Below are 244,304 nucleotides of genomic sequence, written 5' to 3'. Positions count from 1 at the left end.
GAATAAATGTCCAGTTTGAATGCTCTGCAACCATGACTGACATTTACGGCTCACCTTGCTACCCCCATAATTATCTGCAATAGCTTCTCATGAAATGCTGTTCTTAAAAGAATATGAGATGAAGGGTATTTATTCTTCGATGACACCAAAGCTCAAACTTTGTTCATATATGGATCAAGTACATTTAGCTGGATCTTATCATATTATGTATCAGTTCCACAATAACCCCTCCCCCCCATATATAACTTACATAATAATTGAGGTATACAAGTATAATCTAAGAAGTACGAGCATTTGGAAAATGTTTTTGTATACATATACATATGCAGTTATGAATGAACCCTAATTCAAAAAGTCTTAGGTCATAAGAGTCAACCCTGGAGCTGGCGTCGTAAAATGGGGTAATTCGGGTGTATGGCGTCGGTCCGACAGGCCATCCTGTAGCGATGATGTGTGTTTGTGTATCCGATCGCGTTTACACGATGATGACACACGTGCCGCCATAAACGCCGCGATCATTCTGTCAATAGGTACCGTGTGCGGCCCCAGTCTATTCCTGACGCGGACCCGTCCGCTGCCCACTTGGCATTCCTCACTGTGCATACGTCAATATACCCAACGACAAATATGTCGGTAGGTACGTGTCGATTATTTCAATAATTGACGATGATGATTTAAGAAAAAAAAGCGACGAAAATGTGAAGGATTTGCTCGAAAAATTTCATTGGATGTATAACTGTTGACTTGCTTTTCAATTCATTTGTAAGAAGTCATCAAGGATTTACTAGTACTATTTGGAATCCTTTCTATCAAGTTTAATTACCTATTCATATATATATATTTATAATCTAGAACGAATAAATGAAAAAATCCATACCTATTGCAATTAATTCAAAATTTCTTCACAATGATCGTTTTGTTTCCTTATCGAGGAGGAAAATTTATGATTTATGTGCTTTTAAATTGATATTTCTTTTTTACTAAGCAAGGTTCCAATTCCAATATTTGAATTAGATTCCTCAGTAATTCTTAATTATTTCACATTAATCCCTATTCTACCAATTATTCCCATAATTTCTTTTTATATAGATCTTGCTATTCGCTTTTAAATATTCCCATTTATATTGATCCATTTTATTATTCCTTTTCTGGTTTTAAATTCTATTATTTGGTATTTATTCTTAGTATCTATCACATAGAAGTTTATTTCAAAAATTTTTAGTATGAAACCTAAATAGGAATAAGTACTAATACTAGAAGTACTGGGTTTGATTTGGATCAACATTTTGTGGATATTCTAGAAATTGACTAGCGTTTGTCATAACCTTTTATGACTTTTGTAGAGATTCTTAAGATTATTTTAAATTATAAAATTGAGAGTCCTTATCCTTATTAATTAAGCAAGATCCAATTTCAATGTTGGAATCAGATTCCTCAGAAATACTTTATTATTTTACATTAATCCCTGTTCTGCCAGTTATTCCCGTAATTTATTTTTATATAGATCTTGCTATTCTCTCAAAAATATTCCCACTTATCGATCCATATTGTTGTAACTTGTCACATATGTATGTATTTACATATTGTATGTATATCCCGTATCTACCACTATCCAATGCTTTTCTTCTTTGTTTTTATTTTATTTCATTGTTGTAATTTCTTTTTAGTTATGTATGTTGTAATGCTGTTTGTTTTTGTTTTTTAATTATAACAGGTAAGAAATATCTGCGAAAAATAATACATACATACATATATTACTGAAATTAATATTAGTATAAGCACTGATAGTCAATTATCTACAGCTCCAACCAAAATGGATGAAGATTTAAGAAGACTGGTAATTAAGAAAGAAAAGACTATATAAGCTAATGTTTAATATAAAGGTTAGGGTGATGGTACATGGTAATGACTATGTGTAAAGGTGAGGGTTTAGTGATGGTTTTAATCACAAAATGTAAGACACTATAGTCGAAAAAACGACAGTAAAAATTTAATTTCAGTAATAAAGTCGATATAAAAGAAATAGAGAGCACAATTCATACAAGTAAATAAAATAAAACATCCAACTAAAACAATATAAGTTGAATATTTAATATATTAATTTTTGCAAAGTTTAATGCATTTTACGCATACTTTTGTATAATTGAATATATTTTTAAATTAAAATCACTTGGAGATTTAAATGTCCGTAATATTTTCAGGTTTAACACCTCATCACACTTAATTGTGTTCGTTTGATCGAATTAATAGTGGAATGATATTATACGATTGCATAAGTTCATGCCCGTTTACTGTTCAAAAATGTAAACCGCTATGTATGAAAAATGGGCACGAACTTATACATCATCCAATATAATATATGTAAATAAGATACATACATAAGTTGGGTCGAATATGAAAAATAGTCAATGAAGGGAAAATGGATATATAATTTCGACAATATATGAAGCAACATGATAAGTATTTATTTTGTATGATTATTGTAAAGTATCACATGCAAAGTAGTACAATATAGTATACACGATAGAAAATCATTATGAAAAACGTATGTATTGTGCACCCAATTACAGTTCGTTTCTATTGGAGATGTAAAAATTTTAATAGCGGGTAAATAAAATGCACATATGACGATTGCCAATTTGTTTGAACTTCTTTAATTTGAGAATAATGGCATATAAAGAAACGCTGTCTGAGACGAACTAATCAACGTATTGAAGAACAACTTATAACAGATTAAAATTCACCCGAATTTTTCCAAGAAATCATTATCGTTGCTTACTCGAAACAATTTTTCACCATACACTGTGGGTCACGACCGGAAAAAATATAATCCGCAGTAAACGATCCTTCAGATTTCATACCGCAACTGCCCCGTCGAGTTAATCCAATTTGGACAAAGTATAATAATCGTCGAGTGATTGCGATCGATCGGCCGGCCATTACAGAATTATTAATACCTAATGGCAGGAATGGCGCTCATGCACGGTGACTGAACAGTTTTTACTATGGCAACAATGCTGAAGTCATGCGGATATTTTCAGCACACATCTAATCTATTGTCGACGGTTACGGTTGCCGGTTTTTACCTTTGACAAACGGCCGTATCGCCGTCTGAAACTCTGCATAATTTCGCGGTCGTATTTCATTAGCGACTTGAATATTTTGCCGTGCATTTTATACATGCATAATATCAGGCCATGCATTATGACAGAGTGGTCTGTAATAGAGTGCTTTGCGCCATTTTTAGCAAAAAGACCGGCAATTTAAAGTCGATATTTCATGGCGAGGAAGCAGGCAGTACTACGGACACCCGTATTTCCCAGTGCGCCATCTATTTGCATATAATTGTTTTCCTCGACGTCTCTTCCGTTCTGAAATATACCTTAAAATACCCTCCAGTGTACTCTCATCGTTCAGCTGAAGTGTCGGTAAAATTGAATATCGATAACGTGACCTATTTTGTGTGTATGTAATACATACATACATAGGTATGTGTGTATTCGTTAGGTCGATTGGCATTGATTATTAAATGTATCAAATAGCAAATCACGCAGACATTGAATTATATACATATGTATTTACGTATGGGCAGTGGTGTCACCCTAATTATGAAACAACGGGTTTCCAATTTTTTTTCCATAAAATTATTTTGAAAAAATATATATATGTATATGTATGCACATTTTTTTTCGTCCAAGGCACTATTACATAAAAATTCATTAAATTTTCAAGACTTGCAATTTTTGACAAAAATCATATGAATTTTTAAATTAAAAACGGGTTCCCGGAAACTTTTGATTTTTAACAACGGGTTTCCGGAAACCCATGGAAACCTTTAGGGTGACAACACTGATGGGTGCGAAACTTTCAACGTCAGAATGACATCGAAAAAGGCATCCTTCATAATGTCCAGTGCACTAAAAAAAGTATGTAACGCCATGGTTGGCATCACGAGAAGAGATGAAAAATGGAATACATGATGTGATGGGCGGGTCACGTAGATAGAATAACGGACGATAAATGGATGAAATAAGTGCTCAAATGGTACCCGAGAGAATGTAAAAGGGTGCAAGGAAGATGAGTGGATGAAATCAAAAAAAATGTGTGGGATGAGACGTATGAGTGTGGCACAAAACAGAGACGAATGGAATTGGAGAGGCCTTCATCCAGATAAACTAAGTCACAATATTAGAACACATTTACGATCTCTAATTAAACAATCCCTCTACCAGATCGGTATATTTTCGATTTAACAAATCCAAGATAACAGAAGTCTGCTTGAAGAGCTTGATGCCCCTTGATGGACAGGTGAAGAAGCCATCAAATTGGTACATTGCGGAGTTCAATGTAACTGAGCTGGCTGGTAACATTGAAGATCTAATATGCCAACCTTTTGCGGTCTATACTCTTTTGATTTCATCTTCAGGGAGAAAGGTATCCTAATAAGCATCCGAATATAAACGGGTATTTCATTTGTGTATAACAATATCCAGTTGTCATAAAAAGCTAGGATTCAGATTGATCAAAAAACATATTTATGATAAACATTGAAATTCACAAGTAGATTTCGAATGACAATCAATCGATATCATACCGCCTAAATATTTACATACATACATACCTATATAATACTGTGATTCTTCAAAATATTCCATTTTTGTTTACACGATATGGATACTGTAATATGTGAAGGGGAGGGTCTGTTTAGTGTGAGGAGTGAGGGTGGGAGTGCCTGAGGGGCACTGGGAGGAGGCCAATCTGATCACGTGACATGACAAATGGTTCCGACATGTCATGACGACACCGCAATCTCGGCTTCGTGATTGAAACTGCTGCGCGGCCTTTGTGAGCGCACCGATTCATCATTACTCTCTTATATGCGTTATTTAATTATTAATATTCTGCACAGTTTCTCGTGACTTTGGCCGTTCACAAAAATCAATCACACGATGGGATTGTGTCGTAATCTTCAAAAACAAGATGTCGATATTTTGTCAATGTCAGATGCGTTTTGTACAAATATTACATTGGTAAAGAATTAATTATAATTACGTATAAAAAATGAGGTAACGGCGAGGTACCGATCAATCTGGTATTTAAGCTTATATAAATATAGCCGGTAAAAAAGAAGTATGGAGCGCTGTATATGATAAGAAATGGAATACGTGGGTGAGAAGTATGCCAAGGGTAGTGGATATAGTGGAGAAAGAAGAGATTGAAATGACAATGTGCGGGTCACGTAGATAGAAGAATGGACGAAAGGTGAAGAAAGGAAGGGATCAAATATTGCTTACCTCAGAGAATATTAAATTGCGACATGAAAATGGGTGGACGAAATTTGGAATACGTGGGGGGGAGATGGATGAGATTTGCGCAAAACAGAGACGAATGAAAGTGTGTGATGTAAATAATGACGAAGAAGATGATAGCCGGTAAACTTTGTCCAAAAGGTTTATTAGAAGAAAGACACTAATTTTTATTTAGATAAAAAAAATGCATGTACATACGTATTTATCTGGTTAGTAAATATAAATGGGAAGTTATACGCACTGATTGGTTACTATTTTATATTTAAAGGTTAGTATTAAATGTATTTAAATAATAAATGATTATTTAATTATGGTAGTTGGTTTGTAATTTAATATATGAAATACTATTGCGCAATTGCTCAAATGGAAATGTTTTTTGAAGCCGAAAAACTCGAGTGACTTCCTAATTTTGTGGAAAAAATACGTATTTATGAATCCAATGATAGTATTTATTGATCAAATTAGAATATATAATAGATACTAAACCAAAGCCATTGATTTACTTTTAAATTAAATGTAATTAATACTGACTAAATATGTTGCATAAATATAAATAAAACATTCGTCAATTACTACACATTCCCAAATATAGTATTTACTATATTGTAATATTATATATGCACATATTTATAATTTGATTTTATAAATATTTAACAAGATGTATTTGTTTTACTTCGTTTAGAAAATGTAATATATGATCGGGTTGATTAATTTATTTAAGTTTATTGTATGAAATCCGTATGCAGTACACTAATAAAGTTTCTCGAGCGAAATTGTAGGGACAAGTGACAAATAACAACAATAAATAATCCAAAATATCTGTCAGTCAGTCTGACTCTCTTGTTAAGACCAAGAAAGGAATAGAACGATACAATCGCAACACAACAAAAGAGAGACAGCAAATCCGCAGAGGACACCGACACTGCTTGTAGTGACAGAAGAACCAAAAGATGATTTGTGTCCAATACTTGCGAAAGAGATTTCAACTTTATCATTCGTATCGAATTTAATTCTTACAATAAAAAAAATATACACATGGATGAATCAAAACTGCAAAAAATGTAGTTGCATAAAAAAACGGTAAATTTATCAGCGACGTTTCTTTTATGCGACACTAAAACGCTTTGCAGAAAATCACTTATAGTGGACGCTGTTAAGCTTTCTTCTTATTTAGATAAAATTATTCTTATCGCATATTTGCACTCGCCAAGTCACCAAAGGTCTGAGTATTTTTATTGTCTGTAATAAAATTAAAATCAAAAATTCATCCTCTAGGTATTCTAACAAAATATAGCACACCAGAAACGTTTATTGAATTTGATATGTAATTGAAAAACACGATGTTTGTATAAAATGTAAGTCCTGATATATTTTGACGTAGAATCCAAGCATATATCTAATCGAAAAATTGGTTCTGATTATTAAAATCTCTGTTACTAATTGTAATGTAATCTAATAAATAAACATTTGAAATATTTCTTTCAAACGTTTCGATGAAAAGAGAGCTTTCAAAACAAAGCAAAGCTCTGTTTTTGAACTTCGCACCTGCGTACAAACAATTTGGAACCATCACAATTTTTTAGAAAAACATTTTTCCGAGAAGAGAAGATATCTCGTCAGATTGAGATATCTCTTTCCCGGTCGATCCTTCGATCACGGTTTTCTCACTCATGGTGAACGACTGGGGTCACCAAAGTTCGCGTCACACCGAATGACGAGTCGGACACGAAAACGACGAGCACGAATGTCACACGTCAACCGAATTGTGACATTGCAGACGTGAAGACGCCCGCTGGGCCGTCCCTGGCACTTTTGTAACATGCTTTGACTCTAGTTGATTTTTGAGATTTTTGTTGTGTTTGATTGGCCTGAAACATACGAGTTATGTTGTTCGCATCATCTTTCATTTCGTATGTCCGACACACACACAGATTGCAGTTGACGTGTGCACATCTATGATTTAATCGCACGTCCTGATTAACATGTTACATTCAGCTAAGGTCGAATTTCGGAAGGTGAAGTGTACGTCAATTTGTGCTGTTCCTATGTTAGGTACTGTTTATATAGATATGTATGTATTTTACAGGGAGTCTACGTACTAAATCGTGTAATATGAGTATATATGTATATATATATATATATATATATATATATATATATATATATATATATATATATATATATATATATATATATATATATATATATTAGTATGTACATAATTGGGTCAACTTCAATAATTGAAGCTTAAAATTTAAAATTTATATCTACTCCTTATAAATATAAACTTGACATTTCTGTAAATTAAGCGAATGACGTATGTATATATTAAAATTATTTTGAAGTCCATTTTCGATCGCGAATTTAATTCGTTGACAGTTAGAGACGAGACAATTTGATACAAAAAAAAGAGACACAATTTCATACATTGTGAATTATCATCATCATCTACAGCCTTCACCATCCACTGCTGGATGAAAGCCTCTCCAACATGTTTTCACTCGTCTCTGTTTTGCGCCACTCTCACCCATAAATTATGAATATAAACTATATAAGTATTTAATGCAAATTAAGAGATTTTATTTTATTTTTTTGTTAATACCCAGATGGGTGGATAAAATTAGAAATAAATTAGTTCTTACAGCTTTCCTTTCACCCTTTTACATTTTCTTGGGTACCATTCTAACACTTATTTTATCCACATTTCGTCCATTCTTGTAGATACATGACCTGCCCATTGCCATTCCAATCTCTACACTCTTTTCACTATATCTACTACCCCTGTCATACTTCTTACTCCTGTATTTCCGTCTCTTATCTATTCTCGTGATGCCGAGCATACAACGTTATTTCCTTATTTGATACAAGGGAACTCAGAATGACATCACCTAGTCTTCTTGTGCATATGCTGCACTTGAAAGTAAGGTTGTCCCATAAAAACAGAGAGATTTCCACAGAACGTCATTGGTATTATCTCATATATAATTTCGAAAGAGACTTTGAATGTATGTCAGATTTGTTGGGAGCTTCGAAAACTAATCAAAGTTTCTATGACGACGATTCGATATAGTTAAATACTTATTTTTCGATTCAAATAAATTTAATAAAACAAAAAATGAATATTTACTATAAGATTCACCTAGCTGTTAATTTAAGCTGTTTTTATTACAAATATTGAGCGAAGTTGGGTAAAACAACTAGTATTATATAATATACATAGATATTTAAAAAAATGAATATACATAAATATGTACATACATATATGGAGATGGGAAAAAATGGATGGAAAAAGTTATATACGAGTGTATATTTTAATGAAATTGCAATCTGATGATGCGTAAATTTCGTAATTTCGTGATCATTTTCTTTACATTTTAAACACGCTTGAATTTTTCATTGAGACGTGTCCATTTAGAAATGTATTCCAATTGTTTATGAGTGTACAAATGTGCCAAGAAAAAAATATAAAAAACAAAAACGCAAAAGTCATAAACTCAATCAAAGAACTGACAATGAGTGAGGAGGCCTCGACTTGACAGTTGGCGATTTTTCTGCCAAATTGACATACACATCCTGATTTCCAAATAATTTATAAGCATTCCGCTTTTTGTTAGACCATATCGATTTGTAAAATTGATTGAAAAACGCCACATAATAAGTATGTAAATTTTACAAACGACCTTCGCGATGTAGGTACCGGGCCGTTTTTCCATTTTGTATTTAACATTGGTCATTGATTCAAATCAATCACTATCAACCGTTGCACATTGAGCAACCGGAGAGCGATGCTGATACTAAATCATACTACCATGTCAAATAAATGACCTGTCACTTTTTTACTCGGCGGTATTTCCTCTTGCATCGATCTCCCAATAATAATACCCACGCTGTCCTCTACATTTCGAGCAAATTAATAGACGGACATTTACAAGCTTTCGGTCGCCTCTATACATACACCACACCAGCCGTTGTACGTATCATCGACGGAATAAATTCAATTTTAATGGCACATTCACGGATCCAATTTGCCGCGTGTGTTTTGATGGGATATTTGATCCGGTGATTGCGGACATTGTACCATCTGCCATTATCTCTCGGGTCTGACGGTCGGTGGTGTATTATTTTAGGGTCGGTCCTGGTCTTGACTCTCTCGTACTACCGTACGTGACATAAAAAACAGAATCTTGTGTATCCAACGCAACGGTGTGAATGTGTGTGTGTGTCTGTGTGTGGAATATAAGAGGATAATAAAACAAAAGTGTGGACTGATTGGACTCGCACACCGCAACTGACGGCGACATCGGATCGGTTGCGGTCAAATTCTCAATTTAGACATTTCCGATGACAAATTATAGTTTTTATATACATACATATACATATTTACATATATACATATAATATGTATAGGTATATACAAATATTAAAAGGAATCAACAGGGTACATATACATATGTTGAACAGATTGACAAAAAAATGTATTTCATATTTTTGATTAGGTTCTAAAACGAAAACAAGCATTATTAATTGAATGTGTTTGTTTCAGATTGTATCCAACATAGATAATTTAAACTTCAACATTAAATTATTAATACAATGAATTCTTCATGCTTCCTGAACGATTTAAATATATGTACATTACATATGTATGCATATTGGAAATATTTTGATTTTTTTAAATAAATTATTGTTGATAACTTCACTATCTATAAAAACTTGTTTATTATTTGGTCTTGTGAATTTTGAATTGCCAATGGGCATTTCACCCACAAGCTAAATAATAGGGAAGAACGCATAATGTCCCGAGGAGGATAGATAGCCGCACATAAAAAAAAAAAAAATTATATATATATATATATATATATATATATATATATATATATATATATATATATATATATATATATTTGGTCTTAAGTAACTATCATCTTAAAGTAAAAAATATTTAGCTATGCATTGTAATTATTTGAATTTGAAATCATACAAATAGCCCTGTGTTTACATATGTATGTAGTTAGAATTTTTATTTTTTTATTTTTTTATTCAATCAATCAATCTATGTACACTCGTCATTACAGATCCTTCTAATGCGACGAGTGTACTAAATTATATACATAATTATTGCATAATTCGAAATTATACATGACATCTATGGTCAGACATAGCAAAGTGCATTGCAAACATCGTATACAATACGATCAACAAACATTTATACAACAATACGAATTATTACACAACAATCATCCACAGAGATATATATGGAGAGAAACCCGGCAAACCTTGAGATATAACATAATAACTCAAGATTTGCGAATCCGGAATTTTGCATTTTGAATGAATTGCCGGAATCGTTTCAATGAAAATCATAAAAATTGGCAAACTCTGATAGAAAACGACCGAACTGGTCACAAATCAAGGTCTGGCCAGCAGCAACCGGTGTGACTCGAACTCATAATCACACTGACCATAGTATTATATGCTAACCACTAGTCCACGCTGCTGGTTATATATGCTTAAATTGCAATATAAGGGTCACATAACCAGAAGTACGGATGAAAAAAGTGCTCAAACGATACCCGAGAGAACGTAAAAGGCTGCAAGGAAGGTCACAAGGAAGATGGGTAGATACAATAAAAAAAAAATGTGGGATGAGAAGGATGAGAGTTGCCCAAAACAGAAACGAATGTAAGCATGTTGGAAAGGTCTTCATCTAGCAGTGGATGGTGAATGGCTGTAAATGATGATGATATAATGTAAATCTACAAAATTCGATATACATAGATAAATTCGCGGCATAAATTGTATCGAGCATTGCCTGTAACACTTTCCAGATTTATCAATAGGAACATAGTAATACTGGAGGTTTAAAGGTTGTCTCTATATAGTACTTTGACGCCTTGGAAGATCGATTTCCATGGAAAAATTACATGCAATCATATTGCACATTATGTACCCGCGTGCACTGCGTTGTTTACACTGCACGCATACGTTATGATATTTTAATATAAAATCCACGTAAAATGAATTATGACAACGGCCAAGTAAGGTCGTTTGCTGCGATTAGAGATCCATACGATAAATATTAATTTGTACTTGAAGAATTGTTCGTATGTGAAGGTCGTCCGATAGGTTCTTTCGATTCTGAGCCGAAGGCCCGCAGCCGCTTAGCGGGGGTACGTGTACCACAATGGCGGACCAAATTGAGTCTCATTGTCGGATCTGGGACCACAATTAATGTTTTGTTGGTGCCACGGAGACGGTTCGCCGTATCTATTTGTACAACCATTCATGGCGACGGTGGATTGATGGCCGGCCATTTGTACCGAGAGGCTTCGACTTCCAAACAAAACCGTTCGCTCCTTTATGATGTTTTGTGTGCGGGGGCATTAATCACGAAATCACACGAAAGTGCTCCCAATGGGATGGATCATCGGTTATTATTGGATTTATAAATCAAGGACGCTTGCGTCGTCGATTGGAAAAGTTCGATTGGTTTCGTTTATATTTAATGGACGTGTCGTATTCTGTGGACGCGTCACAAACGACACTTAATTTCGTACTGGTCAATAAAACAATTAAGCCGTGAATATCTTATAAGGGTTATAATTTTGACCTCTTATTTATACTTGTGGATTTTTTTTTATTTATAGCTATGCTAAAAATTGATTTCTATCTAGTGTTTAACTAAAATAAAAATGTTCAAAACAAGTTTTAATAAGGGTGAAATTAACATATTAGTGATCAAGTTATATTAGTGAATACAAAATCTTTCAAGACGTTGTTATATGTAATGCTGTTTTCAAAAATTTAGTACCCACTATACATGAGGGATGAGGCAATTGCCTCATCCCTCATGTATGGGAATGAAATATTAACGAGCGGATAGTTTTAAGATGATCCCAGTTTACCTATACCTTTTCGTGATATTTCAGCTTCCGATTTGTTCCTATGAGGATATTTGAAAGATCAGGTATTTATGTAAGCTCTCATTGAAAAGCTCAAAGAGAAAATTTGCCTCGATAATTAACTAATGTTATGATTTTTAATTTATTTAAAAGATAACATCTTTTATATCTAATGAAATAAATCTCCATACATTCGATAATATAATAGTTTCAATTAGAAGAGTTAAAAACTCGTCAACATTTTGTAGATGTATAAAGTTTGTATTGTATTTATCGATTTATTTTTCCGAAAATTCACCTCTCCCTTGAAAATTTTCTGGATCCTTCGCTATCTACATATGTACGTGGGTTAATGTCCTTGAACTTCATTCGACAATATTCTTATCAATTGAAAATTCTATGTTAAAGACAGATAGAACATTTATAGGAGTTGCCAATAAATGACGTCTTAAGAAAGGTGGTTCGATACAATGTGATGATTTAGAGGGATAGAGAGGTTGTAGAAAATGTGAAGTTTCAGATCCAACTGTTGTTTTTTAGAATAAAATATTTCGTAAGAATACTATAAAATCGAGTTATCATTTTCATCACGACGACGAAGAAAAACTGTTACGATAGAGGGAGGGGAAATAGTTGAGAAATATCCATGTGACGTCATTTATGTACCTAATAATTTATCGTTTTCAATCTGAATTGCCTCTGATATGAAATGCAAGTTGATTTTTTCAATGAAAAGTTTGAGAAGAGCACATCAAGATGCGTTTTTATATGTTGTCGCCGCAAAAGACAATATGCCATTAGCGCGCTTTAGGCGATCAAATCAGCCCAGAGGCGGCAGCTGCGACCAAATTGCGCTGCGATGAGTCGGCAATTCACCCCCACACCGTGATAAGAGCTTTTTCGCCTTGTGCCGGCCCTGACGGGACATTTGCCTGCGACGAGTCTGTCCCAAAGTGCAGCGGCGGCACTAAACTCACACTTGACCAATAAAATCCCTCAAATCGGTCGATAATTTTTGCACCAGTAAAATTGTATAAATTTTTCTACCTATGAAGTTTAGTACGCAACAAATAAATCATATTGATTTAGTAGTATCGTGCGAGTATTTAATTGAATTTATCACCGCGGATGTTGCGCCACTGGAGCCATTTAGTGTTCGCCGCGGCAGCTCTAGTCCTCTTCTTTGTCAAATCATTGTTTTGTCTGTTGCGTTGTTTCGGTCGGCCGGTGTGCCTTGTCGGTTAATCTTTTAACTAAACGGCCTTTTAATTTAATGTGTGGCCATTGTCCGTCGTCAGTATTCGTAGATCTACGGCTCGTGTACGTGTTTAAAAAAATAATGCGATTTAACTCCTAAACCAATCAATTGCATCATGCATACATACATACAAATGTGCATCGTACATTGTCCGTAGGCATGATAGTACATAAGTACATATAAGGATTCAAACAATTGATTACATGTGCGGTGAGAAATGACGTTGCATTTTTTTAATGTAAATTTTTGTGTTTTCAAAACTATTCCCCTAAAATTGGGAATTTGTGATTTGGAAACGGAAATAGTAATAGTTTGAATATCAGTGGCGTTCAATTTTGATTTTCATAATAATAATAATAAATTATAACACCAATACTAAAACGATCATAGATTTAATGATGCTTCATTTTATTAACCAAAATAAATTACTATTATAGACAACTGAATATGAAAAGCGTCTTAACATTTACAGATTGAACAGTCTTGTAACTGAAATGTGATAATTAATTAATATATTATTTTAAATCACGTTTTATGGTATAAAATATTTCAATTTTATTTTTCCAAAGATCTTTAAATATTACAAGAATATCATTTTATTTTCTCTAGAATAGAAAATACTGCAATATATATTTCAAATTAAATAAAGTGTCAATAGGTTAGTTATTTGAGGTAAAAAATATTCATTTGAGCAATTCTACTAAATAAAATTACTATCAATATTAATATTTAATGGCTCTTATTTTAAAACTAGTGTGATATGTATTACGGTAATATTTTGAGTTTGTTTTAAATTAAAAATAAATAAATTATTACGTTTGCACAAACACTGATGCCATTTACAGCACGTTTCAATTTGGCTAATTTGTATGCATTCTCATTGAGTTACTGAAAAAATACGCAACATGAAAGAAATCATTTCCATTATTTTACATGTGCAGCACATCATCGTCGGAACAACTTTGAATGCACTTTGAATATTCTTTATTTATTTGTTTTCGTTGTAAATTCTCAGTAATTGAATGGCTCTATAATTTTGTTTTAAAATGCGTAAAAATAAAACGGCAGTGAATCAAAGAATAAATTCGGTTGACACGTGGTGTTAAGTAAACGTGTCAACGTCGATCCGTGGACCAAACCGGTGACAGCCTGACGGCCAGACAAAATGCTCCGATTCCATTAACTTGTCGCAGTGTCACTCTAACACACCCTCAGAACCAAAACGTCGTATCTAGACGACATTCATCGTCTAACAGGACCGGAAGAAATAGGTCACAAGTCGCACTGAGTCAATGAAAGAAACTTTCCGTGACGAAATGTCGCAAACGCCCGGCTAATGGAAACGTCGTGCTTTTATACTTTATTATTTCATTTTTATTTTTTTATGCATATATATTGTCTGACTAATTGCATCCGTGTCGCATGCGGCGATTGAAAAATAATATTTTATTTCCGGATGCATCTTTCATGACTTGCATGTTGCCTGATCTTAAAATGCACGTACAAATTTTATATGAAAACAAAAATACTGTGCTAATGAAAATGTCAATAAAAATGTATTCACCCCGCTGTGTTTAAATATGGAAAAAATGATTTATTAAAGTTGCTTTTGACAAATAATCATTTCATTGTTGTCATTATTAACATTAGTTTCATTCATTACGATCATTTTTGATACTTCATAAAAAAGGCTTGTATTTAAATGACCTGTTATTAATTCTCCTTTATATTCAGTAAATTAAATAAGTTGTCATTAATATATCAAAATGGACAGTCAGTACCTACATAATATAAATGCTCTATATCAATTGGTCAACATGTTTGTGGTCAGTTAATAAATTAAATGAGGTATTAATTATCTAATTTATAATAAATAATTAGTATTTAAATAAAATAGTCAGTAATTAAAAAGAGAACACACACATGAACAGTTTGATGATGTGTCTTTAAGATAATTGCAAAACATGAAAACAGGATTCAAATCACTGTACGATTCCTGTAAAAACAAAACACGAAATATTGTTAGAAAAGGGCTTCAAGCTATAAAATACGATGCAAATTTTTAATTATTTGACAGTATTAAAAAAAAGGTTCCAAAATACTAAAATTAGTTTTGGTCAAGCACAACAGCGGTGTTTAAGACATACCGAGCTACTAGAATCAGCAAATTTAGCATATGTGGTGTCTCATGAAGTAAAACATTGTTTTTTACTGACCGTTTGATTATTGTTTTTACAGAACGTTAAATGTGTTTTACTGATCACCTTTATCAATACTTACTAGCCATATTTTGATTTAGTTACTGACCGTTTTTGATTAGTAATAGATCAAAAAATTATATTTTTATCGCATAATTTTGAATCTCTGGATAAACTGTGAGTCGCCAAGGCAAATAACTAATTATTATTGCGACAAAACGTAATTTTTAATTTTGATATTCATAGTGATTTTAGCACTTGCCACACTGTGATAGATAGTGAGTGACAGGACTAATATTTTATTTATTAGTCCTGTCAACTAATATTTTATTTTATTTAACCAAATATAATGAATGTTATGTACATATTATTTATTTATTTAAGTTTAAGTTTGGACCATTGTGGCATTACAGGAGTCTCTAATGCGCCACAGTGGTCGAAAAAATACAGAGAGATGATAAAAATAAAAATATATATGTACATATAGATATGTATGTATACACAGCAATAAATACATTTATATACAATCATAAAAAACAATGGCATTATCATAATAGCAGATATATAATATTAAAAATATCAAATATAAAATACATAGAAGGGAATGTCTTGCACCTATAGCCTGCACGAATATACGTATATACACAAGAACTGTATTCAGAACATTATGTATTCCTCATCAAAATCTCTATATTTTGAATGATGTCATTGCAAAATGAAAACATCGATCAAAATCAAAATAAATAATTATTTTCGCAGGAAGCCTCACAGAGGCGAGAGCGAGGGGGAATTCAGCACGCGCCGCGCTCAACGGTCAATATAAGAATGATATCTACCTTGGAATGACGGCTCTGCTTCAGCCGCTATTTTTTTCATTTCTTGCACTTATTTTATATTATTCAACGTTTGATACACGTTAAAATGATTTTTATAGCTAATTACAATAATTAACCTCACATATTTCGAATTATTTTAACTTAAATCTTTGAATCCTGACCAACGCCGATCGGCGTTTGGCTGACAAGTTCATGGGCCTGCAAAACGCCGATAGGCGTTGTATATTGAGTATGTACAAAGTAAACAAGAATACTACCTGTTAAGCCTTTAAGGTAGCATTGAAAAAAAAATGCATTTAACAAGGATCGTGTAATACGTGTCATTCATTTTTCAACGTTTATAAAGACTCGTTTACACCAGAATTTCTGAATTTATAACAATAGCAGAATTACCCAATGGAAATCCTTAACTGCTGAGTATTTTACATTGTGGCTTGGAATTTAGATTGTGAGGATTACATTTTAACAACAATGAAGAAGTTAGAACTAGTTTTGGATAAACACATTCATTAATAGACTTCTTTTGTTATTTTATATTGTTGCACGATATATGGGAGAGTCTAAACACACCTTTAAAAAAACTCGAAATCCTCGGCGGTAGTTGTCTAGGGTAGTGATCTAGGGTTTGTTTAGATTGGCTATAATTTTTATACCTGCTTTCTATTGGATTTCTAAATAATTCGAGTTGGAAATGTTGGCAAAATTTTCAACGTGGCAGGCTTTCAATAGAAAATACGTCAACACTTAAAGGGTTAAAACAAACATTTTTAAGTGGAAGTTTGACGTCCAGCACAGTAGCTAGCGGATTTTTATGCACAGCAAGGCAAGCGGCATTCGTTCATGCTATGGCTACTGCAATTACGTATTGTAAACGTAATTTCTACGTCAATACGCGGGGCTTACGAATACACTGAATAAAATCAATAATAAGAGTGCATTTCGACTTTTGAATTTAAACATTACCTTGAATTTATGTTCGCATATATCATGTTTGCATGAATCCTTTCTGTATAGTTTCCAAAGGTTCGAAAGTGCGGCGTCTTTTGTCAACCGATGTGAGAGCGCGAATCGTTGTTAGTAGTATGTGAGAGAGGATCGCCGGTGTCTGAATGCCGCACAAAGGGCTGTAAATCCATCCTAACGACCTCTAAGTAGGAGGGCGGCACTCACAATGAGGGCTCGATGCCCTCCTTGCAAACGCCGACAACTTCGAAATTGCAAATATGCAAAATGCCAGCACGACTTGGCAATTTCTCGGTAGGCTCGACTTCCTATCGACGCGCTCTACGTTACGTTGCTATTTGTCGGCTTGAATAGTGACGATCTTATTAAATCAATACATCGACGAATTATGATGGTAATTCAAGTATGTGAATTCTGAACCAACGGGGCTAAATTTGGGTGTGGTGAATCTCAGGATTTACGCGAGTAAAATTAATGTATTTATTAATTCAAATTCTCAACGAAAGGAGCTATCTATTAGCATACATTCTCAATATATGTATATATAGATAAACAAGCAGCGTGAACTAGTGGTTAGCATATTATGCTTTCGAGCAGAGTGTCATGGGTTCGATTCCCACTAGAGTCCCGCTGCAGGCCAGACCTTGGTTTGTGACTCCAGATCGATCGTTTCTTATCAGAGTTTGCCAATTTTTCTGATTTTCATTGAAACGGTTCCTGTAAAATTAGTATCTCCTTTATTATCTCTCTTGCCAATCTTAAGTTATTCAGCGTCTTGAGGTTCGCCAATTTTATTATAAAATGCTGCAAACATTTCTCCATAATACCAGACTGGTACAAGTGACATTTAAAAAAAAATCTGGTTTTAAAATAATAGCATATATGAAATACTATTATTTTAGCACTTAAACCAGTTTTTTTTAAAACGTCACTTGTACCAGTCTGGTTTTCAGCCCGTCATTATGTAGGTAGATGTAGTTGCATTTATGTTTAGCACCGAGAGATCCCATGCTAATCTGTTGGTTAGACTTGGATGTTTGTGAATCAAGTCGATCGTTTCTTATCAGAGTTTGTCAATTTATGTGATTTTCATTGAAACGGTTCCTCAAATTGGCAAAAAAATCATCCTACCTGCTGTCACAAATATCTGAATTTTATATAGGTATGTACAATATGTACAAGTCTAAATCCATAGATGCCTCAATGGATTAATTAATTGTTAATTTTGTGTTCTTCAGCCTCTCGAAATACAGTGATTTATGTAATGAAAATGCTGAAATGATTGTAATTAATTGTCTTGGAAGGCTCATTGGGGTCTACCTGTCAGGCTTTCCTGGTATATGTCTACGCAAAAAATAAAATAAAATGTAATTTAAAATAAAAATATCACTGTGGATGTTTGTATGAATTCGCATCGTATAAAATACTTATATATTGTATAGATTGATTAACTGTATTTATCTGTTTAATTATTGATCTGTAAAGGCGAGTGTTCATGTTCTATAAAATAAAATATATATATATATATATATATATATATATATAATATATGTATACATATGTATGTATATCCATACATACATATATAATATTTCAACAATTTTTGGTCTCAGTATTTGTTTCCTATATATCAAACATTGTATGATTTATAAAAGATGCCCTTGTGAGCTTAAAACAGAACTTATAAATTACTAGTAAATTATAATGCAACAAACATTTCAAAGAAAGTTCAACTCTAAAATTTTTATAAATACTTAAAAATGATTGTAAAATATGAGTTGTGATGCTTTTCAGTGCGGTTTCGAGTTGCGAATATTTTTTATAGTTATTTGTTCTCGTCTCGCGAGACGAAAAACAATTGGCATTGTTCGCGGATCGCTCCTGGCGAATTCCAATCACAATCGCGGTGCAGTCTTAAGCTAGCGCGCCAACTTACAACTGTTACTGCACTTTTATGTTAAACGTTTAACACAACTATTCCACTGCCCTTTCAAACCCTATAATCCTTCTTGCATCCATTATAAATCACACGTCGCAAATTCAATGGACGCCAATTTCGAAGACGACATACGAACGTCAAGCGCGGAAAATCACCTGTAATTATTATTTCCTGACCTAATATTACAATATTGTACAGATCGAGGCGCATTCATCACAGTATTAATAAATTGTACGGTCATCGAAGGGTTAAAAGTCCCGCAGTACAATCAAAAGGTTAAGCCTGCGAAACAAATGCGATGCGTTCCCTTCGGCCTCAGGGCTTTTACCGGGTAGACAATCGGATGACCGTTCTCCGTTTTATATTATATGCATGTAAGTATATAAGAGCGACTCGTACACATAGCAAAAATGCACTTATCTGTAATCAGAAGATGCACATGTTCACGCGTGTTTAAAAATGTTTTCGTGCGAGAAAAAGTACTAAAGGCGTGGTCAAAAAATGTAATGATAAATGCACAAAGTTAAATGTACGAATGAGAAAATTGATCAGTGGATATTATTAGGTACTACAAAGGAATTAAATCAACTGTTTTGAATACTCGATATGTATGATAATCTTATTTTATAATAATAATATTTTTATTGATAAAATATGTAAATAAAATTCACGATTTTCAGCTAGACTTACGACAAAAATGTTATTTTAAGTTGTAAACAAATATTTTTCGGGTTTCATGACAAAAAGACACAATAAAGTTTCACACAAAACCGATAAGATAAAGAATAGTATGCATTTATTTTCTCAGCATACTTATCTGGTTACCCAATTTTTAATTCATAAAATATTTTTTGATAGCTACATAGTATGCATGTATGTATGTATGCTAATTGAGTTTGACTTAGTTTTCAATTTACAAATAAAGTCCCTGTATTTTCCCAACATATCTATGTACATACATTTTATATTGAACGGTTTGAAAATATTTCATGAATGCATACATTTATTATGTTGTAAATAGATAAATTTCGATGAAAATATTGATATTAAGCCATTTTAATAAATGATTCGGACGATTTCGTTGAAAGGTAACAATCAATTTACATCTGGGAAATTCATTACACAGCACACGTTCAGGACTTCTGGAGAATCTCTCGAGGTGTCTAAAAGAAAAGATGTCGGAATCCGTAAACAGTTGATCGCAGCAGCCGCTTCCAAAGAATATCGGAGAGTGGCCAGGAAGTTGAGCAATATCCGTGCGGCCGTTTGACAATAATAGAACAATCGCTAAACTTGTGATTATTTTACTTCGAATCGTACACGTATACATGAGGCAGCGGCGGCTCGTGAAAATATTATTACAGATGGATAAAATAAAATAGAAAGATCCCCGGTTTTAATACGCGGAAAATTGAGATTGTTCATCGGAACGGTTCAGGCCATAGGGAGAGGGCGTCCGTTTGATGTGGGCGTCCAAGTATATGTGTTTTTCGTCAACATCCTCGTTCGGACGATGCCGATGGCTACGTGGACGGAGATGGTAACAGCAATGCGTGACAGTTACTGTAAACTACAAGAGGAAAACAAGACCTCCGAGGTCTGGCCGGTAACTCACCTCAGACACTCATTGCCTGCCAATTTTATTTTAGGACACACCCGAAAAACTTCTTTGTTTACAAACGCTATGGACGGCGCCAACTTTAACAATATATCCGCTCGACAATAATAATCGCGATCCAAGATCTGATCTATTAGAATTTTTTTTTTGATTTCGGAATTAGCGTTTGCGGTCACTCGATAGTGTTGAATGGGTCGGTGTTGACAGTCGCGTGCGCGGGCACACTATTTTTGTGGTGTGACCACGCGTTGTACCGGGAATCGAAAAAATAAATATAACGCGAAACGATTTCACATTTGTTTACGTTGAAGGCTAGTGGCGTGTTTACACGACGGGACACATTTAGAGGAACGTACAGTCAAACCAATGGAAAACTGTTCCTCCTCTGTAGATGCTCTATGAAGGATCGAACATTTGAGAAATAATCGATAGGGATCAAAAATATTTTAAGCTATACAAAAATTTTATTTTATTATTACAATAAATATATTTAAAAAAAAATACTGGATATTCCTATGTATATTAAAACAACCTTAAATCAATGTATCAAAATTAATATTTTTTTATAATATTAATCTTTGAATAAATTCCATTTCAATGTCCCAATTTGAAAGAAATTTCAGGTCTTCGAATCTGACGTGGTTTCAAGATTAAAGTAGCACAAATACTTTTTGGTATTGTATTCATATGTTGGAGAGCTTTTATAATAAAAGTAAAACGTATAATATATGAGCCGTTATATATGGAAGTGATATAAGTACACTTTTCTTCATTTTGAGAAATATTTCGCAAAACATTAAATGTAATTTTTTGCGTTTAACAATATTTAAAAATACAAGTGGCCTGTAATACGTTTACTCTGCTTTTCTGAGATTATAGACATATCGAATTAACATAAGTTCTAACAATTTGTGGATTAAATCAACAGAAATAGTGTTTTTGGAACTGAAAATTGAACCCACTTTTTTGTTTGTAACACAATTGTATTTGTATTGTAAATATTTACATATGTATAAATGTATGTACATACATATTATACTATTTTATTTGAGGCATTTAAATATAATTACATTTTTGAAGATTCAGTTTTTGATAAAGTTAATTTAAATCTTCCAAATAAAATCTCGTTTATAAAAATATTGAAAAAGGAAAGAAAAATTTTAGTATAAGTAGTCTTCATGGAAACTATGATTTTATTTAATTTTCTTTTACTAGATTTATTCATCACTTTAGATTTACTAGTTTTATTCATCACTTATTTTGATCATTTTAACTTGAAATATTTAAATAAAATTTGGTCAATTATATTTAAATACATACATACGATTCTGTAATCCTCACATATCCGAAAATATGTGGAAAATAAATCATCGCACCGTTTCACAGATTTCAAACTTATATATTATATGTATTTTAATTTATACCTACTTATTTTACACCTTAAAGCTTCAGTAACGTAACGAGGGTACCTAAATGTTAACCTTGGCAAGTATTTTGTTTACCCCCTCACCCTCATTTCGTCTTATTTGTCAAATTTTGTCGATGAATTCGTCACCTGCTTACATTGTACTTTTCAAAGTGAGTCTAAGTTATACCAAAATATGACATTTTAAAATTTTGCAGTATACATAAATAAAAAAATACTTTGCCTTCGCGGCACCCCCAAAGCTCATCGCCTTCCTCTCCTCCATTTGCTATACCACTGAGAAGCTTGTATTATATTATATATGTATACATAAAAAATATAGGAAAATTAAAATGATTCAAAGTGGCTGCTGGCAAAATGAAAAACCACTCTACATAATTTGTGCTATAATAGTATACTATAATACATACATATGTACATATGCATGTATATATTGTATACATAGCTTTTCACTTGTAAACTGGTAATTTTTTACCCAACAACCCTAAAAAAATCTCTTACATCGAACGCTTTCATTTCGCCGAATTGCATCGCGTTTTTAAGTGTAAACTGTTGCTACGAACGGCACGTTTACGACAAGTATTGCCGGAGACGGGATTTGAACCAGAGATCTACCGGGTTATATCACTCCTCCCGAAGCTCTAAATCGCAACGATTGACGTTCCTAAATCCACCTATTTTTATCGCATATTTACATCAGGCTGCACCCCCACATACGGCACACACATACACACACACATGCCTGTAAACAATTGTTAAATAACTCATCATAACCGCGGACTAGTTAATTGTGATTGCTTTGGTCCGCGGACGCCGTTTTTAACCCGTAGCGCGCGCACGTAGTTATTACGCGGCGCTCGTAAATTTCTCGCTTTTAATTACTCACGACGCGAGGCCGCCATTATTATCATTGGCGACTTGTCCTGCGAGATCTAGGCAGGTAACTATAGTACTCAGGTACGCACAAAGCAAAACGACTCGAATTAGAACCGTGAGAACCGACCTACACTATCGAATCGCACCTACCTCCGAAGCTTGACGCTGAAGGATCCGATTTAATCCTAATTTGGCATTTCGCGTATCAACTATCAACTGAATAGGAAGGCATTGTGAAGAAGAAATGTTTTCGCGATATACGTGTGAGAACTCCTGGCGTATTGAGACAAACGAAGACCACGTCGAGACATAAAGATATCAACGTTGGTTTATAACTGCTAGGCCTTTAATAATATTCTTGTGGCACTCGAAGGGGGATAAACGTATTAAACGGGGCTCAAGCGAGACCTCCGTTTCAATGGCAAATATCTATGATTCACGTAATGGAGCTCGATTGACGTTTAACCCTCAAGAGGCTATAAAAGTGATTAATTTTCATCTAGGCTGAATAATCATAGAATGGTTATATACTTATATCGTCTATATTTTATGTACATATTACGGAAAATAAATTTTCATAAAACTAAAATGTAATTAATGACTCTCCAATTGTTAATTTTAATTTTTATAATCATACATATTTGTACATATGTATGTACATATACGTTCACGTTATAATCTATTTCACGTAATTTCAACAATAAAGCTACTTATAATTAAATACAATACATTATATATCTACATTATTTCTAATGTGTATGTAAAACTTCGATTAACAAGGATTAGAATTAAATTATACAAGAATTATAATTAAAAATGGTCCAAAAAAGATCTTCATGCTTTTAAACGTAAATCATTCGAACTATTACTATATGATATGAGATTGAAAAGAATGAATCTCTCCATTTTGGAAACGAATAGAATAAGAGGCGATTTATTCAAAGTTAATAAAATTATAAAAAAAACTACTATGTCTTATGATTAATCTTCTAACGTTTAACATAATACTCATCTTAGATTCCAAAAAGATATTTTATATGATACATACATATATACCAGGAAGGCCTGACAGAGTGACAGGCATTTATAAATTAGTGTCTAAGATTTGAAATAGTCTAACCCAATGAATTTGTAACTTCTAGTAACCTCAGCTAACCTAAAAAATAATGGGTATTTATAGTTCTTCTTTTTCGGTTACTGGTATTTTCTTTCTCTTTTAATATTATTATTTCTAATACATACATAGATATATATTTTTCTATTTTTAATATAAGTATTTTAAATAAATACATGTTTACGATCTCAGGAGAATAAATATCCGATAGCGGATAGAGGTACAACAATATACATATTTACATTAAAATTTAAAAAAAAAACGAATTGGCCTATTAAAAACTTATGTATTACGCAGTTATCCGTCATTATCATTATTATTTTCGTCATCTTTATATTATGTAAGAATTTATGTACTTATATGATTATATGAAAGCAAGCATTAGTTCAATTTAATCATCTTATTGAAGCAAAAAAATATGAATTGAATTAAAAAGATCTGTGAGATATCTTTTTTTACACAACATTTAAAAATAATGGGATCGACATGCAATTGCATATTTACGGGAATATGTAGGTACATATAATTGGTCTATAAAAATAAATTTAAAAAACTTATTTTCGTATTAGCTGCTTTTTATATTGTATCCGGTGAAATTGAAAGCTGGACATGGGATCACTGCATGCAAACTTAAATTCAAACCGATAGAACATATTGGAGTAGTTACTCGGGTAGGGAGTATTTTGAAGATTTTTCCACATATGCAAATTCGATCCGATTCAGTCGTATTACGGTTAATGTAAAGCATCCGAGTAGTGTCTTTATTTGTGGACAGGGCAACAGTGCGACGCGCGTTGTATATTGCCTCTAAATACATGTTCCCGGCGCTATCAGGACTCGGGATATTATTTATTGGCGTCGGTGTCGGATTTTCGCAAAACACACCATACAATCCCACTCTGCAAATGAATTATACGCGCATTTAAAATTTACAAAGTTCACAACGATTTTTTAATTTTTTTTATAAATTATTACACTTTTTGTATGGCTAAACTATATTTTATTACGACGCGTAGGTAATCGATGTTCGAGCGAAATTGGATTTTATCACACGTATACTAACTACTACCTGCATCGCGAGGTTTGTTTTTTATTATTTCGATGCAATAATTTGAGATTCTCCATTCGAGTGGACAGTAATTTTAATAATTACATCAGCGGGATACGGCCAGTTATTGCCGGTGAATATATTCACGGCGTGATTTTAATACAGTGGCTTTCGAACGGCACATCATAATGTATACATACAACGACAATGAAACATAATCTTCGTTGATCAAATATCTACATAAGTATATGCACGCCATAAATTATCGAAACTTATTATTATTATTTTAATAATTACACGACGGGTAGCCGCGGCGCGTGAAAAATGCAGATTCTCAAATCAGTTAAAAATACCGAAGCTATCTCGCAATAAATTAAACGATTACGCGGTGTTGTCTTTTCCGTACAATTACGCAGAGTTCAAATTAAAAATTTTCTGAAGAAAGATATATCATATATTTTCGTTTTTATTTTGAAAGTTTTAAAATCGGAGGTTGAACACGGGTTTGAGCCGCGTTCAAATGCGATATTTAAGAGGTTTTCTCACGCGATATGACAAACTGGAACCTCTTCATTATTATTTTGTGCAGTTTTGCCGCTGAGAACGTTGTGTTTAATGTGTACATATTATAATTGTCAGGAAAAATGGTGCGTCGTATATCCAATGACAGAACAATGAGACTCTTCGCGTTACTACGATAAATTGTCATAACACCGAGGCAAGTCGTTTTTCACATTAATCTAAAATAATTAACGTAATTTAACTACTTTAACGGCTGTAGTTTGCAAGTGCAATATGCGTGCTGCAACATAATGGAATAAATCGATTTATTCGGGATTATGTGAGGCGGGTGTGCTGCGGGAGATAATGATGCTGTCGTCTGGTCCAGTGCTCCCTAGGGATAATACTGGTACTTCCACTGTGAATCACACAAGATTACCTCATAATTCAAATCCCTTTGTAATTATAATGTCTGAGCAGGTACTTGAAAATACACTACGAGAAGTATCCCATAATATAATCGCATAATACTAAATTCAATGTGTGATATTTTCATAGGACATTAATTGAGCACAGTGACAGGGATATAAACACTCGAGCGGTCGCCCAAAAAAAGAGAATACAAGGACAAGGTGGGGATGGACATTTTCACAGTCGTAAAAAATAATTAACAGATCTGGAATCGAGTCTATTGTCATCGACTTCCGTTCGTTTTGTTGGGAAAAGTCGCCCGTAGCGTCGACACATGTTTCGACACAATTAAATACAACATAATATAAATTAAAAACACAAACACGTGCTCATATACGTATACGCATATGTGCGTCACCTTGCATACAGGAAATGCACTAATGAATTTCGAGTGTGCAGATGGGGCTCGTCTTGACCCGATCTGGCCCTGTGCGACACCTGCAACACTATTGTTGTGCAAGTTATTCGAATCGAAACGATTTTTTTGTTGACAAGTCATTTTGACAAACGTCATCCTGAATATAGTGGATTTTTAGATGATTCGACTTTTTTTATACAATAGACAACAGCTATTTTTTAAGGTTGATATCTTCAGGTTAGTTTCTCCAACAATTTTATACCTTCATAATATTATTTCGAGACCATAAATTCTTATATGAGATATTTAAGCAAATACTACATAATTTTCAAACTTTGAACAGATATTTAAAAATAGTTGAAAGAAAATTATGTGATTTTTTGTATGATCTCAACTTTCAAAAGAAGTTTTTTCTAGTTGTAAGAGCTTTCAGTGCATTTAGAAAATAATTTTTCAAAAAGAATATTTGAATATGACGCGTGTGGTCTCCACCGCGAACAGGGTGTGTTCAAAAGACTTCTAAATAGCACGGAAGAAAAAGCAATGAAAACGTTTATTGCTCTTCTTCTTCTTGACTTTTTCCTTTGAAACACTCCAAAACCTATGAATTTAAAATGCGTATTTTTTTACAAAAGCTCGAACAATGTGTCATAAAACGGTCGCCGAAAATATTATTCTAACTCATTATACGTATCGACTGACGCCGGTTAAAAATATTCCAAGTTATAAATAATAACACGAAAATATAATCAATAATCCGTACGAGAAGCTATTTATTAATGTTTTTTTACGACGATGATATAACGTGAAACGTACGATGCGTCATCAATCACCGATGCCGTTTTCCATTTATAACTCTATTCATCTTCGATGACAAAGGTGACAAAAGTTCATATTGAATTTAAGGTGAAGAAATATTTTCATTTAAATAAAAAAAAAACCTCGGGGTGGCGAATTGAATGAAATTCTTCATCGAATATTTATATTTGTATAGGGGGCCGCGAGAGTGATATTTTGACGATTTGAATGAGAAGTTATTTTAATTCGATTTACATACGCATTATTATATCATATTGTACCCATATAGTGCTGCGGTGGGTTATTATGTCGGTGTCATACCATCTCGCGACAGGGTACACACACTGAACTGGGAATTTTCTCCGGGCGTCCGTTGATGAGTTTCTGATGTTCATCGTCCCGCCCTTTCGTCGAAGGGCGGCGCCCTGGAGCAGCTGTCCAACGTCCAGTGTCGGCTTGGACAAAGGCATGACAAATAGACGAGCTTTTTATTATCGCGTGCATCAACGCCATTGCCCAATTGAAACTACAAATTCATCCTCCAATCTATTATATGTGCATTGTCTCTGATATGCACTAACTCAACTAAACGGACTTATGTACATATAAATATACGCACAGATAAATTTCAAAACAAAAATTAATTCATAATAATATCATATTTAATGGATATCAATATATAATTTTCGAATATGATCAATCATTTATTAATGATGTTTTATAATATAAGTAGAATTCATGACTTTTTTAACTAACCTGTGGACTACTAACGAATTGAATTTAAAATGCAGATGAGCAAAAAAGAGTTGTAATAATAAGCAATGCAGCAAGTCACAAGGGATGGCTCGGAGGCTTGCAAAATCCCACGTCACACAGCTCGGCCAAATAACAGGGCTGTCACAGGTCAAAACCGACATTTCTGCGGGCATTAATCAAAAAGGTATACGCGTCCTAACAGATAAGAAAACGCTGCGACAGAAACGAAAAAATAATAAAAACTCGGTCGTTTTGCAAACGGGCCCTCCAAACCCAAAATTATAATAATGAGTTTCTGCGGCGAGGTGACGCCCTTCGTCCGAAATGTGCGACCGAAACGGTTGAGGGCCATAATAGGTTTCTCCGAATATGAGAGCACGTATATAAATCAGCGATAAAATGTTATAAATTAATTTGATTATTAATATAAAACGTGCAACTGAGTAGAACAGAACGCGCGCTGCTTTTACAAGACAGCCATAAAGTTGCAGCATTAGCACGTTGATGGCACTGATTTAGATGAAAAATAAAATAAAAAAACTTGTACGCATTCGATATAACGCGGTAGTATTTGCGCTAAAGAAGCAATTAAAAAATATATTTTTTTAAATATATAACAATTTCACGTACACTTATGCGTTCCCACGTAACAAAACTGGTCAACTTTTAGAGGCGTGTTTACTCCATAAACTTGTACGAACAAAAAAAAGACAAAAGGCAATTTTTGAAGCAGGTCTAATCTATCATGAGAATATCATTAATTAAAACACACCTACACACCCGCACACGCATACACACCAAAGCAAATAACCATAAGATTTTTTTTCACAAAAGTATACGAATCCGTTCTAGGAAGCTGATGACCCAAAAGGATCCTTGACAATAAGCAAACAGTTCGGTAACAAAAATATTTTGTAAATTTAGATGTCGTCCATATTCAACGATCCAATGCCGAATAGTTTATAAGGGCAATAAAAAAGGGTTGCTGTGTTGACGCGGCTTTGCGTCAAAGCTACAGCGGCCAGTGGTGGAGTCGGTTTATTACCATGCCTCTAATAAAGCAAGTGAGATTTTTATTGCATATTATTATGGACGGCGTATATTGTGACAACAATATTTTTTTGGATCACTTACAATAATAAAACAAAAAATAAAGTTTATTACTTTATTTACGTTCGCATAAAAATGTGACCCAAACCTATTTTTTTCAGACACTGCACACTTTAGATTGAAAAAATGTTAAATTTAAATTTTTTGAGATGTTTGTTTGCTTATTTAAGATGTAAATTAACGTATACCCTGAAGTCTTTAAATCTTTATTACAGTGCTTAAATAAATGGCATAAGTAGCTGCACGTATGTACGCGTGTATTTTTTTGTAATAGAATATAAGCGTATGGTTTTTAGGTGGGTCGTTGTGACAGGGATTGTAAAATTTTACAACTGTTTCGGAATGATGATGGTGGCTGTACTGTCTACGAAGCCTTGCTCGTTCTCAGAACTCGGGGCATATCTTACGGCCAAGAAGACGGCTATGGTCGTAAAAGCATAAACAAAGGACTCTTTGAAAATTAAAAGCGACAAATACATAGATAGCCTCGTTCATAAAGTATACAAGCCCAACTGAACAATATGCAAGTTCAACGAAATGAACTGAACAACTGCAAGTATGTTATTAATTAGTTACAAGTAAGTCTAATAATAAATAGGGAAGCGTAGTTTGTACGTGCCTCGCTTGCAAAACATATTATTGTAAAGGTTTTCGCAACCACATAACGCATTATATGACTGTTGAGGGAAATCGCGATTTTCTTTTTATAATTGAGTGCACGTTGAAGTGAGCGTGCATATAACTTAAGCTTTATTCGTTTTTGAGATGGTGCGGTTTAAAGTTGTGGCAATCAAGAACCCGGCAGTTAAGCGGATATATGGCTTTATTAAGGGACACCGCTTTGATACCGGTACCCATTAATGGATGTGTCATACAAAAAGGGCGCTGTAAAACGCGCAACACACCATAATTAGACACCAAGTGTTAAATTCCTTATGTTATCCTCACCGACGTTTCCCCGTCACCAAAGGATACCACCATCCTTATACAATTTAATACCCACCTTTTCAACGTTGAAATAAAATACAATTTTGCATAGTGTATGAAACATTGACGGAAAAATTAACGTTGCATTTAAAATGAGTTTTCTGCGCTGAAAATAATTGAGACGCACAAGCTAAACTACGTCTGTACCTATGTATGCATAGATTGTAATCGTGAAATTAATTAACAATGCTATTTTTATGAATATATTCATAAGAAGGTGCCGTACATACGCACTAACACTATTTTTTTAAATTAATTGTGTGTAAAATTGAAATTTATAATGTAACGAATCATTTTCATATCGTTGCATTTGTAATCAAAATGAATACATTTTTAGAAAACAATTTTTCAATCTGTCGAGTATGAAACGGTGCTAGTGCACATCAGTCTAAATATATTTTTCTTTTTACATTTAAAATTAACATACCAATTTGATTAACGGCGATATTTTGTTCACATTTTGAAAAAAAAGTAATGTAGCTACGTACATACTTAATCATTCGTCCACAGTTCAATAAGTATTAATTTACTTGTCAATTGTTATCGTCGTTATGCTGTTATATTATATAAATAAAAATATATTTCTAATAATCAATTATGTTATAGGTATTGCCAAGCCTTTTAGTACTTATTCATAACGTACTACAATAAAACGTACAAAAGGATGTACATATGTATATGTATGGCTCGGTGGTTGGGCTGTTGCCTAGCACTAAGAGGCGCCAGGTACGATCCAGTGAGTTGATCTCAATTGAAATTTATTCTGAGTATATCTGTAATGCTTTTGGTCAGACTTGGATATTTGTGAATCCAGGTTGATCGTTTCCTACCAGAGTTTGCCAATTTTTCTGATTTCATTGTTGAAACGGTTCCTCGATTAAATTGGCTAAAAAACCATCCTACTTACTATTTCACCACTATTAGAGTATGATTAATATATATGTACAATGAAATTTATGTATAAGTTAAAATTCATAGATATCTCGTTGATTTCGAGTTTTCAGTGTCTTGTAATTCAGCGACTTATGTGATAAAAATTCTGCATTGTTTGTAATTGGCCAGGAAGGCGCATTGGGGTTTACCTGTTAGGCCTTCCTGATATATATGTATATAATAAAATAAAATACACACAATCCTACATTTGTACTAAAATGCTCATTCACATTCACATGGAATAAATAGAGTACCATTTACGGCCCGGCAAATAAAAAAAATGCCCTCTCTAAAATAGCTCGCACGACAGATTCGGTTTTAGCCTAGCAAATCAAACGTCAAATGGGCTGCCAGTAACAAAAATAAATACCAACCTCAACAAACTAATCTTAAATGAATAGGGCCAACCCTAACTTAACCTAACCTAACCTAACCCTTAAATAAATAAGTGTTAAAATATTACGATTACCCAGTGAAAATTTAGCTGGTTATGATTTTACTGAAACGTCGAATTTTATTTTTGTTACTGGCAACCCGTTTGACTTTTTATTTGCCGGGCGAACGCCGATTCTGTCGTGCAAGCTATTTTAGAGATTATAATTTGACATTAAATGTCGTTTTGAGATTTGTCGTGTAATTTATTTTACAGCCGTGTAATTTATTTTACAGCCGTGCCAAAAATATGATTCCATAATCAATTATGTTATAGGTATTGGCAAGCTTTTTGGTACTTATTCAAAACGATTTAACTACAATAAAACGTACAAAAGGATGTATGCTTATTTTTATTTTTTATTTATTGAAAAATCAACAGACAACAAGATGTGGAAATGCATAAAAACAAAGAGTAAATATATAATAAATATATAACATCCGAGTCCAATTACAGATTTTTACAAAGATAAACAAATGAAAAAGATAAATTACAAGATAAACAAATGAAAAGGAAAAGAATAAAAGCTATAACATAACTAAATAGCACATTGCATAACTAAACTAAAGTGTTAAATATTGGAAAAAGGTAATAAAATAGAATAGAAGAAGAAATGGATCAATCGGTCAAGATTCTCTTGATGCTAGTCCTAAATTGATGTAGGGAAATACGTATACGGTACCGGTCTCGGTGACCGGGCCCGAATGTGAAACGCCCGAAAACGCAAATATTGGAAGGCAAAGATCTAAAATCGAAAGATCAAAAAAAAGGGTGCATGGTAAACGGTAAATACTCACGTACATACTCACTTAATTTGCGCGAGCAGGATACAACAGGAACAAGAGGAACAGGCTTTTCCTCCCGTATTAATGTGCGCGCGCAGAATACGGGAGGAAAAGCCTGTTCGAAAGAAAAATTAAGCGAGTATGTACTGTTTACCACGCACCCTTTTTTTATCTTTCGATTTTCGATATTTGCGTTTTCGGGCGTTTCACATTCGGGCCCGTGAGGTAGACCCATACGGTATACGTATATATGTATTATACACATAAGCAGCATACATTTGTACTAACATGCTCATTCACATTCACATGGAATAAATATTCATAAACACACACTCGTATCATACAACTATTTAATAGGAAGAGACTAAATATTAATTGCAATATCTTCTATTTTAATAAAAAATATCTTGATAAAATCATAGATACACCACTGTGTGTACGCTCTGAATATAAACGTTGCGTAATAGATCTTTAGTGTGCGTGAAATGCTTGCGTGTGTGTGAAACGGGCGACAAATGACAAAAGCACACTAGAGCGGTGACATTCTTGACTTTGTCATTGGATAGCGAGACGCGCAAGCGTGCTCTCATTGGTCGGCTTTGTCGCACACCCGCACTGCGTTGACCAATCACAGCTGTCCCACTGTGTGTCACCAAAAACGTAGGCGGGGCTTGCGCAAGTTGACACTTGGCGCACCACGTGGTTTTACTATTCGATAAGTTTTCCTTATAAATTTCAGTTAAGATTACAGCGAGTGTATTATAGCCGTCCGTTACGATGCTATTATTATTATTTTATGAATAAATGTAAATGTGGCACGGTAAGTAAGGTTTTTTTATATATTTTTTTTGCCTCGGTTCCTTTTAACGGTGGCCGTTGTGAAGTTTCTTCGTCACAAAGGAGCCTTTTCTCTCTCGTCTGTTTCGTTTTCCCAACACGTAAAAGCTCTCTCCGTTCTTCGGGTCTACACTCTGTGCTGTAGAGATGTGCTACACAGCATCTCTACGAGGATGTTTATCTAGAGACAGCGTCTGGCGTCCTATCGATCGCCCCACACGCCTTTAGTCTCCTCTGCGCCATATACAAACTTTGTACTTATAACTTACTATCAAGCGAGGAAATACTTAATGTAAGTAGCTAATTTTTTGTCTAGCTCAATATATTTTTTGAGCGTAAACACACGGTGGATGCTTTTTTGAATTCAAAAAATGTTATTCAATAAACACTTCATAGTAAATTATTATCTGATATCTAACATTTTCAATACCCTTTCAAATACAAGATGCGAATATTATAAATTTGCAAATATGTACGTCAAGTAGATAATAATAATAGCGATAAATTGAAATACCATCAAGTAAAGACACATCTAAGAGAAAAGTGACAACTAACGCATATCTATTCAATTTTAATTCATTAAATTTCTTAGATTCGATGTGTAAATTTTTCAATGCAGGGATAGTAATTGAAAAAATACGTTAATCAAATCCTCAAATACACAATAGATATATTAAAAAAAAAACAACACAGTGAAGCTCTGAATGTATAACTAATGAGTAGGTATTTGTATACATATTTTAGAGACATTAAACATTGAAATTAATCTTTCAACAATTTATATGTACATACAAACATATGTATATGTACATATGTTTGTATGTACATATATATGTATATACATACACATACCTATATATTGAAAGATATTTATTTCTACAGAGTTTATTCCACAAGTTAGACAAGAGTATGTAAAATTTACTTGATGTAAAAAAATCTAATTCTCCCACAATTTTCAGAATTGTTTTAGGTTGCGTATTCGTTGTTTTCAAATATTAGATACGAATTTATCTATAGCTATATTTTGGTTCGTATACATGTAAGTATACTAACGCTACTACAAATTTCTCCATGTAGTGTGTTGGTTGTACTATCTACATACTCGTCAAACAATCACAAATTGTATTAATAGATTTCTATAGATATTACCGATGGATACTCAAATTACACTCCAAATGTATAAACAGATCCAATATTTGTATTTATTAAAAATCTTAATTTGATATTGTTTGAGTTACTTTTTTTTTTCAATTTTACAGTATTGAAGAATGAGGACGAAAAATCTTTTAAGCTGTGTCTGTGAATGCGGTCGTAGTCGTTGTTATCTCCGGGTCGTTTGGGTGTGGTGTACACGTGGCGAGATGAGCCGGCCGGGTTCTTTTGTTGTCGGTGTCGGTGAGGGTGGGTAGTGGGTGGTGGTCGGGTGGGTGGTGGGTGGGTTGGTCGGGGGCGCGAGTGACAAGGGCGGCTGTCACCGGCCGCTCGATGCCGCCCCGGGCAACGCGCACGCGCCGCTCACCTCCGCCCAACGCCCACCCACCTAACCACCCACCACCCACTGTCTCCCGAAAACCACCCTCCGTCGAGGCCGCACTTTAGCCCAACTCCTGACGCAGGTTGTACATCTCGGTGGCGTAAGCACTCTGCGGTTCGGCCACACGTCTCTTAGCACAGACGTGGACCCAAAAATCCGTAGCACAAATAAATATACATATGTACATATGTATGCATATATAAATAATTCAAAGAACGCGAAAATTAAATTGGCATGCCGATTAAAAACAACAACACTTTCGAGAAAATGAATGAATGAAATCTCATAGTTGTGAACTACTCAAAAATCACAATAAAACTAACCATATAAAAAACTTACATTCGAACTCGTAGTGGAAAGTATTGAATGCCATAAACTGAAATGGAAAAATTCACAATACAATGGCTGGATATAATACTTTTACAATCAGGGCCGCTCTTTAAGTTTATCAGCATGTGTATAAATCGTATTAATTAATTTCTTTTTTTTTTAAATGAAGTGCATGCGAGTAGTGCAAAAATCTTACCTTGTGAGAAATACAGTGTTAAAAATTAACCAGTAAAAAAGACAGAAAACCAAAACGTTTAGTTCTGAACAGGACCAGACGAAAAGAAAGCACTATATTTCATTCATAAAAATATAGTGCATTCACACCGAGGACATTGTTCTTTCGATGAACTACCAAATATTCAATATCCTTGAAGAAAAAATCTGGCAGTCCGAAAAATTATAGAACACATGTAAAAGTCCTAGTTCTATGTGGACCTAAGCTATACCTGCTATCACATTATTTCCTCGAATTATAATATAAGTTGTAACTTGCAACACCAATCCACAAGTATACAACAAGATAACAAAAATGCATTTTAAAAAGTACGATGTCTTGTTTCGTACTTTTTTAAGGAATATAATTTTTTCGACTCCCAATTCTTCCGGCCGCCTGTGTGCGTTGCACAAATTTGTACTTATACTAGACGCAGCCCTGTTTATAATATACAGAATACAATACTGTTGTATCTATAGAGAATACATAGAATTTTTATATTTTTTACATTTAAAAAGTCAATTTTATATTTACTGAAAATATTTAACGTGAAAAATAATTCAGTACTTAATTAACTATGAGTACTGAATTATTTCAGTACTCACACATTAAGTGATGAGAATGGATATAAATATTCATTGCATGACAGTAGTAAGGAGTTTAAAAAATCAAATTTATGAGTAGATAATTATAATTTTTAAAAACAAGAGTCATAATCTTATAAATTATTGATCAATTTATTTTTCATACCAGTCTAAGTTACAAGATGAAATCATTAGTTGCATTCATTGCCTGTGCATATTGAGCGTAACGCGATTTAAATGCGTTAATTATCCCATCAATAAAATTAACAGTTTTACATTCAATATATTAATTTAAAACAGTTCGACACGAATATAAAATTTATCACACTTTTCGAATTAAAAGTCAATCTCATCCCTCATGAATCCAAAAATTAAACGGGCTCCCATTAAATCTGTTTTAATTATAATAATATAAAACACATTGCGTAATTGCTGTTAACGAACCAGTACACTCAGTATAGCTTACACGTATAAAAAAATCACGTACCTATTCAAGAACTCGTACGACCAGTTTTTTCATATATAAATATATATTAACATATCTTTTAATACGGTCTTATTGAAACAATCTACAATCGTAATCTCGTTATACGCAGTAATTGTTGATAGCGTAATCTAATTAATTATCGAATTCAATATGGCATCGAACAATATCGATACTGATACATTTTTTCTATACGCGAGTTAGTTTTATTTATACGTAACACGCATCGGCATTCAGTGGGTTTATATTGTGATGATTAATTCCCCATAGGCTTGTCGCCCACTGAATACGGTTTGCATAATTAATACGTTAACACGTGAACGAACGGTGAATAATGTCGATTTATATAGACGCGATGGGATCGGGGATAATCGTCCGTAATATATAATACAATTTCGGCTTAATTGACGTGCCCGATGAATTTGACGTCATCGGTAAAATCTACATCGGATAATTGACACATTGTATGCTCTGTAGCGTAATGTGCATACACATAAATAGAATTTGCTACGATTCTGTGGTTATAAATAGCTTTACTTACGATTACGTATAACGCGGTACGTTTCATCGATTGGAAATTCGCAAGAGATTATTAGGCTTCAAGTGTCATAGTTAACTGTCGAATGAGACATATATTTTTTAGTGATTGAATTAACGTGTAAATATTTGTTGTCGGCGTGCTATACGGAACGATGCACGATTATTTGCGTTTCAAACTAAAGCTGATAATGCAAGTATCACGACTATAACACGAGCTGACATCTGCCGATTTTGCTCGGCCATCTGTTGGAGCAACAGTGCTTTACAACTTTATTTCATTTTTTTATTCATCTGCTCAAGTATATTTCATTTCGTTTTATACGGATATGAATAGGTGGATATGTATGTATGTACATATGTAGAAGAAAAAAAGGAGCCAACTCGTGAAACAGATCGCATTTTAGGAATACCAGTTTAAAAGGTGAATGCGATGCGATCAGTAAATATTACTCGCTCTATGGGTACTTCGTTTGTTTGTTCAAAAAATATTAAAACTGGCGTTTCCCCAACCGTGGATTACACTGTTATATATTTTTAGTAATGCTGTTTGATTCCATGCAAAACATACCGAATGAAAACTACTTATGTAAGTACGATAGCAATTTGTTTCATCAAAATAATTAAATGTGATGCAATATCCTGACAAAGAGTGACGCGCAAAAAACATTTAGCATGATATAAATAAAGTGAATACCTACTTACCAAAAAATAATAATTTCACATTTCTTAATACATTACTAACATAATGAATCAACAATTATATTTTTTTGAGTGTTTACATCGGGGTTACTCAAGCGCTGAATCGTGATGCACCATCTAATTTTTTCATAAATTTATCTACATACTAATATAAAATATTTATAATAAAAGTATACAAAGATTTGATATAAAATAGTTTTACTATTATATTTATTACATTATTGTAATAATGTTTGAAGACTAATTTAATTGAAAAAAATCATACATTTTTCCAATACTTGTAAATAATAAATTATATCAATAATTTGTGACCGAAAACTTCAAGTTATATTTTAAAAAGTTTTATAATTTAAGCATTTGTGTACCTACGTATTTTATTTTATATGTTATCAATATGCATTCGACGTTAAAATATATTTAAACATTACATTAATACTACAATACTAGTATTACATAATTTATTGTGCAATTGATAAAAAGTGAATTTTCTAAACCTTTAAAGTGAAAAGATTACTCACCCTGAGCTAATTAATGTCTCTTCTTGTTTCATCACCGAAGAAACGTAACCGCGAAATCGAACAACGGACAGTCCAATATGGTAGCGTTGAATATAATTACAAAAACAAAATAAATTATAATAAAATAATACGTCAGCGCATGCATGCGCATTGACTCGGCATTTGTGATGAAATATTTTTATATATCACACTTTTTTTTTAAATTTCATCCACTCATCTCCCCTGTGGACCTCCTTGAACCCATTCACACTCTATCTGGTACCATTCGAGCACTTCTTTCGCCCATCTATCGTCCGTTCCTCTAGCTACGTGACCCACACGTTGCCTTTTCAATATCTTTACTCTATCTATTATATCAACTACTTTTGTCATACGTCTCACTCACGTATTTCGTTTTCTATTTCTCCTCATTATGCCTAAATATACACCATTTTGTAATTTGTAAACAATTTGTAATCTAGCGATTGTAAATTTATTTCTTCCATGTCTCTAACTCACTGCATAATTTGGTTACGATTCGATAACGAATTTTAAATTATTAATCCACAAATTTCGAGATGCATTCAAAATGTAATTTTGGAGACGGATGCTGCGCATACCATGGACTTAAAACGCGCGAACATCTCCATCCTCAAAGAGCTGGGAGTCTCAGAGAGATTCTACACAATATGTAGGAAAATGATTCTTTTATATGAAGAATATGAAGAGTCTGGTGAGGCTGATAGTCACTGGGACGCTGGAGGGAAAGCGAGCGAGAGGACCAAGAGATGGTTTGAACAAATCAAATAACTTGCCTTTAACTTGGCACAGAATCAGGAAGAGTGAAAGTGGATCATCCACCAATGACCACGATGCTCAGCATTGAGCAAATGAGAAAGAAAAAAAGAGAATCCACAATTTGTTATATATGTACACGTAGGTACATATCGACATACATAGATATATTTTTTGTTCATATTCCTGCACTACCATTGTTTCTTTTTTTTTTCTTTTACACTTCGACTTTGTACATAATTTATCTACATGTGAACATAAAAACATACATATATGCGATTTTTTTTAAATAACTTTAGATATGTTCTTAATTACATATATTATTTATTTATAAAAAAAAAAAAACAAACCGCTGTACGTTTTCCATTAAAATAAAACAGTAGATATCTATAGGTTAATTTAATTTTATGAGACTTTTTATGGACACCAGAGCCGCAAGTAGAGATAGCTAAGGCAAATCAGATTTTCCTCAATGGGTACAAATATGTATGTACATATGTAGTAAGCCAAACAAACAGAAAGTTATCAATACAACTTGTGGTCTAAAATTTCATCAACAAGTGGCCAAATATCGCAATCATAATAAAAGTACACGAAGGCACATGCCGATGGGATGAATTGGCATGATCACAAAAACAAGATAAATGTTGAGAGGCACTGGTAGGCGCCGCGTTCGGAATCAATCAGCTGACGGCGGCAGTGCGAGCGGCCGCACAGTGGCGCTCGCCGCGGCGCTTCATCGCGCGTGCGCGCATTTCAACCTAACCTAACCTGAGAGCTCACGGGGCGGAGGCGCCGACGCCTGCGCCCCCCGGTCCCCACGACATCGCTCTCCAAGACCCATAGAAGGCGCTCCACGAGCGTGCCGCGCTTCCGCGAGGGGAAACCGCGCGCGAAATCGACATTCGCTTTGTATGTGAGTGTTTATTTATTTACCTATTTAAAGTTCTTGAACTCTCGACTGTTTCATATTTAAATATTCCACGCATTTCCTTATTTACATTCATACACTCAGCAGCGATACTTCAATGCAAATTGAAAACAAAATAACTTTTATATTAATACTTTTTTATTTAACTATTATATAATATTTTCATTGAATGTATTTACATGTGAGATTCAATCATAGGGCTTAGTCAAAATTGGTTTTGTTTGATGGAACTAGCCCACATGTAAATAAAAGTTGCTGATGTAACAATATAATGAATGTATGTATGTATGTTCATTTTATTAAAAAATCTACTACTTATTGTAATTGACTCACTAACTGAATATCTTAGTATAAAACAGGAGAATGAAAAATTTAAATATGTAATTAGTATTTTCAATCATACATATGTATATAATACGAATATGTGTATTTATAGTTGATAGGATTAACACAATAAAGAGCAAAATTTAATTATAAAATTGAGGATTTTTTTAATGAATGTATTTCAGTATATGTAGGTACTATAAGTGGAATTATTAAAAATAATGAAACGGGCATAATTTAATCATTCATTACCATATTACAAGAATTCGATAAACTATAATTGGACTGATTTTTTCAAGTTCCTACATATTTTTTTAATATGATATTATTATATTATAATATTTTAATTATTTGCCTAATAGGCACACGAAAATTCAAATGAACAATATTAGTCTTCTTATCTCACATGTAATTAAAGATTTTAAAAATTTAACCATATTTTAAATATCTATTTACGGCGGATTTTCGTCGAGGGATCATAAAATAGTTACGAAACTAATTACCATTAATTACATTGTCATAATTAAGTGCGCAAACGAGTCGCTCTTTGCGCCTACTGCATTTTTCGAGCTTCGAGACTGAACGGACGCAGAAAAAAAACATAATAATGAGTATTAACAACGTGAGAATTAAACTCGCGGACGATAAATTAATTTGAATATTTACGGGCTCTGATTGCCGCGCGCATTTCGGCGCGCAGACGAACCAACGCAACGGTCTCGGCGTTAAAGGGTTATTTATTGCCGCCGGTAGTTTTATTATAAAAATATATATAATGAGAGGAGAACGCGAGCCACGAGAGCGGATATAACTACTTACGGACGTCAAACGAAGAAAGCCCATTTGTTCGATGGGAAGAGGGGAGTTCGAACGGTCTCTTAATGTGGACTAAACGGACCCGTGGACTCGAAACTCGAAGATTAACCATCTGTCATGGATGGACACGAATAACCTTCAATTTAGTACATCACAATTAAAATAATAGGTTATAAGGACATACATTTAAAATACATAGGTATTTATAAACTTGATCCGACATCAGATATTAAATTGACTTTCAGTAGATAATCATACACAAATAATCAAATTTGACATTTATAAAATCACATAAACGAAATCAAATTTGTATATCTTTCATACTTACATACACGTTTATTCGTATATGATATATTTTATATCAGGATAGTATTATTTTTTTGTATATAGGTACATAATTTCGAGCGTATCGTTTAGCAGATGTTACTATTGTTGACGGGTTTTGTCTACCACCCCAGTCAGTCGTATCGTCATCATCACAATGAAAAATGGCGGATCGTCATAATGGGTCGTCGGAGGAATGTTTGGATAAGTTTAGTTACAGTTTTTAATACGGTTATTCTGCCGTATTAACTACGCTGTTCGAACATCATCATATCATAAAGGATTTTTTTCTAGCAAGACACGTTAACTAGTTTTTTTCATAAGAATTGTCAGGTGTTAAACGGTTAGATATATACCTATAGAATATATGCAAAGAAAAAACAACGATGGATATCATTTATTTATATTACGATATCATTTATAAATATAAACATCGTTAACGAACGGAGGAAAAAATTAAGATCAGTTATGGATTTTAAGTCGGCGACGACCCACGCTGTCTGTCGTATATTATAAAAAGACGTTTTTCGAATCCGGAAACGCGTATTATTACACTTTTGTTATATTGTTTTTATTCTCACAGATTAAAAACATGGATGACTGTCTCGTTGACGACTTATAATTGGAGCGTAACGGATTATTTTGAGAAACAGAAACTGTTCACTTTTTTTCACATGATTTGACAATCGAAAAAAGAAATCTCTCGCCTCGTAAGTGCCTACCTATCCGCCACAAACTTAATTTATTTATTAACACTGTTTTGCATATTGTTATTTTTTTACTACTATTTTTAAGTAAAAGTACATACATACATATCTACCTATAGATATTATAATGGGCAATTGTGCGGAAACGCGAATCGTATTGATATATGACTGAGCATTCGATTTTAGAACTGCAATTTGGAACATATGTCGTTTATATACCTATACATATACTTATATTATATTTTTGTGTGGTTAACGAATTGTCACATTTACCACAATGAGCTTTCTGCACCATATAACATATGTTGATGTTTTTTTATAAATAAAAATACGGAAATATTAATGAGAATGTACGTGAGAGAACAGCATATGAAAATTTGCATGTAATTGACCATTAATCGATTAATCGATCGTAATATTCGAGCGGTAATGTGCTTAACACTACACCAACCACACTTTTTATAAAATATATATTTAATCGAAAATTCATCTTAATAATTTTACTTTATTTATGTATGTGAAAACTATATAATAAATATGCATTTATGACTCAAATAGGTATCTACATACATGTATAGTATTTAGCTACATATCGAGTATGTACATAAGTATGAAGTTTATGATTTAAAATAAAATAATTTATTTTTTATATTATCAAGCGAAGTTGAATAATATGTTTAACGTTGTTGAAATATGTTGATTGTGGTTTATTTTGTCATCCGCTTAAAAATGTATGGTCTGCGAGGGGTTGAGCGGCTCGTCTCATTACGTTAAGTTAACCGAACATCGGTTACAAGATGTTGTTTACTCGAAGCCCGCGGGCGACTGATCTACAAACAAACATAAATTACCTCACAGGAATATCTTTAGACTCCAATTAGACCTCAAGATGCATGTTTAGCGGCGCTAATGACCGAAACATAATCATCAAGACGTCCGATGCAGATTTATCGTCAACGTACTGGAAGGAGAGGCGGTTCTTATTCTATTACGCGTTATTATAATTAATAACGAATATGTACGTGAAAGTACGTGTATGGATAAAAAAGGAAATAAAATACATGTTGCATTGTAGTATAAAAACGCACGGGTGTGCATTGACTGTTGCATGATGCGAAAAATTGTGACGAAAACCACAAAAGCGCACAATTTTTTCCGATGGCCATTGTCACTGATCATCGCTGATGACCGTCATTCTATTCATAAACGTTGGTGGTTTCTGCGTAATTGGGCTTGTGGTTAAAGTTATGCGTGTCTCTACACTTACTTTATTACTGTAAAAAAAGTGAAATTATATATTAAAAAGACTGTCAAATATTGTGTACAAATGTACACAATATTTGACAAAATTGCATTTATATATTGTAAATACAATATATAAATGCAAATTTTCAAATTATAATTATTCAATGACTATTTTTATAAAAAAATGCCATCGATTAATATTTGTCTTTAATATTATATATCTACGATAAATGAGGTTCATCAGTGAAGCTAGGAAAATTCCAGATATTCGGAAAGGCAGATAAGATGTGTAAAATAGCAATATCTATATGTATTTTTAAATCTGTGTTGGATGATTTTAAAATACATATGGATTTTGTCTATTTATTATTTTAAGCACCTAGTGATATTTTATTATTTTCACTTATTTTTCTTTGTTTTTTAAAAATTTAAATGTATTTTTCTACGATGCCATTACGAGTTACCCCTAAACGACATATATGCTATTAAACTTGTATATATGTACATATACATATATAAATGTATAGATTATAAATTTCAAATCATATTTTAATAGTGGTCACATTGTGGGTGAGATGGATTTTCCAATTTGATGAGGAACCGTTTCAACAACGAAATCAGATAAATCAAAATCAGAGTCACAAATAATTCTGACCAGCAGCAAATCTGACCACCACAGAAATACTCCCTAATAAATCATTTTCAATCAATGCAACCTTGGGCTTAAACCTGGGAACCTCTCAGTGGTTAGCATAAATGCAACCACCGAGCTATTTTATTTTATTTTAAAAGAATTTTTTGCAACAGTGTCTTTACAGTTGCTCAAAACGACACTGTGGTCAAACAGATGTGAAAAAGTATATAAATAAGAAAAAAAATCATGATAAAAAACGAGAAGGAGCATGATAAACATTTTAAAAATTGTAAACAAATTAAGAAAGAAAAAAAAATAACACATTTTAAAAATTGTAAACAAATTAAGAAAGAAAAAAAAATAACATATCTTAAAAATTGTAAACAAATTAAGAAAGAAAAAAAAATAACATATCTTAAAAATTTTCTATACTGCTGGCTAAGTGTTAATATATATGTATATGTATATATACATATATGTATAAGAGCCTATTTAAATATGTATATATTATATTGATATTCAGTTTCGAATGAGTACCCAATTGAAATCTATTACTAATTATATATTTAAAAAAAATCAGTTTCTTTGTAAGAAGTACGGTACGGTAATAAGAAATCAGTACGGTGTAAGAAGAGTTTTCATTAGAAAATTTATTCGCTTCCTTTTTGTTGAAAAGTGATTGACCTCTTTGATAACATTTGCACAGCGATAGATATTATCAAATTATAAACGATAAAATTTATTAAACTAAAATAGATAATATTCAGTTTTGTGGAAGTCTAATCTGTTGAACATACATACAAGCATATATATGTATAATAGATAGATTAACTATTTCGGTGGGGCCCGTAATTCGTGCCATTTATAGCACAACCATAAATAAAATGTTCCGTCAAGCGAAGTCATGTATGCATGTACAATTTTATTTTTATACAATCAAACAGGTCAATTTTAATAATTATATTTATACGAGCGCAATATTTCATACAGCAATTTAAATTCACATTTTAAATTGAGACATACATATCTAGGCGCTCGAAATACATATACGTAATTGTCGTGAACGTCTGTAGATACTGTTTAATTATGAAGAAAATAGATACATCTCGGTTAAAATCCGACTATGAAGACAAAACGTAATTAGAAACTGTGATACGCACGCTTTAACCACAACCAAATGGTATCAATTAAGTTGATTTTACGCCATACTACTTCGTTCGAACGGACCGAGCAAAGCCTCAATTGAACTGTTGAATAAATTTAAGACAACATATAAGACAATATGTAAGTAATATATGAAACACTTTAAAATTTAAAATAAGTTTTGTTTCTATATACCTTCTTTCATACACATGTACATATACATTTGTTCGTATGACTAATTGTCATATTTTTTGACGTGAGTAGATATCATAGAATAAATAATTTTGCACAACTCTAAAACGCTTCCTCGAATGGCAAGTGAATAATTTAACCGCTTAGTGGAGCTAGTTTATCAACTGGGAATATTATTTTATAAGCATGTATGAACTCGAACGTAGTGTAGTGCATTTAATTTGCATAGGGGTCGTGTGGAGACAACCCCTTTCCTTTAACAAAGTAAACAATCACCGAAGTCGCTCTAATTGCAAGGACAACATCTCTCCCTCAAACCCCACCCCCACCTTGTATATACAGCCATACTAAAAGTTGCACATTCAATTTCAAAAATAAAATACAATTTTATTTTCAATCGTAAACAAACCAACGTTAATAATTAAAATCCCGCCATATGAATTGATAATTTGCATTAATAGTGTGTGCTTAGATCAAGCGTGATTTTCTATAATCTGCTGTATACGTTCTCATCGATTCATAATTCACGAGTATTAAAGTAAAGGTATCAGCATCCGATGCTAGGGGTCTTTAGCTCACATTGCAATTTTCACCGTCTCATTATACAACCCCATTACCATAAGGGTGAACATCTTTATTATTATTATTCAACCCTTTTATCCCCCTGCCTACCCTCTCCATCCCTTCTACATCCTCCGCACTGTCATGCGTCACACTAATTATTCAACCATGTATGATACGATAATATACAAACATACATACATGCAAATATCACATCTGCACACATATTCAACTGTTATTTTTTTTAAGAAATATCAATTTTATTCTCATGGCTATATTTTCACGTTCTGTATGTATGACCAGGTGTGTTTCAGCGTGATAGTCTCACGATTACTTATTGATGGGACGAACTGGGCGGAGTTTGTGTGACACGCGACTAATGGACCCCACACCATGAAATGACACTGCTTCTACTCTATTGGTGGTGACATTTTAACTCACCGAAGTGGGGTGGTGGAGAAAGGGTCAGAGTGCACGTATGTTAGACTGGTATTAAAATTTAAACTGAAATTTAAATTGCCGCGATCTATTTTATATTTAAATGCGTGTGAACAAATTGTGAAATTAGCTTTGTCATGTTCAAAATACTATTTTTTAGCTACATACATAATGTGCGGAATTACATAAATCTATATACATATTTTTTTGCACTTCAAATTTTACTTAGTAAGTCTCTTTTGCTCTTTCGTTAAATATATGGTTCGGTGATTATTCCGCACAAAGCGATCTCACACACGTAACTAAAATCTCGACCACGGAACATCTGGCACCCGAAAAAATTCGATCCACCGAGAGTTACCCACGCGAACTATCATATTAACGAGAAATCGAAAGTCAGATATTCCGTATTCATGATTTTCGTGGCAACAATTGTCGTGTGCGCGATCGAAGTGTGTGAAATAATCCACTTACCGAATATATGTATGCATATTTTATATGTAGGTATAATAGTAAAATTTTAAATTTTAGATTATCATCGACCAAATCGTCTACACATAGATATTGATTCCAAAATATTTGGAGATAGTATTTATACGATATTATAAATCATATTTTTGGACATTCCCAAAATATGCACATATAAAAGGATCAATTTAAGCCAGCAGCATGGCTCGGTGGTTGCGTTTATGCTAAGCACTGAGAGAACGACGGGTTCAATCCCGTGAGCCGACCTTGATTGAAAAGAATTTATTCCGAGTATACTCTTTAGTAGTGCTGGTCAGATTTGGATACTTGTGACTTCCAGTCGATTGTTTCCTATCAGAGTTTGCTAATTTATCTGATTTCATTGTTGAAACGATTATTCCATCAGATTGGAAAAAAATATCCTTTCCACTATTTCACCACTATTTGAATATGATTTATGTAAACAAACTTTATATACAAGTTGAAATCCATAGATGTCTCGATAATTTCGAGTTTTTCAGCATGTCGAAATCCAGCGATTTATGTAATTAAAAAAAGTTGCGATGTTTATAAGTGGCTAGGAAGGCGCATTGGGGTATACCTGTTAGGCCTACCTGGTGTATGTATATTTTTAGATATACATATGTAATCGTTTTAATAATAGTAGATATGACAGATAAGATGATAAGGTTTTTGGAATTTTATAGGTTTGTCTATATATTAAAAGTCTGACATCATAAATGTATAATAAACTTAATATGATATAAATATGACATACTTAACGATAGATAGATCCTTGTGTATTATTGCCACGTAATGAAACCCATAAAATATAGTTAGAGTACTTGTTAATTTAATCGAAAAGCTATGACTATAATTAGATAGATATCGAAGTAACCGTGCATATATTTAGAATCAAAATCATTCCACGACTACTTTCGCTTTTTATAAAAATATAGATATATGTAAGTATAGGTACATAAATCTACATAGCATAAAAAACATCGAATCACTTGCGTTTTCCGGTATTGTTCGTCAAAAACAGCGAACGATTACGATTGCACAACATCTAAAGACAACTGGTGATGTAAAACAAAACAACAGAGTTAAAAAAATCTAAAATGAAAAACAAAACAAAACGATAATCATTGTCGGCATTAGTACGATTACATCAATCACCAATGAGCCATTGTGTATCTCACACGCACGCCAATCACAACGATAATAAAACAAGTCCCATAATCAAATTTGTGTTGCGCACATTGTCCGAATCACCGTCCTTGCCTCATTTTTTTTCCTATTCTATATTACGATTCGTTACAGTCGTCTCGTTTGTATTAGATTTACTACATATATTCCGATTTCTATCATCGCTTTTGTTTTGGATTGACGCGTTGTCGTCTGGCGATCGTTCTCACCCACGCGACGGAAGGACAGACGGAACTTATGAAACGACTTTTGAGACTCTGCAATAAAGACCTATAGGATAAGACCTATATGGCCAAACGCAATTAATTTTAACACGCTCGCGCCCAGCGCTCATCTCTCACCACCTCTAAAAAGGCGAGCGCGCTACAAAAGGTAAAGCCAAAACTCGTAACGTGCGAATAACGTTTTAACCCCGATTTCACGCACGAACCCACTAAGAAATAATTATAATAGTAAAATGCTATCTATGTTTATATGCATTAATGCACCTTTGATTGATAAGTTACCTGTAGATGATTTATCTAAATTAAGTATCAAGGCTCAACATGGGTGTCTAAATAACCTGATATACATTTTTCATAGATATTTAGTAGTTTATTCTAATTTTTTTAGATTGATTAATTTGGATACGTTTTATCAGAATTTGCGTACGAACATGTATGAATTAGGTGTAGTCGACATATTTCTATAATTAATCTGCTTAGGATAGCGTCTGTTTAACTTAAGATTAAAGGTTAGGTGAGCTGGTCACTTGAGATCAATCAATTGTATACGAATAGTTTTGGAATTTTAAAATTGAAGACGTCCTCGTACATCAAATCAAAATGACTCAAAAGATGGAATTAGTAATAGGAAGTCGTGTGGTTCTCACTTTAATGGGTATTTAATCGATGAAAATGATATCGAACATGAACACGTAGCCTTGCCGAAACTTATTACATAAATTGTGATTGCGACTTTACGTTTTAATGTTTGAATAATATAATAAACAATTTTGAACCAATTTGTACACAGAAACATTTATTTTCCTGTACAAAAGGCCGATATCTAAAATATTAGCTACGTGCAATTTCAGCCAACAATAATCGTTGCACGGGGGCCGTTCGGAACAATGTCCAAAAAATTTGGTCTAATTGACTGCCATTAGGTAGATACTGTTCGTTCGTTGTTGTGATGTAATTTATTCAAATTACACCTCGATCGTGAATTGTGCACCGGATCGAGACGTTTTCGTATACTATCTGCAACGATAAGTAGAGATAAGAATGTACATTCATATGTATGTACGTGTGTATAGAAAAAAGCCCGTAATTAAAAATCGTTAATAAATCCTGTGCGTAATGACACAGTTTGAATTGAACTCAACGAGCACAAAATCGAATTCATAAATCAACGTTTTTTCACCGACTCGCTGTCGGCTTTTGCACCGCGAAGAATGAAAACATTAACCGCATAAAATATTATCAGCGATAAAGAATAATTTAATAAAGATTATTAATGTAAATATTTCAACGGCATACATGAATAATATTTGCATTTATGAATTGTTAATAATTGCCGTTCCGACGCTCGAGATAGACAAATTAAGAAGTACGCGCCGAGATAAGACACACATTAGTTGATCATTGTCATCTATTATTATTTTTTGTAGAGCATGAAAAATCGACTTTATATCTGCGGGTGAGAAAATCTAGGCAGATTCATATAAATATGCAATATTTTTACGAGCAATTTGAGTTTTGTGATCCGACAGTTGAAACGCTCTGGGAAACGTGTTCAACAAATCTAACGCGCGGTATCTATGTATGTATCATCTACAAATCGACAGCGTATTTCGTTTTGTTCTCCAGCTTCTACGTAGTAATACGTCATACCCGTCGTTGCTGGAACAGTTGAAACTTCATATCCCTAATAATTATGTGCTTAGTAGACATTATCATTCGATGGTTGTACCTCCTGCCCGCACTATTCCAAGAGATATCCGACAATGAAATCGTTGCTGCTGAGCCTGAATGTGACATTTCGTAGATTATCGGAGATTATTTTAACCTATCTGTCTGGTAACCTGCCCTCATCCTTATTTTCATAATAAAATGTGATGTATGAGTGGAATTTTGATCTTCTCTCTTCCATTTGGACCTCGCAGGGATATTTTGTATTTGCAGCTGGTTCTTATTTATTGGTACTGGCTGTAGGTGCAAGAAATTCCCTACTTTGTATTTCATTACTTGATTTTTTTTTCTCTAATAGATACTGATTGTGTTTAAATGTATTTTTGTTTGTAGGTATATATTTTTATTTTTCTCACCTCTCTGTATTTACTATTGTGGTGCATTAGGGATTCCTGTAATGTCACAATGGTCCAAATTTAAATAAATATACTACATATATATAAAATTAAAATATACTATATATTTTTTGATTTACATTAAATTGTAATTCAATATTAAAATTCAATTCAAAATTAATATATTAAAACATATTATTAAAGGTTTTAAGGGTTCTATTTGGGTGTTATTAGTGTCTCAATTTCCAGAGAATGTATTTATTCTACAAGAGGTGACGTAGTATTGCGAAGGAAAACAGTTCGAAAATTAATCGATCCGATATGCAATGTGTACGGCAGGTCAAACGCACAGTCCCGCTTTAGTAATTCGTAAAAGAGATGACAACCGATGATTACAGCGACAAAATGTTCACGTTTGATATAGCCTAGAGGGGGTGTTGGACGCCCCCATACATAAAGAAGACGACGACGTGAAAATAATAATAAAAAAAAAATGGAAATTCAACGCAATTTGTTGCGGCAAACAAACGCGGGTCTGGGACTCGAGAAAAATGTACGCGTAATGACACGTTTCGGTCACTTATCTCGGTCGCATCTTGTCAAAAGATTCGGTTTGCATAGCCGTCGGTAGTGTTGTCGATGAATTATTCATGGCCGATGTGAATGCGTTAGGTAGGTCGGTTCACATGCATCGTAGGACACAGCGGTCGACAATCATTTCAGGGCCTAAATAATTAGAACTGAAAAAAAATATGATTCGGCATAGTTACGTGTTTGCTATTCTGAAATTAAATTAGTTGAACTCGCTTGAACTAATCTCAAGTTCAATTTTTGCACGAATATCATGCACACCTGGAGCACTGTTTTAATTTTTAAAAAGTACTCAAAGCGTAATGGATTTTTAAGCTAGCTCGTCATTATACGCTACCAGTGTAAGTTTTTGTTTAGATAAGAAAATTATTCAAGATACTGTCTTATATTTTAAGTAGGTATTCCAGTCTATTTTAATTAAATCGTTCTAAGAAAATAGCTTTAATAATTCACCATAATTTCATCGCGCAAATTGAATTCGATTTATAGGGGAAAAAAACACTGTAGAGGACACATCTGTTTCTACATATATCTAATATTTCTCGGAATTAATTCGTATGTCGTGTCTTTTGTGTGTCACGAAACCTGGTTTTAACATTCGTGGAATTAAATTGGAATTTATTATATTGTGTTTACACGACACGGACATACTACCTATATAAGTTATATATGTAGGTAGTATGTCCGTATATAATATAACTGCCCGACACAAAAAAAGGATATTATGTACACAAAGTGGCACTTAAAACTTAGATTTTTTCCATCATTAACAACTATTTTTTTGTTTTCAGGAAAAATATGATGTAAAATGATAACGAAAAACGTCAACGACGCAAAAGTTACGAATGATCCGTTCGATGACAAGTGTGAAAAATTCCGCAGTTCCTTTTCGATAGAATCGATGATATCGATGAAAAATGACAATTCGATTCAAACATCTGATCGACCTGTGAACGGTGACAGCATAAGTGGATCTAAAACCGATGACAAATTGAAAAAAATCGTATCTGAAAACGGAACAATCGGACGCAACGGGAATAAGGTAAGATTTTTTTTAATAAGTATTATTTTAGAAAGGATTCCGAATTTCGTTTTTTTTCTGTTATTAAGGCCGAAAAGTAATAAATCATTTAAACGAGTCCGCTCTACGATTTTAATTAATGACAAATATCGTCCGGCTGACTGATGATGTTGAATTGACAGTTTAATGATTTGAAAGAGAACTTTAAAAACGGAACAACCGAATAAAAAAAAAGTATAACCGAAGTTAAACACAAGCGACTGCGTTTAGCTATGAATAAATTATAGCCAACGATATATAAAAACCAATTTAATTCAATGCGAATACTAAAGCGGATGTCAATATTAGTCTGATATAAATATTGTTTACTTTCAATACAAAAAATCAATACTACAATATCGATGCGAGTGAATATTTTTATCAAAGATTTACTAATGATGATTTGACCCTTTAATTGCCAATATTTGAACGCTATTCTCAATGAACAGCAGCGGGGTGCCAAACAGGCAACCATTAGCGATCAATTCGGCGACATCAAAGCGCGTCGATCTTTTTAACCTTTCGAATGCGGCGTACTTTAATTGTGCGCCTTGTGCGTCAACTCATATCGACATTCGAGTAACAGAACATTTTTTTGAAAACAATTCATCAAAAAACTAGAATAGGATCGGACCTACTACTTGGACTAATCATAAAAATTATTCAAACTTGTAATACAATACTTATGCATTTATTACATTACATAAGATATATTGAAAATTGTTTGATATATGTTTTAACTATTTTTTGTAGCATGAGTTTACTCACACATTTGAGGTTTATTCACTGCTATTCTAAAACAGATCATTGATTATTCTCCATATTACCTACATACATTTACATATAAAGTTGACATTTTAATTACACGTTTAATTCAAAAGCTTAAATTAAGGTATGAAATGCAAAATTTGTTATTTTTTATTTTTATTTTTATTTTACATAGATACATATATACCAGGAAAGCCTGAACAGGTAAATCCCAATGCGCCTTCTTAGCCAATTACAAACGTTGCAGCATTATTTTATTATATAAATCGCTGAATTTCTAGATGTTGAAGAACATGAAATTAACTATTAATTTATTAATGAATTAATCCATAGAAACATCTATGGATTTAGATTATTTATTGACGTAAATTTTTAGATATTGTGCATAAATCAAATTCAGATATTGGTGACATAGTGGGTAGGAAGGTTTTTGCCAATTTGATGGAAGAACCGTTTCAACAATGAAATCAGATAAATTGGCAAATTCTGTGATCGTGATCGAACATTAGCAGCAACATTAAAGATTAGTACGTGATCGAACCCGGTAACCTCTCGGTGCTTAACATAAACGCAACCACCGCCATATTTCTGGATGCTTATAAAAGCATAGTTTTTGAAACCAAAGAAAAGTTACATTCATAGAATTGTATTCGATTAATTTTCCAGTTGAATGAAATTCGTTATAAACACACCGGATAACGAATACACAATTCCGTTAACAAAAACTAGCTCAACCATCTCAATATGATGAAATTCCATAGCGCAACAACGATTCATACAATTTAAATATTAAGTATGTACTACATACATATATACATATATACATAGATGAAGTGTGCGTACGCGCGCACCTTTGACCTTTTAGCGCAGCGGTCACTTTTGGCCGTATACGCCATTGTTATCGCCCCGATATCGCTTTGTTATTATTTATCGTTTGTCATTACCGTTTTTAATTTGACAATGCGAAGACAGCGAACACAAATAGCCGGCGATTGTAGACGTTACCGCGGACAGACGCTGTTGAACTTGCGCAAAAGCCACTCTCTGGAGTGAAATATGATGTATACGGCGAGAGGTCCAGCATACACTGCTATATCCATCTACTACGAAACGCCATATTGACGTTTTAGGGTCATCGACAGCCCGCAGTTCGCGTGGTATCCTTGTGTGTTATTTCTTTTCTAAAACAATCGGAGAATCGGTGTCTCGAGGTGCGCCGAATCGCGAACGAATCCGCGCATTGCGAAACTCGTGCGGGTCGTAGGTCGTTAATCAAATCTGACCGCGCCGATAGATCTGGTTCTAGACACTTCGCTTGTGCAATCAATGTGTCTGACAAGTAGTGAGCGGTGTGAAAGAGCATCGATTATAATAATTAAAATGATGAAAAAATAAACTGGATCCCGCGCGAGAAAGGGTCAATTTGCCAGTCAATCCGTGAATTATCTAATCGATATACTATTGCAATATCGCTAAGACTTCATTCATCAAATTTTATATATTGCAGATTAAAAAATTGCAATATACATACATATACATACATACATACATACATATATTAATCACAGTTAGTTGATTTCTAAAGCGCTATCAATATCTTTACTATATTGACATGCTTACTTAAGTTGATATTTAAATATTAAGTTTTTTATGAGTTACACATTTGATTGAGAGTAAAAGTAAATAAAACGAATCATTGCTAATGAGACACTCTTTATGAATGATTATTTTATAATTTTATTCAATCCATTTTTAAAGTATTGTAATTATCTCCGTCAGTAACCCACTCCATGTCACATTCAATTTTAAATGCGAATAATAGAAATATTTATTTCCATACTCGTTCATTTCAAATATTAATAGCCTTTCCTTTTGGGCTTCATTTCCAAAAACTAACTGAATTGCAATAAATAGTGGGTAATGGAAGTAGTTGGCTTTAGAAACGTCAAAATTTCTGAAAAATGATTAATTGAAAATGGTCCAGATTTCATTTATGTTTTCAATTAAATCAGATAATTTTCCAAATTCTGATAGGAAACGATCGACTTGCAGTCAAAAATATCCAAGTGTGACCAGCAGCACTGCAGAAATATTCGAAGAAATTCTCTTCAATCAAGGCTAACCTAAGGCTTGAACCCATGAATCTTTCGGTAGTTAGCATTAACGCAACTACTGGGTATGATAGAGTATTTATTTAAGTTTAAGTTTAGTCCATTGTGGCATTACAGGAATCCCTAATTCGCCACAATGGTCGAAAAAATACAGAGAGATGAGAAAAATAAAAATATTTATGCACATACATATGTACATATACATACATATATACACAGACAAAAAATAAATTTGCACATAATCATAAAAAAACATTAGTACTATAATAATAGCAGTTAAAGTAAAAATATTCAATAATAAAATAAAAAGTTGAGAATATCTTGGACCAGCACCAATATATCTATAAGAACCAGCTGCAAATATAAAACATCCCTGCGAGGCCCAAATGGAAAAGAGAATATCAAAATTCCACTCATACATCATATTCAATTATGAAAATATATATGAAGTTATTTTATTGACAGATTACAAATGACAAATACTGGTACCGTTACCTTATATATTTTTAATTGTATAATATTTAGATGCATATGCATTAAATGTTTAGATGCATATGCATTAAAAAATATATCATTTACTATATACAATCTACATGTATTTACTTATAGTTAGAGAAGGGTGTGGAATAATATTTGTATTCTTTTAATATCATATAATAATTTAATTAAACCTAATCATTTTGAGCTTTGAAAGCTTTTAAACAATATTTTTTTGATTGCCCATTATATGTATTAATTACATTTAGCATCAAAATACGTACAGAGAAAGCAACATTTTATAGTAAAATGAATATTTTTTTCTGAAAGTTCACTGTATTTTTAGTACAACAAAGCTGTTGGAAAATTTAAGTACCTCGTTACTTTGCACATACATACATACATATATACAAGTCCATATAAATTTTGAATAGACTGCGATATGTACAATCGCTGGTTCAAACAGTATACAAACTAAGTATAGTAGTCGCGTGCTACTTAAGTACATACATACATACATACTACTCGTTGTCCATGCTTTGATCTAAATGTCAACCTGACGACACGCGACCCCAACAAATAAAGCTGCGATCACATCCATCTAAATTTAATACAATTAAAATCAATTCCATAAAAACATTCGATTTGAACTCGTAAAATTTTCAGCGTGGAATATTTTCGTAGTGAAATGTACTAATTAACGCCGATGCTAACACGCGTAGTAAATTTCCGTTGATGAATCTTCTTAATTGAGAATCGAGTCAAACAAAAATCACAGTTAACATCACCGTTTTACGATAATTTATTTAAATATAATAAAAAAAGGTATAAAACGAACGCCATGCAAGGTACTTGCTTACCAGTCGATCGCATACAAAGATATGCATTTTTACGCGCGCGTTAGCTCGTTATCTCCGTTGCAAGATTTCTCATTAGTGATATTTAAGCGGACATAGAAAAATTGAAAATGATTACAAATTAGATTCTATCGTAAATAAAGGTATCGCTGTTGTATACATAAATTCACGAATTTAATCACTGTACCGTATTTAATCGCCATTATGTTGGGCAACTGACGCATTATTAGCATAATAATTCGATTGAGGCATGACGATTTCATTTTTTTAAGTACATGTTAAAATTACACGATGTTTTTGTTGTGATAAAAAATGCGACAAAATGCATGCGGAAAATATGCGATCCGCAGACGAAACATCAACACTTTATCAATACGCGTTTCTTATCGCACTGTTTGTAAATTGTCATGATATGTTGATGTTGAATGATTTTAAACTCAACGTGCCGAGTGTGCTCGAGTCTTTAGATTCGTAAGAAAGTATTGATAGGGACAGTACGGAAAATGTCGCATTCGTGACATTTTAAAAGGACAACGCCGTTCTGGTTGATTGAGAACTAATGTTACCCGTTTTTCCATAAATAATTACGGTCGTTATCAGTTATTTATGTTGCAGTAGTCGATCAGGCGCCGAACGTTGCAATCACAACAAATTCTTATGCTGTAAACTATGTGTCGCTTATTATTCATATAATATCTAGGCATAGATAATATCCAACTCGTATCTGGTAAATATATTATGCTTGTAAAATAATGAAAATAATTTTTCCACGAGAGTCATTGATAAACTGGATTAATATATTATATTATATATCATATTTTTAGTGCTAGAAATGCCTATCTCATTCAACGTAAGAATAATGAGATACATATGTACATATATATGACTATATCAATACAATAATGCAATATATTATAATCAAATGACAATATTACATAGGCAATTCTTACTTAGAGGTCCAAATATGTACCGATACCTATGCCTAAATTTGTACATATGTATTTCATATAAATTAAAAAAATATATAACATTAAATTTGAAACTATATTAAAATAATTGAGACAAATGAGCATAGGCTGCCAATTTTATTGGAACTATTTCAACAATGAAATCCTATGAATTGAAAAACTAAATACAAAAATTAATGGAAGTCACATACATATATCCCAGGTCTAGCCAGAAACTCACCCCTCAGTTGATAGCATTATACATTACCACTGAATTATGTTACCGGCTTAATATATGTAATATAAATTATATTAGTTTATATAGTTTTATAAATTATAGAAGATTTTTATTACTTGACAAAGAATTGATTGTTAAAAATAAAAACTTGGAAATATGTATGTAATTTACGTATGTATTTTATTTTACATATTTTATTTTTATTTTACATAGATATATACCAGTACTTCGCATATGTATAACTGAGGTATTTTTCAATTACAATTTATGAAACTGTCATGTCGTTGAAAGGTGCACCTACCCCGTATATAGACATATTGACTAGTGTGATCGCGTCTTGCGTTGCGGCACGCACTCGCCACCACCATCACCATCACCATCAGCAGTGGTCGTCCACTTAAAATAGTTTGGCCGGTCGTGTCCGGAGATCCATGGGGGCCCCATGGTCCATTTGGTGGGCGAGGCGCGTCACGACGCGTCAATCACAGCGTCGCGTCGCGTCGAGTGCGCGGTGTGTGTGCGTGGGTGTGTTGTGCGTGAGAGAACGACCGCCCGTACGTGTGACAACCCCATCATATGGATCGTCAACAATGCCGATCGTACGCCGATTATATTATCGCGATGATTGCGAAAATCTGGTGTCAATCCGGGATTGTGTTGTGCGGATGACGGAAGCAATGTGTAACGAAAATCGTATGTAATAAGCATTTAACACAATGGATTTCGAGTAACAGCTTTGAAGGTCAATGCAATTCGTTTAATACAATTCACGGGATTTAAGCTGAATTAAATAATGAATAAGTTGAAAATTTTCATTCAATTTTTACTTTATCTAGTATGTACTTAAGTAACAATAGATTAAGTTCTGTGATCATGCGAAAATTCAAACTCGAAATTTTGACTGATTCAAACTCAGATCGATTACTGATCACGTTTTCATGATCTAGAAAAAATGTGTGTGAGTCTGTGTATTTTGGGGATTTTTTGACTGAAATGATGACTAACGAACTGAAACTTAGTGAAATTCTTATCGATACGACGTACATTTTAAGTTGACGGGAAATGGTACCTCTCGTCTCCTTGTAGGTGTCCTTTTTTTAATTTTTTAATTCAATTATATCCTAAGCCGCTAACTGAATCAGACTGATTTTTTTTCACATGTAATAGGAATACTTATAAATTTAAATTTAAATTTTATAAATTATAAATTTTGCACCCTAATATTTTTACCTGAACCGGAAGTAGTACTTTTACTCTAGAGAATCAAGGTTTTTTATGTTTTTCTCAGAAACCTTTTGGTTTATCTATCAGAACTATCGGAAAAGTACCTATGTATACGTTAAATGTTTTTTTTTTTAAATAATTGAATAAGAAAGTATGATTTCACATGGACACAAAAAATGCGTGGATCGAAAAATAATAAACATTTAGCATTAAATAAATATATGTATTTTTATGTAGAACTTTACCCCAGCTTCCACTTCCCCACTGTCGTCAGCCCTGGGTATTACATTATCAATCCGGATCGTGATTGTAGTATCGCGATGATTATCACGATACTAATCTATTACACTATCAATACGGATTGATAATATTGATAGTGTAATATGGGCCTATCGCTTTGGAAAGATCTGGGTGGTTATTAAATTTAGATTGACCGTATATTCAAAAGTAATTTAAAAAAATGATAAGTTCTAATGTTAATTAATAATATATCTTTAAATTTACAACTTAATATTTTCGAGTATTAATTTGTTGATTAATTCGATTATCAATGTCTAATAAATGTATCTATAGAATTTATATTATTAATTGGAGCTATATAAGAATCAAATTCAATTGGTATACAGTCTGAATATTCATATGATTAATATCAGTGATGTCCGATATTTTTTAGTATCTTTAGTAAATTTGCCAATTTATCAAACTTAATGGTTGTGACGGATCCAATGAAATCAGCATCCCTTCCTTTTCTCGCGAGTTCATCTTGTTTATTGTTCCAAACTTACACTTGCTTGCAGTTTTAATTAATATATGTACATATGCATATTTATATTTCACAATGTGTTTGGATATGCACCTACACGTGTAACTCGGTCAGCATAGTGCTGATTTAGGGTAACCATAATATACCAATATTTTTTTTTCTTTTATGCGTTACATTTACGAGACCGTTGAAATAGTCGGCCCTTATTATCATTATTGACGTATAACATTTAAAGGCTCGATTGGCGAGGATAATTCATCAAATTACTTACACAAAAATAAGCTCATACAATTTTCTTTGTAAGAGTGATTGAGGAAAATGCGGGGGGGGTCCCACCATACAAAAGTTCAAAGCCGCGAAACGTCTTTCGAAATTGCCATCATTTCCACAATCGGCATCGACTCGAAACGTCCAATTTATTTATTTTTTAAATGAAGAAAAAATTAAACGGATGCGTGTGTGCGCCGATATGTGTCGATCCCTGGACCGGATTGAAGTATCCCTTCGGCGGTTGATTGCCGTGGGGCCCTATCTCGAGGAGCCCTGCAGCTTCTCACGAAGGTCGTCCTCGGATCCCCGCCCACCGACCCCAGCTCCAGCTGCTACCATGGTAGCGCTTCTCAAACGGTGCAGCACGACCGACAATGGGCTTTGACCCCAAACGCGCCAACACTCGATAAACACCCACTCGCGCGCGCCCGCAAAGTGCACAACAATCCAATAACACTATACGCACTGACAACCAAAATAATTGATTTTACGACTTCAACATTGTATAAGCGACCGAATTACATAACGAACGGATTTAAACACATCCCAATATTAATATTAATTTCATTAAAAGAACAAAAAAATGCCAAGTAAACTGCAAACAAATTACCTTTGGATTTGGGGACTTATAGTATATCTTATGGTATATCTATTTACATTTATTAAGTTCTGTAAGTACATACATATATAGTTGCATTTAGTAAAATAATTATTGAAATGGACAATATGTCAAATTATGAGTATTATCTAAATGGATGCAACGGAGAATATAGATAAATGAAGAAAATATTAAAATTAGGATTAATTGCTTTGAATGAATCAATATTTCGAGAATAATTGCTTTGAATGAGACACATGGATGTCTTTTTTAATGTTAAATAAAAGTCAGATAAGAAGAAAAAGACGTTAGCATTTTTAAAATAACAAGAAGAGATAAAATGATGCACATGAACACACATAAATATAAATGTAGTTTAATGGATGAATGTTTCGTATTATTAAAATAACTAAGAAGCATACACAGATATTTATTGACATAGGTTTGACAGTAATCGATAATGGTAATTCCCATATTTTAAGAGACGTAAGAGAAACTTGTTGAAATAATAAAATCGTACATCGTCATTTACAACTGGAGTCTACCTAGGCATGCCATACCGTATGATTCTGTATATCTGCGCAAGTTTTAGTCTAAACAAAGTGATTATTCCAAAAGTTTATTAGAAAACGAAATACTGATATATCTATTAATAGATTGAATTTGTGCTTTGATTCTGACTTATATGTACATACATATGTATATATTCTGACTTATATGTACATACATATGTACATATTATATATGTACATACATATGTATATATGCTGAATATTTTTGAACTATGTATGCGTTCCAAGTCGGATAAATTGTTATAAAAAATTTCAATATTAAAAAAAAAAATTAAATATTAAACACGTATAATCTTGATATGCTTGTTATGATATGTTATGTATGCAGTAAAATTCAACAAAAAAATAAAAATGCATTAAAGTTATGAAACCACTGTTCGATATACTATATGTACCTATGTATGTATGAAAGCGATGAAGCCACCGTATCTCAGTAATATCGCATTTAATAAATAATCATCGATCGTTTTCAAATTCGTTTTGTACTCAAGTTACCGTCGTTTACCATTTTACCATCTTAAACATCACCTTCGATGTCTGTGTCGGATCGAATCGACAGTAAAAGTGATTAAAAAAATCAAAATAAACAAACACGCACACAATCGATAGATCATATGAACGGTTAATTAATTCTATGTATACCTAAACTAAAAATTTAGGATTGGACCGAAACGTGACTGATAAAAGTAAACGTGAGTTATTTTTTTCACTACCTAAAACGTGCCTTATTTTTAACGTTTTATCCTTTTTTTCGCTACAACAACGGTAATTACTTTAAATCGTTGACCGCAACTACCGCAAATGAATCTGCTACACGTTCCTCCGTTGTCCGATAAGTTTCCTCAATATTTTTTATTATTATTTTTTCATATACTATTTTTAAATTTCAAGTAAATTTTGTAACGATCAATATTCATACAAATTATAATTCGATTCAATTGTGCCAGTTGAGTGGTGTATTCCTAGTAACCACTTCAAGTGAAATTCAATAACGATCTTCATTGAAAGTGGTTCTGTCTTCTTCTCCTTTTGTCTGTTCGAGTAGGCTTAGGAAATATTATATATGCATTCAATCTCCATAAGCACCTATGTATATAAAATACGTATTTTGTTATGAGATTTGCCGTTTGCGCTTCTTCGTCGAGTGGCTAATGACATTTGGACTATGGTCACGATTTTGTTCTTGGAATCACCTAAATGGTCTTCTCGACCACACCCAGTTCAGACCAATCTAATTAACAGGGGGCCGGACGCTTTGACGATGTTTCATACAAAAGGCATTCCAAGGGATGCCATCGAAATATAAAATAAATTGTGTATATATATGAATTATAGTCGTTCGGCATGCCACGTTAATGCACTGAATCATAATGAAAAATCTCACATTTATACTTCGCAATTGTAATTTAGATCGTTTGTGGATATACAACATTTCATATATAATAATAATATCATCCGTTTCAGTAATATCTCAATTTGAAATGGTGCACTTATATGCTTATTACGTTCGTATGATACCCGTGCTTGAATATATAAATCGGTCGCATATTTCGCATCGAGATAAAGCGCATTCGCGTCGGTTGCATCGAATGCGAAATTTTCCGCAATTATCGCTCGAGCGGTGTGCATTTTAAATAATGCAACTTTTGTGTGATAAGTGTGCGAAGTGCAACAATGCAAAAATTGAGATATCTGTTCGAAACAAGTGTCGGGTTCTCACGAAATCTATAAATTCAGAAGCGAACTCGGGAAACGCTAGGCAAGGCGGTCTTTTGAGTGTAATAATAATCACCGTGCATTTGCATTAGCATGCACTTAATTTAATTTCAAATTTAAATGCAGATTTCCCGTCTTAGTCAATAATAATACAATAATGAACAGCAAAAATACGATGAATTCATTACGCGTTGGATGATTATAGAAATTAACCATCGTAACACACTTAAAATATTTTATGACAAAACTCATTATTAATTAAATCAAACGCATGCACTTATCGCATGTACTTACCAACCCAAGTGAATCGTAAATTTTGTTGTGATTTATGTTTACACATGTTGAGGTATAAATTTTAAACAGTTTTTGTAATCAGTAAGACCACGCGTTCAACAGTTAGGAAGTTAATGTACTCGTAGGTTTAATGAATGTGTTGTAGTTTCGTTTTATGCTACGGTAGTTTAGAATGTCGAAAAGTGCAATTGCACACAATCACGACATTGCATTGGTATATTGAATCAGAACTAAACATATATACATGCATACATATGTACATAACACTATGCTAAAAATATAACTTCTTTAATTATAATTGTTTGTAATATCTTTTACAATTACATATATACATATATATATATAAGATACATATGTTCTTACAGTTATACACATGCTATTTTTTTAATTTATCAGATTAGTTATATTACTAAGTAATATGTACTTAATACACGTAAATCTAATATGTAATGTATATATATGTTTGTAAATATGTAAGTTTTGAAAGAGATTTATATGTATGTATGTATGTATGTAAGTTTTGGTTCGTAGAATCCGTGACGTTAAATTTAATAAAAAAACAAATTGATATTCAAATAAATTTAATAAAATGTTTACTATTAGATTAGTCATGTTTAAGCGGTGTATATTACAGATAAAACCACTAGTATATAATACAACCAAGTAAGTGTCTAAATAAAACGCCGAATAGATTCCTCAATTTAACTGAACCGTGCTTACGATTCTGACATAGAATTTGTTTTTGTAACATAAAAATTATCTAAAATTTTTGATACGGCGGCATTGTCTTTACACACGGGGACGTTAAGTTCTGAATCACGCAGCCTCTCTCCCTAAATGGCTGGCTGTTGACATTTTTCCTTACGACAAAGCAAACCTTTAAAAGTTTAAAGCATTTTAGCGCCTTCGAAGCGAGAGAGCAAACAATCAACGGTAGCTCTGACGACAACACACACGGCAAACAGATTTCTTTTGTCACCTCCGAGACGTTACGTGTGTTGTCACGTGTGAAACGGCTCACGAGTCGTGAATCGAATTCTAATCAGATTAAATTTTAAGCACCGCATAGACGTCATCGCACATTCTCGGCTCAATCATATACAATACATTCGAATTTAGAAGGAAGTATACTCTCTGTTGGAACGGAGCGAAAGACGGTACTGGATGGCCGAGAGTTAATGGCACTCTGTTTACGAGGGTGCTAACAAGGCTGACCGGTGTTCAGAAAACTGGCGACAGTAGTAAGTGACAAAGAGACGTTTCGGACGACCACCTAAGTGCCGCTCTTTGGGCCAACAATGAGGAAAGTCAACAGATCGGCTGACAAACCGACAGAAGACGCCAACCATGTTTGCCGAAGAGGACGCGCTGTTTGTCCAAAGTATTTGGCCTAATGTGACATTCTTCGACCGCACGACCAGTTTCGAAATTGTCTCAGTTGCGTTGAGTCACACGTGAATAGATAGATGATAATAAATAGAGTGAATCTTTCCTATACTTTTCACTTAAGTGTCATTATTGTCATGGGTACATTTTTGGTAAAGGGTTAAAGACGCGGTATTGTAAAATAGTATGAACATACACATACATATGTATTTGGCTACCAGGATGTATCTGCGTACATATATGCATACATTTGTATATATGCAAAGAAGGGGTGAGATATTAATAACCCTTTTGCGGAATTTGAAACATCCTTTTTATCCCTTCATTTTGGAGGTTGCATCCACAATCCTATCCTCTTCTCTCTATTGGAGAGGGGAGGTCGATTTTTGAAGACCTATCATCATATAAATCAACATTTATTTTGATTCATTTAAATTTATTTTTCTACATACATATATTTATGATGCGTTTAGGTTATATCAGACATTCTATTAAGGCAATTAATTATATTCTGAAAATATCGAGCATTAGTCGGATCTAATATAATTTTTGTACCTAATATATTGAGAATATAAAAATGAATTAACCACTACATATGTACATGCGTACATAGGTATTTGTTATGTAAATATTTTCATTTTTAAAAGTTTTCGAAATCAATACAATGCAAAATCGCAAATATCCTGGAAATCTATAAAACCATTTAATAAAACATATTTAGTAATTTAAACGAAATGAAAATATAAATTCGGGGAAAAGCTCGCATATGTATAATACCACATACATATACATTCCACATGTAGTATGAATGTATGTATACGATTACGTCAATATCGAATTCATACAGGGCCGAGCACCTCTCTCCGTGTTTAACGGGGGAATTATCGGTGAAATTCAATATTTGGCCAAATTTTTCGAAATCTGCATATACGCACAGATGCATATTCGAACAATGCACATGTTTTGATAAGGGAGCGAACGGTCGCTAATGGATTAACGAACAAACATCACGGGAATCGCGCCTACCCTGAAAGGTGGGGACATCAACCAACCACGTCCTAACCCCATAAACCACGACACCATATCCATTTATTAATACCAATACCATACTCAAAGCCATATTATATAATGAATAAACCAAAGAAAAAAAACATGAGCGATCACAAAATGGATGCGTTTATTTTGCGAGGCCATTTTCCAAACTCCCATGTGACTTAAATCCGAGTGTTGCTAACGATTTCGACGACCATTATTGCTTCAACTCCCTCTCCATTTTTTTTGTTGTAGTCGTTGAGTGCTCTCTATGCATTCATCCCCCTGCTCTCTTTACTGCATATATTTGTCCTGCATCATCCAAAACCCTAAATTACTAGGGCAGGTTGCTATGTAATCTGAGTACGATTTAACGCTAGAGTGGCATCTATACCTATAATGAATATTAACAGCCCCAACTCGAATAATTTCATTGAAATATTTCATTTATAATATATTTAAAATGATAAGTAAAATAAATAATATCATATATAAGTATGCGTCGTATTATTTATTATACTATAGAAACCATTGAAAATATTCACATATTCCACGTATGCTTATGTAGGGACTAGCACGTGTCCACAGAAGAGTGATTGCCATTTTTATTTGCAAACAACCCCACGACCGTCATAGTGGGAGGGAGGATGAAAGGGTGGGTTTCAGTGGGATAGGAGACTTAATTAAAATATCGAATAATCGTTCAACCCTTAGGGACGGGGTGGGACGAAAGTCCAGTTAAACCCTTCGCGGTTGACTGGATATCAAAATGGCGACGGTCGCGCCAATAAAAACAGCCCTGTCTACATCTACTTATTACACAACCCGTTTGTTTTAAAAGTGGAATAAGTACATAAATAAAATGAGATAAAATGTCAGCCTGTTACACTAAAAGGCGATCATTGCATGCATAAATTTAAAATTAGATAATTAAAGTAAAATGATTAGTAACAGTTTATCAATCTATTATATATATGTAATCATGTTGCAAAGAGACAGACTAGGTAACAAGTAGAGTTTTTTTATACAGTATTTTCATTATAAAAATAATTAAAATCAGTTCATTCGGGCCATAAATAAGTTATACAGATATTTTTCAATCCAAAACTTACTTTATTTGAAATTAATGAAAAATTGACATTGATTAGAAAATAAAGTAAAATTGAAGTATAGAAGAGGCTAGTAAAAACAAGGACTAATACAAAGAGGTATTTCGAATTAATTTTTAAAGAATATTTGAAAATATAGGAGCGATTTCGATGGGGTATCGAACTTATAGAAATTCAAAAGTGGTACTCCAAAATAATTCACATTTCACATAAAGCCGCACTCCATACAAAAGCACTTGACCGTACGGGCTTCGAGCCACTTGGCTTTGCCCAGTGTTTGTGTTAGAATTTTTCCGGCTTAGCCCAATGCCACGTAAAAAAACTGAAAACCATTTAACTGCATACCCAGAATACTATAGATATAGGACATACATATGTATGTACATACAAACGAGTAACGGATCATTGATTTAATTTTGAACGTCGCATATGAGTAATAAATGTACATACTTTATTACATGTACATATGTACATACATACATATGTAGATATATGTATACTTGTAAGCCTGAGTTCTGTTGACGTACGAATCGTATATATGATTTTCAGCATTTCAGCATCACTCTCTCTCCCTCTCTCTCTCTCTCTCTCTCCCTGAAATCGGACGCAATCCCTGCTATTTGCTGACAGATATTTACTTACATTTGTGCATAAACTTTGCGTTGCCGTGCGGGTTTCTGTTTTTAATGGACCGGACACAGTAACTGAAAACCTGTTGAAATGCATTATGCGGTATTTAAAGAAATAATTCGTACACGTTAATGGACGTTAAAACGAAAGTCAAACTCTTAATACAAATTTCAATATCATACTTCATTTAAATAAGATTATATGTTATTTAGCACGGTATCTGAAGTTTTAAGTTATATTTAACATAAATACATTTATTTTATTTTCAACTAAAGGATGTACAAGTATACATATAAAATTTATAATAATGTCATCAATGAAATATTTTCCCCATACAAGAATTTTCTTTTGAATATACATACATAGTTCATATTATTTATTTTATTTTATTTATATAATTTTAGCTATCTAGCTAATTTAAAAATGCATTCTTGTATGTATAATTGAAATTTGATATAGTGTAAGTATATATGTAGTAATACATACATATATAAATGATGGATGTCAAAAATAAAATATGTAACTGTGAAATTTATTTTAGAACTTATTTGTCATTAAAAAACATGGAAAAAATTACATAAACATATACAAAGTATTAATTTTTAAATGTATGTTCTGTTAGTATAATATATCTTTCAATACATGTATTTGAATTAAAAATTAATGGAAATATTTCAGAAATAAATTCCAAAGACTGAGTATTTATACATGTAAATTGGTACGTGACAGTAATTATATATGTATGAACTAAGGGCAAATTATAGACATGCAAGGAAGAGGAAATAAGAAGACCACTTCCACAAAAAATGCCACTTCGTCCGAAGAAAAAGATCATGGATCAATGTATTTTGTCAGTGATGACTAGTCACCGGACCCAGAAGGTGCCGCGTATTGTTCAAAGTTTGTAAATGCGTTGTTAAAGGTTTGCCAAACCTTTTTTACAAAGGATTTACAACAATGGAACAATGGATAGCACTGTGACTATCTTACTTCTAGTGATGACTAAAGCGCGGACCCAGAGCGCGCCGTCTATTGTTCAATTATTGTAAATGCTTTGTAAAAAAGGTTCGGCAAACCTTTAACAATGCATTTACAACATGTGAACAATGAACGGCGCGCTCTAGGTCCGCTCTTTAGTGATGACAGATGGATGTGAAACTTGGAAATTGAACTTCAAAACGCTTCATAAAACTCATTGAACCCAAAGAAGTATGGAAAGCTGTATTCGGCATAATAAGGATAGACGGAATACGTGGATGAGAAGTATGACAAGGGTAGTTGACATATTAGAGCGAGTGAAGAGATTGAAATGGCAATAGATGCGTCACGTAGAAGAATGGATGAAAGGTGGAAAAATAAGGGCTGGAATAGTACCCGAGATAATGCAAAAGGGCGAAAAGAAGGCCGCTAAGAAGATAGATTGATGAAATTAGAAAAATGTGTGAGGTGAGGTGGATGAGAGTTACGCAAAACAGAGATGAATGGAAGCGTGTTGGAGAGGCCTTCATTCAGCAGTGGGAGGTGAATGACTGCTGATGACGATGATGAATATATATGTAAATTATTGGAAACACAAGCTGAACTACATATACAGACATACATAAGTAGGGTGCTGGTCATTTTTGGCCCCGTTTAGAAGATCATAAGGTATTCAAGAATAATAATATCAAGGAGTCAAATGTAAATATATGCCGTTCGAAAGAGCTCTATACGCATTTAAATATATGAAGCGTTTAAGTGGTCCACTCGAGCTTTGGAGCGACGTTCGGAAAATGCGCTGAATATTTCATATGCAATTTTTCAGCGACCGATTCGATGCAGTCGAGCTTCGGGCGAGTGTCGAACAGGCGCCAGGTTTCAGCAAACAGCATTGATCCTCTTACTACACACAGTGCATTTTTATGCGGCGCGAGCTTTTCAACGGGATGTGAAAAAAAAAAGCTGAAAAAGCTCCCCCTCGGGGGCTTTCGAAAACGATCCGCTCTAAGCCCCCACACGGGCGCGTTCGATTGTTGAAATATTTACATACATATTTCGAAAGAGAGAGAGATGAAGTCGGCACTCGGGCGACGTTGAGACGGACCGAGGAGCTTTCCGACGGCGCCAAAATAAACCTTAGTCAAATATTGAAAGCTCGTGCTTTTCAGAGAGTGTTGCACTGGATTAGCATCTCGTTTCCGTTGCACAAGAAATCATTATTATTATTGTCTCGCACAAGTGAGGCGATATTTCATCTCAGACGGTAGTGTTTACATCCGTCGCGGTACGTGAACTGTTGCACAACACTAGCAACATGCGTATTATTATGGAACAGGTATATTAAATTTATTTCTGCTGACCGAACATAAGCAATATATATGTAGTAATATACTTAGTAGAGAATCATAGAAATCATCCTAAATATATAGCATTTTATTATATCGGATTATATACATACATACATATGTACATACATATATAGGTACATACATAAAAACACTACGAATGTTTAATCATAATGTAAGTTCTAAAATTCAATATAAATTAACAAAAGACAAGCTAGACACGCTTTTCATTTGTAAGTATTTAAATCAAAATTTTATTTTTGATGCAAAATACATACATATATGAGCATATATTAAATAAAGTAGTATTGCATGTAACTACATACATACATACATATGTACTATATAAATACAATTGTGTTAGAAACTAAGGCAAAAATTATAACAATAATACCGTACTTACATATAATATATGAGCCGTTATATTTGAAAGTGGGTGGAAGTCATAGATGTATAATACTTATAGATGTTATTCTAGATATATGGTGGAAGTCCAATTTTCAGTTCCAAAAACACTATTTCTGTTTGAATTAATTAACAAAATATTATCACTTCTTTTCATTCGATGTGTCCAAAATATACATATTACAGGCCACCAGTATTTTTAAATATTGCCAAACGCAAATTATTATATTTCTTGATTTGCGAGATATTTTCTCGAAATGAAGAAAAGTGGACTTTGCCGCTTTCAAATATAACGGCTCATACATACATATGTACATATATAGGTAACTAAAAAGTAATCACCTACTGTACTTTTGTACAAGTTTGAAAGCATTATTTTTCACCATATAAATAAATAAATAATTTTAACGGAAGCTGGTTTTTAAAAGAACAAAGAAAAACATTCACAAATAATAAAAAACGTATTTTCCAAGAAAAACGCAAGGCTTAGTTATAGTTTTTGACACTAAATACTTAATCCGTTTAAAAACAAGCGGAAATGCTCTATATGAGATTTTTTTGGAAATAAAAATATTTTGAATTTTAAATCCTTTTAACTATCGATATTTCTAAATTACATAAGAAATGTGTATGCCCAAATTACATTAAAAAATAAATTTGCAGATTTTATAGTTTCGTCGGTTTTTACGCCCTGTCCCAATGAGTCAGTAAGCTAAGAGCTTATAATGCAAGTCGTACATTATACACGATGAATGATGTAAATAAATATATACATACATATATCAAACTAATTAATAATATAATATGTGTTCGGAGGGGTCGCGTGCCACATGTTTAACATGTCTGTAAGAGATGTTTGCGCTGAAAATTATTTACGTACTTGCTTACTGTTACACCAGCAGCGGTCGTTCGTTTTCTCTCGGATGAATAATTCATCAATCGGTCGTTATTAATTCGGTGATTTTACAAAGCGAATTACTAAAAATTCCAAGCTTAATCGCCATCCCTTCGCCCGTCCCTCCCCCCTTAATCTACATAATCTAAATGGTTATTAAGAAACGGTGGATGAGCGGTGATTTGACTAATCGGCAAAGCAAGCGCAAGGTGTTTCTTTGAATTTTGCTGATGGCGAAACAAAACTTTTACAAACCCTCCCCCGCCCCCTTTTATCATCCCTGAAAGACTTACCTCACATAAAAATTACAGCCAGCTATTAACTTCTTAATAAAATACGTCTTCAATATTAAAACTACACGTAGAATTTGTTGTGTAAATAATATCTACGAAAAAGCATAATTGAACATTTTCCAGTCCTATAAATATTTATTACCGGAAATACAAATCCTGTAGGTTTTATTTTAAAAATGATTTCCTAAAAGAGCACTGATTGCTTGGGCAAATAGACGCGAACGCATCTAACGATCTCTCTATTATAGCGCGCTCATAATCATCATCATTCTTGTGGGTTAATAAAATTCATGTAAACACACTTTAATGCCGGAAAAAAAACGCAAATGATAATTATATTGCAATTTAGATAAGTAAACGAAGTAAAAACTCAAAAACAAAACAAAAAAAACGAGAATAAGTAAACATATTCGGAGAGTTACCAAACGTTTAACGACCGCCATAATTTACGACATTTTCTCGAGGCTTGGAGGCAAAAAAGACGATATTAAAACCAAAAAAATAAATAATACGATGGATTCTATAGATAATATGATCGTTTTTGTAAACTCCCATAAGTGTAGTACCGTACGAGTGTGGTCAAGAAAATATAACGATTTTATCTAAATGACTACAAATAACATTACGGGCGTATGTACATAAGCATTACATGTAAGCATATGTACATACACATATATGTATACATATACGTATATATTGAGTTGCAATACCGTTAAAGTAATATGGAAAGCGCTAATTTGTAAGCGTCAAACGCCATTTTATCGACACGCAAAATTGTATTTCATCAAATGGGGTTGAAAAACCGAAATTTTCATATAAAAAAATTGTTTGTTTAAAATAAAAAACAAGCTACAAGTTAAATTATATAAATATAACAACAAAAACATTGATTGTTACTGGGGGTGCTTATAATGGAGAGTGTGGCTGTAATACAAGTAGATACAAGACGCCATCTGTTCGGAATATTTAATTTTGACAAACTTTTCCATTAAGACTTCGTCGACCCAACGGTAAGTACGGGGCTTTTTGCATTTTTATTTAAATGTACCTAAATGGCGCACATAAAATTGATGCAAATTACAAAATGATGTATTTATTTTCGTCTACGTAGATAAATAGGTGTCTTATTAAATTCAACTTTAAACACGGCTTAATAAACCGAACTAAAAATAAATGGAATAAATTACATTCATGTTTGTACAGATTGAATAGATTGTAGATCGATTTCTTATTCAGCGAGTGTGAATATCTCAGTAAGAGAGACGTCGGCCGGACATTTCAAACATGTGCTCAGACATGTTCTGTGACACGACTGCTCAATGAATATTTTAATATCGGAATATTTAATTATCGGTTGAAACCCCCGATGGTTAGTTGTCCGCACGCACCCCGCCAATGTGCAGCCAGACGCACAGCACGCTAATTAAATCACCGGTTAATCTTTCTTAATAACAGGTTAGCACCGACAACCAACAGGTAGACACATAGATAGGTAGGCATCTCCACCAGCAGCCACGGAGAGACGCCTTCAGACGAGAGCAAAGTCCACCGTTTGGACACGTATCGAGAATCGGCCAAAGCAAAGGCGCGAGAACAATCGACTCGATAAGCAGACGGTCCAATTACGCGGTGTGATATTTTCATATGAAAGCGGGTCTTAGTTTTTTGTATTTTTTTTGTTTTGTATGTGTATTTTTTGCCGGTGCACACACATGCTTGTCTATTATTACGGTCCATTCTAGATATAATGATGTCGTAAATGTCGTACGATAATTTTAGAAATCGTGTAATATTTCACGTCAAAAGGCGATTCATATCCCGGTTGACTGTAAAGCGTCGGCTCTTTTCAAAAAATATATTTTTCGTACCAAAAACAATAAATGATAAAACGAACAATAGGTGCATTAAATATTTTAGTACTTATATAAAAATGTGACAACGCTGAAGTAATTTAAGATCTATAAATAACAATCAGAAAACAATCTATTTTATAACGAAAATTTCTATCAATTTCTACATCTGAATTCAATTATTTATAATAGTGAAGTTTGCTCACGCAAAAAATAACCTTGATATTTTAGTCAATAAAACAAATTTAGTTCCATAAATATATAATTTTGAAAATTTCATTTTGTCTTTATTTAATTGGTGAGATTTGAGTGTTTGATCAGTAAAAAGATTATCAGTAAGAGTATTTATCAATAAATTATCTATCGGTTACTGACTGAGTACCTATGTACTTACTCAACGTTGACTATTTATCAAAAAATACTTCTTTGCATTGCAATTTTTAAATTGCAATAAAAAATACACAGGCACATTATATTGAAAATAAGTCATTTTTATTTACTCGCGGGTCATGCAGGTAGAATAAAGGACGAAAAGTGGATAAAAAAGTGCTAGAATGTAAAAGTATGAAAGGAAGGCTGTAGATGTAGACGAAAGATGGTTAGATAGTAAAGGTAGAGGCAGACGAAATTTGGAAAATGTGTGGGGTGAGATGGATGAAAGTTGAGCGAAACCGAGACGAATGGAAGCATGTTGGAGAGGCCTTTTTCCAGCAGTGGATACGGCTATAAATGATGATCATGATACTCAATATACATACATATGTACATGCATAGATATACCTAATTAAAAAACTTTATGTTTTTTTTTCGCGAACTTAATATGACAAATAAAATATTTTATCAAAATTTTCCATCGCCTATGTCACCACTTCTAAGTAAATATTTCAAATAAATAAATAAATTTCATCAACTTTTTGATAATATGACAAAATTTACCATTATCAACCATAAATTATACCATTATCAATTGGCATACAAATTGCGAACATTTTTGAATGAAAAGTATGTATTTTTAATTACGAGTAATGTGCTGTAAAATTTTTCAAAAACCTTTTGGATTTAAATAAAAAAACAAAATACATATAGCTCTGCGAAACTTTTTCATTAGTTTATTAAATAAACACAACTGAACCAATTTAATTTTCTAAAAAATTAAAAAAAAAATCACCACACTTCCGATTATCGCGAGTGTGTCCATTACGGAACAGATTAATAATACCTGAGCATGTATTTATGTATATTAATAATAAAGGCAAATGCGTACACGCAATTGTATCATGCTTTTGTGCCTAACATAATCGTCGGTCTCGCGCGCATCCATGAATCGAACAAGTCATGAATCGTTAACGAGCAGTTTGATGCACACACGCGTGTGAATTTCGACACAGCTAGCAGAATACACACACACACACATACATATATTCGTAATTAAATAGAGCGCACTAGAATTTGCATAAATTCCGTAAAAATCGACCGCACACAATACCCATAAATTCATGTATGTATTTCCCTACGCGCCATCGCATCACATCGAACAAAAGGTGGAAAAAGGAGACGTCATTATTGTCTGTCGGCATTGGGCTTATCTCGGCGATAATAACTTTTACATCTCTATTAGTAATGTTACGATTTGCGTGTCCGACTGTGAACTGGGATTTGTGAGCTCTCTGTGAACGAAATCATCAGGAAACGCAAAATTTCGATTTTACATCGTTGGGAACATTCGAACTCGGCCGATTTGAATCAAAAAGCCCCACATACATATAATATAATACAACACCAGTGTTATTATTTTATAACGTGCACATTCACATGGTCACCGGTACACACACCGCACAATGCAATAAGCATTATTTATTGTCTCGTTTGTACGTCAAACCCATCAGCAACTGCCGCTACACAGAGATCGTTTAATCTGCATACGCGTATAGAATAATAATAATACTGTACGCTAACAGTCGAATTTGCAAACGAAATTTCATACATGATAATGGGCGTTCGCAGTACGCTATTGTTCACTTTTTTATTATTAATTTTTTAATTTTATATTTTAAGCTCGTTCGAGGAAAACACCGTTTTTTCGCGATGTGAATTTTTTAAATTAATTATCGCGTAGAATTAAGCGAACATGCGCGTCGAATTAAAAGGCGTCAACGGCGTGTCAAACGTCACGTCCGAACGTCAAAAAAACGCGAAAACGTAGACAATTAATTTAGATCAGATTAAAAGTGTCAGCGTATTCCGGAATGAATATTTAAGAGCATGAGTAAGTAGCTCATACAGATTATTTAAATGAGGATCGGAAAAGCGAACTGGTATTTTATGTATTTCAAACAATTGCCTGATAATACAATTAATGAATTCATTTGTAGACCACCAAACATGCACAATATAAAATGAAAATAGTTACACGTGCGCGAAATTAAACATTTTTTGAACATGTTTATTGTAATCACATTGATCTACAATATTTTACATTAAACACTACAGAAGCGAAACATACTTGTCCAAAATACACATACATATGTATATATATATCAGGCTAGGCTTGTGAGTTCATTTCTTAAGAGGGAAAGGGAAGCTGAGGGCATCTTTCCAGCGAGCCACTCTAGTTCAATGGTGCGGAAAAGTGGGGGTGCAACGTTTAGTAACACGCTAAGCCGCATCCAATTCGCTCTAACATCCATAAAGAAGTTTTGACTTCTAAAAACAGTTTATTTTATTTTATTTAATACAGGTAAAAACCCATTTCTGTACATCGTATAATATTAATAATAATAACAATAGATAAAAGTAATAAAAACAATAATATGCCGTTAGTAATATGACATACATACATATTTATATGACAAAAATATAGTAAAATAGAAATGAAAAAATAGTAAAAATATAATAGATAAAATAAAAGAAGAGGAAAAATTTATGTTGGAATTCAAGATTTATTTTCACAAGCGCATCATAATGTATTTCATTTTAAAAACAGCGCAACTCACTGATCAAGCGATTGCTTTCGATTTTAAATCAAATGTTGGTCAAAATTAGAATATTTTTTAAATTTATTATCAGGATGATTATATAATTAGAATAAGCCGTTTCCCGTTAGAGTTTATTATTATTTTTATTTGGCAATAATTGTTGAGACACAACCATACGAAAATTGACTGCATTAAAAGTCTAATTTAATTTTTTTATTTCTTTTATGTTATATTTTTGACCATTGTGGCACATTAGAAATTCCTGCAATGCCACTATGATCTAAACTTTAAATAATAAATAATCTCAATAATCTTCTCAAATCTCATTCTTGAAAGTAAATCAGAAATCATTGGAAATAACCTTTCAGTACGAAAGTTTGATCAGCATCAATTTTTAAGATGTAATGGCAGATAAAAGAACATAAGTATTTGGGCTATATCTAAAGGTCTAGTTGATTCATTTGTATATCTAGACTGGTTTTTTCAAATATTACTTAATTTTTATTATCCTTATTTAAAAAAGACGTTGTGTAAAGGGATTCAACGAAGAATTACAAAAATTCCTTCCAAACTTAAATCACTATCATATGATATGAGATTTAAAAGCATTAATCTTTCCATTTTGGAAACGAGAAGAATGAGAAGTGATCTAATTGAAGTCAATAAAATTATAAATAACCATTACAATGATTGTCCTTTGAAAAACCTTCTTATAGATGTTATACTCTCCGACTCCAAAATTAGAGAATCCTTCTTTTGAAATAGAGTGGTTAATATTTGGAATAGTCTATCCAATGCATTAGTATTATTACTTTTTTACTAACCTCTTCTTAGCTCGCAAACGATTTTTAAAAATAAACTTGACGATTTCCTTAAAATAAATGGGTTTTTGTAGTCCTTCTTTTTTAAAGTTTTTTTTTTGTATTTTTACTTATTATTATTTTTTTTGTATTTTTGATTTTATATTTTCTTTTCGGTTTATTTGTTTTATATTTTTTTTATTATCTTTTTTGATATTTGTATTTCTGAACTACTTTATTTTCTAAAAATTCTTAAAAAAAATAAATATAAGAGTGAAGATTTGAGTACAATGCTCAGCATACATATATCAAATTAAATTTTTATTCCGGGAAATAAAACAAATTGTGGCCATCATCACTTTAAACCATGAATATTCATTATGAAAACTACACAAGAGATAAGCTACATATGTTGTACGTACGCGCATAATACGTAATGCATAATGATAGATAATGCGTAACACAATTTACTGCAAATTTAGCAACAACTAATAAATCACGGCGATTTGAATTACAAATTAGTGCGTAGGTGGGTTAATGCTTCGAATCGATTCTAATTTTAACACGTCGCCATGGCACGTGTCTTCAAGTGGTGATTTTTTATTTCAGGATTTGATGTTCGATAGTTACGCTTTCTAATATTTTTAAAGTGTATGTATGTGGCGAAGAAGTGGGTACGTATTATTAGCGACCGTTATCTCGAATAGGAAGTGACTACGCTCGCGCGAACACAATACAAAATAATTTTGCCACTAATTGTCGCCGGAAATTATGCGTTTATATAATACTTTTACGATGTTATGTCTTCTGCGTCTTTGATGCGAATTAATTGATAGAAAAATCATTCGCGTCAGGGGCAAACGTTCTTCATCCGCAATATGTAGATTAATTTTATAATAATAAAATTTGATTAATTATTTCATGCAAAGTAAATTTAATCAAAAAATCACAGTACATCATTTCAATTAAACACTCATTTACATTTTAAATTGATTGAAGGAAATTCAAATATGACAGGAGAGATAACACTATGAATGTCATGAACAATACAAATTAAATTGATGTTATTCAAGTAAGTAATTATATATTATATTTATGTTAGAGAAATTTCCCTTTTTAAAGAGTAACTCACTTTTTGGTCAGTTGATAACACTCGGTTAATACTTTTATTGGATTGGTCAGTAAATACTTTTATTTGATTCATAGTGTCCGTTATATTTTATCAAAAAATCATTTCAATATGAGCGGTAGCATATTAAAGTATTGACCCTTAAATATAAAATACTGTATTATAATTAAAATTACTAACCCTTTGCCTTCTGACCCGAATGTACTGACTATTATAATAACTTACTTAAATCATCTAATGCCACTAAATAATTAAGCACAGGCTATTTTATGGTAAAATGAGACAAACTAGTTACTTTCAATTACGAGAAAAACTAGATATTCATCTTAAGCCTATCTTTAAATTTCGAATATTGCAACTTTTTGCATATTTAAAATGGAACATTTTCAAAGAAAGTTAGATACTACCTGCAGTAATAATACATTTTTATAGTAACGATAAAATTTTTCGTCAACATTTTCCCTTCGTAAATATCCTATGTATTGCGCTTAGAGCGTTTTTAGTATGCAAATTTATGGGTCGTTTTTGCAGCTTCGCAAGGCCTCCGGAGGAAAACTTCGCGATGCCGAATATTAAATAAAAATCATAAAAAAGGCATCCTCCAACCCCACCCTCGTACAACACCACCCCCATACCATCACCGGTACGGTAGGTAATAATGTATAAAGGCTTTGTTTGGAGTCACCGAAGCTTGCCGGCAGAAAAACAGAAGGGGTGACTTTCGCATCCCTTCCGCGAGCACAAGAAGCCCATGTAAGCACCCCTGCAGGGCCAATTAAATAATAACCAAGTCTCGGATAAGTTCGACCCATCTTGGAATATTAATTTTAAAATATTCTTAAATATATTGCGAAAGCGCTTGGAAAAATCTTCACCGAAACTACAATGTAATAACTGAAGTTCTTAATGAAATAACATGAATATATAATACACTGATAGGTATGCAAACATATAATAGGTACTTTATATCGACTATATTAGACGAAAGGATGCCTAAAATCAATTAAAAATATTTTAAACTCTGCAAACAATTTTTATTGTTTTTAATTATTTTTCATAATCTCGTTACGCTAAAATTTGATATTTATATTCATAATGCGCATGTACTATGTGTGTTTGTTTATCAACGTGAAATAATTAAAATTCCACCCTTGCGTACCTAAACCTTCTGTCCTCCTTTTATCCCCGATATAACGTTGCCCTTTCTCTTAATTATGATGAATTTGCAGTGCTTCCACGTACCCACCAATCCCCACCCATAATATTACGTTTCAATGGCAAATATGATAAATTTACACGAACTTTATTTCACAAGGAAGGGGTCAAAAATATTATAAAATTCACAAACCCATACCTACGTGAAAATCACATCAGATAATTCACAACACGTTTGTATATTTAATTAAACGAATGAACAAAATTCTTCAAGTTTTGCTGCTTTGTGTCGTATCCGTCGTATTTGCTATGCATTTCATGGATCATAACCGTTCCGGATATTGAACTACGGATAAATGAAAACAAAAGGGGTAAATCGAGTGCCACCCCGCTCTTTGTACAAACAGACTATGTATACTATGTACTTATATAGTACTTAAATACAAATTTGTGAAAATATACGACGTTTCTTCGGATTGAACTTCTTTGAACGCAATTAAATTAATTTATACATTTGTCGATGTGAAATTGCGAAATTTTGCGAATCGAAAGGAAGCGAACAATTTCGGTAAAAAATCGAATCGACATGACCGTTTTAAGCGTTGGGATGGTTAAGTTAAACCAAAATGTTTGTCTCGATTGAAATTTAAATCAACTTATACGTGACTCTCTCTCAACTAAGGAAAATTCTCACGAGAAACATGCGCAAAATAAATATCTGACATTCCTGCTATTTACTTTGGTATTGTATGTAAAAAAATCATTTACTTCAAAGAGAAGAAATGTTAAATTGAATATCGATCGTCAACATTTCACAGCTCACGTCATCATACACAATATTAATGAATATTTTGCTTAATCACATTAGGCACTGCTACTCAGTTCGTTTACGATCGTTTTCGATTCGAAGTATTTTGAAAAAATTTTCTCATTACGTTTTAAGGTTTATATTTTCTTTTTTAATGTCTAAGGTCAATTTAGGCCAGGAAGCGATCGCGTGACGTAATAGCGTCCTCTTTATCTGATTGGTCGAGCACGTCGCCCATATGGTTCGATAATTAAATTTTCGAAGCGAGTCTGTCGGGATCGATACGTCGTAATACCCATTATATTGACCGCCTACCAATTTTTTGTTCGAAGCGCAATTTGGACACAAGAAGAACACATTAATGTCGCGTGACCGTTCGATCCACCATTGCGTATCTTTTCTTTTACTTAATATATATTTTTTATATATACTACATCTCATTTAGCGATAAAACTTAACGGCTGATCGATTTTTACAAGTTTCCGTTGCGAACGAATTTCGGCCATCGAAGACGTAAATTTGACGTGACCCAAAAATGTTCGAACGCAAAGGGATCGAAGAAAACCTCTAATTTATTTACTCGATGATCGATTTATGTTAGATGAGAGACGACATGTCAATGTGACTGACAATTATAGGTCAAAATATATTTTAAACATAAACACAATTTAGCTTTAATTATAATAAGATATCGCTGACTCAAAATAAATTACATAGATTTTTATTCAGATAAAATGACCTGCCTTATCGAATTGACAGCATTCATTAGTTGACAATTAATAATTAATTATTATCTCTCCGTGCTATTAATACCTAAATTTAGCTATGCATTAAATTTAATTAATTGTCAAATTTTGGAAACTAATTTAGATTTATCTATTCAAATTAAACAGCAAATTTCATCATTAGGGACTACACACTTGTTCCGATTATGTATATTATATGTAGATATATTATTATAATTATATTGATAACGATTTTTAATTTAAACAATCGTGATTGTCAAGTGACATATTAAACTATTGACCTCGTCCGATAAAACAATGTCACACTGTTTACGACTAGATATTGTTTAATGTTTATCGTAGATTTTTTTCAATGGTCACATTGACAATCGTCTATAATTACATTCGCTGTGCGATAACGATGTAAATAAATTTAATCGCGAAAAACGGGATAACAAAAGGCGAAAACAAAATAAAAGTTAAATTGACAGACGTAACGTTGTTGCATTGTGAGAAACCCCAAAAATTTGTCCGTAAAAGGCCTCAATTAAAACGTATGAATTCGCACATTTAATATAAAAGATGACAGGTACGTTTTTTGTCAGACAAAAGAATAAAAGGAACATGGGACAATGGAATAATTTATATTACATCACACGCCGACAGAGGAATAATATACGTACAAATATAGTATCACATGTGAAAACGCAATTTCGTCCACTTTGATATAAGTATGCATGTACATATGTATGTATGTATACTTAAGTATATAATCTATAAATATTTCACACATACTTTCAGTGGTGCGAAGAGGTTATAAACAATATTGTTTGTTATACGTGAGTAATCAATATGTATACAATAATCTGGTCACATCACCGTCTCACCTTTGTTTTTCGTTTTAACCATAAATTATTTCTCGAATTTCGGTTCTCGCACTGTTATTACCATTTTCTTGTTTGCATGCGCCTGTGATTGTCAAAATGTTTCACGATTTCAAACCAACTTTAATCGGACAATATATTATATTTTGACATTTTACTTTCAAACAATCGGGCAATAGGTATGAAATTTGTATTCAAATTTAAGTTATAAATTTGATTCTGCATTAAAAGTTTAAAAATATACAAATATATCTTTGGTGGGCGGAAAAAACTAAAATAAATCATGTCTACCAATTGGCAAATCGACCTTTCAACCCTGTAGTAATGTGAAGGTGATGATATAGATTACAAATATGTATGTTAAATGTCTAGTCAATACTTAAAGTTGAGAAAACAGAAATCACTGAAAATTTATCGAGTAAGATTTATTTTTCTATACTTTTAGCTTGTAAATAAAACAGTTGAAAACATTATCTAGAGATTAATATTTTTTTTTTCATGGAAAAATTATAAATAAATGAAGATATTTTGATGACGAGAATAGATTTAGACGGTGACAATTAGTAAATATGAAATTTTATCAATTGTCATATCAGATAAAATTGAAACATCTTTTATTCTAATATTATATAATCGATTTTACTTAAGCTATGCATAGAAATCTATTTTATATTTTTAATGTAAATTAATTAATTAAAAAGCAAGGATAAATCACTAGAGCAAAACAGCTTTTATTTCGCCTTACTAAATTTATATCGCCTTACTAAGTTTCTACGATATTAAAAAAATTTAATACCCACATTTTGAGAACGTGCAGCGACAAAATAACCCGTGAAACTCGTGACACCTTAACCGCCAGCAGAATAAGCCTCTATAATAAACCGTCCTCGATCGTCGGCCGAGGAAGTTGTTACAAAAATTATAGACCATTTTTTTTCTCCGATACGTTCGAGCACAATCAAAGATATATTTTATATTGGGGTGCTACGTGTATCTCGTCATCTCTACTTACCAAAAAAATAAAAATAAAAATAAAAAAACACACAAAGCGGAGAGAGAAAATCATCATAAAAATAACAAAATTGCAACCCGTGTCGTAACGAGTTGGACAATTTTGAAAGTAACAACCCGTATAATTGCAAGGCTCCACGCGATACCTTCAATTTTTCGGTCAAAGTGTATAATTATGACACGCGCCGTAATTGATGAAGTAAATATGACAGACCGTCCGATCAAAGGCGAGATAACATGTTGGCACATTAAATGCACTTTTAACGTCGTAAAAAATAAAAGAAAAATATACACACATATACACACACATCCGAAAATCCCGAATTCTCTTGCGGAAAATCTAAACACCCACAAAAATGAGGTCAACACGGCGCATAGCTAATTGTAATCAGTTATACCTAACGATTTCGCGTTAGCCGGATTTGCACTTGTTTCCTGATCGTGTAATTATACGCTATCTTGACATTGTGGTATCCTTTCACCTTCGTCAGACGCCGATGACTATGCGAAATAGTAATATTTCATTGGTCGTCTCGCATCGTGTTCGACGATTGTTTTTAATTGAATTCGCAAAGGTCACCCCCTCCCCCCGTCTTCTTCACTGCTAAAACGTTGTCGACGCAAATTGAACAATGAGTGCTTCTCAAAAATATTAATACACGTCGAGACGAATTTAACGCGATTAACAGTGGAAAATAGCATTACCGCTTAATTTTTTCCAAATGGACGTAAAAACGAAAAGCCAGGTGTTGTTCTCTTGATGTGGCGTACAAAAATTGACCAGCTGTATCGGAGAAAATATATTCATATTTTATGATGATCGCGGTCCCTTTGTGGTCAGAGGAGGCGATTGGTCTTTACGAACAGATGTAATAATCCCATCTTTTTGGGCTCAACCAAAAAAATAAACCCAATATGCCCGTGCATAAAAAAAGGTTATGAATGCAGTTAGTTGCACATTTGATCGGACAACGTGCAAGTTTTCAATGCGTACTTAATTAACAATGTTTATATTTTTTATTTTCAGGTAAGACTAGATGAAAGAAGCAACCGTGTGGAAAGACATCTTGCATCCCAAGGCATGCACACTTCTACATTTACATACATACATCGAATGGTAAAATGAAGATACATACATATATTATTAATATCATTTGAGCATATTGTATAATATAATAATATGTTTATACATCTTGTTATGAATTCGTTTGGTATTAAAATGAAATCAAAACTATAATAGCTACATTATTAAAACTTTCATGATAGTATTAACAGAATGGTGAATTAAAATCGAGCATATTTCAAAGCATGCTTCCATTTTGAAATTGACGTTTTTTAAAACGTATAAAAAGGTACAGTCATTTATCACAGCAACGCAAGCTGTAATAAAAGGGTTCGCGTATTGTGGAGTTGCCGTTGGGGTAAAAATCCATACAAAATGAATAATACACCGAGGAGACCCCGGACGCGGAGCGTTTGCTCTGGAGATGATTTTTACCCATGCAAATAAACGCTATGATTAACGTGACATTTCCCTCTTATATTGTACGAATGCTCGTATTGATCTCGACAACAAATAGGCACTATATACCTACTCGGTTATGTATGTAGATCTACCACTATTTTCATGTAATAAAAAAATGTACTTACACCCAAACACATATACACACATAAATCGCCCACATGCCGAGTTTTTGTTAACTTATGGTAGTTGCGTCGGGGCACTTCTCAAACGTAATTATTTAAATATAATTGAGACTTCACCGAATAAATCATCGCCTTTACACACATTCGATACGATTGATAGCCGCGATTATTCGATCGCTTACACTGCATAAAAGTCAAATTTAAACATGATTTATTCGACGCGTATGCAAATTGCGCACAATAAAATAACTGAAAAAAATCACACAACACTGACGTATAAAGAAATTACAGTACTTACGCGTAAAATGATAATTTAATAATTATATATTTTAGTGCGGCGAAGTTGAGAAACATCGCGTTTCATTTTACATTATGGGTGCCTCTGTGAAGGCTCATGTGAATTAAGGAGATATTTGCCGATTCATAATAAACCGTCACCCATTTCATTTTTTTTTTCATTATTCTTTCTTTCTTTCCCTTTTTGTATCAGCATGAAAGGGGAACGAAGGCTGCTTTGGAAGGGCTTAAAATATTTGTCAAGTGTAGGGGCGGGACTCGCACACACAAAACCCTTTCAAACGAATCCGAAAAGGGGAACACGTATGCGTTCATATGTCGATGCGACATGTGCACTCTCAATATATGGGTGAAACCATATGCAATTATTTAAAAACATACGCAACTAAAGTAAAATATAGAAATGAACGAAAAATCGGAGCAAATTTTCATACCGAAAAAATTCAGCAAAAATAAATATTTTATAGCCGTCACTTATTTACTTAGGATATTGTGTGTGTAAACGTTTATTTTGGGATGCTCCTCGCGTTTACTCTCTATCGAGCTTAATTTCTCTCCCCCTCACTCCCTGGTGGTGGCGGCCATCACCCCAGTAGCCCAGTTCGGAGCGACCCCGACCAGCTGTCCATCAACCCCTCCCCGTTACAACCCTCACACGCGCGCGTACCAAAATCTGGCCGAATCGATAAAAATGTCTATCTACTTACCTACAAAAGCTTACAGATACAAGTTTACAAATCATATTTATTATACGTACATGCATATTATACAAACATAGATACATATATATTTACCTATCTACTTAATAATTTGTAGTCCAAAAAAGTTGATTATTATTCATACGATAGGAAATATTCCCAGTTAAACGAACGTAATAACAAGCAGTATAGCTCGGTGGTTGCTTTAACGCTAATGGTTCCAGTACTGAGTTCACCTCGATTTAAAAGAATATTCGGAAGTATTTCACGATCGTTGAAGAATATCGTTTCGTGAAGTATTGTAGTGATCGTTGGTCAGACTTTTCCAGACGTTTCCAATCAAATTTTTCCAATTTATCTGATATCATTGTTGAAACGGTTCCTCATCAAATCGGTAAAACCGTCCTACCCACTATGATGCCATTATTTAGATATGATTTCAAATATAAAATCTATGAATTTATATACCTACATACATATGTACAAATATAATACTATAGGTGTCGCTCAGCTGCAATCTGTAATGGCATTATGTGAAAAATATCAATAGAAAAAATAGTTTTCAATTTCCCTTGAACAAAACGTTATTTTGTAGTGTGTCGTTATGTATTTTATAAATTTTAATCACAATATAATATAATAAAGTTGAGATAAGATTTGCGGCATATTTTTGATAGATATAAGTCCAAATGTAAAGTATAGTACTACTGGTTAGGCTTGGATATTTGTGGCTCTAACCGGTCATTTTCAATCAGAGTTTGCTAATTTATTTGATTTCATTGTTGAAACGGTTCCTCATTAAATTGGAAAAACCATCCCACCCAATATGTCACCACTATTTGAATATGAATTGAAATTTATAATCTAAAAAATTATATACGTATAAATTATAAACAACGAAACATAGAAGAGACTTGTAAAAAGCATTTAAACCACTGTCACCACTATTACTATATGATTTTAAAAATTTATATTCTATAAATTTAAATACATATGTACAAACTATAAATGTCGCTCCAGAATAACCCGTAATGGCAACACGGGAAAAATATAAATTTATTTTATTTATTTTTTATTCAAAACTAAAAAAATATTTTTTTAGGGAACGAAATATTCCAAGGAGGAGCTGATAAATTATATCGACCGAACAACCATGATGATTTGCAAATAACATAAAAGAAAATTGTACAATCAAGCAAAATAAAATGGCCAATAAAAACGTCAAGAGAATAAATGCGGTACAAACCCTTTAATTTAACCTCGACCTAATGAAGGGTCATTACTCAAATTAGTAGGTACACTACGATAGTTATTAAATCGAGTTTACTTTAAACGACCTTGTTTGAAACATTTAGCACGCGAATTGATGTCTCACATATGTCAACAACAATGCAATGGCGTATATATGTACCGAGGTATATCGTATATATATATGTATATATATATATATATATATATATATATATATATATATATATATATATATATATATATATATATATATATATATATATATATATATATATATATATATATATATATATGTACATATTTGTACGTACATTTTACATAATAGAGATGCTCGCCGTATGGTGCATACATAGGTATACCCCCACCATTCCGACGACTGTGTGGGATTGTCACACGCGTGCGACACTTTTGATTGGTCGACGCAAATTTGACAATTTCCAGCTCGACCAATCACGCGCGAGCACGCCATTGAAGCGTGCGATCGCACCTGAAAGACGCTCGAATTGAAAATGAACTATTTTCTATTTTAGAGGCGTAATAGCAGAGTCGATGGATTTTTCATATTGTCTCATGCCGACACAAAGACAGCCTTCCGAACGAAGGAATCGGTTTCCCGGCGCGATGCGATGCGGCTCGCCCGACCTTGGACACCGGAGGCTGTTTGCACTCGTCAGGCTAATAAATATAATTATCGTCGTTTTATTTAAGTGCAAGGTGCATGCGATGCAATTATGCGCATCGTTCTCTCGGCCACGAATCGTGAGGGCGTGCCGTCGTGAATATACCATCGACGCTTTAATTGCACGTATTTTGGTCACACACACACACAACAAATACAATACAGCGTGCCTTATGAGACTGACATCTCTCGCAAACCACGTGCGAAAAGTTGCATTGAAAAATCAGGTGTGGGTTCAAATTTAGGATAATAAGCACGGAAACGGGCTAGGTACATAGGTGCCTCTTTCTCTTTCGTTTTCATTCTTCCTTGTTGTGCGGATAATCTGATAAGAAATTACCGTCTCGAGTCGCACACGTACACAGTTCGGTTCGTGTGTCGTGACCATTCTGCGTGTGGTCATCCATCAACCTAAGGAGATTATCATCGGCTTTGTTTAGCTCCAACTCTCTGGTAATTACATGTGTAATTTAAATTTAGATACAGTCGAGTGCTCATTATTTGTCAAGAGGCGGCCGCGGCGTTTAAAACTCGGTGTTATCGCGATAAAAACCACCGAAATCGCCATTTGGCCATATTGCAACAGGTCGATACTACACGGCTATTTGTTTTTCGGGTCACAAATGGCCGGGAGGAGACGAAGTTCAAAGTTCGCATTTTCAAATAGTGAAATAAAATAACACCACACTTTCAAAATATTTTTTAAACGTAACAAAGTTCGTACCCATTTTAAATGGCTCCGCGTGCGTGCTAAATAATTACCGAAATTTATACGGAACGACCTGTCATCAACATTTATAACGACAAAAGCACAGAATTTAAGTCACAAGCCGGCCTGTAATTAAAATAATTTTCCCTCGTTTGAAAATTACCATAATCTGATTTTAATCATCACGAAATTAAGTGGATACAATATAAACACATAAACTCGCCACCCCCGCGGGGTGTTTCGCTCTACGAGCACACAAAAATTCAACCCCCTCGTCCGTACACTTACCGATCTAATCTCGTCGGGGAAAAATCACTATTTTTACGACAGTCCGTAAAACGTTCGACTGAAAATATTTATAAAATAAATTTAAACGGCCGTACGAAGAAAATATATGTATGTATGGATATATGTAGATAGACACAGACACGCAAACAATAGAAGAGGAGGAGAGGGTGGGAGTAGAGGGGGGGGGGGGTGATTTCGAGCTTAATTTCGCGTTCGCCAAACAAAGTTTACTCGGTGAAAATGGCAGGTTCAAGTGGAAAACACCCGGTTTCGGAATCGGTTGTTTGGCGACCCAACCCTCGTACGACCGTGACATCACGCGAGTTTCGTCCCCCGATTTGTTTACAACGTCCGGTAATTTGCTCCACGCACAACCCTGTCAAACTCCCGCACCTAATGTCTATGAAATATGGCCGCCGATCACAGAACACACGTATATATTATTGCACATGATATGATACATTCGTACCTATTTCGAATTTATACACTAAAACACACACACATTGCAATGATTTAATCCATTTTTTTTAATTAATTAAAACTACCACACGCTGGTTATTAAACATTTAATCATGATGTTTTTATAACGCCAACGTTATTATTTATTAGTTAATTTTGAAAATTGGATAGCAAAGACAAATATTTTTTACCGTTTCTCATATATCTATTGTAGGTACCTACTACTAATTGTATTTTAAAAAGGGAATTTAGAATTTTTTTTTCACTTTTCAGTAGAGGACAATGAACATAAAAATAAACATAATAGCATCAAGTTTATAGGTTAAATAAAAAAAATAATCGCATATGAAAGGTATGTATTTAGCGCACTAAGAAAGGCTTAATAATATACAGAATCATTCAAAATTATATACAAATATATACAGCTTTTATAATATACATACATATGTATATATAAAGAAAATAATTATAACATAAGTCGGAGTCTATGTCCAGACAGTCCAGACTTATTCCCAAAAAGTAACCACACTCATTGCCATACCTAATCAATCTAAGAATGGGACAATAAGGATAATAACTACGATGAGAATCATTTATAAATAACTGCAGAGATTGGAGTAAAGTTTAGACGAACTTTTATTTGGAAAACAGATTCAAATATAGAAGGACAATCAACAAGAAAATTAACAATTTCATCGAAAAAATCAAATAATTGATGATCCATCTATCATATAAATTAATGTTTCAGTTTTTGTTTTGACATTTCTTTTTTCAAGTATGAATTTATTTTTTGAACAATAAAAAAGATAAAATAAAAACAATTTATATTTATATTTTAAATGTACAGAAAAATTTTAAATTGCAAAAAATAATCTGGACCAAAGACGAACAGTTCCAATTTTTTAAAAATTAAACTGGAAGTTTGTTGATTTTTTCATATATTAGTCGGTATTAGGTACCTACTAAGTATGCAGGTACATATATGCACATTACATTACTAATATATACCTACGTATAATGCTAAGCCTAAGGTTTTATATTGTTTTTTATTTGCCTGGCGAAGCGTATATATTAAACGCGGTCAAACTTTGATATCGACCATTTTATTTATGCATTGGACACACGAGACGCTTATCGTGATGTCCATATATATTCCAACAACAACAACAAAAAAGACTTGATTATTTTCAACAATTTATCACCTCGAGCCGACACTGGTCCGCGGCAACAAGGGAGAGAAAGACTCGCACTGTACCTACATACATACATACATGTACATACATATTTCAGACACACAGGGATATTCAAATATTCCGTTTCGCACACTCAAAATCATCACAATCTCGGCACAAAATTTCCTACGCCAAATTAAATTCACTAATAACCCTATCTACGTTACACCCACTTGACGCAACATAAAGAACAGTGATAGAACGATAGAGCGAACATCAGATTCGTTTTACGACGCTAATTACGAGCGAAAGGAGGTGTGTCGCGGGTATTAAATCACATCACATTACACCGGTTCGGTCGAAATTAACGCGAGATTATTATTATAAAACGAGTGTGGAATTATCGGTGTGCATTACATAATTTATAAACACACCCGCGCCTAATAATGTACTTAGACGTATCGCACGGCGGATTCGAAAATTATCGTTGTTAGGCCCTGGCCAGGGGCGCTTACACATAGTAAGCGTGTCTGGATCGATACGATCGGTGGGGTAGATAAGTCGGTTTCGAAGTCCCCGACGCGGGGGGGCGACATACACACAAACAACGAGCCTTTTTTACGGCGGACTTAGTGATTTCTTTATGGTCATTAAGTAAGCCAATTATGAGCAATGGCTTCCTGCCGGCATTACACACCTTGTCAAGCTTTATTGCGTGAAATTGCTGCACGGAAACGACGCGTTATTTATGACATTTCACTTTTTTCCGACGCGCGTCCGTCCGCACGCCCATCTTCCTTCCATAAGGGGTGATAAACTGATAAGTGATAAGTCGATAAGTGATTTGTTTAATTTTACGCCGTTGAGATTTGTAATCGTTTCGCGAAATATGACGGTGATGTATGAATTGTGGCGTGTATTTAACAGTTCCGTCATTATGTATGCATAACATTACCCCTCAGATATAATATTACTTACTTATATATGTATATGAGCCGTTATATTTGAAAGAAACGTAAGTTTACTTTTCTTCATTTCGAGAAATATTTCGCAAAAAATTACATATCTACGTTTATTCAGATTTTCCGGGACATGGACATATCGAATAAAAATAATTGATAACAATTTGTGAATTATGTCAAACAGAAACAGTATTTTTGAACTGAAAATTGGACTTCCGCCACTTCCAAATATAACGCCTCATATATGTATGTATTCAATAGGAAAAAATGAAATAATTTCTTATAAAAAAATAAAAAAAAAACCACTCACTGATTCAACTCTGCAAATCTCTGCCGGTGTGCTGAAAGAATTAAATAAAAATTGTATTACGTTATGTAACATATTATACATACATACATATTTAGATAATTAATATACATATATAGCAGTGGCGTGTCGAGAAAATTTCTCTATTTTTATAAGCTTTTATTAGTTTCAAGGTGTGTACATGACGTAATATTTTTGAGCTGATTTTGTACCACTTCCACTCTTCTGATCGCTTTGATATTTTATCGACATACGAGGATTATCTCCAATGAAAGTAAGCAAATGCCTCTGACATTACGCTTGAGGAAATAAACTAACTAAATCATCAAAATTTTATCAGAATCGACTGTCAAATCGATATGATTATTTATTATTTATTTAACGTTTGGACCATTTGGCATTTCATGACACCAATGGTCGTAAATAACAGAGAATAAAAATATAAGTATACAGAAAAATTTTTTTTATACATACCTACCTACATAATACATGAAAAAATAGTAGCCAAAGTTCAAACAGTAATTGAAGTGTTTTGCATCAACAGTCAGCACCAATATATGTATGTAAGTACAAGAACCCGCCGTGAATACAAAATATCCCCTTGATGCCCGAATTGAAGAGAGACGATCAAAATTCACTCATAAATCACACCCAATTATGAAAATAATGATGACCGCAGACTACCAGACTGCGCAACACTACTCGACAGACCATCAGTTGTGCCTACTAATGTAGCTTCACAGGTTACATAGTTGATCAGTTTTAAAGTGTGCTTATTTCGCACTCATATGAAAAATATTATAAGTTTTTACACTTTCTCATATTCTATGTAATTCATTAGAAGATTATTATCGTAAAACTTTACTTACGTGTGCGCGAACAGGATACAAGAGGATACTGTGTCGTCATACAGTATCCTCATGTATCCTTTTTGCGGCTACATAAATTTCTACGGCACGCTGCTGATACATACATATGTACATATATACATAGTCTATTCAAATTTGTATTTTTATTTTATTTCCATATGCAAATACTAATGTATTTTTATATTCAAATTTTAAATTTAAATAACTATAAGTAGTATGAAAAACAATTGAATTTTTCTTTCGAAAACGATTATTGATTTTCTTGTACGCGTTTTCTCAATGCTTTAAATATGATTACATAAAATGTTATCAGCAGGTATTTAATAAAATCTAATCCATATATGTGCATATAGAAGCGCATCTACATATAAGTATATACATACATACGCAATTATTTAATAAGAACATACCTTATGTATATGGAGATACATACATAAATACATATATACAATACATTGTCACATTTGAAATGTATGTACAATACATAAATCAAATTGCAACAGTAATCAAACATGAGCCAATTGGTCTATTCATCGGTACAAAATAAATAACTATTATCACAATTGAGTGGTGATTAATACCTTTGAATTCCGAAAGATTTGCACGGTTGAAAATTAACAACGCCTTTTGGTTACATTGTCAAACAAAAAACTACTCATTTGTTTTTATTTCATTTGAAGTGTTCATTTAAATTACTTAACAATGACAATAGAACGTTCAATAGAGAAATAATTACATGAATTATACGAAACATCAATTGCTAATTTAATCATATTTTTTATATATTCAAATCTAATCAATTCGATGTACCTAGAGGAGGTCCCACATCAACACCAGTCGCCTCTCTAAGCGGTGTCGAAACTTTTCGATTTAGTCAGTTTATGGCGTGATAACGAGCGTCGTATATCGGACATTGCATGGAAATCGTTTTGTACTGAAATTGAGTATAATTCAGGTATCCGCGCGCAATATCCGGCCTGGCCAGCCGACCGGACAGAGCAAAATATCGAATATTACCGGCACACGAGGAACAATAGAGCGAGCGGCCCAAGGCGAACGAATAGTAACGCAAGAGGTGTCTCGTCACACAACTGGGGAATAAGTAATGAACCACAATCGTTTGGCACAACGAGAGAGTGTACCTATCTATCTGAATATGTGTTGCAATTGGCCCCGTGTCCGTATCCTCTCCTCGCTTTTGCGCACACAAGATGCGAGGATGTCGGCAGACATTTCGTCACGGAGACGCATCTCCTCGTCACGCTCACGTATCGCACACGCTGCGAAATTTTTAATCACTCAAAGAAACCGATATAATTGACCGGGGATAATCTGTGCGATTCGCCTATTCACAGATAGATAAGTCGTGATGTTTGTACAACGTCATATCCGTGATGTAATTTGGCGAGTTCGTAGGGCGTGTCGTATGGGGGTGGTTCCTAAATTTATTGCTGATCCAATAGTATTCGACATTTTGAAATCAAAATATCCATACATATGCACATACATATAATTGATCCATAATAAGAAGTTACGAGTCTAAAGGTCATGATTTAAAGATTCTGATAGTGGAATACAATGGATGAAAGTTGCACAATTTAAAGACAGGAAGACGAGAGAATTGGAGAGACCTTCATTTCGTAATGGATTGTTGGAGTTTAGTAACGATGATGATGATTTAAGTATAGGTTCAAATTTCGCGTAAAGTGGTATCTTTGTAAATGTAAATGTAGAGTTTTATTATAATTTTATAGTACACAATGTGAAATGCTACACTTCAAAAGAACACATATACATATGTATGTAATACCGCCACCAAAATTAGTTTTAAATGTAGTCATTTATAAGTAAACAAATTTAGAATGTATCGTGACCTGAATTAAAGCCCCGAAATCACCAATATTAACTTATGGATATCAAAGTGAAGTGTAATCAAATAAAAGTAACCGCATTGTAAACAGATTTAGGTTTTATTACAAATGTATGCAGAATAAATGATTTTTTTTACAACTCACAAAAATTAATGAAATTTATATCATAATATTATTATTATCATTTACAGTCATTCACAATTCACTGGTGGATGAAGACCTCTCCAACACGTTTCCATTTTGTCTCTGTTTTGCGCAAATCTCATATATCTCAATCGATGCTTTTTTTTACATACCTCCTTTTTCCAAATTTCGTTCACCCATTTTCCTTGCGGCCTTCCTTTCACTCTTGGGTACCAATACAGCACTTTTCTTATCCACCTTTCATACATTCTTCTAGCTACCATCTAGCTCTTTTTCTTCAAGCTTCCATCGCCATTCAAATTTTTTCATTCCATCCATTATATCAATTCCCCTAGTCATATTTCTCATCCACGTATTTCGCTTCCTCGTATTACCCACGCAATCCTCTTCGTTATGAGGAGCATACAGCCTTCCATAATTATTTCAGTTCATTGGACATTGTGTAGCATTTTAAAGTTCAATGTCCAAGTTTTACATACATACATCACTCATTGAATGAATTTGCCAGTGAATCGTCACTGGCAAAACACATTGATCTCCATCCTATTTTCACAAATTACAAATGCATTCCATCCTATTTTCTTACGTCTCTTTATTTCCTCTTCCATGCTGACAAACATGTCTATAATTTGCCCTAAATATCTATACATAATTACTATCACATTTATGTAAATTAAAATTACTCAGTAGGTACATAGAGCTTACCTATCAAATGTTTCACGTTTTGCTAAGCACTTTACTTTATTTCTATTATTTTTTTAAATCAAATATATTGAATGAATTGAATGATATCTACTATCAGCACCTACTTATATTTAGAAATTTAGACTCTGTTTTACTGTATATAATATTTTATAATGAAAAATAGGTTCTATAATATTCGAATTTCTTCATCGATGTTTTACTATTTTTTTATTTTTTTTGGAATTGTCTAAGGTATCTGAAGCGCAATAAATAATTGAATGGCATCGTTTTTTCCCAATGATCGAGATTTGCGCAATGGCGCGTGTTCCGGTCGCTCGCGCCCCACATTTTCACGTTACCCTTCTTCAATTTGGGCAACATCCGGCAATTCTGGTCGTCGTTGGTCTCCTGCGGCGTCGCGAAGACATCCATTTCGCCACGGCTCGGCCGAAATATGCACGGGACCGGCTCGCCAGATGCAAATCTGGTCGCATTTGCATACAATAGTGTCGTCGCAACCGACGAACAAAAGACGGCTTCCTCAGGCGCTTTCCAGTGCCGTCCAGCGCCGCCCATGCCAACACGCCCGCCCCGTTCGATTCTCCTGGGCAACGCAACGCCTTTTGCGCAATCGATACCGCGACTATTGCAGAACCAATCTCGTTGATAAGAGATGCTTTCAAATCGCACCTAATTGTAATAATTTCGCAGCCTTGATATCGATGCTCTAATATCATTGCATCAAAGAAATAGTAGGTTAAGATTTAGTCGGTCGTGACTTTGCCTAATTATTTGATTCGATTCCAAACACTGATACCCTGAAACGATTGAAAAGTACAAAATTAAAAAGTATTCCGATTGAAAAGTACAAAAATAAAATCAAATCACATGAAAATATACTGAAAGTGTATGTATGCTGATATTTTTCTATAATTTAAAAAAATCTCAAATCTTGCTCCAGATTTTGAAAACAAAGCAATGTAAAGTGAGATCAATATTGTTTTGATTGTATATAATCTTTTTCAAGAATTTTTTTTTTTACTTTGAAAGCTCATTGCTAATTGCAGAGATTTCTTTACGAGTGGATTGTTGTTGAAAAAAATCCTTCAGATAAAAATATACGCGAACACGTGTATAAAATAATCCGGAACAAAACAAGGCAGCCTTTATGAAATATTCTATAGTAGCAGTATGTAAGTGATCAACAACTTTACTGCTTAGAGATTTGGCTTTTGCTCTCAACACAATGCAATTGATTTAGTGATCCTAGTTTTTTTATATACTTGGGAATAATAAAAAAGACGCTCCGATTCGATGTCTTGTAAGATTTGTCGTAGTATTTCTATCTACGACAAATATTGTAATCTAAGATCTTGTACCGGAGACCATAACCAGAAAGCCATGATTCATATCCATCAATAACCAAACCGACAAATCATAAAGCATGTGCCATGCACAAGATGAAATCAAGACGATGACAAGAGAATTAAATATACATGAGTATATTTAAGTCTTCCGTCACATCTGATTATACTGTCACTTGAATTCTAATAAGCCATCACCACTTTTCGAGATATGCAGATCGGAGTATGTATGTACATATCTACTGTGGATCTTATTAGCATGAAAAATCTCGCAAGTTCCGTTTACCAAACGCGGTGGCGGAGCTAAGCGTAGAGAGAGTGATCTTTGGCTAATCGCGTATGCAAATGCATCTATGGCGGATGGCGCATCAACAAGTGCACATTAGTCGCAGACGGGTGCACTCGTTATGGACGCAGAAAGCGGCCTCGGTGCATGCATCGAAGGAGACGTCCCTCGACTATTCCGAATTCGTCTTATTGATTTACACACGTGTTCATACCCCGTGAAAAATCGACGTTAATCATTAGCAAGATTATAATACGCACACCGACATACACATCTTTGGGTATTATAATGCGCACGCGCACTCATTAAGCGGCTAATAATATTTACGAGTTGTAATTTTGACGAGCACTTTCGTGACGGTGAATGTTTTTAATTGGCGACTTTCGCGGATTGGCCCTTTCGTATTAATAATTTAACGATTGCTTTGCATACAAGTTTTATTTACAAAAAATTAAAAAATGTATGTCAATGAATTATCTAGGTATATGAAAAATTACTTCTGTACCAATCACTTAAATCGATTTAATATATATACATCAAGTAAATAATGTTGTTATATTGTAGGTAAAATGGTATTAAATATGTAATTTTATACATATACCTATGGGTACAAGACTACTTTTTGTAATATATACATATATGTATATAGTCAAGAAAAGGAGAATAATTAATTGTTTTGATTGAAATTACAATATTTGACGACTATAAGTAGACTTGTAATACAAAATATATACTTATGTTAAAATTTAAAAAAATGCTGGGTAGTGTTAGGAAACTAAAGTATGAATTATAATGCTATAGTCAGCGGTGATCAAATTGCGACTATTTGGTATCATTGATGCAGTTTCCTGCCATTCTCAAATAATTCAAAACTACACAAATTAATATCCTATTGTAAATTACATCCGAAAAAATCCGAGTAAAGAATCATTGTCAGTTCAAGAATTTCCTTGAAGATGTATGTACATATATGTAGATGAAAATGATTTTCCAAATATATCTTTCTATTGCGTTATAAGGTGGTTGGTTATCAACTTATAAGGTACCTAATAGATTTGTTTAATTATGGAGTCTCTTGTAAAATTTCTTAAAGAAAAGGACAAATCGTATCCACAACTCAAAGATAATAACTGGTTGCTGAATTTAATGTTCGTGACAGACATAACGGAATATTTGCAATTTATAAACTTGGCACATCGAGGAAAGGGGAAAAAAATTCTGATCTGATTCAAACAATAGATATTAAGTTTTCAGAATGATGTCATGATAAAAAAAAATATTTTTTTCCTCGTCTAAAAGTCAGGTGCCTTGAAATTAAAGATGATAAAATTGATATATTTCGAAGGAAGTTATTGGCAGATTTTGGTCTAATATTTTGAAGATTTGAAGAATTTAAAACCTACTATGTATCTCATCCTTTGTTGATCAATTTGAAATGGACCTGATCAACGATGAGTTTCTTAGTTAGTGCTTCCTGAGATGGTAACTGTAGAAATGTAATTGATAGATCAATCATTAATTAAAAAATAAATAATATATTTTATTATTTGTTCATTTATTGCTGAAAATAATATGCATCTGCATAAAATATATGTGTGCATATGTGAAGCTAATTTTATTGCAGCTCTTCAGCTCTCTTCAAGTTCTTGTAAGTGGCTCGAAGTGACATTAAGTTTGGCAACCCCTTTTAAATATCAACAATACAAAATAAAAGATTATTGTAGAAAGATTGATGATTCAGAAAAAATCTCATGGCGCATGTGGATTAAAATGTTTCGCTCAAAATGATTGGAAATATCCAAGACGACCGAAAAATAAATCATTAATAGAACAACTCTTTTTGCTAATTCGAATGAAGAAACCAAACACAACCAAACCAAAAGAACTGCATTAAAACGTGTAAATTGTGTTGTAATCGATTTGAGAGCAAAAAGGTGGAATAAATTACATTATACTATTTGGAATTGTGTGCAGACAAAAGATATAACGTGATGCCAGTATTTTGTTTATTTTTACTACTAGCGCCTTAATCGTTCAATCGATTCAGTTTTTTGTCACATAGCTTGCAAAATTAAGGCAATAAATTTATTAAAAACTTCCAAAAATAATGATTACTACGTAGGTATTTAAAAAAAGTTCATTTTCCGTTATTTTCCAATTAGTTACCATTATTGCAGTTAAAAAGCCCTTGTTTTCTTGTTTGCGCGTACGCATATGTGCATCTGAATATTCAAGTGATTAATAATACGATGGAAAAACTGGAATTAATCACACTAATGATTGCGCCGAGTTTTTCGAAGCGTACTTACGTGTCGCATTTTAAGTGGTAATTTGTGCCCGGCGAACGCATCGCGCACGCGCAATGCAACTTGCATTAATTAATAAAAATGTCGTTAATTGTGCGTAGGCGGACTGCGGGCCGCGCTTTATGCGCCGCTGACCACTCAATGACTCCCCTGAACTATTACGAGAAAATTTAAATCTTCTACTATTGCTTTCAAAATTGTTTTCGTCTATTCGTGAGGGTTCATATATACAGCCATTCACCATTTACTACTGGATGAAGGCTTTTCCCACACGCTTCCATTCGTCTCTGTTTTGGGCAGTTTTCATCCATCTCATCTCACACATTTTCTAATTGTATCCACGCATCTTTCTTGCGATCTACCTTAAATCCTGTTCAATTCTCTCGGGTACTATTTCGGCAAGTATTTTGTCCACATTTCGTCCATTCTTCTATATGATCCCCCCCCCCCCCCCATTGTAATTTCTATCTCTCAAATCTCTCCACTATGTCAAAATCTATTGTCATACTTCTCACCCATGTAATCCGTTTCTTATATTTTCTCGTTATGCAGAGCATACATATCATATATACATAACAATGTTTGAATATGGATTTAGTTGGCTTGTTGAAGAGTTCGTTTTGTGGTATATAGTGCATATATTAAGATTTGTTATGTAATTTTATATTCATTAAGTTGAAATTTCATTTACTTAATAACTAAAGCGTCATTTAACTTTACCTATTTAATTTTTGATTTAATTATATGGGAAGACAATTAAAATTAATTGGTGCCCACAGTTCTGAAATCACTGTTCTATAAGCATTAGTTTGTATACATTTATAATGAGAGCTTTTCAATGGCATTGAGTTTTTCGATGAAAATTTCGCTGATCCCCCTTCACCAATTTGTACAAGCGTCTGTGGGGTCATATTCTTGTTTTTTTTTCCACAATTGCCATTATGAATTTGCGTAGTAGCGATAGATTTTTTTCGCGTTCATTCTTCGAGAGCATAGCATTCTCATTTGGTCGCGGGGGAGGTTGGAAGCTTGCAATTTAACTTTCAGACCGATGGTCACCCTTTTTTTTTCATTTGCGAACTCGCCATCACATTTACCCCCCCCCCCCGTTCTCTCTCACTCCTCTCATTGACCCCATAGAAATATTATACCGCAATGTGCGGGTTGTATTACCTTTAATTATAAATTTCAACGAAATCACCACCCGACATTACGCAACAACCTCATATTACGTTTTGATTAAATTAAATACGTATAATAAATGGATGGAAAATAAAACTGTTTTAATATATGTACTTTCCAAATGAATTATTTTAAACGTGTTAAGTTTTGTGTAAACAAAATAAAACCGCTTAATATTTTTATATACAAACGTATTTATGTATACACATATACTGTCTGTATTTTTCCTTTATCTATGTATGTAATATGTATGTACATACATACATATATAGCAGTTTCTTTTTGCTCGTCTAGTGTTTTTTTAAGGTTTGTAATTTACAAATCTCTGTGAAACGAAGCTCACCGACCATTAGGAACAAATAATGAGCGAATTCACAAGCAAATTAAGCAAATAGCGCAACTGAATTCTGTCTGTTCGCCTTGTATACTTTTCAACCCCTGGAAAAAGTTTTTCAAATACCAAAATGAAAAATCATGATTTACTAGTACATAAGTACTTAAAGGTACATAAGAAAAACATTTTTTTATATTTCTTTTTTATGATGTTTTTGTAAATACATTTATAATAATGTGAAATAATTTTTAAACAAAAATTTAACAATTTTTGATCGCTATCACAGCATTTTGAATTAATCATCTGTAACTAAATGAATTTACCTATTATGATGAGGATGTAATTAAATAATATTATATTAATTATTATATTATTAAATTCATTATAATACAATATTATTATTAATGTTGTGTATACAAAGGAAGCAAAAAATAAAAAAAATCATTATGGATTTACGCAACCGCAACGTCAGCATATGTATGTACATATATAAACGTTGATTGGAATAGTTGTTATAAAAGTGAAAATAATCGTTCAATTATTACATAAACGTCTCTATAAGACTTGATATCAAGATCAATGTCAAGATCAACAGGTATTCCGAGTCAATGGACTGTAAATAAAAGTTATTGGACGACAAACTAGTTTATTTGCCTGTTACGCCGCACATTGTCAGGCCAATCTTAATACAAACTAGTTTAATTAGTTTCATGACTCGACTTTACAACGTTTGTCGTATAAATAAATATATTATATTATCAAACACACACAAGACGATCTCGTGTAAGTGTATGAACGTCGATTCGGTTTTTTTTTTCATGAAAAAGATCGCATTATTGGCATCACAATTGCATTATTTGTACGAGCGCTTGTTCTGTTTGAACATCGCTTTTTTTAGACTAAGCCGCGGTCGTCTCTAATGCGATCGTGACATTTTTTGTGGAGCTCGCGTTTGAACAGATTCAATTCTGATTACTCGAATTTCTCTGAATCGCATAAATATACACGGTTTTTGTCATCGTCAATTCCGTTTACATCAAAATGTTTGTTCAATTATTTTTTACCATCGCGCGCACAAAGGTCTCGTCAGCTCTTTGAATGACGATTGGACTCGTCACAGAGGTTGCCAACCTTGACGTCCATTGTCCACTCTTTTGTCGTTCGCCGGCACCGCTTTGTCAGCTCCTTTTGCCACAGTTTCTCAATTTTCCCCGAAGGCGAAGAAGAGCAAATAGACGACATCAAATTTCCAAGAACGTCAAAAATCGACCGTTAGACATTATTTAAATAGAATCAATGCCTAAATTGAAAATAAGTCATTTAAAAAATCAATCTCTGTCGTGATTGCTATATCAAGAAAAACGGCGAAGATTAAAACTTTTATCGAATTCAAAATTAAATACTACGGCAGAACAATGTTGTTTGTATGTAACTATTACAAACGATATGAACAATTTAAATTTCACTTTATTGCATTTTTAAAAAAATGGACGTAAACAGTAGTACTAAAATTTTTGGTACATTTTGTATGGATACATTAAAAATCAAATAGCAGCAGTAGCCGACAAAGTCTATTCATACTATAGTATTATGACAATATTGACTCGAAGACACGACGAAAGTAATATTGCGCCGTATCATTGCGCTCTGTAATGTATATACATACATATATAAGCCGATTTTGCTTTGCACTCGGCCAAAATTTGTCTAAACGTGCCAAAAATGCGAGGTGCTAGATAGTATGAATAGAAAACGTTTGCGCGAGTTGCTGTTCTGTGCTGTAGCCGAAAACTACTGGGTAGTATGAATATACCTTATGTAAATCGTCATTGCTATTTGGTGCAAATGACATTGGTAAAAATTATAAATAAAAGACGGTTCGATTGAAAATGGGCTTCAGACGTAAAAACATAATAATAAATATAATAATTCATATATATTTGAAATTGAAATTCTTAGTATGATAAACATATTAACATAAAAAAGCTGACAAAAATGTGCACATATAAAAAAAAGTTACAAAACTCTAAAAGATTTGACAGTCCACTTATGTACATTTGTATGTACATATGTACATTTGTATGGACTTGTAGTTGATTATTTCAAAAGTGGTTGATGGTATTTAAAAATGGTATAGAATTTAGTGGTTGATTGGTATGCTATTAAATTTTGTATAAAATAACAGATGTTACATCTTACATATAAAACACTAAACTTTGTACATACATATGTATGTTTATATGTACCTACGTATTTTTCGTCAATTTAATTAATAGTCGACAGTCTATTGTTCTGACGTCATCGAACAAATAATTCGCTTTTTTCCGATTCAAAGGATTCGAAATTCCCGGGGGCGTAGGCGCCGAGGGCGAAGCCCTAGGGCTTTGCCCCCAAGGGGGCGCAGACCCCGGGGGTGTACGTATATTTTTTTTAAGAGACTTACAATATGTTTGTTTGTTCGTGACAATCAATTTAATAAAAAAAACAAATGAGTATTCAAATAAATTTATATAAAATAAAACTATTCAAATAAATTTAATAAAATGTTTACTATTATATTAGTCATGTTTAAGGGGTTTATATTACAAATACCGAGCTAAGCCGGGCAATAAAACTAGTATTCAAATATAACAAAGAAATTTATAGTACATGAACGAAAGCAGTCCATTTCAATGCACAGAATACAAATATTTATCGACGATACGTAATGAGGCGATACATTGAATCGTTCGAAAAACATTTCGATCGGCTGTGCATCTTGGCCAGTTGGATAGATAGATATTTTCGATTGAATAACGACGTCGGCAAAAAACGTTTGTTTAATCTTCGATAGCGACGATTTTTTAGAACGCGCGCGCCACAGTTTTGGACGATTTGTCACTGGTGCCTTTTTTGTCGAACGCGTTTTTTGTCAGAGGCGAGGTGCCGCCAACTCGAGAGTGATTTCATGTCAACGACTCTATTCCGGATGATATGCATATTTCGGAAGATCTACGATCAAAAGGAAATTCATCTCGGATCGGGACCCGAATCGTGATCTGGAGAAACGAGTCAACAACACTGTCACAACAATATGTGAAATCGTTCGCTCACGACCCGACGCTCACGCCCTTAAATTCAACGAGTGTTTAAACGCACAAATTCAATTTACAATGCGATTCAATTTAATTGATATTATAAATCGTACTAAAAATACAACTAGCATATACATATAAGGCAAGGGGTTAACCGATTAAGTGCGAGTTTAATGTTGTAAATTTGTTATAAATTTGGATTGAAATTCTATAGAATTCGAGATACGCAATAAGATTTTCAAGTATTTTAAATATATTTATAATCATAATATATTTATATCCATTATTTTAATACAAAATGTTGCAGCCTTCTGACACACAATAAATTATTATACTATGTGTAAAATAATATTTATACTTTAATTTATATATATAACCAGACCACTTAAAGAAGTGTGGAACGATGTATTCTCGGTATAACGAGGAGAGATAGGAATTAGAATGGTGAGATATTAATTGGAATAGGTGAGAAGTATGACAAGGGCAGTTGATAAAGTGGAGAGATTGAAATGTCAATGGGCGGATCGGGTCGCGTAGCTAGATGAATGCATGAAAGGTAAACAAAATAAGTGCTAGAATGGTACCCTAGAGAATGTAATTGGCTGAAAGGAAGGCTGCAAGTAAGGTGGGTGAGTGAAGTTAGAAAAGCGTGTGAAGTGAGATGGATAATAGTTGCGCAAAACAGATATGAATTGAAACGTATTGGAGGAGCCTTCGTCCAGCTGTGGATGGTGGATGGCTGTAAACGATGATGATAATATATGGACGATGATATTTAGTAAAATCACAAGTTTCAGTCGTAATCCAGACGAATTGTTCAAGAGAAAATAAGATATTAAATTCTGTTACTATTTAAACTTGCAATATCTCGAGACTCGTTTTATCAACTTTTGTTTTTATATATGTACATGTATGTAATATATTTAATATACAAGACATGTTATGATCATTCGTAGATTTTTAGCACACCCTTAAAATATAAAAAAAACGCTTAAAAATTAATTCTTACTATATTTTTTTAATAGTGAATATTTATCTCGTAAAATAAGTATTTTACTATTTAAAACATTTTCGTATGTGTTTTCTCAACTCAACTACAAAATACACCGAAAAAGTTGGGAAAACAATTCTTGAGATATTGCAAGTTGGTGGAACGAGATAGACCCTTATTTAAATACTATATTTTTAATATCTAGGTTAAAGTAATAATGTAAAAATAAATATTTCGACCCGTATTTATTCTATGCAACATATTGAACACGGAGTTTCACAAATCTTTGAATTTTTGCCTTCATCATTATTTTGTTTCCTAATGTTCGCCTGGTCTGAAATGTATAACTTTATTTCACAGAACGACAAACAAAAGAGCAAATATAAGTACATACCTATGTATTTATGTGTGTATGTGCATACTAATTGCACGTGCGATCAGTCAAAAGTGCAGTGCACTAATTACTCGCAAACGTCAACGTTTCACATATATAAAAAAAAACAGAATTTAAAACGAAAATGTCGTGTACTTTTAATCAATCGAATAACGGTATACAGACATGGCAATTGCGGGCTAACATCTCGAATGGTAGTAACTTTACGCCGTATATAGCGTTACGCCGTGGAACTTCTGCGAGACTAATCATGTGTATCCAACGTTTGTCACGGAGCATTATCCCAATAATACTCGCCTAGCTGTTTGTCCTGTGTTTTGATTTATTTTTTATCCATTCGACAAGTGCTTCACGTTCTACGGTTTCATCTTAGCTCGTTCTACGACGAAGATCGGCACTTCAAACGAATTCACATTGCGCAACAGTGCTTTAAGTAAGTATCAATGGAGCTTCCGTTTATTTTTAACAAAAAAAGAAAAACGAATTAAATAAAATGACTCATTTTATACTGATTTGATTCTGAGTGGAAAGTAGGGATTTGCGCTAAGGATTAATTTTCGATTCGGTTGTGGTTTGTTGTTTTATAGATTGTGTGCAGCATGATGTACTGTGTATCGTCACAGGACTGAGTGGTATTATCTCGTGTTTAGTGTCAGTTGCAACTGACGTGCCGTGGGCTATATCAACCCACTCTCCCGTATCCCGTGTCACAATCCCCGCTGGAAATACTCACTGTACTGACTGTATACATATGTACATACATACATATGTATATCCTTTGTCTGCATGTGAATTTGTGATCATGTGTGTTGCACTTTAAATGGATGAAATTTTGCTTTGGGTTTTGACGTTTGTAAAAAAATTACGTATCGAGAAGCTTTTGATGTAGAACTATGTCTATATGCAAGGGTATACATATAATAGCTGTAGAGAACAAATTGTTGATTATCTGTCGCATTGCAGTAGTACCTAAACCACAGGTAAGCTAGTCACTGGTTAAGCCATTGTTAACCAGTATCTGAGAGGTCGTGGGTTATTATTCGATTCATATACACTGCTGCCAAGATCTGAATGATTATTAAAAAGTCCAGATCGAACGTATTCTGTTAGAGTTTGCCATTTTATCTAATTCAATTATTTTTACGGAACTAATGAAATCAGCTCCTCCCACCTCTCTGTTTCTCAAAAATTCATCGCAAATCAAAATTTTTTGTTTGTTAATAGTATGTGTTTACTTACATTGTAGAATATGTTTGACCATAGTTTGACGATTAAAGTTTGACCATAGGTGTCATTTTAGGGAACCTGTTATGGAACCTATGGTAAAAATGAAATATCATCGAATAGAAAAAGAATGACGCTTCAATTATAGTATAGTGGACTTGTCGATTTATAGTAAGTCCGCATTATTGCATCAAAATTTTGCTAAAAATGTGTAAATTTTTTAATGAAGTTTTGTATAAACTATTATTAATTCATATTGTTATAGTAATTTATAAATATTGTAAATCAAATGATGATAATCGATACAAAGTCGATAAAATAGTTTTCATTCACATTTGACCAAAATATATTTTTGGTTATATGACCTTTAAGAGTAAGTGTAATGAAAAGTAAATGTACAAGACAATGATGAATCTTTGTAAAACAGAAACTCATTACGTATTTTCATTTCGCAAAAAAAGCTAAGCTAAGGCAGCGTAAGTAGCTCCACGTCTAAGGATCCGATCCATTTCGAATGCTGAAATTGTAGAAATTGGGCGAATCAACTTCGGCTCTGATAATTTACGGTTTCAGTATTTTTCCGATAGTGAATTAGCTTCTTATAGTTTTCGCTTAAGTCGAGAGCATGGAAATGGCTGTACAAATACGAGGTGTATTTATAATAACCGTCAGGTTATGTAAGAATAAAATTGAGAATATTCGATTCATGAGTCATGTCTTAGCAACTAAGCCACATTATATACATATGTATATACAACAACAAAAAAAAACTAATAATGTATTCAACTTGAAAGCTTCGACAAAAGAAAGACGCACACATTTAATAAGAAAACGTCGGTCGCGTAAAAAAGTACGCGTACAAAGGTGATATGAGCGACAATATGTATAAACGTGCGCGAAGAATTCTAATCTGTCGAGAGGGCCGTGTAGGGAGAGTGACGTAGGAATTGTTTCAAGACGTGAGTGACGCCTCGTAATTATCGATCCGCCGAAAAATATAATTGACACCTAAGCCGGATTTGTATGGACCGATCGTTAGCGTGTTAACGCGTCGGTTTTCTTTGTTCGGCGCCCCGTTTCGGTGGCGCAGCGACAGGGGCCCCCGGACGACGTGACAGTAAACAAGCTGGGAATTATTCATAAGGGGGCCCTCAAGGAGTATGGGGTCCTCAGACTCCTCCAAGTCTTCTTCTTCTTCTCCGCCTCCTTTTGTGTCCACGCCCACATGCACCGCCAGTTCGAATGACAGTTTGTTGCGCGTTCGCAAACGGGTTAAATTACTGGTGTGCCGTACTGGACTGGGACGTGCCATCATGTGGTGGAAAGACAGGCCATTGCCCGAGGCGCCGCCTCGTCAAAGGAGCATTTCGAGATATAAAATCGATCCTTGGAAACTCCAAGCAATAGCATGCTTTTCATAAAAGGAAAATTGGAAGCATAGTGGATACGCTTCGATTTGATGCTGTTAAATATGCTGATTTTAACATAGCTATTTTTTTCTAAATTATATTTCGATATTGGAATCAAGCTCAAAAACACATATTTAAATTACGAAAATTTTGATTTTGAGTGTTAAGTCTATTCAAAGAACGATTTTTTGGTAAAAGTCGAAATTCTCAACAGGACGGACCCACTAGGCAGTATATGTCGGAGTATTTCATCAGGTAAAAGTCGAGTTAATTCAGGGCATGGCAATACTTAGAGTACTCGCAAAGAGCAACCAATGACAGGAAGGAGCGTGTCAACTGAGCCTCGCTTCCGAGCCTAGAGGGTCCGCCCTGTCGAGAATTACGACTTTTACCATTTTTTTCCTCTGAAAGTGAAGAAGAATCAACGATTTCACTTTGAAAGTGTAAAAGACTTCAACCAACAACTACGAGTATACACATTGGTGTAGTGTTAAATAAAAAAAAGAACCAGGTTGGTGTTTAATTTTTACGACACCCCCCCCCCCCGCTTTTTTCGATACTTAAAAAATATGTATTCTATCTTGGTAGTTCAAATATTTATAAAAAAAATTGAATAATATTCTTGTTGAAATTATGATGTTTTTATATTTCATAAAAACATACAAAGTTGCATCCTCTTTACCATCTTTGATTTTAACCCGTGTTTGTATGTCAACAGCAACACTTGCTTTTAGCAATGCTAAAACCATATATGTATGTACATATGTATATATAAAAAAATTATCAAATTTTAATATGTGAATTTAGAGACGACTATTTATTTAAGCTGAGTTCCCTTATTTTATCTATCCTCAAGTGCTTATTGTCAATAGTTTAACCAATGCTTTCTTCCGAAATTTTGGGTAGTTTTATATAAATTTAGCCAGCAGCGTGGCTCGGTCGTTAAGCTTCTGCTTAACACTGAGAGGCGCCGAGTTCGATCCCTTGAGCTGACCTCGATTGAAAAAGAATTTTTCTGAGTATATCTGTAATGCTGCTGGTCAGACCAGGATTTGTGACTCCTGGTTGATCGTTTCCTATCAGAGTTTGCCAATTTTCTCTGATTTCATTGTTGAAACGATTCCCGATTAAAAATTGGCTAAAAATCCTTCCTACCTACTATGTCACCACTATTTGAGTATGATTAATGTAAATATTACAATAAAAATGTATGTACAATTCATAGATGTCTCGTTAATTGTCGAGTTTGTCAGTGTCTCATAATTTAGCAACTTATGTATATAATAAAAAATGCTGTATTGTTTGTAATTTGGCCAGGAAGGCGCATTGGGGTTTACCTGTAATGCCTTCCTGGTATGAAATAAAATAAAATAAATAAAATAAATAAAAAAGCCTATGAATTTCATCAAAATGACTTTGAAGTTGTCTTTTTTAAGCTTTGAATATGCTCAGATTACTAATAGATCAGATTACTCAAAATATTTCTTAATTGTACTCGAAAAACAATTTTCATATCAATAAAACTGCCAAGGCGGCGACCTGGTTCAAAAAGAAGTATCAAGACGGGGACCTGGCCCAACTACACCATTGACTATACTATACTATACATATGTAGCTCCGTGGTTGCGTTAATGCTAACCACCGAGAAGTACGCGGGTTCAAGTCCTAGGTTGACCTCGAATGAAGAGAATTTATTTGGAGTATTTCTGCAGTGCTGCTGGTCAGACTTGGATATTTGGGACTCCAAGGCAATTGTTTTCTCATCTGAACTGATTTCATTGTTGAAACAGTTCCTTATACAGTCGGTAAAACTACCTTACTTACTATCTGTCACCACTATTTGAATATGATTTCAAATTTATAATCTACTAGTGGTTCTACTCGGCTTCGCTTGGTTCCATTTTTGACGATCTCTTCCATTTTAGTACGGATATAATAAAAGTAACTTGAAATGGGAATACAGCTTAGCAGTGAGAATACCGTCGAACCATGAAATTTTTTTTATTTATTTTTTTTTCACTAAATTTATTTGGATCGAAAAAAAATATTATTATTAAACGACCAACCATGTCAGTAAATTTAGTGATAGTAGTGTACTTTATAGATAAAAATGAACGGTCAGTAAACCACTTATCGTTTAAAGTATTTTTTGATATACAGACAGTGACCAAGTTCGATGATAGAACTTACTGACCAAACAGAAATCCATAAATCAGCTAATTTTAATACATAAACACGCTCACGAGCATTTTAAACTGAACAAAAGTTTAAACTGAACATTTCAGTTTAAACTTTTTATTGTACGTTGACTTTAATATTTTTAATCAATAGTCTAATCGTATATTCGTTTACGAGCATGAGACAGATGAGTGTTTTATGTGAAGATTTAATTTTTTCTGAATGTTTAATTAAATAGTTTGGTCATAATGATGCATTTGGGTAACATTTAATATCACTTAATTTATAATTCGAAATAAATAAAATAAAATAAACTGATATATGTATGAACATTTTTTTTTATTATTTTCTTATGTTTTTTTTTTTTATTTATGATTTTTATTATTTTTTTTTATGATGTTTTTTTTGTAATTTTTATGATTTTTATTATTTGTATTAAAATCACATTGACGCTTTGGGGCAACCTGTCAAGTCTCTGTGGTATTGATTTTTTAAAATAAAAATAAAATAAAATATGTATGTACACGGAAATATTATATGTTAAATTTTTTTTTAATATTTTTTTTTATTTAAACATCGGATTACTTATAAGATATGCAACGATTTCCGCGAATGCCCTTGAACCAATTAAAGCATCAAATCGAGGTTAATATACATAGGTTTGATTTAGCATTGGCAAAAGTAATTTTCGAAATGAGATTACAGATTATGCACACGTATTACTTCAATTTGATCACGCACGGTGCACTATTAATGGTTAGTGGGTTACGATTTCCTGAAGCAATTACAAATCTTCTACATATACGTGCTTCGAGAGTATTTACGACTCATCGTTTACGACCTTACAATAGGAATGTTATTGTTTCGTAATATGCATTAAATTATATCAATCAATGTGTACGTACTGAATTCTATAACCAAATCAGGGAAATGCAATCAATTGCAAATTGAAACAGTCTTTTTTCACAGTAGTACACCATGCCACAAAGTAGCGTGCGTGCGACTATCCAATTGTGCTGATTTTTCGCGCCGTGAATGCGCCGCGTATAATTTGTGTTGAAGATCATTATCGGAACGGTAACGCATGTGGTTCTCCTATCATTTTAGACATAATTGATATTTAAATGGAGTAGAATATACCATACTACAATATTATAACGGAAAATGGATCGAAACGGATCACACATAAACGTGTGGGCGTTGTTCGGAGCCGCGCAGCATGCGTGGATGCACCAATACTGATGGATAATTTGCATTTGCATTTTTTTCTACATATCTTGTAACCGGACAGATAAGATCGCACCCGTCCCGAGACACGCAATGCTTGACGATGGATTTTTTTTCATGGTCTGTGACGCTTTGAATATTTATTGTTATATAAAAAAACGTTAATTGTCTATTAGGAAAAAAGCACACTGTTCAATCACCTTTCTAACCCCTCAGATACAAAGCGGAACTGTATGTGTTAAGTGTTTAATTTTTTTTCGGTAACGGGGAATAAATACAAGGCATCAGTTTCCCCGACAAAATGGCTAATCTGACAAATCTACGACCGTGATCTAGGATAAGGGAATTATTTTTGTCGCTTTTCTTTTTTTTTGTATGGACGTCCCTCTTTTTTCCCCCTTCTAATAAAATCTCGTAAGAGAGTTGTCGTACAAGAGAGGCGGCAAGCTAATCGCTAAACATATCAAATGATAAAGCCCGGGGAAAAAAAGGAACCCTCGACAAAAGTGGCGCAATAAAACAAAACAAAAGTTTTCAAAGAGGCAATATCACAAGCTACTACGTATAGAATATGCAAATGAAACGAGAAGATTTTTACATACATATTCATTTTGTATTTATTTCAATTTTTCAATCGACGAAACTCGTATGTTTTATTTAAATGGAAATGTCACTTAGGTATTCTTATAGGGCAATTTACATAAATTAATTTATCAATTAAACAAGATTTGGATGGATTTTTATTTCGTCATATAGATTCAAAGATAAAGTCTATTCACTTCACTATGGCACATGTATTTTGAGAAACTTTTAATTATATTGGAAACAAATAAGTGTACAATAAAACTGTATAAATAAGTTATGCTTGTATTTAGTATATAAATAGAGTTTTTTTTTTGAAACGAATAATAATGAATTGTGACATAATATACGCATTTATGAGATGTTTTTAGTAGAGCTATGAATGTGTGCAATCAAAGTATGGAACGCTGTATGCTCGGCTTAGCGAACAGAGATATTAAACTATAAAATAATATGTGGATCTACATATTAAATAATATGTGGATGCGAAGTATGACAAGGGTAGTTGGCATAGTGGAGAGAGTGAAGAGATTTGAAATGGCAATGGGTGGGTCAAGTGGCTAGATGAGTGGAAGAAGAGACGGACCAAAGAAGTGCTGGAAAGGTAACCGAGAGAATGTAAAAAAGTGAAAAAGGAAGGACGCAAGGTAGATGGGTGGATGAGTTTAGAAAAATGTGTGAGGTGAGATTGATGGGAGTAATGCGAAAAAGAGGAATGGAAACGCGTTGGAGAGGCCGTCATACAGAAGTGGATGGTGAATGGCTGTAAATAATGATCCGAAGGAATTTAAAGTTCACTCACCAAAAGAATTAAAAAAAATGACTAGCATATATTTAAGTCAAAACATGAGCATTATACCAACCAAGTCCTGTAAAAATTATCCACCACATTTTTTAACAATGTATGTACATATAAATAAATTTAAATTTGCCTATTTGCATTATTAGTGCTCTCTGATGGAACCTTAAACTGACGTTATTGTAGAAATAATTCAATGTTTTAGCAAACTATTGTCCCATATGATATCTCATATATTATACAATGTATCACCTGATAGTGCACTAAATATTAAGTATAAAAAAATAATTATAGAATTAGTCGTAATGAAAGTTTCAACACTCATAAGTAGTCACCGGAGCCTGAGGGGGCCGTGTATTGTTCAAAGGTTGTAAATGCATCGTTAAAGGTTTGCCGAACAATGGATAGCACTGTGACTATCCTACCTCTACTCATAAGGATTAATAGCTTGGTGATTTACCGTATAAAGGTGATAATTCGTCATAACATAACATAGTATCCGTATGAAATAATCAATTGAAAATAATACGAAGAATATCGTGTAACACAGGCTTCAGGGGAGCTTTATCGTTCGTAGGGGAAGTTTGTGCCGTTTGCGGCCGGTTGACAGTAGACTGCCAAGAGACAGGCAAAGCTTCAGAAGTGGTAAGAGCTTTCGTGTCGTTGGATATACCTAATAAAAAGATTTGGGGTTGGAAAAAAAGAAAAGAAAATAACCCCCGCAAAACACGAAATGTTCAAGTTTCTCTTTCGGATTCAACGTAAATAAATGGTGTAAGATGGGGGTATAGGAATTTATGTCGTTTTAATACGTCTCGGCGCATAATAAATATTCTCGGCGGCTCCCGAGAAAAAGGTCTGAGAGGCCGAGATTCCGGTTCCGATAAAAAGAGCACGAGACACGTGTAATGTGTCAGTGGAGAACCCCGGTGACAAATATCCCGCGAGACAACCCTAATCCTCGGGGAAAACGTGTCCTTCTTCTTCGCTTATCTGAACAACGGTGTGTTTTGATCTCGAACCATTTTGTAAACGATGCTGTAAACTGTCATTCAAGGCGACTTAATTTCGTGTCTTTCTGTTTTTTTTATCGTCTTCTTTATTTTGTTTTCTTTTGCTTTTTTATCGACGCTCCTTTTGCCTGAGCTTCTCACCGTTAAGAGGACAAATGACATTTCCGTTAATGTGTTTCGATACAAATATAAATACATACGTTTTATATATAAATATCTTGCAATATCACTCAGTAGTTTTATATTTCGACTCTGCATATGATACAGCGATAAATAACAACTTTTTTATATAAATGGTTATTACCAACATTATTGCAACCTTTTTGAAGAAAAATCCTTCGACAAACTGTTGATAAATACTTTAAAATTTCGAGAATTGTGACTTATTATTTTTTAATATCATAGATCATTAGAAACTTTTTTCTTTGCCAATTTCCATTGATGATTTGACAATTTGTACTCTCCCGTAATCTATAACTTGACCCCATAAGCTGTACAAATGTACAAAATCATGACTATAATTGAAATTCATTAGCTAAATAATCAAAATTAATTTAGTAACATAAGATAAAACTAACGGTGCTTGAAAGTTTTAATAGTGGTTAATAGCAAAATTAAATTTCCCTATTAAAGTTGCACTCATATGAAGAATAAAATATTTTTTTCAACAAACTCGGACCATTCTTACGTACGTACATACATATATATGTACAGTGCTTTGTGTATATGTGTAACGGCACAATGACAGAAAAAGGGGGGCCAACATAGAATTGATGAAAAATTTTGCTATATGCATTTGCTGATGGAAAATAATGTAAGATAAAAAAAAACTTTATTTTACTGTAGGAAGTTATATAAACTGTAAAAATTTTTATATTTTTAAATTTTCACCTGTAGTGCATATTTTATCATCATTTACAGCCATTCACCATCCACTGCTAGATGAAGGCCTCTCCAACAAGTTTCCATTCGTCTCAGTTTTGCGCTTCTCTCATCTATCTCACTCAAAAAAATAGTTAAAGTATAAATATGTAGATAGGGACTATATAATTTAATATATATAGGGACTATATATAGGGAAATTATATATAGGGACTATATATAGGGAAAATTATATATAGGGACTATATATAATTTTCAAGATATATATCAAAGGGTGAACCCATTGAGTGCTGACGTCTTCTCTACAAATCTCGCCAACATTTCCAACTAAATTATTTAGAAATACAATAGAAAGCAAGTATAAAATTGTAGCTATTCCAAACAAACCCTAGATCACTATCTTAGATAACTACCACCTAGGATTTTGAATTCTGCAAAGGTGTGTTTAGACTCTCTAATACATCTTGCAACCATATAAAATAATCAAAATAATGAATATATTTTTCAAAAACTAGTTCCATCTTCTTCATTGTTGTTAAAATGTAATGCTCACAATCTAAATGCCAAGCCACAATCTAAAATAATCAGCAGTTGGGGATTTCCATCGGTAAATTCTGCTATGGTTATAAATTCAGAAGTTCCTGTGTAAGCCAGTCTTTATAAACGATGACAAATGAATGACATGGATTACATGAACCATGTTCAGTGCATTTTTTTTTCAATGCTGCCTGGAAAGGCTTAGAGGGTAGTCATTTTGTAGACTTTGTACATGCTCACAATACAACGCCTATCTGAGTTTTTCAGGCCCATGGACTTGGAAAATTCCATTGGCCATTTAAAGGGTTAAGCAAATTCTTGAATAATAACAAATTTTAACAGGGTGAATGGGTGAAGACGTGGCTTTGAGTGTTCAAAGTGTATAACATATCGTCATCTATCTATATATAGGTATACATACATATATAAAATTGAATGTCTGTGTGTGTGTCTCGAATAGGCTCCTTAACCACTGAACCGATTACGATTAAACTTTCAGGATTTGTTGTATGTATGTTCGGGAAGATTACTGTGAAAAAAAAACGCGAAAAAACGGGAACAGAAACGGGAAAAACGGGAATGAGTGTCATTGCAACTCTATAATTTCAAAAGTTTTTCTTGTCGTGAACAACGTGTTCGTCAATTTTCAACCAAAGTTTCCGACAAATGGGAACGGGAACGAAAACGGGAACGGGAATGGGAATTGCATGCGTTATTGTGGCATTGCAACGCATGCTGGGTTCAGCTAGTCCTAAATACAAGTTAATAGCTCACTTAGAATAGCAATGAATTGATTATCATTTGCTTTTAGAAACCCATCTGAAATCCGGTTGGAGTCTGGCGTTGATAGAGCGTCGTGTGAACGCGACACGGGTATAAGCGGCGCTTACGTACCAACATAAATCTTGTAACTAATTACGACGAACAATCATTGGGTGGGGCTTGGGTTAGGTACCTACTCGCATTTCGGGGGTCTAGTGTGGGACCGTTCGCAGGTGAGGATGACACCGGAACGCAAATTAGTCGCCGATGGGACTCTCCGGTGGCCCCCCTATATAACAATGGCGGGTTCGATACGATCGCATTGTTCGGAGGCGGCCGTCAACACCTAGCAGGCCAGATCGCTGAATTATTGTTAAAGCAGACGCTAATCTCCACACATCCATCTGCGGTTCACACTGGAAACGAATGGACCCGCGGTTCACCCGGTGGCCCGTTTCAATTGCTCCAAACTTATAGCCCCGACCCACGTTAGGTCGATTCCCCAATACGGCCTTGCTATGTAATTCGAGTACAATCGAACTGAAGGCATTTTAGTTTGTCATTTATTTTTTTTATTTTTAAATGCTTTTTATTATTACTAAATTACGTTCACAATACATCTTATATATATCTACATATATATATTTTTAATAGCTACTGATCTATTGATCATTTTCTATTTTACAATTTTAATTTACTTTTGTTAGTAATCATCAGTATTGTATTATTCTGATGTTAATATACAGTATAATAGGAAAAATAGCTCAAAAACCTATTTACAATTCTTATAAATGCTCATAATACATCTAATACATAATATTAATTAAAGATTCTCTAAAGCAGATTGTGTATAGGTAATCTGTGTTTATACCTGAAGGGTATACACAATTTGTTGTAATCAGAATCACTGAGACACTTCACACGTGTGTTAGTATGGTTATTAGTGATTCTGTCATAGAATCTACTGGTTATTTTCTTAGTATTGTCTGTAACTAACGGAATATTATTTATGGCATGCAGTTTTTTCAAGTTAGTATATATGGGTGTGTAATTAATTATTTTTAGGGATTTATTTTATATTATTTGGAGCTTGGAAAGGTTAGTATTCGAGGCGTTATTCCATACAGGTGAAGCATAGGTTAATAGTGGTAATATGAGCGCGCGATATTATTTTATTTTATCTTGAGTTGATAAAGAACTATGGCGATTAAATATTGGGTATATTGAGAATATACCCCGCATCGCCTTGCATTTCGCTGCCTCAATTGGAGGTGCCCATCTCATTATTTTATCGAACGTTACTCCTAAATATTTTATTATTAGTTTTTGATGAATTTAAGCAGTTGGTTATATACATACATACATATATTGTATAAATGGAATAGTTTGAAAAGGAGCATAGAATATGAGCTTCGCTTGTTGGTATAGAATTTATATAATTCGGGCGAGCTTTCCGTATCCATTCGAAAAATTTTGTGAGATTAAATATTTATGTGCCTCAAAAGCTCTTTGTTTAATCTCGGCTATAAATCCAATTTAATTTGAATGTAGGTGCAATAAATTAGAGAAGTATTGCAATAAAGTATGTACCTAATGGTTTAAATGAAATCTGATTGATTCAAAGGGATACGTTTAGGCATGAATGTATGAAAATATTACCAATTTAAATTAAAAGCAAGAATTTAAACATGTGTTTTAGGAATCAATATATGTATATATATATATATATATATATATATATATATATATATATATATATATATATATATATATATGTATATATATATATATATATATATATATATATATATATATATATATATATATATATATATATGTATATATATATATATATATATATATATATATATATATATATATATATATATATATTTGATTCCTAAAACACATGTTTAAATTCTTGCTTTTAATTTAAATTGGTAATACTTAACTTGGCAATTAATAATATTAGTATTTTTTTAATAATACCTATTGTATTGAAGTCTATTGTACACTCGGAAAAGTTTCAATAGGTGCAATTGACAGTTCAATTATTTAATATTATAATAACGCTTTTATAAAATAATATTTCGGATTTTTTTATGGAAAATACGTTACTTAACATACATACGAAAATACTTAACATACATACGAACCTATTTACATACACATGTCTTAATCAAACGTTTGTTCAGCCGTAATGAAAAAATTCCTCTTGTTTGACGATCCGTTCCAACGATCCAGCAACAAAGCCATGGCACGCGCCCTCGGTATTCTGATTGTTTGTCAGCCAAACGGTTACAATCGTTTTAATTAACCACCACAACCGACTGAGGGGAGGCTGACTTTGGGACGCGGATCAGCGTTTGAGAAGCCTACGACGCACCCCCATCCCCATCCTCCCGATCGAATGATGGATATTTGAATTCGAATACATATATGTATACATATTTTTCTTTCACATTTATTTATCACTCAAACATACATAATACAGTAGAGGGGTTGTAAAAATCTGCATTGTTATGAAACCATAAAAAGCGCGGTTAGTACTCAAACATGGAAACAAAAAGCACACAATCATAATCGATGCAATGCCAACGAGGTCAAAGATAAGTATGAAGATTTGTGTGATTATACAATTAGAATGGGGACAGTTTGAGGGTATGCGAGGGTGTGCTTGCGTTGTGTAATCAAGTTAAGCCGATTGAAAATATCCTTTGTGTAAACATTACGTGCAATCACGTGCAACTGAGGTTCCTGGCGATGGTGGTGGTGGTTCCAGGACACAAAATCTGGCGCAGTCACCGCCCCAGGACTCGAACTCCGAACTCTCAAACCACTTCTGTGATCGTTCGACCGTGAACCGATCAAATATGCACATGATTAAATTCGCTGATAATTGCTTGGGGTGCGTTTTTGTCCGCCGAGCGCAAAATTCCAGCGGCCGAAAAAAATATTCACATGCTTATAAATTGCCTATGCCCATTGAATATATATTTTTTTATTAAATTTCATTTTAAGCATATCTATGGAGATTCAACAGTTAGAAAAGTATTTGAATTTAAAATCAGATATTCGATCTATGTATGTGAAAGAAGTATAGCGCTTTTATGCTAATAGTACTGATATAATATGGAAAAAGTTTCCGTCTCCGCCCATGCGACCATTTTTACGATGTAAAGTAATAAATTAAAAAAAAAATGAATATCCCATATGCATATGTATGTATGTTTGCGTGTATATTTATATCAATAATTGATATTTAATCACAATAACCATATTTAAATAATAAAATGTGACTGTCAGAAAAATTTAGTTCCAATTACACAAATACAAAGAATAATATTTATTATTTTACTAATTACAATTTTTCAATAGTGACATATAATCGTCGTCACTATGGCTAAACGAAAAGGAGAAAAAAAGTATGCAATAAGATGAAAATAAAATAAAAAATAATAAAAAAGAAAAACTAGCATAAATATAAAAAAAAATACAATAATTGAACACGTTACGATCTCAAACTTAACAATCCCACTATTCATTAACAATATGTATTGATTGACATTTAAAATTATAGAATATTATATTGGTAATCAAACATTACAGACCGAAGTCCGTTTAGATATGATGCAAAAATAACTCAAATTTACAAATATTTTTACTATATTTATCTATGTACAGAGTGTCAGGTTGATATAATGGTTAGAGTAAAGAGATCTAAATGGGGATGGGCGGGTCACATAGTTAAAATAACTGACGATATATTGACGACATTATGTGCTCGAATGGTACCTGAGAAAATGTAAACGGGTGCAAGGAAGGCTACAATTGAGATGGATGGATGAAATCAGAAAAATGTATGGTATGAGGTGGACGAGAGTTGCCCTACACAGAGGCGAGTGGAAGTGTATTGGAGAGGATTTAATCCAGCAGTGGATGGGAAATGGTTGTAAATGATTATGATGACGATACAAAGTATGTATCAATAAATAGCTTCTTAAAAATTGACAGAATGATTTTTTTAAAATTATTTTTACCGTGGTTTCATTATAATTGCCCCAAAGTGAAACCTATGACCAAATTTTTACATAATATGTATGTACTATATTTAAGTTTATAATATTACTAGTTGTTTTACCCGGCTTTGCTCAGTATTTGTAATATAAACAGTCGAATCTAATAGTAAATATTCATTTGTTTTTTTATTCAATTTATTTGAATCGAAAAAAAATCGACTCTTCATCATAGAAGTTTTGACTTGTTTAAGATATTCCCAACCAACAATACTTACATACAAAGTCTCTTTCGAAATTATATATTAGATTATAAATTAAAAAATTAATTCTAATGTGGGTAGGTGAACAATTTGTTAGGAACCGTTTCAACAATTAAGTCAAATTATAGTATTAAACGATCGGTCTGGAGTAACATTTATCCAAGGTCTGCCCAGCAACACTGGATCACGGCTCGAACCCGCGACCCCTCAGTTGTTTGGATCATACTGTAACTACTGAGCTATGTATGTTGCTATTCAATAATTTTTAAAGTTTTTGGTGATAAAAGCAAATTAAGTGATTGCATTTTAAATGATTATTTTATTATTTTAAAATTCTTAAGATTGAACAATATATTCACAATGTCAACCAATTCAATGCAGAAGGATAGTTTTGAAATGATTCATCACTATCGTTTTTTTTTATTTCTTTGAATAAATATCCACACTTATTCGCGTACGATAATAACGTATTGACACAAAAGAAATTCGACATGAATAGATCGACACGATTTCAATAGCCGACTGGTAGGTGGTTGCTACACACTTGACCTCTGGGTTCACTTCTTGTAAACTTTTAAACATTCGACCTTCCGACGAGGCGAATGAAGTCGCATATTCGGACTGATATATAGACACAAAAAAATGAAAAAAAAATTGGAACGGCCAGTCAATTTTAACGCGATTATATACATGCAGCCTTTTTCCGGGATTCAGGCGTTTCGAATTTAGCGGAATTCGCGCGCGCGCGTTTCACATGTCCAGTTACACGGCCATTTTCCATTGGTACTTCTGGCTGCAGACCAGCTCTCATGTCAGATTTGATTTTAATTGAATTTGCGGCAAAGAGAGACAGATGCTCCTCGGTCTGGCGTGGAAACGAGCGGGACATCGGTACGAATCCAATTGGCATGGAATCTCTTACCTTTTGTAATGCAAGCCATCCGCCTCTGCCACTGCCGAGTTGCAATTGCATTCGGGCCTAATGCAGTCACATACACCCCACCCCGACAATTTAATCGGAAATGTAATTGTTAACGATCATTTTGATTGCGTTCTGTTGTTTAGTGTTTCGTTTTCTTGCCGAAGAGCACGTATTTACGTAGTATCTGCTCGCTGGTTTTCTCAGTCTGTGGTCCCCTTGACAAACACCATGGACGTCACAAAGGGAACATGTGAATACGTACACGCATACGAACGGGCTACCATGGTGATTAATGACCAAATTATTCATTCACCATCATTATTATTATAAATCAGCGTTCCAAAAAGCCATTTGGAGCAATAAATCATCTGGCAAACGACATACAGACTCTCGATACGTACAATCTCCTTCTAGACAAATGAGAATAGCCTTCTCCGATATATATCCATAATGCAGCATCACGCGTCTTATTATCCCATTTTAAATGCCAACTCTTCCTTTTTATTTCCCTTCACGAAATATAGATATACATACGAGTATTTTATTTTATACATTGATACTGAATGCCTGAATATTCTGCGTATTCATACAAATGTATGCTGAAATTTAGTTAAATTTAATCTATGTAATATTTGACCTTTTTTCGTAACTCACCGATTTACAATCACAACAAATACGTACCGAAGGTGATGTACAGCGACTCTGAGCTGATCTGTACAATGTATATCTACAATGTGTCGGACGAAGAAAAATCGATTTTGTTGTATGAGTGGCAAGTCAATGCCGTAATTGGATTTCAACGTGCCTTTTTACACACTGACGAAATGCCAAGTCAAACAAAATTCATGTGTATTTATATTTAAATCATAATATAAGGAGTGTCGTTTTTAAAAAATGGGGTAAGTTTTCAGGTCACAATGTGACGTTTACATGGAAGTGCGATCGTTTGCAATTTTTCCGGACGGCAAAATCTAAATTGATTAGATTCACACACAATTATTTCTTATGCAAAACGGTACAACAATGCCTCATTGTGCGTCTGAGTGAACAGCGTATTTTTTATGTATATTTTTTTAATTCACATTTGACAAGAAGACGCATAGACGGAGACAGGCCGTGGCCGAAACTCGGACCGCCAAAATGGCTTATCAATCGGGTCAAAACAATGAGGCGATCCATCAGCGCAATATCGCGCGAACAATGGGTGAAAACGTTGCTTCCTTCTTAGCTTCTTTTAACGAGAGAAGAGAACGATGAGTAAATTTCCATAGGCGTCGCGCGCCGAGACGAAATTCGGGTCATTTTTAAAAACAATGACTGTACGATTTTGTTGCAAAATTTTTGTTGTACATAAATCATTAACTCTCCGATGCGACTTTTCCATTCGGGCTAACTTTCCCGCCCCTCTACTGCTGTCTACATCATCGAGCACATAGTCTATTGTCACTTGAATTAAGAGTTACCAACCGTCTTCATTTTTAAGTTATAATCCATTTTTCAAGTACTTTGATTCTTTGTTGTAATAAAAGGAAGTGGTATGATTTGCGATATTGTGATGGATATATATGTAATATTATTTTGAAAATTAATCAGTTTTTAATCACATCCCGAAAATAATGTATCAATGCCATAAAAACTACATATGTATATACTGATTTGTATGGAAATTTGGGGATGGCTTGTATGGGACATTTTCAATATTTTAAGAAACTGTAAATACAAACAATAGATACCTAAAGGCATACAGGTATTCCTCGACTAACGATTCGTATACATGTATTTCTCGATTACACGTTCTTGCACCTCGGTCCTAAGTCAGATCGGTCGTAAAATGAATTTCATCAAAGGCTAAAATACTAAGAAAATTTATTAATTTCACTTCAAAATGTGCATATTTACTAACTTACTGAAAATATTCCAAAGGGCAGTGGCGTAACAGCAGCCCATGATTTAATGTTTAGAAAATTTAATAGTAATGTTTGAAAAATCATTGATTTTTTTTCGGTCGTAAGTGCGAATCGTCGTAAGTCGAAGGCTACCTGTATTATGATTATGATTTGGGGCTATCTGTCATATCGCTATGACCCAATATGGTATAAAAATAAATAAATATGAATGGATAAGCGATAAAAAATTAACAACATTATCAAAGGTAAGGAAAGATATAATAATAGAAAAGTCAAGGCCGTAAGTTTTCTTTAATAGGTAAAATATATATTCGATGAAAGTTAATCAAGGAAAGAAATGAAAATGTACGCAGAAGGAACCAAAGTGTATTCGGTAGTTAAGTCTATACATGTTTGTATGTACATATGTAGAATCATACAGATAGAAGAATTGAAGTGTGTTTGAGAGGATTTTTTCTAGCTGTATGGTACTATATGATTGACATTGATGATAAGATTATGATATTACACTTGATTGGATTAACGTAATTACAAGTAGAATCTACTATGTATAGTAAATAAGAAAAGGAAGGTATCGGTTCGTGGACCGATTGCCGATAGTCGAGCTCACCGTTCCTCATTACGTTCTTAGAGGAGATTTATGATCGCGAAGAGAAAACAATTCCTCTCGGAGGCTGTGACGTGAACAGGCGTCGTCCGAAACGTGGATGAACATCGGGTCAAAAACAGTGGTAGCGCGTTGGCATTACGCAATTTAAATTTCAAGTTTTTTTTATATGTATATCCAAATCTAATTAAATTTTTATATAAGTTATCTAAAATCACACATTTAAGCTCTCGAGGCGCGTTTGGAAAATTACTAGAAATAAAAACGAATCGAATCGACACTTCACCTTTGGCTTAATATAATTTGCCGCATTATTGAAAGTCGTAAGCGTTTATTGCCGATTAAAAAAGTGAACGGATTGAAAGATTATATCGGATGAATTTAAATTCATTTCGGGTGGTTGGAGATGAAGGGACGCCACTGTGCGCGGACGAGCATGGAACGCATTACACGAAAGTATCGCTAATTTTCATGATTGAAGAGATGGTCGTGTTGTTGGCTTGCAGCAGCCGCTTCTTATTGGTAATGATGCGTGATAGGTGTGAATCGTTTCTCAAATATGCATCGTAATTGGTAGCTTTGAATGGTGAAAGAGTAAAAGTCGTCCAAGTCAGAACAATCTCGAAACCCTTTACACTTCCTGACACGTTTTTTGAACCTTAACGGTTCAATGTTTACAATTAAATATCAAAATTCTTTAGATATAATATTACAGATAATACAATATTACAGATAATGAATATTTGAATCTTCTTTTCGATCAGATTTGTCGGGTCGAATGACTTAAAAGCAATGACTAGGCGGCGAATAAAGGTGCCAATTTGGTGTTCATAGATAGATATGCAAATTCCGTTGCGGAATTCTCACATTGCTTATGCAATTTTGCGCCAAATCACATGTTCCTAATAATACGTCGATGAAATCAATAGCCGAGAGAATTCCGAGCGCACAAGAACTATTTAGAAAGTATCGTATTTTTTCGAATAAGGATCAAAACTAGGCTGCGAAACTTGTTCGTGTACATATCGGGGCAAAAATGTGAACGTTGTTAACCAATACCGACATCATGTTCGAGATGTGATTTAAATTGAATTTCGAGTGAATTCATTTTTTTTTTTACACTTTAAATACACAGACCTCATTATGACAAAAGGTGAAGGTCGACACTTAACAATATGAAATTCAAGTGTAACGGTGATTTGTTAATAATAATATAGGAAGTATATGTACATACATACAATAATGCATCGAGTGATTTGAACAGCGCCGACAATTTGAATTTTTTGATAAATAACGTTCGAATTGTTTTGAATGTCGATTATTCGGTTGAATGATGCATTGTGTTTTTTTTTATATGATTTTGAGTAATTCGATCATTAAATATGAATATGGTTTGTAGACACAGTGAAAGTATAATCGGTAGACTCATTGAATCGATTTAAGAGTTTCCTCGCAAAGGTCAAAAAATATTATATTTTCTTGATAGCTACAAGTACATAGGAACACATCAATGCCTTGTTGTGGAAATCTCTCTGCTTTTATCGCATAGCCCTGGTCACGTGTACGCAAGCAGGATACAAAGGGACTCGATATAACGTTAACAAGCACACACTGTGCGGCTAAAACAGGAAGACGTATAATACGGTACATCATTGGTAAACATATATAGGTAATGGTCAAGACTTTGATGTCAATTTCATATAGTCATATATCGACCCTCCTCCTATTGATTTTTTTTTATCAAGTAAAACTTAAATTACTTAAACGTGAAATCACGCGTCATGAAAATTTGCAACGCTGAAACATTGCAAGAAATTAAAGAGGGATGATGGGGAGGCATTCTATCGTTCCACCACCCTTCCTTCCCCCCACTACTTTCCCGTATAATTACTTCAGATCTAAACCATACTTATGACTAGTCACCGGACCCAGAAGGTGCCGCGTATTGTTCAAAGGTTGTAAATGCATTGTTAAAGGTTTGCCGAACGTTTTTTTTTTTTTTACTCTACCTTTGTAAATAGAGCTAAACCACCCCGATTCCTGGAAAAAGCACTGTGTCTATCCGGTGTCTACTTATGACATATCTCATATTTCAAAAGAAAATGTTTTTAGTAATTCTAAAAATACAATGAAAAATAAATACATTTATTTCACTATTATAGACAATTTATTGTAGCGACAAACAACTGGTTTTTTTTTAATTTCCTGAATGAATTACTTAGACGTAGTTGAAATATTTGGCATGGTAAAATTTCAGATTCAAATATAAGTAAAAAAAGTTCATAAATGGAATTAATGCTAATTGGAATAGGTATATGTATGTATGCATGTCATATGTTGCATATATGTAAAACGTATTGTCGCATATAAGCTGAAAACTTTCGATTAAAATTTAATGAACACTAAAAAAATCGGTTACTTTATTAACTTTAGTAACATTAACCAGCAACATAGCTTAGTGGTTAGTATATAGTGCTATCAACTGAGGAGTCATGGGTTCAATCCCTGGCCTGATCTTGTATATATATGAACGTATGTGACATCCAGGTCAATTGTTGGTAAAAGCCGGAATTCTTGACAGGGCGGAGACCGCTAGATCGGAAGGGAGTCTCGGTCGACCCGCTCCTTCCTGTGATTGGCTACTCTTTGCGATGCCAATAGGATTGCCGTGCCCTGAATTAACTCGACTTTTATCTGATAAAATACTCCGACATATACTGCCAGGTTCGCATATAATTTTGGACGGTTGGGCAGCGTACGTAATAGCACCATGGTAAATAGAAATTTTAAATATTTGAAAATTTTGTATCGTGAGCTTAGCTAAACGCCTTTTCACTCTGTGCACCGTTGAAGAATGTGTCCCGAATTTTTGACTACGAATTGTGCTAGGAGGTTGGTTTTTTTTTTTTTTTAATTTTGAACACAAATCTCCGGAGAATGTCCACGTAACGAATTTGAGTTTCGCTGCCAAAAACCCGTCATTAAATCCGTTCGAAATGAAGTGTGTGCCGTACGTGTCGGAGGCGCGTAATGGGCGGTTGACCGGGGGCGGCGACTGTCACGAGCACGGTGGCCGCGTGAGACCAAGGAGACCGCTGTTCTATACCCGCGTGACACCTCTTCTTAATCTATATATATATATATATATATATATATATATATATATATATATATATATATATATATATACACTTTGAAATATTTATACAAAAAAATTCGATCCGAAACTGCCGCGGTGTGTACGGGTGTGTAATCAGAGCCAGGTCGCGGGGCGTGATGATACCTTTGGAGCGCAAGGCGTCCGATTACTAAGAACCGATCGATCGTGACGTATTCGGATAGATTTTCGTACATTTTCGTAAATTTATTATTCGTTGTTGTATACCTCATATAAAAATATAACTCATGCGAGGGTACATATGTATGTATGTATATAATATTAATAGAAAAAAATGTCGCTTCAAATTTTCTAATTCGACATTATCTATGGCATGGCAACAATATTTTAATATACTATGTACATATATATATATAACCGGCAGCGTGGACTAGTGGTTAGCATATTATGCTTTGTGGTTCGATTTTCAATAGTAGCTGCTGGCCAGACCTTGGTTTGTGACTCCAGGTCGATCGTTTCCTATCAAAGTTCGCCAATTTTTCTGATTTTTATTGATGATATTTTTCTCTTGATGTTAGTCCTGAATTGATGTAAAGAAATACTGAATAGATCAACCTCATTCAGCTCCCTGTTAAACATACGATAAACACGCTGCAGATAAGAATATTTTTGACCGAAAGAATATTTACAACCGAAAACGATACGTACTGAAATTTCGCTAAATTTAGAATTTCACTCATGTACGGCGTATATATTTTTAATTTAATTTCAATAGGTCACAATGTGAAACAAAGTTCATTGATTGAAAAATCCTCAGCTTAAATAATAATGTAGCAATAAGGTATTTTAAATTTAAAAATCAAAGCATATTGATAATTTTAATTATGAAATCGTAATGAAACGTTAAACATAATACATCAATATACAGTGATAAAAATAAACATAAAACGTAATAGTTATATATAATAGATGATCTTAAAAACAATACAATTGATGATAAAACCCATGTCAAAATAACAATTTTAGCCAGTTTCATATGCACCGGAAGACAAAAAGGATTAGTAAAAACCTTTTTAGCGATAGTGGACTTTTACGTTACTTTTTAGCGTTTTTATAGTCGGGTTTTGAAAACCCGGGTTTTCAGAAACCCTAGTTCTAAGCACAGCGGATCTCATAGTATAAAATTAGCGTGGACCTGTTGATAAATTTTAATTTTATGAACTGAAAAGTAATGTATTATTTAACAACGTTTTGTTAAATGTTGGGTTTTAACGATTTCGCGAGATAGTGGGATGTAATTAAATTCTATGGTCAAGGCGTTTATTATTAAAATGATTAGTATTGCATCAGTAAAACAACGCTGTGAATTTAGTAAAAAAAAATGCCATCTACATCTATAATTATCAAAAAGTTATCAATGAGTAAGAAAAATAAAAAAAATGTATGATTTTGTATATTTTACAGTCTGAGTGTTCACTCCGGTTCGTTCATGAACATACTAGTTTGTCCATACAACAGCTATTGGTTTTAGTTTAAGTGCTATCAATCAAAAGCTATCTTCAAATAAACTGACCAGGTGTCATATTAAACTTTTAGCTGTCAAAACCTTTGAAATGTCAAAAAGTATTTAATAGGAAAATCACATTACAACTTTACTATAATTCCCGTTTTTGCTAATTTTTAAAATATTGCAACCCAGGGTAATTATACATATGTATATACATACATAGAATATTAGACAAACGATTAGGAATACTTAAAGTTATGCCTAATAGTATGTGCATGAACCAACTATGTAGTTCGTTAGTCAATTTTTTATTTCGTGTAAACAATAACTAGCCAAATTGGTTCGTGTATGGACAGACAAGTATGTTTATGAACGAACGAAATGTACACTTATACTGCAAATAAATATGTAAAGTAAATATAAAAAAAATCAAGTACTATAACTATCAATAATTCACAACAAAGTGCTTATGTGTAAGTAGCTTGTATTCATTAGAATTATGTCAGATAATGACAGATTTATCGATTTCACTTAATAGTGAAACAATACATCGAGTTATTCAAGTTATTAAATCTATCAGATGTATTAAAGCGATTTTCATAAATTTTTAGTCAATAAATAAAAGTGAAAATGAAAATGCCATAAAAAAGATAAGATTACGCAAGTACAGTAAAAGCGTTATTAATTAGAGTTGGTATACACATGTATATATGTATGTACATTTCGGATAAAGTTGAATTGTGTTATTAAAGCGAAACAAATTTATGATCTTACTCATCAGTTCATATTTCGTTATGTATACTTAGTAGTTAAATGCTTATATAAATTGTGCATATGTTTGCGCACGTTTGAAAATCTGTCTCGAACTACATACATATGTATGAGTGCAGGTATGTACATACATATGTAATGATATACTTTCGTCAAGATCGTGTCCAGATCGGAAAAATCGTGATCACGTACGCTTTACAAATTACAAAGAACCACTGTCTTTTTCGTAACTACATTATTTTGTTTTTTAATGACCAAAAGACACCTGTTCTCATCGTACGGCGATTTCTTATCTATAATTTTTTTCCCCACATCTAAGAGGGGCAACACCATTAGAAGGATATATTGGCTATACGAATTCGATACATGTGTATCGAAAACCACCGAGTTCGTGTGTTGATGTTGTGTATCTTTTTTTTAAATTACCGTTGTGAACGTTGTGATTATAAATCGTTTTAAAACGCTTAGACGTAAAGAGCGTGTGGGAAAGTTGATCATAAAACGACCATAACATTATGGTCGTTAAATTGATTATTTGACACAACTATAAGTCATCAAATTATATGCCTTCGGTGCTCGCAACCTTGCACAAATGTGTGCAGAATCGAATCCGTTAATTATACCATTTTTTTTCGTTTTGTTCAAATCCCGGATGCGAAGCGTTGTATATAACATTAATATGCAACGATCGTTTCTGCGTCGAGATGCGGAAATTTTCACTTCGTATTTTACAAAAATATAATGATTGACTATGCTGTTGATATAATTGACGAGGAGAGTACATTAGTGTATTTTTTTAATGATATGCAAGTTTGTCAAAAGCTCATTTGTGTTGCACGCCCTGTTTGTGATGGGTACGCGGCCATCATTGATCACGCATCCCCGGCACAAATGATTGCTCTCGGCTAATTGTTATTCAAGGTGTGTTTTCTAGTGTTAAACGGCCAGATAGCGGCCATAATCTGAACGAAAACGGATGTACGTGTGATCCACATTCGATCAATCATTCGGTTCGAACGTCGGGTAGATCCTAGAGATCCATAATAAGACAGTCACGGTAACAATCACAGCGACTTTCATACGAGTTCAAAATGGAAAAAGCTTTCAAATCATAATCGAAACGTGTAATTTAAATTAAATACAACAAGAAAAAGGTTTTGGCTCAGGAATAACAGGAGCAATCTATAAATATTAATTTGATAAAATTAATAATCAAACATGCAACGATTCATAGTCGTATGTAGAGCTTTTAATTATGAATACACATGTAGCGGAAATTATTAATTTTTTCATCGGTATCAATACACGAATCTTTGATTGGTTAATCAAAGCATTGATCAAATTCACAACGTGTACAAATAATGAATTAGAGAATTTATCAATTAAATAATTTGAGAGCAATTCAATGTGCACGTATGTACACCTGCTTCGAATGTTGCTAACACTGAAACTAATTTAATATTATGTACAATCGGCAAATTGATATGTAAAATATAACGTAAGATAAAATTGCATAATATCAAATCGATATGATATATTGAATTTGTTTCAGAATGAATGTAATACAAAGCAGATATTGTAGTTTGATTCGTTCATTGACATCGCTTTAATGTATTTAATAGATATTACTCCTGAAGTCAAACTTATTACAGGTACATTAATTATATATCAGATGCATCGATATTGTATTAATAGATAGAAGAAGCAAAAATATAAAATAAGTAATCGGAATAATATCGGAAAATATTAAAACATGTATAATCATTATCATCTACAATCACTCACCATCCACTGCTGGAAAAAGGCCTCTCCAACGCACTTCTTCTTTGTTTTGCGCAATTCTCTTCCTTCTGACCTCAAACACTTTTCTAATTTCATCTACCCATCTTCCCCGCGGGTTTCCTTTAACCCTTTTGCATCCTCTTGGGTACCATTTTAGCACTTATTTTATCCACTTTTCATCCATTCTTCTAGCCATGTGGCCCGCCTAATGCCATTTCAATCTCTTTACTCTATCCACTATGTCTACAACCCTTGTCATACTTCTCATCCACGTATTTTGATTCCTGTGTTTCTTCGTTATGTTGAGTATACAGCGTTCCATACTTCTTTGAGTGCATTGGACTTTGTGTTGCATCTTTGCGTTCAATGTCCAAGTTTCACGTCCATACGTCATCACTGGTAAAATGCATTGAACGAAGATCTTTTTCTTCAGCTATCAGGCATGCAATAACTATTGAACATTAGAAGTAGGTACCTATATGAGCCGTTATATTTGAAAGTGGCGGAAGTCCAATTTTAAGTTCCAAAAGCACTATTTATTTTTACTTAATTCACAAATTGTTATTAATTCTTTAAATTCGATATGTCCAGAATCTCGTAAAAGCAGAATAGACGTATTGCAAGCCACCAGTATTTTGAAATATTATTAAACGCAAAACATTTTATTTAATTTTTTGCGAAATATTTTTCGAAATGAAGAAAAGTAAACTTATACCACTTTCAAATATAACGGCTCATATATTTAGAATGATCGTTATTCATAGATAAAAAAGTGGAATAAAAATTCATACAATAAATTATCCAAGAGTTGATGTATTTATGAAAGTTGAACTAGTATTTTGAAGATTTGATAATAGCACAGTTGTGACTTTTGAACCGTAATGATCGGTCCTGAAATCACCACGGCGAGAAAAATACTACCTGCACGTGTTATTATTATTATTTTGATGATATAACAGTTTTGTATTGACGTTGGCCGATGATACATTTTCATCATCGAGTCGTTTCGCGCCTCTCACACACTTTCACTCCACATTTTTCGGGTCGGTTCTGTTCGATCACGTCTCAAAGCGTATCACGATTTGTCTGAAATGCCACACACTGTCGGTTCAGAGAGCCGTTCGTAGCCATCAAATTATCATCTAAATGGATTCGTATAGTTTTTTCCACAGCCGCAACCATCCATCGTGTCATAATTGCGATCGTCAAGAAAAAAGTACATACGCACAAATAGGAGCTCCAATTACTTTGATTCCGATTGGTTTTGTTTTACACAGATTGAAATTAAAAAGTTGCCCGCACTCGAAGCGAATCAGTGCAATATGCAGGTCGATCTCTTTTTATGTACTTTCAATTATTGACATGTCAAAAATATTGACGCTAGCCTTCGGTGGAAAAAAAATAATGTAATGAATTATGATACTGTCCGATTTGCATAAATCCGGGACCAGTAGTATTATATTATAATATAAAAATAAATAACATACGATACAAATATGTAATGGCAAAAGAGGTGTAAAAATGCTTGGGAACTAAGACTTGAAAGTCATGAAGTGAAAAATTGAGTTTAATGTATCATGCGAGTGGCATCGTTTCGTAGTTGATTGTATGAAAAAAAATCATTATAATTTAAATACTCATAAATCTAGAGTGTGCAAAGTTTTGTACAACTGTTATAATCATTTAGCAATGTCAAACTAACATAATTTCCGAACGGACAAACATTAATTTCGTTGTTGTAACGAGACGTTAACATGCAAACATTCAAAAATTTTAACAGTAGGCACTGTTGCGATTTGCTCTTAAATTAACTGAGATTTTTTTCGCTCTCGGGCAGCTTTTCCGGCGAGCTTTTTTCGGGGTAATTTGTCTAATTACCGACGCCATGACAGTGGTTTTAAAAGTCGTGTGCTAACTATGTAAGAGTCAGGAAACGGATGGAATGAGCGATAGTGAGCCTCTTTAATTACTCGTCGTTTTCAAAACTCGTCTAATTTGTCAAAATTAATTTTGTAACCGAGCTTTTGAAAGTTCGTGACCGTTTCACTTTGCTTCCGATACCCACTTCTGTGGTAATCTGTTTTTTTGCACGAAAATTAACGACGATATATTATAAGAAGTAAACTGTTAATTCGCGAGGTAATTAAAATATGATTATCTCTGCTTCACATTGCTCACACTTTAAATTGAATTCGATTAATAACGTTCATTAGGTTAGAAAACATTGCGAAAAACGTCCCTAAGTATGTATGCTAAAATGTATGAGAATAAGTACGGATAATAACTTGCGCAAAAGTATTATAGTTAAAAATATTTATTAACAAAAGCTTTAAATCGTTTAAAATTTGATGATACGTTTTTATAAAATTTGAATGAAAAATGTCATAAGATATTTCATACAAAAATTGAGTATTTCTACTCAAAATACGCTCGAAATAATTGAAGTGTATAAAGATATAATTGTATGCCGCTTTTAATGGCGATATTTGTATTACAAATTTCTTTCGTACATAATAATTGCAGATATTTTGCACCGTAAAATTACTGTTTTTATTGTATCGTTTTGCGTTTAATGTAAAACGTAACAGGCGCCATTGTCCCATTGTCCCATCTTGCAAAAAAATAAATAAAAATATTATTCGCATATTCAAGTGAGTGTGTACATACATACATACGTGCGTATGTACGTGTTCATTGTACCGAACGTATGTATGCACACGTTTATTGCGAGAGCACGATGATTGATACATATTTTTCCGCTATAGGAGCACAAAAGAGATAAAATCTGCTCATATTTTCCGCTTCGTCGGCTAAAGCCCGGCCACAACCTTTCCATTTTCGGTGGGTTTCCTCAAGTTTCTTACTTTCGAAAAGTGATACTTGTGTATCTACTCAAATGAGAGAGTGCGCCAATACATAAACCCTACCTACACATTCGAAATCATTTATAATTTTCATCTTGTAAACACACATTGTGCGATATGTCATATTTTCACAGTCCGTTTGTCCTATTGTGCCCTATCATATACACGCATTCAATTCGATATTTTGCAGCATGCACTCTCGTTTGCTACCCTACAATTTAAATTGCATCAATGCATCAAATTTTCAAACGTCACTATCAAACCATTTATCATTCGATATCACTGTCTTTTACACGTGACAATTTTATTTATTTATATATAGGTATATACATAGATCATTTTATATATAATATTATACAATATCAGAACTAGTTCATTTTTTTTATGTACATATAAATAGAGGGACTATATCCTGGGGCAATCACAAACAATAAAGCCCACACTCCCCACTTTAGAATTATTATCCATTCTTTGGATTACAAGAAAAAAATGTGAATCGATGTCATATAGCGCAATGGTTTTCAATACAACTTGTATGATAAATTCTCATATTTTTTGATGCCATATTACTCTTATATAATACTATTCTATATTTATTTTTTGTATAAACGTTGAAAGACATGTTAAATCATACGGCGTGATGATAATTCAATGGGCTCAATGCGGCATTGTTAAATTTTGAAAAGAAACACTGTCATGTTTCATTACGTTCACGAAGATGATTTCTTCGGCGAATTTGAGACGATCTCAATAAAATCTATGTACATATATCAGATATTTAAGTACAAATAAAATCGAATTATAAAGAATATTTATGTATTATTTATAATTTGATGATTAATCAAATACATAACAAAGAGCATACATAACAAAGAGTACCTATCGACTAATTAGGACGTCTATACATGTAGTAAATTTTAATATAGATTGTCAATTTTAATGAATTTCTAGTATTTCGGATCGATCATGTATGTGTTTAAATTTTTTATGATTTTTTTTATGCATTTGAACTAGATAAGCCGCTCTTGTCGTTACCCGAGGGGGAAATATCATCTTGTCATAACCGTTGTCATTTTTCTTGCGTCACGGGTCTTTCACAGTAAATGCACCGTTTCGAGCAAATCTTGTTTATGTAGTAAGTCTCTTCTCTCTCTCGTTTTTTTTCCTCTTCGTTGTTCTGTTTGCTGTTGTTATAACTCGGCATGTGGAGATGTATGGCATTGAGTGTATCGGCGTATTATGTTTCACGCAAGAAGCGGACACAAGCAGCCTCTGGGTCGGTAGGAAAAATGAACACTGTCAAGAGGTAGTATGATTGACACGTTAGGTAATTGACATACTCGGAGGAATGATATATTGTCGAGGATCAAATGCGGAATATTGGTATTAACGAGGGCGTTCTGCTTTCGTACTCTCTTGTGTATGTATTATTATATTTTTTCATACCGTGTCCTTTGTAGATAGATACACATGTGTACTAAATAATTATTTTACTGATTTTATTACTGGATTTTTGAATTTATTATTTTATTATAACTTTGAAGGCAACATGGAAAGAAGAATTTTTTTTCGAAAACCATCGACTGGAACGATCAAAACTACAAAATAGCCTAAAAATCCAAGTCATTTTGATAATGACGTAAATTCTTGGCATTCTAATAATTCAATTTGCATACAGAAAATAATCAATTATCAACCAAGAACGAATTTTACTGTTTGTATTAAGGAAAAGATCTAATGAAACATTTTCAGGTTTAATGAGTATTTATAAGGAGATCATATTATTAATCGAGTAATAAAAAATATGCATCAATTTTCAGTGAAACTATTAAAACAAAATAAATATTGCAGAATTACAGTGTAAAACTTTAGAAATTATGATAAATTATGAACGTAGGTAACGTGAAACTGAACGTGAAACTGATAAATTATGAACGTAGGTAATAATTGCAATAGATTACGATTTACATAGTTTTTTTTTATCTTCATTTAGTTACATACATTTGTATACATACATACATTCATCCACTGTAACACGCTTCGTTTCTGTTTTCACCTATTTTATATTTACCAAATTCGTCTGTTTTTATCCATTTTCCTTTGTATCCACCCATTTTCCTTGCGGCCTGGCCTTCCTTTCATCCGTTTACATTCTCTCGGGCACCATTCCAGCACCTATTTTATCCACCTTTCGTCCATTTTTGAAGCAACGTGACCCACCCATTGCCATTTCAATTTCTTCACTCTCTCCACTCTATAATCTTATATCATACTTCTCACCAACGTATTCCATTTTCTTCTTTAAGTGCATATAAAATTTTGGCGTTCAATATTTCACATTCATACGTCATCACTGGCAAAACACATTGATCAAAGATATTTTTCTTAAGGTAAAGTGGCATTTTTAGCTTACCGTACATGTCTATAATTTGCACTAATTTTTAATAGTAATATGCAAGTACATCGTTCGGTACAAATATTCCAGCATTATGAAAAAATAGTCAGTAAAATTAATTATAGTTGAATAAAAACGTGTCATTTTTCGTTTGTATATGTACATCACATTCTTTTGTTCCTGTGCCTTTTTCGCGGCATTGTTCTTGCGGTTTCGCCTTTCGGGGATATATTTCCGGGATGCTGCGTGCGCGCGGCAGCCAAACGGCAAACGGCCTATTTTGTTTGAGCACTCTCTTTGGTCTCGGGGGTTTTTTGTAAGCTTCGTGCACGCGAGATGAATTAATTAATTAATTAATTAACGTCGGGGTCCTTTTGTCCCTGCGAGGGTCGTCGGCGAAACAACGCTGCCCTTTTATTGCGCTCCGATTGTTAACGCTCGCTTAGCAATGTGGACATGCCGCCCGTTGCACATTAACTCACACCACATGCTTGCCGCAAAAATTCTGTACGTTCACATCCTAGAATTTTAATTATATATCTACTTATATATGCGCCGGAGAGGTAGAAAACCTTTTGATCAAATTACATTTTTTTTTCAAAATTAAACTGAAAAATTAACGGATGGAAAATTTTTCCGTTCTATGAGAATCACTTACTTGATCACTCAATTTTGAAACGATAAAATTCAGATTTTTCATTCAACATGCAGTATATTAGATTGATTAAATATCTACATGACTCTTTCAGATTATACGATCAAGTTAAGCTCTTAAATAGCAGTGATAACATGCTCATGTAAATACAGTAATATTTCGATATAACGTACTAATTCAGGTGTCTGTTAAATCCAAAGTAATATAATATAATCGGACGGCATGCGCTAAAACTGCTGCAGCGGTGTGATCACGTGCTGGTGCGCAGATTATAATTTGCAAACGGTGAATCGTACGTAACATTAAATCTATTCTATATTTTTTGTCAAATAAGCTGGATTCAGACTACGCAAAAGAAACTGCCGTATTTGAATAATCCATCAGAATATTAAAAAAAATGTAATATTCGACAAAAAGTTGATCATAGGCGTTTGGCCTAACAGGATGTTTTTAACAATTTGAACCGAATTTTTATTCGTTTATCAAGGTTTCACTGTATAGTATTCAATATACAGTGATAAGATAAAAAAATTTAAGTTGGAATGGATATTTTTGAATATGTATAAATAATACAATATCAATATTTTGGTTGCAAAGCAATAGTATATGCATAGTTGCAACATATGTACATATGTTCAAAATCATCTGAAAGCTAACTATTGAAAAAGAACTCATTCAGTATTGTACGTTACACGTATGGTACGTGTTGCTTAAAATTTAAAGGAATGCTGCTCATATAATAAATGTCTGATGAATACTTTTAGTGTGTATCAAAATCCTATTAATAGGTAGGTTTATGAAAACGTCATTAATGCTTTGAAGTGTCAAGTCTATGATATATCAGTTAACAGGATGTGAATAATACAGCAGTCAATATGTACCACATGACACGACAAAGTCAAATGCGAATGCCAAGATTATAATTAGTGAGACATCCTGTTTAGTATATCATCAACATATGTTTTGTTTTAAGTCGGATAACATTTAGAATTGCGTCTAGGGTTAATAGGTGAGCTGTTGCACTTCTCTGAACAGAAACGGACGATTGTGACACGGAGCACGAGTCATCCCAGACAATAATGAAATGCTTTGTCGCTCTTTCATCAAGGGCAGTGCTCACTGGTGACCCGAATGACATGTGAAAAAAATGCCATGAATGAGGATCTTTCATGTCTCGCAATGGACAGTCTTTAGTCGATTTATCATGCGATACTGCACTGAATGAATGCACCATGTGCGGTGCGTCTGCGGACTGACACGTCATTGGATACTTCACTGACAAAACAGTATAAAATAATAATAGAGAAAATGTGAAATTTATATAACGATATCGTGATGTGAGAGGATGAAGACGAGACAACGCAACGGCGCGTTTGAGCAAAAAGAAACAAAATTTAATTGGTTTTATATCTACGCCGTCGATCTGATGTTGGGACGCTGGACAATATCGCATCCTGCGCCGAGTCCCCATAACATAATTTTTAATTAATAATTTACAATGGCTCTTAGGACTCCGTAGTCAAGTGAGTGTCGTAGTATGGCGATCGTATTTTTTACATCCTAAATTAATTTTGGATGTTAGAATTCTCGGGAACGACACAGTATCGCCTATCGCCTTCCGATTCCATACAAATTAGATAGTGACTGGTAATTGGCGTGTATCAATAGCTCTGTGCCGCGACGGAGATAATGGTGTATGAGAAGAGTGATGATGCACATATATCATGACGGTGTGGCAGGGTATGATTACCGGGCGAAGAATCCGGGACCGAAGCACCAGAAGGTGCCGCTCCGCCCCGTGGCGGGACCCTGGCGACCAAGGAGCGACCAGAGCTTCTCAAAAGGTGGGTGACACTGACGTCATATCTCATTGTCTTCCAAAATGCACCTGTGCGAATCAAAATCCATCACTACCGGTAAGATCTGGCTGGTTATTAAATACAGATCGATCGTCTCATGTTAGAGTTTGCCAATTTATCTAACTTAACACAAACGTAACGGTTCCGATAAAAATCAGCATCCTCGCTTCCATTTCTCGCAAATTCGGCTAGTCCTAATTGTTGCAAGCATACACGTGCTTATCAATATCTGTATACCTACATTGTAAATTTATTTTTGAATATGTACATATGTAGACAGTTGGCCATAGTGGTGACTTGTCATAGCACTATGGCATATGTAAAAAAATAAAACTGTACCTAAAAAAAGCTAGTATGAAACGATACGAAGTATCTCTATTATGTATGTAGTATGAAATTTAAAGGTTTGTAATATGATTATGTATATTCAAGTCAAAATAAATGGCCCATCCAAGCCCCTACATTATCACGAGTAAATAAAAATACAGTATTTTCCTTGTATGTACATATATGTATATAATTTGATAAAAGTTTGTATGAAACAGATAAGCACATCAGTGATAACACTGTAACTTTCCAAAATAGCTTGTGACTTTTGCATTTGCTTTCTACTGTATAGTGTGTGACAAATATTTAGGCACTTTCGATTGGAGTTCCAGGTGTAAATTTAAAACTGCCTCTGTTTATACACTTCGGCGAAGGCCCAGCTATCAGCCTAGTGAGTTAATTTGTAAATCCAGTCCTGATTGAAGCAATAGATTAAAATTTATAAGAAATGAGGTTTTTGATTCATAATAAAACCACGTAATCGTATATTAAATTATGATTAAGAAATGATGAATAGTTTAGACCAAAACATTATATACATATGAATGTGAAATAGAGATTGCAATACCGGTAAATCGGCGAAATTTCACCATCGGTAAATACCGGTAAATTTTAAAATTGGCCGGTATTTCCCTTAACTGTTTATCACGAATTAAGTACATATATTGGCATATTATTGCATAATATTACATTAAAAATCGATATTTTTGATTAGGTTGTTTGGAATTTGTTTATTTCAATTTTAAATGTGGTAATTTAAAATTGAAAAATTCACTGCCAACACAGACTAACCAAATCGTAATAAATACGATTAGACCGTTGTTTCAATTATGATCGAATTTAAAATGGTACAAACTTTATATAAATAAACATGATTGGTTAAAAATAAAACTTATTTATTATTAAGAATTAATTACATTTATATGACATTATTCACCTGAGATTTTTTTTAATTATTTACGATTCAATCCAAGTTAGGAAAAGTAATCACATACAGTTATCGAATCCATGAAAAAAATGTTTTTTATTTATCGTTTACCGGTTTACAATATTTGACAGTAAATTGTAATCCCTAATATGAAAACATACATATATACGTATTGTATATGTAAATTCAGAAATCAGAAATGTGTGTTGGAGAGGTCTTTATCCAGTGATGGATGTTGAATGGCTGTAAATGATGATGATGATATAGATTCAATAATTGTTATATTATAGATAAGATTTGAACGTTAAAAGTAAAATCTATACATTAATGTGTGCACAATGTATGTAAATACAAAAAAAAATACAAAGAAATTGTCAAGAATGATTCAAGAAACACTAAATTATAAATAGGTATAAAAATATGACAAACAAATGAAAAATGTAATGATCCTTGACGTTGACTCAGTATCTGTTAATTAAATTTTTATCTTATGTAGTGCAGTTTCCGCTTATTTTAAGATAAGGATGAATGTCACATTTTTAATTCTCAGAATTAAGACGCTTGTACAAAATATGTACTTATAGATATGTGAGTCACCTCAAACACTAATCTCTAAGAGCTAGTCGTTTATAAAATTAATTAATTTGTCAAGATAACCCTATACTACAGTCTTATACATGCCATCGTGAACGACCACATTGTATGTAGGTATGTATTTTTAATATGTTTCTAAGAAATTTGTTTTTTTAAAAATATTGTAATAATCGGAACATTGTAGGGTCGATGCTGAGTTATTAAGTTTGACCGATATAAATTAAATATATTTTACAAGCGACGTTTGAGAATGTCGGCACCGCCCACGCCTCGACTCGAATGGGACACCTAAATGATTTTATGTGATTTGTTTTTTATACATGTATGTATGTACGTATATATATTTCATAATCATTAATATTTTGTGGGGCTGACAAAGGGAGCCGTTTTAATTATATTCTCTGTCATTAATAATGTATCGACCGATCGTCCCCTGCCATTCCCATCAACGCGCCATACACACTCCCATACACTCACCGCACCGATCGGAAACCTTTTACAATATTACGTATATAGACACAGGCATCGATCCAGATCTGGATATTTTCTCATCTATCGCGACACATATTTAATTTAAACATAAATTTATTTATTTAAAAAAAAATAAGAATATTTTAAAATTTGAAAAATAATTTTGAACAATCAAAAAAATAGCGAGATGAAAATTTTAGCTGTCAATATATTGAAAACTTTCAATTTTGAAACACCTCTGGATCTTGAGTTATTGTCATTTGTGAGTTTGATTAAAATGATGCTCGGATAGTAAAAATAATGCTAAAATAAAACCAATGATATGTACTTATTGTATATGAATATATGTAAGTACGCCTTAGTAGTAAAATTAGTCTTTCTTTCTCTTCTAAGAAATTTAAATGTCTTGTTTTAAAATATTGGTAATATTTGTAATCAACTAATACTTTCAATCATTTAAAATTTTTATTTTTATTTATTTACATATTAGCCATAGTGACATTACAGAATAATCTAACGCGTCACTATGACCAGACATATCAGTTGAATACAAATACTATATATAAGAAAATTAGCGAGACATCTATGTTATAGATAATAAATTTTTGAAGTCATATTCAAATAGTGGTGACATAGTGGGTATGATGGTTTTTGCCAATTTTGTGAAGGAACCGCTTCAATAATGATATCAGATAAATTGGCAAACTCTGATAGGAAACGATCGACTTGAAGTCACAAATATCCAAGTCTGACCAGCAGCATTAAAGCTTATACTCAGAATAAACTCTTTTCAATCGAGCTCAGTTCACGCAATGGAACCGCAACGCAACCACCAAGCCATTATGATAGCTTGTGGTAATGATGAACCTTCGAATCTACCTGTATTGTGTATTATATTAGATATCGTACATATATAATAATTTAAGCCCGGACCCTGAGGGGGCTGTGTATTGTTCAAATGTTGTAAATGCATTGTTAAAGGTTTGCCGAACCTTTTTTACAAAGGATTTACAACAATCGAACAATAAACAGTACGCTTCCGGTCCTACCTCTAATAATAATGCGTGTGTGTGTGTTAACACCATGCTCCTTCTCTCTTTCTCCCCTTGAAATCGTATAAAATATTGGAAGAGACGTGGCTTTGCGTATGTCACTTCAGGCAGTGGGTATCGTACATAATAATTATTTTGTTTATGTCGGCCGATCAAATGGCGGCTTTCGTTGATCCGAATTGCGATTTATACCCAATTGCGATCCCACTAGTATTATATAATAGCTTATTTATATACCTATGTAAGATACACATGCTATTGACACATCGGTGACATCTATCGAGACTGAAATGAAAATTTTTGTATTTGGATCTAAAACTTGTATTAAATATGAAAGATTTGTGGTCACCTACATAAGACCTGAAAGTTTTGTGGTCACCTAAAAGCTGAAAGTCATGATTTTTTTGGTTTTTGTTTGAAACGGAATCAATTAGCGCTTGTGGCAGCTCTTAACGGGGAGGCTTTTCGGATGGATCGATCGCGAAATTTTGCGTTTATGTGTGCGTTCGTCGTAAATAAACAGATCTGCTGGGCCCCCATTAGAGATTCAGACACATAAATGGACGAGGCGGTGGTTTGATCAAGGGGCGTGGACGGCTCTCGAAACGCAGACCTGTCAAACTGCGTCTAAAGAGCCATTACCGACCGACGGAACGATCGGCTTTAATGTAATAAGAAGTTGCGGTGTCACACGAGAACAACACTATCTTAATAGAATCTAACGCGCTTCCAACTTATCGACAACATCGCATAAGAAGATCGACGTAATGTTCCCCACGCTTAAAACAATGAATTTCGAAGGGAAATCTTTGCTGCGTGTGAATCACGCTTTGAATGACGAAGGTAAATCATGAGGTAAAGTGATTTTTTTTCACCCTTAAGTAGATTTACCGATTGGACAAGATGTATTTGTTATGTATACAAAATTTGCAGATATCGCACTATGGAATATGAAACTACGGCCCGTGAGGCAGAATGAATCTTAAATTGAAACAATCTATACTTACGTAAACCAAACATTTTAAGTAAAAACTATTGTAAATATCTACATATAGAATATCCGATTTGACCTGGCTCGGTTATCTTTGGATTTGAAATATTTCTATTTGCCTCTCGTCCTGAGAAATTTGATGACCCCTGATTAAGTAAATTAGTAAACTATTTATTTCGAACGACTAATATTAAAAGTGGGTTAAATCCAATAGGTACACACATCTTCCAATTCATTCAATTCAATTTAATCTTATCCTTCTTTTTTCATGTCAGTAAGCTATTATTAGTTACTTAATAGTATTGGTATCTACACATGTGGTTAATGTACGTATGTACATACATATATGACAATCAAACATTTTGATATTTATTTTATTTAAATTATGAATCATCATATAAAAGTGAAAAATAAGTGATCTTACTCAAATGCAATGTTACATTGATTTCATACTAGCGATGAAAGTATACTTTTACTGGCGTATTAGGGAATTCATATTTTATGTCTTCTGCTTCTACCACCAATATATATATATATATATATATATATATATATATATATATATATATATATATATATATATATATATATATATATATATATATATATATATATATATATATATATATATATATATATATATATATATATATATATATATATATATATATATATATATATATATATATATATATATATATATATATATATATATATATATATACATACATACATAGGTAAATAGTTAAAATATATAAAATCAGAGGTGTAGATTCGGATTCGCGAATGCAATAATAAAGAGTAGTAAACTTAGTCAATTTATTTTAAAGCAATACTACAATATTTACAGAGTAGAAATAATTTTAAATCTATGTACATATATACATTACATATGTGAAATTGAATTTAATTTTGGTTTTGTGAAAAACATAAAAAAAAGTCCTTTTACATTTGATTCACCTTCGTGCGTATGTACGAGAATGTAAATTGAATACATCACCTATCGATACTAAATTTCAACATTCGTAATTACTCATCGGTTTAATACGAAATTATGGGACTCGTGTCAATTCAGATATTTATAACGTTTCGAAATCGAACAACGACTAAAATACACCCACACTCGTACAAGGATCGTTTAGGGTCCTTGTCGAGCAAGGACTTCAAATTTAAACGCTTTTGAAGGGGGGGGGGGGGAAGGGATAAAAAGCTCATGTATGCGCAGTACTGCACGTCGATCTTTTATTTACGATCTTACAATCCTGTCCGATTTTTACGACACGAAAACAAACACGATCGGACACTTTACGATCAATCCCAAGTATTATTCACGTCGACACATCGAAAATTGAACGTAAAGATAAAAATTGCGATGTTTACCTGTTTTAAATCATTTTTCACACTGTCCCTTTGCATGCGGCTCGGACAAAGGATGCCCTTTTTTTGGGTCATTCGCGACGACTTTTCGAATGTGTGTGTGCTTTTGACGCCAGTCGGCATTTTTTTTCAAAACGAATATATTCGTCCCGATAGCGGGTGGTCGTATTTGTAAATGTCATCATCATTTACGGGATGCACTCGTATATTGCATAAAAATGTCAACGCGTATATTACGGCCGAAAACATAGGTGGGGTCCAATAAATTACTCAACACAGTAACAATACGTTTATGGCCTGTTCAATTTAATACAGAAATACATATACATACGTTTTTTAGTTGAATTCAAAATTAAATTTGGTGTCATGCATATGGCAAGAGGCCGCTGTCATTATTACTGTTTTAATTAAGAAAATATATTTGTCTAAATATGTATGTATGTATAATATAAATTAGTCCGATATGACATTAGTGCAATCGTTCTAAGGGTATATATCATACAAGACGTTTAATTAAAAATCCCTCTGGGTGAAATCCACGACAGGTGACACAGGTACGAAATTGCGGCCCCGGGGACATTGTCGGTCTCACAAAAAGGACTATAATAAGTCACAATGGTCATCAATAGCCGTGTTTACAATCCCACACAATGCCCCGAACGAGATGTGTCCTCGAAGAGGACAACGAGGACAACAAAAGGTAAAAAGCCGCTCGAGTTTTTTCTCCTCGAGACTACAGTGTGTCAGAAAAGTTATCTGTGCTATAAGAATAGATTTGAGACGAAATTTCAATATGCTATTTTCAAACTATTAATTGTTTATGATAGTGCCACTGAATGGGCATGCTTACACTCATTTAGCCAGTGATTGCAGTTTTACTAAACAAAGAAAAACTGGAATTAAAAGTAGTTGTTAAGTAGAATGTGTACCTACTTATATCTACTGATTATAATAATATACATATGTATGAATATTTTTATACTAACAATATGATGATTATTATTTTAAAAACAAATTATGGGAAATTTCTGTTGCATTTTTGTCAATCTTTATTAGATTTAAGGGGTAGCCAAAACGTGGTTGGTAATATTCCATGTCAATTAATATGCTTGATTTTATTGTGGGAAAAATGTTTTATGAAATTTTCGCATATTCTCAAAAAAAAGTAGGAAATGAGAATTTAAAATTGATCCTATAAAATCCCTTTTAATTGGATTTAATATTTGTTTGTTTTAAATGGGAAAATGGTAATTTTGAAATTTTACGTATTCGAAAATTGTGGAAAAAAAATAATAGGAAGGGCTTTCGAAATTTTTTTGCATTTAACACATATTCTGCTTATACATATGTATGTATGAATTTACATATTGAGATTGGCCATTCCTGATTTAAATCAAGCTAGAATTTTTTTATCTTAACGTTAATTTGACCTTTTTAAGATCTTTATATAACTCTTTTTAATATGCATATGATGTATGTATATACGTAGGTACATAATAGGCAATGAATCATAAAATAAGGTCATATTAATCATGACAATTAAGCAATAGATTTGACTGGACAAATCTAATCAAAAATAAGTCCACGATGACTCGTATAACGAGCACCCTCTCTACAAGTGAAAAATATTTTTTTTCGTGCTATTTTTTTCATTAAGCAGAACATGTGGTGTATAAATTTTGGGAACATGTTGCCCGAGGCGGCAACAACAGAACAACAGGCGAATATGTCATGTCTGGTTGACAATGGGCTATCACTGGCGTGAGTAAAGTCCATACCTGTCGGGTCGTACCTGTGGCGCTAGGCCACCCGTTGAGTTCAACTCTCCGTGACAAATGTCGGCTCATATGTGTAATTTTTTTATCGTCGTCCTCGTCTTCAGATTTGGCCCGCTTTAAATAGCCAAATTTTCACTTCATAAACGGTCGCCAACAATAGCACCGCTCCAGACCGTATCTGATCGAAGAATCGACTCTATTATTATGTTACGCCTTTATAATGCGATATGCCAGCAATATTACGTGGATTTAGGTGATATTGTACAATTCAGTGTGTTTTGGTTTTTGTTATATATATATGTATATGTAGGTATATGTACATATGTATGTACATATATTTTAAAATGTATGGAAACGATCTTACGAACGCACCGTGCGTAAAAGTGAAACAGGTTCAATTGAAAACTTGTTCCTTTTGTCGGTAGTATTTTTATGACTTATTTATGTACTATTTATTGTATGATTAAAATGTACCGATTTTTTTTTGTAATGAATTATGTGAAATGATTTATAATCTATAGCAAATACTATATGTATGCCAAGCATCGATGGTTAGTCAAATTAATTATGATTTTAAATATCTATGTTAAGAGCCGTAGGTAGGGTAGTTTACGCCGGGGGCAAACCTGCTACTAGCAGCCCCCCCCCCCGCCCCCCACCCACTGTTCTTTATTCACAATTTTCGAGTACATCCCTTAAGTAAAATAAAAAAATTACCGTTTTCTCATTAAATATTTATTTATTTTTGGAAAATTTAGCAGTAAATTATTTTTTTAAAAGTTAGCCATGTATAAAATTTTCTTATATAGATTAAAAATTAAATATTAATAAAAAATATCAAAAAAAGTAATACTAATAAAGAAAACAGTAGTAATAGTGCTATCAATAAAACAATAATAATGAGAATTCCACATATCAACCAAATAATTTAAAAATAATATGAGGAACATATAAAATAATAATTTAATCAATATTTTCATTTTTAAATAGCAATATTACTAACTTATTAACGACATTTGCATTTTAAGTAAAAATTAATTGTTAAATTTCTGATAATAATCAACATTTTAAAAATCATACTAAAAATCCTTAATATTACTGTTCTGGCGCCCCTCCCCCTTAATCTCACGTCAGGGGAATCTGCCCCCTCCCCATAATACTACGTCCCTGAATATGATATTTGTACGAACAATTTACATTATATGTAATTGAAAAAATTTCAATATAAAACTCTTTTTTATAAATAAAATATAAAATATTACTAAAGGCACTGAATTACATAAAATATCGAATGAATGAAGTGAATCAAATGCTTAGAACTTTTTATCAATTTATTTTTACACGATGAAAAGTCATGCGATTCTTAAATTATTATTTTTAATAAAATATATGATATTAAAAAATTGTTAACAATACATATTTTGAAAATGGTTTTTTTTGTAGGCGAGTGTTTATAAAGCTAGCATAAAATAAAATTTAATGAAACCATACAAAACACACAAAAGAGTCACTATCGTTAATTTGTCTATCTTTCCTCGACATAATATAAATATCTCTAGAAAAAAATACCATTTATATAAAATTTTGAAAGAGCGGGTACATCTTGTGATTTAAATAAAAAGGACATATTAATCTTTCGTCTGCATATATAATAATAGTATCATATAAAAAGGATACGTATAAGCGTGTTAATTTCAACAATGCGACCATATCTCGTGTACGAACCGCGACGAGAAATAAAAAACGTATATATTTTCACCGCGGGGTTCCTTACACGACATTATCAAGCCTTTGTGACCTAAACACGCGTGTTTATCCGATCCGACAATGGCGAAGGACTCTCGTAGGATTTAATTTCCATATCGAAAACGTTGTGTACGAACCGAGCAAATTTTCCGGCTGTAAATTAGACGTATCGTTAGAAGGGTTGCTCCGTGTTTTGTCACCTTTACGACGTACTAAGTTGGCTTTAACGGTCGTTGCCACGTCGGCAGCAAACCGTAACGAATCGTTAAACGGTCATCGTAAACGTCCACTATTGTCGTTATACGGAACGTACCTTATCGCTACGTTCGCCTATTAAGACCGGCCGAGATTAATTACTACGGCCTATTAACACTCTCCGGTCCGGGAGCGGCAACCGCGCGCTCTCGTACCCTTAATTAAAGTCGTTACGTTAAATTGAAACCGACCCAGATCTGCGTTTTTAGCAAACAATGCCGATTTTTCGGAGTAATCTCGCTTCACTCGCATATGAAAACATTAATAATAATGAAAACCGCATACATATATGTATGTAGACACGGTCATATAACGCGGTGATGTAACGCGCTATTGCGGTCGTCTCTCTCTCCGTCTTGTGGGGTTACTTATGTGTTTGTCTCGTTCTATGGGGGTGGTGGGGGCCTGCAGAATCCCTTTGAGATGCCTTTCACCATGATATATCTGCGTCGATCTCGAGGGGGCAGCCAGGACGGTTATAAAATAATCATGAGGCATCCTCGCCCCCGTGTCGTGGACGATGAACGATCTCCGCTCAATATGGCATATGATGAATAGTCCATTATTTAATATGGAAATGGAAACTTGAATGCGAGCAAATATGATGACTTACCTAGTAAGCAGATAGATAGGTTTACGGGAGAATTTTTCAACAACAAGTTGAAAAATAAAAAAAACAACAAGTGCTCAAATAAAATACAAGATTATTATTTTACGTATAGAATCTTCATTGAATCTTCTGAAAGAGATCACATTTAAATAAATATTGTTAATATGGAGTTAATTCTTCAAGGAAATTATAATTTTTCGAATAACTTTATACACATATCGCATCGCATGTAGGATAGGGAAGAACTTCTCAAATCGTTGAAAAGTTCTTCACTATCCTATTGCGCAATGTGACGATCGACACTCCTATTACGTCTTTACATATGTAATAGAAAAAAATCAATAACGGAAAGCGTTCTATTAACCGATATTTAAAATTCGAATTCGTGTCGATTTGAATATCGTGAGTATTCAATTAAAACATTCGAGTTCAGAGGACAACAAGTGTACAGTTTCGTCATCGTTTTCAGTGGGAAAGCGGAAAAAAATGTGCTCGGACGTCAATAAGTTGATTAGTAACATTGAATGAGATTTAGGAGGTTGTTGTTGGTCTTATCAAACTGATGATCACGTGATCAATTTCATGGCTTAACACCGATCACGGTCGTGATGCCGCAATTAAGCGCCATGATATCATACACGGCAATTACATTAAACGCCAACATTTTTACTCCACTGTCATATTTATGATATCGAAATACTCAACCCTGATGTGTCCATAAAATTCGATTCTTAAACACATATGCATAAATATTAATATAAAAATACTTGGTTTAATATGTACCTACATACGTCTAAATTACGTTGGAATAAATTTATGATTTACACATTATGTAAGAGTGAATAAATTAATTTTTGTAATTTGATGGATCATGTGAGCTTGGTCAGTGCAAAACTTGGTTCTACTTTGTGAAAACGGTGAAAATTTACGAAGAATACAGATACAGTAGCCTACCAGGTATGAGGTAGATCTCAATTATACTTAGATTTTTGGACATATTTATATACGAAAGGATCATAGTAGAGTGCGTCAAATCAAATAAGAAATTTAGTCGAGCAGTCTTCGGTAAATTTCCAGTTTAATAATACGGTCGTAGCAAACGGGTTAAACTCCGCCACGCCTTTGAATTATGGCTACAATTAAATTATAATTTGTTGATAGTGTTATTAAATGATGCGACCGGCCGGCTCATCAATTACTATATCTGGCCAGTGTGCGATGACCACTTGACCGGGTCTTTGTTCCCGAAAATTTATTTCATCATAAGAACTGTATCTGATGGTCGCCGCGTCATCGGAAGTAATTTCTAATGAGACGTAAGCGAGATTAATTATTGCGTTTGGAACGCTCTTTGTTTGAGAAATTTGATGAAATTGCGTGAGAATAGCAAGTGGGCCCCCGACGATTTAATATTTTTAGAAGGATCGAATTTCACCATGGGAACAAGGACGAGACGCTAAAGAACGGAAGGACGGGGACGAAGGGACGGAAAGGATGCTTAGGAGATGGGGAAGAGGGGATGGAAAGGAGGTGGTGGCAAATGAGATCTGCTGAATATTAACGAAGGGCCAGGAACATCCCTGCCGCTGCTTACTTATGTACAACCCTATCGTTTTGTATTTCGATACCCTGGGACGTAGTCTTGTCTGAATTAAAAAAAAATATACATATAAAATAAATGCATAAAAAGGTTTTACATAAAAATATATTTGATTTATTGATAACCGTTTTTGTCTACAATACTACATACATATTTAAACATAACATAAAGTCAATAAAATTATGATCAATTCTCGTTAAGAAATTTATTATTAGACATGTGCTTATAATTTTGTTCTGTAAAAATTAGACAATAGCCATCTATCCTTGCCCATTTGAGAAATTTACTAGATAAAATCATTAAATTCAGAATACAACCCTGCTAGGTAAATACGTGAATATTGCATGAAGATAAGGGATAAGTGGACATATCACAGCTTCCTGCCTGCAGGCAACCTATATCGTTGTTATAAATCTTTGTCGTACGAGAGGTACAATTTTCAGAAATTCAAATTAATATAAATTCCATTAAAAAGCTAATCCTGCTATATATATTTTTAAATAAAATACCAATAAATTTTCCCCTCCCCTATCGCTTCGTGTGATTCACGTTAAACAGTATAGACATTGCGTTGCAATCTTTCTCACTCGCTTTCCCCTCTGTAAGTAATCTTATATCGATATCACCTCAGTTTTTCCCTTGAGGGTTCTCCACAGTACACTCTAACAATTTTGTCTCGAATTGAACACTTTAAGTAGGTAAAATGTACAGTGAAATATTGAGAACACATTCACGATTTTTGAATGATTCAATTTTGTTGTATATGAAGAAAAAAAAACAATTAAATTAATACAGTAAATATCACTTGAGTCGACTGTACAAAGACAGAAAGTACTTTTAGAATTAAGGTGCCCGATAGAAAAATTACACCAAATGGAAATCGACGTTGATGTACTGTTCTGAAAGATGCAACGTGAGTTGTTCTTACATTATGTTTTATTAAATGTGCAAACATTAGCCTTTGGTTTGTTCAATTTCTTATTTCTTTAATATAACGTTTTAAAATGACATTAATATCCATCCACCCTTCAAAATTTCTATTGTTCTATGATCGAATATAAAATTTTTAATATAAAGCCTACGTATCTATAGGTTTGTTTTTTGTTCGCGACCAAACAACATAAACTATCAAATGTGTCTATTCCGCTGCAGACAAAAAAAGATACCGCCCTTCGTGATAAATTATTAAGCGATAGGATAGCATAAATATCAAAAATATGACAATTGCTCTCCAACGACGACGCGGTCTCTTCTGTTCCATTTTTTCCTGTTTTTTGAAACGGATTATTTATAGTAGGTTGAAAAAGCATGGCACGCTTATTAAAAAAAGCTGAAACAGCATGTTGCTTTCGATAGGAAAAATGGTTACATTTAAATACGTCACGCTTTTCACACACATCAAATCGATAAAAGTATTAAAAAAATTAAAGTCTTACGAAATTTATGGCAACTAGTTTAATACTACATATCTACATATACAAATAATACCTACCTATCGAATAAAATACTAAGAAATATCAAAGAAAATTAAGCAATAGTTTATCCAAAAAATGTTTAGAAATACTTAATATGAGCCATTATATTTGATAGTGGCGGAAGTAAAATTTTCAGTTCCAAAAACACTATTTCTGTTTGGCTTAATTAATAAATTTTCATCACTTTTTTTAATTCGATATGTCCAGAATCTCGGAAAAGCAAAATAAACTTATGACACCACCTGTATTCTAAAATATTGTTATTTTATTAAACTTGTGCATATTTTTTGTAAATTATCTATGTTGCAATTTTTTTTGTAACTGACTTTCCTATTTACATTTTGAACGAGATATAAAATACATATATCTATAGAATATGAAAAACACATAGAGATATGAGTACCAATTCTATATTAAAATAAACTTCTACGCTTCATATGTATGTATATGAAGCTGGTCAAGAAAATCTTTTTGAAAATTTAATTTGACGACTAATTAATTGAAAGCAATTTCACTGTTTTTAATAAAAACATATGTGAACGGATTATGACCTACATACATGTATATACATACACACAAAGTACATATAATACATATGTATAACAAAGAAATTTCATCAACCCAACAAGTAGCTAATGAAAAACATCAACCCTTTATCGACTCTAATAAAATTTTGTCATGGTTTGCTACCGGAATTAAATCCATTATAACTTAAATTTATAGGTCCCCGATTAGTTTTTTTTATCTGACGCTTTTGAACACATTGTTGTCGCAGTGGTCTTGATCCTTTTTTCCTCGGGAATTTGTCCTATCTGCGGCGGGACAAATATGTTTGTCATGTGGTAATTGGCCGCGGGACATTATTATTATCACCCGTTAAAGGATTCCACGTCGTCACCAAAGCGCATACCTTGTGAATTCTTCGTCCCCGTATTCGGAAATGTATGTGTGGTCGTGACCAATGAAAATATTATAATATATGCGCGCATCAGTCTGATCGTTACCAAATCGGGAAGAGATGGTCAGCCTTTTTTCCAGTTTTGTATGAGCGAAATTTTGATTTACCGTCGCTGAGTGTTGATTAAACCATATTCGAAACCTGTAATTCTACACTTTATTATATTTACAGTGTCGTCCATAACAATTTGCATTTTTCCCCCCGAGGTGAACGATGTATCATTTTGAATATATATTTAATCCTCTACAAATTTATTTGACACAGACTGAAATATTTATTTTGTTTCATATACCATACATTATGACAATGTACATAAGATGATTCATTGTGCGTAGAATACATTAGGATGATTAGAGGGTCAAGAGTTTAACGAACACACATCCGGAAATTGATTATTATTAAGTTTTCTATGTAGATTTAAAAATGTCTTAGTAGCGAAATTGAAAAGAGGCAGTAATGTTAATAAGATTTACTTTAATTTGATTATACAGACACAGTATCAGAGATATATGTACATATGTCTGTACTATATGTAATAATAAATGTGTAGAGCCGTACTTTGTTCATCTAAAATGAACAGTTCGAACGAAACGAAAACTGTTTAATCCACCACTTAGCATATTGATATTTTTTTTATTAATTTTTATTGTGACTTTTTGACCTTATTTTAATAGTAAACTTTTACGCAGAAGTAATTTAAGACCAAAGTTTTAAAAGAAAACCTTTTTTTTATCAATATGTAATTAATTTATGAGGATTATAAGTGAGGTTAACGATATGTACCTTATTTTTGTAATTTTATTTATTAAATTCTACCATGGGTGTCATGCCAGGTTGCCCCAAAGCGACACCTATGGCACCAACAGCGTCATCTAGGGACAAAATGGAACAGTCAACAAATTCGACATAGGATAATTTTTTGAATAATACATTCTAAATACAATGTAGGTAAAAACAATGTGTGAACTAATTCGACATGTGATGAATTTGCGAGAAACAGGAGGGGAAGGATACTATATATTATATTTTCTTGCAAGAAACAATCAAATATTTCAAGTTTTAACTCAACTTAATATTTTCATAGACGCACATTTTCTTAAAGAAATAAGCTAAACGAAGTTAGCTTCTTTTTCCGTAGCTTCTTTAGATGTAAGAAGAGTTCTAGTGGTGATATATTTTCGAAATCCAGTGACACATTATATATTTGGTAATATGTAGTAACGTGTAATGGCTTCATTTAAAAAATATATATATTATTTTTACTTTGACAGAATTATACAAATAAGCGTAAGCATGTGTAATTAAATGAAAAGCATTTGTGTAAATATTTGCCCCTGAATTAATTAATATAAACAATAAGGGTTATGAATCATATTATATTTATCAGTTTTATTCGAAATTAACGACTTACATCGTTATGAGGTAGGAACCCGTTAAATAGGGCAATCAAAATATTTAATTACGGACTTGATAATTTAACTGCACCACTAAGCCTTAATCGAAACACGATCGTGATCCTATGAACATCGTTCGGTTAAAACCGATTTCAGAATAGACCGAGAGAGTTGACGAGCCCTGGCGGGGTGTGAGGGACCGACAAAGGGCCGCGCACCGTCCTTTGTCCCTTTTGTGCGCATTGTTACCCCTGCGGGTGGCGCTAACCCCTAGAGGCCGAATCGGCCCCCACTGGGACCTCAGGTACTGAGGACAAGCTCCTCACATTTATCATACATCTCCGGGAAAAAAGTATAATCCCTTATATATTCATTTATTTATTTATTTTCCAATTTGACCGGGAACATAATGATCGCGGCGGCTGTGAGACGGTCATTGTTCATACGCGTCACGATCCTCGTTCACAAAAAGATACGTGGCGAGTGACGTAATGAATTTTTGTGATTTACTTTCGAAGAACTATACATATGAAGAGTATGGGAACTGTTTGAGAATTTCAGAAAACCAAAAAAAAACAGCCAAATAGAATTTAAATTAACCATAATTTTGATTTTCACTACAGGTGCAGGGAAACAATCAGATGATTAGCAACTTGAAAATAAACATTGTAATGAAAAGTATATAATCATTAGCTAAATAAAAGCAAACGTGCTGAAATATACTTGACGTTTGATCGAGTTCACCTAGGTAACAATGTCGTCAGAAAATGATTTGTTTTTATATTCATTTGAAGTAAAGTGGTAATTTTCAAGCCACCAATCGTGTACATATGTTCGCGTCCTACCCTTTATCTTTATTATACATATGTACATATATATAAGTATAGTGCCATTGAAATTTCAAAAGATTTGTTATCATTTATATAACTAGGTATGTAGATGAAAACAAATTTCTAATTGAATTGAATTTTATGACTTATTTCAGATACATATACATATATACAGCAAGTAATTAATTGTGTGTAGCTAAATGCTAAAAGAAATCATTATTGCACTATCGTCCAAAGTAGGCGTTTCATTTATGACATTCAATTAAAATTCGGTTGTGTTGCACTCTTAGAAGCGTAGGTGTGTAATTTAAATTAACTTTTAATTGTTTGAATGTGGGCATGAAATTTGCATATGAATTGTCTTGATGTGTATACCTATTGCGCAAAATGTACACGCGTGATCAAATTAGTTTTTAGCACGTGATTAAGTCTATTAAATGCGTAAACCGTATCGTTATCCACTACTTTGTTACGGCGGGGGTCTGTCTGACTCTCCCCCACTGGGTCTCTTAATATTTAAGGACAACGAAGGGCATTTATCATTAAAGGGCTCGCGACCGAAAAAAGCACCGAAAGTAATTATGAGATATATTTCATCTTTTTTTCAATGACAGGTATAGTTTTAGAATTATATAAGCGTACGAATTAAATTAAATCGTTTCGATACAGTTTGTGTGGGGAAAATGTGTATTTTTGAAGTTCTTTTCGTGACGAATTTGCGTGACAAGCTTGTGAGTAAGTGCCGTATTTTCATAATTGAACGTTGACAGTGTTAATGAAGTAATAAGTACGCAATTAAATCGTTTACTAACACGCACGCCACTGCTATAATACAAATGAGGCGACTTTTATCCGATCAATATATGAATGCATGTAGGAAGTTAAAATTAAATTAAATTAAAGCCGTTGTCAAAATATTATTTTAATAAAATAAACTTCTTCATATAATTAGATGTTTACAAAAAATTACTTTTTGAATTCATAAAACATTCAAGTAGTGACACCTACATACACATACATATATATGTACATATAGGCTAAGAAATTGATTTACATGTGAAACAATTAATGTTTTGTAAACGAATAGTTACTAATGTAAATATGTATGTATATTGAAGAGTTATCTTAAGAATTCTGCGTAAACTTTTTAAAACGAAAATATCGAATAGACTTATTGCAGTAGATTAATATATTATAAGGAATTGAAAACGAATATGAATATATTTATTTATTTAAAAAAACAGAAACAACGTTATAACATTGACATTAAAAAGGTTTATAAAAATCAATAACATCAATAAAAATATATAAATACAAAGAAGAACAGAATTGAATATAAAGAAAGCATTATTCAATACAAAGAAAAAAAAGTAAGAAAAAATTGAAGCAAAATAACTTTGACGATTTTTCGTGTTTCACATCTTTTAAAAATGTCAACATATTAAATCAAATGATCAGTAACTGTATAATAATATTAGTTAATTTATCAGTTTGGTCAGTATATTCTACGCAAGACATAAAGATGCAGACATACAGAGTGGTACGTGGCACGTGTTTTTTTTTAGCTTTGCAGAAAAAACATTGGTACGCCTAATCTGTACCGTCGCGACCCTTCACAAAATTCACCCCCTGGAGTGTTTTTGATAATATTTTATCCTTGTATTGACATAGGTTTAACAGTGATCGATAGCGGCGATTCCCATATTTGAAGAAATGTAGGAGAAACTTCTCGAAATATTAATATCGTTGGAATTTACAATAACATGAAGACACGCCCATCACATACTGGAGTCCAGTTCCACACTTTTGAGTGTGTTTTTAGTATAAAACGACTGTCTAAATACTCGTTTGGTATAACAGTGTTGAAAGAAAATTTCAGTGAAAGCATACATAGATGCACCCGAGGCAAATTCGTTTACCTTTCTTAGAATAAATACCGTTCGTTCAGTAGACTCTTGCACGTCAAAATAGAATTGTTCTATTGATTGGCACGCGAAATCAATGATACAACACCCGAGTAGTTTTCGAATGCAAATTTTAATTATAATAAAAATTAGCTATATTCTCTGCGGGCTACAATTTGACAGACACCAGGGTTAATTGATAGCGGCGCACCGATATGGACTATTTATATTTTCTTTTTTTTTTAGTTGTAGTGCACTTAATTCGTTGTCGGCAACAACACCTGCTAGATGCACCAATTTGCACCGCAATCCGAGCTGGGCAATTATAGCGCAAATAATACCGGTCGAGCGAGCCGATACTGAGTACTAACGCTCGAGGCGGCTTTCGTCGGTGACTCAATGTGGAAGAGCACGCGCCGCACTAAGCAAAGGTCGATGGTTTCAATCCCTAGATATCGTCACGGAGAGTTGTCAACGAGGCTGTTCATTATTCATCCGGTTGATTGTGAATTATGGCGAATTTGTCTCCGGAGGTGGTGGCCTCGACCCAATCGTTACTAGAAAATCGGAAAACGTATGGGTGTTCCAATAAGAATGTGCTTTCATTCCAGTTGGATTTTTTGGGTTCAATTTTTGGTTGTGTTTTATGCGAGGTCGTTATAGGTGGTGGATTTGAATATGAAAGGGGATATTGCGAGGGATGGTATGAGGTTAATGAGGGTAAGATTTTGGTCAATTTGGGGCAGCGTTGTCTGGCGCAGAACAAAGAGGGGACGCGTCACCCTAACCGCTTGATCGCTCTCCAGATTTGCTGATATACGTGCAAATATATTACACTAGTGAAATAAGGATTTTGTAAAACTTATTAAGGATTAGTTGAATTATAACGTTACAATTATTGAAAAAAGTGCGGCGAAATTGTTTTCATTAGAATTGAAATCTAATTGGAAATTGTAGATTTCGTGATCCTAATTTGATTATGGTAGTATATTTGATTATGATCCTATATTTTATACGAGAGTTAGTGTACATATATATGTATGTAATATGAACACTAATATTATATATTAAGCAGTTGTATAGATATGAGCCAATATTGTGAGATATTTTTAAATCTAAAATATCTCGAATTTAATATCTGATAAATTATAAACGGTGCCTGTGTAACCACTTTGTTTAGCAAAATCAATACAAAACATAAATAAACGTTGATTGCCCTATGAAGACTATTATAATACGACAGCTCAAAAATTTCTACCAGATTCCCCGTCAAATTAAATCATGTGGAACAATATAAGTCAAGTCTTCGAGTTATAAATATTTAAATGTAGATAAGTATGGAATGCCAATCACTATTTCTTTACTGACAAACTTTGACATTAAGAATGTACCTACATATATATTTGTATGTTCTTATACAAATATAGTTACTCGTAATGATTTCGCACTAAGAACATCTCAAAAATGTAAACAAACTTGATGTACCATAAATAGCTTCAATTTATGATGATTACTCAATTTGTTACCAAAGTTTTAAGTACATACGAAGTACTTTATACGTAGTTATACATATGTATGTAGATTATAGACATTGTATAATAAACAACCTTAACCTATACCACGAATAACACCGTAACGATAACGAAGTAGTTAATCAACATTTGTATTACAATATATCTATCTGTCATTGCTTGTATGAATGAAAAGTGAATCTTACAAAACTTGTTTATTTATTTGAAAGGCAACAATTTAAATGGTCAGTTTTTTCAATAAATGATCAATAACTTTTATGAATATTTACTGTTAATAGTGTTACTACTATATAGATAGAAATAAACAGACAAACAGACAAAAGTCAAGCAGTCATCTACATATTTACTGACCAAAGCAAGTGAAGCTACTGACGAAATAAATACAGGCCTTTTTGAAATTGATGGAATTGAAATTAATTAGGAATGTTTTGGGTCTTGTGGTAATTCAATATTACAAAATCGATTAGAAAAATTGATATTTGTATAAGACATGCCATTATCAGAAGATAGATAGATATGTTACAACAATACAAAATTCGTCCTGTAAGGCTCATGTTCAAAGGTGCTTTTGAACATCTCTGAAGTACTTAAATATATGTATGTATGTACATACAGGTGCTTTATATATGTATACAAAAGTGAGCTAATGTAAATTTTAATTGTCCTTTTTTGATATTTTGTAATTTTACAAGCTTTTTATTTCAAGATTTATTTTTACTTATGAATACATACATATGTACATACAAACATGAGCGCTATAAAACGTAGGCATTTGGAAAATGTTATGAATTTGTTACATCTCAGGCCTCTTCTCAATTTGAGGAGAGTTAAACAAGAAAATAAAAGCTTTTAAAAACACACAAAAATAGAAACACTGAGTCTCAAATCTGCACACATTGAGTATTGGTTAGCCACTCTTAGTTAGTAATTCAAAATTCATACATTCTTATACTATATCGTTGGTCTGAAAGAGAAACGTCACTTGTCAAAAAGTGTTCTCTGAGAAACGTCAATGTCAAAAAGACAACTCTGGCTCTACAGTCAGAGTTGACATTAAATTTTAAGAAAAATTCAACGTTACCCAGATTTCATAAACTGGGAAACGACTATAGCCAATTTGATCTATTTAACATTAGTAAACAAAATTTAAAAAAAATTCATTTCATTTATTTATTCACTCCGAGTATCTTCATTCGTACTCGTATTTTTTCTTAATTCCTATATTCCTATATTAATATTGTTTTTTATCACTGTTCTATTGTATTATGGTTTAATGGTCCTTGCGGCCGTATATGTATAAATAAATGAATAAATAAATACAGCCCTGATAATATTAAACATCTACTAAGAAACTTAAATCTCAAAGCTTAGGAAAAGTTTGTTTTATTTTTGTACAAAAACAAAGAAGTTGCACATGGTAAAAAAAACTCAAACTTTGTCTCACGACCAAATCGTTTGCAAGCTAAGAAGAGGTACGCAAAAAGTTACTCATGTGGGCTGGTGTCATTAGGTAAAATTATGTATATTATTATGCATATATGTATGTGCGTATAAAATAATCAAATTGCCATTGATACATATGTAGTAGATCGGTCTCCGTGACGAGACAGAATGTTAAATTACAGAAAACGCAAATATCGGAAGGCAAAGATCGAAAATAGAATGATCTTAAGAGGGCTGTACACCTGAAACCTTAATTTTGTTACCATTCCTTTCTTCGATATATATATTGAGTGTATGTATATATTGAGTGAATGCGACAATATATATCAATATATATATATTGAGTGAATGCGACAGTTGCGCTTCGACCAGATAAAACGTATTTTAAATTGACAAAATCGAGGTTTCGTATTCTACTATTTTCTCCTCCAAAACTGGACCAATTTTTAAAAAAAATTCATCATCCGTATGAGAAAGATACTTTCTGTGCATCTATTGGCGTATTTTTTTTTAATCGACCGTTAAATAAGCACGCTGGACTCGTTTCGTGGGTGTAAAAAAGAGGCGATTTTATAGATGTTTGGCGGCTCCTAGCTCATATAAAAAATAATTAATCAAAAAAATAAAACGATAGATGCACCCCAATGGTAGATATCCATAGCATATTAAAAAATAATTTCTCTAGTGCCATAATTGAGGAAGGGAGAAGTATAGTACGTTTGTATGGACAAGGCGCTGCTGTCCAGCCCTCTTAAGTCGAAAGATCAAAAAAAAAAATGATGCATGGTAAACGGTACATACTCAATTAATTTACGCGAGCAGGATACAACAGGAATAAGAGGAACAGGCTTTTCCTTCCGTATTAATGTGCGCGCGCAGAATACGGGAGGAAAATCATGTTCCTCTTGTTCCTGTTGTATCCTGCTCGCGCAAATTAAGTGAGTATGTACCGTTTACCATGCACCATTTTTTTTTCGATCATTCGACTTAAGATCTTTCGATTTTCGATCTTTGCCTTCCGATATTTGCGTTTTCGGGTGTTTCACATTCGGGCCCGTCACGGAGACCGACTTGTAATATCTGTATTCTGTTAATCGAGTAACTTGTCAACCTTGCATATTATTATCTTTGATTCATTGAGAAACAGTAGACTGACCATACCGTATTACATAACTAATCTTTTTTTTCTTTTTTTTTTATATACCAGGAAGGCCTTACAGGTAAATCCCAATGCGCCTTCCTGGCCAATTACAAATACAAATGCAGCATTTTTATTATAAGTCGTTGAATTGCGAGACACTGAAAAAACTTGCAAATTAACGAGACATCTATGAATTGTACATAAATTTTTATTGTACATCAATCAAATTTCAAATAGTGGTGACATAGTAGGTAGGAAGGATTTTTAGCCAATTTTTTTTTCCGGGAACCGTTTTAACAATGAAATCAGAGAAAATTGGCAAACTCTGATAGGAAACGATCAACTTGGAGTCACAAATCCAGGTCTGACCAACAGCATACTCTGATAAATTCATTTTCATTCAGGGATAGAACCCGGCACCTTCTTGACGGTAAGCAGAAGCTTAACGTCCGAGCTATGCTGCTGGCTAACTTATAAAAATAAATACTCTCTCTTGTGTACCTTTGCCTTCCGATATTTGTGTTTTCTGTAATTTAACATTCTGTCTCGTCACGTAGACCCGTAGTAGATATATGTATATAGGAAAAGTATAGTGGGGTGAGAATGGGCGACGGCGTCGCGACCTTGACGCCAATGTACATGTAGTGTGGTGGTTGGTTTTGGTTTTGGTGACAGTGTTGAGATGGCGATGGTGGTATTGATGTTGATGTTGATGTTGATGTTGGTGGTGCTTGTGACGGTGACGGTGATAGTGTGAGTGGTGTGGCGGCTGCGCGGCCGTCGCTGTCACCGTCCGGCCCGCCCCCGCCACCCGCTGACCGCCCCACCCGCTTCCCCGCTCCCGTTTTTACGGGCGACGCGACACTGCGACATCGGCCATCTCGCTCTGCCGTCTGCCCCTCGCCATCCCACCGCAAGCTCCGTCTCGCTCGCTCGCACCGCCCCCCGCCGCTGTCGCGCAGCTTCCGTCTCGCTTTTTCCTATACTTTTCGCGCCGCTCTTCTTTTCGGACCGTACACCACACGCCAGCGATTTTCAACTTTTTCGCCCTGCCGATATGTCGATAGTGTCATATCGACATGTCACCATCGCAAAACGTCGTGCTCACTTGACAATATTTCAACAGCACACATGACTGTACATATGTATATAAGAAAATTGGCAAAGTTTCAATCGACGGAATTTCGCTACAAATATAAAATGTTCAAAAGTATTCATTTCATATATGTATGTGCTAGCTGAACCCGGCATGCATTGCAATGCCACAATAAATAATTGAATCCCCGTTCCCGTTCTCGTTTCCGTTCCCATTTGTCACAAATCGAACACATTTGAAATTATTGCGTTGCAATGACACTCGTTCCTGTTTTTCCCGTTTTCGGGCGATTTTTTTCACAGTAATCTTCCCGGACATGCACACAACAAATCCTGAAAGTTCCATCTTAATCGGTTCAGTGGTTTTGGAGTCTATTCGAGACACACAGACAGACAGACATTAATTTTTACATACCTCTTATATGTTTCACTTACGATTACTATTAAGAAAAAAAATTGTTATATATAGATATTACATATGTATATCCTAATATATGTATAATTTCGAAAGAGACTTTGTAAGTATGTAATGTTGGTTAGTAATATCGAAAACAAATCAAAAGTCTATGACGACGATTCGATATATATTTTTTTCGATTCAAATAAATTTAATAAAAAAACAAATGAATATTTACTATTAGATTCGCCATGCTTAAGCTGTTTATATTACAAATACTGAGCGAAGCCGGGTAATACAACTAGTCTAATATATAATTTAGAAAGAGGCTTTGTATGTACATATGTAACTATCGTTGTTTCGTAGAATCCGTGACGTTAAATTTAATATAAAAACAAATGAATATTCAAATAAATTTGATAAAATGTTTACTATTAGATTAGCCATGTTTAAGTGGTTTATATTGCAAATACCGAACGAAGCCGGGTAAAATCATTGGTATTACTATAAGCTTATATGAATGGTTCAAATATTTAATCAAGGTTCGAATAAACAAATGATGATGTGTAAACAGCTGTTTTTGTTTTGTCTAAACAAAAACTGCTGCTTCTGTCACAGTGTGATTCGTAATTGTTCTCGTTTGCTCGATGTTGAGCATCGTGTTCCTTTCTCTTATCCTTTTCTAGGATCTACTGGACGATTCTCCTCTTCGATTCTCCTCTTCGATGCTTTCGATTGCCACTTCTGTACCAAGTTGAAAGCATCGTTTAGGGACGGTCCCGTCAGTTCTTTAATTTGATCAGACCATCTTATGGGAGGCTGTTCTATCATTCGCCTTCTCTTTAGTGTTCCGGTGACTACCACTTTCTCTAGACTCTCTATATCCATCCTGTCAATATGGTTAAAATTGGAAAGAATCCTTTTTCTACGTCTTGTGAAGAGTCTCTCTGAAACTGTCAGCTCTTTAAGGATTTATTATTTCAGCTCTTTACTATGCTTGTGGTACATATAATGCACAGCATCTGCTTCGAGTAACACATTTCGAAGGCATCTAACATGTAAACTGCTTAATAGACTTCTAATAATAAACAATAAAAATAAAACTATCTATAGCAAGTGCATAGAGTTCGTAAAGGTTAAAAGAAGATTACTATTGAATTTTAAACGAAAAATTCAATAGTGACCAAAATAATATGGATATTTTTCTTTTTTTTAGATTTTTTTTTATAAGAAACGTATGCACATATATGTATAGGTAGCATTGAATGAAGTACTTATGTATGTACATGTAGGAACATAGTAAATTAAAATTCTTCAAAAAAGATTGTGATTGAACATTTTCATGATTGATACTTGTTTGTATCGAAATCATTCAAAGCAAAGTGAGGGGTTTAAACTTTGCCGAAACGCATCATCCGGCGCACTATTGTGCAACGCCGGTCCCTTTTCACTCGGGATGCACGCGAGAGTGCAGTGAGAGATTCGCGTGTGCGGTTCATCCGACTGACAACCGCTGCAGTGTGACGGCGAGGCTGTGTGGCGTCCCCGGTGCCCAGGGGAGGAGGGGCGGCCACGGCAGGGGGGCGGCTGTCGGGGGGGCGGCGGGGGCGGCGCGCGTCGCGCGGGGCGGCGCAGTCGCGGCCCACAGTTCAGCCGGGGCGGTCGACAGCGCCCCGGGGCGATGCCGCCTAGCACATGATACAGGTCAGTAGCCGCACACGACACACGACACCCCCCGCCCAGACACCACCCGCCAACTCCCACCACCCCCAGCCACCCGTCCTCCCACCCGCAGCCTCTCGCATCCCCGGATCACCATCTTTCAGGTGACGTTCCAGTGCTATCGTTCCTCGTGTGACTTCAGTTATCATCCGTTGTCAGTGTTTATGACACTGTCTCTATTACCAATGTGCATTGTGCGTGATAATAATAACAATCATATAATTTGATTACAATAAACTGCCGTTTAGTGTCAAGTGTCACGTGCGTAATAATATACATTTTTATTAAACGAATTGATAATAACTCTGTTCAAACTATCGAAACTCATTCCAATAATGATTGTGTATTGTACATTTACTAAAATTACAGTTTTTATTTGCTATGAAATAATTAAAATTTAATTTTTGCATTGATTGATACAATAAGTGATCGCTTTATAATACATTTGGTATTTTTTTAAGCTGTTTTTTATAATATAACGTAATATCATATAAATGCATAGTTTAAATTTTATTATAGTCAATTAATTAAAATAATAAGTAGGTGTGTATATGAATAATATATCTATATTGTTAAGAATCTCATCGTTGATTGCGCAATATATGTTTTGTTTCATAACTATGTATATTTTTGTCTCATTGATAAAATATGACATATGTTTGATGAATGTTTTAAAAAGCTAGTTAGCTACATATACATATTATTAAATAAATATAATACTATTTGAAAAATAGATCAGGCAATGAATTTATTTTTAGAACACGAACCACCTTTTATCAACTCTATTATAATACATACATATATACTAAATTGTTTAAGATGCTATCGCATGCTAAATTACATTATCTTCAATATAAAATGAAAACTGTTGTATAATATGTATGAAAAATCAATTTTATAGCGCATTTTTATAACTTTACACAGAGGTAGATTTGGAGTAGTTCTAAAAGATAACATAAAAATATTGTTTTTGACCAAAATTGTATTTATATGTCTCACAAGTTAATATAACAATTTGTATATATCGTTTGGTAGAGATGGCTTAATAAAATGATAACTCAAATTATAACTTGTAATCAATTTTGGCTTGTATCGTATAATTTGATTTATAAACATATGTCGCATCATATACATAAGCTAATATTTAAATACGATATAAGTTTTCTATAGGCCTGACACATTTAGCTATTCAAGTGTGCAAACGACGATTAATTTATTTGCTATTGAAATCCGGACAATGGCTGTTTGATAGCAGCTGAAACGTTTATTATGAGTGTTACCATGTTTACGTGTAATTTTATTATTAACAGTGCGTGAATGAAACACGAGTTTTGCATCGTAAAATCATCAAACGGACACTAGTGTCGAATAAATTTGACTAAAAAAGCTCCAAATCGCTAATGGGGTCCCACACTATAAAATATACACAGCACATTATTAATGCGTATGTGTGGATGTGCGCGCTTTTCGAACGATTTGACGTCCATTCGGTTCATATACATAAATAATTACGAAACGAGTCGTCAACGATTTCACACCGGCCAATTTAAACGAGCCATTATAATTTTGGGACGTTTGCTCGATGACAAACGACACTTGTCTCGCATAATTAATATCTACTCGTCGACGATGTGATGAATAAAAAAATGGAAACCTCGATAAAAATTCAAATATGTAAATCGAGTTGAGCAATTTGTTGACATTTTTATATTCGCTGGTTGCATTCTTTATGCGGCTTCATTACAACTGTACGTTTCACGTTGACTTGAGTATAATTTATGCTTATTGATTATGACTTTTTACACGTGTCGTTGTCAAGGATATGTGTGTGGGATTTTCCCGCAAAATTTGGACTTGAAAACGCATTAATTCTATAGTTGTTACATAGAGGGCAATCTAAGATCAAAAACAGAACCGGTTTTCATACTTTCAACATATTAACTGTGAAATTAATATTTATTAATAGGTTTTTTAATCAAGATTTTTAAGGAAAATATATATTTTTTTAAATCAAGATCGGTTGTATTTATTTACAAATCTATACCATTTCCCGGATAATGAACAAAATATCTGAGAAAATATTCATACGGTGCTTCTTTTACCCTTCTGGCTACACCACTGGTCCAAACTAATTGTAATTCTTATCGCATGCTTTCACAACAAGGATCCTCATCTAGCTTTCGGTTGGGAATTCGTGAGACGTGTATCAAACGAGAAGAAAAGTTTCGCCCATTGAAGCTTTTGGCGAAAGCCTTTTCTATCACATTCTATAAAGGTCGTTCAAGTTTGTTGCTCGTGTTTCATTCCCAAATATTTTCCTTAAATAAAAAACATTTTATTTCATCTAACAAAACATAATAGATACATCACGTTTTAATCAAAACAATAATTTAGATTCATTAAATTTGACATGTTTGTATATATTATAAAAAACTTGAATGTAAATTCATATGATTTGATTATTGAAATTTTGAATTACTACATAGAAGATGTTCCACTGCTTATTATAAGTATAATATACATATTTGATACTACCTATATATTGTATGTTTCATGCAAGTTTTGTATTTAACCGTCGACTTCATATTTACATAGTGTCTTGAACCACTTTGCGGTAATACAACTCTTTTTATGACTTTAGTTTTTATGCATTTTTACCGCTCTCGTGCGAGTGCACACGCACATACACAAATACTCCCAGACGATAGTTAAAAACTACGGTCGTAGAGCGATAATATAGCAACTCGATATAAAAAAATGTAAATCAAATGTCAAACGTGTGTGTAGGAAAGCGAAAATACCACAACTAGCCGTCGGCGTAGTATAATAAAACACGCGAAACGTGAATTAATGTTCCGTTTCTTGACGTGTTTTCCGAATTACTCTGATACATAATTGCATCAACTCAATTATAATTACATATATATATATATATATATATATATATATATATATATATATATATATATATATATATATATATATATATACGCATGCTTAATAATGAAAATGTGACCGGCACTTTTTTGACATTGCGCACTTTTATGTGGATTAATTCGAGACTAATGTTTCTTCAGACGTCCGACCTCTATATTTGAAAATCAAAACTATAAATATTTACTCAATACATAATAAGATCCTATTGATTTTAACGATTTAGATAAGTAGTTACATATTCCTTACGTAATAAAAATAATAAAAAAATAAGCATAAAATAGAGGTAAACGTTTTTTGGATTTGTAGGTTTGTTTAACATTATACAAATTGAGCTGTTGGAAATTATTACTATTTATAAGGTAGTAAAATCCGATGTTATTAATTCGCGTAGTTAAAATATGCAACATATGCTCGTTTAATCAATCACTACTTAATAATGAGTTTCATTGAAAATCTGACAAAATTCACGCACAAAGTGTGCGTGATTTATGATTGCGAATATTTTCCAATCGTAATAACAGAGTGTACGTGCATAAATATCATTCGATTTCAATAAATATAAACGATAATTTGTTATTACGCGTACATGTGCCTAATATAAAATCGACGAAAAAAAGTTTTTATTAATTAATTCATACGATATGAAGGAAACGTTGTTGCGTCCGGTTTCGCGCGAACGTAATTGTTTATTATCATCCGTTTGGCATATATTTATGCCCAAATAAATAATAAGTACGTATGGTGAATAATCGCCAAATCAATTTGGTCAAGGTAGTGTAACGTTACCAAGGTCGTAATACCGTCATTTTTTTTTTACATATACTGCACAATCCTCGCGATTAATATATGCAGATTTTTTTAACTATTTGTATTTATCAATCGGGGAGTTTGCGTTATTATTATTATAGTTTTCGGTTACGGTTCTTTATATAAATATAATAAAGCGTATAAAATCGGGTATGACGTGTGTCGGAAACTGATTGTATTATTGATAATTGAATATCTATTCATTTTTTACAGTGCATGCTTGCAATGCAATGGCGTATGAATAATAAAGGATCACGATTTCTTCAATAGATGCACGCTATTAATATTAAAAAAAAACTTGAAAAATATCCTTATCAATTTCTTTGATTTCAAGATAAATAATGATACCTAAATATTTATAAACGTCTTATCTCATATCCTTCATTTGAATAGAATAAATTTTATTTATGTATTCAAATTTAGTAACTTCATGATATAAAAATCTGACAATGAATGCTTCTCCTGTTAACTTAATCATTTATGATATTTATTTTTAGGACTCATTATAATCTAATCTTGTGGCCAAGGACATATGTATTAAACTTCAAGATAATATATTAAATATAATATATTATATATTTAGTTAAATTAAAAGTATATAATATTGTATTCTAACTATCTAATTTCGAAAAATTATTGGACATGATTTTTTTTTGCAAATATAATCAACATGTTTGCATATGAATTCACCAAATATTATATATCCATGATATGATCTAACACTATTGACGCCTGTATCTATTGATCTTATTGGCAGTATATTTAGATATATTTACTGCTTATGATATTAAGATCGAAGAAAAATGTAAACTATTTTCATTATTCTTAGTTTTCATGTGTTTATATTAATTATCTGGTCACACTCGTGTATTGAGATTATTTGTATTGTATGATCTAGTTTGATGATAAGATCCATTATCGATGACTATTTAAATAATGTTTGGTAAAAACTTTAACTCTTAGTGCAGTTTTTGTATGTAATTTACAAAGACAATAAGAGTTTGAAAAATTTTAAAAGAAAAAATCTGAACACTCTTAAAATGTGGAATACCAAATAAATTGTTGATGGGAAAATTATTGTGCAATTTGCATAGCGTATGAGTACATACGCCTTATGACCCGTTGACGTCACAACGCGCGCCACAGATTGTCCATCTGCGGGTCATGTTTTCCCACAGCTCGCTGCACCGGTCACACTAATTAGTGCGTGTAAATATAAAAATAAAAAAAGTTACAGACGCTCTCTCGCCTAGCCGCCGAATGAAATACGCGCCCAATAATTTCGCTCCGTATCGAAATGATTTATCGGCCGTTCGCAGTAGTAGTCGCCGTACGTGTGTGTAAGAAATAAATTCAATAAAAATCCCGTAGTTTCACCGGTAAAGAAGTCGTTTCCCAAAATACAGGTTTATATACGCGCGTTGTTATCTCGGCGAGTTTCATACGTTAACGTCTGCCAAAATGCACGAATTAATCTGTGAATTAGCATTTGTTAACGAAATTCCCACAAAACGCTACACATTGTATCGCAATGTAATGTAATAAAGACGTGTAATTATAAAGCATAAAACATAGATGGGTCTCGATTATCAAAATAAAAAATAAAAATAAAACTTTTATATACAACAAATGAGAATAATTTTAAAATGGGAGCATTTAAAACGTCATTGTTCTAGCCGCAACCATTGACTCGAGTGTGTCAAATTTATTTATGTACTCGCTTTGAGTAACCGATTCAATTCAGATTATTAAATGTATTAATATTTCAAAATCATGTTGCTATTTTTTGAAATTGCAACTTCGATAGTGTCATGATTGTTGGTGCGACAAATTGTCTAAATATCAACATTTCTTCTTATCAAAATACATTGAATTATCAAGACTATATTTTAATAAAAGGGAATAATTGAACTTTATTTTAGATAGTATTCTCTTAGTATACTGAAATTTTAATTCGGCTACTTTAATTATATATGTATGTACTATTCACTTAGTACACCTTAAGGGCGAAAACACACTCAGTTTTACGTGTTTTTTTTGTAGATACTTTTAAGCATGCAAAAAAACGCAGTCCCAAAAATCACCCCATGAAGTCTTTTCGTGATATTTTATCCTTGTACTTATCCTTGATCGACAACGGTGAATCCCATATTTGAAGAAAGGTAGGAGAACCTTGTCGGTTGCATATGGATATGCATACACGTGCGACCTTCCAAACATACATACAAATGTATGTATTCTTCACTTTCAATTACATCCGAATTCGGTTTAGGGAACATCCACATTTTACAAGCCAGGGACGTGACGTCCCATACCATTCAGTGTGTTTTCGCCGTACCTTTATTTCGAATACTTTTAAATTTCAAATATATACTATTCGTTTGGTACACCTTAACTTATAAAAACTGATTTTATTAGAAAAAAATAAAAAAAAGTTTAATACAATTAAAAAAATAAATTTAAATTAGAGAAATAAAAAAATACTTTTGTCACAAATAAAAACAAACACGATATAAGTTAATATAAAAAAAATAGTAGAAAAATACAAATATGATAAAAAAAACCGACTTTGTGTGAATTAGCGATTTTAAAGTGTAAATAAATTAATTTCGGTGATAATAATTTTTATTGTGTGCAATATATTTGTTGGAATTATTTATTTAGTGTTGAATACATTCAACTAAAGATGAATAATTTGTTTTTCGTGCAATCTATCTATTGGTTATGGTGTAAATACATATGAGAGTGAAGACGGTCCAAATTAAAGTTCAATCAATTAATCCTTAATAAAATGAAGCAAATTTTTAGACATCTTCTCATTGTTAAAAATAATTTAAAACGAAGCTTGTAAAAATGGATTAAATTAAATAAATTTCATTGTCGTTCCGTTTTAAAATCAGTTTCCTGTTTGGACATGTAATTAAACAATATGATGAGCACATATTCAAATTGACGTTATATTAGCTATTTTTTTCATTTCATCACGGAATCCGATAGAGTTTGTTTTAATTTTCGTACTTGTGAGTAGTTTCGGACACGAATTCATCTTCTCGGAACGAGTTTACTAAAGATGTGTATCGAACCGGTTTCCCGTTGTACTGTACGCATATATGAGTTTATGAAACTGGCCATAACTTACAATAATATCGTAATATATCGATCCGATCGCATTCGGCTTCATTGCGAATACTTTTTTAATTCGATTCATATTCATAACGTCAACGGTTAATTAATTATCGAGACGATATTTGCTCGCCGACGACTTCGAATCCCATATCTTACATACAATATAATAGATCGCAACGAACTGGATCAATTAAAATCCAAAACGACGTTCGAAAATCCACGATCGTGAAAGTGTTCGCTCGAATCGAATCATTCGATTAGACGTCAATTATTATATCTACATCTACATACATATGTACTTATATAGAAGTAGGGGAAAAAAAATCACCGCATCGTCAGATTTGATTCACAAGCGCCTCTCTAACCGTGGGACGAACTCTCTATCGTTTGCATATGAATTTGGGCGGATCTACTATATATGTATGTACATACATATGTAGTTGACATTTCAAACGTACAATATAATTGACGCGTATCGAAGTATACGCACAAAATTTAATATACACCGATACTCGTTATGCAAATTGACGTTACGTACACTCCAATTACTATCACCGAAAAATTTCATACATACAATATTTGACATTTTCTCAATGTTAATTTATTCAAATCGGCGCGTTTAAACACACTAACAGCATAAATTGTTAAATGAGCGCGCCGAAATCGACGAGATATCCGGTGTAACCCTTCTTTATCCCTAATTATGTAGTTAGTGCGTACGGTTTAAAAAGCGTCCGTACAAGATTCACTCGTAGATGTCCAAAAACAACATCAACCCTGAACTTATAATGGTAGAGGAGAGGGAGGGCCGTCGATCCAAAAAGCCGCAAAACATCGAATCGAGACACATTAAAAATATATACACGTATAATGTGTGTGTGTGTGTATAGGATACGCGCGGGTATCGGACGAAATCACGGGAAAGTGAGACGAAACGGTGTGGCTCATTCACAATAATTACATAATGGCAATGTTTTGAGACAAGAGCGATGTAAATTTAATATAATAATACCAGCGTATTATAATTTAACATAATGCCGGGATTGCGAGCTAATATGATATAGGCGTAATGACGCAGTGAGGACGCCGCTGCGGTCGGTCCGCTCGGTTTCGTCTAAACGTCGCCAATTTTGTTCGTCAACTATGATGTTATATTGAAAAAAATCATTAGGTCCGCCCCTTTTTAGCCCTTCGGTTTGATGACAATTGGTTCTAATTTGCGAATGTCAAAATTAATATAAAATCAAGTTCGAGTTGAAATTTCAAGTAGGTAATCGGTTGCTGATATAAGGCGTAGACATACTGAATCGTACGATATGAACGTGCTAGTGGTTTCCAACTGGGAATAGCGTTTCTTTAGGCCATTGTTAATTCGCACGATCTTATTTCGACAAGTGTCTTCATCAAATATGGAAATCGCCGTTTTCGATCACTGTCAAACATATGTCAATACAAGGATAAAATATCACCGAAAGCACTATAGGGGTGAGTTTTGGAAATATTGCGACGGCACAGACTGCAAAACTTGTATCTAAAAAAAATACAGAATCATAATTCTGTATGGCTGCACCTTTAACGTTCATATAATACTATAAAAAATACATTCGTCTATATGGGGTAAATATTTTACTATAAAATACAATAAAGATGAAATCATAATTTCTCATTAAATTTAAATTTCCCATTCAACAGCTCTTTGCAGCTGTACATGTACATATATACACATGTATGTACGTATACAGACAAGTATTATTGGAAATTCATAAAGCAATTTCACCACCATAAAAGCTCTTATGGAATCTTTTGATGAATCTCGAACTATAAAAATGAATTTCAATTCACTTATTAAAATTAAGAATTATGATTTACTTACATATTTCATCATTATATTATAACGTATACATTTATATATACAACTATTTGAAATTACCACTAGTAATTAAATTTTGTAATTTATACTTGAGAATATAAACTATAAGTCTGACTCAAATTATTCTATACAAAATAAAATAAAATTTACTTTGGGTATATTTCAAACAGTATAAATTTTATTTATATGTTGTATACATATGTAGCTAAATAACATAACACAACATAACGTGGGCTATAAATATGACAAAGGTGGTTGATGTAATGGTGAGGATAAAGAGATTGAAATGACACAAGGGTAGTGGATATATAATAATGGACGAAAGGTGGACAAAAGAAGTACTAGAATGGTACCCGAGAGAGTGTAAAAGTTGCAAGGAAGGCCGCGGGGGAGATGGGTGGATGAAATCAGAAAAATGTGTGGGATGAGAGGGATGAGAGTTGCCCAAAAAGAGACGAATCGAAGCGTGTTGGAAAAGCCTTTATCTATCAGTGGAAGGCAAATAAATGGCTGTGAATGATGATGATAATGATACATAGATATGTCGTATTTATATACAGTTATTCAAATATGAAATGACAAATATTTCATATCGATTAATTTTCGTACTATTAATTATGTTTAAATAAAATTATTTGTATAAATTATTAAATATGTACATAAAAACTTAATCTAATAAAATGTGTCTGAACTGAACTGTTGCTTAAATTAAAATAATAAATAAGCGTCTGCGACTAAACAAACTCAGCATATTTGAGTATACATATGTATGGTTATATGTTTATGTAGTTACATTAAACAAAATATGTATATTATCATTTTTTTTATCATAAATCCAATCAAAACTTCCATTTAAAATGCTAAATTTTATAGCCATAAACACAAAGGTAAAAGTACATATGTTAGCGTCTGAATGTGGTCGCCTTTTGAAAATACACGCCTCAAAACGATAAATCTCACAGCAAATTATAACATCCAAAAACCTGGTGGTCGTATTTATATTGACATTTTAAGATTAAATTCCACTTACATCTCTCTCGAACCGAGAATCATAGTATACATACATATTATATGTATGTATGTATGTACATACATACAAACGTTTTTCCCAAAAGCGGTTTTCCCACAAGCAAATCAAAATCTATGAAGCACCATAATTATGCAATAATTAAAATAAAGCTTAAAAAAATAATTTTACAGCCCTGTGAATATGTATCCTTTTTATTATGAATGGTATCTGCGGTTGAACTCGTCCAATCGTTCATATTTGCATACGGAAAACCTGATTTTTATTCATAAACATCGGTTTAAGAAGCCATTCGTGACTTCGGATCATATCCGCCCCTATATCAGATACCCCCTTCAAGTTAATCCGCGAGATTCGTCCAATTTGCTACTGCACTTTTTCGATGAACCGAATTAGTAATGGTCCAGATGTAGAAGCATATGATTTGAAAGAATTACCGACACCGTTATTAAATCAATCGCAGACTTCGCCATTGCGAATTTGCCTCACATAGAAAGGTTAAATATACATACATACATATACACACACGTATTGCGTAGTGATGTTAAATATAATTAAATCACATGATGCCAAGTATAAATTATGATAACAATCGGTTGCTTTTCATATTAATTGGTGCTGGCAGTATTTTTTTTATTATTATAATTTTTCTACTGTCAAATTGCACGATCCGATGCACATTTAGGGTTAAGCGTTTGTCCTCGTCGAAAGGGTAAAACTCATTTATATTCCAAACGCGGTATAATCATTTGATATTATGATAATATTTGACCATGTCGCCTATTATGTATTACTAGTGCTCTTTTTGGCCGTATTATAATCATCTCATCTCATTTCGATTTGTATGAAACCTTCGAATTTACAAGCATAGTAATTTCAAAATTATACGCTTTCGTCTCGTCTTATAAACAGCTTTTAGTACTTTTTTAACTCGGCCATTTTATTCTAAAACTCACACACACATTCAAGTGTGTTTTTTTATATGTCGCCGTCCCCTTCAAATCTATCGAAAATTATAGTTCGACGTAATGGTTCGTTTATAGTTTTATAATTTTATTTTTTCAACGTGAATACAGTGAGTGGCATCCACGCGAGAGACATTATTTCTTGAAAATAGTCACTGAAATTATCCGCAGTTTAGTCGACATCAAAACCTACAATTTGACGATTTGAGCCCTTTAACAAATACAAATTATACCCCTCTCTAGCGCGGCATTAAATCTCACATTAGATTTTATCTACCATTTACTTTTCAACACATTAAACTCAATTTAAAACAATGATGCAATATTTATATTAAACATTGAAATTTCAACACGACACGATTTCATATATGTAATTGATTGTTTTTATTCAACTCAACTATTATACGAACATTCAATTTTCAACTTGTACTAATAGACATGTGAATATTATAAGCGATTTATAATGCATATAAATAATTTTTATGACACTCTGAAGCTTAACAATTTGATTGGTCGATCAGGTGCAGTCAATAACCGAATGAGTGAGACGTGAAAAAAATAATATCGTCGTATAATAAAATTAAAACGTTTTTCTCGGTCTACGAAGTCTTCGCATGCGGCTAATGACACGGTCGCGTTAAACGTTTTACTAAACTCTTTCCTACAAAATTGGGATCATTTCGAACGTATCTATTATTTTGTATATATAATAGTGTGTGTGTGTGTGTGTGTGTAATAAGTATTATGTATATAAAGTGTCGTTTCTCGGAATGGCAATTTAATCTGGCGTCGTTATTGTTGTCGACCGTGGATGAATTAACGGCGATATTAAAGGAGACACTCTAATGGGAAAATAATGGAGTTTTGGTAGACCTTGTTCTCTCGTTGTGATTCGTCAATTATTTCAAAGGAACGAAAACTAAAGTTAATTCCATTTAAAACGGTGAAAATTTATATGAATGTGTGTTTTTATGCAAATTTTCCACGGACACGGTCGAAAGCTAGACAGTTGAAAATAATGTACATATACAGTCTTATCAAATGTCCCACTCGAAAACTGCGTAATTATAGCGTTTTTACCGGCAATTTGAACCGATGGTGATGGCGTGACGCGTTTCAATCGTTTTCGAATATTAAATTACAGCGTCGCAAAACCCGGCGAGGAAACTTCTTCGCGCGAGGGCACCACTTTGCTCTAGTCGAGTAAGTATGTGTATGTATTTTCGTATTGAAATGATACTGAAAACCGAAATGTCATTAGTGCGATTTAATCGGTAATCATCGAGCTCTCGGGGTTGCGTGCGAGCCGGCCGTTTGAGAAACACTGCAATTTGGCGCGACTTGCATGTCTGACGCATCACTGTGTTTTTGCAGCGGCCGGGATAATGGTACAATGTATCATACGAATACATGCACTTAATGCTAACCTCTCGTATTCGGGTAACGTATCCCTCAGCGGTTATAAACCGATGAAAGTAAATCATATTTATGATTTAATCCGAGCGTAATTAAATGTTCAACTTCAATCGAAACTATAAAACACCTCTGTTTAAATTTAGTTCTATGCAAATACAGCAATATATGTATTCATGTCAGCTAATTACATAGATATCTTACTTGCATTTAAGCACGATAAATTACAGAGCAATTCCGTCATTGATTTAAAACTTATTTAATGATGTTTGAAAAATTTTAGTCATTACTTTTAAATTGAATGGTAAACAACTATGATATTAATTTATCAAATTGGTCAGTAAATACTTTTATTGATATTATCAAAATGTCCAACAATCAATGAAATTAGAGAATTATTTACACAACGGAACTTAATTTGTCAAATTACGAACCAATTATCAAAATAAGCTGACCATTTTGTTACTGACGGTTAATTATTAAATACGGACCAATTGATATAGCTGATTATTTATTATTAAATACTGGCCGTTTTTCTACTGACTTGAATATATTGTATGTACCAATTTAGATTGCCATTATAATAATAATAACTGTTATTTCAAATAATTGTAATAACAATACAAACCCTATCGTGAGATTTTTAGAGAAATATTAAGATTTCATTTTATTAGATGATAAAACAGTAGAAGTAATCAGTAATTATTTATATTTATAAAAATAAGTAAAGGGTCGTATGAAATTAGGATGGAGTACATTTTGGCGAGTGAACGTCATTTTTAAATAAAAATTGCCACTTTGTCTGAAGTTAATGATCTTTGATCAATGTGCTTTGCCTTGGATGACGTATGCATGTGAAACTTAGAAATTGAACGCCAAAAGTCCAATGCACTCGAAGAAGTATGGAACGCTGAATCCTTGACACAATGAGGAGAGATAGGAGGTGAGAAGGAGGGTAGTGGATATAGTATAGATTTAAAGGGCGGGTCACGTAGCTAGAAGAATGGACAAAATAAGTGATAGAATGGTACCCAAAAGAATTTAGAAGGATGAAAGGAAGGCCGCAAGGAAGATGGGTGGATGAATTAAAAAAACGTGTGAGGTGAGATGGACGAGACTTGTGCAATACAGAGACGAATATAAGCGTGTTGGAGAGATCTTCGTGCTAGGTTTAACTAAATTCATTACTATTTTTAAAAAGTTTCATACTCACAATTGACTGCAAAATAAAAATAAAATATAAACTTAAGCGTACACATTTGCATCTTAAATATTGTTAGACTTTTATGTTCAGCCTTCAAGAGAACTGAACATAAATGCAATTTATTTTGTTATTGGTTATTCCCCTGAAAACAATAAAAAATTCAAACATATTATTAAATATGACATTTCGAAATATTAAAGGTGGAGAATGGAAGTTGACAATCACTGAGTTAAATCACTGCCTTTTAGTGCGCAATGCTCATCAATATTTTATGCGGTGATTTAAAAAGCATAAAGAATTATTCCGCGAGTGAAATAATTTATCGAGCCAGTTTTAAAATGTTTCTTTTGCTGATACAACAACGTACAAGTGCAAATTAATATAAATGATACCTTATTGATGTTTCGCGAACGGAAAAATAGCTTCGCATAGCCATTATTGATGAATCGAAACGCGAAACAATAACTTAGCTTTACTTAAAATCGATCAATCTCAACAAATAGCATCAATTAATATAACGTATTTTTATTATATATCATACCTACCAATATACTTGTTTACATTATAAGTAGATGTCATAATTTAAATAAACCTTCACACGTGTATGTGATCACAGATATGATTATCGAGAGGCAAGGTCAATTTTCAATGATTTGAAATTTCGACTGTGGTCCAAATTACGGCATATTTTAACACCTAACCAAACGAACAGGTTATCAATAACGACACTGATTAGTATTTATTATAACGACAATAAAGCAAATTTGACACATATTTAGATGATAATAATATACTCCGTAGCAACACCGTTGCGAAACGTTACACTTAAAATAATAAGTACGAGTTCATATCATATACATTTTTTTTGTCGTATCAGGGTTTCTAAACTTGAAAGTTTTATATGTATACAATTAATAATTTATTAATTAGTCATGGGATTATGACAGTGTGACCGGTTCGATTAGTGCGATACGTCTTGTACAATCTAACTAATTACATATTCATACGATGTGGGAGCTCGTAATAGAATAATAAATAAATTTCCATGCACTGTATGGGTTATGTATTTTCGTTTGGTCACCCATGACACGCTTATCGGAGCGATGCTGTTGGAAGTGTGATATATGATTAATGGCCATTTCGATTTTTTTCATCGCATTCGAGCAGAAACAGTGTTTGTTGTGTATGACCGCGGGTATAAAATAGAAATTACAGTGATTGAAGTATAACATTTACAGCTCGCAACAAATCGCAAATTATCTCTCAATGTTATACACGGTGAAAAATTCGCCCCGGGGCTATCGTCCGCGTCTGTGGCCACGTTGTTATGACACCCTCGTTTTTTAGACGTGTCGAAGTCACGAATATAAAAATTAAATAATGGAAGACTAAAAAAAATAATCGTTTTTAGCTCGAATCACTATCGGCGCTTTAGCCCATTGTTCGACAGGTGGGTTTATTGTCATTTTCGATTTTTTACGGTCGTGCGAATTAACGAGCGATATTGATTTTTATGCAAATATTGTTGAAAAAATTTGACAATGTAATAATAATGTCTGTAATTTAGTAGACAAACAAAGGCAATTAATTCTATGTATTTAATAAAATTACTATCCTGTTGTTCGCTATATTATATTATATAATTTATATATAATATTTCAACTTACCGACAGATCTGTTGATTTTTATTAAAAATAAACATATGGTGAATTTGAATATATAATTTGCTTAATTTTAATATGTATGTATGTCTGTCTAAAATGCATAATATTATATAGGCACTGGCGTAATATTTTCTTTACACTGTAGTAAAATCAAATTGTAATTATTTATATCTACATATGTATATAATATGAATTTCCATATATGTATGTATAAAGCAACTTATTTGTATATCGATCGCCGGTTTAATGGCAAAAAGCTAAGTCAAAAATTGGCTGTTTTAAACCTTATAGTATTCGGTAGATTTCAACACGCTTTGTCGTTTGAAAAAACAACTTAATTCATATTCGATTTATTTTTGACGTAATTTAAAGATTTCAATACAAATTAAGTTGTCCTCGCTTGTTACTTGAAAAACACTTATTACATAAATGATTAACACATTTCATGTAGTAGTTAGTTTAATGAATAATAAATTATGTCACAAAATAGAGATTTTCAAAACTTTTTGATTTTTGTTCATTTATTTTGTATATGTATACCTACTACGATTTGATTGAGTGTTTTAGTTGACTTAACGGTAAACAATTTCGTCGTGAATCAATTTTGAAATTGGCGGAAATTCAATTTAAATTTAATATAAATATGTAATTAAAGGGGTGGAAGCAATAAAATGTTCCAAATATACATATAGATTGCTATTTATCAATGAACAGTAGGTTTGAACAGTATAACTTATGTATCTATGGTTTAAAATTGTAGTAGGTACGAAGTTTCTTGTAATGTAAAGCGATTCTTATTGTTTATTGAGCTTTGACAGCTTCAATGTTTAGATTTCGGCTACTATTCGTCATGGAGTCCGACACAAACGAATATGGCGGCATCATTAATAACTATCAAAACAAACAAATATTGCAATTACTCGCGTTTCATTATTCTGTCATGCACTTGATGAATTTTTAGATCGCGCCGGATTCTTTTTTTTTTGTTTAAATTCAATATTAACTTTGGCATATTTGATTAATTTCAGGAATCGCAAAACGGCGGTCTGGACCGCTTGGCCTTCTGCAGTCCCGAGGAGCGTCCTCTCGTCATGCAGGAGCTCCTTAGGCTTGGGACGGGTCCTCCTGGTCCACCGGCGTCCGCAATGCAGGCGTCTCGACGGATCAGGGATCATCCTGACCTTCCGCTGGACCCCAGGCTCTTGCACCAGTTGCGTCTTGAAGCTGAATTCAGGAAGCTGAGCGAACTTGGAGGTCACCATGCACTGCACGGCTTCAGGAATTACCTAGCTGCGTATCCTCCCGATCTGAACACCTTTAAATACTTCAGAGAACAGGGACTTAAAAGTGCGAATGACCTCAACAACGACTTGAAATATCCGAGCGAATCAGTACACAGATACAGTGACAATAAACCCTCGAAAGATTATGATAAAAGGAAAACGCATACGTCCGATGAGACGTCGAAGAGTGAAACTCACTCGAGCAGACGCCATTCACCTACATCTTCAGCTGTTGGATTGCCTCATGTGTCGCGTTCAAGTTCATCTTCGATACCGACACAGAGGCATTATACAAACTCTCAAAATAATAATTTGAAAGTGCCAACTTCCAGTCCATCGCATCCGCATAGCAGCTCTCTAAATGCATCACCTTTGAACCGGCTGCAAAATATGCAACCGTTCGACTTTAGAAAGATCGGATCTAATATGAACTCCTTTGCCAATGCGCACTCTCCTCAAATGAGCGCAGACTATGGCCAGGGTCACTATCAAAGGAAGAGGCGATCGTCTGATGTACCATCGGATCCTACGACGAATTTGATGAATTTGAATTTGTCGAATTCGTTATTACATTTACCTCCACCTGGACCTATGCCGCCTACTTCCGTGGCTGCATCTTTTAGTCATTCTGCTGCCGTAGCTGCAGCTGTTGCTGGAAATCCTCTAGCTGCTGCCAGTATAGCTGCTTCGTTTCCTAACTTTGTAACATCAGCCGGTCACAAATCGCCTTCTACTACAGCGGCTGATTTTCTGAGTGTGGCTGGAAGTAGCGATCTTGGTTCTGAAGATGGACCTTCGGAAGATGACGAAAATGCTTTGAATTTGAGCAAAGACGCCGTGCCGAGAATGTCTCGTCCTGGAAGACCGCCTGTTAATCCTAAGCCAGTGACACCCACAAAACGCCATTGGGGCTCCTCGCAGTTACCACTTAATTTAGGGACACAATTCATCAACCCGGCAACGGGGAAAAAACGAGTGCAGTGCAACGTTTGCCTTAAGACTTTCTGTGATAAAGGAGCGCTAAAAATACACTTTTCGGCTGTACATCTGCGCGAGATGCACAAGTGCACAGTGGAAGGTTGCAGTATGATGTTCAGTTCGCGACGTTCGAGGAACCGGCACAGTGCTAATCCGAATCCGAAATTACACTCGCCTCATCTCAGGAGGAAAATCTCACCACACGACGGAAGAAGTTCGCAGTCGCACCCGGTTCTCATTCCTCCACATGTTTCCGGTTTGGGATTACCGAATGCGTTAGGCTCGATGAATCCTTTCGGACCTTTCCCACTACTTACACCGCCTCCCGAATTAAGATCTCATCATTCTGGTCTACCTCAACATTTGGACTATAAGCACAGCTTAGATTTAAGTTTCCAACAACGATATGAAAGAGCACGTTTGCTTCAATGCCAAGCGCATGGAGAATCATTAGCTATGAATTCATCCGGTATGGATTTGAGCCAAATCGACGAAGACGGAGATGATGACGATGACGGAATTGTAGTAGTTGCTGGCGATGACGATGATGATGAACAAGATATGAATTCCGAGTCGACTTCTAATCAAATAGATGCAGCTGATAATAACGATCATAGTAATAACGCAGAAGAAATGAATTTAGTTCAAAATGATGAACCCGAAGACTTCAGTATGCCAGATAAGAAGAAAGGAAAACCAGAGAGTGAAGAAGAAGCGACAGTACCTAATAATGAAAATTGCGGTAGTATTTCAATACCCAATGATATTCCTAGCGTAAAAGAAGAAAATTTCCCCTTTATTTCAAGCAAGAGGAAACGAAAAAATCAAAATCCTATAAGGTGCGCAGTTTCAACGTCTCAAACTGGTCCAAACTCAGACAACGATTCTAGTGATGACATAAAATTTGCATCAAACATCGACAACTCAACAGCGCTTGATTTGAAAAGAGTTAAAATAGAATTACCAAGTCCACGAGAAACAAACCCGGTATCTGACGATAAAGAATGCAAAGTACCAATTAAAGTGGAACCCAGTAATTTTCCCGTAAAAAATGAACCGCACGAACATATACAAGAAAATCGTGCAGAAGAAGAACAAGAAGCTGAAAATTTAACTGTACCTAAGAACGATAACATCGTATCCGATTTTAGCCGAGTCAATATAGATGAAAAAAAAACGGAAAACGATAAAGAAGGTTCGAGTAACGTTAAAAGAGAAACCGAACCAGAAGCAGAAAAACCAGCGAGTCCCGCTGAAAGTCACAAAAGTGGAGATTCTCTCGATTCTGGAAATGCTTTGCGTCAATTAGAAAATTTAACACATGGCCGTTTCGGTGACTTGACACCAAAATCTAGTAATTTCAATAGAAATTTTTTGAATAATCATTTCTCTGCTATGAACTTTATGGATAATGAAAATCCAAGTCCGAGTAGATCTCCCGCATCGTCAGTAGAGTCATGTGACGATAATAGCAATTCTGATGATAGCGGTAACGAAATATACGGTCACTTCGATAATGGAGTTTTCATCAGCACAATGGACGTTCCCATCGACAAAGATAATCCGAGAAAGTGTACAGCGTGTGGAAAAATATTTCAAAATCATTTCGGCGTCAAAACCCACTACCAAAACGTTCATCTGAAGCTGATGCATAAATGTAATGTGGACGGATGCAACGCTGCGTTTCCATCAAAGAGGAGTCGTGATAGACACAGTGCAAATTTGAATTTGCATAGGAAATTGTTATCAACTTCTTCTAGCGACAAACCATCTTCCTTCTCAGAAAAATATCCATTTGCTTCAATATTCTCCAATCCTCAGCTACAGACTGAATTTTTGGCTCGATTGTATGCTGAAGGACAAGGCCTACCATTTCCAGAATCGTTCAATAGCGATTTTTCACCATTGGATGCCCTTAAAAATTTACCAATCAAACCAGAAGACATGAACGCAAGAAACAGTATATTCAATATGGAAAAGTTGAAGCTCCAACCTATGCCCAGTTTGACTGATCAAATGATCAACGGACGTGATTTGATTCCGAGTGCAGCAGCTCCTTTTATGGTTCCTAATTTTAGTTTACTTCCAAATTTTGCTGGATTACCTCTCAACTTGTTACCAGGTGGGATGAACGGTTCGTATCCGTACAAAAAATCTTATGCAGATTCCGAGTCTTCGCATTCTGATCCGAGTAGGTCTGAAGGATCGTCAGGTGAATTGACATCAACCTCCAACCTGATATATTGTATAGAAGAAGAAGCTCCTAATCCGGATAACGAAGGCAAATTTCCATGTAGGAATTGCAGTCTGTCTCTCAAAGATCTTGGGTCATTAAAAGAACACTGCGAAAAGGTTCACAGATCTGAATTGTATCGGTGTAAATTGGCCGGCTGTGCAAAAGCTTTTCTGTCAAGGAGTAAAAGAAATTTACACATGGAAAATAAATCTGCTCATGAAAATATTCATCAGAGAATAAATTCAGATGCTGGCAATTCGTGATAATTCTGAAATCTTCACATTATTATGACAGTGCAACAATAGTGTAAAAATCGTGTAAATATAATAATAGGTATAAATCCATTTTAATTAATATTAAATTTTCATATTTATAAATAATAAGAAAGCTTTTTTCAAAACAATCGTTGTAATTAACGCTCTTTTGTTACGTCAAAATTATTACAAAAAAGTATATAACGATTTTACAAATTAAGATTAAATATTTAAATGAATAATATTAATTGAATGTATAAAGCCAGTACCTTTTTAATAATACTCATAAAATAATGTAAAATTGTCGTTTTGAACGATCTAGTTAAAATCAGTGATTAATTTTATGTAAGTGCTGAATGTATATAAATTCTTACGCTATTTATGTAATATAATTTTTTTACAATAATTACATATAAAATTTTGAATTATTAGTTTTTAATTTTTACTGTGAATAGTGCAATAAACCAAATATATTACTCGTTTTGGAATGTCGTAATTTACTTTTATATATACAAACGCATAAATGAATATATATGTATGTAAACGAAAGTGATGTCATTAATGAAACACTTGCCAATTATACTCGAGAAATCATCAGTATTTAGATATTTATTATAGTAGTAAATAGCTTTAAACGGCATAAAAAAAACTAGCAAAATAAATTAGTGAAAAGTGTTCATTGTAATAGAAAAATATGAAAGAACACGATTTGAATAACAGGATTTTTGGCTAATTAAATAATTTACAGCATATTTTGATTTATACGTCTTAATACAGTTATTTTAAACATTGATTGTAAAATAATCTCCTAACTTTGTGATTTTTTTTGAGATTAAGACTTTGAAGAAAAATTAATATCGATCGATTTATTTTTTATTGTGAAATTTTCATATTGCGAATTATATTTTAGTTTATGATATATTATTTTTATTGCATAAACGAATGATTTTAATATTTTATGAAGAAAAAAAACTCAGTATTGTTATACTCAATGAACAAGATGTATGTATATTTATTGTAAATATGAATTAAATTGTGAGGAATTAAAAATGAACATCTTATTTGAATATTTTTGTATTATTACTTATTATTCAATTTAAAATTAAATCACGTCTACAAAACACATTGAAAATCCCTGCTGTTCAGAACTAACGCAGAGAATGAACGTGTATAAAAAATAAAATAATATGATCCTAGATATTTTGGGTCACTTATGAATACCTAAATTTTGCCGCAGGTTGTGATTGAAATATGCGATAAAACAAAAAAGAAATTTGACAAACTTTCAAGATTATAAGCGATACATAAACGACCCGAATTTTATTATTATTATTTATAATATCGAATTGATCTGACCATAAATAAATAAATCATATTCTTACAACGTCGATGATACGATTGATAACACTCAAATTACATTACACACAATCTCAGAACATTTCAACAATGAAGCATATACTAAAAAACTAATATTAAGCTATAACATTACATTAATCTTACTCACAATCTGAAAATAGCAGAAGACTTAAAATGGGTGGAAAATATTTGTAGATAAATTGAAACGAAATATTGTGAAATGTGTCAGTTCTAATTGAAGTTCATCGGGTGAAACCAGTATAAGGAATATGTAATATTGACAGGGTATGTATGGTGCGATGACGATGTCGCTTTCCCATGTACGTCCGTGGCGTATGAGCGTTGTCAAGCGGTGGCTCGCGGTCATTTGGGGTTTTTTGTATGGTGGTCATTACGCCAGGGCCGTGCTGGGCCCGGGGCTGTCACGACATCTCTCAGAGAGGTCCCAGTGTGGACCTAAGAGGCGCCTTCTATGCGCACTGGCCGCTACAATTTACCAATATTAACATATCATTTTCTCAGAATGCATCATATAGGCCAGCGATCGCGCATGTAAGTTAAAAATTGTTAATAAAATTGGACGAAATTAAGAGTACCTACACTGCATTTGCGTAGTATGCACATGAAGATACGGTTTTGGATAAGTAAGTATTAAAAAAATCTATTCACATAAAATAATATGTAGATAGAAAATAAAATATAATAAAAATACAGTAAATATAACTATATCAATAAAAATAGGTGTCAACCTTTTTTTGCTCTTGCTTTGTACGTTAATAGAGATCTATTATTATTTTATGGTGGAATCCTCGGCCGCCGAAATCTGGTACATAATTTTGGAGTTGGAGTTGGAGATGTGTATCCAAAAGGCTGCTCAAAAAAGCATCTTAAAACTAGAGTCGCACTTAAGACTAAATGAGACAAATCTATTCCTCCAAACATTGAGTAAACTATTCAATCCATCTGTGGCAGGAACAAAATCTAATATTAATGTTAAAGAAACAGTTTTGTTTTTTAGAAACCTGCCATTGTTTAATGTATTAACAGAGGCTCAATGTTTGGAAGGATATCAGCACTTTTTTAGACAATTAATAGAGAATATAAAAAGTGAATCCACGCCGGATATATTGCTATTATTGATGGCAACAAAAAATAAATATGAAGAGTTTGGTTTTGCAGCTCTAAAATCTATTTGGTGTCCCGTCAATAGTGTGGATGCTGAAAGGTATTTTAGTAAATACAATATATGTAATTGTTACCGATCGTCGCACGAATCTCAAAAAATAATCTGTAGCAATATGCTCCGTGTTGAGTTTTAATAAATTTTAATTGGTATTAAATTTTTATATTCATATTTTTTTTGTGTTCGTATTTTTATATTCATGTTTCTAATAATTTTAATTCCAAAACATTTTTTAATTTTTCTATTATTTTTTAATTGTTGTGTTGTCTTAAAATTGTACATATGTATATACATTTTATTAAAATTCATCGAAATGTTTTATTATTTAAAATTAAACTCTTCATAAAAATAGATGCTAAAATTGAACATTTTTAATGCCCGAAAACGCTAAAATACAAAATGAAAATGCTAAATTTGACAAAAATAGATGCCCAAAATACGTGTCTCTAGTAATGACGCATGGATATAAAATTTTGACATTTAACGCCAAAATGTTATATATATAGTCCAATGCACTCAAAAAAGTATGGAACTCTGTATTCTCGGCATAACGAGGAGAGATAGGTAACGGAATCCGTAGATGAAAAATATGATGAGGGTAGTTGATCTACATACATACATATGTAGTGGAGAGATTGAAATGGCAATGGATGGGTCACGTGGGCAGAAGAATGGACCAAAAGTGGGGAAAATAAGTGCTGGAATGGTACCCGAGAGAATGTAAACAGAAATGCGCAAGGAGGATGGGTGGATAAAATTAGAAAAACGTATGGAGTGAGATGGACGGGAGTTGCGCAAAACAAAGACGAGTGCAATGGAAGCGTATTGAAATAAGTCTTTATCAAGCAGTATTGAAATAAGTCTTTATCAAGCAGTGGTTGGTATATAAATGCCTGTAAATGATGATGATGATGATGGTATAAATAGTATGATTCAAAATTACTTTGTCTACGATTTGTGTATTAAATTTAAGATATATCTATCGTAAGTATTAAATCGTTATGCATATCATCTAATCTGCATTGCCGTCACAACTGCTATAGATATTTACATAGGTATTTATATTTATTGAACTGTATATGTATAAGATAAAAATATTTTTGTTTGAAGCACCTGAGATCTGACAAAGACGATATTGTACATTTACCTCGAAGCGAGGTAAGATTAAATTTAACGATAATGCGCCACAAACATGAAGTGTTATAAGTGATGCATGATTTGATGGTTTGGAAGTTTTTAGCCGATCAGATGACCCTACTTAGCGCGATCGGGTCATCCTTCAATGGTCCCTTTCGAAATATTACATATAATAATACAAATCCGTGAAGAATGTTTGACAAAAGTCGAATGCACGTCGTGGGTATTTCAAATATGCGCTTCGCGTGCGTCTCCCACGATATAAAAAATGCACAACAATTTTCTTGACAAAAACACCTCTGGGCTGTGTTTCTGAGCAATTTGGTCCGATTTTTATTACCGAAACACGACAATCCCATACGTGAATCAATCGACAATTTATGCGGGGAATTTGCCGAAAAATGTCCAGCATGCACTCTATGCACTGCTTTAGGGGATTGATGGGAAATATGTTCACATGGTTATGTTGTCAGCTATGGGCTAAATTGCGTCGATTGCGATTAAATTTTGAATTCGCTTCTAACGTACAAATTGACGCACACTCGAGGGCTCAAATACCCCGAAATTTCAAATTCAGACACAGTAGCTTGCTCTTATTATGTTACACCTATTATGTTTTGGAATTTTCCCTGCCCATACGATAATTTCAATGTCTACAAAAATACAGAAAAAATATCATCATACGTATTTTAAAAAAGCTTTTGATTCAATTTATGAACCTTGCTGTAAAACACGAGTGAAAAATTTGATAAATATTATCATTCAAATTTGAACCCATTTACTAGTCTAAAATATTGGTAATTTTTACATACCTCCTTTGCATTTCACATGGTTTTCGTGTTAGTGGTCATTTTTTATATCTCTTATTAATCACTACACATGTACACATCAGATATCAAGTACAATCATGAATCTTTAAGTCAATTAACCAAAATCTTATTTATCTATCAAAATATGTAGGTACAAAGTGTTAAAGCGAAATCTCAATAATACATATGTATGTATGTATTGACTACGTATGTATGTATGTATATAATGACTCATTGTTTCAATTAAAGTTGTCTTACATATAGGTGCCTATATTTTGCATGTCATAATCACATAATTGTAATACATATATATTTTGCCTATGTATTAATTACTTTACTCATATTTTAAGTTTATTTTTTTTTTAAATTTGGACTACTGTGGCATTACAGGAGTTCGTAATGCGCCAAAAATGTTAAAAACAGAGAAGAAACAAAATAATTAAAAAAGCTTTTATCTAAAAATCTGACCAAATTGGTATGATTCTTATAGAGGTGGTATGAATTTGCTCCAAAACATTTGAAATTACATCAAATAAAAATATTATTACATAGATATATAGAGTATTTTCATCTGTTATTTTCAGCCGTATTTTAAAAATGCAATTAATCAAATTTGAAGTGTATAGAAAATGACCCAACTGAAAAAGAGACGAACTGCAGATAGGTACCTACTACCTACATATGTATGTACATGCCAAACTAAATAAACAATAGTATAGCAAACAATGTATAGTAAAGTGGAACTGTGTTAGTGTTTAGTAAATACATATTTATACATCCTTTGTATGTGTTACAATGAAAGCATATTTCAAGTGAAAATATATTTTCACCAATTCAAGCAATGAAAATGTATCCAAAAATGAATTTACAACGTTTAGCCCTAACAACCCAATCTTAAATGAATAGGGCTAATCCTTAAATAATACCAATCCTAACAATCTAATCTTAAATGAATAAAACAAACCCTGAAAATGTAACTGGTTATAATTTCACTGAAACGTCATTGAAAATATATTTTCACTTGAAATATAATTTCACTGTGACATATGCATTTATAAAGACTTTTTACAAATGAAGAAAATACGGCTCCATGACAAAAGCTCCACAGACTAGGCGAAAACACAGTGGGACGTGGAATGTGTTTTTTTTCAGATATTTTTAAACATGCGAAAATAAACGCAGCACCCCTATCCCATATACATACATGTGCAAAGCAACAAATGAAGGACGTGACGTCCCATACTACTCAGTGTTTTCGCCCTTATGGTCCAACGATTATACGTCTACGATGCGATTTTTTTGGATTTAATGGCGTGTGGATCAATAGTTAGCTAGATTATTTGCCGTGAACACGTATAGTCGTTGGACAAGATCTCTGTAGAGCTCTTGTCGTGGTATTAGTAAATACACGACTTTTACTAGTATCTATGAATCAAAATATAAAATACGCTTTCATGGTATGTAAAAATGATTTTAAAATACAGATTTTTTTCAGTTCAATATTTGAAATTGAATTTAACGGCGCTGGTAGCCAACGGGCGATACACTGGTGAGTAAATAATGTGCAAAGAATTGAGAAATAATTGTGGAACCGAAGGATAGAAATTTATGCGCTTAATAATGAGGCAATCGGGCGTACGAAAATGATAAAAATGCGCATACAAATGTGTCCAAATTATACTTGATGACTTTGTATGCGTATTATACCCACCCGCCTGCCTACTTTCGTTTGCGAAAAAAGCACCGAGAGATGCGATGGTCTCGTTTCGGCGTTGTTTATTTGATGTCCCGTCGTTGTCGGCTCATTTTAAATGAGACGCTTCTCAAAATTATGACCGAAATCTGAATAAAAACGAGCCGGACGACAAATGGCTTCGGGTGTGCCGATCCGGATTTATGGACGCCGTTTATTACCCCTGGCCGGAGACCACATTAACATATTAACAATTGGTATAACGTGAACGCACACCTTGCATACCCCAACAAAAGGGACACACGAATGATAACGCCCCTGGCGCCTCTGCCATTCCAGAAAAACTCGCACAGGGACGTGCATGTGACGATTGAATAATAGAAAACAGACGGGGGCGACAAGTTAAATGATTAAGAATCAAGCATCGAGTATTAAACTGAATTACTGCGGTCAAGAAGCGGTTAACATTTAGGATAACAGCAAATAGATAACCTTCATAAGTATCTTCGCAGAAAAGACTATCTAACCGCAAGTATCATAAATCAATTTCGGTTATGATTTATCCTGCTCGTATTATTCCGATTTATTTCATTTTATTATTTGAGAGTCGGTACTTTAAAATAAACTTAGTTTCATTTTATTATTTCATTGTTTAATTTTAAATTTTAAGATTAGTTATCATTAATCATTGATGAGTATACTTATAAACAGTATTTTTCAATCGACACGCTTAATATGTATGACAATATGCTTGGAAAAAGAATGATCTATTGTTTTCAAATACAATAAATATATTCTGATAATGATGTTGACCTGTTTCTGTTGAAAGAATTGTAAACGTATTCTTGATTAGACACTAATTTAGTGTACTAGCAAATGATAAAGCCTTTTTTAATTAAAATTTCACTTTTATATTGACAAAGCTTGGGTGGTTTGTTAAAATTTATACTATTAAGGAGAGCAGGTACAATTCAATGAATTGGTAGTCAATATGGTAGGCAAGTATAATAGATATTAATTCATATTTTTAATAAAAGTTTGATAAATTGTGTATGTATGAATATTAAATTGAGTAATAATATTTCAAACTGCAATAGATAATAGATAGGAGTTTGAAATTACTTAATAGTCTGGGAATCAATCCGATGTTGAATATTCAGATAAAAAAACGTGCATTAAGCGAATATGGAAATGTGCAAAAAAAATGTAATGGTTTTTTATATGAATATTCATATGTTCACACACGTTATTTCAAAAATTAAAAAAAAATTCGTGACATACAGATGACGCCTAATAAAATAAAGCAAAAAAGTCTTCTAATTACAAATTCGACCTTCGTATACTAAAATCATATCCACGATCATTAATATTAAAGTATACGTAGGACAAGATATTATTTGCTCAAGACGGTTCATAATGTGCATTTTTATACTGTTTTTTTTTTTATTATTATTATTTATTTTAACAAATGAAGTATTTTCGGTGAATATGTCATTAGCGCGTAATGGAAAGGTAACGAGTTTCGGCGTGTCATTACGAAAGCTCTTTCGTAATGACACACAAGCTTAAAGTGCCCGAAGGTGGCCGCAGAAGACCACATTGCCCGGCCATAATCCGGCTATTGTGCGAGAAATATCGTAATGCGACCGCAATCTTTCATCTTCTCCGATATCATCCGCGAGGACGCGGTGCGAGAATGAAGGAAATATTTTCATCATCTTCGGGATGGTTACTGCCTGTAGGTACATACGTATGATGATAAAATCAACAAAAACGAAAGGATACACTTTTAGTAAGTAGGTAGAATAAAAGATCAATAAAAAAATAATTCTATCTATAAGTATAGTATTCGTACGTGCACGTTTTCATTCGTTTCGCCCTCAGGTGAAAGGATACCAACTAAATTACGATTCGGCAATTAGACGATAAACAACGCCCTTAGAGAGAGGTCTATCATTTTATTATTGACCCTTCGCGGCTGCAAATCTGTGGCAAGTTTATGATTAAATTGTTCAAAATTCGCCGATCACGCAATCAGCTAAATTCGAAGATATTCAAATAAGTGCACGCACAAAATATATTATTATTTTAAAGGTATTTAAAAATTAATAGGTTTATAAAATTAGTGTAAGCCATCTAAGTATAATCAGTATTTTAGAATAGACAATGGTAAAATTACCGATCATTGGCTCAGTAATATTTTACGGTAGGTAATTACTTTATACAGATAGCCCACATTGGGTAATATTTTTATTGAAATAAGACTGACAGGCACTGTACGTAACAAATCGTATAATCTTCCATTCTTTGAGAATCGGTAGCTAACCATCATTAAACACTGGAAGTCTGTAATCAGATGCAAATTTTTAGACTACGCGTGCGTACCTAACATGCTCAAAATTTAAAAATCGATTGAAATTCGAACAGACATGGCCTGTGGGCGACGTGCGCTACCGTCATGCAAACTCCACTGGATATCTTGGAAATAAATTATATTAACATAATAAATAATATATTTTATACACGAATGCGTAAGATTTTGATGAAGAAGCGATTCAAATTTTATAAACTTTAATTACACGGATACCTACGCCGATATACTAGGTAGCTAGCGTTAGGAAAGGTACGTTACAAATATAATTTTATGAGGTAGCATCGTGCTTAGAGCTCCGCTAATTTATTGACTCTCGCATGATGCTATAGACTCGTGCTATGTGGAAGAATCTTTGGAAGTTTTCTTTTGATAATGATGATGACGATAATGATTATCCAAAAGTCAGAAATGGCACGCGACGGATCGCGTTACACCACACAGCACAAAGCCGTCAGCTGCATACGATTCTTCAATATTCAAGCAATCACGAATTTGTGCGTGATCGATAAGCAATATGGCGCATGCTGTCTAACAATTTATAAACAGTAATTTGAGAGACAGGTTCTTGAGATCCCAAATGAAATGCTGAAAATAATATTTCTTGTGCGTAGAAGTTTGAGAATTGTCGCAGTGCTAGTAGGCGTGGCGTAGAGCTATGCGATTGGCTCATAGTTGTCACCAGTGCGTGGCGACACTAGTGATTGGATGATGCAATTTTAGATCGTTTTCTATTGGCTAAAGTCTATACACCCACTTAGATATAAAAGTAAGTATTTGAGTGAAAACTTTTATTTTTTAATACACTATAATTATAAATTCAAATCATATGTATGTATTTTCAATATGAAGGAAAGAAAAAATATGTACATATACATTTCGGTTCGAATTATTTGAATTCAAACAAAAGGTTTTTTAATTCATTTTTGTATGAACAATTTTTTAATAAATTTGGTGTAAAAGTGGTGTAGTTAAAGCACACACTTAAATATGTGAGATAAGAACAACATAGAAAAGATTGTTACACATTGTAACGAAATTTGATTAGATTTAGCGATATTGGACTGGCGCGTTGCTATTTATACGTTCACGTGTCGTATTTGCACTTGGGATCTCAATAAAAAGCCACTTTTCCTTTGTAAAGATGCCAAGCTGAAAGTGGTTTTGGTCGTTGAATCCAAATGCCCCCTCTGGGGTGAATTTGCAATGCAAAGCAAACTCGTCTGTGGCGGTATAGGCGACATAAAGCAATAGTAAATGAACATCCAATACATATACCTACCGTACGTGTGTATTTTATTTCCCTTTTTTATTTAGAGTGTTTGTTTCAATTCGGAATATAATAAAAAAGCAGAGCGAATATTAAAATAGCCGTGTAATGTTTTTTTGCTCTTTAAATGTCGGCTCGCGCTTAGAAACGTCTGCCCGCAAAGCAATAAATAAATAAAAAACTTTTTTGTTTGTATTTACTCGGTTTCATACAAAAACACATCGGTCTAAATAGAAAACACAGGAATCTTTCGAAGAAAAGTGGACTTGAAATACCTTTGAGTAAACAAGGGGGCATTTTGAAATCTTGAGAATATGAAAAGCAATCGGTAAGATGTATTTACAGAAGCTGACCGATAGAAATGAGGGGTGAAACTACATCTCAACGTCCGATGAGTATTTACTTATGAATTAAATGACGTTGAAACTAAGCTTTATATTATACAAAGTGTTTATTTTAATAAAACTCGCGTAATAGATGAACTTCAAGCTGTAAACTTTATTGTGGTGATTCTTTTTATTGCAATCGGAGCGGGTGTTCGCTGATATCGAGGGGTTAAAAACGCAACCCCTTTTATTTGCGTCCGTTCTTTTATCCCACCCTCTGCTCTAACCCCTTCCAGCCCAGGAATAAACTTAAGTAGCCAATGCATTGAAAATTTTCTCGTCTATCGGAAGTCAATTTGTTTAATAAAAGTTGGAGAAATGCTCCCAAGTGCTTGGTGAATTAATTTCGTTGAGTGTTTTGGTACTAAAGTTGGGCTCGGCTCGTTCGCTTGTCCGCGCTGTTTTATTTTATAGGACTTTTTGCATAAACAGCCACCGGGCAGAAAGGGTGAACCCGTATTGCGGTTATAAACGCAATAAAATGAATAAAAAAGCCACCCGTCGAGGGGGTGGGTATTTTTGTGACTTGCCAAAGAGCGGGCGACCGCCAGTGAGCGTTCACATACTCACATTTCTCCCACATATGTATGTATGTACCTACCTATCTGAATTAAGCACATTAAATATATGTAATACGAATAACAAAATTTCAATCTCGAATATAGATAGGTACTAAGAATACATATACATATGAAAACATTGAGACGTATTTTGTCAACATTTTTCATGTATGACTTTTCGTGTAAAAGGAGAATAAGTGCATAAAGAATAGTATTTTTTTTTTGAATTTGGTTATAAAATTCGATGAAATTTTTATCCAAAGTGATTGTTCACTTTGACCCCTTGCATGCGAAATGCTGTTCTTTTGAAGATTTATCTTTTCGTCCCCCAGGAAAAGTGGGGCTTTCGATGAAATAGATAAAAGAAGACTATGTATCGTCATCAACCCTCCGACACAAACACTTTATGCACAGAGATGCAGAGGGGTGGAATAGCAAATTTTAAATCTTTTTTCGTTACGAGTATTTTTTTTCGTAGGTAGGCTATACTTACGTAATAAAAAAGTAACTGACAAGTAGATTAAAATAAACGCGAGTAAAAAACGACGAATATTTAATGATATCTCCATTGTAATTGTTATTTGAATTTCATTTCTTAAAAATGAAAAAAAAACTACTTTAAAAACTACATATCGGTACTTATTTACTTTATTAAATTATACCTTAGATAAATGTAGAAATAATATCTTGTATGTATGTATGTATATTTAGAAGATATCTATTGATTACCATAAAACAATATATGTATATAATTTTTTCATACTAACCATATTGTGAACAAACGTTCACAATATGGTTCACTTTTATCTGTAATAAAACGTGTATTAAATTTTCTGAACTTAACTATATTATCAAAAATATACAAAACTTTTATCAGACATAAACTAGAATACGCTTTAGCATATGGAATCCTCATTTTAAAAAATATAGATATTACATGTATCGAAAGGGTTCAAAGGAGAATTACAAAGATTCCTTCTGAACTTAATTCACTTTCTTATAACGAAAGATTGAAAATAATGAATCTCACTACACTGGAGACGAGAAGAATAAGAGGCGACTTAATCGAAGTATTTAAAATACTAAATAATCATTATAAATGTCAAATGTCCAATCTTATTATATTCAACGAAAACACTCACATCAGAGGTCACTCGCATAGACTCCAAAAAGAAAAATATAATAAATTGATCAGAGATTCCGTCTTTTCAGACAGAGTGGTTTCTTCCCAATGATATTGTAATTTCTGACAACCTTAATATTTTTAAGAATAAGCTTGATGTTTTTCTTAAACTTAAAGGATTTCTGTAATTCTTCTATCCCAATATCTTATTTCTGTTTCTTGTTTACTTTTTTTTCTCTCTTATTTTTTTATTTTTGTTTTTATTTTAATATTGTCATTTTGAATGTATTTTACATTTTCTCATTTAATTTACAAATATGTATAAATTGATATAATATGTATAAATAAAACCCCTTGTATGTTAAATAAATAAATTAATAAATAATTTCGTATTTATAATATTACGAGCCACCACTGAAAACGGCGACTATAAAAGTATGTGTCAACATGGATTGAACCCCCATCCCTAAAGATCACAATTGTATTGTATTGTATTGTACAATTGCTTCCACTAAAAAATGAGGTGAAAGTTCGCATCGTCCCGATGGGATTTTGGTTAAGTCTACTTCGGACACGGTGTGAAAAACGACATCTATAAATCACCCCTGCGAAGATGAAAGACGAACGTGTCTTGAAGACTCAATTTTTATTTAAATTTAATATCGACAATATTTCAAATACAATTGGCTCAACGCAAACGCGCATACAGAATATTACCCAAAATTAATGGTCAGTTCATCATTCACGGATAAATTATTCGTATCGACCCCATCCAATTCTACAAGGGTTTGAACGGATTGAAGATTGGTGATACATTCGGTAGTCTATTTCATTAATTTATTCTTTTAAAATATTTACATTTATTACGTGTATATGATTTATTTTTATTTGTTTAATAAAAAGTGATGTTTGAAAAGCGACGAGTAAACGTCAAAGCACGCGAGTCCATTCCACACGCGCGCTACGGTCTCACCTTAATCTTTGTGGAAGATTATCGAAATTAATGGGTCTTTTTTTGGCCATCGTTGTTGGTAGGGGGAAATTGAAGCTTGCGGTCCATCTCGACTTCCATTTCAACTTAATTAAATATCTTATCTGCAACGGCGCTTAATAATAAGCCACGCGAGCGTCCCTCGTAAATCACAATTTGGCCTGACGCGGGTCACTCGAACAATTTCGAGAGGGTCTCGTAAAGACGCCTCAATCCCGCCAATGTCCTAATCATCATCATTATACCACGAACATAATTACTGGCCAGGCAACGCACTATGCGGCTGCCGAAACGGTTTTTTACAGCCGAGTACTCCGAAGCATTAAAAACATACAAAAAAAAAAACAAAAAAAGCCGTGCAAAGGAAAAATTCCGTATTGCACATTTTTTCTAGATCCATCAATGTTTTAGTCGATTTTTCTAGATCCAACAATAGTTATTACCATGTATGTATATATATATATATATATATATATATATATATATATATATATATATATATATATATAATATATAGACAATATCTCAAAAAGATATGTACCTACCTATACATACACATACATTTCATAATTAAGTATAATAACTTATTTATTATTATTATTATTAATAAGTCATAAGAAATAATATATGTACATAAGTACCTACCTATATTAAGAACTAGTTGTTTTACCCGGCTTCGCTCAATATTTGTAATATAAACAGTTTAAAAATGGCGAATCTAATAGTAAATATTCATTTGGTTTTTTTTTTTAATTTATTTGAATCGAAAAAAATAAAATATTCAACCAATGAATTGTCGTCATAGAAACTTTGTTTTGTTTTCGAAGTTTTCAACGAAAGATCCAAACATACAAAGTCTCTTTCGAAATTATATACATATTAGATACATATGCCCATTTAATAACGTATTTCGTTCAACGTATTTTATGCAATGATATGTATGTACATATGTATAATGTCTAAGTGGATGACTTTTCAAAGAAAATGATTTTCAATAATTTGAGCAAACATGTAAAATATTTCATTTTAAATTTTCCTTTCAAATAAAAAAAATCTTTTTAGACACCTAAATAAAAAAAAAAAAAAAGATAAAGATAAATAAACAAAAAAGACTTTTTACAAGCGAAATTGCATAGTGAATGGCTAATGCTATGTAAGTATTAATAAAAATAAAATCAATAAATGTAAACTTATCTTACTTAAATGACGGTCCAAAAATTTCCACAAAAGGTTCCTAATATGAAAATACAAGTACATACATACATAGGTATACAGATATTAAAAGTTGCTTTTATGCAAAATTAATCACACACACACACACGTCCTGACATTTAATCGTATATCTGCATTACCTGAATTAAAGGTCGAAAATCTATGTAAGTGCATATTGCAAGCTTTACGAACTGTCACTATTATGCAACATAAAATATCTTCATGATTTACTTAAAATAACATTACAAATATGAACCGATTAAAACTGAAATAGGGTTCTATGGTCTACATACGATTACGCGAAGAAGTAGCAGAAGTTACCGAAAATCGCATGTCTAAACAGAGGCGCACGAAAGGTCAAAAAGAGCAAACACGAAAGATGGAATCAATCTTCGGGTGTTTGGATTCAAGGTAGGCATCCACATAGGATATTCCGCGTGTGGTACCGTTTGGTCTCGCGAGCGTTCCGTTTCGTGATTCCGAGCCGAGCGTTCCCGCGCTGAAGTGGATGGATGTCGGGTGGGTTTTTGAGTCGATGGTTAAGTGGTGATGGGTTGGCGATAAGCCCCACCTAGGGCCTCGAGCTGGGGCTCATTGGGCTCATCGGGCTCACGACCAGCCGGCACCTCTCATATACACTTGCTGTTACGCGAGACCGGCCATTAACCACTAAACGGGATCCAGATACCACACCATACGTACACCACCTTCAACCATCGACTTGTGCAGTGACATGACGCGATCGATTCAATTAATTCTAGTTTTTATCGTATCCAGTCTGTTCAATTGATTCAGAATTATTACGTCCAAAAAAAATGTCAAGAGATATAAATTGATTGAAAATAGTTGGAAAAAATACACCCGTAACACTTTATATTATATTATAACACTTATTCTATTACGAAATTATACACGGCTCTGATGCTATTTCAATAAGAATATCAGATACATACAAACAACTCAAGGTCTAGAATACAATTAGAGATTTTTTTAAAAGCTCAATTAATGGTAAATACTACAGCAATTCTTTGGGTTATTATTGATAATTTTTAATATGTATTTACCTATATGAATTAATTTGGATGAAATGTATTTTATGGATTAGTAATTGAAAGTTCTGAAATAGCATTTAGACGACTATGTGTTTAGGGCAAATAATAGACATGACCAACAATAAAGAAGAGGAAATAAAGAGACGTTTGAAATCAGTACGAAATGCATTTGGGTGAATGAACGCCGTTTTCAAAAAATCAAAAATGCCACTTTACCCAAAGAAAAGAACTTTGATCAATGTGTTTTTGATCAATTGCCAATGATGACGTATGGATATGAAACTTGCACATTGAATTCCAAAATGTTACACAAAGTCCAGTGCATCCAAAGATACAGTATGGAACGCTGTGCGCTTAACGCATAGCGATGAGATATAGGAAATGGGATACGTAAGCGAGAAGTATGACAAGGGTAGGCAAGCCACGTAGATGGATGAAATATATACCAAAGAAGTGCTGAAATGGTACCCAAGAAAATGTAAAAAAAAGCCACTTTGTCTGAAGTTAACGATCTTAGATCAATGTGCTTTGCCAGTGATAACGTATGAATGTGAAACTTAGAAATTTAACAAAATATGTGATAGAATGATACGCGAGAGAATTTAAAAGAATGAAAGGAAGATGGGTGGATGAAATTTAAACAATGTGTGGGGTGAGATGGACGAGAGTTGCGCAAAACAGAGACGAATGGAAACACATTGGAGAGGCCTTAATCTAGTGGTGGATGGTGAATGGCTATAAACAATGATGATGATGATGACTATAAGGGTACAGCAGATGAACTTTAAAGGGTAAAGGCTGATAATTTTATAGGTTGATATTCTAGAAGATGATTCCAGGCTTGATACTGATGATACTGTGTGTTTGAACTTTGACCCGATTAGAATAATATGACGAAGAAGTTAAGTGAAATGATTATGTAAATTTAAATTAGTTATAAGTGTCATATGTTGTAATTCACATTAGTTAATTAAAATTATTTAATATAATTCAAAAATACATATTGAATGTGTATTGACTTTTACTATTAAATAAAAGTAAAATAAAAATAAAAATAAAGCAATTGTAACAATATTACCTTAGCACTTTTTGGCTTAAAGTATTGGTCATTTTTATTATTCGTATAACATGCCTATAAGGTTTAAAGGTCATCTAACAAAATTAACTGCAAGATCTTTATTACATACACGTTCTCAGTTTATGTTTTTTTTTAAATCTAAAACATAGAGCAAATGAATCAAACATATAATTCAGATAAGAGAATGCAGTTTATTTTGATTTAATTTTTGACGCGGTCAATTTTTAATGTAATCGCGTAATTATACGTTTTGCGATGGTAAGTAGGTACGAGCCGCTTTTGTGCAGAATCGTTCGATAGTACGGTGAGATGGTAGTTAGCCGCCAGGAACAAGTTGAGGAAACGTTAAGAAGATCTGATTTGTTAGCTACGGCCATCTTGCAGGACTCTCCTCCCATCCTCACACCTTACATCACACCATAAATTAAATGCGGCCGCAATGAACATGATTCGACCGCGTGCTTTTATGCTTTGAGTAGATTTTTTAAACCGTTTTAATTTATCGAATGAAATATTATCATTTATATATACATATGTACCTGTATATTTATTATATATTAATATCATAGGTACTGTGCAGTTGCATTCGATGCAATAGTGTTGAAGAAATGGATCTTCCGAATGAGCGGAATAAATCATTCTGTAAAGGCAGATGATACACCCCTCGTTTTGCGATATGGGCCAGAATAAATTATTGTTAATAATAAATCATTCGTATATTTGTCGGTATCGATTGAAAGTGACGGCCAAATTGGCACCGGTGTACTTATTAAATTAATGCGATTCCGTTTCGAAAATGGCGAAAATATTTATTTAAAACAATACGCGAAAACGGATATCTGCTTCAAGTTGTATGAGAGAAAAATCTGAAATGGCAGTGGGCGGGCTAAGTGCAAAAAGTGAAGATGGAAGGTCTTCTATGTATGAAAGATCTTCACAATGCTATCGTTGAAGATTGAGAGAACTCAAAAGTGACCTCAGGCTAATAAAACGTACACGTACGTATAACTATAATATAAAATATAAAATATACAATGTGGAGTTTGGAATTCATACAGATACTTAAAGTTTAAAAGAATGTTGATTTTTTCATATAAAATGGAACTTATACAATGAATCAAACACCAATTTTATATTCATCATTCAAATAAGATAACGAGGCAGATGTTTTTTGGCAAAATGCTAAGAACGGTTTACCTAGTTATTAAGAGATAATCATGCGATGAAAAAAATTTAATTAAATTTGAGCAATCGTTGGCTGGTTTAAAGCATTTTAATACAACTTATACACGGCATTTTTTTGACTGTTTTATATTCTAATTTAATATGTGCATGTGCCTTTATATCCCAGTGCATCAGTGGGTTTTTGGCTTAAATATAGTATTTGAATTTTACACCTGGACTTTTCGTAATTTAAGGGTACGCACAACACGTCAAATTCGTTGCAACAGTCGTCGTGTCATTCACCCGTGTGACTAATCACCTTTGTGCGTCGATATTGTTATTATTATTTATTTATATAAAATAATGCAATTAAGCATGTTGCTCTTAATATGCGTCGAATGAATGAAATTTGCACACATGATCGGCAGTTTAACGAGCTTTTATTTATGGGAAATGTACAAGGTGTAAACAGCGGCTTGTGAAGACAAAGGCGCCTTAGGCCATGTCCATGGTACCTTAACGCCCCTCATCGCGCTCATGATCGCCATTTAACCGTACAATGTGCAAATTGTACAAATTTTTTAATCGAAACACTATTTTATAAAAATATTACAAGTATAATCAATGAGAAAATCCATATTTAACAATAAACGATTTGTATTAATATACATAAATACATATATACTTTGTAACAACACTTTAATTATACGTAATTCATTTGACTGTGTTCTGTGTTGTATTTGTGATAGTCAAAATAAATACAAAAAGGACACTCAAAAAAATAAAATAAATTTAAATTCTTAATAAAAAGGTTACTTTTTTAAATTAAATAAAATAAAGTATATATACATATGTATATATAAAGTACTATATAAAATATTTTGGCCTAACAGAGAACTTTATTCATATAATACAAAAATAAATTGAATGCACTAACCCAGGAAGAAAGGGTATTATAGATCGTTCGGTTTTTTTGCATTTTCTGTTAATATGCATATCTCATTTTTGTTGCCGTAAACTAATTCTTGGTCTCAATTCCTATTGAACGACGAGCTTTTTTATGAACTTTGTATACACGAACTGTCAAATACACAATTTCTACTGATCAGCATATTTTCGCTGACAAATTGGAGTCACCTTTCTATGTATGTATGTATGTACGAAGTAGCAATAAATAAAGTTTGGAAAATTTGGCTTTGAGATTTGGACTGATTTGTAATCAAAATCGGTCACTGATTAGTTTCAATGTGTATTTTGGAGATAATTCGAACGCAATTAATCATATCAAATTGAAACATTGTATTGGTTGATGTAATGCTAATCCTTAAGTTGTTTTTGTTTATAAAATTTTCAAGTGAATCGTAAATTGTATCTATCTCTTATTTTTTAAAATTTCTTTCGATTCAATTATCTCCCAAGCTATTCAATACGTCGGGCTGAAACTTTTCCCAATGCGCAGATATAATAATTTTCATAAAATAGTATTTTTTAAATACTATTATCTCAACCAAAAGTAGCACTTTTACTCTTGTTTTTAATGTTAGCAACTGAGGGATCACTGATTCGATCCCTGATCCTGTATATTTAATGAATTTATTTTATTATTAAATTAAATACATTAAATATGAATAAAGAATAATAATAACAATAAAAAATTAATGACCAATGTGACCTGACAGGTTACCCCAATGCGTCACACCAGTCACAAAAAAACATAAACAGTAACAAATTAGCAATCATTCATCTCATTCAAATAGACTTGTGTTGAATCTCATGAAACTGACCAGATCATCAACAATCGAACAGGTCCAAATGCTCATCTATCACATTAAGGACATGGACAGCTTTTACAAGAGTTACCGAAAGCAGACGTTTTCGCCACAATAGGTTGGAAAAGTCGACGATGACGCAAAGCTCTACCGCATTCAGGCGCCCACAATTTAATCTCCGACAAAATCAAAGGGTTGAAAATACTCCAAATAAGTAATAAAGTACATATATACATATGTAAATATTTAACTCCAGGTTGGTCGTTTCTAACAGAACTTCCAATTTATCTGATTTCATTGTTGAAACAGTTCCTGCCAAATTGACCACCTACTAGGGATCCCAAATCCGAACAATCGAATACTTTTTATACGAACTTATCTTTGTATTTTCAATCTACAGCACATTTAGTTATATTTGATGTTCTGGATAATGATTCTCTTAAAATTTTAATAACATCTTGAACTTCTTAAAACTACAAATAAATAATTTGAAGTTACTATTCGATATTCGAGTATATTCAAATATTTGGGATCCCTACCACCTACCCTCATTTTCACCATTACTTAAATTTAATTTCAAATTTGTGATAATATTGTTGATTTATATAAAATACATGTACAAAGTAGGCTATAGTTGTCGCCTTGGGGGTAATCCCGTAATGACAAAAAAAAATAAAAATCAAATCTCAGTGTGGTAAAATAGAGTGTAGTAACATTTGTGTTTGACAGTAGCTATAGTTTCAGTTGTTGGGTCGTTGAAACTGAAAAGTATTTCCTACAAACTTTGAGTGTATATTTATCAATGGAAATGCATGGAAGTCTTAAAAAAAACTTTGAAGTTGGAATCTGTCTTGACTTTCGACGACTGGTTTTTATTATATAAGTATTCCGATGCAGGCATGTATTTTCAAAGGAGATTTTTCAAATATAATATCCCTGTTGATAGAGGGTTAAAAGTTGTTCCGGTTAAGTTTTACAGGCTTGAAGCTCGATACCCCACCCACGTAATGCGCATGAGCAGCGTCAAATTCTATCATAATTAGATATGCGTTGCGCATGCGCCCCGGCGCATACTAATTTACCGTAAATTCTGGTAAAGCGGTAACAATGCACGCCCTCAATATTTGCATAATCATACACCGATATTTCTATTACGGCATTATTTTGAGACAGCTATCAATATAATGTCTCATTATTTTATGAACAGGCATTTGTTTACTTTCAGTAACGAATACCAACACATGAATGATTAATGCGACATTATTTTTTTAAATACATAAATATTTAATAATATGATTTATATGACAAAACCCGTAAGTTTATGAGTCACCAAAGTATATGTGTATGGATAGAATTATAATTACACACTCACAAATATATGACAGTCGCCTTCATAAAAAAGACTGCGATACAAAAAGTGTCCGTGAAACAAAACGACGTAAAAAAACTCTTCAGACATTAATTTATTACAACTTCGACAGATTTTTTTTGCTATGAGCCGAACGCATACTCAGTTGGTTTTCCATGAATAAAATTTGTTAATCAAACGGTGGATGGGCTCAAACTGGGACAGGAAATTAAAAAATACGTCACGAAAAATTAATACATATGTGAAAAAAAGCAAACAGTAATATTGCAAAATGTAATGAGGAAAATTAATTTTAAAACTTGCCACAAATGATAAGTGAATTTATTTCGTATGATATCTATCTATCGATGATTTTTTTTATTTAAATAAAAATACTACATTCGAGTATTGGAAAATTATGTTATATTCAACAGGGTGTCTTAGACATTATTTAGAGGTCTCAAAATCGAACCACGATAATTATTATTAAGCGTGGACAGAACCTTTGTGCTCTTGAAAAATAAACCCGATAAAGTTTTGTTTCGCATCACTACTCATTTTCAAATAAAATTTAAATTGTACATATGTACATACATAATATGTATATACCAGGAAGGCCTAAGAGGTAAACCCCAATGCGCCTTCCTTGCCAATTACAAACATCGATATACAATTTTTAGAATAATTTTAAAAAATCATTGAGAGACATCTATGGATACATTTTTTTGATAAACTTAGATTTTCGGAGCATTTTTTTTTTCAATATAAATCGTCAAATTTTGAGACGATTGAAAACTCGAAATTTTGCGAGAATTATGTAGAAATTTACAGCATTTTTATACGAATCAGTGAAATTTGAGATGCTGAAAACTCAAAAATTGCGATAAATGGGTAAAGGTTGTCAATTTGTTGAAACAGTTTCAATGAAAATCAGATAAATTGGTAAACTCTGATAGGAAAAGATCAACCTGGACTCATAAGGTCTGGCCAGCAGAAACCAGTGGGATTTGAACCCGTGACCACTCTGTTCGAAAGCATATATGTTAATAATTACTAGTCCACGCTGCTGATTGTCATCAGAGCAAGCAAATTAAAAATTGGCAAAGATTGCTAAGGTTTCATGTAAAAATATTATATATTTTAAATACTGGATTTTTTTCATTCAAAATCAATATCTCTTAGAAATAAAAACAAACACTTTTCATTTATGAAAGTGTGATTTCATATTTTCGATGAAAGTTTCATATATTCTATCATTGAAAAATCTAAAAAAAATCTCAAAAAATCTAAAATGTATTTTTTAGTTTAAAATGTTAAACCAGAGTGATAATATTGTATCAGTGTAAGATTGGAGTCAGTTGTGTGTAGCCGTTGGTCCACGGCGCCGGTCACAGGGCGCTGTGGCCTTTAATGATTTTGTGCCCCCCGCGGGGGACGTTACTAGCGGGGGGCAAACAAGATAATACGGGCATTATATTATATTATATTATTATTGAGATTATATTCGTGCGCCTTTTTCGTATTACGCAGTCAGTTTCCGATTATTTCGTGTCGTTCGTTTATAGTTATAATGCGCGCGCTCGTCCGATATTTACGACGCGACACGTCGGCTTGTACGGACGCCGAACAAACAAACGCTCGGGAAAATTCTTGATTAATTCTTATGGCGTGGTAGCCAAAAACTACCGTACCATGAATAAATAAAAACGGTGGGAAACATTCGTCGATATTTCTCTTTTTGACACATCCGATACGTGTTAAAGAGAACCGAATCAACGTGAGACGAATATAAGGATATTGACTTACCCTAGCACATTACAAACATACATACATACATAAATAGTAATTTTCAAACGGAAAATTTTCTTTAGTTATCAAAAATGTATCATTGATAAAAAAAAATTTCATAATGAAGTTGGTTTAAGTCATAGTCTCATAGTTATGGCAATTGAGTCATATCTATGTATGTTTATGTTACAGTCCAAGTCCACTTCGGTACGTTCATGAACATACTTGTTTGTTCATAGACGAAATATCGGTTTTAGTTTAAGTGCTAATAGTTAAAATCTTCAAATAGACTTATCAGATGTTGCATGAAAATTTTAGCTGTCATAATTTTTGAGATGTTAAAACCACAAATATTTGAAATGGGAAATTCTATGGAAACCAAATAACAACGTTGCTACTATAATTCACGTTTCCGCTAGTATTAAAAATATTGCAACCCAAGGTAAGCATCCGCACATACAGAGTGGGACAAACGATTGTACTTAAACTTATGCCCAAATAGTTTATGCATGAACAAACTAGTTCGTTTGTCAATTTGTTCTTTTGTGTGAACTATAACTGGCAACATTGGTTCGTGTATGAACAAACTAGTATGTTTATAAATGAAAAAAAATGTATGTACCTACACTATTACTGTAACATGTACATAAGTTACTTATTGAAGGCTATTTTCTCTATTTATTTATCAAGACTGGGGTCTGTTTTTATAGTATGTAATATTACTCGATTTATAAAATTCTGTTAGTGAATTTTAATATTTTATGGTGATCTAATTAAATTTATCTCAATGCTTCAACAGCTCCTTGTTGCCTGTTTATTTCATACAAAATAATTTTACAAAATCGAATTAATGAAAAAACATTAAAATTTGTATCCAAAAGTTTCCCGTATAAAGTATAAACCAACTTTAGAATAAATATGATCTAAAGACATCCAAAAAATGTAATATAAAGACACTTTCATTTGGCAAGAAGACGGATTTTTAATAGAGTAATCTTAAAAGCAGTATAGCTGAGTGATTAGCATATATTGCTAGTGACTGAGAGGTCCCGAGTTCGAGCCCTGATTTGAAATATTTCTGCGATGCTGCACTCAGATATTTAATTTCACACTCAGATATTTCGGACTCCAAGTCGATTGTTTCCTATCAGAGTTTTCCAATTTATCTGATTTATCTGTTGAAAAGGTTGCTCACAAAATGGGACATCTACTCTGTATTTCTCACCACTGTCTTATTTATAATAATTTCAAATTTATATGTAATATGTACATGATTCCCCGTAGGTGTTAATTTGGGGCAGCTTGTTATGGCAAAAATGTAATAAAAAAATAAAATAAAATGGAAGGGATTTACGTAGCATAGAAAATTATATATAAATAAAATTATCTAATTAATTCATTAAATGAACCAGTCAGGAACCAATTTCTAATAAGAAATCTTCATCAGTCAATGTAGTTAGTGTTTGGCTTTAAGTGCATCTTAGTTTTCGTTGAATCAAATGAAAGAATTCGACTAAGAACACCGTTTGGCACGTGTTACCCTATTTTATTTGATGTTTACTACTCGAGCAACACGTAACTTTTGGTGAGCTATAATAGTGGCACTTGAAGCATACTCCGGAAAGATACTACGACAAAATTTACACCCGGTTTCTTCTGTGTGTACTCGCCCCGGAGATTATGTTTGAAATTTTCTTTTAACACAATATTTTCCACGACATTGACACGTGACCGATCCGAGCGTTTAACACATTGGGCTCGGAGGCTATCGCGGCTTAACGGTAATTAAAACCTGCCCATTGGAAACATCACGAGCTCTCGCGTTCATTTTTCACGCGCCGTTCGTGTGTTGTCATAGTTATCTTTTGTTTGTATCGCGCCTGTGTCTGATGCGGTCATAAATAATGCGTCGTTTGGACCGACCGATTGCACTGCTGGCGAAAAACGAAAAGTAAAATAAAAAAAACAATAAACTCAATAGATATACATACGTATAAGAGGTGTGTATGAGAGAAAACTAATCTAAGTCGTGAGATGACCGGCTCCGAGTCCCGAAGGACACTATCTGAAATGCTAAACGCGCCATAAATCGACAACAACTGTTAATTACGAGACAATGGTTACATTTTTCACGTTGACTCCCCCTAATAAAAATGCGGTGAGGTCATCTCTGGGGTCTGAGAAAAACCAATCGATTGGCACCTGCTGCAGAAGAATATTGTGAAACGCATGGCCGAACAAAAGGCACACTCTATGGTCAATTCACAATGTGACGATGACTTGTGACATATATTAATTCAATTGTTGACTTCGAGAACATTAAACTGTCCATTGTTATTAATTTTATTAATTCAAACTACACCATCGCTCAATTACACGCATCGAACCGAGATTTATATGATATGTACGATACTAGTATAAAATATAAATAGCGATCATACCTATACGGAATATCAGATGCAAAATTTGAGTCGAAATCGATTCGAATCAGCTATGCATACCATTAATCGATTCTTTCAGGTGGTAATAAAATTAAAACCCAACGTAATAAACGTCATAAATCACATTTGAATCATATTTATTTGGTTAAATGGGGAAGTGCATAATAGTGGCCACTACATACATACATACATACATACATACATACATATATACAGCGGCCAGTGTCTTTCAGTTAGAATCAGAATGACGCTGGCGAGTAATGACTTTGATCATTCGATCTCGCCGTATCTCATTCGGACGTGTGGGTGATTAAAGACTGTTTTTTTTGTTCCCAACGACATTTTCCAGTGTGTGTGTTGTGTCATTAGGGGCAGATCCGTCTTTGGCGGAGCCGACTTTTGGACAATGAGGTGTGATCGAAGAAGTGTAAAGCAAACACCACGGGTGGGCCTCAATGGCGACGTAATTCGAGTCTATTCAATGCGATGATTAATGTCATAATACATAATTAAATGCGATACTGAGAACGTTCGCCGTTATAATGCGTTTTGAAACATCGTATGTGTGACTTAATACAATACAAAGAATACCGAAAAAAAAATCGATCCGAATAATTAAATGATCTCGGTTTAATTCCATACGCGGAACTGCATTTGAATTTCACTGTGTGATTATGATTATTATCTGGAACAATATTGATATATGTACATATACATACATACATGATTGCTAATCAAGAGATTTCATATAGTATAATGTAAGCATTGTTTGAATAAGTATAGCTGACATATTTTTTCTCAATTGACACTGAATAGATTTTTTTATGTCTAGAGGGACTATTTATGTGCATGAACATATTGCATGTACCTATACAGTGGCTTCTAATCTTGAAAATTTTGTGAAAAACTTAGTTCTTCTTTTATGAATACATGCAAATTATATTTATTTAAAATGTTTTATTACAATAGGTGCCAATCTTTAAGTTATTGGTTGGTTTTAGTGAGCAATCCTCAAATTCGTGCAGAATTGAACGTTAATGTTCCCGACCAACTTGGGTACATTAGATGCTGCACTTTGTCCTCTTCTCCTGTGGTACGTACCAATTTTATGGTTTCGTCCCCTGTTGCAAGGGCATCGAGCTCCTCAATCAAATTTATATAAAATTGAATTTGTTTAATCTAAAAATGCTTATCTAGAGGAGGGATTGTTTTATTTAAGATTATAACATGTTCTATTATTGTATTTGTTTTATATTTATGTTTTTTTTTATAATGATTTATTTTTATTAATATTGTATTCTTTTTTGTTTAGCCATAATGACGACTTAAAACTAAATTAATTTTGGAAAAATTGTAAATTAAACAATATAATGAATAGATGTTTCAAATAAAATACAAAAATATATTTTTTTATATGTAGATACATGTCGATATTTTTGTCATATGTACATATGTATAGTTTTAAACTTGTGGATTAATAATATATGATTAAAACTGTGCAAGTTTCAATACCATACAACTTATGACAGGTATTTTTTCATCTAAAAACATGAATTGAAATCGATGAATTAATCACTTCTTTGTGTCGTTTCCATTACATATAATTTTAAACACATGAATGATTGGCGCAAAAATTTCGCTAATTGTTCCATTATATTATTGTACTTGTTCTATCTTTAATTACCATTACATACACATATATTGTGAATGGAATATGAATATCAATCAATTTGTGAACAACAATTATTCATTCGAACGATTATTATTCGAATTTTTTCATCCCCTTTCAAAAAAAGTATTACAAAAGCCCAGAAACGCGCTCCGGATCATTAGGCGACTCGAAGGAAAATTCAATTCGAGATTTGAATAATTTTGACCCGTTTTCTTACAGTCCACCGCTAAAACAGCCTTAAATAACATCGTCAGACAAAAATGAGAGGGGGGGGGGTAAAAAGGAGGGCTGGTTTAAGTGTTCCGTCGTTAAGTTAAAAGCTCGCCCGTCACTGTCATTTGACGCGCACACGAGTCATCGGATATAATTGCAGTTTCATTGCATTTATTATTCGAAATGGGGGTTGAGTAAGTAAGTGATACTTCCCATTCTAGGGGGTTGGCCGGGTTTATTTATTTCCATGCAGATTGACGGCTTTCATACGAGAGACATTTGCACAGCTACGAATCAATATTAATATGTGAGGGTTTCTATAGCGTTGAATACGAGTGTGTTAATTTCCATGCTGAAATATCAATCTGAAGCGGTTGCCGTGCGTATTTCAGACTGAAACCACAAAACGATATCGCACCGTACGTTTGTAGGGTTGCTTATGTAATAAAAGGCACTTACGTCGTTTCGTATGCGGGGATATGGAGAAGTTTGCGGAGTGCGCTACATTAGAGACCACCGTAGCAGAATTACTCTACACCCCAGAGCTTCCGTCTCTTTGCCTGTCTCCAGATATTGACGTGGATGGCATCTGGATCACACTGGATGTAACCAGAATTTTAAATTAATAAAAACACACTTATAATATAAATCGGAAGATTTATATTAAGATTGAGTAAAAATTCGTCAATTAAAATCATTTGCTTGTACTATGTGAGTGTATCTGTTGGAAAATTGTTCGTAGGAAAATTACATTCTGTACGATAAGAAAATTGTGTAGCATTTAGGTTGACTGTGCCTCGCATTACAAACGACTCTGCAAAATTTTGTAGAGTCATTGTCGAAGAATTATTTTCCATATTAGTGTGTGCTCCGCTAGTTTGTTGGCGAGTGGGTTTTCGCTATTATGTGTGTTTATATGTGTGTATATGTGTATGTATGTATGTATGTATATGGAATTGTATTTGTGTACGTTTTGTGTGTTTTCAGGGAGCGAGCCGATTCAATTGGAGTAAGATGAAACTGGGCTAAATATAGGGGTGGCGCTTATCACTCATTACAAAGTATTGCGTATATTATATAATATGTTGTTTTATTTTTGTTACTATAATGTAATCAACGTATACGTTTGTAAGAACAGCTATGCATATATACATTATATAGATTTCATCATTATTTTTTTATTCAAATGATTACTAGATAATCGATTATTAAACTGAATTATGAGTGTCTGATGAATTTAAATCATATTAAAATTGTGTTGCTCAATTCAATGTATGTAGATGTTACAGTGAATCTGTATTCTACCGTGAAAGTATACTTTCATAAGTAGAAGTATACTTTGGCCAACTCAGTCGGTGAAAGCATATCACAAAAGTATACTCAGATATTTTTTTAGAATTAAAAAAAAAAATGAATGTGAATTCCCTTAAACGTTAGTGAAAGAATAATTACACTTCTAGTATGATATCACTATGACATATGTGGATATAAAATGACTCAGAGCACTATGACTATGAGGCTAATGAAGATTAAGTCCTTCAAAATTCACTTTCAACCTGCGTATAAATTACCAAGTCATAATTAAAATAAATTGATTTTGATATTAAATAATCTAATATGAAAGCATAAAATTATAAAAAATCAGCCTTCAAAAAAAAAAGAAAAAAAATATATATACAAATATATGTATATATATTTTAATAAACAACTGTACATCCCTTACTAGATTTGAACGTCCCCTTCGCGTCCCATTCCAACCGAATCCACCCCCATGGGAAGTGCTGTCGCCACCAGATCAAGTCATTAGTCAGGCGAGAGTCTCAAACAAGGATACTTACATCGCTTTATGCTTACATCATTTCTGCTAAGGATTTTTTAATCTCAGCATCCCGACATTCGCCACACTGGGAATAAATATCGCGTCATTCGCGTCCGCATAATAAATTATCGAGATGACACGTGTCAAAGTGCTCACCGAATCGATACTACAAACGCGCGCATTTTCGCGTAATATACATACCTACGCTAAATAATATGCGGAGGATTCCGTCGGAGTCTTCTGGAGGTATTTTATAAATGCGAGGGTGAAATCATTTAAACAGGTAACAAATCACTATAGTGTACCTATACATTTTAATGAGGCCCGAGTCGAGTGCTCGAAAGCAATAACGCGGGCACACAAGTTGACACTGGAAACAAATTACCCGGTCTCCGTTACAAATGACTACAACTTTTTGGGGAAAATTCTAGCAAAACTAGACGTCGGCGCCACCACGGGCACACAAAACAAACCCTCGTTATGGGGTGTTTGCGTTTTCACACCATTTAATTGCTGACAAATTTCTGCAAAGCTCCCCCCTCCCTTGAGCGTAAAATAGTCTGCAGTGACTTGAATTTGTCGAAAGAAATAAATAAGGGGTGTCATTGGTGGCATTTACAAAATTTATTAGTACATTTTTTTTAAATAAAGTTTTATTTTTAGCATTCTGGACTAAATTATATGTTTGAAAGCATCTTAGCTTTAGTTTTAAAAATAAACAAACTCACCACCGCTACGATTGAATCCAAATTTTTATATGTTACAGTCCGAGTGGTTCGTTTATGAATATAGTGGTTTGTTCATAAACGAACTAATAGTTTTAGTTTAAGTGCCAGCAGTGAAAAGCTATTTTCAAATACTCACTAGGTATTGTATGAGACTTTTGGCTCTGAAAACCTTTGAGCTGTCAATACGCCAAGTATTTAAAAAGGAAATCTTATGGAAACTACAATACAACATTGCTAAAATTACCGTTTGTGCTAATATATTTAAAAATATTGCAACCCAGGGTAAGCATACATACATATGTACATATATACACATATAAAGTTGGGACAAACGATTGAGAATACTTAAATCAATGCCTAATAGTCAGTAAATGCACAAACTAGGTCGTTTGTCATTTTATTCTTTTATGTTTATACACGAACCAAACTGGCCAGATTAGTTCGTGTATGAACAAACTAGAAGTTCATGAATGATTGAAATGTAAACTTGAACTGTCACATGTACATACATATTGCTTAATGCAATTTCTTACGCTACATATGGTTTTATTCTAAATTATTATGATATCAAAATTTAAATTAAATTATCAATAATTCAAAATAATATTTCTATGAAAAACAATACTTTTTTTGTAAATACATATGTAGAAAAAATAAATAATTATATTTCATAAGAATCGTGAATATTTATGAATTTAAAAACAAATTACGTTTATAATCCCTGATATATATCTATCAATCATATAAATACATGGATACTACAACGATGACTCGTTTAAAGTGCAAAGTGTATATTTTACGACAAAATGTCAACACCACATTGTGCACATTACGCATTGCCACTTCCCCTAAATTTAATTTCCCTTTTCTAAAAAACTTACTTGTGTAAAACGTGTACTAAGATAACCTCGTTACTCAAATTAAATATTTCTCTTAATATTTCCAAACAAAATTTTCTTAAACGACAGTAAGTATGCACACCAACGTACATATATGTACCTACAGGACGTCGAAAACAGTAAAACATTTATGTTGCTTGCGAATACGATACGATAAAACATTTTAACGTCCGTTCTTCTATAGATCATTTATGTACATGCATAGATACAATTTTTATTTATTTTGATTTATGGCCGACGTAATGTCTCGATCATATTGTAGCGTAAACAAAATTAAAATTTTACGCGATTTTCTATAATCTATACTGTGAAAACGTTAAAATGTAATTTTAACATACCAATAAAACGCATACATTTTATCACACGGCTCGCTTAACCTATTGAATGCCACGCGCTATTCCCTATCGATCATTAAAAAAAAACGACAATTTTCAATTCGAAAAATACATACACGTCAAAGCCATCGAACTTTTATAAATTATGATAGATTTACATCATAAAACGCAAACCCAATTTTAACCCTCCCCACTGTCAGGAGTTAAAAACTGAATTTGACCCAACCTACATACATAACAAGACATGATCTGTTATATTTGTAAGTTATTTATTTATAACTTTTGAGTGTAACTAATGATATTCTATATATGAGCCGTTATATTTGAAAGTGGCGGAAGTCCAATTTTCAGTTCCAAAAACACGATTTCTGTTTGACTCAATTCACAAATTGTTATCACTTATTTTAATTCGATAAATCCAGAATCTCAGAAAAGCAGGGTAAACGTATTATATGCCACCAGTATTTTTAAATGCAAAACATTATAGATATTCAATGTTTTGCGAAATTTTGTTGTTCTTTTCTTGCTTTAAATTCCTTTTATTTAGTCATGATTCCTAGTATCCCATTTATCCCATATCTCCCACTTTTCAAAAAAAAATTACTCCGTTTCTATTTAATGCCATTGTTATAATTTATTTTTAGATATTTTTTTTTTTTGGTATCAATGCTATATTAGATATGTTTGTTTTAGTGCTGCCGATTCTAGTTTTATTATCTATTTTATTTAATTTTTGTTATCTATTTACATATCAGTCGTTATATTTGAAAGTGGCGGAAGTTCAATTTTCAGTTCCAAAAACACGATTTATAATTCACATAATCTCGGAAAAACAGAATAAGGTATTACAGGTAAACCAGTATATTTAAATATTGTTAAACGAAAACCTATTTAATGTTTTGCGAAATATTTCTCAAAATGAAGAATAGTGGACTGACAGTATGAATAACAGTATAATGAAAAAAGGTATTAATTTGAATCTATGACTGATATCTATGTATTATATGATTAGCTAACAAGATATGAACTTTCACAAAGCATTTTTTCCCATACAAAAATACAATTATAGTATTAATTTATTATCGATTTAATTCACCGAATCAGAAGCAGGTTAAGGCCTTGCATCTATTCCAAAGTCGACTTGTCGAAATAGTCTATCGATCATTAATGCACGCGTAACCTAATATGTGTCAATGCGCAAATGGATCAATAGGCAGACAGGTCCACCTATCGACTTTCAAACGTTCCAAAGTCTCGCCATTTTTAAGCCACCTGCCTAGAGATTTGACACGATTTCGGATTCGTCGTCAACCGATCTCTGACCTGTGATGTGAGTGTGGGCGGGTTCGAAGCCCCGGGTTCTCTCGTGGCGCGATTCGTGTCCGCGCGCGGCGGCGAACGCGTTAAATACTCGTACGCGGCCAGATATATTACAGAAACGTTTAACAACCATAAATCATGTTTAATCACAAACGCGCGGCCGTTAAACATAGAAGATGAAAAAGGTTGCCTCAAAAAGCGTGATTATGAGACCTTACCTCAAGCATTCGGCTTTGCCGTTCATATAAATTACACACACACACACATTTGTATACACAAATTATACATCTGTATATTACTGTATATGTGCATTACATATCTACCGCGTAAAGTTTGACTTGAGTCACTGGTGTTATGATGTTTTATTTTTTGAAAAGTTGCTCGCCAACTGGGAAAACAGGCTATTGAAATCGATATTTTCCGACAGGATTTATGTTACGTGTGAAAGTGGATCGAAGCGATACAAGACTTTTCTTTTGAAATGGAAACATATACATATGTATGTATATTCGTGAACGTAAGTACATACATACTTATTAATTAAAATAAAAATGACATTTGGACTGGTGATTTGGTCAGTCCCCAATATTGCGTCAAAATTATTATATATAAAGTCCAGTAAATATGGCCGTAATAAATTAAATTTTTATTAATTCATACGAACAATTATCTCAAAATTTACAATGATGATGATAATTTTGCAAATGAATCTTTGTAAAACAGCAAATCTGCTCATGTTTTTCCGGTACAAAATTTTTAACTAAACTTTGCTGAAATCTTCATAAATAAAAATATGTACTAAAATAAAGTACAACATACAATAATTCCGGGATGCCCAAATGAACTTATTTTGCAATGAAAGTATTTAAATATTCATGAAATTGGAATTATATGGATTGGAAAAAAAATAACTATTTATTTACTTAGGGATTCAAATCTACTTCTACGGCTTAAAATATGAAATACAATACATACATGAAACACATACATATGTACATAATACATACATAGATATATGGGTAGATACTTGTTTAAATGGATGTTATCTCACCGCTTTAGAAATGAAATTGAATTTAATTGAAGAGCGACGTTCGAATGCATGCTTAGTCTAAAATGGAAGTACCAAGCTAATTACATTAAATTGGACAGAAGTCTGTCTATTCCGAGAACAAAATGGTATAGTAGATATTTTCTATGAAATATTTCCATGAAACACATACATACATATGATGTCGACATATTAACTCTTCATATAGACCAAAGTGTTGCAAAATGTTCTTAGTTCCAATACCTATACTTACACCTACATAAGTTTTGGTATACAAATTCAACATAAATTAAAAATATTAGAATGGAGATTAATTTATGTTTTGATTTACATGAAGCTATTAGATATAGGGGCATTGTGATTCGAGACAAAGATACATAATTACAAATTCAACCTTTCTTGTACATATGTATGTACATATGTATATTAAAGTTGTCCTAGAAACAGAAACGGATCCAGATTTTTTCAAGATAGGGAGAGGGGGGGGGGAGACATTTTCAAATAATAAATAAATCAATATGTATGTATATGTCACAGTGAAATTATATTTAAAGTGAAAATATATTTCCACTGACTTTTCAGTGAAATCATAACCAGTTACATTTTCAGGGTTTGTTTTATTCATTTAAGATTAGATTGTTAGGGTTGGTATTATTTAAGGGTAAGGATAGGTTAGGTTAAGTAAGGGTTGGCCCTATTCATTTAAGATTGAGTTGTTAGGGTTAAATTTATAGAGTTAAACGATGAAATTCATTGGTTGATACATTTTCACTGCTTGAATTGGTGAAAATATATTTTCAACACATAAATATATAAAAATATTTTCACTTGAAATATGCTTTCACTGTAACATATGTATATACAATACAAACATTATATATTTACATAATGGGTCAAATGTTATAGTAGATGTTGAGGATTCATTATATTTTTTACTAATAATCTAATTTCAATTATATAAATATCGAACGTATAGAGATTTATTTCATTGTGTATAAAATATTGTATAATATATTTTAAAAAATGTCCATTTCTCATTGCCACCTCCTGAAGCGAGATTTGGCTGGATTTTTCATGACGTTACTTAATTGTTGAGGTCTTAACGTTTGAATTTTCTCTTAAAGCTACTCAATGAGAACATCTACATATATATGTATGAACCTGCTCTTTCAGATATCACAGGAACAAACCGGAAGCTGAAAGATCGATAATAGCTCCCACCTAGACCCGTTTTTGTTTAGGAGTGAGTTTGATATTTATTTTTTAGGCACTAGTAAGATTTGTATATATGAATTAAATAACAAATTGTAATAAAATAATTGAAATATACCTACGGTTTAAAGTATGGCTAAAATACATATGTACATAGATACTTCTAAATGAATAGGCATATGTGTAGGAATAGCTATGACATTGTCCATCCAATAGAAGTAGAATCATAAGATGAAAATGAATCTGGAAATTTATGTACCTTAAGCTCGCACCCAGTCATGCTATCTCTAACGATTTGTTTGACTATTTACAGAAAAAGCATCGAAACTTTCGTAAACACGAAGCAGTCTGCAGCGATTAGTAAAGTGAGTAGTAATTGGAAACTTCATTGTAAGTAAGTGAGTATAATTACATTCAAACTACATATGTTGCACTCATGAAAAATTTGGAACGATACCAAGAGAAAAATCGTGAATTTTCCAGATTTTCCTACAGTGCTCATTCGGCAGGCACGTCATGTCAGCCTCACATCCACTTGCTTCGAATCACAGAGTTCTCGTGGGATCTGGCGGTGTGTATACGTGCATGGCGTGTTTATGGTGTCGTGTGTGTCTTTATCTCGACCGGCACATCGGGGACACGTTGACCGTATCGTCCAATCAGAGGGCGGGATTCCCGCGGTGGGCGGTGACCAACACAACATAGCGCGCTAACACAAAAAAACACCATAAAAACACCACAAAAACATAGCCGGACTCGGTACGTGTGTGAGACCGAGCCTAGCTTGACATCTGATAAATTGGTCGACGCGAAATTGATGGATGATTTCAAACAGCTTTTGAAAACGTCCCTATGGACACCTACAGTATTTTGAGTGCAACTATTTCGAAACAAACGTATCAAACAAATATACTCATTAACTCAACTATTATGGCAATAATGTGCTATATACATTAACGCTGGAGATGTGTTTTTTGATACTGATCGATTCTGTATGCATTTTTTTAATACTAAGGCCAAAAAACTCTTACACGTTTCTCTGGTGAATATCTAATATAAAGTTGATTTAAATTTCTCTTACTAATCAATTTTTGATTTTTTATAACTAGCCAAAGAATCAAAAATCAAATCAAATTATATTAGGATTTCCACTTAGTTTCTTAAATAAACAAAAAAATAAATGAAATTTCATATAGATTTTATGTACATGTATGTATGTTGATACAAACTTAAGTCTGTGGATATACTATGTATGTATATACTAAGTAGAAATTTAAAAATTTAATAGAAACTATCATCTCATTCTAGTACTTTTTAAACTACTTGGATTATATGAAAAACTAAACAAATTCAATACAATGGATGTACATACATATATGTACATATATATTATAGCGATCGTTACTTTTACGAAAATTTTGAGTTTTTCTTTAAACTTTTTTGGCATCTACCTACTATTGGTACACAAAATCGAGATTTATCATCAATTTAATTATAAATTTTTTTTTAGGAATGAAATGCATAAAATTTTAAGCATTTTGTCTGAACCCTTTTCACTACTGTAAAGTAATCACACAATAAATATACACACTACATATACGAAACAGAGACTAATGCCAATTTCACATTCTACGATTCACTGATTTGTAGAGTTTTTTTTAAAAAAAAAAGTTTTTTGTTTGTTTATTTGATAAGCATACCTGGTTAAAGTTTAAATACGTTTATCTCGCAGAATAAATCGATATTTGCGTTAATACTAACCACCGAGAGGTCCCGAGTTTAAGCCCTGGTTTGACCTTGATTGAAAAGAACTTATTGTGAGTATTTCAGCAGCGTTGCAGGTTTGACAGCGTTTCAGATATTTGTGACTCCAAGTCGATCGTGTCCTATCAGAGTTTGCCAATTCATCTAATCTCATTGTTGAAACAGTGGCTCATTAAATTGGCAAACCGTCCTACCTACTAACTGTTACCACTTTTTGAATATAATTTCAAAATTTATAATCTATAACTGTATATATGTACAAGTTTAAAATCAAATTCACAATATAGTAAAATATACATTTTCATCAAAAAACCAAATAAAATAAAATCGTCATTGAGATTTTTTTAATATCAATCTACAAAACAGAAAACCGTTGATATTCTACATAAGCCAAATTTGAGTGATGTTACAAAGCTCTATAGCATGAAAGCACTTTAAGGCATGCCTATTTCGACATACATATTTATTTAAATAATTGTATACTACATATATAAATCCAATCTAACCTTCATAATTACAATTTTATTGTGTAATTACGAAATAAGGCATTAACATAGCTATTCCAGTTAAAATGCTTACAGGCTAATAAAATAGAGTCCAGTACGGACCTGTGCAGGGCTGTCAAACCATCTCGGTCAAGCCCATTATTAATTTGTCTCCCGGTCATGAGCCAGATACCGCGACCTCAGAGCGAACACAACGAAACAACGACCACAAAGAAAACAAAAATAAAATATACCCACATATAATACATCTATAGGTATAGAAAGAAAAAAAATTAACCGACCCCAACACGACACGATACAACACCGCACACACACACACACACACACACACACACACACACACACACACACACACACACACACACACACACACACGAAGGCCAACCAAACGACCAAAACAAAAAAAAAGAATATTCGAAACACATCAAAACAAAAACTCTGCTAAGAGAAACAAAAACAGAGAGGCAACATAATGGCGGAGGAATCATCTCTCACAGTCGTACCAATTGCAAATGCAAAAATATCAACTAAACTAAGCCGACACGTGAGCGTGTAGTTCGCAAGTTCCGAATATGTAAATTAGATACATATACGTAAGTATTTCTTAAATGAACATACGCGCTTGTATATTAATTAACGGGTAATAAAATACTTATACTTTTATTTATTGCGGATTAATTCAATTATTAAATCCAATTCTGAACGTGATATATTAACATCAGATACAACGACACACCAATTTATATCCAGTTATGTATTTCAGTGCCGCGGGCCGAAATGGCGTTTTCTCACGATGGAGCGGTGTCGTTCATGGGTTAAGAGAGTAATTTTTTAATTATACAACGCATTCGAGTATCGATGATTGATTCGTTTCGATGTTTTGCATATGTACTATGTATTTATGAAACCAGTATGTGTGAATGTGTCAGAATGGTCTGGGGGGACGGTTCGATTTGGGTGGTTTTTCCTCGGTTTTTCGCGGTGGAAATGTGTATGTGTATGAGGACGGTATGATAGTTATACTTGTGGTGAACGAATCAGCACTTTCTTTCGATGATGGAAGGTAGTTGTAGTTGAGTGACCAAGGTCGGCGCGCCAGAGAGTCCCGACGCGGATTCGATTACCGGTGAGTTATTGCCGTATCCATTTCGCGAGAGCAGCGGGCGAACACATAACGAACAGGGCTGTCAATTTAGAAAATTTCTTTCATATTTATATTTAAAAAAAAAAGGAAATCGACCAAATTACGAACTACAAAATAAATAAAATATTGAAAATTTTGGCTTTACCGTGCATAATTAAATCAAAGTGTTTCCATCTGATATAAATCTTAACTTTATATTAATATAAATAATTTCAATTAAAAGAATACAAAACAGTAAAACAAGCGAAGAAAAAAATTGGGATGAAAATATATGTATGTATGTATGTATGTACATATATATGTACGTGTCATCTTATATTGAAAGTATTATATAGGTATAAATACTTTTAATAAGCCAAACTTCTTTAAACCAAAGAACTATGAATGGCAAAAATTTTACTCTTACGTTCGGAAAAACTACGTTTTTCACAAAATTTTCTTACCCGATATTCTGACATTCATAAATACGTATGTATGAAAATATATCTATTTCCACATACGTGTTCGTTGATTAATTTCAAAACATAATTCGAACAAATACACTCGATTAAATTTCATATAATTTCTATTGATAATAATCCTAATAATAATTAAATAAAAAAAGCAAAAATTTAAATGGCCAGTTTTTTTAACAAATGGCAGTACCTTTCACGGAAATTTAGTGATAATGGTCTAATGCATTACTTGGAAAGACAGAAAGCGGAACACATGGGTATGACTAGGGTAGTGGACATAGTGGATAGAGTAAAAAGATTAAAATGGCAATTGGCGGGCCACGTGGCTAGAAGAATGGATGAAAGGTGGACAAAAGAAGTGCTTGAATGGTACCCGAGAGAATGCAAAAGGGTAAAAGGAAGACCGCAAGGAAGATGGGTGGACGAAATTAGGAAAATGTGCGAGGTGAGATGGATGAGAGTTGCGCAAAACAGAAAGCGTGTTGCAGAGGTTTTCATCCAGCAGTGGATGGCGAATGGCTGTAAATGATGATGATGATGATGATGATGACATAGATACAAGTATACGGTTAACCGCTTATAGAAATACCAAACAATATAAAATATTAAGATCAAGAAAGTAAAAAAATAAGTAAAACAAAGTAAACAAGTAAAATAGTGGTGTTCCGAGGGGTCTACGTGACTTGACAGAATGTTAAATTACAGAAAACGCAAATATCGGAAGGCAAAGATCGAAAATCGAAAGATCTTAAGTCGAAAGATCAAAAAAAATGGTGCATGGTAAACGGTACATACTCACGTAGATACTCACTTACTTTGCGCGAGCAGGATACAACAGGAACAAGAGGAACATGCTTTTCCTCCCGTATTCTGCGCACGCACATTAACACGGGAGGAAAAGCATGTTCCTCTTGTTCCTGTTGTATCCTGCTCGTGCAAATTAAGTGAGTATGTACGTGAGTATGCACCGTTTACCATGCACCATTTTTTTTTGACCTTTCGACTTAAGATCTTTCGATTTTCGATCTTTGCATTCTGATATTTGCGTTTTCTGTAATTTAACATTCTGTCAAATCACGGAGACCGTGTTCCGAGATACTACATACATACATACATAAGTACATTTGTAGAATCATAGAATTCATTATATGAATGTGGTGTCTCTCAAGGTAAAATATTTTTTACTAACTACTTTTATGAAAACTCATGAAAATCATTTTTTGAATTAGTTACTGATCACTGTTGTATTTAATAAATGACAAATTTTTTTGTCATTCTGTGCAATTTCACGAAGGCAACAATTTAAATGCTCATTTTATTCAATAATTTTTATGACTTTCAATTCAAACAGTAACTTTTACAAAAAAAATTAGTTACAATAGGGTTCTATAGAGACAAAAATGAACAGTCAGTAAATCGATCACAATCATCGTCCATCAGTCACTAACAGATAATATATAGGTAGCTTATGGATCGTCTATTTACTGACCAAATCAAAACATTGTTACTAACCAAATGAAGGCAAATAAGGCCAATGAAAATGAGGAAAATTTGATAAAATGTTAGCACGAACGATAAAAATTCCTGAATCATAATTCCTGAATTTTTTCTTGAGGAAAACAACGAAGTTAAAAATTGTTTCACGAAAATATCCTAATATATATGTATATATGTGTAATATATATGTAATTTTTATTATTTATTTTATATATATTTATATACATACATATAAATATATATAAAATAAATAATAAAAATTAAAGAGCTAACAATATAGTTACTACAAAACGGTATTTTGGTGCATTAGCTTCTCATTTTTATTAATTATTACATTGAAAAAAAAAGAGGTATAACCCTGTCTGAAAATGTGCGGAACGTCTTGCAGTTGCAACACGAACATTATGAAGCGTCTAATACGAACTCTTACATACACTGACGTTTTCCCTATCTTCTTTTTGTATCTTCTTCTCTGGTTTTACGACACCCACGTATGTAGAGAATAGCACTGGCAAATATTTGCTTTGATACGCGGAGCAAATTTTACCCGGCGACGATTGACGCTTGTCAGTCGCCTATGATATAACACAAACACACAAAATTTACCATTAAATTATATACATATGTATGTACATATACAACGGATGGATTGGATCGCTCCTAGATAGATTCCAGAGTCAAGATTCCTTGCGGTCGTTGCAGTTATTTTTCGCCGCATAATAACAGTACCTTTTATCTAAATTGCCGGGACGCGTCGGCCACAACTGCAGTGTCGAATTAAACATTCCAGTAAAGATCGGAAATTTCCAGAATGCTACCGGTCAATTCGGCTATTTCCAGCACATAACGAGCGCTTTACAAAAACAAGCCGGTCTAAAAAAATGCGGATTTTTTGCGAGCTCTCGTAAAATAGTGACGCTAATTTCACCCCTACGGATATGTCGGACAGATTTTGCTTCCCCCTTCTTTCCTTTTGTGGTTCACAATAGTAATTATTTTTTTTCGATGTGGAAGATGCGTAGGAAAAATTGCAGGTATTTTGACCGTGCAATTAATTTGGCACCAGAGGGGCTGACCAATCTTAATCGGAACAAATTCGTTTTTATTGCACACAATGGCGTTTAAGTACTTTAAAACTTATCTCATTATATTTTCGAATGAAATTAAGTCTGTGGCAGATAATGCATCGACTGCATTCTCTGCAACATACATCGAATGCAGAGTTGAATGCATTGACATCTAATAACATATCTATATTTGTACTTTTTTAATATTTTAAAACAAAAATGAGTTGATTCACGAATTTAATATTAATTTACATAAATTTCAGCTAGATTAATTGTATATACATATACACATATACATGTTTGAATGTACAATATAAAAGCTATTTCTTCGTGTTTCTAACAAAATAACTCATTCGAGAACCGTTTGAACACATTTTTCGCAAAAAAAGGCCATTCCTCCAAATAGCAAAACGGTCATTAAAAAAGGATAATAATATGTCTATCAAAGCACGTGCCGTTAGTAATAGATAGTCTTTACTTTATTCGAGAATTGGGTTCTTCTATTTCGGTAATTTCCGTCCCCATCCTTATTATTAAATGGTAGGATGTATAAAAAAGTATAAACCATAACGACCATAACGGAAGACGCATTTTTGAGTATTGCACATGCAACACGGTCAACAAAACGATGATCTTGACGAGATAACGAAATTCGCACACGCAGAACCGGTCTAGTCCATACGAGTACGCTTATTTATTACAAATTAAAATCAAATTATAATATAATTTATGCATCATAATGATGAGCTTTAAAAGGATCGGATGTTTGTTATGTATGTATTGTGCAATTTTTGATAGAATCGTGCATGTTTTTTATGTGATTAAGACATTATAGTGGCATTCAAGACTCTTGCTGTATACTAATTATTTTAATATATAATAATTATTATTGCTCTTTGAAAATGATTTCTTATTTGTGATGATGTTAATATTTTTTTGTTAATTTAAATTCTACAATTAAAACTTAAAGACGAATTACTTAAATAATTAAAAAAATAGCTGAAATACTGTAAAATTGTTTAAAGACAGGATAAATTGTTTAATTTTTGAATATTTACAACCAGCAACATATGTACAATATTGCTTGGTGATTAGCGTATAAGGCTTTCAACTGAGGAATAATTGGCTTCAATCCCTGGCCCGGTGTTGCTGGCGGGATCTTGGATATATGTATGTGACTCCGGGTTGATCATTTTCTATCAGAGTTTGCCAATTTATCTGATTTCATTTGTTGAAATCAGATAAATTGGAAAATGGTTCCAAATAAATTGGCAACCTATCCTCAGTTGTCACCATTATCGAATATATGTATGTAATTTCAAATTTATTTCTCGCAAATGAAATTTGTTGACATTAAAAATTCACAGTATAGGTATTTATATCAAATTTGTTGATTATACCGAATTGTCTATAGATGACACTATTCTATTGTATGATAATAACTGTATTATACAATATCGCTATTCTGTCTGTCTGTCTGAGATAATGCTCGCCGTACTATAATATTCGTTTCGTTACAGCTAAAACACATCCAACAAAACGTATATACAAATATTATACAATAACAAAAGAAAAAAAACTTCTATATACACTGATCGCAACTAATGTATCCGCTCGGCAGAGAATTTACGGCCATCTATTGAAAATTTATTTAATTAATATTTTTTTCTATCGGTGTTTTATATTGTTTATTTGTACATAGGTAGGTAGGTAATTTTTACCATGTTATTTTCATTTTACACAATTAAATATAAATATTAAATAAAATATATTTAAAAGGTATTTGAAAAAATTGGACTACGTGGGAATCGAACACATGACCGACGACGCATTTCTTTTATTTTTTTATTTAATAACTTAATATGCCAACACCCGTTCGATGATATGTCATCGGGCACAACACTGGAATGTGTATTATAATGCTAAGTACTTATGTACACAAATTTGACCATAGGTGTCGCCTTGGCCCAGTCTGTCATTACATCCATGGTAGAAATGTCTGTGAAATTAACTTAAAAAATATATAGTATTGTTATTAAAAAAATTCATATTCAAATCAAAAACGTGTTGCTCTATTTAGATAAAAAAAAATATATCGGAAAAAATCTTTATTTATAAGAAATCTACATCTGGTACGTTTTGAAAATATACTCTGATTAGTTTCCTATGTACATAATATTTTTCAATACCCCACATATAAGTTCTTCTCTCTTTATACATATTGTATATAAAAACATTTTTATATATGTAACTTCAACAACCATCTATATGCTACTATCTATCGACGATCATAAACGCCAATTTATAACTATGTACTAACTACAGCTACGGTAGCAAAGTCAAGTCTACGCCGATGTAGCATCCGGGTATATATATGTATATGTATGAATTTACTCGGAATCGGGGCATCATCATCGCTTTGAGAGGAGTCCATGACGAACCGGTGCGTCGTACCGTTTCACGTCGACGATGGTCTCCCATGTCGAGTTTATATTGTTGTTGACCGGCCACGCTTTAATCGCAACAATACAGCAGGAATGAACTTTTCGAGAAGACAAGGGCGCCCCGTGGCGAACAAAGGCCGCCGGTGCAGCGGCACTGCAGCGACATGCACCCACAATGCATCGATCGCACACTACACTACACTGCACTACATTATTATTATATTACACTGTTATTACTATACCGCGAATCTCTGATACTCGTCAAGAGGAATTTTATATATGGACATGAATTTTATTTATCCTTGCAATCATGTTTGGGAATGTCTTAAATTTTATTACGATCTATTTTAATTTTTACTTTTAACAACGAATGATACATGTGGCACAAAATCAAATGAATCTGTACCAAAAAATTGGCACCAAATCAGTATATTTTACATAATGAAACTCAATGTACCCACTATTTACATGCACGTATATACATACGTTCCACTCCGAGTGTTCAATTCCGTTCGTTCATGAAAATACATACTACATAGTTCGTTCTGTTGTTTTAGTTTATGTGCTAACAGCTTAAATCTACCTTCAAATAGACTCACCAAATGTCGCATGAAAATTTTATCTGTCAAAAACTTTGAGATATCAAAACGCCAAATATTTAAAAGGGGCATTGTGACAAAAACAGATAATTTCACCGCTGGCCACTGATATGTACATACATTGGTACACTTGTTCTGTAACATATCCTGTTATGCCACAATGGTCTGTTTAGAATAAAAAATAATTCCATCTCAATCCGTTTGGCATATTAAGAAGAAAATAATATATCGGAAAAAATTATGAAGAGAACAGTATCACTTCCGGTTGGTCAAAAAATTAAAAAAATATATACACATATACGACGGTGAGTATTTCATTAATCAATATGAAATTTCAATGTGATAATGTATAGATATTGAGTATGTATGTATGTATGTACATATGTACAAATCAATATAATATATCAATATAAAATAATATTTTATTTAATGATACTTTATATGTAGATAGATAAATAAAAATTAATAAATGATCAAATTATAAAATATGTATATACAAAGCGTTCTCAACAACTAAATGGAGGTATGTGGGTCGAATTTTCCACGGCTTACATTACATTTCCAAGTGTATTCTACCAATATACAAATCACATTAAAATAAATTGAATAAAAAATTCTGAAATATCTAATTTCATACCCGACGGGTAATAAGCTATCTATACCGAATTCTGGCCGAAATGGAAATGTGACTTTGGGACCAATACGAAGGGGTCTCCGTCGCTAGGCCGCGGATCCTCCAACCAATGGTAATGAGCGAACGGGGTCCTCTCCTCAAGACCGGGTCCCGTCGACGGGGGGCCCCTCGTGCGACAATTACTCATCGGTTCAAACAATAAATTGGGTCGGGGTATCGGACGCGTCGACACGGGACCCACAAAGGGCCGCGGGGGCCCCCTGGACCAAAGGGACCCAGCGTGATACGCGCCGTCGCGTCCTCCCCCTGCTAAACGTAATCTGTGACTATGTACATACATACAAATGTATCGTAGAACGAATGCGGTTTCTTTCCGTCGCGTGTGTATCAATTTTGAGATGCGCGACTGATCATATCAATTCAACGACTCCCAACACTCTATGTATGTATAGATATGTACATATGTACATATGTACATATAATAGCTTCTTTAAAAATATCGCAAAACTACAGCGCCACGGGAGCTTGTTTTGTTAACAAAATTTGATTACGTGGCTGTTAAAAAAATTAAGTCTAATATGTCAAGTCGTTAATATTAAATCTGAACTTAGAAAAATTATTCAATTTACCAGTTTTACAATTTGGACATATTTTTTAATTCATCTATACTGCTTAAGCAACCAATAGTTTGTAATCTGAAAATCAAAGGTAAGTATGAGCAAGTTCATTCAATTAGTTAGTGGAAAATGTGGCGGTAATTAACAACCCTAATTTTGTTTTTCTTCATGACCATTTTTGCACGTATTTTGGTGGAACTAGAGGTTCCAAAAAACCACCTCATAGAAAAAAGCCGGTTTTCGGTTTTTTACAAATAAAAATCCGGTTGACCGGCTTTCACCGGTTTCAGAATATTAAGATTTTTTTTAGTTTTTATATATCGAAAAAAAATTGTAAATATTCATATTATATGACGGGCTGAAAACCAAACTGGTACAAGTGACATTTAAAAAAAAAGCTGGTTTAAGTGCTAAAATAATAGCATTTCATATACATATGCTATTATTTAAGCACTTAAACCAGATTCTTTAAAAATGTCACTTGTACCAGTCTGGTTTTCAGCTCGTCATATCATGCAAAAAATAATCTATGTATATTTATTTTATTTATTTTATTTTAAAAAATCAATACCACAGAGACTTGACAGGTTGCCCCAAAGCGTCAATGTGATTTTAATACAAATAATAAAAATCATAAAAATTACAAAAAAAAACATCATAAAAAAAATAATAAAAATCATAAATAAAAAAAAACATAAGAAAATAATAAAAATCATAAATAAAAAAAAAAAACATCATAAAAAAATAATAAAAATCAAGTAAAAAATATGTACACAAAATAAAAACAAAGAAATAAGATTGAAAAATTTATATCGTGCTATTTAGGATGTGTTCCACCAACTCAACATAACTGGCATCGAATAGGTCCAAGTAATGTGCCCGTAAGTTAAGGAGTCGAACAGCTCTCGAGAGGGGGGAGTTCATGAGCACGTTTGATTTAGCCCTAATTGGTAAAAATATATCATGTTTTCTTAAAACTCTACGATTTTCCGGGGCCCAGAATTTTAGTTTCTCCAGGATAGTGGGATTGTGAATCTCTCCTCTAAGTAATTTTACGAAATGTTTCCCAAGAAATAAATCTCTTCTCTTTGCCAGGGAGTTGAAACCCAAAGATCCCAAGACAAAGGCACTAGGGAACAGATATGGATAAAATCCAAATGTCTTCAGATATAAAAATCTAAGGAATTTCCTTTGGACTCGTTCCAACATTAGAGAGTAACGAAGTTGATAGGGAGACCATATAATGGAGCCAAACTCGAGCACACTGCGAACTAATGTACAATATAAGAGACAATTTCAATTTTATATTCAATATAAAATTGAATATCTGTGTGTGTGTGTCTCGTATAGGCTCCTCAACTACTGAACCGATTACGATGGAACTTTCAGAATTTCCTGTATGCATGTCCGGGAAGATTACTGTGAAAAAAATCCCCAAAACGGGAACGGAAACGGGAAAAACGGGAATGAGTGTCATTGCAACGCAATAATTTCAAATGTTTTCGTGTCGCGACCTGCGTTGTTAGGTAACATAAACAAACAATTGAATTATTTCAAATGTGTTAGCTGCCTGCGTTTTTCCGACAAATGGGAGCGGGAACGGGAATTGCATGCGTTATTGTGGCATTACAACGCATGCCAGGGTTCAGCTAGTTGCTTATAAATTAAATTGAGTTATAAACATTATGAACTTTCATAAGATCATTATTATATATTATTATTATAAATATTACAAACTAGTGGTTTTTTTTTATTTAACTGACCGTCTCGAACAAACAAACATATATACTAAGTCTCTTTCGAAATTATATGTATGTATACCAGAATCTGGCGCCTTCGCCCCCGGGAACTTCTAATCCTTTGAATCGAAAAAAATAGAATCGGTGTCTATTTATCGAAAAAAAAATTATATATATATATATATATATATATATATATATATATATATATATATATGTATGTATATGTATATATGTATATATATATATATATATATATATATATATATATATATATATATATATATATATATATATATGTATGTATTTGTAGCATAAGTACACTAAGGCTGGCCGCGCACTAGGCAGCCAGGCTGCCGCAGCCAAAATATTGAGCAGCCAGTTTCGGCAGCCAGAGTCGACGGCCAGTAGTCACCTTTCCGTCAAGCGTAGAAGAAATAATTATTTACCTCTTGTTTCGTAAGAAACGCAAAGCAAAGAGAAGATTTTGGATTCATTCATTCAAACAAACAGCGTTTCCAGAATTGAATGGGGAAAGATGGATTGAGATAGCAAATGGTTTCAATAAAAATGCAAATTTTCCCAATTGCATTGGTGCCATCGATGGTAAACATATATGTATGTAAGATTAATAAAACCAAGCTTTCCTCACACTTTGTATTTGTGATTTCCTACCATCTTCGTCTTTTCACATCTCGATCACTATATTCTTCTGAAGACATATCCCATATTGCCTTACGATTTAATCCGTTAACAGATATCCGTTACAGATAATCCTTGAAAGGTCACACAGTCTCTGGGATTCTATTCGCTATCCGCGGCGTAAAACTTCTGGCTGCTACGTCAAGTGCGCGGAGACTGAAGGCAGCCACATACTAGCCACATACATTCTACCTTGCAGGCTCTGGCTGCGTGCAGCCAGCTGGCTGCCGTGCAATCGTACGCGATCTATTGGCTGCCGCAGCCAGGAATTCTTGGCTGCCTAGTGCGCGGGCTCCAATGAGCCACCGTATGTTAGATTGGCTGCGGCAGCCTGGCTGCCGCAGCCTGGCTGCCTAGTGCGCGGCCAGTCTAATACAACTTCATTAAAAAAATAAAAGTAAGAAACATTTTTTCTATTGTGAAAAATACTATTTTTCATATATTAAATGTAAAAATCAATTATATGAACTTTAAAAGTCTGAAATACTTGTTTTCCATGATAAAATTGCCATAGATTTTTCCGGAAAAACCTATCGTAACCACTATGTATGTAAATATGTAAAATTTTCTTTCAATAACATATAGCACATACATACATATACGCATTTAAAGCACGAATGTTTTAAAATTACAAGATAAAAAAATTAAGTTTAGACGATTGTTACCTACATTTGTAGATACATATATGTATGTACTTGGTTCGTTTCCGCGGAAAAAGTCTCTAAAAGGGCTCGGCCTCACACAGTCGGTTGAATAGCCTCCGGAAGACCGAAAAGCCGTGGAAAATAATTCTAAGGAAACGGAATTCAATGCAGGACGTTGTATGAATAAAAATAAAGCCTTTCGCATGGGGCGGTTACCCTTTTTATGGCTTTTCATGTCCCAGAGGGAATGTACCTCGTAAGAGCCTCTTCATTACATATATGCGCGCGCGAGCGGGTAGTGTCGGACCGGGGGATGCTTACAGCCTTTCAACTCGTCATACCTGACCTTTTTTACGCCAAAATAATAAAATAATAAAAAGTCCCCGTTTTTATACTACACACACACACACACACACATACATATTTTTATTTTCATTTCAATTTCAATTTCAGCCACAGCGTTTGCTAATATAGAGAAAAGATTCAAACCCCCATAGAAATATTTCATCGAAAAATGTACTCGATTCGATAGCTCTCAAGTTAGATGTATGTACCTACATACATCTATGTAACTTCAATCAGTCTTTGTATGATATTAAATACAAACAAACTAAATACTTTTAGAAATTTCCATTATTCACACATAAATAAGTAACAGTAACGTTCTTACATACTTGAAACTGAAAACATAGAGCTGCGATTATCGTACATATGTATTTATAGATATATATACACACGGATATGTACATATAATAGAACGCATAAAAGCTTAGTCATATATCGAAATTGGACCAGTCAAGATGAAATTTGTCATCAAAACATTTTAGTATTTAAGTATTGAGTATTTAAGCTCTTTAATTTCCATAGCACTGCTATTTTGCTTTTTAATTCATTTGCAAGAAGTCCCCTGGAATTTGCCAATACTGTTAGGATTCCTTTCTATCGTGTGTATATAAATAGTCTAAAACGAATAAATGAAAATTTCATTCCTACTGCAATTCCAGATTACTTCACAACAATCGTTTTGTTTCCTAACAATGTAAGAAGAAAATTTATGATTTTTGTCTATTTAAGATTTTGAATTATATTATATATTTGATAGTCTTTATTTATCAAGCAAAATCCTTCACCAATATCCAATCAGATCCCTCCGTAATGCTTCATTATTTTATACTAATCCCTGATCTACCACCTATTCTGGTTCCTTTTCATATACCTATGTAGGTACCCAATCTTGCTCTTACCTTCAAAATATTCCTCCTTATCCATTGATCCGTTTTGTTATTATTTTTGTTATCGATTTACATATGAGCCGTTATATTTGAAAGTAGCGGAAGTCCAATTTTCAGTTCCAAAAACACTATTTCTGTTTGACTTAATTCACAAATTGTAATCAATTCTTTTAATTCCATATATTTATTATCTCGGAAAGGCAGAATAAACGTATTACAGATCACCAGTATTTTTAAATATCGTTATACGCAAAGCTTTATATTTAATGTTTACCGAAATATTTCTCGAAACGAAGAAAAGTAGACTTATGCCACTTTTAAATATGACCTATATTTTTAATATATTTTTTTATATTTATTTATTTGTATTAAACCTATGAATACATAGATAAATTAAAAATAAAATTTTAAAAAACCTATTTTTTTAATGTAAGCGAATTTTAAATGTAAGCGATATAATATTTCTGCAAGATCTCGTTTAATAGAATCTGCGAACCCATTTGCAAATTGCCCAAACTTCACAAGAAATTTCACACGTTTCTGATCGAGCATGTATTATATGGATACAGATCTCCATTTTATATTTAAAAAGATACGAGTATTTTTAACGTAAACTTAATAATGGATCGATTTCTCAATTGCCCGCGTGGCCGCCGGTATTACGGACGGGAGAGGAGAGAGATCGTTATTTTTTTCGCAGAATCGCATGTATGGAAGGAAGGATCACCGGACAGCGATCGAACAATTTGCGTTGCTGTGCTTCAAACGAATCCGCTCAAACAATATAACCCAACAATTGAGGTTCATTCTTCGGATTCGTTTCGTTTTGCTCGTGAAGGTGGCAAATGATACCAGCCCGATTGTGCCGGGGTAATGGGCGTAATGATACATCTAGCGGACGCCGACAAAAGTCACGATTTTCCGCCAGCACGTTCCGGTAGCAGGGGGAGGCTGGAACGGGGGAAGGGGGGGTTGCCAGCTACTGACTGCAATCGATGCAATTTCAGCAAAATCAAAAGAATGATTTGATGATTGTATGTACCCATACATACTACATATAATATTTATGTATACATATATAAAATAATTATTATTAAATTTAAAAATTTATAAATAAAATTTGAACACTCGTCATATTTTAAGCACATCTCTATTCGAAATGATGGGTCAAAAGATTGAAGGCGGGGGTGATGCTTGTGATTCAACATCCCAAAAGTGAGTAGATACATAAGCACACACATTATGTATACAATATATGTATATATGTATGTGCATATGTATGGTTGATATTTGTGTAAGGATATGTACATTAAGCGAGGTGTGCAGGTTTTCGGTTCAGCGGCTAAGGGCAGACAAACACGAAAGCGGTAATCCCGACCGGGATGTTTAGTCATAGGGACAGGGCCAGCTCGACCGTTCCCGTTTTCCGCCTCACCCCCGAAAGTTCCTCTTTCATCCAGAGACTTATTTGCAAATAGAAAGTGCGCCGAAATCCCCGACAGAACTCGCCCCAGAAATCCCGGGGATTTGACGACTTCACCCACCCGCACCAGCATCCCCGTTCGTTTTAAAAAACAAAACAAAAAATACAGATTGACATCGTTGATTGATTCCGCCTATGGAATAATATGTATTGTTTTCAAATTCTTGAGTTAAATTTTGGTATTAAAATTTTGCATGTTGGTTTATTCAATATGAAATAACAAGCGAAATACATAGATACATACATATGTACATACATATACTATCTACATATGTAACCGTCAAAGTGTTGTTATATATTTTATCTGGCGTTCTAGATAATTCATATTATTTTGAATAAAAATTTACTAGTAGATATATTTTCCTGCAAGCGAAAATACAGTTTCACCTGTGCTCGTCAGTAATTATATGAATATATCGGCTTTGACAGAGTTTTCACGGTAAACTTTTTTTACAGAAGGCTTTAATATTGAACAATGCGTTTATATTATTTACTATAACGAACTATAGAAAAGCGTTTCATATTACGATAACCTGAGAATGTGTTCGAAATCAAAATCGACCTTCCGACTCAAATTACTAACAAGTGATGCTTTCACGAAAAGCAGTATTTACTGTAAATAAAATACATTAAATTGAAAACAGGTAGCATTGAAAGCCTAAATACTGCGAATCTATTAAAAATTGCATGAAAGGAACGAGATTTCTTATTATAGAAAAGCCCTTTTTTATATTACAAATATCACAAATACAATAATATTTTTGCAATATCATAGAGGTGTCCCAATGAAACCGCACGGTGACAAAATCGCGCAACGTATTTGTATACAAATATAAGCAAATAAAGAAAATATAAGCAAACAAAGAAAATAAATACAAAAACAAATAATATGAATATTAAAAAAAAAATTCTGATGTATTTGAAAAATCCGATAGAACACACATTTAATGTCAATAGCACCCTGCAGAAACTGTATTTGACCAATTTGGCTTGAAGGTTTCACTATCTTTAGGGTACGTTTTGTGTTGTACCGTTTCCAACTTTTCTTCTAATATACGAATAATCATCGGAGCTATAGAGGCTAAACTTCACTCATCTGAAAATATTATTCGTCACCAAACTCCAATTTTCATGTTATTTCGTCCATTCCAATCGAGCTTTCATCATTTTTTGTGTCAGAAATGGTTTTCTCGCTAGTTTCCAATGCACAAAGTCCGGCTTTTCATAGTTGTCTCCTCACAGCCATGTCACTGATATTAATTGAAAAGTCCTCAGCGGTATTAAATCTCTGTTATAGAGATAATCGGGTTTTGGGGGATTTTGTCTCTCGAATAGGCATATTTTCAGTCTGATCCCTCTTTTAAGAGAAAAATCCCAGATTCTTTCTTCGTTTCCAATATTCTTGATACAGTAGATGTGTAACATCCCACTCGTGTAGAAATGGACCACAACGATAATTCGGAGTTTGCCAAAGTCGCAATTTTTATATTTTTATCCAATGATAATTGAACGTATTTTTTCATGGTATTTTTATTTGAAACGATTTTGATCTTTAAACCATGAAAGCTCACATGAATCTTAACTAAATTATTATAAAACCATCTTATTTAAAATATGCGATCATTAAAAATCCTATACATATTTTTATTGCCCAAAATTCGTAAAATCACAAACGTTCCGGTTTATGTGTTTGCGACTGTATCTATGTACATACATATGTATGTACACATTCAAAATTGAATACAGAGTTAAAACCAACATTTTAATTTAAAATAACCTATACTTTCTACGAAACAATTTCATCAAAATATAATATTAAAAGTACATAATAATATTAATAATAAAATATCATATGAATATTAAAATATAAACACTTTCCACGCATATAATCCAAAAAACATAAGACTTAACGAATTTACGCCAGATTAAATTAACAAGCTTAAGTCTTGTTCACTCAGTAATTTGCATACGCTTTTCAGTAAAACATTGCGATTTTAGCACACATACACAATATATTTTTCACACACCTACACGCACATAAACACAACATTTAATAATAATTTTGCAAAGGTGGAACTCTTCATACGGGTACTATTTGCCTTGAGGCGAAATTTTTACGCAGACTCGGAAACTCGACTTGTTTGCACGTTTTTGTTTGACGATCTACCCCGCAACGTTAACCTGTGTTATATGGAAAATCTTCGCAAAATACACGGCTTGTTAATTTTGTGAAAAAAAAACTTACATATACATATATACATACGTATATAATATACCTAGACGTGTAGGTAAATAATGTTGTTTAGGTATGATAGTCAAGGCCCCCCACGTGTGTCAACATTACTACATATGTATATCAGATTAGATTATAATGCGTGTTCACGAGGCGTGATAGTAGCACACACCGGCCAATTACCGATTATCGCTTGGCCGATGATTTTTGTTGACAATGGACCAACAAAGGATTTGTAAAACGCGTGGATGCATCCCGAAGTTGCAGGACGACGGGTGGTCCTTTGTATCACTGTCGTCGCGGCCCATCACAAAGACACAGTATATAATTATATTAACTCACTTACCCAACATGTACGTATACACACATATGTATGTGAAATTTTGCTGCGAATCAAATTTATACACTATTTTTTGGAAGAAAATTATTTTGAATAAAATTTAAAAAAAAAAACTTCCCATACCTCAATAGTAGAAACAAAACAAAGCATGAAGATTTGACTGCAATTATATACTACATATAGTCATTATCGTCATCATCATCATCTACAACCATTCACCATCACTGCTGGATGAAAGCCTCTCCAACACACTTGCACTCGTCTCGCGCAACTCTCATCCATCTCACCCCACATATTTTCCTAATTTCGTCTACCCATCTTTTCTGTGGTTTTCCTTTTACCCTTTTGCATTCTCTCGGGTACCATTCTAGAACTTCTTTTGTCCACCTATCGTCCATTCTTCTAGCCACGTGGGCCACCCATTGCCATTTCAATCTCTTCACTCTATCCACTATTTATTTATTTATTGAAAAATCAACAGACAACAGATGTAGAAATGCATAAAATAAAGAATAGATGTGACAAAATAACATATTAGCCCAATTATAGATTTTTACAAATTACATAAAATGGTTTTTATAAAAAACATTAATGGTTTACATAAAGAATTAAAACTAATATACATACATATATGACTAAATAGGACAGTGCATAACTAAACTAAAGGTGAGACCTTACAAGGGAAAAATAAAGTAATTTAAGTACATGAGGATCATTAAAGGGTTTAGTTGAGCAGAGTAGGAATCCAAGAGATTTATATGCTTTATTAGTAATGAAGGAAATATATAGGAAAGTAATCGAGTTTATTATTGAGTATTACAACAAGATACTTAATAGAAGAGGATGTCTTTAGAATGGAATGATTTAAATCATGATGGTAAGTGATAATAGATTTATTTCTGGTAAAATTTAAGATTTAGAAAAAGGTCGTTATTTAAGCAATAATTGCTATAGCCAATCTATCCAAATCTTCTTGCAGTTTATATATCTACTACTCTTGTCATACTTCTAACCCGCGTATTCCGATCCCTGTCTTCCCTCATTATGCCAAGCATACAACGTTGCATACTACTTTGCGTATACTGGACTTTGTGCAGCAATTTGGCGTTCAATGTCCAAGTTTCAAATCCATACGTCATCACAGGCAAAACACATTGATCCAAGATCTTTTTCTTCAGGCAAAGTGCATTTTTGATTTTAAAACGATATTCATTCGTCCAAATGCACTCCATCCTAATTTCATACGTCTCTTTATTTCTTCTTCCTTACTGCCGGACATTCTATTATTTGACCTAATGGAAGCAAATTGAAATCAATTGAGTCGCATTGAAATGTTCGCTTCGATTAATTCGCAAGAGAAAAAACGTGGGTGCTTAAGGTAATGCTAGTATGAGATGGGTGTGTTGTTTACAGCAGGTCTAGATTTCGGTAAACGGATTAAGGACAAAGTCTCCTTTGTGTCCTGGGATGTGGTCGGCGTTTGTTGCGCTTGTTGTTTCGGCCACCGTCGATGTCCTCTCCGGGGGGTCGCAAATCACTCACGTTTGAGAAGCGCTGGCCGTTTCGGCCGTGACCAGTTCGCCCCGGGGAAAACTCGTGGTCCCTATACATACTATGGGCCCATTTTCAAACTATCGCAAAAGTGAAACTGCTATGTGTTGTCTATCGCAATGATTTTAAAATTCATACGCACGCACGTGTGTATGTGTGTGTGTGTGTGTGTGTGTGTGTGTGAATGTATTTTAATTAGTATTTTTGAATGGTTTCCTTAGATTTTGGGAATCGAATGTATGTAATTGTGATTATGATTCTGATCTAGTGTACGAAAGTTAGCTATGATGACCCGTTTTGGTATCGAATTCATTGAATACATCATTCATTATACTTGTACTATGTAGAAGTTATTTAATTGCTTATTACTCACACAATAAACGAAAATGTTTATGTACAATGTAAATACACATACATAGATATATTGAATGTACTAATAAATTAATTAAAAATAAATTTACAAACATGATGCAACTTAAAAATCTAAATATTTCCTAAAAACAATACCATACATACATATGTATGGTATCGACCTTTTCATTTACTTTTAATTCAGAGTAAGGTAAGAAGGTGGTTAGATGAATTTAAAAAAAAATAAGAATAATATAATTTTTCTCTCTTTCCATCACGTGCCCCTTTAGAGATTTTGAAAGTTGAGAAAACGGGAATCGAACTGGTTGATGATCATCCATCAAACAGTATGGGGAACAAAATTTTTTTTTTCATTTTTTTCATATTTTTCATTATTTTCAGTTTTTTCAGTTTTTTTCAGTTTTTTTAATTTTTTTCCAGTTTTTTCAAATTTTTCATCTTTTTCATTATTTCCATTTTTTTCATTATTTTCAGTTTTTTCATTTTTTTTCATTTTTTTCATATTTTTCATTTTTTTCATAATTTTCATTTTTTTGTGCCTTTGTCTTTCCGAAACCAGTCGATTCCATATCTTTAACTTTATTTTTATTCGAGTTTCAATTTCTTTTCGAAACCACCCGTTGAAATCAACGGGCCCTATACTAGTGTATATATAACTAGTCACCGGAGCCTGAGGGGGCCGTGTATTGTTCAAAGGTTGTAAATGCATTGTTAAAGGTTTGCCGAACAATGCATAGCACTGTGACTATCCTACCTCTATATATAACCAGCAGCGTGGTCTAATGGTGAGTGTTGTATTCTTTTGTGCAAGGTGTCACGGGTTCGATTCCCATTAGAGACTCGTTGTTGGTCAGACCTTTGTTTATAGAGGTCGATCGTTTCTTATCAGAATTTGACAATTTTTCTGATTTTCATTGAAACAGTTCCTGTAAAATTGGCTTTTCCTATCTAATTTTCTATTGAAAACCTTGAGTTATTGTTATATCTCAGGTTTCGCCAGATTTATCTCCATACATGTCTCTGTGGATGATTATTGAAATTAAAAATTCGTATTGTTACATGAAAAATGTTATTAATCGTATTGTTTACGATGTTTGTAATGTCTGACCATAGATGACAGGTATTGTTTCGATTTACATGTGTGTGTGTATGTAATAATTATGTATTTAATATATGTAATATATAACTTCTAGAGTCTTAATCTGTTTAGCATACTCGCCGCTTTGGAGCAATCTGTTAGGCGAGTGTACACGATTAACTGAAATAAAAAAAATGTATGTATTGTAGAATTGGGCGTAGATTTTCTTACAGGAATACGTATAACTTTTGCTGATACTTTTTGCCAGTCAAATTTTCTTTCATAGTTCTCATTAAAACAAAGCTCCACGTCGAAGCATAAAAAAAAACCTTATAAATGCAGAAAATAATAAACAATATAGCTGCTATCACTGTCCATAAAACGCACCTCGATTTCGACCGAATCAACTTCGTCCTATTTCGGGACGGATTAAACCCCACTTTTGAGGATTTGCACCCCAGAACGGTGGACTATATGTAGCCTGGGGATATCAAATGTCCCCGGGTCCGGTCCTGGTCCAGTAGCGTGCGGTGAACGAAGAGGTGTCCGGTTCGTGACCGGGGGCGGATCCGCCGGGGGCCGGATTCCGCTCGAGGCCCTCGCCTCCTCCGAGCGACGTCTCTCCTCGGCCGGAGAAGACTGGTTTGCCCGGGACACAAAAAAATTGTACCCACTCGGTCCGAGATCATATTGTAACGAGCGCTCTGACCCTTGCCCTCGTCGGCCGACAAAAAAGCCCCCAGACGTACGCGAAAGTACGCGAAGAAAGTAACGATCGCCGGCCAGGCTCCCCCTCCCTCATCCGTGCGAATGCGAAGGTCGAAGCTGCCGATTGAACGCTGGTAAAACGGCGCTTTCCAAACTTTAGAACGATTCTGATCTCAATCCCCCCTTTTTCATCCCCCCCCCCTATACCCTCTTTTCTCACCAGTACCTGTATTTTTTTTTTAATTTTCATATAAATTTATGAGAAGATATATGATTTTTGATAGTTGATTTAAATCCTATCCTATCCTATTTAAGCCATCAGTATGGCTCGGTGGTTGCATTTATGTTTAGTACCGAGAGGTTGCCGGGTTCAATCCCGTGCTAATCTTTAATGCTGCTGGTCAGATTTGAATATTTGTGACTCCAAGTCGATCGTTTCCTATCAGAGTTTGCCAATTTGTCTGATTTCATCGTTGAAACGGTTCCTCCATCAAATTGGCAAAATCCATCCTACCTGCTATGTCACAAATATCTGAATTTGATTTATGTATGTAGAATAACTAAAAAATTATGTACAAGCCTAAATCCATAGATGTCTCTATGGATTAATTCATTATTGAATTAATTGTTAATTTCTTGTTCTTCAGCCTCTTAAAATTCAGCGATTTATGTAATAAAAATGCTGCTTTTTTATTAACTGTCTAGGAAGGCGCATTGGGGTTTACCTGTAAGGCCTTCCTGGGATATATCTATGTATGTAAAAATAAAATTAAATTAAAGAATAAAAAAAGCAACAAATCTCTCAATTTTCCTACAATTTTCCGATACACAAACGGTCAAAATATATATGTATTAGATCTCATAATTCAATTGTTTGTTTAAAATTAAATATATTATATACAATGTTTATTGTTTCGTTGAAAAGATTAATTTTTCCCTTTATTATATAATTACCATTTTTTTGTAATTGTTTTATATAAAAAATTAGATTTTTTTGTATATATATTTATTTTATGTGTGAATTGAAAATATTATAAAATAAAGAAAACAAAATTTAATACAAAATATTCTCAATTTACTGTACAATTTGAAAATTTTTACTTATTTTCTGTAAAAGTTTTATTAAGTTTTATTTTTTTTAAGTCGAAAATTTTTATGAATGTTTTACGGTCATAAGTTTCCAAAGAATAAAATTATAATTTAAATAATTCATTACAATTGTACCTAAGTGTTAATTGTACCTAAGGAAAATTAGATTCATAGTTCAAAATATGCAGAAAAATATATACATCAATACAAACTACGTTATAAATATTTTTTTATAAATTTGTAAATATTATTCATTAAATTTAACGATTATTCCCCAGAAAGATGGAGTTGACATTAAAATAACCACATGCACAATAAACTGTACAATACACATTTCGAATTTTACCACGTGAAATAACTGATTTCTGATAGACTCGAACTGCCAATTACTAGTGCAATGCAATGATTATTATAGTCGGTATGTATATGAACGCGCGCATTGAATGGCTTCCTTCTAAATGCACGCGTTGGAAATGCATTTGCAATTTTCAATACGATCTCGTTAAAAGATAAATGAAACAACGTGGAATATCAAACTTCACATACATACATATGCAAGTACGTTCTGAAATAAACACCGCGATTTAAAAATTAAACGACGCTTCTGATAATGATGACATTTCTTTTCCCCGCATGTATTTTGTATAGCATTTGTTTCTCGAGCACGCAACATCTGCATGAGACGCTCGCCGGTCAGCTCGGGTATTATTAATAAGTGCACTCTCGAGGTGCGTTCCGCTAATTCTGGACCAGGGTCGATGGCGTTCGGGCACGGCATGGGAAATTCGACCAGAAATGACCGAAAAGTGCAATTATTGGCAATTAGCGGGGTGCGCAGGGTTCGCGTACTCGAGACGACATACACCGAGCGTGAGAAAGATGCGTATGTTTTTTTTTGATATTCGCACCACTGCCATTAAAATTTATAGCAAATTGTAAGTGTGATATACATACATATATATATATATATATATATATATATATATATATATATATATATATATATATATATATATATATATATATATATATATATATATATGTATATATATATATATATATATATATATATATGTATATATATATATATATATATATATATATATATATATATATATATATATATATATATATATATATAATACATACATATGTACATTATCATGCTTATGCTGTAGTGAATTTCGGCACAAGTGGACAAAGTCAAAAATATAAAATACATATGTAAAATGGGTGGATGAAGTGAGAAAAATGTGAATGGCTTAAATAATGAAAAAGACGAATGGCTGAAATAATGACATACATATGTATGTATAATGTACACATACTTAAGTATAAAAGTGGACATTGATGAAAAACTAATAAAAATCTTGTAAAAAATGTGTCCAATTTTCGTGCTACATATTTATATTAATCTCACATTGATAATGATTTAATCATATCTACATATGTAGTATAGAAATTTATTATATAATAGGTAATAAGTATCATCCATTAATATGGACGGAGTAAAGCTTTAATAAACCTTGTAAAAATTTGATATTTTATGAAAACATCAGCATGGTGTTCCCTTTGATTTTGATTTTATTTTCTTCAAACGGGAGGAGAGGGTTGAATATTTTTGTTCATTGACAAAAAATGTATTTATGTTTACTATATATATATATTTATCAAAACAGAAAAATTTCCTACATATATACATATGTAAATATTATAAAAATACTATGATCAAAGTATATAATGTAAATTTATTTACAAAAAATTTTTTTCATGTAATGTTTTTAATATTTTTATGAGGACGTACACACGTACATGTGTATCTGTGCATTACTATCAATTTTGAATACTTATATACATACATATGATAAGTGATGTAATTTTTATTAATAATTATGTAAATTAATTGAATTTCACGTCTCTAAAGTACAACTGCTTGCACAGGTAAATATAATGAAATACATAGCTTGCATGCAATAGGAATTAAATTTAAGCTGCTTTTAGTTAAATTCCACGAAACAATACTATGTAGATATACATATATAAATATTTCTAATTCCATGAATTCAGCAAACAAGATAAAACTATATACATATATACACAATTAGCAGTGGCGTACCGTTATTGAATTAGACGGACTATACTAGTCCCCTAAAATATTTTTCAGCACAAATATAGCAAGGGACTCAACTGATGAAACCATAGCCTCAGAAAAATCAGTGTGGAGTGCTTGGAAACAAATAACGAGGCCTAGGCATTCTCGATTAATTGCTTGACAAATCATTCAGAATATTAAGTTTTGAAGACACACAATATTTTAATAAAAAAAGTGGACTACTTAGGATATTTCTGTTAGCACAAAAACGAAACAGATTATTATTTTTTCATACCACGTCCACTGTTTTAAAAGTCACGGCACGCCACTAGTATATTCACCAATTTCTTCTTAATTTTTATGTAACAGAACTGGTGGTTGAGAACGTATTGTTTGCTTTAGAAGCATTCAATATTTGAATGTGTCAATGTTGGTGATGTTTTATTTAAATTATAATATTGCAAATATTTAAAAGCATTTCCTTAGGCACCACGCGAATTTCATCCCACTAAGATCCACCTCCACGCTCTCGAAGGTGAATGGAAATAGGGTATAGGTCTGGCTCTTGAAGCTGAACTTTGAAAAATTATACTCATCACTTCAAGGCAGATAATTACAATTTAAAAATATATTTTTTATACATATATTTTTTATCCATACCTAGTACCCCGATCTAAAAGTCAAGGCATGCCACTGATACATAAATATATATGTACATACACATCAAAGTAAATAGACCAACCTAAATATAAACGTGCAAACATACATATATAAGAAATATCTGATTTTAATTAACACTAGGATCTATCCACTTAATATATGTATGTAGATATCTCTTTAATTATTCGGTTGATTAAAAAACAGTAATAACCCATTCAAACAAGTTAGTACGGAATTTCACACGCATTAATATTCAACAAAATAAATTAAAATCAATCTAAAACACACACTATAAATTAACCTTTGCAACGAGGTCATCTGGTGATTCTGAGAACGATCCACATCCTACATATTTAAATATTCCCAACCACACACGTGCATCGTGCGGCACTGCACATTGTGTCCGGCTCCTCGCGTACGGAAATTACCTCTGAAAAAGTGCAAGGTCCGAAAAGGGAGGCTGCGGGTCAAAAAGCGAGCGCATCGTGCATCGGACACGTATATGCAACTGCTTGTAAAACATCACGTAACCGTACAATTTGCCAATGATCACACGGTGGCCATATACAATGCACACATATACCTATGCATACGTAAATATACGGCGCAAAATTATGCACCATCGAACATACATATTCACATATTGACGTTTATTCGATGGATGGATTTAGGGGGTGGTAGTTAGCGAGGTCGCGTCACCCTTATCAGCTGTCACCGGGGTTTTCCATAGGGTCTAA

The 244,304-nt window shown here is 33.3% G+C and overlaps 1 protein-coding gene across 1 annotated transcript; it reads left to right on the top strand.

Annotated features, from left to right (window-relative positions):
• Window positions 1-39,831: 39,831 nt before the first annotated feature.
• Window positions 39,832-182,949, top strand: LOC143920429 (uncharacterized). Its single transcript, XM_077443316.1, has 3 exons — window positions 39,832-40,045; window positions 51,795-52,045; window positions 179,218-182,949. Exons 2-3 carry the CDS (start codon window positions 51,812-51,814, stop codon window positions 182,947-182,949), a joined length of 3,966 nt encoding a protein of 1,321 aa, XP_077299442.1. The 5' UTR covers window positions 39,832-40,045; window positions 51,795-51,811.
• Window positions 182,950-244,304: the final 61,355 nt, after the last annotated feature.

The sequence above is a fragment of the Arctopsyche grandis genome, chromosome 12, assembly GCF_051622035.1.
Source record: "Arctopsyche grandis isolate Sample6627 chromosome 12, ASM5162203v2, whole genome shotgun sequence".
Classification (NCBI taxonomy): domain Eukaryota; kingdom Metazoa; phylum Arthropoda; class Insecta; order Trichoptera; family Hydropsychidae; genus Arctopsyche; species Arctopsyche grandis.
Note: the sequence above shows the minus strand (reverse complement) of the source record. Positions and strands in the feature narration are given on the sequence as shown.

What these genes read in the sequence shown, in the direction of transcription:
- LOC143920429 (XM_077443316.1), top strand. Translation starts at nt 51,812, where the DNA reads ATGATAACGAAAAACGTCAACGACGCAAAAGTTACGAATGATCCGTTC. An exon ending in TCGGACGCAACGGGAATAAG is followed by an intron (nt 52,046 to 179,217) that starts GTAAGATTTTTT and finishes GATTAATTTCAG; the next exon opens with GAATCGCAAAACGGCGGTCT.